The following is a 288,358-nucleotide window of genomic DNA, read 5'->3' on the forward strand; positions in this document are numbered from 1 at the left end:
CACACCAGACATCCCAAGAATATTGCTACACTGAAACAGTTTTGTGAAGAGGAGTTGTCCAAAATTACTCCAGATCATTGTGCAGGTCTGATCTGCAACTACAGGAAACATTTGGTTGAGGTTATTTCTGCCAAAGGAGGGTCAACCAGTTATTAAGTCCAAAGGTTCACATACTTTTTCCTCCCTGCACTGTGAATGTTTACATGTTATGTGCAATTAAACCATGGCAACATCTAATGTTTGTGTAGTATTATGTTCAGCAGACTGTGTTCTTCTATTGTTGTGACTTAGATGACGTTCAGAGCACATTTTATGCCCAATTCATGCAAAACTCCACGTAATCCCAAAGGGTTCACATACTTTTTCTTGCAACTGTACACCTCAGATATACTCCATGGCTGATCTTCATCATGGAAGAAACAGTTCATAAGGAGATCAGAGGTCCCCAAAGACATGGATGAAGTGTGGGACCGGGTTAGCCATTGATGGCAGGAGAAGTTTTCAATGTATTTTCCATGAATGGAAGACATTCCAGCAGCTCAGATGTGATCCCAATAACATTGGTTCCCCCATTCACACAGGAGGAATGGACATGAACTCTCACTGAGGGAATTGCTATACAAACATTCTATGAATAGACCCCCAAATGTCAGGAGACGTTTCTATAAAGACGGGAAGTATGGAGCAGAGAAATGAATAGACCTCCCAGCAATGTTATTACCAGGCTGCAGCTAGGGGGAGCTCTAATGTCACCCCAGCAGAGGGATCCCATCTAGCCCACATTAACCCTCTCACTGCCAGAGCTGTTTCTGCATGATTTTGCACACATGGGAAAATGCAGATTTTGGTCCTGAAGATGAGATAAACCCCCAAACATCTATTCTGTGACATCAGAGGCCCTGGAGAATAAAATGGTGGTGATTGTTAAGGTGTTCCCCGTACACAGATTCCCCTTCATATCCGCCTTTATTTCCTCCTTTCCCCCATTTTCTATGTTGGGATCTTTTCTACAATACTTTGTTATAATAATGGAACATGTTGTGTATTGTATTGTACACCAATAATAATGACTCCGCCCCCACATTCCAGACAAGGGATCTTCTTGACCAATCAGATTTCTTCCTTTGTTATTTCCTGATTCTATGATCACAATCTTGTTAAAAATATAATTACAATAAAAAGTTTATTGAATGAAAAACAAAATTGTGTTGTGAGTGACAAACGTCTTCATCATAAATTGTTCATAGATGACACATTGAGAGCCTTCCCAGGTCATCAGCCTAGAGTGCAGTGGTCAGGAGTATGTCCTATACAGCCCTGTGTATAGAGTGCAGTGGTCAGGAGTATGTCATATACAGCCCTGTGTATAGAGTGCAGTGGTCAGGAGTATGTCATATACAGCCCTGTGTATAGAGTGCAGTGGTCAGGAGTATGCCATATACAGCCCTGTGTATAGAGTGCAGTGGTCAGGAACATGTCATGTACAGCCCTGTGTATAGAGTGCAGTGGTCAGGAGTATGTCATATACAGCCCTGTGTATAGAATGCAGTGGTCAGGAGTATGTCATATACAGCCCTGTGTATAGAGTGCAGTGGTCAGGAGTATGTCATATACAGCCCTGTGTATAGAGTGCAGTGGTCAGGAGTATGTCCTATACAGCCCTGTGCATAGAGTGCAGTGGTCAGGAGTATGTCATATACAGCCCTGTGTATTGAGTGCAGTGGTCAGGAGTATGTCATATACAGCCCTGTGTATAGAGTGCAGTGGTCAGGAACATGTCATATGCAGCCCTGTGTATAGAGTGCAGTGGTCAGGAGTATGTCATATACATCCCTGTGTATAGAGTGCAGTGGTCAGGAACATGTCATGTACAGCCCTGTGTATAGAGTGCAGTGGTCAGGAGTATGTCATATACAGCCCTGTGTATAGAGTGCAGTGGTCAGGAGTATGTCACGTACAGTCCTGTGTATAGAGTGCAGTGGTCAGGAGTATGTCATATACAGCCCTGTGTATAGAGTGCAGTGGTCAGGAGTATATCATATACAGCCCTGTGTATAAAGTGCAGTGGTCAGGAACATGTCATATACAGCCCTGTGTATAGAGTGCAGTGGTCAGGAGTATATCATATACCAAGGCATTCTTATCTGCCTGGCAGTCAAGGAACTTTAGGTATGCCCCAGGAACTGTCTCCATGATGCATTTCAGGGCTTCCTGCATCTGAGGAGAATCTCTACTGGTTACAGGCTCTCTGGTGCTGGCCCACTCAGGTGGTGGTGTGAAGATAACATTTGATGATACTCCAGTGTCAGTCTCTGTATGCCCATCCTGTGAGGCCATCTCTGAGCCCCTGGGATCTGAGGAGGCGGGAACCCCATCATGGTCAGGTTCCCTCGAGTTCTGGTCTGCTCGGCTATCATGCTCCTGTAGGTGCCAAATCAAATCTTTACGAGTTTTGCAACCGATGTCCATTCCTCATGAGGCACATTCAGCACTCAAATTACTTTTGCTCATTTTCTTGCATTCTGCGTCACCAGGCATAATTGCAAGCAAAGATAGAATAGGAAGCAGAAAAACGAAGGAGCTGTTGCTATATGTCTTTCTCTCTATATACAGTTGTGTTCAAAATAATAGCAGTGTGGAGTTCTATTAGTGAGGTCATTCATTCTTTGAAAAACAGGTGTCAATGATTGCCCTTATTTAAGGAAGGAAGGCAGCAAATGTTGGACATGCTGGTTACAGTGCATTTCTCTCTGAAATTCTGAGGAAAATGGGTCGTTCCAGACATTGTTCAGAAGAACAGCGTACCTTGATTAAAAAGTTGATTGGAGAGGGGAAAACATATAAAGAAGTGCAGAAAATGATCGGCTGCTCAGCTAAAATGATGGCAAATGCTTTAAAATGGCAACCAAAACCTGAAAGACGTGGAAGAAAGCGAAAAACTACCATTGGAATGGATAGAAGAGTAGCCAAAATGGCGCGGACTCAGCCAACAATCAGCTCCAGGAAGATGAAAGAAGGTGTGACGTTCCCTGTGAGGACTGTTACAATTAGAAGACGCCTATGTGAAGCCAAGCTATCTGCAAGAAGTCCCCGCAAAGTCCCACTGTTGGGAAAAAGATGTGTGCTGAAGAGGTTACAATCTGCCAAAGAGCACATTGACTGGCCTAAAGAGAAATGACGCAACATTTTGTGGACTGATGAAAGTAAGATTGTTCTTTTTGGGTCTAGTGAGCGGAGACAGTTTGTCAGACGACCCCCAAACACTGAATTCAAGCCACAGTACACTGTGAAGACTGTGAAGCATGGTGGTGCAAGCATCATGATATGGGGATGTTTCTCATACTACGGTGTTGGGCCTATTTATCGCATACCAGGGATCATGGATCAGTTTGAATCCATCAGAATACTTGAAGAGGTCATGCTGCCTTATGCTGAATAGGAAATGCCCTTGAAATGGGTGTTCCAACAAGACAACGACCCCAAACACACCAGTAAAGGTGCAACATCTTGGTTCCAGACCAAAATGATGGACGTTATGGAGTGGCCAGCCCAATCCCTGGATCTTCATCCAATAGAAAACTTGTGGGGTGACATCAAAAATGCCATTTCTGAGGCCAAACCAAGAAATAGAGAAGAACTGTGGAATGTGGTGCAATCATCCTGGGCTGGAATACCTGATCACAGGGGCCAGAAGTTGGGTGACTCCATGCAACACAGATGTACAGCAGTTCTCAGAAACAGTGCGACTACAACCAAATATTCATGAAGTCATTCAAAGGAAAGCAAAATCTTCAAACATTTCTCAGTTTATATAGTGAATGTTTGAGTTTGTAAAGAAGAATACAAACATTGCTATTTTTTTGAACCGTCTAATATTCACTTTTCTTCAAATTTTTTAGAGGAACAACACAAATTTGATGTATTTTTCTTCATGTTGTGATTTGGAATAGAATGTGTCGTGTTCCCAATGCATTTGTGTGGATGGAAATAAAAGCTATTAGAAAGATTTTCAGCTTTATTCACTTTTTTCAACACACTGCTATTATTTTGAACACAACTGTATATAAAACATATGCACCGCTTGTCTCTAAGGACTGTTTCCACAAAGGTTACAATCCTTCAGTGCAGAGCTAATTCCTAACACTTCACCGAAGCTCTTACTGCAACTATCCCACATATGCTACCATCCAATATGTGACGGGCGCGGCGTCAGACCCCTGACCTTCTCACCAAACTCATGATTAAATGACTAGCCAATCTAAAACCGCGCTGTCATGTGTGTAACAATGTCACGCCCAGCTGCACCCTGCACAATGATTTTCCAGCTCACTGGACCACAATCGATGTACTGGCAGTCTGAGCGATTGTTACTGGGTCAGGTTAATTACACAATTAACCCTTCACACTGCCACCACCTCCTTTTTGTACAGAGAAAGAGAAAGCAATAACACTAGGATGGTTGAATAATTGTCTGTACACCACTGTCACTGCAGGCAGGTTATACAGAGGGTTAAACACACACAGTAGCGCACTTCAGAGGCAGGAATACATAGTTTGCATTAAAGAGCTTTAGAAACAGTTCAACACTTTCAGAAAGTAAGATTTATTACTAAAAGGTCAAAAGGGTGCAATAAAAATATTTACAGAAAAAGATGTAGCCAATATATATATAAATATACAGAGAACAATAACACAGCAAAGAGATAACGGAAAGAAGTTTAAAGGGATAAAGTACTTGCCAAAAGCCTTGGGTTAAGCAACTTCAAGTTTTCTGAGCAAAAGGGTGTTTTTCCCAAAGTTTGTTCTGATGTTAAAGGGAGAATCTTCAACGCTCACCCACCTCAACTCAGCCTAGCTTATATTTTTCTAGCAACTCCACAGGGTGTCTGACTGGAGCAGTAAACCAATCGCCTCATTTGGGGAGGGAGTTGTAGGTGGAGACCTCCGGCTATGACCAAAGCCTGCAAAAATTATATTATGGTTCATAACTTATTCTAGATACATATCCACGAGTAGATTATTACGCAGAATCTTTGGCTGAACGGATAGATATGAAATATCCACTGGAATGGTTAAGAAGATGTAATTTTCAGCTCTCCTGTATATGCCAGCTAGGGGGTGTAATATACCTGGAGAATGGTCTTAAATTAAGCTGTCCGAATATGGGCTCCATGTTTAGGTAATTATGTTCTATTTGAAGATATAAACTTATATGAAAAGTGAGTTTTTAAATGTAAGTCTGTTTTTACGACCCCTTGGAATGTGTTTTGAACTCAGTGAAGGACTTGGTTTATGGCTTTACGAGCCGAGATTGCAAAGTTAACAGACATCTAGGCCCCAGCTCAGTTGTGGGATTTATAGCCATGACGCCCTCCCATGGAGTTTGCTGCCTGTGATCTGCATCAAACAGACCACATGTCACTCAACAGAGAGGGAGGGGGGATGAGGAAAGCTGATTTGGGAGTAGAGATGATACAGCTTGGAAGATTCTTAACAAGATGGATGACCGTGTCCATCTCGGTGTGCACAATTGCTACAATGTGAAGTCATTTTACCTGCAGTATAAATTATTTTCGTTTCACTCTTCTGGGGAAGATTTATTTTAACCACCTCCCGCCCGCCATATAGTCCAATGATGGGCGCAAAGTGGTTCTCTCATTCTGGGAGGACATCATATGATGTCCTCCCATTCTCACCAAGCATGTGTGGCTCTGGGAGCGTGCAGCACGGCGATCGGCGGTGCGCTGTGTCCCTTGGAAAGAGCTGAAGATGTCGGCTTGGTCATGTGATCAGCTGTGTTCAATCACAGATGATCACATGTAAACAGGGAAATGCCGGTTATCGGCATTTCTCTCCTCACGAGCTGTCACACTGACAGAGCAGAGGAGAGCCAGTAATCGTCATTCTGCAGAGGGGACATGTACACTGATCATCAGGGCACTGATGATCAGTGTCCCCTGATGATCAGTGTGGCCCCAGAAGTACCACCTGCCAGTGTCCATCAGTGCCAGCTGTCAGTGCTGAACAGTGCCACATTCCAGTGCCCATCAGTGCCACATATTTGCCTACCAGTGCACATCAATGCCACATATCAGTGCCCATTTGAGCTGCCTTTCAGTGTCACCAATCAGTGCCAGTCAGTGCCACCTATCAATCCAATCAGTGCCGCCTATCAATGCCAGTCAGTGCTGCCTATCAGTGTTCATCAGTGCCACCTATCAGTGCCAGTCAGTGCTGCCTATCAGTGCTATATATGAGTGCTGCCTTTCAGTGCCCATCAGTGCCACCTACCAGTGCCTCCTCATCAGTGCCCATCAGTGCAGCCTCATTAGCACACATCAGTGAAGGAGAAAAATCACTTACTTACAACATTTTATAACAAAAACTAAGAAAAAAAATTTTTTTTTCAAAATGTTCAGTAGTTTTTGGTTTGTTTAAGAAAAAATAAAAAACCCCGAGGTGATTAAATACCACCAAAATAAAGCTCTATCTATCAGAAAAAATGTCATATGGGTACAGTGTTGCATGACCGCTCAATTGTCAAAGTGTGACAGCGCTGAAAGCTAGAAATTGGCCTGGGCAGGAAGGGGGTAGAAGTGCCCGGTAGGCTGATTCTGGCTTCTAGTCAATGGTTTATCCGGATGTATACAGTATATATATGACAAGGTAGACTACTTCATGTAACATTACATCTTCATCTCAGATTGTAAGCGGATTGGATTGGCCTGTGTATGGGATTCCAGATCAAGTCATGGCAAGGTACACGTTGAGCGTTGAATATCTGGTGTAGAGAGATCACGGGGGGGATTTGTATATCTGTTGTCACATGTTGCTGAGTTACTGATTTCTTACACGACATTTCCAGACAGTTGGATGTAATTCATTAATATTTGGCAGTAATTGCTGGCTTGTATTTCTCCCCATTATTGTGGATTAGATCATTGTACTGTTATCTTGTATTGTTTATTATTTATCATCACCTATTAGATTTCATCCCCATTTTGTACTGATTTATATTATTAATAAATATATATTTTTGCACATTATTGCATTTTATTTTGTCTTCCAATTATCACAAATACAGAACTGGGATGTCGGTTACTTTGTGAGAATTAGTAGGGAATCTCCTTCATTCCAGATCCCGCCTGTTTCCATGAATTGTATACGGATTATTTCCTCACAGATAAAGTTCTGACAATTTGTACCGTTCTGGTGTTTTTGATCCTCAGAAATGAGATCTGCCGTCATCAGACATGATGGATTTTCAGACATCTATCCCATAGTTTGTAGACTCTATAACTCTCCTACACACTGAATCATAGACACTGATTGGGGTTATTGTACCCAAGAAATGGCGCAGAATACACCTTTGTCTACATTTATAAGGAAAGACGATTTATTTGTAAAAACAAGAAACAAGAAAAATGGTAACAAGTGGTGTTTAATACCACCAAAATAAATATTTATTTGTGTGAAAAAATTACAAAAATATAATTTGGGTACAATGTTGCATGACGGTGTAATTGTCATTCAAAGTGTGAGAGCGCTGATAGTTACCAGTCAGCCTGGGCAGGAAGGGGGTGGAAGTGTCCGATATACAGGAGGTAGAAATATTTATTTTTAAAAAGACCTCCAAGTGTTTGTGAAATCTCCCACCACAAAATGTACTGAGCCAATCACAGGGAAGGACTCCATTTTTATTCTTCTCCTGCCATCAATGGCCAACCCGGTCCCACACTTCATCCATGTCTTTGGGGACCTCTGATCTCCTTATGAACTGTTTCTTCCATGATGAAGATCAGCCATGGAGTATATCTGAGGTGTATATCAGGGTGTGCTTCTTCCCCACATGAGAGCTGGGATGTCCAGCAACATTCATCTAGAAGACATTTCCCACACTCAAGGCACTAATACACCTCCAGGGTTGTGTGGGATCCATGATGTACAGGAAGACAGGACTTCAGTGAGGAACATTTCCATCACTGATGACAAGAAAGTGGTTTTTCGGGGCATGTCCAAAATGGCGACCGGAGCGGCCACCTAATCCAGAGCTCCGGCGCCCAGGATTGTAATCCGCTGTCATCCGGGCAGCGGGGGCATCGTACGGGGTGCCGGAGGCTGCTGCACAGTCCCCTGCATCTGGAGGAGGGGATCCGGGCTGTATTGCCCATCTCCGTGATCGCGGACATCCACGGCCTAGTGCGGCTGCGGAGCCTTGGCCTCATCTCCGCTGCCATCTGGCGACCGCGGACCCATCCGAGTCACAGGGGGGCTCCCTCACTATCCTCTGCATTTGGGAGAGGGGATCCAGACTGAATTACCCCTCTCCACAACCGTGGAGGTCCGAGGCCTGGTGCGACTGCGGAGCCCCAGCACAGAATCTGCGGCCATCTGGGTGGAGGTGGACCCATCCGGGGCATCGGAGGCACCTGGACCATTCCCTATATCTGGGGGGGGGGCGGCGGACCTTATTTCCCTCCTCTGAGGCGGTGGAGGCCTGCGGCCTAGTGTGACCTGCTCCATCCAGCCCTGATCCTGTCCCATCTGGATCGCAGTGAGTACAAGCAGCATAGTGGGGGCGGGTGCTGGTTTTCTGATCCCCCTCCAACGTTTGGTGGTCCGTGGCTCCCACTATCTGGTCCACGTGCTCCTCCCCCTGTGAATGTGACCCCTGCTGGGCCCAAAGGCCTCCTGTGGTGGGAATTGGAGCCAGCTCTTGGATCCTTGGTCTCGTTGGGGGGCCTGTTGCAGCCTATGTCCACTCTGCATTTCTGCGGCTTAACCACTTGCCTACCAGGCACTTATACCCCCTTATTTACCAGGCCAATTTTCAGCTTTCAGCGCTGCCGCACTTTGATTGACAATTGAGCGGTCATGCAACATTGTACCCATATGAAATTTTGATCATTTTTTTCTCACAAATAAAGCTTTCTTTTGGTGGTATTTAATCGCCACTGGGTGCTTTACTTTTTGCGCTATAAATTAAAAAAGTGCAAAAAATTAAAAAAAAAAAAAAAAGTTTCTTTGTTTCTATTATAAAATTTTTCAAACAGGTAATTTTTCTCCTTCACTGATGTGCGTTGATGAGGCAGCACTGATGGGCACTGATAGGCGGCACTGATGGGCACTGATAGGCAGCACTAAAGGGCACTGATAGGCAGTACTTATGAGGTGGCACGGATAGGCGGCACTGATAGGCAGCACTAATGAGGTGTCACGGATAGGCGGCACTAATATGCAGCACTGATAGGCGGCACTGATAGGTGACACTGATGATGGGTACTGATAGATGGCACTGACTGGCATCACTGCTGGGCACTGACTGGCGGCACTGACTGGCACAACCGCTGGGCACTGACTGGTGGCACTGACTGGCAGCACTGCTGGGCTGCACTGGTGGGTGGCACTGGTGGGCAGCACTGGTGGGTGGGCACAGGTGAGTGACACTGGTGGGCACAGGTGGGTGGCACTGGTGGGCACAGGTGGGTGGCACTGCTGGGCACAGGTAGGTGGCACTTCTGGGCACAGGTGTGTGACACTGCAGAGTGGCACAGGTGGGTGCACTGCTGGCACAGGTGGGTGCACTGCTGGGCACAGGTGGGTGATCTGCTGGGCACAGGTGGGCGGAGCTAGTGGGCGCACTGCTGGGCACAGGTGGGTGGAACTTGTGGGTGGCACTGCTGGGCACCGATCATCAGGGCACTGATCATCAGTGCCCTGATGATCGGTGCCGATCCTCGCTCTGACAACTGCCGGTTCTCGGCAGTACTTTCCTCACGATCTGACAGCGTGAGGAAAGTGCAGCCGAGAACCGGCACTTGCATTTCCCTGTGATCAGCGTGTCATTGGACACCGCTGATCACGTGGTAAAAGGCCGGTATGATTGGCCTTTTACCACATCTCGTGATCAGCTGTGTCCGTAGGACACAGCGATCACGGAGATCGCCGGGTGCGCGCCCCCTGGGGCGCGCAGGAGAGCGCGTTCTGGGGGGATGTCATATGACGTCCACCCAGAACTGGCCGGCCGCAGTGCAGCCGTCATTCGGCTATCTGCGGTTGGCAACTAGTTAATAATAATTTTTACAATATATCGATTCTGCTGATGTGCCTGACCGCATCCATGTGACTATCATCGTACCTGCTTAGGGCGTTATAGGTCTCCTGGGGTATCTTCCTTGGCCATCTAATTTTCAATTGATCACCCCCAAGGGACTTCCTATATGCCATCCACCAAGAAAAAGAAGGGACAAGCTCAAAAGTCCTTTACGACATACCTACTTAAAACGCATGAGATAAGCAACATGTCTCAAGATAATACAGAACGAGCATCTCCATCCGGTCCCACGCAGAATACCGTAGTTCCTCCATTAACTCAGGACACTGAATGTGCACAGCAACCTACAAAGAGGGACTTGGAATCTTGCCTGGAAACTATGTACACTAAGCTAGCTGCTAAATTCCAATCAGAACTCCACAAGAGCACGAATGTTCTATCCCAGGAAATAGCGGCATTGGGCTCCAGAACCGACCGCTTGGAAACCAAACATGATGAACTCAGTCTGGCTCATGGTGAGCTTTCCAGGGATCACGATCATTTACAGACAGCCTTTGCACAATTGCAGGCACAGGTTGAGGATCTTGATAATCGTAACCGCAGGAATAATTTGCGAGTCAGAGGAGTCCCGGAGTCTGTGAATGATCTTTCAAAAGCCATGACCAAGCTATTCCAATCACTCCTCCCGGACCATGACACCGGGTCCTTTGCTTGTGACCGCATTCACAGAGCCCTGCGCCCAAAGCCTCCTAATGATAAACCACCTCGTGACATTGTCCTTTGTATGAAGGATTTCCTGATTAAAGAAAACTCAGGGCTGCCCGCAATATCCCAACAATCATTTTTGAAAGCTCCGCTTTGCAAATATTCCCAGATGTCTCTACGGCTACGTTGGAGAGACGCAGAAAAATGAAGGAAATTACGTCCACCCTTTTTTCAGCTCGGATCCGCTATAAATGGGGCTTCCCCTTTAAGTTGATAGTCCCCCACAATGGAAGCACATACACAGCTACCTCTCTCCCTGAGGGCCAGGATATTTTGGCCGAATTGGGCTTGGTTGATCCTCCTTCTCGTCGACGTCCTCCTTCCACTCCTCGGGTATCTCCAATATGGCACACTCCATCTCCAAGAAGAGAACGGAGGAGAGTCAGACAAGAACCAGGATGAACCGTTATTGATGGATTTTGCTCGTTTGTGTCTCATACATCCTTTGGATGTTTTTCTTGGTCACTATTGAGATGTCTCTATATCCCTGCATATTATGTTTGCGTTTTTGATACTTATATCTGGATGTGTTAAAGTTTAACTAAGGTCTTCGGACCTATATTACACCGCCCGTATGTTCATGATCTTAAGACTCTTGGACACGTGACCCCCCCTGCCGCCTGGCATGGCCGGAGATGTCACCTCCCGATTGTGGAATGGCGGCTCTGGTTTCCATGCTTTACAGAGTCAGGGTTTGGGCCTGATTGGTCCTTTGATGTTTGATTTTTCTGTTTTTTCAGGTATGGCAAAAGGCCCACCTGATCCATGTTTTCTAGCTAACCTTTTAATTGTAGAAGTTCTTAAAACCTCACCTCTATTGCTTTCTATCTTTCTTCTTTATAAAGCCTTAGTACATGATAATGGTTTTGTGCTGATTTGTGGATGTCTTGGCGCCCACACCGGGGTCTGGATGTTCCTTAAATTGTCACTACAGATTATTGCTTTGTTGTGGATCTGCTGATTCTAATGTCTAGCCAAATAGTTTTTTAGAGATTTCCTGTCAATATGTACTTTTATGCCGATAGCTATTATTTCCGTGTTGCCATGGTTATTCAATGTATTTCGCATAATGTCCAGGGTTTCAATTCACCAAACAAGCGAAAAACATCCTTTCTTCAATATAAGCGATTAGGGGCTAAAATTATTTTACTACAGGAGACCCACTTTGCAGCCGCAAAACACCCGACATATTTTCATAAATCCTATAGGCAGGGGTATTATACCTTACATTCCTCTAAAAGCAGAGGTGTAGCCATTTTTGTTGCATAATTCATTCCCTTTTGAGGTTCAACATGTGTACCGTGATCCAGACAGTAGGTTTATCATTCTTAAAGGCATCCTTTCGGGTCATGAACTTACGATCGCTAATATCTATGCGCCTAATTCGGCACATGCTTCCTTTTTTTCTCAATTTTTTAGCATTCTTGATAGGTTTTTGTCCCCCCATCTATTGGTGGGTGGTGATTTTAACCTGGTAGCAAACCCACTTTTGGACCATAGCTCTCCCTCGCAATCTTCCCAAACTTTCCCAAAATCCCTCACTAAAAAACTGGATGCCCTCCAGTTGGTTGATACCTGGAGGGCACATAATGTGGGAGCCAGGGACTACTCATTTTATTCTCACCCACATGACTCTTATGCTAGATTATATTATATCTACTGCACCCCCATTTTACTAGCTAATTCTAGGACAGCTTGTATTCACCGGAGCCCCTGGTCAGATCACAATATAATGGCCTTATCTATCACATTTATAGGATTGGCACCTACTCCCTACTCTTGGAGACTTAATGACTCTATGCTCACTGATATTAACTCTAGAGGTGGTTACATCTATTCAAGAATATTTTCAGTCTAATTCTACTCCTGATATATCTCCAGCCACACTATGGGTAGCCCATAAGGTGGTCCTACGTGGCCGCCTTATCTCCATGGCTTCTTCCAGAAATAGAAAACGATGGCAGCAAATTCTGCAACTTACCCGAGAATTAGAAACACATATTGCTAATCCATCTCTTCTTAATAAACGGTTACTATCTCAGAAGCGTTTAGAATTGAATACTCTGCTTTCTCAAAAGACTGAAAAAGCTCTCCGCTGGTCGAAGGCCTCGTTCTTGTTACATAGCAACTCAGCATCCATTATGTTTGCAAGGAAATTGAATCACTCTCTGCGCCCCCCACATGTCTATAAGTTACGCACTAACTCGGGCGCTATCTCATCTCTACCTCAAGAAGTTTTGGGTGTTTTTGAAAAATGTTATTCTAACCTACTAGCTCCTCCACAGTCATTTCGTTGGTGGTATGATCGATCTTTTATTAGATTATCTGATTTTCAAAGAGGAGGATCTTCTATTACTTTTGATATGCTGCGTGTGTTTTTTGATGTTCCTCTTCGTGAGTACCATCGTTACCGACAGATTAGACATTTGTTTAATTCACATTTTGGCCTTATACCCTCTTCTCCGATTTCATTTTTTGAACGTGTCAGCCGTGACTCTCCTAGGGGCAAGGGTCTTATTTCTGATCTTTATCACCAATTTTTGATCTGTTTTCTCCTACACCCCCTTTGTATAGACGAAGATGGGAGGAGGATGGTGGTATCACTTTTTCGGAGGAGGATTGGGATTCCATGGTGGATAACATATGTAAGTGTTCTAGATCTCTTTCTGTCTGTGAGATGGCCCTTAAGGTTTCAACCAGATGGTATTATACCCCATCAAGACTACATGTATTGTTCCCTCAGGTGTCCCCTTTATGTTTTGGGGCTGTGGTCTCACAGGTACTTTGGTTCATATATTCTGGGATTGCCCAACCATATCTTTGATTTGGCGTAAGATATCTGAGGTGGCTACCTCACTGGCGGGTATCCCGGTACGATTGTCTATACAGACCTGTTTATTGGGGGCTCATATCCTGGGGGTCTCTGATGCCACTATGAGACTGATACATACTATTTGTATTGCCACTTTATGGGCTAATGCCTTACATTGGAGGTCCAATGCCGTACCCTTGGCCTCTGTTTTACGCAGGGTTGATGCTGTGATGCTCATGGAACGTATTCATTATACCTTACTGGATGGGATGCACTTATTTGATAAAAAATGGGAATCATGGAGGGATTATAGACATTGATTGCATGATTAACAACATTCCCAGTGAAGGTTGACTGGCATATACTGTTGACAGATGTATCATTCAACTTACTTTATCTTCTACATATTTCATGTACTTGCAATCTATTCTTTTCTATTTCTTCTCTTTCTTATGTTAATATACTTTTCTGTATTGTATTTTTCAAAAGTGCCTTGTTTTTGCTGTAAGTATCATTTGAAAATGTATTGTTTTACAGTCTACTTTTGCAAAATAAAACCATTTGTAAACAAAAAAATAAATAAATTTAGGCCAACATGTATTCTGCTCCATGTTTTTGGTGAAAAAATCCCAATAAGTGTATATTGATTGCTTTGTGTGATAGTTATAGCGTCTACAAACTATGGGATAGATAATGGAATTTACGCCATTTTTTTGCTATACAGCGCTGCGCTAGTTTAACGGACAATTGTGCGGTCATGCAATATGGTACATAATGAAATTTATGTCCTTTTTTCACACAAATAGAGCTTTCTTTTGCTGATATTTGATCACCTGTGCGCTTTTTATTTTTGGCGCTATAAACAAAAAAATTTTGAGAAAAAAATGTTTTTTGGAAAAAAACAATATTTTCTTGTTTCTGTCACAAAAAATATCTAAAAAAACTAAAATTGCTTCATAAATTTAGGCCAAAATGTATTCCGCTCCATGTTTTTGGTGAAAAATCCCAATAAGTGTATATTGATTGCTTTGTGTGATAGTTATATCATCTACAAACTATGGGAGAGATAATGGAATTTACAGCTTTTACTTTCTGACCACTCATCACATTTCTTGAGGTGCTAAAATACCAGGACAATACAAACACCCCCAAATACCAGGATAGTACAAACACCCCCAAATACCAGGATAGTACAAACACCCCCAAATACCAGGACAGTACAAACACCCCCAAATGACCCCTTTTCAGAAAGTAGACACCCTAAGCTATCTGCTGAGAGGCATATTGAGTCCATGGAAGAAGCCATGGGTATATGTGGAATTACACCCCAAAATACATTCTGCTACTTCTACTGAGTATGGGGGTACCACATGTGTGAGACTTTTTGGGAGCCTAGCCACATACAGGAGCCTGAAATCCAATGACCACTTTGAAAGCCTGAAGGTGCGTAACTTCCTCATTTCACTTCCTGACTACCTATCACAGTTTTGGAGGCCCTGAAATGCCAGGATAAAACCAACCCCTCCAAATGACCCCTTTTTGGAAAGTAGACACCCTAAGGAATTTAAAAAGAGGCATGGTGAACATTTTGCAGATCTAATTTTTTCTCACAAGGTTTTGAAATATAAAAAAAGAAAAGAAAAAATATTTTTTTTTCTTAAATTTTCAAAAACTTGTGGCAAAAAATGAGATCTACACTACCAGACGCTTCTCGGGGATGCAGTTCCTCTGAGCTCCACAAGGTGGTGATCTCATTTCTACCCAGTCAGGAAGTCTCTATGGAAGACAGATAGGAAGTGATGTCAGGTACAGACAGGAAGTGATGTCAGGTACAGACAGGAAGTGATGTCAGGTACAGACAGGAAGTGACCTGGAATAAAGACAAAGTTCCATGTGGCACAAAGAAAAAGAGAGATCGGTGGAAGTAGCAGAAGAGGAGGTAATAAGATGTTATTTCCTATTTACACCCAGTAACCCCCCCGTCATGTCCGTCCTCTTCCTTCATAGTCACGTCCGTCCTCTTCCTCCATAGTCACGTCCGTCCTCTGCCTCCATAGTCACGTCCGTCCTCTGCCTCCATAGTCACGTCCGTCCTCTGCCTCCATAGTCACGTCCGTCCTCTTCCTCCATAGTCACGTCCGTCCTCTTCCTCCATAGTCACGTCCGTCCTCTTCCTCCATAGTCACGTCCGTCCTCTTCCTCCATAGTCACGTCCGTCCTCTTCCTCCATAGTCACGTCCGTCCTCTTCCTCCATAGTCACGTCCGTCCTCTGCCTCCATAGTCACGTCCGTCCTCTGCCTCCATAGTCACGTCCGTCCTCTGCCTCCATAGTCACGTCCGTCCTCTGCCTCCATAGTCACGTCCGTCCTCTTCCTCCATAGTCACGTCCGTCCTCTTCCTCCATAGTCACGTCCGTCCTCTTCCTCCATAGTCACGTCCGTCCTCTTCCTCCATAGTCACGTCCGTCCTCTTCCTCCATAGTCACGTCCGTCCTCTTCCTCCATAGTCACGTCCGTCCTCTGCCTCCATAGTCACGTCCGTCCTCTGCCTCCATAGTCACGTCCGTCCTCTGCCTCCATAGTCACGTCCGTCCTCTGCCTCCATAGTCACGTCCGTCCTGTGCCTCCATAGTCACGTCCGTCCTCTTCCTCCATAGTCACGTCCGTCCTCTTCCTCCATAGTCATATCCGTCCTCTTCCTCCATAGTCACTGTGACGTCTTTTATCTCCAGCAGATGATGATACACACATATATAGTGTGGGAACCCAGATTAACCCCTTCAGGGGGAGGAGTTGATGATAATATATGTTGCTCCCAAAGCTGGCCTAAATGGTTCAGTTTTATCGTTCAGCCAGCGGGATGAGAGAAAAAAATATTATTATTATTATACAGGATTTATGGCACCAACAGTTTGCTCAGCACTTTACAATATAACAGGAGACAATACAGCAACAATACAGTTAAATACAAGAGGGATAGGAGGGCCCTGATCCTGGGAGCTTACAATCTAAGAGGGAGGGGCTAGTAGTACAAAAGGTAGTAACTGTGGGGGATGGACTGGTTGGAAGAGTAGAAGATTCCATTATTAGCTGAGGGTAGGATAGGCTTCCCTGAAGAGAGAGGATTTCAGAGATCGCCTAAAAGTGAGCAGAGTAGGTGATAGTCTGATAAATTGGGGTAGAGAGTTCCAGAGGATGTGAGAAGCTCTGGATAAGTCCTGGAGATGAACATGGGAGGAGGAGACAAGGGAGCTAGAGAGCAGGAGGTCATATGCGGAGTGGAGAGTACGGTTTGGGTGATATTTAGAGATAAGATCTGTGATGTAATTTGGGGCGGAGTTATAAATGGCTTTATATGTTATTAATGTTTTGAATTTTATCCGTTGGGCAACGGGAAGCCAGTGGAGGGATTGGCAGAGAGGGGTGGAGGACACTGAATGGAGGCCAGTGGAGGGATTGGCAGAGAGGGGTGGAGGACACTGAATGGAGGCCAGTGGAGGGATTGGCAGAGAGGGGTAGCAGATACAGAATGGTTAGTAAGGTAGATGAGTCTGGCAGCAGCCTTCATGATAGACTGAAGAGGGGATAGCCTGTGATGAGGTAGGCCAATGAGGAGGGAGTTACAATAGTCAAGGCGGGATATAACAAGGGAGTGAATAAGTTGCTTAGTGGTTTCCGAGGTTAGGAACAGGCATATCTTGGAGATGTTGTGGAGGTGAAGTCTACATGATTTGGACAGTGATTGGATTTGGGGCTGAAAGGACAGATGGGAGTCTAGGATTACACCTAGTACCCTGGCATGAGGGGAGGGACTGATGGTTGTATTATTGATCTTGATGGAGAAGTCAGGGGAGGGGACACGGGCTGGAGGAAATACTAAGTGCTCAGTTTTGGAGAGATTGAGTTTGAGGAAGTAGAGTGACATCCATGCCGATATGTCACTTAGTAGGTTATTAATGTGAGAGGAGACTGAAGGGGTGAGGAGGAGACTGAAGGGGTGAGGTGAGGAGTAGAAAGATAGATTTATGTGTCATCAGCATAGAGATGATACATGAAGCCATGGGAGTTTATCAAGTGACCAAGGGAGGAGGTGTAGATGGAGAAGAGAAGGGGTCCAAGGACAGAACCTTGAGGGACCCCTACAGAAAGAGGGAGTGAAGAGGAGGAGGCAGCGTTATAGGTAACACTGAAGGAGTGCTGCGATAGGTAGGAGGAGAACCAAGAGAGAGCAGAGTCTCTAAGGCCAAGAGAGTGGAGTCTTTTGAGGAGGAGGGGTGGTCAACAGTATTAAAAGCCGAAGAGAGGTCAAGTAGTAAGAGTACAGAGTAGTGTCCATTGGTTGGGATTAGTATGGATTATTGGTCATTGGTTGGGATGAGTACGGAGTAGTGGCCATTGGTTGGGATGAGTATGGAGTAGTGGCCATTGATTGGGAGGAGTACGAAGTAGTGGCCATTGGTTGGGAGGAGTACGGAGTAGTGGCCATTGGTTGGGATGAGTACGGAGTAGTGGCCATTGGTTAGGATTAGTATGGATTAGTGGCTATTGGTTGGGATTAGTATGGAGTAGTGGTCATTGGTTGGGATTAGTACGGAGTAGTGGCCATTGGATGGGATTAGTACAGAGTAGTGGCCATTGGTTGGGATGAGTACGGAGTAGTGACCATTGGTTGGGATTAGTATGGAGTAGTGGCCATTGGTTGGGATTAGTACGGAGTAGTGGCCATTGGTTGGGATGAGTATGGAGTAGCGACCATTGGTTGGGATGAGTACGGAATAGCGACCATTGGTTGGGATGAGTATGGAATAGTGGCCATCGGTTGGGAGGAGTACGGAGTAGTGGCCATTGGTTGGGATGAGTACGGAGTAGTGGCCATTGGTTGGGATGAGTATGGAGTAGTGGCCATTGGTTGGGATGAGTACGGAGTAGTGGCCATTGGTTGGGATGAGTACGGAGTAGTGGCCATTGGTTGGGATGAGTATGGAGAAGTGGCCATTGGTTGGGATGAGTATGGAGTAGTGGTCATTGGTTGGGATTAGTATGGAGTAGTGACCATTGGTTGGGATGAGTACGGAGTAGTGGCCATTGGTTGGGATGAGTACGGAGTAGTGGCCATTGGTTGGGATGAGTATGGAGAAGTGGCCATTGGTTGGGATGAGTATGGAGTAGTGGTCATTGGTTGGGATTAGTATGGAGTAGTGACCATTGGTTGGGATGAGTAGGGAGTAGTGGCCATTGGTTGGGATGAGTAGGGAGTAGTGGCCATTGGTTGGGATGAGTACGGAGTAGTGGCCATTGGTTGGGATTAGTATGGAGTAGTGGCCATTGGTTGGGATGAGTATGGAGTAGTGGCCATTGGTTGGGATGAGTATGGAGAAGTGGCCATTGGTTGGGATGAGTATGGAGTAGTGGTCATTGGTTGGGATTAGTATGGAGTAGTGACCATTGGTTGGGATGAGTAGGGAGTAGTGGCCATTGGTTGGGATGAGTAGGGAGTAGTGGCCATTGGTTGGGATGAGTACGGAGTAGTGGCCATTGGTTGGGATTAGTATGGAGTAGTGGCCATTGGTTGGGATGAGTATGGAGTAGTGGCCATTGGTTGGGATGAGTACGGAGTAGTGGCCATTGGTTGGGATGAGTATGGAATAGTGGCCATCGGTTGGGAGGAGTACGGAGTAGTGGCCATTGGTTGGGATGAGTACGGAGTAGTGGCCATTGGTTGGGATGAGTATGGAGTAGTGGCCATTGGTTGGGATGAGTACGGAGTAGTGGCCATTGGTTGGGCTGAGTACGGAGTAGTGACCATTGGTTGGGATGAGTACGGAGTAGTGGCCATTGGTTGGGATGAGTACGGAGAAGTGGCCATTGGTTGGGATGAGTATGGAGTAGTGGTCATTGGTTGGGATTAGTATGGAGTAGTGACCATTGGTTGGGATGAGTAAGGAGTAGTGGCCATTGGTTGGGATGAGTAGGGAGTAGTGGCCATTGGTTGGGATGAGTACGGAGTAGTGGCCATTGGTTGGGATTAGTATGGAGTAGTGGCCATTGGTTGGGATGAGTATGGAGTAGTGGCCATTGGTTGGGATGAGTACGGAGTAGTGGCCATTGGTTTTAGCAGTTAGTAGATCATTAGTGAGGTTTAGTAGGGCAGTTTCAGTGGAGTGTAGTGAGCAAAATCCAGACTGTAAAGGGTGAAGAAGGTTGTTGTCGGTGAGGTGGGAGCTCAGGCGATTGTAGACTAAGTGTTCTAGGAGTTTAGAGGTAAATGGCAGCAGGGAGATGGGTCTTAAGTTGTTCAGGTTGGTGGGGTCCAAGGAGGGCTTATTAAGTATGGGAGTGATGTGCGCATGCTTTAGAGGGGAGGGGAAGGCACCAGTAGAGAGGGAGAGATTGAAGATGTGAGTGAGGGAGCATAGGATGGAAGAAGAGGGTGACCGTAGTAGTTGTGAGGGGACAGGATCCAGGGGGCAGGTAGTGAGATGGGCTTCTGAGAAAACCTTAGTGACCTCTTCAATAGTAGCGAGGTCAGAAGAGGAAAGTGTTGAGGGAGGCTTAGTATAAGGTATGCTAAGTGGGATGGATGTCTGTGCAGTGGTGATGTCCCTACGAATTGAGTCAATTTTGTTTTTGAAATGATTTGCAATCTCATGAGCAGTGAGTGAGGTACTGGGTGGAGGTGGAGAAAGTAGAGAGTTAAAAGTAGAGAAGAGCTGACAAGGACTGGATGACAAGGTATTGAGGAGAGTGACAAAGTAGGCTTGTTTGGCAGCATGGAGGGAGGAATTGTATGTGAAGAAAGCAGATTTATATCGGGTGAATGCTTGCTGGGATTTGGTTTTACGTAACAATCGCTCCAGCGCACGACTATGTCATTTAAGATGTCTGGTGTGGTCAGTCTGTCACGGATGTAATAGTTGGGGCCTAATGCTTCGTGTTGTTAGAGGAGCAAGTGAGTCCAGTGTGGATGATAGTGAACTGTTGTAGACAGCAGTGGCCAGGTCAGGACAGGACAGGGGAGAGATTCTGTCATAGAGTTGGTCAGTTGCAGAGTGGAAAGGAGCCGGGTTCAAGTTGTGTAGGTTTCTGCGGGTAATTGTTGGCTGCTTGGAGGGATAGGTGTTTGAAGACGAGGAGACTGTGAAGGTGATGAGATTGTGATCAGAGAGAGGGAAGGGGGTGTTTGTGAGGTTGTAGGGAGTGCAAAGATGGGAGAAAACAATGTATTCCCATCAGAGTGAGTGGAGGACGGTATACATTGTGCTAATGCAAAAGATGAGGTTATGTTGAAGAGTTGGGATGTAGCCGGGTTGTTGACATTAATAGGAATGGTAAAATCTCTGAGAATGATAGTTTGTAGCTCAGAGGAGAGAAAGTAGGGCAGCCAGGTGGAGAAATCATCAAGAAAGCGGGAGACGGGTCCAGGAGGCCGATAGATCACTGCAATCCTCAGAGAAATGGGAGAAAACAGCCGGATGCAGTGAGTCTGGGAAGAAGAGAAGGATAGAGAGGGAGGGTTAGGGGGGACTTGAAAGGTGCTCAGTGAGGATAGAAGCAAACCAACCCCACCACCTTTCTGACCACTGGGTCTGGGTGAGTGGGTCCAGAGGAGGCCTCCATAGGGAAGTGCTGCGGGGGAAGCAGAATCTGCTGCTTGGAGCCAGGTTTCTGTAATTGCTAGTAGGTTAAGGGAGCCGGAGACAAAAAGGTCATGGAAGGAAATAGAAGGGATCCCCCATCCACACATTGGAGGTGGATGGGGGAATCCTCCCCGCTGCACTCTTGTATTCTGACAATGGGGGGACTCCTCCGCTCTCAGAATACACAGATCAGCACTGAAGCTATTGGCTGCAGCTGCTGGGGGAGTGGCTTTTATCCGGCAGTGGCCACACATGGATGGAAATGTGAGCGATCCCTGCTGAACCAGCTGAATTTCCATGGATCTATGGTCACCTTCAGTGACTTCCTCCCCTCCCCCTCATCTCCTTCATGATGGAAGTCATGCTGAGATCATCTCCCATTGGCTGAGCAATATTCTCATTTGTCTCTCGGCTCCTTCTTGCTATTCCTCGTCCTGCCTGTTGTTTCCTTGGATTGATTTTCTGTGTAGTGACCCCGGCTTGGTCTCTTGGATGCGCTCGTCTGTTGCTTGCCCTGACCTTTCTCCTGATTCCTGGATCTCCTCCTCATCTCTCCTCCATATCCTCTTACACAGCTTTTCTCCACACCTGCAGTGACCCTGGGGGGAGGAAACTTGGCACCAGCACGCCGCCAAATCCATCCCCACCATTAGGGGCTCTGGAGACAATTGTCTGCTATTTACACTCCGTTCCTCCGCACGTCACCTGATCACATGACAGCTTACTTCCACAGATTCCGGACAGATTTCTGGATGGTAAAGGTCAAAGGTCACTCTTCAGTTTAGGAGAGGTAGGACGCACCCAGGAGCAAGGATTTGGTTTGCAAGGGAGCATCTTATAGAGGACCCCTCAAATCTCCCCATCCAAATGTCTCTCTATCCAGAGTCTATATGTCCTATGACATCACAGTGACCTCACAGCTCCTCCTCCCAATGTCCCTCCATCCAGAGTCAGAGAATCCTATGACATCACATTGCCTCCACCTCCCTCCCTGATAGAAGAGAGAAAGAAGAAGAAGATTCTAGAAGTCACCAGAGAGATCACTGAGCTGCTGACAGGAGAGGTGAGCGGTGCCGGGAATTCTGGGACATTCTCCAGTAACAGACAAGGGATGTGTCTGGATGGTGACTGTATCATTGTGTGTGTCAGGTTCCTATAAGGTGTCAGGGTGTCACTGTCTATTTCTCCATGGAGGAGTGGGAGTATTTAGAAGGACACAAGGATCTCTACAAGGACGTCATGATGGACAATCAGCCGCCCCTCACATCACCGGGTAAGAGGAGACTTTATTGTAAAGGAGAGAGCAGTACGGAGGATCCACCTAGATCCCCCATCATCTGATAAACACATAGAAACAATGGATTCAGTCAGTGTGTGTGTTTCCTACAGATGGATCCAGTCATGGGAACCCACCAGAGAGATGTCCCCGTCCTCTGTATTCCCGGGATTCCACACAGGAAGGTCACACCATCCCTCACCATCATCAGGTAGATGATGACAATTATTGGTAGTTGTGATTTATACACAGCATGTTTGTTACAATGAATGTTTTATTATATCTTTCAGAGTGGAATCCTCGGGGATGAGAATATTGATGTTAAAGAAGAGTATAAAGAGGAGGATGAGGAGTATGGAGTGATGGAGGAGTTTTCAGAAGGACACAAGGATATGATGGAGCCACCTAATACCAGGAACCCACCAGAGAGATGTCCCCGTCCTCTGTATTCCCGGGATTCCACACAGGAAGGTCACACCATTCCTCCCCATTGCAAGGTTGGTGGGATGGAGCATTCAGAACATGGACTCATAGAAGTGATTTTTTTTTTATGTGATGCTACAATATTGGAGTTTATGTTTTACAGATGAGCTCTTCTATTATTATTTTATTAGGGTGAAGATCCAATCGATATAGAATTTGAGGTGAAAGCAGAAGAAGAAGAGGCGTATGTGAGGGATGATCAGCAGTCTATGGAGGAGGATGGAATAACGGGGACATTTATAGAGGAGGACACTCCTACAGAGATCAGCACAGGTGGGTCATGAACACTAAATCCATTCCTCCACCCATACTGCTCACTGATTGGTCCAGAGTAGGGCGGGGACTGGGTGATATCAGCCTGTAATCCCCTGGTCACTTTCCTGAGCTGTGTTCCCCGTCCTGTATTCCTGGATTTCTCTCGGATAATCTTCCTTCTCTGTGCTGCAGACACAATTTATGTCTCTAGACTGGATTTATGGAGGTTCTGGGGTTCAGCTGGAAGCTAAATATTAATTCATTGCCTCTGATCAACGTAGACACCTGTCAGAGCCTAGACTTGAACCCAGGGCCTCTACTGTGTCTGGCAGTAACTCTTCTCACTGAGTTACCTGATATAATGGACGGCACTTTGCTTAATCCATGGCTTTGTTTTCTGCTGAGCCTTGAACTCTTTGCTCCTCCCTTGAACTTCCTGATTTAAGCCATGTCTCTGCACTTCCTGGTTGGCAGATTATTGTTCCTTCTCCATCCAATATCTTGCCCTTGTCTCTCCTGCTACCTTCTGTACCTTCACTACTGACCTGGAACCACTTGTTACTGACCCTTGGCTTGTTTATTGACTACTACTACTGTGACCTGGTACTAACACGCAGCAAAACCCATACCCACCATCTGGAGCTCTGGTGATACTGGTTAGTGCTTAGACCCCGCACCTCAGGTGAGCCCATGTCATCTGTCAGGGTGACCTGCCTGTATATCTATCCTGTTGGTTGGTCTTCTGCTATAACTACTTGTCTCTGAGCCTGAGCTCTGACCAGCACAGAAAAATCTGACCCAAACATGGAGGCCGCTATAGCCTACCAAGAAAAATGTTCCGAACTGGAAAGTGTAGTAAAGGGGCAACAGGAGAAAATCCATGACTGTAATGACGATTGCTGGGCATATGTTCCCATGATGTTGCTAACACAGGCATGCCACTGTCATGATGAGTGATAGAGGGGGTGGGGACCCTCATCCTATAATCCCCTCATCCTATAAAAGACAGTTCTGGTTGTTTCCTCACTCTCTGACTAAGGTCCATGAATAAAGAAATGACCTGGTAGGAGATCAGAGGAGCCATTTCCTAGTTCCCTTGAGGGTGGAATTGTAAGCTCCTCAGAGACCAAGCTGCCTGATTGGGGCGGAGTCCTGGTTTGGGGGAACCAATCAGCTCCTGTCTAGTAATCCTCTTTGTCTTTGTATTTTAGTCCATGGCCGGGAGATGAGGAAAACCTCCGAGGATTGTCTCACTTTGTCTCCAGACTGGAAAGTAGAAGATGAGGACATCACACAGTATAGTCCAGGAGAAAACCCAGCTCCCTCCAGTGTCCATCCGGCACCACCCAGTGTAGATGGACCATCGGATTCCTCGTATCCTGAGGAACCTCAGACTGTGCGTGACCGGGCCGGCCTTCCAACAGGAAAGAGGTTCTCCTGTACTGAGTGTGGGAAGGGTTTTTGTTCTAAATCCAAACTTAATGTGCATAAAAGATCTCACACGGGGGAGAAGCCGTATTCCTGTCCTGAGTGCGGGAAATGTTTTTCAAGGAAGTCCCATCTTTACAGACATCAGAGATCTCACACGGAGGAGAAGCCGTATTCCTGTCCTGAGTGTGGGAAATGTTTTTCAAGGAAGTCCCTTCTTTACACACATCAGAGATCTCACACGGGAGAGAAGCCGTATTCCTGTCCTGAGTGCGGGAAATGTTTTTCACAGAAGTCCAGTTTTTACACACATCAGAGAACTCATACGGGGAAGAAGCCGTATTCCTGTCCTGAGTGCGGGAAATGTTTTTCAAGGAAGTCCCATCTTTACACACATCAGAGATCTCACACAGGAGAAAAGCTGCATTCCTGTCCTGAGTGCGGGAAAAATTTTTCACAGAAGTCCAGTCTTTACACACATCAGAGATCTCACACAGGGGAGAAGCCGTATTCCTGTCCTGAGTGTGGGAAATGTTTTTCACAGAAGTCCAGTCTTTACACACATCAGAGATCTCACACGGGGGAGAAGCCACATTCCTGTCATGTGTGTGGGAAATGTTTTTCAGAGAAGCCCAGTCTTTACACACATCAAAGATCTCACACTGGGGAGAAGCCATATTCCTGTCCTGAGTGTGCAAAGTGTTTTTCAGATAAGTCCAGTCTTTACACACATCAGAGATCTCACACGGGGGAGAAGCCATATTCCTGTCCTGAGTGTGGAAAATGTTTTTCACATAAGTCCAATCTTTACAGACATCAGAGATCTCACACAGGAGAGAAGCTGTATTCTTGTCCTGAGTGCGGGAAATGTTTTTCAGTGAAGTCCCATCTTTACACACATCAGAGATCTCACACAGGAGAGAAGCCTTATTCCTGTCCTGAGTGCGGGAAATGTTTTACAAAGACTTCCAATCTTTACACACATCAGCGATCTCACACAGGGGAGAAGCCGTATTGCTGTCCTGAGTGTGGGAAATGTTTTTCACAGAAGTCCAGTCTTCATAAACATCAAAGATCTCACACGGGAGAGAAGCAAGTTTCATGTCCTGAGTGAGGGAAATGTTCCTCACTGAAGTCCTGTCTTCCTGTACATCAGGGGTCCCACACAACCCTGGAGGTATATTAGTGCCTTGAGTGCGGGAAATGTCTTCTAGATGAATGTTGCTGGACATCCCAGCTCTCATGTGGGGAAGAAGCACACCCTGATATACACCTCAGATATACTCCATGTCTGATCTTCATCATGGAAGAAACAGTTCATAAGGAGATCAGAGGCCCCCAAAGACATGGATGAAGTGTGGGACCGGGTTGGCCATTGATAGAAGGAGGAGAATAAAAATGGAGTCCTGCCCTGTGATTGGCTGAGTACATTTTGTGGTGGGAGATTTCACAAACACTTAGAGGTCTGTTTAAAAATAAATATTTCTACCTCCTGTATACCGGACACTTCCCCCCCTCCTGCCCAGGCTGACTGGTAACTATCAGCACTCTCACACTTTGAATGACAATTACACAGTCATGCAACATTGTACCCAAATTATATTTTTGCAATTTTTTCACACAGATATTTATTTTGGTGGTATTAAACACCACTTTTTACCATTTTTGCTTGTTTCTTGTTTTTACAAATAAATCGTCTTTCCTTCTAAATGTAGACAAAGGTGTATTCTGCGCCATTTCTTGGGTACAATAACCCCAATCAGTGTCTATGATTCAGTGTGTAGGAGAGTTATAGAGTCTACAAACTATGGGATAGATGTCTGAAAATCCATCATGTCTGATGACGGCAGATCTCATTTCTGAGGACCAAAAACACCAGAACGGTACAAATTGTCAGAACTTTATCTGTGAGGAAATAATCCGTATACAATTCATGGAAACAGGCGGGATCTGGAATGAAGGAGATTCCCTACTAATTCTCACAAAGTAACCGACATCCCAGTTCTGTATTTGTGATAATTGGAAGACGAAATAAAACACAATAATGTGCAAAAATATATATTTATTAATAATATAAATCAGTACAAACTGGGGATGAAATATAATAGGTGATGATAAATAATAAACAATACAAGATAACAGTACAATGATCTAATCCACAATAATGGGGAGAAATACAAGCCAGCAATTACTGCCAAATATTAATGAATTACATCCAACTGTCTGGAAATGTCGTGTAAGAAATCAGTAACTCAGCAACATGTGACAACAGATATACAAATCCCCCCCGTGATCTCTCTACAGCCAGATATTCAACGCTCAACGTGTACCTTGCCATGACTTGATCTGGAATCCCATACACAGGCCAATCCAATCCGCTTACAATCTGAGATGAAGATGTAATGTTACATGAAGTAGTCTACCTTGTCATATATATACTGTATACATCCGGATAAACCATTTTGAGTCTAGACCTACTAGCCAGGCACAAACCTTACTCTCCACCAGTTGCCCCACCCAACCTTGCCCAGGTCCACCTCCACCCCCAGCCCATCCCCCAATGCTGTCCCTAGCCCTGCCCCCAACCACACCCCTTTAAAGCTTATGAAATTACATTTTTCTTTAGAATAAAGAGTCCAAAATATAAAAAACTGCAATTATAACTTTATTATGTCAATTTAAACATCACAGCAATAGCTTAATAGCAATCGGGTGCAATCAAAACATCAAGTTTTACAGCTTTAAACCTGCAGTGAACATTTTGTATTTGTTTTGTTTATCTCCTGCATCTTTAGTAACTGCAGTAAAGTCTCTTTTAAAGGATGTAAGTTTAGTTTAAGTATAGCATAAGAAAAAGTGCTTATTTTGATGCCAAAAACATGGAATAATAATTACTGTAAACATGTTGTATTTCTTATCTCCAGCAGAGACCTTAGAGAAGTGCGGCATTAAGAAAAAAGAAAAAAGTGCCTCTTTTGATGGCCAAAAAACATGGCATAACAATAGTAAACATTTTGCATTTTTTATCTTCAGCATCTTATTAAAAGAGAGCTTAGAGAAGTAGTGCATTAAGAATAAACAAAGAAGTGCTTATTTAGATGCCAAAAAACATGGCATAACAATAGTAACCATTGTAACAGAGCAGCCATGGTTTGTGTTGTACAGCAGGACCAAGACTTGTGTAATACTCTTTTTCTGATGCAAAATACCACTTCAATGGCTGTGTGCGGATTGAATTCTATTCAATTAAGAAAATAAAACACCAAAAAATAATTATTTGGATGCCAAAAAGCAGTAGGAAGCCAGTTTTACATCAAGATTTGCTATGGTTTTCATTGTACAGCAGGACCAAGACTTGTGTAACGTCCCCTTTCTGATACAAAATACCACTTCAATGGCTGTGTGTGGATTGTAATCTTTTAGTGGTGGTCCATTAACAGCAATCATCAGAAGATCATCCAAAGTCTCCCGTGTCAGTGATGAACGATAGACCGTCTTTATTCTGATTTGGTAGCTATAGCCACGTTCACATGAGACGGTTGTTGGGGGAAGTTCGGCACAGAAATTGACCAGAGGGAGTATGTTGCTGAATCTGCTGATTCAATCTTTTCAGAGTCTCATTAAAAGAGTCCATTTGGAATGGAGAGTTTGAGGTCAGCCCACTCTGCTTCTAACAGCTCAATTTTGTCTTCAAACTGATTATCAAAAACATGTTTTGCAATTCTGTGCAACTCAGTCCATCCAAAGTTGGGGATGTGAGCTTTGTCTGGCCAAGACACGCTGTTCAATATATGGACAGATTGTACAATATCTGAGGAGAACAAGGAAAGCCTCAAAATGAAATCTCTTTCTGCTTTGGCCAATACAGATTGGCCTATAGACTGAAATTCTGTCACCAGCTTGAAGGTTGGTCAGCTGCAGCCCATGTCGTTTTCCATCTTCTGTAAACTTACTAAGAAATTCAAGTTCGTTTTTTTCTTTCCCATCAGAAAGATTCTGAAGAGTTTTAGCTGCTTGTTCTAGTTTGTTTTTTACCTGACAGATCATAAGTTCCTTGTTCTGAAGACTCTCTGACAAAGGGTTCAGCTTGCTAGAAAATCGAATAGGAAATGTAAAAGTTTCACAAACGTCATCTGTTTCAGGTCTTTCAGGATGCCTTTAACTTTAGCAGATTCACATGATCCCTCAGATGATATCTGCTCAGAATGGCTCCCTACTGTCTTCCAGTGTTGCAGAAAAGCACACAAGGCCTCAACTTTGCTGCATAACCAGCGCACTGTGTGTACATCTTTCATTTTCAAGATTTCCTCAAAGTGTCTGCGAGATCTTTACTGGTTGGCAACCCTTCTTGATCCACGTTACAAGGGGAAAGGTGCAGAGCTCATCCAGTCTTCCCAGAGGGAGCAGAGGATGAAACATCCTGAGGATGCCTTGAAATTGTGTAACACCTTTCCAGACACTGGGAGGTCACCATTTCCTGGACAACGTGTTTCTGAGGCTTCATTCTGTCAAAGGAAGAGCGGTGGAGAAGGCGGCCAGCTGACCGATTAAACAGTTCTTTAGTCCTCAGCACCCAGGGCTGTTAGGTTTAAGCACCCATCGGCAGGGTCTGCATCATATGGTGCAGGATTATCTAGGGGCAAGAACAGACTTGGAGACCTTTCCAACTGAGCATCCACTGGGTTACTGGGTCTTGAGGATGGATCACTGCCCAGAACTTGCTCAATATGCCATCAAGGTACTGGCCTGTCCTACATCCAGCGTGCTTTCTGAACGGACATTCAGTGCTGCTGGAGGTTTTGAGACGGATAAAAGAGTGCGTCTGTCCACAGACTCCGCTGACCAGCTGACATTTATCAACATGAATCAATCCTGGATAATTTTTCTATAATTTTTAACAGTTTTTAACTGCAGGGCCCATGAATGCACCCAGCAATAGTAACTGTGAGGGGATACAGTGTTCAGGCACCATCAACACTGAAGGCCACATTTTTCTATACCTGTATGAGAGGTGCATTACATATAATTAGAATTTTTAGAGCCGGGTCCAATCCTGCACTCATCAAGAATAACTGAAGGGTTACGGTGTCAGTCCTGCTGTAGCAGGTTCTATACATTGTACAGATGTGCAACTTTGCAGGTAGTTTAAGGGGACCCCCCAGGCATGATATTTAAATTAATATTTTTTTTTTTTTTTTTTTTACTTTAACCACTTGCCTACCAGGCACTTATACCCCCTTATTTACCAGGCCAATTTTCAGCTTTCAGCGCTGCCGCACTTTGATTGACAATTGCGCGGTCATGCAACATTGTACCCATATGAAATTTAGATCATTTTTTTCTCACAAATAGAGCTTTCTTTTGGTGGTATTTAATTGCCACTGGGCGCTTTACTTTTTGCGCTATAAATGAAAAAACTTCAAAAAATTTGAAAAAAAAAAAAGTTTCTTTGTTTCTATTATAAAATTTTTCAAACAGGTATTTTTTCTCCTTCACTGATGTGCGTTGATGAGGCAGCACTGATGGGCACTGATAGGCGGCACTGATAGGCAGCACTAAAGGGCACGGATAGGCAGTACTAATGAGGTGGCACGGATAGGCGGCACTAATATGCAGCACTGATAGACGGCACTGATGATGGGTACTGATAGACGGCACTGACTGGCATCACTGCTGGGCACTGACTGGCGGCACTGACTGGCACAACCCCTGGGCACTGACTGGCATCTTAAAGTGAATTGATGCTTCCAACAACAACTGGTGCCCTTCTAGGAGTTTATGGAGTCCAGCCACTTACCCCAAGATAAGGCAGCAGCAGTTACAGGAGCTCTGCATAGATGTACAAAACGTCATTGGTTTCTGTGATACAGGTGCTTTCCTGACCATCATTGATCCCTGTGAGGTGAATTCTACAGGGAATTACTTCTGTTGGGGTCATGGCAGGACTTTCTTTTGACATTCTCCAAGGGATTGACCTGTGAGAATTTAATAGTCTGTTTCTTAGGAGTGTGACCCAGAGCGCTAGGAGTAGAACACAAGTCTGGGACAGGCTGGATGCAAGATGCAAATTCATCACGGATCTACCCTGTTAACTATGTAAAGGCTCAGGTCAATCCCACCAACACCCCAAGGTTTAGGGGGGGATCTCTTGGTTTGGAAAACAGGTGGAGACATTTATGGAAGAGCACCCCAGACTGGATGCTGTAGATGAAGACAGCGAGGTCACATGCAGGCTAATTGTCCCAAGAGTTGTAGGTAGAGGTCCAACTTTACAGCCACGACTGGAACACATCTCACAGCCGTCCTTCCGGGATGTCCGGAGTGCACTCCACTAGGTAAATGATAAGCTGACTTTGGCTTGCATGTGCGATAGCCCGTCGGAGGCCCATCTCCATGAGTACTCCAGCGTGCCACCGCCTCATTGCGCATGTGCGATAGCCCGTCGGAGGCCCATCTCCATGACTACTCCAGCCTGCCGTCGCCTCACTGCACATGTGCGATAGCCCATTGGAGGCCCATCTCCATGAGTACTCCAGCGTGCCACCGCCTCATTGCGCATGCGCCCCCACAGCCACGCACCTTTTGGTGTGCATTCCAATTCACCTCCAGAAGCCATATTTGGCAATGGCAGCACTTGATCTCCCTCTGCTGCCAGTATAGTAACACTACTCATGAATATTCCATACATCTAAAGACAAAGATCTGCCCAATGACCCCACTGACAGCCCACACAAAGCAAGGACATTCTGGCTGCCATTGAAATGTATGTGTATACCTACTTTGTGTTCACATTTATCTCCATGGAAAGAAGCCAACAATTGAGGAACCAGCAGGCTTTTATCCAAAGGAATTATGGATTCAATTCATTCATTTTTACTTTTTATACATTGTGCTGATCCAACAATATTATCCCCATGAACCCCAATGCAGCATTCCCAATATGTCATTATTTATTATATGGGGATATATATATATACACAGACTATATGACCTCCTCATGTATATATTACACTGCCCTGCGTTTCTTACAGCTTTAATGCCGGTGAATGTTTCTAATGTCTCTTACTATACCTCTTGATGTGTAATGTATTGTTGCTTGTGTGAGCATGTTGTGATGTCACCTTTGTCCCGCCTCCTTTCCTGGGACTGCCCAACCCAAGTGGGAGGGTCCAACCTCTGTCCCAGGGTATATATAGAAGAGGATTGTCATTGCAAGTCAGCTCTGATGAAGAAGGGACTCCCTTCGAAACGCGTCAGACTGACTCTGAGAACCTTCCCTCGTGTTTAGACTCGCGCTGGTCTCTGATTGGTCAAGTCTCACTAAGGACTTTACACGCTTGTTATACTTCTCTGTTTGTGAGGATATTTTCACATCCAATAAAATCACATTTTACTGAGGTAATGCACAAGGTTGGTGCGCTTTTTGTTTCGCTTTTCAGTATTGGTGGGGCTTCCCCAGCCTTGTTTAGAGCCGCACAACCTTTGATGCCTTGGTGGGGAATTTCTTCAAGTTCCGGGTCCATCTATCCACCCTTGTTCTGGGCCATAGAGGGCAGGCGGGGTTGTTTTGTGTTTACACCCGCAGTACCATTCCTCCAGTCACTTTCCGGGTCGTTACCATCCCCCATTATTATCACTGTCCCAGCCCTTTCCATCTGTGGGAGGAGCTGAGTCTCCACCTCCTCATTAACACTGGGAGGCCTATAACAAACTCCAATGATGACCTTTGTAGTACCGCCCCCCATGTGCAGTTCCACCCATAATACTTCAGCCTCATCACACTCTCCATCAACTAGGTCCTCTTTCACACTCGCTCTGAGATCACTTCTCACATGGAGACAGACTCCACCACCTTTCCTATGCCCCCGTCTCTCTGAAAGAGAACCTAGCCAGGAATATGAATGGCCCAGTCATGTGAGGAATGAAGCCAAGATTCAGCAATACCAATTCAATCCTAGTTCTCTTCATGCACCAAACCTTCCAACTCACCTATTGTGCTGGGCACACTTCTGGCATTGGGGAACAAACACTTTCATTCACTGACACCTTGTTCATTCACTGACGCCTTGTCCATTCACTGACACCTTGTCCAATCACTGTCACCTTGTCCATTCACTGACACCTTGTCCAATCACCGCCACCTTGTCCATTCACCACCACCTCGTCCATTCACTGACGCCTTGTTCATTCACCGACACCTTGTCCATTCACTGACACCTTGTTCACATGGATTTTGAGCATTTTTTATTTTCATACAAATGGTACCAATTCCACTGGTTTTTTGTAACACCAACAAGTACTGACCCCGTCTGATCTGTCTACCCCGTTAAAACTGAATTCTCCCTCCCCCCTCCATTATTGTTTATATACTCCTCCAGCCTTCCCATAAAACCCTCCCCCAGCACAGCAGACCCCCTTCCATTTATATGCAGACCATCTCTAGCATATACAGTGAAGGAAATGCATATTTGCTCCCCTGCTGATCCTGAATGTTCACCCCTCACACAGAAATGATCGGTCTAACAATGGAATGTTCGGTGTAACACTGAGAGACAGAATACAACAACAAATTCAGCAGAAATGCGTCTAACAAATGATGACTGATCTGCATGTTCATGAGGGAAAGAAGGATTTGATCCCCTTCACAAAACATGACTTAGTACTTGGTGGCCAATCCCTTGTTGGCAATCAGGTCATATGTTTCCTGGAGTTGGCCCCCAGGTTTGCACACATCTCAGGAGGGATTTTGGCCCACTCCTCTTGGCAGATCCTCTCCAAGTCATTAAGGTTTGGTGGCTGACGTTTGGCAACTCAAACTTTCAGCTCCCTCCACAGATTTTCAATCGGATGAAGGTCTGGAGACTGGCTAGGCCACTCCAGGACCTTAATGTGCTTCTTCTTGAGCCGCTCCTTTGTTACCTTGGCCGTGTGTTTTGGGTCATTGTCATGCTGGAACACCCATCCACGACACATTTTCAATGCCTTGGCTGAGGGAAGAAGGTTCTCACCCAAGATTTGATGGTACATTGCCCCATCCATCGTCCCTTTGATGCGGTGCAGTTGTTCTGTCCCCTTAGCAGAAAAACACCCCCAAAGCAGAATTTTTTTCACCACCATGTTTCACAGTTGGGATGGTGTTCTTGGGGTCATAGGCAGCATTCCTCCTCCTCCAAACACGGCGAGTTGAGTTGATGCCAAAGAGCTGGATTTTGGTCTCCTCTGACCACAACACTTCCCACCAGTCCTCCTCTGCATCATTCAGATGTTCAGTGGCAGACTTCAGACGGGCCTGGACATGGGCTTTCTTGAGCAGAGGGACCTTGCGGGCACTGCAGGATTTCAGTCCTTGTCGGTGTAGTGTGTTACCAATTGTTTTCTTGGTGACTGTGGTCCCAGCTGCCTGGAGATCATTGACAAGATCCTCACGTGTAGTTCTGGGATGATTCCTCACTGTTCTCATGATCATTGACACTCCATGAGGTGAGATCTTGCATAGTGCACCAGACCTAGGGAGACTGACACTTGTTTTGTGTTTCTTCCATTTGTGAATGATTGCACCAACTGTTGTCACCTTCTCACCAGGCTGCTTGGCCATAGTTTGGTAGCCCAGTCCAGCCTTGTGTAGGTCTACCATCTTGTCCCTGACATCCCTGGACAGCTCTTTGGTCTTTGCCATGGTGGAGAGTTTGGAATCTGATGGTTTGATGGCTCCTGTGGACAGGTGTCTTTTATACAGGTAACACAATGAGATTAGCAGCACTCCCTTTAAGAGACTGCTTCTAATCTCAGCTTGTTACCTGTATGAAAGACACCTGGGAGCCAGAAATCCTGCTGAATGATAGGGGATCAAATCCTTCTTTCCCTCATGAACATGCAAATCAGTCATCATTTGTTAGACGCATTTCTGCTGAATTTGTTGTTGTATTCTGTCTCTCAGTGTTACACCGAACATTACATTGTTAGACCGATCATTTCTGTGTGAGGGGCGAACATTCACCATCAGGGGGGAGCAATTACGCATTTCCTTCACTGTAGGCTACACCCCAATGAAAAGTCAGCCCAGTGCTCTAGGCCAGCACTCCATTGTTATTCTTCTCCTGCCATCAATAGCCAACCTGGTCCCACACTTCATCCATGTCTTTGGGGGCCTCTCATCTCCTTATGAACTGTTTCTTCCATGATGAAGATCAGCCATGGAGTATATCTGAGGTGTATATCAGGGTGTGCTTCTTCCCCACATGAGAGCTGGGATGTCCATCAACATTCATCTAGAAGACATTTCCTACACTAATACACCTCCAGGGTTGTGTGGAATCCATGATGTACAGGAAGACAGGACTTCAGTGAGGAACATTTCCCTCACTCAGGACAGGAAAGTGGCTTCTCCCGCATGTGAGATCTCTGATGTTGGTAAAGATTGGACTTCTGTGAAAAACATTTCCCGCATTCAGGACAGGAATACGGCTTCTCTCCCGTGTGAGATCTCTGATGTCTGTAAAGATTGGCCGTCTGTGAAAAACATTTCCCGCATTCAGAACAGGAATACGGCTTCTCCCCAGTGTGAGATCTCTGATGTGTGTGAAGCAAGACCTTGCATAAAAAACATTTCTTGCACTCTGGACAGGAATACAGCTTCTCCCCTGTGTGAAATCTCTGATGTCTGTGAAGATCAGTCTTCTGTGAAAAACATTTCCCGCACTCAGGACAGGAATACGACTTCTCCCTCATGTGTGATCTCTTGTGTCTATGAAGACTGGACGTATCTGAAAAACATTTCCGGCACTCAGGACAGGAATACGGCTTCTCCCCCGTGTGAGTTCTCTGATGTATATGAAGATTGTACTTTTTTGAAAAACATTTCCCGCACTCAGGACAGAAAAATGGCTTCTCCCCCGTGTGTGATCGCTGATGTAAATGAAGTTTGGTTGTATCTGAAAAACATTTCCCGCACTCAGGACAGGAATTTGGCTTCTCCCCTGCGTGAGATCTCTGATGCATGTAAAGATTGCACTTCCTTGAAAAACATTTCCCACACTCAAAACATGAATACGACTTCTCCCCCATGTGAAATCTCTGATGATTGTAAAGATAGGACTTCTGTGTAAAACATTTCCCACACTCAGGACAGGAATACGGCTTCTCCCCCGTGTGAGATCTCTGATGTTTATGAAGACTGGACTTGTCTGAAAAACATTTCCCACACTCAGGACAGGAATACGGCTTCTCCCCCGTGTGAGATCTCTGATGTTTATGAAGACTGGACTTGTCTGAAAAACATTTCCCACACTCAGGACAGGAATGTGGCTTCTCCCCCGTGTGAGATCTCCGATGTTTATGAAGACTGGACTTGTCTGAAAAACATTTCCCACACTCAGGACAGGAATGTGGCTTCTCACCTGTGTGAGATCTCTGATGTGTGTTAAGACTGGGCTTACTTGAATAACATTTCCCACACTCAGGACAGGAATATGGCTTCTCCCCCGTGTGAGATCTCTGATGTATGTGAAGACTGAACTTCCTTGAAAAACATTTCCCACACTCAGGACAGGAATACGGCTTCTCCCCCGTGTGAGATGTTTGATGTTTGGACAGACTGGACTTATCTAAAAAACATTTCCCGCACTCAGAACAGAAATATGGCTTCTCTCCCGTGTGAGATCTTTCATGCACATTAAGATGTGATTTATAATGGAAACCTTTCCCGCACTCAGTACAGGAGAACCTCTTCCCTGTTGGAAGGCCGGCCCGGTCCCGCACAGTCTGAGGTTCCTCAGGATACGAGGAATCCGATGGTCCATCTACACTGGGTGGTGCCGGATGGACATTGGAGGGAGCCGGGTTTTCTCCTGGACTATACTGTGTGATGTCCTCATCATCTACTTTCCAGTCTGGAGACAAAGTGAGACAATCCTCGGAGGTTTTCCTCATCTCCCGGCCATGGACTAAAATACAAAGACAAAGAGGATTACTAGACAGGAGCTGATTGGTTCCCCCAAACCAGGACTCCACCCACATCAGGCAGCTTGGTCTCTGAGGAGCTTACAATTCCACCCTCAAGGGAACTAGGAAATGGCTCCTCTGATCTCCTACCAGGTCATTTCTTTATTCATGGACCTTAGTCAGAGAGTGAGGAAACAACCAGAACTGTCTTTTATAGGAGGGACAGTGATGAGGGGATTATAGGACGAGGGTCCCCACCCCCTCTATCACTCATCGCCATCTTCCCAACACAAGAAGTACTGCACTTCCTTATTTATTCCATGATTTAGTCATGAAGAACAGCGGGGCTGAGCCCCACCAGAGGTCAGAGAGTGAGGAGGGGGGAGAGCACCCATGATGAAGACTGGACTGATCCTGAAGACCACCATCATTGGGGTATTGACTCCTCCCTCATTATCACTTTCTGTTTAAGGGTCCAAAGTTGGAGGATGTGATCACATTATTATCACCATGTAAAAGTCTGTGCTCCAATCACATCATCCGATAAAAAATGTCCAGCTGGGAGGAAATGGGGGGAACAAAAGAGAATCCATATTATGTGTATATATAGCAGTGAGGGGAGGGGGGAGAGCAGAAGTCAGGAGTATGTAATGTACAACATAGAGTATATAGTGCAGGGGTCAGGACTATGGAATGTACAACATAGAGTATATAGTGCAGGGGTCAGGAGTATGGAATGTACAACATAGAGTATATAGTGTAGGGGTCAGGGGTATGTAATGTACAACATAGAGTATATAGTGCAGGGGTCAGGAGTATGTAATGTACAACATAGAGTACATAGTGCAGGGGTCAGGAGTATGTAATGTACAACAGAGTATATAGTGCAGGGGTCAGGAGTATGTAAGGTACAACATAGAGTATATAGTGCAGGGGTCAGGAGTATGTAATGTACAACATAGAGTATATAGTACAGAGGTCAGGAGTATGTAATGTACAACAGAGTATATAGTGCACGGGTCAGGAGTATGTAATGTACAACATAGAGTATATAGTGCAGGGGTCAGGAGTATGTAATGTACAACATAGAGTATATAGTGCAGGGGACAGGAGTATGTAATGTACAACATAGAGTATATAGTGCAGGGGTCAGGAGTATGTAATGTACAACATAGAGTATATAGTGCAGGGGTCAGGAGTATGTAATGTACAACATAGAGTATATAGTGCAGGGGTCAGGAGTGTGTAATGTACAACATAGAGTATATAGTGCAGGGGTCAGGAGTATATAATGTACAACATAGAGTATATAGTGCAGGGGTCAGGAGTATGTAATGTACAACATGGAGTATATAGTGCAGGGGTCAGGACTATGTAATGTACAACATAGATTATATAGTGCAGGGGTCAGGAGTATGTAATGTACAACATAGAGTATATAGTGCAGGGGTCAGGAGTATGTAATGTACAATATAAATTATATAATGTAATGGTCAGGACTCATAATATTGGTATTCAGTAATTTAAGGTCCTTAAAGGGTTGCTTGCCTCCCATCTCCTGAGACTGCACTCAGTGACTTGGGTCTGAGACACTACAGACATATCCCTCCACCCGGCACAGCCTGCAGATAACAGAGAAGGTCCCCTGGAAGAGTCAGGCACAAGGCAGGAGACCCCAGTCACATGTCCTGGGTGCCTACATTATGCAATGCTTAGAGTAAAAATCAACATTTTGCTGCCAGCTGAACCCCAGAACCTCCATAAATCCAGTCTAGAGACATAAATTGTGTCTGCAGCACAGAGAAGGAAGATTATCCGAGAGAAATCCAGGAATACAGGACGGGGAACACAGCTCAGGAAAGTGACCAGGGGATTACAGGCTGATATCACCCAGTCCCCGCCCTACTCTGGACCAATCAGTGAGCAGTATGGGTGGAGGAATGGATTTAGTGTTCATGACCCACCTGTGCTGATCTCTGTAGGAGTGTCCTCCTCTATAAATGTCCCCGTTATTCCATCCTCCTCCATAGACTGCTGATCATCCCTCACATACGCCTCTTCTTCTTCTGCTTTCACCTCAAATTCTATATCGATTGGATCTCCACTCTAAATCAAGGAAATGAGAGGAAATATCATCTGTAAAATGTAAGATTTATGATTGTGACATCACACACAAAATCCACACATTGTCTCCCTTCACAGAAGCAGATCACATGTGATATGTGGGTACATTTCCCCTAAATACCGCATGCCATCCTGAAACTGTCCATTTCCTATCCCGTGTTGCGGTATTGACCACAAACACTGAACACGCTCAGTAAATACCGCATGAACAGGCGTTACATTCACAGAAGGAAATAAAGAATGAAATGCATGCGGTCATTAATTAGTGGTGGAGACATGCGGCATTCAGGAAATGTGTACTGCTTGGTAAAGAGTGGGCGGCCGCTGGCATCCTTAACAACCAGTAAACAACATGGTTGTTAGGGAGCGAGCGGCTGCCGCATCCAAACCAACCGATAAATCTAAAAAAAAAGAATTACCAGCAAGGAAATATTAAGAAAATGGCGTAGGATTCCCTCCTTGGGGGGTCTAGTATGGATTTTGAAAGGGGGCCCCTTGCCAAAATGAAAGAAATACATACCAGACCCCTATCTGAGCATGCAGCACAGCAAATCAGAAAAGGGGGGACAAGCAAGTGACCCCCCCCTCCAGAAACATACCAGGCCACGTGCCCATAACATGGAGTGGATGCTCTGGGGCGGGGGGGGGGAGCTTTGCTCCCCCAGAGCACCTTGTCCATGTTGATGGAGACAAGGGACTGTTCCCTACAACCCAGCCTAGTGGCTGTGGGGGTTTGCAGGCAGGAGACTTACAAAAAGTAACAAGGGGGCCCTCAGATCCCTCACCCCATGTGAATGAGTATGGGGTACATGGTACCCCTAATTATTCGCCCCAAAAAAGTATTCTGTTATATAGACAGCAGGCAGTTTTTGACAAGTCCTTTATTAACCACTTGCCTACCAGGCACTTATAGCCCCTTCCTTACCAGGCCAATTTTCAGCTTTCAGCGCTGCCGCACTTTGATTGACAATTGCGCGGTCATGCAACATTGTACCCATATGAAATTTTGATCATTTTTTTCTCACAAATAGAGCTTTCTTTTGGTGGTATTTAATTGCCACTGGGCGCTTTACTTTTTGCGCTATAAATAAAAAAAATGCAAAAAATTTTTATTATAAAATTTTTCAAACAGGTATTTTTTCTCCTTCACTGATGTGCGTTGATGAGGCGGCACTGATAGGTGACACTGATGATGGGTACTGATAGACGGCACTGACTGGCATCACTGCTGGGCACTGACTGGTGGCACTGACTGGCACAACCCCTGGGCACTGACTGGTGGCACTGCTGGGCGGCACTGGTGGGTGGCACTGGTGGGCAGCACTGGTGGGTGGGCACAGGTGGGTGGCACTGGTGGGTGGGCACAGGTGGGTGGCACTTCTGGGCACAGGTAGGTGGCACTTCTGGGCACAGGTGTGTGACACTGCAGAGGGGCACAGGTGGGTGCACTGCTGGGCACAGGTGGGTGCACTGCTGGGCACAGGTGGGTGATCTGCTGGGCACAGGTGGGCGGAGCTAGTGGGCACACTGCTGGGCACAGGTGGGCGGAACTTACGGGTGGCACTGCTGGGCACCGATCATCAGGGCACTGATCATCAGTGTCCTGATGATCGGTGCCGATCCCCGCTCTGACAACTGCCGGTTCTCTGCAGTACTTTCCTCACGATCTGACAGCGTGAGGAAAGTGCAGCCGAGAACCGGCACTTGCATTTCCCTGTGATCAGCGTGTCATTGGACACCGCTGATCACGTGGTAAAAGGCCGCTGGGATCGGCCTTTTACCACATCACGTGATCAGCTGTGTCCGTAGCACACAGCGATCACGGAGATCGCCGGGTGCGCGCCCGAGCGCGTTCTGGGGGGACGTCATATGACGTCCACCCAGAACTGGCCAGCCGCAGTGAAGCCGTCATTCGGCTATCTGCGGTCGGCTACTAGTTAAAAAAGAAAAATAAAGCAAAATGTCCCCCCCGGTGTAGATCCATCATCAATCACGATGCTCGCTGTCACGGAAAGAAAAGCTCCGCTCCCAATGAAGACTCCCCTCTGTCTGACAGCTCTGCTGCCTCCTGCCACTAAATATACTAAGAGACGGTGTCACTCGGTGACGTCACTGACTGAGGCATGTTGTATTGGTGATGTCACTGACCGGGGCATGTTGTATTGGTAACGTCACTGACCGGGGCATGTTGTATTCGTGACGTCACTGACCGGGGCATGTTGTATTGGTGACGTAACAAGAGGGCAAGGCCACCCAGTGATGTCACAGGGTAGTAGCATTCCTTAGTTTATTTAGAAGTGGGAGGCGACAAAGCTGTCAGATGTCAGGAGGGGAGCTTTGTTTTTTCAGCGATGACAGCGAGTATCGTGATTGGATCATCGATGGATCTACATCAGGGGATATTGTTCTTTATTTTTGTTTTGTCAAAAATTTATTCCAGTGTTTTTTTTTACACTACACTGTTTGGTGAATGAATAGGGGTACTATGTACTCTAAACTCATTCACATTGTGGGGGGGCGGGATCTGGGGGCCTCCATGTTAAAGGTGGCTTCCAGATTCCAATAAGTCCACCACCCAAAGCCCCCCCACAACCACTGCCCAGGGTTGTGAAGAAGGGACCCTTGTCCCCATCGCCATGGGGACAAGGTGCTTTTGGGGGCGCAGAGTGCCCCTGCCCTGAAGCACCCACCCCATGTTGAGAATATGTGGCCTGGTATGGTTCAGGAGGAAGGTGGGCACTCACTAAGGGTCTGGTATTGATTTTGGAGGGGAACTCACTCCTTTAATTTTATTTTTTTGGCATCGGGGTTCCCCTCAAAATCCATACCAGACCTGTCACAGCTGTCAGCAGGGAACTTGGCGGCCGTCCGCTCCTTGTTTACTGGTTGTTGGGGACACTGGCGGCTGCCCTCTCCTTAACAACAAGCTATTTACAAGTGTTGCTATGGACACCAGTGGTAAATTCCCCGCAGGATTCACTACTAAAAAACAGAATGCAGCATCTTACTACATACTGGGATACGGGAAGATACCGCTTTGTGATTGGAGCCCATAGTCTCTACAAGTCCATGTTCTAGATTCTCCATCCCACCAACCTTGTAATAGTGAGGGATGGTGTGACCTTCCTGTGTGGAATCCCGGGAATACAGAGGACGGGGACATCTCTCTGGTGGGTTCCTGGTATTAGGTGGCTCCATCATCTCCTTGTGTCCTTCTGAAAACTCCTCCATCACTCCATACTCCTCATCCTCCTCTTTATACTCTTCTTTAACATCAATATTATCATCCCCGAGGATTCCACTCTGAAAGATATAATAAAACATTCATTGTAACAAACATGCTGTGTATAAATCACAACTACCAATAATTGTCATCATCTACCTGATGATGGTGAGGGATGGTGTGACCTTCCTGTGTGGAATCCCGGGAATACAGAGGACGGGGACATCTCTCTGGTGGGTTCCCATGACTGGATCCATCTGTAGGAAACACACACACTGACTGAATCCATTGTTTCTATGTGTTTATCAGATGATGGGGGATCTAGGTGGATCCTCCGTACTGCTCTCTCCTTTACAATAAAGTCTCCTCTTACCCGGTGATGTGAGGGGCGGCTGATTGTCCATCATGACGTCCTTGTAGAGATCCTTGTGTCCTTCTAAATACTCCCACTCCTCCATGGAGAAATAGACAGTGACACCCTGACACCTTATAGGAACCTGACACACACAATGATACAGTCACCATCCAGACACATCCCTTGTCTGTTACTGGAGAATGTCCCAGAATTCCCGGCACCGCTCACCTCTCCTGTCAGCAGCTCAGTGATCTCTCTGGTGACTTCTAGAATCTTCTGTGTCTTCTGTCTTGTAGGGATCAGGGATGGAGGTGGGGGGATGGTGATGGGATTCTGGATTCTCGAGGATCTTGTGGTCATACGATGAGATCTCCTTCTGGTGTCATTGTCGGTAGATTTCTTCATGACTCCTGTACAGTTCTGTGTGATACAAAGATAAATCTCACTCTCCCATAATCCCTCCCTTCTATGGTCAGCTCTAGATTTATTCTCCAGGGATTGGCCACAATGTGCCGACTCAGCAAAGGACAGACATCTCCATCCAATGATATGATGACAATGGGGTCAGATTTATAGCTCCTTCTAGAAGTCATATAATAGAGTCACTAATGGTTTACTAGTAAGGCTCACTGACCCACCAGGAAATGTCACCCATGGATTTAGTGGTCAGTGGGCGTGGCATGCTGGTAATCATGGGTCTCTCTGATTGGACTAAAGCTGAGATTGTTCTCTTCTATAACCAATGCCGCCATCTTGTGCTATAACCAAATCTCATAGAGTCCGGACACTTTATGTATTCATAGTACTTGTGTGGATGTTGTTATTGATTACAGAACATCAGAAGACTTCAAGTGACTCTGAATCCCTCCCAGTGTACAGCCGAGTCAGATTTAACCCCTTCATTACACTCACCTCTCCAGTCAGCAGGCTGAGGATCTCCAGGGTGAGCTTCAATATCGTCTCATTCCGGGGAAATTCCTTCCTTACAATCTTCACAAAACCCAAAGTCTGCTGATTGTCCATCATGACGTCCTTGTAGAGGTCCTTGTGTCCTTCTAAATACTCCCACTCCTCCATGGAGAAATAGACAGTGACATCCTGACACCTTATAGGAACCTGACACACACAATGATACAGTCACCATCCAGACACATCCCTTGTCTGTTACTGGAGAATGTCCCAGAATTCCCAGCACCGCTCACCTCTCCTGTCAGCTGATGGACCATCATGGTGGTCAGTTCCAGAATCTTCTGCTCTTTCTCCCTCTCAGGTATCAGAGAATGAGATGGAGGCACCATGGTGAGGCTCCGGGTTCTGCTCCATCCTCCTGAGATTGGCTCCCCACTAGACTTCTTCTTTACAACATAATCCTACAGATCAGGAGAAAAATAAAACATCAACCACCTGACATCATCTAAATGTGTGCAAAAATAAAATGGTCTATTGACCAGAATAGACAAGAGTGATGTCATGTGACCTCCCAGAATCCTCCTCACCTCTCCGGTCAGGTCTGTGTTTTATTAATAGAGATCAGAGTGATGACATGTGACCTCCCAGAATCCTCCTCACCTCTCCGGTCAGGTCTGTGTTTTATTAATAGAGATAAGTGATGTCATGTGACCTCCCAGAATCCTCCTCACCTCTCCGGTCAGGTCTGTGTTTTATTAATAGAGATAAGAGTGATGTCATGTGACCTCCCAGAATCCTCCTCACCTCTCCGGTCAGGTCTGTGTTGTATTAATAGAGATGAGAGTGATGCCATGTGACCTCCCAGAATCCTCCTCACCTCTCCGGTCAGTGTTTTTTTAATACAGATCAGAGTGATGTCATGTGACCTCCCAGAATCCTCCTCACCTCTCCGGTCAGCAGGTAGATGATCTCCAGGGTGAGGTTTAGTATCTTCTCAGTCATGTGACTCCGGTCCTCCTCCATCCTCATTGGTGCCATCATGTGATCTATACAGGTCTCCTTGTAGACGGATAACTTTGGGAAATGAAAGTAAGAATGATTTGGATGGTATTGGTCACACAATAATAGGATGTGGATGTGAGGGGGGAATAGGAGGGTTGCTGGACATTGAAGAACTACTCCCCCCATGGGAACACATTTTGTTTGGACTGTTTAGTGTTTACTACAATTTTGGGGTCCGGGGCCCCTTTTCTCTGTTGGGTTTGTTTGGTCTCTGAACTGGTTTTGATGAGTTTTAGATCTGCAGACAAGGAATGATAAATCTGATCCTTCCTATGACTAGTTTGCTCTGAGGCAGTGCTGTGAGGTCAATGTCGGCTCATCATGCAGGGATGGTCACTTTACATCACCCGACGCCCGGGACATGTAGTTCTGGGGGACGGGCAAGTATTGTGTTTAATCTTTATCCCTGCTGAGGGCAAGCCGCAGGGCTCTCCTTTCAGGTGCCAGCCTCTGACACCCCGTGTGTGTGAACCTCTCCTGTACCTACTATGCTTCCCCGGCTCTGCTTGCCCATCTGTGGGCCCGGGTCAGCGGGTGTCGGAGGGTAGAGGGGACGGAGGAGAGCGGACACATTCACTCCCTTCTTGTCCTGACCCAGAAGTGATGTTATGACAGATTTCCCGACCATTGAGGCCAGCAAAGAATGTAATGCGGTGCGATGTGCTCTACATTACATCCAATGGAGTACAGGGGAACATTGGGGGTCTTTTAGACCCTGGATGTCTCAATAAAGAGAACCTGTCATCAAAAGTCATCACATAGAGGACTTTGTCCCATTAAGTAAAAATGCTTTTTTTTAATTGTAAAGAATTAAAGTTACACCCAAGTACATAACTCCTACCCCCCACCCCCACATATATGCACACCCAAACGTAAGAGCACACGCTGGAGCGCCTACACGTGATAACATTGATTGTGATACACGTTACATATCGCCGGTCACACCAGAATGAGAGGATAATTCTAGGAGCAGACCTCCTCCGTACTCTATACTGATGACCTAGAAGGGGCTATAAATGTGTCCCCTATAGATAATACCGGGGACTAAAGGTTGTCACCATTTCAGCACACACAACTTAAGGTTTGACATGTTGGATATCTATTTACTCGCTGCAACCTCGGCTTTTATATTTTTACACATAAATGGGTCATTTATTGCTTTTTGTGCCCTGAAATCAGCTTAAGTGTATTTTTTACTGAAATTTGGCATTTCCTAGACTTTGTGATAATATTTTGTGACATAAAAAATTAGAACTGCCGCTATTTTATTCTCTAAAGTCTCTACTTTCAGAAAATCGATATTTGGGGGGTTTTGTGTCATCTTCAGGTTAAAATGATTTTTTAAATGTGCAAAAAAGGCTCTGGGAGTGAAAGGAGGAAGGATAAGCCGGACACTCCCCTTTCCTGAGGAGCAGCCAATCGGTTCTCATTACACTGCAAGGTCTCTCCCCTCCCTGCTAGTCCCCGGGTGCAGTGCTGGAGACAGGCGGGGGAGGGGAGGAGGAGATAAACAGAACAATGTTACACATATTACACATTTAAGTTGCTATAAAGCCCCTTTCATTTTTTTAAAGCCACAAACATTCCTAAAAGAGCCTCAGATTTATATACATTTGTTGTAAATAGGAAATTACATCTTATTACCTCCTCTGCTGCCACTTCCACCAACGTCTCTGATATACTTTTTCCCGCCTCACCTCTCATCTGGAACTTCCTGTCTGTGCCTGACATCACTTCCTGTCTATACCTGACATCACTTCCTGTCTATCCTTGACATCACTTCCTGTCTGCATTCCATAAAGACTTCCTGTGTGAGTATAGGTGAGATCAGCACCTTGTGGAGTTCAGAGGAACTGCAGCCCCGAGATCCATCCCATAATCCCCCTTCCTGTATAATATGTACCTTACAGGGATACTACGGGAGATGAAACATTACTGAATAAAGGAAGAAGAAATAAATGTAACTCTTATGTAACCAACTGTTCAACAAACATCTCTTATTACATATAGAAAAGTCTTACAAACACAGAACACAAAATACAAATGTATAGCTAATGAGAGCGATCCCGCCAAACCTGATCCTTCTGGGGGGACAATGCAAAAATATATATCAATCCACTCATAATGACATCATCTTCTGGGAGTGTCTGCACATCCATCCATTTCATACACATTTCATTGTCTCAGCAGATCTCCTGCAGCCTATTAGCACCCATTTCCCTCTCTATGTCTCAGCGGATCTACTGCAGCCTATTAGCTCCCATTTCCCTTTCTATGTCTCAGAGGATCTCCTGCAGCCTATTAGCTCCCATTTCCCTTTCTATGTCTCAGCGGATCTCCTGCAGCCTATTAGCTCCCATTTCCCTTTCTATGTCTCAGCGGATCTCCTGCAGCCTATTAGCACCCAGTTCCCTCTCTATGTCTCAGCGGATCTCCTGCAGCCTATTAGCTCCCATTTCCCTCTCTATGTCTAAGCAGATCTCCTGCAGCCTATTAGCTCCCATTTCCCTCTCTATGTCTCAGCGGATCTCCTGCAGCCTATTAGCTCCCATTTCCCTTTCTATGTCTCAGCGGATCTCCTGCAGCCTATTAGTGCCCATTTCCTTCTCTATGTCTCAGCGGATCTCCTGCAGCCTATTAGCTCCCATTTCCCTTTCTATGTCTCAGCGGATCTCCTGCAGCCTATTAGCACCCATTTCCCTTTCTATGTCTCAGCGGATCTCCTGCAGCCTATTAGCGCCCATTTCCCTCCCTATGTCTCAGCAGATCTCCTGCAGCCTATTAGCACCCAGTTCCCTCTCTATGTCTCAGCAGATCTCCTGCAGCCTATTAGCTCCCATTTCCCTCTCTATGTCTCAGCGGATCTCCTGCAGCCTATTAGCACCCATTTCCCTCCCTATGTCTCAGCAGATCTCCTGCAGGGTATTAGCACCCATTTCCCTTTCTATGTCTCGGCAGATCTCCTGCAGCCTATTAGCTCCCATTTCCCTCTCTATGTCTCAGCGGATCTCCTGCAGCCTATTAGCACCCATTTCCCTCTCTATGTCTCAGCAGATCTCCTGCAGCCTATTAGCACCCATTTTCCTCTCTATGTCTCAGCAGATCTCCTGCAGCCTATTAGCACCCATTTCCCTCTCTATGTCTCAGCGGATCTCCTGCAGCCTATTAGCACCCATTTCCCTCTCTATGTCTCAGCAGATCTCCTGCAGCCTATTAGCACCCATTTTCCTCTCTATGTCTCAGCAGATCTCCTGCAGCCTATTAGCACCCATTTCCCTCTCTATGTCTCAGCGGATCTCCTGCAGCCTATTAGCACCCATTTCCCTCTCTACGTCTCAGCAGATCTCCTGCAGCCTATTAGCACCCATTTCCCTCTCTATGTCTCGGCAGATCTCCTGCAGCCTATTAGCTCCCATTTCCCTCTCTATGTCACACATTACAACAAGCAGTCACAAAGGTAAATGTAAAATAAAAGCAGAGAGGGAGAGAAGGCTGATAAAGCAGCTCATCGATGAGAGGTACATAAGAACATACAATGTCAATACAAAACAGTGACATGGCCATCAATCACAAACGATCGGAGCAGACAGATCGGTGTCATAGGTGTCCCGTGGGTCCTGAACTGCCTCCAGCGCAGGGACAGTAGCAGGGTGTAAAGCAGGTAGGTACTCCAACTTTCTCATTTCTGCTCTGACCTTCATCAGTGCCGGTAACATGGGGGACATAGAAGACAGCCAATGCATGGGAATGGTTCTCCTGGCTGCCCTCAGAATGTAGGTGGAAAGTTTCCTCGCACATTTAGAGAGACCCGAAAAGGTAGACCCAACAGAAAGTAAATGGGCTCAACAGGGACAGGAACCCCGCAGAAGTAACCACAATGGGGTAAGGACCTCCTCCAAAAGGGCGCAATGGACCGGCAATCCCAAAAAATGTGGAAAATAGTGTCAGTTTCCGTCCCACAACACCAGCAAACAGAAGAAACATTCGGGTTACTATCATGGAGAACCTCAGGGGTCCGATACCAAAACATGGGGGTCTTAGAAGGATTTTCTGTACACATTACACACACAGAAGATTTAGAAGAGGCCTCCCAAATCCTACTCCATTGATCCAACCCAATATCACATTGAAGGAAACGGGACCATTTACACATATAAAGGGGAGAACCAATAGAAAAAGGGCGACATCTACCAGCAATGTATACGTAGCGGAAATGATGTCCCGGTGGTGTGGGCCTTGGATGCAGATATGATCTAAAGGGGTAGGTTGTTCAAGAGTCAGAGAAGAGGCTTTGGAGGCAAAAATGTGTTGTATCTGTAGATAAAATACTGATGGGGTGGAATGCGAGCAGCTTTTTGAATGTCAGGGAAGGCTTTAAGGTTGTGAATTACGGGATTGACCAAATGTTGCAATTGGAATAGATTAGCCTCAGCCCAAGGAGGACGGACTCGACCAATGGATAGAGTATCTGGGAGACTTGGATTAAAAATGATGTTGGTCAAGGGGGAACACTTAGAGCCTAGGATGAATCTAACCCTACACCTCCTCCATATAGACAACATAAACTGCATGGGTCCTAATATGAGAGGAGAGGTAGTGCGGGCTGTGACAAAATAAGTCCCCCTCATTCCCTCTTTACACCAAGTCATGGCCAGACATGCACGCCTCGGTTAGCTAGTCACTGTGGGCGTGTGCATGTGGGTGGGATCTGTGACAGCCTCTGATGACTCCTCTGTCATCCAATAAAGCTGATGGACCTCTGATGTCTTCCTTGTCCTACGATGAAGTTGATGGACCTCTGATGTCTCCCCTGTACTCTGATGAAGTTGATGGACCTCTGATGACTCCCCTGTCTCCAATGAGGCTGATGGACCTCTGATGTCTGCCTATCCTCTGATGAAGCTGATGAACCTCTGATGTCTCCCTTGTTCTACAATGAAGCTGATGGACATTTTGATGTCTCCCCCATTCTCAGATGAAGCTGATAGACCTCTGATGTCTCCCCATCCTCTGATATCCACCAGTCAATGTTCACTGAAGGAAGGGGGATCCAGGAGCGAACATTCACTAAAGGAAGGGGAGATCCGTGAGCGAATGCTCACTCCAGGAGGGAGAAATCCAGGAGTGAATGTTCACCATGGGAAGTGGAAATCCAGAAGTAAATGTTCAATGAAGGAAGGGGAGATCCAGGAGAGAATGTTCACTAATCTCCCACCCCTTTAACTGGCATCACCCCCTGTGTCAATCCTAGGTGTGCCTGGAGAGCAGAAGGATGATTCTGTTGAGTCAGACTTCTCCCTTCTAACCCCCGACACCACAAGCCCAATAGGCAAACACTGCGCCCAACTGATGCTTCATAGCTACTTTCCAAGGTAGAGCTATTCCCTCCCACACCATGCAATATAGAGGCCTGAATACGCATGCGCGTGCCCATATGGCACCAGTAACCTAACCCCTTTGCGCCGGCCGCACACAAATGTGTGGCTGCCCGGCATCTGGGCCTAGACGCCGAGCAGCCGCACATTTGCGTCCATGTAACTAAATACATATGCGCTGAGAGCGCGCGCCCTGCGCTCTCCCAGCACACATGTGTGGTACTCACGGAAAGATCCCGGTCCGCTCTTTCGATCGGGACCTTTCCCGATCATGTGACCGCCGTGACGTGTCATCACGGCAGTCACATGATTCCTAAACCACGCCCCAACCGCCCCGCCTCCCGGCATCTGAATCTCTTAAAGTGCCGGGAGGCGTCGGTGGGAAGGGGTTAAGTCTCTTGGTAACAGGATGAATGTTGGGGTCTTCAGCGAGACACTTTCATTGGTGCACTTACACTCCTATGGTAAAGTATCATTGTAATCCCGTGGCAGGATTTGTATAGCAAAGCAAACACTGTGTCTGTATAGCAGGACCATCTACACAACCCAGTGCCTGGTGAGTATGGGAGAAGTGTCATGTCCCTGTGTGCCGTGTTCCTGTCATCTGCCAGGGGGCAAAATCCCTCTCACCAGATCCTGGGACTAAGGCCCAAACCATGGTCCTGGAAATGACCGGCTCCTGTGGTCACCTCACGATGAGCCCTTCACACTGTCGGTGTAGGCACTGTACTGTAGGCCACATCTCTCAGGTTGGATGTTCCCTGACTGATGCAGATACCTAAACATGGAGTGAACTGACCCTGAGCACTTCTCTGCCAGGTCCAGACTGTCTCCTGCCACATGCAGACTGCCTCCCCTCAGGAAAAACAAGATGGAGTCCTTCACTCTGCTCACTAAGCATGCTGGTCTCTGTAGTTCCATCCCTCATATCAACCTATCAGGCCATTTCTGTTCAAGACTGCATATCCCACAATGCTTTGCAGCTGCACCTCCTGCTTGAGAAAGTCCCTGTCATTGGCTCCTTTAATACCTCTTCTGATTGTCTCTCTCTGTATTACAGTCTGAGAGGAGAAGGGAGGGGCTGAAATCCCTGACTGCCTTGTGTGTATCCAGTGCCAGTGTCAGATTTCACAGGAGATGCCAGTCAGCAGGTTACAGCAGTCACAGATAGGAGTCATTTCCTCCCTACACAAGGATCTACAGTCCATACACACCCAGCACAAGGCCGGGGTCACACTACCAGACGCTTCTCGGGGCTGCAGTTCCTCTGAGCTCCACAAGGTGGGGATCTCACTTCTGCCCACACAGGAAGTCTCTATGGAAGACAGGAAGTGATGTCAATTACAGGCAGGAAGTGATGTCAGGTACAGACAGGAAGTTCTGGGTGAAAGCTGAGTTGGGGGGAAGTAGAGAGGAGACGTTGCTGGAAGTGGCAGCAGAGGAGGTAATAAGATGTTATTTCCTATTTACACCCATTAACCCCCCGTCATGTCCGTCCTCTTCCTCCATAGTCATGTCCATCCTCTTCCTCCATAGTCACTGTGACGTCTTTTATCTCCAGCAGATGATGATACACACATATATAGTGTGGGAACCCAGATTAACCCCTTCAGGGGCAGAACATCCCCCACTTCCGGGGCCGGAACATTCTCCTCATTGTGGAGCTGTGTCACCTTCTCACCTCATCAGTCTATACCAGTGGATTATACCACTTTTATAAGTGGCGGGAATGGAGAATCCTATGACATCACACTGACTTCACAGCTCTTCCCCCCAATGTCCCTCCATTTGGCTCCTTTTTTTATTCTATGGTATTAGGATGTGGGGTCCCTTGGCATCCTCATAAGCAAAACAGAACTGTTGGTCCTGCATTGTGTATAATGACATCAGAATTCTTTATACCCTGCGTAGTGTGGGGGTCCTGTGGGGGGGAATTATACCTCAGCCTGAAGTGGGGCTTTAATAAAATGGAGACCTGAATGGAGAGGTGAGGAGGATTCTGGGAATATCATTTGATGTGACTATTTGTGTTCAGATGTAGAGTTTTCCTCCTGTGAAGTCTGGAGATCATATGACATCACATTGCCTCCACCTCCCTCCCTGATAGAAGAGAGAAAGAAGAAGAAGATTCTAGAAGTCACCAGAGAGATCACTGAGCTGCTGACAGGAGAGGTGAGCGGTGCCGGGAATTCTGGGACATTCTCCAGTAACAGACAAGGGATGTGTCTGGATGGTGACTGTATCATTGTGTGTGTCAGGTTCCTATAAGGTGTCAGGGTGTCACTGTCTATTTCTCCATGGAGGAGTGGGAGTATTTAGAAGGACACAAGGATCTCTACAAGGACGTCATGATGGACAATCAGCCGCCCCTCACATCACCGGGTAAGAGGAGACTTTATTGTAAAGGAGAGAGCAGTACGGAGGATCCACCTAGATCCCCCATCATCTGATAAACACATAGAAACAATGGATTCAGTCAGTGTGTGTGTTTCCTACAGATGGATCCAGTCATGGGAACCCACCAGAGAGATGTCCCCGTCCTCTGTATTCCCGGGATTCCACACAGGAAGGTCACACCATCCCTCACCATCATCAGGTAGATGATGACAATTATTGGTAGTTGTGATTTATACACAGCATGTTTGTTACAATGAATGTTTTATTATATCTTTCAGAGTGGAATCCTCGGGGATGATAATATTGATGTTAAAGAAGAGTATAAAGAGGAGGATGAGGAGTATGGAGTGATGGAGGAGTTTTCAGAAGGACACAAGGATATGATGGAGCCACCTAATACCAGGAACCCCCCAGAGAGATGTCCCCGTCCTCTGTATTCCCGGGATTCCACACAGGAAGATCACACCATCCCTCACCATTACAAGGTTGGTGGGATGGAGCATTCAGAAAATGGACTCATAGAAGTGATTTTTTAATGTGATGCCACAATATTGGTGTTTATGTTTTACAGATGAGCTCTTCTATTATTATTTTGTTTTAGGTTGAAGATCTGATAGATATAAAAGTTGAGGTGCAATCAGAAGAAGAAGAGGCGTATGTGAGGGATGATCAGCAGTCTATGGAGGAGGATGGAATAACGGGGACATTTATAGAGGAGGACACTCCTACAGAGATCAGCACAGGTGGGTCATGAACACTAAATCCATTCCTCCACCCATACTGCTCACTGATTGGTCCAGAGTAGGGCGGGGACTGGGTGATATCAGCCTGTAATCCCCTGGTCACTTTCCTGAGCTGTGTTCCCCGTCCTGTATTCCTGGATTTCTCTCGGATAATCTTCCTTCTCTGTGCTGCAGACACAATTTATGTATCTAGACTGGATTTATGGAGGTTCTGGGGTTCAGCTGGCAGCAAAATGTTGATTTTCAATATAAGTGTTACTAGACCTAGACACCTGGGGTGTGTGATTTGGATATTCTTCCCCATGGCCGGATCTAGTAAGATCTCTGACAGAACAATTCTCCCAGGGTTCCTTGCTCTGTGGTCTGCTGGCTGTGCCGGGTGGAGGGATATGTCTGTACTGTCTCAGACCCAAGTCACTGAGTGCAGTCTCAGGAGATGGGAGGCAGCGGTGTGGGATCTCTGCAACTTGTCTACAGTAAACATTTAATCTTCCACTGATTACTGAATACAATATTATGAGTACTGACCCTTACACTGTATAATTTATATTGTACATTACATACTCCTGACCCCTGCACTATATACTCTATGTTGTACATTACATACTCCTGACCCCTGCACTATATACTCTATGTTGTACATTACATACTCCTGACCCCTGCACTATATACTCTATGTTGTACATTACATACTCCTGACCCCTGCACTATATACTCTATGTTGTACATTACATACTCCTGACTTCTGCTCTCCCCCCTCCCCCCACTGCTATATATACACATAATATGGATTCTCTTTTGTTCCCCCCATTTCCTCCCAGCTGGACATTTTATATCGGATGATGTGATTGGAGCACAGACTTTTACATGGTGATAATAATGTGATAACATCCTCCAACTTTGGACCCTTAAACAGAAAGTGATAATGAGGGAGGAGTCAATACCCCAATGATGGTGGTCTTCAGGATCAGTCCAGTCTTCATCTTGGTTGTTCTCCCCCCATCCTCACTCTCTGACCTCTGGTGGGGCTCAGCCCCGCTGTTCTTCATGACTAAATCATGGACTAAATAAGGAAGTGCAGTACTTCTTGTGTTGGGAAGATGGTGATGAGTGATAGAGGGGGTGGGGACCCTCGTCCTATAATCCCCCCATCACTGTCCCTCCTATAAAAGACAGTTCAGGTTGTTTCCTCACTCTCTGACTAAGGTCCATGAATAAAGAAATGACCTGGTAGGAGATCAGAGGAGCCATTTCCTAGTTCCCTTGTGTGACGGAAGTGTAGGCAGGACACAACACACACGGAGGATGATAAACACACAAAGCTGTATTGAACTATGGGAGGCACTCAATCAGGGTAGGAAGGTAGCGTCTGGGTACCCAAAAGGGGAAGAGAGGGGAGGAGCCCAAAACAATTGTAATCCGTCCCACGATAGGGCAATTTGGGTATCAATGGCCTGAGCAAGTATTAATCCAAGCAGGCAGTTCCGGCAAAGGTAATAGGGAGGTTCAATGGGGCAGTCCAGGTAGGAAAGGTCTGAGTGTTCAATGGGGCAGTCCAGGTAGGAAAGGTCTGAGTGTTCAATGGGGCAATCCAGGTAGGAAAGGTATGAGTGTTCAATGGGGCAGTCCAGGTAGGAAAGGTCTGAGTGTTCAATGGGGCAATCCAGGTAGGAAAGGTATGAGTGTTCAATGGGGCAGTCCAGGTAGGAAAGGTATGAGTGTTCAATGGGGCAGTCCAGGTAGGAAAGGTCTGAGTGTTCAATGGGGCAGTCCAGGTAGGAAAGGTCTGAGTGTTCAATGGGGCAGACCAGACAGGACAAGAGGGAAATTCAACGGCAGTCCAAGCAGGGAAATTAGGGGCATTCAATGGGGCCAGTCCAGGCAAGGTAATAGGGGGATTCATGGACAGTCCAGGCAGGGAAAATAGGGAGACCCATGGGGGGTAGTTCAGACAGGCGGGTCTGAACACTCACGGTTTAGGCAGGAGTAACCTCGGGCACACAGCGAACAGCAGGCAGGAGTACTCATGAGCACACAGTGGATAGCAGGCAGGAGTATTCATTGGCACACAGCGGATAGCAGGCGGGAGTACTCGTTGGCACACAGCGGATAGCAGGCGGGAGTACTCGTTGGCACACAGCGGATAGCAGGCAGGAGTATTCATTGGCACAGAGCGGATAGCAGGCAGGAGTACTCATTGGCACAGAGTGGATAGAAGGCAGGAGTACTCATTGGCACACAGCGGAAAGCATGTAGGAGTACTCGTTGGCACACAATGGATAGCAGGTAGGAGTACTCGTTAGCACACAATGGATAGCAGGCAGGAGTACTCGTTGGCACACAATGGATAGTAAGCAGGAGTACTCGTTGGCACACAGCGGATAGCAGGCGGGAGTACTCGTTGGCACACAGCGGATAGCAGGCGGGAGTACTCGTTGGCACACAGCGGATAGCAGGCGGGAGTACTCGTTGGCACACAGCGGATAGCAGGCGGGAGTACTCGTTGGCACACAGCAGATAGCAGGCGGGAGTACTCATTGGCACAGAGCGGATAGAAGGCAGGAGTACTCGTTGGCACACAGCGGATAGCAGGCAGGAGTATTCATTGGCACAGAGCGGATAGCAGGCAGGAGTACTCGTTGGCACACAGCGGATAGCAGGCAGGAGTACTCGTTGGCACACAGCGGATAGCAGGCAGGAGTACTCGTTGGCACACAGCGGATAGCAGGCAGGAGTACTCGTTGGCACACAGCGGATAGCAGGCAGGAGTACTCGTTGGCACACAGCGGATAGCAGGTAGCAGTACTCGTTGGCACACAGCGGATAGCAGGCAGGAGTACTCATTGGCACAGAGCGGATAGCAGGCAGGAGTACTCGTTGGCACACAATGGATAGCAGGCAGGAGTACTCGTTAGCACACAATGGATAGTAAGCAGGAGTACTCGTTGGCACACAGCGGATAGCAGGCGGGAGTACTCGTTGGCACACAGCGGATAGCAGGCGGGAGTACTCGTTGGCACACAGCGGATAGCAGGCGGGAGTACTCGTTGGCACACAGCGGATAGCAGGCGGGAGTACTCGTTGGCACACAGCAGATAGCAGGCGGGAGTACTCATTGGCACAGAGCGGATAGAAGGCAGGAGTACTCATTGGCACACAGCGGAAAGCATGTAGGAGTACTCGTTGGCACACAATGGATAGCAGGTAGGAGTACTCGTTAGCACACAATGGATAGCAGGTAGGAGTACTCGTTGGCACACAATGGATAGCAGGCAGGAGTACTCGTTGGCACACAATGGATAGCAGGCAGGAGTACTCTTTGGTACACAGCGGATAGCAGGCAGGAGTATTCATTGGCACACAATGGATAGCAGGCAGGAGTACTCTTTGGCACACAGCAGATAGCAGGCAGGAGTACTCTTTGGTACACAGCGGATAGCAGGCAGGAGTATTCATTGGCACACAATGGATAGCAGGCAGGAGTACTCTTTGGCACACAGCGGATAGCAGGCAGGAGTACTCGTTGGCACACAGCGGATAGCAGGCAGGAGTACTCGTTGGCACACAGCGGATAGCAGGCGGGAGTACTCATTGGCACAGAGCGGATAGAAGGCAGGAGTACTCGTTGGCACACAGCGGATAGCAGGCAGGAGTACTCATTGGCACAGAGCGGATAGAAGGCAGGAGTACTCATTGGCACACAGCGGAAAGCATGTAGGAGTACTCGTTAGCACACAATGGATAGCAGGTAGGAGTACTCGTTAGCACACAATGGATAGCAGGCAGGAGTACTCGTTGGCACACAATGGATAGCAGGCAGGAGTACTCGTTGGCACACAATGGATAGCAGGCAGGAGTACTCGTTGGCACACAATGGATAGCAGGCAGGAGTACTCTTTGGTACACAGCAGACAGCAGGCACCTCTAGCCCCCAGGGATCAGCAAAGTACTCAGCTGGGTCTGGCTGTGGGGGTCTGGCCTCAGCTCAGATCTTCCAATAGCTACTCACGGTGATGTGCAGGGGACCAACAACCTCCCGGGTCCCGCTCTGGTCCTCTTATGCCGGAGCAGGATGCTTCCTGGTTGCCCTGGCAATGGCCGGTCCAGTGTCGGGTTGTCGGGGCAATGAGGCACGCCCCCCTCACTCTGGCCGTGCTCAGGGAGCGCGCCCTTTGTCTCTGGCAGGCGCAGAGCATGGGAAGCCTTGTTCCCATGTTGCGCCCACCGGGGGGGGTTCAGAGACACCCTGGAGGCCCGTGCTATGCGGGTCCAGTGGGGTACCTAACTCCTCGGCAGCTTCGCTGAGGAGAGGTGCTTCCCGCACCACAGGGGGCGTTTTCTCCTTGTGCAGGATGTGAGAAATCTGCAAGGGGAAGGGAGGGAGGAGGATCAAAGGAGAGTGAGGGGGGAGCTGCTGCAGGCCACCTGAACTGAGGGGAGGGGGAGGAAGGGACAGCAGGCGAGGGGGCGACCGTGACACCTTGAGGGTGGAATTGTAAACTCCTCAGAGACCAAGCTGCCTGATGTGGGCGGAGTCCTGGTTTGGGGAAACCAATCAGCTCCTGTCTAGTAATCCTCTTTGTCTTTGTATTTTAGTCCATGGCCGGGAGATGAGGAAAACCTCCGAGGATTGTCTCACTTTGTCTCCAGACTGGAAAGTAGAAGATGAGGACATCACACAGTATAGTCCAGGAGAAAACCCGGCTCCCTCCAATGTCCATCCGGCACCACCCAGTGTAGATGGACCATCGGATTCCTCGTATCCTGAGGAACCTCAGACTGTGCGGGACCGGGCCGGCCTTCCAATAGGGAAGAGATTCTCCTGTCCTGAGTGCGGGAAAGGTTTCCATTGTAAATCTGTTCTTAATGTGCATAAAAGATCTCACACAGGGGAGAAACCATATTCCTGTCTTGAGTGCAGGAAATGTTTTGCTGTGAAGTCCAGTCTTTACAGACATCAGAGATCTCACACGGGAGAGAAGCCATATTTCTGTCCTGAGTGTGGGAAATGTTTTTCAGAAAAGTCACATTTTTACAGACATCAAAGGTCTCACACGGGGGAAAAGCCATATTCCTGTCTTGAGTGCAGGAAATGTTTTGCAGACATGTCTAGTCTTTACACACATCAGAGATCTCACACGGGGGAGAAACCATATTCCTGCGTTGAGTGCGGGAAATGTTTTTCGGATAGATCCAGTCTTTACACTCATCAGAGATTGCACACAGGGGAGAAGCCGTACTCCTGTCCTGAGTGTGGGAAATGTTTTTCAGAGAAGTCTGATCTTGACAAACATCAGAGATCTCACACAGGGGAGAAACCGTATTCCTGTTCTGAGTGCGGGAAATGTTTTTCACAAAAGTTTCATCTTTACAGACATCAGAGATCTCACACAGGGGAGAAGCCGTATTCCTGTTCTGAGTGCGGGAAATTTTTTTCAGTGAAGTACAGTCTTTATACACATCAGCGATCTCATACAGGGGAGAAGCCGTATTCCTGTCCTGAGTGTGGGAAATGTTTTTCACAGAAGTCCCATCTTTACAAACATCACAGTTTGCACATGAGGGAGAAGCTACTTTCCACTCCTGAGTGAGGGAAATGTTCCGCACTGAAGTCCTGTCCTCCTGTACATCAGGGGTCCCACACAACCCTGGAGGTGTATTAGTGCCTTGAGTGTGGGAAATGTCTTCTAGATGAATGTTGCTGGACATCCCAGCTCTCATGTGGGGAAGAAGCACACCCTGATATACACCTCAGATATACTCCATGGCTGATCTTCATCATGGAAGAAACAGTTCATAAGGAGATCAGAGGTCCCCAAAGACATGGATGAAGTGTGGGACCAGGTTGGTCATTGATGGCAGGAGAAGAATAAAAATGGAGTCCTGCCCTGTGATTGGCTGAGTACATTTGTGGTGGGAGATTTCACAAACACTTGGAGGTCTATTATTAATACTTTGTGGACAAATGTTCCAAGCACTCATTAGGCCCACAGTTGTAGGTGAGGACAATACTTGCATGGTGGGGATCACCGAAGAAGTGGGTGGTAATAAAATGTCCCAATTCTAGAAGAGTGACTGATGGTGTACACATGGAAGCAATGGAATTGTGTGTATACCGGGAATGAAGGAGTGATTGGTGAATGCACATATTGGGACTTTCCCATGTCTTTCTCCATACATGTTTCTTCTTGTATGTTTCCCGTGATACAAATGTCTGTGTATATGATCGGCACATGATGGTCTGTCTATGACAAACGTTTCATTGATCTGATCATTTCCATGGTGATTGTGGACACATTGTGATTGGTTGATGGGGGATGGAAAGCACAGAGTGCAGGAAGTAGAGCGCCATCCTTTCTACGACATTCGCTGATCATTCCTCCTCTGAATTCAGTTCCCGCAGGAAGATGGATGACAATCGCCGATCATACCTCCTCTGAATTCAGTTCCCGCAGGAAGATGGATGACAATCGCTGATCATACCTCCTCTGAATTCAGTTCCCGCAGGAAGATGGATGACAATCACCGATCGTACCTCCTCTGAATTCAGTTCCCGCAGGAAGATGGATGACAATCGCTGATCATACCTCCTCTGAATTCAGTTCCCGCAGGAAGATGGATGACAATCGCTGATCATTACTCCTCTGAATTCAGTTCCTGCAGGAAGATGGATGACAATCGCTGATCATTACTCTTCTGAATTCAGTTCCCGCAGGAAGATGGATGACGATCGCTGATCATACCTCCTCTGAATTCAGTTCCCCCAGGAAGATGGATGACAATCGCTGATCATACCTCCTCTGAATTCAGTTCCCGCAGGAAGATGGATGACAATCGCTGATCATTACTCCTCTGAATTCAGTTCCTGCAGGAAGATGGATGACAATCGCTGATCATTACTCTTCTGAATTCAGTTCCTGCAGGAAGATGGATGACAATCGCTGATCTTACCTCCTCTGAATTCAGTTCCCGCAGGAAGATGGATGACAATCGCTGAGCGTACCTCCTCTGAATTCAGTTCCTGCAGGAAGATGGATGACAGTCGCTGATCGTACCTCCTCTGAATTCAGTTCCTGCAGGAAGATGGATGACAGTCGCTGATCATACCTCCTCTGAATTCAGTTCCTGCAGGAAGATGGATGACAATCGCTGATCGTACCTCCTCTGAATTCAGTTCCCGCAGGAAGATGGATGACAACACTCTCTAGGAGGTGTTAGGAATGACGGGTCCGGGGCTTATTCCTTACATCAGCTAGGTGACCATACTGCCATAAACCTCTACAGGAAATCTTCATGGGGGGTGTTGGGGTGATAAAACACATGGGAAATCTTATACACAGTCAATGTCCACTTAGAAAGTGCAGTTCTGGGAAGTTGCAGGAACTGAGACTGAGACTTCTATCAAAAGTTCACAATGATGGTAAAAATTACTGTAGGCCCAAAATATCTATCACACTAGTAACAAAAATACAACTCCAGTATCTATCCCGCCATTTGTAGATGTTATAACTTTCACATAAACCGATTCATTTACACGGATTGGGATTTTATTTTAGCAAAGACACGGAGCAGAATACATTCTGGACGAAATTTATGACAAAATTTGATTTTTATTATCTTTTTGCTGGACATGTTTAACCCCTCCCCCTCCAGAGGATTTGCCCCCTTAATGACCACGCCTCTTTTTGCTACTTAGTGCTGCACTAATTCAACTGATAATTGCGCGGTCATGCAATGCTGCACCCAAACAAAATTTACATCCTTTTTTTCACACAAATAGAGCTTTCTTTTGGTGGTATTTGATCACCTGTGCGCTTTTTATTTTTTGCACTACAATAAAAAAAGACCGAAAATTTTGTAGAAAAACAAAATTGTTTACTTTCGGCTATAGAAAATATATAGTAAACTCAAAGTTAGTCATACATTTAGGCCAAAATGTATTCTGCTCCATGTTTTTAGTGAAAAAAATCCCAATAAGTGTATATTGATTGCTTTGTGTGATAGTTATAGCGTCTACAAACTATGGGAGAGATAATGGAATTTACACCATTTCTTTGCTATACAGCACTGTGCTAGTTTAACTGACAATTGCGCGGTCATGCAATACAGTAAATAAATGAAATTTACATCCTTTTTTTCACACAAATAGAAATTAAGTGGTATTTGATCACCTGTGCAATTTTTATTTTTGGTGCTATAAACGAAAAAAGTTTTTAAAAAAATGACATTTTCTCATTTCTGTCATAAAAATATAAAAAAATACTAAAATATTCTGCTCCATGTTTTTGGTTAAAAATAATCCCAATAATTGTATATTGATAGCTTTGTGTGAAAGTTATAGCGTCTACAAACTATGGGAGAGATAATGGAATTTACAGCTTTTACTTTCTGACTGCTCATTACATTTCCTGAGGTGCTAAAATACCAGGACAGTACAAACACACCCAAATGACCCCTTTTGGAAAGTAGACACCCTAAGCTATCTGCTGAGAGGCATATTGAGTCCATGGAAGATTTTTTTTTTTCCACAAGCTTTTGGAAAATTACTTTTTTTTAACCCAAAGTTGTCATTTAACCCCCCTGGCGGTATTCCTGAGTGTAGCTCGGGGTAAAGTTTCAGCACCACAAGCGGTAACCCCGAGCTACACTCGGGAATACTATGCGGTGCTGCTCCACAATCCCTCGATCACTTACCTTGTCCTGCGCTCCCGCGATGTCCCCCCTGCAGTGTCTCCGGCAATGTAATCCGGCGGATGCTGGCATCTGTCATCTGGGTTCCGTCCCCTGCGAGCGTCGGGACGTACGGGGGACGGAACGGCGGGAAATTTGAAAATGACAAAAAGTGACATTCACAAAAATCACTAAAATCACATAGTAAAACATTCCTGTATCAAACCATTTCACATACATTTTGTCCCGAGTGCTTTGTCCGGCGCCCTGCCTGCATTGTTACTGTTCTTTCTGCCTGGTAACTGAGAAACGTCCATGGCGTCCAAAAAGCGTCCCTTTAGGTCAAGAGCGGTTTAGACCGGCTAGAGAACAGCGATAGCAAATCAGAACCACTTGCAGAATTGAGTGATAATGATTGGTGGGGGAAATTCGTCATCAGACACTGAAAACGATTCTGCGACTTTGCTCAGTGATGTGCGAACTTGGCGCTATATTTCACACTTCAGTGTTTTTGGTTTGATTATATTATTGAATTACATTTATTATTATTATATTTTATGATTATTTATTAAATTATAATTTATGATTTTGTGTTTCAAGTTTTATCATCCCGGGATGTTTACTAGACTCTTGTTCGGACAGATTTCAGTGAGTTATTCCTAAAAATTACAGGCCTACAATATAAAACGCCAAATTTCCATGCAAAATAATGGTACCGCTTTCAGCACCAAAAATCTGAAATAATCATACCGCCAGGGAGGTTAAATGATATATTTCTCGCACAAGCCATGGGTATATAAGGAATTACACCCCAAAATACATTCTGCTACTTCTCCCGAGTATGGGGGTACCACATGTGTGAGACTTTTTGGGAGCCTAGCCACATACAGGATCCTGAAATCCAATGACCACTTTGAAAGCCTGAAGGTGCGTAACTTCCTCATTTCACTTCCTCACTACCTATCACAGTTTCGTAGGCCCTGAAATGCCAGGATAGCACCAACCCCCCCAAATGACCCCTTTTTGGAAAGTAGACACCCCAAGGAATTTAAAAAAGAGGCATGGTGAGTATTTTGCAGATCTCATTTTTTCTCACAAGGTTTTGAAATATTAAAAAAGAAAAGAAAACATGTTTTTGTTGTTTTTCTTCAATTTTCAAAAACTTGTGGCAACAAACGAGATCTGCAAAATACTCACCATGCTTCTTATCAAATTCCTTGGGGTGTCTACTTTCCAAAAAGGGGTCATTTGGGGGGTTTGGTGTTATCCTGACATTTCAGGGCCTCCGAAACTGTGATAGATAGTCAGGAAGTGTAATGAGGAAATAAAGCCCTTTAAAAGCCTGAAGGTGGTTATTGGATTTTGGGGTCCTGTACTTGGCTAGACTGACAAAATGTCTCTCACATGTGGTACCCCCATACTCGGGAGAAGTAGCAGAATGTATTTTGGGGAGTAATTCCACATATACCCATGGCTTGTGTGAGCAATAAATCATTTAAGTGCAATTTTGTGTAAAAAAAAGTTTGTTTGTCAATCACCCTAGTGAATAAAATGGTAGGTGCTGCAATTTTTTATGTCACATAGTACTGAATTTCTTTATGTCACATTGTACTCGTGCAGCAATTTTCAAACACAATTTTTTTTTTTAAATACAGTTTTTTTACTTTTAATGCATAAAAACACAATATTTTGTACAATTATTTGGTAAAATATAAAATATGATGATATGCTGAGTAAATAGATACCAAACATGACATGTTTTAAAACTGCACATGCCCCGTGCAATGGCGACAAACTGCATACATTTTTAATATCCATAGGCAACGCTTTAAAAACTTTTACAAGCTACCATTTTAGATTTACAGAGGAGGTCTAATGTTAGAATTACTGCCCTTCATCTGACGTTCGTGGTGATACCTCACATGCATGGTGCAACCGCTGTTTACATACTGGCACAGGGTCAATGCTCGTGAACGCAGATGCACATGTGTGTGGGGGGGAGGGGAAGAGGGTACTTTTTTTTTGTAAGTTATTTTGATTTTTTAAATTATTTTTACACTGTCCCTTTCATTTTTTTTTAATCACTTTTAATGCTATCACAGGGAATGCAAATATCCCCGATAACTTCATCGGGCATTGTCATATATTCTTTTTTGAGAAATCTGGGGTCTATCAGACTCTGGATATCTCCTCTGCCCTTACATTATCTAATCAAGCCAAGATCGGTGATCAGATGCTTTCCCAATTTACAAATGGCGCTGTTTATATCCTGCAAAACTGAAGTGATGAAATGCTCGTAGCTTCTGATTTCTTAGACTATAGAGATGATTGGCACCATTCTGGTCTCCAATCAGCTCTATGGTCAGCTGGCAGAAACACCGGCTGCATTCTCAGGTTCCCACGATGGCACGGGACTGCCCGAGAAGGCCGTGGAAGGCAGCGGGGGAGGGGGGCATCATATCCTGCTGTTTGTTAAAGAAATGCTGCAGCTACTTAGCCACTAGGATTGCTTTTACATGAAAACCAATCGCTGGCTGAAAAATTGATACCTGGATGAGGCCTGCAGCTGTAGGCATCATTCTGGTATAACCATTCAAAGCACAGTGATGTACAAGTACGTCGCTGGTCCTTGTTGGGTATATATGCTATGTTCTTTTTTTTTTTTTGTATGTAGAGTGTGGGCTGAATAAAAAAAGAGAAGAAATCTCTGCCAGTAAAAGTGTGTGGTATGCCCACCATTAGAATATACCGCCCTGATTCCACCCACTTCTAGTGGTGGGCACACATTAGGTCACACTTTGCCACATACACCAGTTCCAAGATTGTACAAATGTCTAAATAGTGGCACGCTTGAATAAAAATTGTCCACGTATAAGTGGTACCCCATATGGAGAAATGATGACACCAAGTCCCAAACTATCTTGTCACTGCTCCCCATGTAGTCTGGGCATCCAGGGGGCTCCACGTGACTATCTTTTCCCTCATAAATCCAAAACTTATAAGTATAGCCTGTTGTCCTCTCACAGGTCTTCTACATCTTGACCCCATATCTGGCACGCTTGCAGGGAGAAATTGTTTGAATGCAAGGCGGCCAGAAAAATTAATGAGTGATTCATCAACGCAGATGTTTTGCTGGGGAGTATAGACATCTGCAAATTTTTGGTTGAGGTGATTTACAAGGGGACGAATTTTGTGGAGCCGGTCAAATTCAGAGTCACCCCGAGGATGACAGAGTGTATTGTCGCTGAAATGTATAAAACACATTATACTCTCATATCTATGCCTGGCCATGGCAGCAGAGAACACGGCATATGATGAATCAGGTCTGTGGACCAATACAACCACAATTCATTTCTTTTAGTAATGTCCATGTTGAGGGTTAGGCCCCCAAAAAATTTTTAATTCGGAAACCGTAATGGGTTTCCATGCGAATGGTCTGGCAAGGTTTGAATTTGGGTTGGCGGTGATAAATTGTTGTGCATTAAAATTGCTTTGATCCACAATCAACGCATACAGATATTCTGTGAAAAACAGCTCCAAAAATCAAGCGGAGGAGTTAAATTTGCTGTTTCCACCTGAATTCTGGGTTGGGCAGTAAAAGGGGGAAGTACGGTGCTGCAGAATTTGTAGGCTGTCAATCGGGATTTGCAAGCACATCTGGAAGGATACTTGGGACTCTATAGGTCTGTGTGTGAATTCTTGGTGGCTGCGGGACAATACTTGTGCTCACCACTGCACCAGCTTGTACTGCACTTATGGGACTCGCCACGTCACCAAGTGATACTGAAGTGCTGATATGTGAAAGACCAGGATGTACTAGACCGTTGGTGCTCGCCAGTTAACCAAAAGGTAGCGCGGCACTAGTACTGGCACTCTGCTGCATATCAGAGTCATCAAATTTTCTGGCAAGTGAAAACAGAGATCAGGCCTGATTCTGCCAACACTGCGGTTTTGTGTGCAATGTATCAGTGACAGTGACCTACTAACACTGCACTTGCTGGAGGAGAAGGAGGGGTAAGCGTAGGGGCTAAACGCAGGTGTTGGCAGGTGCCGGGGCTGATCCTGCTAACGCTGCGTTTTTGGGGACACTATACTAATGTGAACGCTGGTATAGTGCTGACCTGATCAACGATATAGATCCGTTCAGACACCATACTAGCAATGGAGGTTTATTGTGTATGAGCGTCTTCCTGGCAATCAAGGGGTTAAATGTGATGACTGGTGTACTGACGGGCAATCTGATGCCACCTGGGAGGGGCGTGAAAACCACGGAAGCGCGAATCACGTATATATATGTGACTTTTTGCACACCTGTGCTGCCTGTAGCAGTATTTCTGCTATAGGGCGGTCAGGAAGCCGTTTGTTACGGCGCTGCATTACTTTAACTGACAATTGCGCAGTCATGCAACACTGCACCAAAGTGAAATTTACGTCATTTTTTTCCCAACAAATTGAGCTTTATTTTGGTGGTATTTTATTGCCTGTGCTGTTATTATTTTTTGCACTATGAAAAAAAGGTCTGACAATTTTGAGAAAAAAAACAATATTTTGGACTTTTTGCTATAAAACATGTCCAGTAAAAAAATTTAAAAATCAAATTTTGTCATAAATTTCATCCAAAATGTATTCTGCTCTGTGTCTTTGCTAAATGGCGGTATAGATAATGGATTTTTTTTAACTTTTATACTAACAATAGCTGCGATCAGCGACTTATGGCGGGACTGCGGCGGACATTCTGACACTGGGGGGAACTGACTTGGGATCACTGACATCCCCAGTGACACCAATACAGTGATCAGTGCAAAAAAAAAAAACACTGACACTGTACTAATGGCACTGGGGAGGACGGGATTAACATTTTTAGGCAATCAAAGGGTTACCTTTGTGAGGGGAGAGTTTTACTAGTGGGCGGGGGGGAGGTGTGCTTCACAGGAACACACTGATCCGGAAAGCTGAAAGCTGCTCTCCGGAACAGTGTGCTGAAAACTGACATGGAGGAGAGCTGCATTGAAAACAATGCAGCCTTCCTGCCTGTCAGTGTTTGCTGGCAATCACCAGGCTCCTGCGAGTAATCACCGTCCAGGACCCACTGATTGACACCCGTGGCCACGATCGTGCCGCGGGTAGGACGGTAGAATGCCGCACACGGCCCCCTAGCAAGTAAACAGGATGCCGGTTATAAACATGATCCTGCACACAGGGGCCGCTTTGTGGCAGTATATGTACTGTGGGCCGTCCCCTAGTGGAGTGATCACTGATAATCCCTGTCGCGGTATGGGAGCCTGCCAATTATTAATCCCCTTATTAATGCCTTGTATCACATGCCCTCAGAGTCCTGCTCTGTATTGTTCCAATTGTCCCCTGTGTCACTGGCCAAATGGCCTAATTAAATTACTCTGGACCCCTCCTCCCTTCCCCCTTTGTGCACAAATTCCTGAACTCTCTGGACAGGACCCATTGCCATGGTAACCCGACAGGAAGTATCCAGTTACCAGCTCAATACTTAAGAGAGAGCAAGGAAACCCCCCTGTGTGTTCTCCTGGCTGTGTGTGTGAGGGAAGGCTGTGCTGAGTGCTAGCTCCTCTCATCCCCCATCCTCCTCCTCATCTCCTGGACTGTCTGTGCTGCCTGTAATCCCTGCACTGTGGAGGGATCTTCTGCTGTCCCCGTGAATCTGCCTGGATCTATCCCCTGCCTGGACTGAGCCCCTTGTTCTCCGTGAGTACCTGCTTCCTCACTGCTACCTGAACTGTTACGGTGGTGACTCCAGGCACCTCTCTCCTGTGTCGGACTACCCCTGTTACAGGGACACCCCCTTGGCTCTCCTAGTGGACTATAAGTGGGTGGGGACCCTCGTTACCCTCTAGTGGCAAATCCACCCTGTCTGCCACCCCCCGTATTGAATGACTGCCGTCTGTTTGTCTCAATAAAGCTTTGTGCATCTGCCATCCTCTCTGTGTGTTCTGTCCTGCCTTTCCTCCGTCACATACTGGTTGGCAGCGGTGGGATCAGGACACTGAGGAGATGACAGACAGCGAAAGCCAGCGGATGCAGGAACAGGCCCGGCCCAGCGAATACAGGAAGTGGACTGTGGCATGTCTGCAGGAGAGGGCTGAGGAGCTGGCCGTTTCCTGGAGGGGCCTAGCCAAAGAGGATCTGATCACCGCCATTAAGGAGGCGGACCCCCAGGACGCTCCGAGAAAAAGCAGATCAACCCCAGCCTCCCCAGCACGCAAGGATCCAGGGCCCAAGAGCCCCTGGCTTACTCGGGTGGAGGAAGAGATGGCCCTCCTGGGGTCAGACGCCACAGCAGAGGACAAGCGAGAGGCTATCCGGAGGGCGCATGAAAGAGAGAGCCAAGGGAGCCACCGTGACCTAAGCTGCCCGTCCAGCCCCAGGGCCGCGGGATACCCCCCTCCCCGGGTCAGCCGCAAGGACTTTAAACCCTTCAACGAAGCCACCGGGGATGTGGAGGGGTTCTTTCAGGACTTTGAGCAGCAGTGCCAGCTCATGGAGGTGCCAAGCATGGATTGGATACGGCACCTCGTGGGTCTGTTAGAAGGGGGTGCAGCTGCGGCCTACCGCACTCTGGACTATGTGAATGGCCGGGATTATGCCCGGGTCAAACAGACTGTGTTGGAATATTATGCGGTGACCCCAGAAGTGCACCGGGCGCGCTTCCGTGACCTTCCCTGCCATGCGGAACCGTCCTATAGGATGTATGCGCACAAGATGTCGCAGTCCTGTCGGAGGTGGCTAGAGGGGGAACAGGCCCGCACCGCAGAAGAAATCATTCAAGCATTCTTAAAGGAGCAATTCTACAACCAATGCCCAGCGGAGGTGCGCGGATGGGTAAGAGAGAAAGCCCCTACCACCCTTGCAAAGGCCGGTGCCTTGGCTGATGAGATCCTGGCCATCAAGCCACACTGGAAACGGCGGGCCCCTGAGCCGTCAAGGGCCCTGCCCCCCGCCACCTCTGCCAAAACGGGCCCCCCACCTACCACTGCCAATCCTGCAGGGCCACCCCCCAGAGCCCGGTTCACAGGGCCCCCCATGGAGCGCCGCTGCTACGGATGCAACCAGCCAGGGCACCTCCAAGCTAACTGTCCCACCTCTCGAAGCCAGCGTTTTACCCGTCCGGTTCACTACCTGGAACTTTATCCCGCAGAAGAACCACTGCCCCCGCCTCCCAGCAAATGGATGAGCCCCCCAGACGCCAACCAACCCTGGGGGGTTTACAGTGTCCACCCCCCGGGGCTACATACTCCACCCAGAAACAACGCCACCTGCAGGCTGTGCGGGTAGACAGGCAACCCGCCACCGGTTTTCGGGATACGGGGGCCTTCCTGACCATCGCTCATCCCCAAGTGATCCGGCCGGAAGCCATCTAACCCGGCCCTGGATTCGCCATCGAGCTGGCGGGAGGAGCCAGACATCACATCCCCAGGGCATCCGTGCACCTCGACTATGGGTTCGGGGAGCAACAGTGCCAGATCGGCATCATGGGCGGCCTCTCGGCGGATGTCCTACTCGGCAATGACTTGGAGGAGCTACGATGCCAGTACGTCGGGGCGGTGACCCGGCGCCAAGCAGGTCGAGGTCCTCCTACAGATGAAGCCACCACAGGACCTTTCCCCAGCATGGACATGGTGAGTGAACCCCTACCTGACTCAGACCTTCCCCTGACCTGGGATCGGGAGACCTTTAAGCGGGAGGTAGCCACAGACCTCACCTTGGCTAAGTTTAGGACCCAGGCCGCCGCAGGGCGGCAGGAGGGGGATGGGGGCCAGCTTTGGTGGGAGCAGGGGTTGTTGTACCGCACAGCAGGCCCAAGCCACCCGGGTCAACCCTCTGCTAGCCCCACACAACTGATAGTGCCCAGACGGTTCCGGTTCCCGCTACTCCAGATAGCCCACGACATTCCAGTAGCTGGCCACCTGGGTAAGAGGAAAACGGGGCTGCGGCTGACCCAAGCCTTCTACTGGCCAGGTATCACCCAGGACGTAGCCCACTTCTGTCAGACCTGTGACATCTGTCAGAGGAGGGGACGCCCAGGGGACCACCCCAAGGCGCCGCTCCGCCCCTTACCCATCATTGATGAGCCCTTTCAGCGGGTAGCTGTAGACATCCTGGGGCCCCTGGCCCGGCCCAATAAGGCCGGCAAGCGGTACATCCTCACGGTAGTGGATTACGCTACCCACTACCCCGAGGCTGTTCCCCTGTCCAGCATCTCCGCCCCCAAAGTAGCCGAGGCCCTAGTCACCGTTTTCTCCCGGGTGGGTTTCCCCAGCGAGATCCTGATGGACCAGGGTACCCAGTTCATGTCCAAGGTGGTCCAATCCCTCTGGCGCACGTGCGGGGTAGGGGCGATCCGGACCACTCCCTATCACCCCCAAACCAATGGCCTCTGCGAGCGCTTCAATGGCACACTGAAGAGCATGCTGAGGTCCTTCGTTGATGGGGAGGCGGACTGGGAGAAGCTCCTTCCACACCTGTTGTTTGCATATCGGGAGGTACCGCAAGAGTCAACGGGGTTCTCCCCCTTCGAACTCCTGTACGGGCGGAAGGTCCGCGGTCCCCTATCCCTGCTCCGGGAACATTGGGAAGGGCAGATAGAGGACACGGGTACCCCCGTCGTTCCCTACATTCTCGAGCTACGGGAAAGGCTGACCCGCCTGGCCACCATGGCCCACGGCCACCTCCCTTCAGCCCAGACACGTCAGAAGGTCTGGTACGACTGCAAGGCACGCGGCCGCGAGTTCACTGAAGGGCAGCAGGTGCTCAAGATCATCCCCAACCCCCAGAATAAGCTCCAGCACATCTGGGAAGGACCCTACAAGGTCCTCCGCAAGATAGACGAGACTAGTTACGTCATTGGTCTCGACGCCCGCAACCGTCAACAGCGCACGGTCCACATCAACATGTTGAAGGAGTACCATGACCGAGCTCTGCCCGTGCTCGCTGTCTGCCCCGCCTCCACGGGCGTAGCAGACGAGGGAGCCCTGCCCGATCTCCTGCAAGCCACCAAAGTCACCACTCCCCTAGATCAGATTCCAACAGGGGCTCGGCTGAACCCCCGCCAGACGGCCCAGATGTGGGCCGTGATAGCGGACCGGGCCATCGCCTTCTCGGCCACCCCAGGTCACACCGGGTTAGCCCTCCACCACGTGGAGACCCACAGTCAGAAACCCATCCAGCAGGCCCCATACAGAGTCCCCGAATCCGTGAAGGCGGCCATCCGAGCAGAACTCTCCGAGATGCTCCAGCTGGGTATCATCCGACCCTCCCGCAGTCCTTGGGCCTCCCCGGTGGTGCTCGTGTCAAAGAAGGATGGGACCACCCACTTTTGCGTGGATTACCGGAGGTTGAATGACTACACTGTTAGTGACGCCTACCCCATGCCCCGCATAGACGACCTGCTGGACCGTCTGGCCGGGGCCCGCTACGTGAGCACCCTAGACCTCAGCAAGGGTTACTGGCAAATCACCCTCACAAAAGAGGGCGTTGAGCGCTCCACCTTCATTACCCCGTTCGGCCTGTATGAATTCCTCGTCATGCCCTTCGGCATGAAAAACGCCCCCGCCACCTTTCAGCGGGTCGTGGACCAGCTACTGGAGGGATGCCAAGAGTTTGCGTGCGCTTACCTAGATGACATAGCGATCTTTAGCGACACGTGGGAGGAGCACCTGGCCCACGTGGGGGCCATCCTAGACCGCATCTGCAGGGCCGGGCTGACACTGAGACCAGACAAGTGCCAATTGGGAATGGCGGAGGTACAGTACCTCGGGCACCGAGTAGGGGGGGGGACACTGAAACCTGAGCCAGCCAAGGTTCAGGCCATTTATGACTGGCCCACTCCCCAGACCAAGAAGCAAGTGATGGCATTCCTCGGCACTGCCGGCTATTACCGTAAATTTGTACCTAATTTTAGCTCCATGGCCCAGCCCCTGACCAACCTGACCCGGAAGAACAGTCCCCGGATGGTGACCTGGACCTCGGCCTGTGAATCCGCCTTCTGTGACCTCAAATCCGCCCTGGCAAGAAACCCCGTCCTGGCCACCCCTGACCACAACAGACGCTTCCTCGTACAGACAGATGCCTCCACCTACGGCCTAGGGGCTGTCCTCAGCCAAGTCAACGAGGCTGGGGAGGAACATCCCGTTGCCTTCCTCAGCCGCAAGCTACTGGACCGGGAAGTTGCCTATGCTACAGTGGAGAAGGAGTGTCTAGCCATAGTCTGGGCCCTAAAGAAACTACAGCCCTACCTGTACGGCCGGGAGTTCACCATAGTCACCGACCACAACCCCCTCACATGGCTGAACCGGTGTCCGGGGACAATGGGCGCCTCCTTAGGTGGAATGAAATGAAAACGAGAAGCGCACCAACCTTGCGCATTACCTCAGTAACCAAAATTTATTAATTGTAAAAAATATACTCACAAACAGCGAATAACAGCTGACGCGTTTCGAAGGGGGTCCCTTCTTCTGAGCTCTGAGGAAGAAGGGACCCCCTTCGAAACGCATCAGTGTACTGAACACCCACTCCCCTGATGGGACTCATGTTATCTTCAAGTCCCTGTGAGGACTTACATGCCTGATTTTATTCGCTGTTTGTGAGTATATTTTTTACAATTAATAAATTTTGGTTACTGAGGTAATGCGCAAGGTTGGTGCGCTTCTCGTTTTCATTTCATTCTGCAGTGTTGATTGGGCTTCCCCAGCCTTGTTTTGGAGCCGCACAGCCCTTTATGCATTGGTGGACGATCCCTCCAGGCCTGGTTCCATCTGTTCGCCACCTGTCTGAGTCCCAGAGCGCAGGAGAATTCGTTTTTGATTTACTGTGGCCTCCTTAGGTGGAGCCTGGCCCTCCAGCCCTACAACTTTACCATTCGATACAGGCGGGGAAGCCAGCACCAAAATGCTGATGGCCTTTCCCGCCAACAAGACCCACAGTAGCTAGGCTAGGCCCCACAAGTGCCTTCCAGGGAACCCGATTGGGTCCCCCTTATCAGTACTTGTGAAAAGGAGGGGGGAGGAGTGTCGCGGTATGGGAGCTTACCAATTATTAATCCCCTTATTAATGCCTTGTATCACATGCCTTCAGAGTCCTGCTCTGTATTGTTCCAATTGTCCCCTGTGTCACTAGGCCAAATGGTCTAATTAAATTACACTGGACCCCTCCTCCCTTCCCCCTCATGCACAAATTCCTGAACTCTCTGGACAGGACCCATTGCCATGGTAACCCGACAGGAAGTATCCGGTTACCAGCTCAATACTTAAGAGAGAGCAAGGAAACCCCCCTGTGTGTTCTCGTGGCTGTGTGTGTGAGGGAAGGCTGTGCTGAGCGCCAGCTTCTCTCATCCCCCATCCTCCTCCTCATCTCCTGAACTGTCTGTGCTGCCTGGAATCCCTGCACTGTGGAGGAATCTTCTGCTGTCCCCGTGAATCTGCCTGGATCTATCCCCAGCCTGGACTGAACCCCTTGTTCTCCGTGAGTACCTGCTTCCCCACTGTTACCTGAACTGTTACAGTGGTGACCCCAGGCACCCCTCTCCTGTGTCGGACTACCCCTGTTACAGGGACACCCCCTTGGCTCTCCTAGTGGACTATAAGTGGGTGGGGACCCTTGTTACCATTTAGTGGCAAATCCACCCTGTCTGCCACCCCCCGTATTGAAGGACTGCCATCTGTTTGTCTCAATAAAGCTTTGTGCGTCTGTCATCCTCTCTGTGTGTTCTGTCCTGCCTTTCCTCCGTCACATACACAATGAATGGCTATGAATGAAAGCCATTCATTGTGTACAACTGTCATGTGATCACTGTGATTGGTCATAGCAATCACATGGTACTGGGCTGGCCTGGTAAAATGATCTGTCATTTGGTGGACACAGCAGGTGACATATCAAGATACAGCAGAGCCACTAGACTTGGAGGACTTCATATGATGTCCACCCAGGATGGGAAAAATCCCGCTCAGCTGTCATTCTGCTATGGGCCTGGGGGAAGCAGTTCATTACAGGGGACACTGTACAGGTTCTATATGTAGTCTGGGGGTCCCTGTGGAAGTCCATGTGTGGACATTTCTACCTATGATAAATGACAGGCTAAACCCACCTGGAGACTTTCTCCACACCTGGAGTGTGCTGAGTTCTTGGAGAACGTCTACACAGTGTTTCCAGATTGGCTTTATCACCCCAACGAGCTCGCTCCAGTTCATGGATGTCATCATTATGTTTGGAGGATCTCACCAGTCAGGAGCCTTTCCTGTCATCCTACATGTTCCCTTCTGAGGATTGTTCTATCCTTCCAAACAAATGTATGAAATCATGGATGAGTCCTCCTTCTATGTGATCTAGAAGATCTTCAATCACAATGTCTTTATGGATGAAGTGGATGGCCCAGTTTATATATTATTTATTGCTTTACAGTTTTCAAGGATGTATTCTTATTTTGAGAGATCTCCACCACCATTCCTAAGTGACCATTACATCCTTGTAATTTATGTCTAACATCCTCATTATCAGTGGATTGATATATATTTTTATACTTTAGGATGTATTTTTGCATTTTTTTACACAAAAAGATCTGTTTTAGAGGTTTCTGTTTTATTAGGTATTTTGTTTTTATCTTGTATTCTGTGTCTTTAAGACTTTTCTATCTGTAGTAAAATATCTTATTTAAACATTTGGTTGCATAAGAGTTAGGTTTATTTTTCTTACTTTTTTTAGTTCTTTTTGATCTTCCCTGGTATTTCTGTACGGTAGATACAATGCTGGAATGGTTATTAGGGGACGTTTCTTGGGGCTGCAGTTCCTCTGAACTCCACAAGATGGTGATCTCATTTCTACTCCCCAGACAGGACATCTCTATGGAATACAGACAGGAAGTGATGTTAGGTACAGACAGGAAGTGATGTCAGGGACAGAGAAGACATTCCGAGAGGTGAGTTGGGAGGAAGCAGAGGAGACATTGCTGGAAGTGGCAGCAGAGGAGGTAATAAGATGTTATTTCCTATTAACACCCCCCCCATCATGTCCGTCCTCTTCCTCCATAGTCACGTCCGTCCTCTTCCTCCATAGTCACGTCCGTCCTCTTCCTCCATAGTCACGTCCGTCCTCTTCCTTCATAGTCACGTCCGTCCTCTTCCTCCATAGTCACGTCCGTCCTCTTCCTCCATAGTCACGTCCGTCCTCTTCCTCCATAGTCACGTCCGTCCTCTTCCTCCATAGTCACGTCCGTCCTCTTCCTCCATAGTCACGTCCATCCTCTTCCTCCATAGTCACTGTGACGTCTTTTATCTCCAGCAGATGATGATACACACATATATAGTGTGGGAACCCAGATGAACCCCTTCAGGGGCAGAACATTCCCCCACTTCCGGGGCCGGAACATTCTCCTCATTGTGGAGATAAATTCTAGTAATATGGTCCTCTAAACAAACAGCACTGACAATAAATAGACAAGACAAGGACCATCCTGACCATACATGGCCTACAAAGGGCAATGATGACACTACACAGGCAGCCAATGGGCAATCATTACACTATGCAGCCAACACAATGATGGAGTGCCGGGGTCAGGAGTATGGAGCATAGAGCCCCTTACATTGCTGCTCAGGAGGAAGGAAACATTCCCCAGCCTGCCATGAAGAATATGTTCCATCATTGGTGTCAGAGGGAGGGAAATACTGAGGGGTCTGAGGGAAGTAGAGGAGCTGATGGGGTCTCTCAGGGGTTAAGGTCCCTTAAGGGGTAGTGGAGTTCAGGGGCTTTGAGGGGGTAGAGTAGCTGAAGGAATCTGGGTGGATAGGGTTGGTGGGAAGCAGAGCTCTGAGGGAAAAAAAAGGTTGTCAGGCTCAGGGGGACACTGAGGTAGGGAGGGGGGCTCTTGGTGATTGCTCTCCCACCTGTATTTACTTTCCAGATTTCCTTGCAGAACTCCTATCAGGAAAGGAAGACAACCTTCACCTTCTTACCATCTCATTATTTTCCAGTATACCAAGTGGAATGAAGGAGGGCAGTCTTTCCCCCCTTGGTGGTCACTTGTTCCTACATAAGGTCTGTTGGTACATTATTGACTAAAAGGTAGTCAGGGGTCAGTGCTGAACATCTTCAGGAGACACTCCAATACCTTCCCATGACACAGGCTCTGGCAGTGCCCGGTGCTGGAATTCAGAGCCCCAGGAACCCACCACCACTCTGTACAATGTCCTGGATATTACAGTATACTTGGTAATGAAGAGAACTAACCCCTCCCTTATGTTGTTCTCCTCCTACCCACGATGGGTTGTCATTGGAGGGAAGAGAACAGACTCCTCCCCCAGAGCTCTCTATTACACCAGTAGCATCCTCCTGCTATCCAATCCAATCCCTTCTCTTATTGCAGAGAGTGACAGTGACATCACTTCAGTCAGTCAGCAGGCTGCCAGAGATTGGAGCCTTACAGTCAGAGTCCTGGCTATTAAAGTCAGCAAGTTCCCCTTCCTGGACCTCATGATGAGCCGACATTGACCTCACAGCACTGCCTCAGAGCAAACAAGTCAAAAGAAGGATCGTATTTATCATTCCTTGTCTGCAGATCTAAAACTCATAAAACCAGTTCAGAGACTAAAAAACTTAACAGTGAAAAGGGGATTTCTGATCTGGCAGGTCAAGATTGTCCCAGGACCTCCAAGATGTAGCAAATGCTAAACAATTCAGATTAAATGTCCTCCCTTGGGGAGAGTAGTCCTTACATGTCCAGCAACCCTCCTATTCCCCCCTCACACCCACATCCTATTATTGTGTGACCAATACCATCCAAATCATTCTTACTTTCATTTCCCAAAGTTATCCGTCTACAAGGAGACCTGTATAGATCACATGATGGCACCAATGAGGATGGAGGAGGACCGGAGTCACATGACTGAGAAGATACTAAACCTCACCCTGGAGATCATCTACCTGCTGACCAGAGAGGTGAGGAGGATTGTGGGAGGTCACATGACATCACTTATCTCTATTAATAAAACACAGACCTGACCGGAGAGGTGAGGAGGATTCTGGGAGGTCACATGACATCACTCTTATCTCTATTAACCTCCCTGGCGGTATGATTATTTCAGATTTTTGGTGCTGAAAGCGGTACATTTTTTTGCATGGAAATATGTAGTTTTTTATGGTAGGCCTGTAATTTTTAGGAATAACTCACTGAAATCTGTCCGAACAAGAGTCTAGTAAACATTCCGGATATGATAAAATTTGAAATCCGAAATCATAAATTATAATTTAATAAATAATCATAAAAAATAATAATAATAAATGTAATTCAATAATATAATCAAACCAAAAACACTGAAATGTGAAATAGAGCGCCAAGTTCGCACATCGCTGAGCTCAGTCACAAAATCATTTTCGGTGTCTGATGAGGAATTTCCCCCACGAATCATTATCACTCAATTCTGCAAGTGGTTCTGATTTATTATCGCTGTTCTCTAGCCGGTCTAAAACCGCTTTTGACGTAAAGGGCCGCTTTTTGGACGCCATGAACTTTTCTCAGTTTCCAGGCAGAAAGAACAGTTAAAATGCAGGCAGGGCGCCGGACAAAGCACTCGGGACAAAATGTATGTGAAATGCATTGAAACAGCAATGTTTTACTATGTAAAATTTTTTTAGAAAAAAATTACATTTTTAAAATTTTCAAATTTCCCGGGGCGCCCGACGTCACAGGGTCCGAAACACAGAAGCAGGATGCCGGCATTGGCCGGAGGAGATGGCCGGGGACGCTGCAGGGGACACATTGTGGGAGCGCAGAACAAGGTAAGCGCTGAAGGGGATCCCTATGCAGCATCTCATGGTAAGCCCGAGTGTAGCTCGGGGTTACTGCTTTTGGTACTGAAACTTTACCCCGAGCTACACTCGGGAATACCACCAGGGAGGTTAATAAAAAACAGACCTGAACAGAGAGGTGAGGAGGATTCTGGGAGGTCACATGACATCACTCTTATCTCTATTAATAAAACACAGACCTGACTGGAGAGGTGAGGAGGATTCTGGGAGGTCACATGACATCACTCTCATCTCTATTAATAAAACACAGACCTGACCGGAGAGGTGAGGAGGATTCTGGGAGTCTAACATGATATTCCTATTGGTTCCTCAATACAGAGATTTCCTCTTCTGAAGCCAGGTGATCATATGACCATCACAGTGCCTCCATGTGACTCCCTAAACCCTGAGAGACACAACATGCAGAAGATTCTAGAAGTCACCAAGAAGATGATGGAGCTGCTGACAGGAGAGGTGAGCGGTGCCGGGAATTCTGGGACATTCTCCAGTAACAGACAAGGGATGTGTCTGGATGGTGACTGTATCATTGTGTGTGTCAGGTTCCTATAAGGTGTCAGGGTGTCACTGTCTATTTCTCCATGGAGGAGTGGGAGTATTTAGAAGGACACAAGGATCTCTACAAGGACGTCATGATGGACAATCAGCAGACTTTCAGGAAGATTGTAAGGAAGGAATTTCCCTGGAATGAGACAATATTGAAGCTCACCCTGGAGATCCTCAGCCTGCTGACTGGAGAGGTGAGTGTAATGAAGGGGTTAAATAAAGAAAAAATCCTCTTGTGCTGCCAAACCTAATATGATGAACTAAGAGTGTCTGCAAACACCAAACTGCGTTCCCACAACACTACAACATAAATGGAGAGATAAATAGTGCTGCGCTACTCACTAAAGCTAACCATAAAGTAAACACCTGACAGAGCCCCTAACTAAGGTGATAGAAGTGCAAACCTAGAGAATCACCAAACACAAGGGAAGGAAAAGATCCAGAGAGAATGGATGTCCTGCTAGGCAACACCAAATGTGAACAAACCAATGAGTGCAACTTCAACAAATGTGCAAATAGATAGTCTGAGTAATATATATCAAGGCATAAATAATAATACACAGTATCTCCCAGAAGTGAGTCCCCCCTCCCCCGGACAGTATAATATATATATATATATATATACACAGTATCTCCCAGAAGTGACTCCACCCCTCACATTTGTGTCAATATTTGATTCTCTCTTTTCATGTGACAACACTGAAGAAATGACACTTTGCTACAATGTGACGTAGTCAGTGTACAGCTTGTATAACATGTAAATTTGCTGTCCCCTCAAAATAACTCAACACACCGCCATTAATGTCTAAACCGCTGGCAACAAAAGTGAGTCCACCCCTAAGTGACAAGGTCCAAATTGGGCCCAAAATGTCAATATTTTGTGTTGCCACCATTATTTCCCAGCACTGCCTCCTTCCTCCCGCCGGTGACCCCTCTAGTGATATAAAGATCTATATAGAGGAATCGGGACCTCCTTCCTCCTGCCGGTGACCCCTCTAGTGATATAAAGATCTATATAGAGGAATCGGGACCTCCTTCCTCCTGCCGGTGACCCCTCTAGTGATATAAAGATCTATATAGAGGAATCGGGACCTCCTCCCTCCTGTGGACCCCTCTAGTAATGCATCCTAGATTTCTTTTTGCTTTCCCCACTGCTTGGCCACACTGTTTGCTCATTTTGCAATCATCTGAAATAAGTACCCCTAAGTCCTTTTTCTCTTTAGTGCTAGCCAACACTGTACCCCCACATTGAACTGAAATTTCCACTTCTCTGATCAATCTTCCAGCAATGCCAGAACCTGTTCCATGTTACAGACACCTCCAGGGATATCCTCCCTATTACACACCTTTGTGTCATCAGCAAAGAGACATCCCCTTACCCAACAACCCTTTAGTTCTATCACTTACATATAGAACAGGACCCAGTACAGAACCTTGGGGGACACCACTAGTGACTGCTCTCTGTTCCGTGTGAACCCCATTTACAACCACACTCTGGTATCTCTCCTTTAGCCAACTGCACATCCACTGAACCCCCCAAGGGCTAAGTCCTAGCTTGTCCAACTTCTGTATTAGATCGTTATGTGGAACTGTATCACATGCCTTGCAGGAATCAAGATATTCTATGTCCACAGCACCACCCTGGTCCAAAACATTGGTAATATAGTCAAAAAGTCCAATCAGTCGAGTCTGCCATGGTCTGCCCTCAGTAAAGCCATGCTGCTTTGGATCCAGCAAGTTGTGTGTTTCTAGATGATCAATGATCCTTCCTTTCAGGAGTGATTCCATTAACTTGACTACCACCGAATTTAGACTCACTGGCCTGTAATTGCCGGCTTCTACCTTGCTGCCCTTCTTGTGGATCGGTACAATATTAGTTGTCCGCCAGTCATGGGGAACTTCTCCTGTTAGAAGAGATTGATTAAAAAGATCAGTTACTGGTCCAACGACTAGACCTCGAAGTTCTCTGAGATCTCTGGGATGATCCATCACGGCCCATTGATTTATTAATCTTTAACTGAGCCAGTTCCCCTGCTACCTCTGTCTCCGGAAATCCTAAAACTAATCCATCATTACTGGAACCAATATGATTTCCCAACTTATTATTGTTAGTATAATTGACTTCTGAGAAGACAAAAGTCATTGTTTAAGTGGTTTGCTACATCCAGGTCTCCCCCAACATAGGTGTTGTGCCCAGATTTCATTTTAGTGATCCCATCGTATTTTTCTATCACTAATGTACCTAAAAAATGTTTTATCTCCTTTCTTCATAGATTTAGCAATTTCCTCCTCTTTCTGTGCTTTGGCAGCGCTGATAATGTGTTTGGCCTCCTTTTGTATATTTTTATACTCTTCTCTGTCAGCTCCACCTCCTGTTTCCTTGAATCTCCTATATGATGATTTCTTTTCCTTTACTATCCTACTTCTCTCTTTAGTGAACCATATTGGTTGTCTCTTCTGTTTATTCTTACTAACTTGCCTGACATATAATCTAGTTGCCTCCAGGATGGTAGACTCTAACAGTGCCCACTGATTACTTACTCCGGTCCTTTTACTCCAACCTTTCAACTCATTTTTTAGAAATTCGCCCATTTCATCAAAATTTGTCTTTATGAAATCTAAATCTTTTGTTTTTGTATATGATTTTTCAGTTCTTATTGTAATATCAAACCGAAGACATTGGTGATCGCTAGAACCCACATTTTCTCCCACCTCAACATTAGACAGTCGATCCCCATTTGTCAGTACTAGGTCTAGAATATGATCACCTTGGGTTGGACTTTTTACTGTTTTAGAGAAGCCCCATTCAGTGCTTCCATTACATCCCTGCTACTGCTTGTAATAACAGTTTGAGATTTCCAGTTAATGTCAGGCGTGGTGACGTCACCCATAATGAAAACCTCCCCCTTTATTGCCATTTGAGTTATCTCATCAATCAAGAAGTCCTCCTAATCTTCAGTCTGTCCTGGGGGTCTGCATATGACACCAATTCAAAGGGAAGATCCCTCTCTGGTTGGAAGGCAGACCCAGAGGGTTTCCAGTATTTCATTTGTTGTTTGAATTAATGTTCTCCTTATGCTATTTCTGACATATATGACAACTCCACCTCCCCTCCCCCCTACTCTGTCTTTCCTGTATAGTGTATAGCCTGGTATAGTTCCCAGTCATCTGAATCCTTGAACCACGTCTCTGTAATTACAACAAGGTCCAAGTGGTCCCTAGACATAGCTGTCAGCTCACAAAGCTTGTTGCCTAAACTCGGAGCATTAGTGCAATGACATGACAAGCACTGCCATCTACTGCTTTATGTTTACCAGCAAAAACTGTAACTGAAGTGACCCCATCAGCCCCGTCCTCAGCAACACCAACCTCACATTTGTTTCAGCCTGCTGGGGACAGAAATGATCCTCAACAATGACATCTCTGCCCCCATTTCTCAGTTTAAATGCATGTCCAAAAACCTCCTAAATTCCATAGTAAGGAGCTGAGCGCCCTTGTGTGAGGGATGCAGACCATCTCTATTGTACAGCTCAATGTCAGACCACCTGATGGCATCATGACTAACAGAACCAAAACCTTCAGCTTTGCACCAATCCTTTCACCAAACATTGGACTCTGCTATACCAAGTACTTCCTCTTGTTGTCCATTATGGACAGGTAAGACCTCTTTGTATCACACAGAACTGTACAGGAGTCATGAAGAAATCTACCAACAATGACACAAGAAGGAGATCTCATCGTATGACCACAAGATCCTCGAGAATCCAGAATCCCATCACCATCCCCCCACCTCCATCCCTGATCCCTACAAGACAGAAGACACAGAAGATTCTAGAAGTCACAGAGAAGATGATGGAGCTGCTGACAGGAGAGGTGAGCGGTGCCGGGAATTCTGGGACATTCTCCAGTAACAGACAAGGGATGTGTCTGGATGGTGACTGTATCATTGTGTGTGTCAGGTTCCTATAAGGTGTCAGGGTGTCACTGTCTATTTCTCCATGGAGGAGTGGGAGTATTTAGAAGGACACAAGGATCTCTACAAGGACGTCATGATGGACAATCAGCCGCCCCTCACATCACCGGGTAAGAGGAGACTTTATTGTAAAGGAGAGAGCAGTACGGAGGATCCACCTAGATCCCCCATCATCTGATAAACACATAGAAACAATGGATTCAGTCTCAGGAGATGGGATGAAGCAGTGTGGGACCTCTGCAATTTGTCTCATGTGGACATCTAGGCCACCACTGAGTGCTGAATACCAATATTATGAGTCCTGACCCTTGCACTGTATAATTTATATTGTACATTACATACTCCTGACCCCTGCACTATATACTCTATATTGTACATTACATACTCCTGACCCCAGCACTATATACTCTATGGTTTACATTACATACTCCTGACCCCTGCACTATATACTCCATGTTGTACATTACATCCTCCTGACCCCTGCACTATATGCTCTATATTGTACATTACATACTCCTGACCCCTGCACTATATACTCTGTTGTACATTACATACTCCTGACCCCTGCACTATATACTCTATATTGTACATTACATACTCCTGACCCCTGCACTATATACTCTGTTGTACATTACATCCTCCTGACCCCTGCACTATATACTCTATATTGTACATTACATACTCCTGACCCCTGCGCTATATACTCTATATTGTACATTACATACTCCTGACCCCAGCACTATATACTCTATGGTTTACATTACATACTCCTGACCCCTGCACTATATACTCCATGTTGTACATTACATCCTCCTGACCCCTGCACTATATGCTCTATATTGTACATTACATACTCCTGACCCCTGCACTATATACTCTATGTTGTACATTACATACTCCTGACCCCTGCACTATATACTCTATGTTGTATATTACATACTCCTGACCCCTGCACTATATATTCTATGTTGTACATTACATACTCCTGTCCCCTGCACTATATACTCCATATTGTACATTACATACTCCTGACCCCTGCACTATATACTCTATGTTGTACATTACATACTCCTGACCCCTGCACTATATACTCCATGTTGTACATTACATACTCCTGACCCCTGCACTATATACTCTATGTTGTACATTACATACTCCTGACCCCTGCACTATATACTCTGTGTTGTACATTACATACTCCTGACCCCTGCACTATTAATATTATACAGGATTTATGGTGCCAACAGTTTGCTTAGCGCTTTACAATATGACAGGAGACAATACAGCAACAATACAGTTCAATACAAGAGGACAATGAGGGCCCTGATCCTTGGAGCTTACAATCTAGGAGGAAGAGGCTAGTAGTACAAAAGATAGTAACTGTGGGGGATGGACTGGTAGGAGGAGTAGAAGATTCCATTATTAGCTGAGGGCAGGATAGGCTTCCCTTAAGAGTTGGTTTTCAGAGATCGCCTAAAAGTGAGCAGAGTAGGCGATAGTCTGATAAATTGGGGTAGAGAGTTCCAGAGGATGGGGAAAGCTCTGGAAAAGTCCTGGAGACGAGCATGGGAGGAGGAGACAAGGGAGCTAGAGAGTAGGAGGTCTTGCGAGGAGCAGAGAGTACGGTTTGTGTGATAGTTAGAGACAAGTTCGGTGATGTAATTTGGGGCAGACTTATTAATGGCTTTATAAGTTATTGTTAATGTTTTGAATTTTATCCATTGGGCAATGGGAAGCCAGTGGAGGGATTGGCAGAGAGGGGTGGAGGACACTGAATGGAGGCCAGTGGAGGGATTGGCAGAGAGGAGTGGAGGACACTGAATGGAGGCCAGTGGAGGGATTGGCAGAGAGGGGTGGAGGACACTGAATGGAGGCCAGTGGAGGGATTGGCAGAGAGGAGTGGAGGACACTGAATAGAGGCCAGTAGAGGGATTGGCAGAGAGGGGTGTAGGCCAGTGGAGGGATTGGCAGAGAGGGGTGGAGAACACTGAATGGAGGCCAGTGGAGGGATTGGCAGAGAGGGGTGGAGGACACTGAATGGAGGCCAGTGGAGGGATTGGCAGAGAGGGTGGCAGATACAGAACGGTTAGTAAGGTGGATGAGTCTGGCGGCAGCATTCATTATAGATTGAAGAGGGGATGGCCTGCGATGAGGTCGGCCAATGAGGAGGGAGTTACAATAGTCGAGGCGAGATATAACAAGGGAGTGAATACGTTGCTTAGTGGTTTCCGAGGTTAGGAACGGGCGTATCTTGGAGATGTTGCGGAGGTGAAGTCTACATGATTTGGACAGTGATTGGACCTGGAGCTGAAAAGACAGATAGGAGTCTAGGATTACACCTAGTACCCTGGCATGAGGGGATGGACTGATGGTTGTATTATTGATCTTGATGGAGAAGTCAGGGGAGGGGGCATGGGCTGGGGGGAATACTAAGAGCTCAGTTTTGGAAAGATTGAGTTTGAGGAAGTGGAGTGACATCCATGCCGATATGTCACTTAGTAGGTTAGTAATGCGAGAGGAGACTGAAGGGGTGAGGTGAGGAGGAGACTGAAGGGGTGAGGTGAGGGGTAGAAAGATAGATTTGTGTGTCATCAGCATAGAGATGTTACTTAAAGCCATGGGAGTTTATCAAGTGACCAAGGGAGGAGGTGTAGATGAAGAAGATAAGGGGTCCAAGAACAGAACCTTGAGGGACCTATGCAGAGAAAGGCAGTGAAGAGGAGGAGGCAGCTTTATAGGTAACACTGAAAGAGCACTGCGATAGGTAGGAGGAGAACCAGGAGAGAGCAGAGTCTCTGAGGCCAAGAGAGTGGAGTTTTTTGAGGAAAAGAAGATGGTCAACCATATCAAAAGCCACAGAGATGTCAAGTAGTAAGAGTACGGAGTAGTGGCCATTGGTTGGGATGAGTACGGAGTAGTGGCCATTGGTTGGGATGAGTACGGAGTAGTGGCCAATGGTTGGGATTAGTACGGAGTAGTGGCCATTGGTTGGGATGAGTACGGAGTAGTGGCCATTGGTTGGGATGCGTATGGAGTAGTGGCCATTGGCTGGGATGAGTACAGAGTAGTGGCCATTGGTTGGGATAAGTACAGAATAGTGGCCATTGGTTGGGATGAGTACGGAATAGTGGCCATTGGTTGGATGAGTACGGAGTAGTGTTCATTGGTTGGGATTGGTATGGAGTAGTGGCCATTGGTTGGGATGAGTATGGAGTAGTGGCCATTGGTTGGGATGAGTACAGAGTAGTGGTCATTGGTTGGGATGAGTACGGTGTAGTGGCCATTGGTTGGGATGAGTACGGAGTAGTGGCCATTGGTTGGGATGAGTACGGAGTAGTGCCATTGGTTGGGATGAGTACGGAGTAGTGACCATTGGTTGGGATTTGTACAGAGTAGCGGCCATTGGTTGGGATGAGTATGGAGTAGTGGCCATTGGTTGGGATGAGTACGGAGTAGTGGCCATTGGTTGGGATGAGTACAGAGTAGTGGCCATTGGTTGGGATGAGTACGGAATAGTGGCCATTGGTTGGGATGAGTACGGAGTAGTGGCCATTGGTTGGGATTGGTACGGAGTAGTGGTCATTGGTTGGGATGAGTACGGAATAGTGGCCATTGGTTGGGATGAGTACGGAGTAGTGTTCATTGGTTGGGATTGGTATGGAGTAGTGGCCATTGGTTGGGATAAGTATGGAGTAGTGGCCATTGGTTGGGATGAGTACAGAGTAGTGGTCATTGGTTGGGATGAGTACGTAGTAGTGGCCATTGGTTGGGATGAGTACGGAGTAGTGGCCATTGGTTGGGATGAGTACAGAGTAGTGGCCATTGATTGGGATGAGTACAGAGTAGTGGCCATTGGTTGGGATGAGTACAGAGTAGTGGCCATTGGTTGGGATAAGTACGGAATAGTGGCCATTGGTTGGGATAAGTACGGAGTAGTGGTCATTGGTTGGGATTGGTATTGGAGTAGTGGCCATTGGTTGGGATGAGTATGGAGTAGTGGCCATTGGCTGGGATGAGTATGGAGTAGTGGCCATTGGTTGGGATGAGTACAGAGTAGTGGCCATTGGCTGGGATGAGTATGGAGTAGTGGCCATTGGCTGGGATGAGTATGGAGTAGTGGCCATTGGTTGGGATGAGTACGGAGTAGTGACCATTGGTTGGGATGAGTACGGAGTAGTGACCATTGGTTGAGATGAGTACGGTGTAGTGGCCATTGATTGGGATGAGTACGGTGTAGTGGCCATTGGTTGGGATGAGTACGGAGTAGTGGCCATTGGTTGGGATGAGTACGGAGTAGTGCCATTGGTTGGGATGAGTACGGAGTAGTGACCATTGGTTGGGATTTGTACAGAGTAGCGGCCATTGGTTGGGATGAGTATGGAGTAGTGACCATTGGTTGGGATTTGTACAGAGTAGTGGCCATTGGTTGGGATTTGTACAGAGTAGTGGCCATTGGTTGGGATGAGTACAGAGTAGTGGCCATTGGTTTTAGCAGTTAGTAGATCATTAGTGAGTTTTAGTAGGGCAGTGTCAGTGGAGTGGAGTGAGTGAAAGCCAGACTGTAAATGGTGAAGAAGGTTGTTGTCGGTGAGGTGGGAGCTCAGGTGATTGTAGACTAAACGTTCTAGGAGTTTAGAGGTAAATGGCAGCAGGGAGATGGGTCTTAAGTTGTTCAGGTTGGTGGGGTCCAGGGAGGGCTTGTTAAGTATGGGAGTGATGTGCTTTAGAGGGGAGGGGAAGGCACCAGTAGAGAGGGAGAGTTTGAAGATGTGAGTGAGGGAGCATAGGATAGGAGGAGAGGGTGACCGTAGTAGTTGTGAGGGGACAGGATCCAGGGGGCAGGTGGTGAGATGGGCTTCTGAGAAAACCTTAGTGACCTCTTCAGTAGTAGCGAGGTCAAAAAAAGAGTGTTGAGGGAGGTTTAGTATAAGGTATGCTAAGTGGGATGGATGTCTGTGCAGTGGAGATGTCCCTACGAATTGCATCAATCTTGTTTTTGAAATGATTTGCAATCTCATGAGCTGTGAGGTACAGGGTGGAGGTGGAGAAAGTAGAGAGTTAAAAGTAGAGACGACAAGAACTAGTTGATAAGGTATTGATGAGAGTGACAAAGTAGGCTCTTTTGGCAGCATGGAGGGAGGAATTGTATATGAAGAAAGCAGATTTATATCGGGTGAATGCTTGCTGGGATTTGGTTTTACACCACAGTCGCTCCAGCGCACAAGTACAGTTGTGTTCAAAATAATAGCAGTGTGTTGAAAAAAGTGAATAAAGCTGAAAATCCTTCTAATAGCTTTTATTTCCATCCACACAAATGCATTGGGAACACGACACATTTTATGTCAAATCAAAACATGAAGAAAAATACATCAAATTTGTGTTGTTCCTCTAAAAAAATTGAAGAAAAGTGTATATTAGACGGTTCAAAAAAATCTCAGTGTTTGTATTCTTCTTTACAAACTCAAACATTCACTATATAAACTGAGAAATGTTTGAAGATTTTGCTTTCCTTTGAATGACTTCATGAATATTTGGTTGTAGTCGCACTGTTTCTGAGAACTGCTGTACATCTGTGTTGCATGGAGTCACCCAACTTCTGGCCCCTGTGATCAGGTATTCCAGCCCAGGATGATTGGACCACATTCCACAGTTCTTCTCTATTTCTTGGATTTGCCTCAGAAACGGCATTTTTGATGTCACCCCACAAGTTTTCTGTTGGATGAAGATCCGGGGATTGGGCTGGCCACTCCATAACGTCCATCTTGTTGGTCTGGAACCAAGATGTTGCACGTTTACTGGTGTGTTTGGGGTGGTTGTCTTGTTGGAACACCCATTTCAAGGGCATTTCCTCTTCAGCATAAGGCAGCATGACCTCTTCAAGTATTCTGATGGATTCAAACTGATCCATGATCCCTGGTATGCGATAAATAGGCCCAACACCGTAGTATGAGAAACATCCCCATATCATGATGCTTGCACCACCATGCTTCACAGTCTTCACAGTGTACTGTGGCTTGAATTCAGTGTTTGGGGGTCGTCTGACAAACTGTCTCCGCCCACTAGACCCAAAAAGAACAATCTTACTTCCATCAGCCCACAAAATGTTGCGTCATTTCTCTTTAGGCCAGTCAATGTGCTCTTTGGCAGATTGTAACCTCTTCAGCACACGTCTTTTTCCAACAGTGGGACTTTGCGGGGGCTTCTTGCAGATAGCTTGGCTTCACATCGGCGTCTTCTAATTGTAACAGTCCTCACAGGGAACGTCACACCTTCTTTCATCTTCCTGGAGCTGATTGTTGGCTGAGTCCGCCCCATTTTGGCTATTCTTCTATCCATTCCAATGGTAGTTTTTCGCTTTCTTCCACGTCTTTCAGGTTTTGGTTGTCATTTTAAAGCATTTGCCCTCATTTTAGCTGAGCAGCCGATCGTTTTCTGCACTTCTTTATATGTTTTCCCCTCTCCAATCAACTTTTTAATCAAGGTACGCTGTTCTTCTGAACAATGTCTGGAACGACCCATTTTCCTCAGAATTTCAGAGAGAAATGCACTGTAACCACCATGTACAACATTTGCTGCCTTCCTTCGTTAAATAAGGGCAATAATTGCCACCTGTTTTTCAAAGAATGAATGACCTCACTAATAGAACTCCACACTGCTATTATGTTGAACATTCCCCTTTCAATGAGTGATTCAATGACACAGAATCAGCAGCATGCATGTCATGACTGTTGGGTCTGTTGGATTTCTATGACTCTACTACACCTGCTAGGAAATTATCTGCCATGTAGAAATATCATTTCCACCAAAAACAGCGATTGATCCGGTTAGTGATGTCTGACTGCTAGTATTTTGAACATAACTATGTCTCTTAAGATGTCCGGTGTGGTCAGTCTGCCACGGATGTAATGGTCGGGGCCTGATGCTTCGTGTTGTTAGAGGAGCAAGTGAGTCCAGTGGGGGTGACAGTGAACTGTTGTAGACAGCAGTGGCCAGGTCAGGGCAGGACAGGGGAGAGATTCTGTCATAGAGTTGGTCAGTTGCAGAGTGGAAAGGAGCCGGGTTCAAGTTGTGAAGGTTTCTGCGGGTAATTGTTTGCTGCTTGGAGGGATAGGTGTTTGAAGACGAGGAGACTGTGAAGGTGATGAGATTGTGATCAGAGAGAGGAAAGGGGGTGTTTGTGAGGTTGTAGGGAGTGCAAAGATGGGAGAAAACAAGGTGTAATGTATTCCCATCAGAGTGAGTGGAGGACGGTATACATTGTGCTAATGTATACCACGTTCACCGCCATCCCTCTTGCCAAATATACCACGTCCACTGCCACCCCTCTGTCCAAGTATACCACGTCCACTGCCACCCCTCTGTCCAAGTATACCACGTCCACTGCCACCCCTCTGTCCAAGTATACCACGTCCACCGCCACCCCTCTGTCCAAGTATACCACATCCACCTCCACCCCTCTGTCCAAGTATACCACGTCCACTGCCACCCCTCTGTCCAAGTATACCACATCCACCACCACCCCTCTGTCCAAGTGTACCACATCCACTGCTACCTCTCTGTCCAAGTATACCACATCCACTGCCACCTCTCTGTCCAAGTATACCACATCCACCGCCACCCCTCTGTCCAAGTATACCACATCCACCGCCACCCCTCTGTCCAAGTATACCACATCCACCGCCACCCCTCTGTCCAAGTATACCACATCCACTGCTACCTCTCTGTCCAAGTATACCACATCCACCGCCACCCCTCTGTCCAAGTATACCACATCCACCGCCACCCCTCTGTCCAAGTATACCATGTCCACCCCTCTGCCCAAGTATACCACATCTGCTGCCACCTCTCTGTCCAAGTTTACCACGTCCACCGCCACCCCTCTGTCCAAGTATACCATGTCCACAGCCACCTCTCTGTCCAAGTATACCACGTCCACAGCCACCTCTCTGTCCAAGTATACCACGTCCACTGCCACCCCTTTGTCCAAGTATACCACATCCACTGCCACCCCTCTGTCCAAGTATACTACATCCGCTGGCTCCCTTTTGACCATGTATACCACGTCCTCCACCACCCCTCTGTCCAAGTATACCACATCTGCTGCCACCTCTCTGTCCAAGTTTACCACGTCCACCGCCACCCCTCTGTCCAAGTATACCACGTCCACAGCCACCCCTCTGTCCAAGTATACCACGTCCACAGCCACCTCTCTGTCCAAGTATACCACGTCCACCGCCACCCCTTTGTCCAAGTATACCACATCCACTGCCACCCCTCTGTCCAAGTATACCACGTCCACAGCCACCCCTCTGTCCAAGTATACCACGTCCACAGCCACCTCTCTGTCCAAGTATACCACGTCCACCGCCACCCCTTTGTCCAAGTATACCACATCCACTGCCACCCCTCTGTCCAAGTATACCACATCCCCCAACACCCCTCTGTCCAAGTATACCACAACCGCTGGCTCCCTTTTGACCATGTATACCACGTTTACCGCCACCCCTCTGTCCAAGTATACCATGTTCACCACCATCCCTCTGTCCAAGTATACCACGTCCACCGCCACCCCTCTGTCCAAGTATACCACGTCCACCACCACCCCTCTGTCCAAGTATACCACGTCCACCGCCACCCCTCTGTCCAAGTATACCACGTCCACCGCCACCCCTCTGTCCAAGTATACCACGTCCACCACCACCCCTCCCTCCAAGTATACCACGTCCACCGCCACCCCTCTGTCCAAGGATTTGCTCACCTCCAATCTAACCTGTTTCATGATGGTTTAATCCCAGCTCACCTCTACATGTTGTCTACAGTAAACATTTAAGCTTCCACTGATTACAGAATACTAATACTGAGAGTCCTGACCCTTATACTATATAACTTGTACATTACATCCTCCTGACCCCTGCACTATATACTCTATGTTGTACATTACATACTCCTGACCCCTGCACTATATACTCTATGTTGTACATTACATCCTCCTGACCCCTGCACTATATACTCTATGTTGTACATTACATCCTCCTGACCCCTGCACTATATACTCTATGTTGTACATTACATTCTCCTGACCCCTGCACTATATACTCCATGTTGTACATTACATACTCCTGACCCCTGCACTATATACTCTATGTTGTACATTACATACTCCTGACCCCTGCACTATACACTCTGAGTTGTACATTACATCCTCCTGACCCCTGCACTATATACTCTATGTTGTACATTCCATACTCCTGACCCCTGCACTATATACTCTATGCTGTACATTACATACTCCTGACCCCTGCACTATATACTCTATGTTGTACATTACATACTCCTGACCCTGCACTATATACTCTATGTTGTACATTACATACTCCTGACCCCTGCACTATATACTCTATGTTGTACATTACATACTCCTGACCCCTGCACTATATACTCTATGTTGTACATTACATACTCCTGACCCCTGCACTATATACTCTATGTTGTACATTACATACTCCTGACTTCTGCTCCCCCCTCCCCCCACTGCAATATATACACATAATATGGATTCTCTTTTGTTACACCCATTTCCTCCCAGCTGGACATTTTATATCGGATGATGTGATTGGAGCACAGACTTTTACATGGTGATAATAATGTGCTAACATCCTCCAACTTTGGACCCTTAAACAGAAAGTGATAATGAGGGAGGAGTCAATACCCCAATGATGGTGGTCTTCAGGATCAGTCCAGTCTTCATCTTGGTTGTTCTCCCCCCATCCTCACTCTCTGACCTCTGGTTGGGCTCAGCCCCGCTGTTCTTCATGACTAAATCATGGACTAAATAAGGAAGTGCAGTACTTCTTGTGTTGGGAAGATGGCGATGAGTGATAGAGGGGGTGGGGACCCTCGTCCTATAATCCCCTCATCACTGTCCCTCCTATAAAAGACAGTTCTGGTTGTTTCCTCACTCTCTGACTAAGGTCCATGAATAAAGAAATGACCTGGTAGGAGATCAGAGGAGCCATTTCCTAGTTCCCTTGAGGGTGGAATTGTAAGCTCCTCAGAGACCAAGCTGCCTGATTGGGGCAGAGTCCTGGTTTGGGGGAACCAATCAGCTCCTGTCTACTAATCCTCTTTGTCTTTGTATTTTAGTCCATGGCCGGGAGATGAGGAAAACCTCCGAGGATTGTCTCACTTTGTCTCCAGACTGGAAAGTAGAAGATGAGGACATCACACAGTATAGTCCAGGAGAAAACCCGGCTCCCTCCAATGTCCATCCGGCACCACCCAGTGTAGATGGACCATCGGATTCCTCGTATCCTGAGGAACCTCAGACTGTGCGGGACCAGGCCGGCCTTCCAACAGGGAAGAGGTTCTGCTGTACTGAGTGCGGGAAATGTTTCTGTTCTAAATCCAAACTTAATGTGCACAAAAGATCTCACACGGGGGAGAAGCCGTATTCTTGTACTGAGTGCGGGAAATGTTTTTCAGTAACGTCCAGTCTTTACAGCCATCAGAGATCTCACATGGGGGTGAAGCCACATTCCTGTCCTGAGTGCAAGAAATGTTTTGTAGAAAAATCAAAACTTGTCATACATCAGAGATCTCACACGGGGGAGAAACCATATTTTTGTGCTGAGTGTGGGAAATGTTTTTCACAGAGATGCCAACTTTATAAACATCAGAGATCTCACACGGGGGAGAAGCCATATTCCTGTCCAGAGTGCGAGAAATGTTTTGTAGAAAAATCAAAACTTATCATACATCAGAGGTCTCACACGGGGGAGAAACCATTTTTTTGTCCTGAGTGTGGGAAATGTTTCCGGTCTAAATCCCTTGTTAATAGCCATAAAAGATCTCACACGGGGGAGAAGCCGTATTCCTGTCCTAAGTGCGGAAAATGTTTTTCACAAATGTCCAGCCTGCACAAACATCAGAGATCTCATACAGGAGAAAAGCCATATTCCTGTCCTGAGTGCGGGAAATGTTTTTCAGAGAAGTCCTATCTCTCCAGTCATCAGAGATCTCACACGGGGGAGAAGCCGTATTCCTGTACTAAGTGCGGGAAGGGTTTTAGTTTTAAATGCCATCTTAATGTGCATAAAAGAACTCACACGGGAGAGAAGCCATATTCCTGTCCTGAGTGCGGGAAATGTTTTTCACAGAAGTCCCATCTTTCCACACATCAGAGATCTCACACAGGGGAGAAGCCACTTTCCTGTCCTGAGTGAGGAAAATGTTCCTCACTGAAGTCCTGTCTTCCTGTACATCAGGGGTCCCACACAACCCTGGAGGTGTATTAGTGCCTTGAGTGCGGGAAATGTCTTCTAGATGAATGTTGCTGGACATCCCAGCTCTCATGTGGGGAAGAAGCACACCCTGATATACACCTCAGATATACTCCATGGCTGATCTTCATCATGGAAGAAACAGTCCATAAGGAGATCAGAGGTCCCCAAAGACATGGATGCAGTTCGGGGCCAGGTTGGCCATTGATGGCAGGAGAAGAATAAAAATGGAGTCCTGCCCTGTGATTGGCTGAGTACATTTTGTGGTGGGAAGTCTATGGAGAACAATGTTGAACGGATGTGGCCGGCATTCTCCAGCTGGGAGGAGTTTTGGCCGTATTTTATTTCTTATGATCATTGGCTCTGTCAGGGATCGCCGCTGGTCCCAGTGCAGGCGCAGAATGCCATCTTACGCGGGGATGCGGGCGCTAGGTCCTTGCCAGCCGTGGTGACGGAGTTCGGACATGCGCACTGGCATTCGCGGGTGCACGCCGGGCACCAATGACAGCGCAGAGCACGGTATTTAAATCCCCCCTGTGCTGTCACTGGTTGCCGTATGGTCTTTCTGACATCCCTGATCCTGAACCTGTGTAGTTGTGAGTATTATTGACCCGGATTGCCTGACTTTGCTGATTTCTCCTGTCCTGACCCTTGGCTTGCCTGACCTCGCTTCTGGATGCCCCTTTATAGATCTGACCTCTTGTTACTGACCTGGCGTGTGACCCGACCATTCTCTGCCCGCTGCCTTGTACCGCACCGACCTCCCGGCTACCGACTCGGCTTGTCTGACTTTGCACCTGCTCATCCATCCATCCCGTCGGGATCTCCGATCCTCCTCACGTCAGCCTCTCACCCTGCGGGAGCCTCTGGCGGACTCCTCTACCACTGGTGGGTGTACCCAGTAGCCGCGACCTGGTCTTGGTGCGCTCCAAGTCCATCCCCACCATCAGGGACCCTGGTGAACAAGTGACCCGGGACTTAGACTCTGCACTCTGGGGAAACCTGACCAGTGGAGTGCTAGAGGTACTGCCAGGTGGTCCCTTACAGGCTCCATCTAGTGGCCATAATATCATATTGGGCTAGTTTTACTGATGGAGATATTCCAGAAAAATCACCTCTTTGTGGCCTCTAGATGGAGCCGGCGATCATAGGAAATCACTGTGTTAACATATGGCCGGATGTTGTCACAGCTGGAGGAATGATTGTCTCATTGGTCCAATGAATGTTCTATAAATAGAGCCCTTGGTTTCCTTCATCAGACACGGCTCCATATTAATCCCTGAGGTCACACTCCCACACTCTGAGGTCACGCTCCTGCACCCTGAGGTCACGCTCCCGCACCCTGAGGTCACGCTCCCGCACCCTGAGGTCACGTTCCCGCACTCTGAGGTCACGCTCCCGCACCCTGAGGTCACGCTCCCGCACTCTGAGGTCACGCTCCCGCACTCTGAGGTCACGCTCCCGCACCCTGAGGTCACGCTCCCGCACCCTGAGGTCACGCTCCCGCACCCTGAGGTCACGCTCCCGCACCCTGAGGTCACGCTCCCGCACCCTGAGGTCACGCTCCCGCACCCTGAGGTCACGTTCCCGCACTCTGAGGTCACGCTCCCGCACCCTGAGGTCACGCTCCCGCACCCTGAGGTCACGCTCCCGCACCCTGAGGTCACGCTCCCGCACTCTGAGGTCACGCTCCTGCACTCCAAGACAGATAAAACTTTTTTTTGGTGGTATTTATTCACCGCTGGAATTTTTAATTTTTTGCTTTATAAATGAAAATGTCCAAAAATGTTAAAAAAAAGTTTTTCTTATGAAATTTTGCAAATAAATAATCTTTCTTCATAAATCAGCCAAAATGTATTCAGATATCTTTTTAGTAAAGAAAAAAATAACCCAAATTAGTTTATAACCAAAAATTATAATTTTTCAAAAAAGTTTTTAAATTTTTATTCTTTTTATATTAATACTTATGTTTTTTTTACACCCATAAAGGCTGTAAAAGCAATAATTCCTCCTTCTCTCCGGCTGCATTCTTGCAGCCATTGAGAAATACTGTGAGAGCTGTGATTGGTCACAGCTTATCACATGGTACAAGTCTGTTGGGAATAGCCCTGTACCATGTGACCTCGGTGATCATTCACAGATTTCACTAGTAGTAAGCAATGATATCAGGAAGTGACATTCTCCTTACTACTATTCATGTGATCACTTGTGTTCAGTTCACTGGTCTTCCCAGTGAATGGCTGTGCAGGGAGGGGGGATGTCTGGACAAGTCTAATGATTGGAGGAGAGCAGACTGAGTGCCCAGCACAGCTACAGAACTGACCACACTGAGCTCTCATGCCTAGTTTGGTCAGTTTTTAATAGGAAATCAGAGGGACTGGCAGGATCACCGGGGATCTCACACAAAGGAAGCAATACAGAGAGAAGAGGAGACGTCTTCATACCAGGACATGGGACAGCCAGCACAGATCAGGAATAGGATATGTTGGAGGAACATATTCTTTGAAGGAGAAGTTCAGGCAAAGCTCTTTTGTCTGTACTTCTCCTGTGGATCAGAGGAGTGCAGTTCATTCTGAACTCCTGTGACCCGTTTTCAGGTGAAGCCCGCTGTCAGCTGACGTCACTCAGCCGGACCAGGCTGGGGAAAGATCCCGACATCATTGTCTGGACCAGCCGCACCCTCCCCCTCCACAGCCCAGTGAGTGTGGGGGGGGGCAGGGCAGAGAGCGGTGACTGACAGTCACCGCTCTCTGCTCAGAACGGCTGTGAGAACTCATGGTAAGCAATCACGTGATCGCTGAGTTCTCACACTTGGAGCCGGTGGGGGATGGGTGCAGCATCCACCTAGGGGCAAGGATGATTTTATAAAGTCAATAAATAAATGTCATACTTTTCTGGCCTTTAGATGGCGCTAAGTATCATAGAAATTAGAACCATCTTATTGCCAAATGTGGTATTCTCCATTTTATATCCATGGAAACCATTCACCCCGCCCAGCACAGAGCCTACTCCCTCTACTCCCCCCATCCCATTCACACAGAGGGAATGACAGGCACATTCACCGGGTGTATTGCTGTGCAATTGTTTTATGAACAGACTCCTAGATGATTACAGCTACTTATATAGGGCCATCAATTTACATATTTATTACCCATCAGTCCCCGCCCCCGAGGAGCCTACAGTCTAAGGTCCCTAACATTCATACATATACATACTAGGGGCCAATATAGACAGGAGCCAATTACCTTCCAGCATGTCTTTGGAGTGTCGGAGGAAACCGGAGTACCCAGAGGAAACCCACGCAGGCACAGGGAGAACATGCATACTCCAGACAGTTAGGGAAGTGGTTTGAATTCAAATCAATGACATTAGAGCTGCTAGGAGGAAGTGCTAACCACTGAGCCACTGTGCTGCAGAATATGTTTCTATAAAGGTGGGAAGTATGTAGCAGTGAATAGACCTCCCAGCAATGTTATTACCAGGCTGCAGCTAGGGGGCGCTCTAATGTGTACAGTGTGACCCCAGCAGAGTGATCCCATCTAGCCCACATTGACCTTCTCACTGCCAGAGCTGTTTCTGCATTTTTCTTTTGCGTACATATTAAACCGCAGACTTTGGGCCTGAAGATTAGTTAAACCCCCAAACATATATATCATGAAATCAGAGGCCCTGGAGAATACAATGGTGATAGTTTCGAATTTTTGAGATCACAAATACATTATTTTACCAATTTGTTAGTAAAATATAAACGATGAGGTTGTGCCAAGTCAATAGATACCCAACATGTCCAGCCCTAAAAGGGGGCGTGCCATTGAGATGATGAAAAACATTTTATATATATATATATAGTGCTCAAAAAATGAGAGGAACACTTTGAAAACCCATCAGATCTCAATGGGGAAAAGTCTCTTGCTGAATATGTATACTGATATGGACAGGGCAATGTAAGGGCGCCCCATTGTTTGAAGGAAATGAAAATGATTGATCTACAGAGGACTGAATTCAGACACCATGAAAATCAAAGTGAAAAAATGATGCAGCAGGCGAGTCCATTGTGCTGAAATTTAATTGCAGCAACTCAGAATGATACTCAGTAGTTTGTATGGCCCCCACGTGCTTGTATGCATGCCTGACTGACAATGTCGGGGGAGGTCGTGAAATGAAACGACGGATGGTGTCCTGGGGGATTTCCTCTGAGATCTGGACCAGGGCACCACTGAGCTCCTGGACAGTCTGAGGTGCAACCTGGCAGAGTTGGACGGACCAAAACATGACATCCCAGAGGGGTTCTATTGGATTTAGGTTTGGTGGCCATTCAATGGTATCAATTCCTTCATCCTCCAGGAACTGCCTGCATACTCTCACCACATGAGGCCAGGCATTGTCTGCACCAGGAGGAAAACAGGACCCACTGCACCAGGAGGAAAACAGGACCCACTGCACCAGCATAGGGTCTGACAATTATTATTATTATTATTATACAGTATTTATAAAGCGCCAATAGTTCGCTCAGCGCTGTACATTACAAAGGGGGACAGAACATGTGACAGAACAATACCAATACAATGCAAAACATGAGGGGATCGAGGGCCCTGCTCCTTGGAGCTTACAATCTAGGAGGGAGGGGGTGGTGGCACAGGAGGAGATAGCTGTGGGGGATGGAGTGGTAGGAAGAGTGGAGGAGGTCGGCAAGTTAGCAGGGGGTGGGGTAGGCTTCCCTGAAGAGATGGGTTTTCAGGGTGCGCCTAAAGGAGAGGAGAGTAGGTGATAATCTGATGGGTTGGGGCAGGGAGTTCCAGAGGATGGGTGACACCCTGGAGAAGTCCTGGAGGCGGGCATGGGAGGAGGAGACCAGGGAACTAGAGAGAAGGAGGTCTTGTGAGGAGCAGAGTGTGCGTGTTGGGCAGTACTTGGATATTAGGTCAGTGATGTAGTTCGGGGCAGTATGGTGGACAGCTTTGTACGTCAGCGTTAGGATTTTGAATTTGATCCGTTGCGCAATCGGAAGCCAGTGGAGGGATTGGCAGAGGGGGGTGGCGGAGACAGAGCGGTTGGAAAGGTGAATGAGTCTGGCAGCCGTGTTCAGGATGGACTGAAGAGGGGATAGCCAGCGGCGAGGCAGGCCAGTGAGGAGGGAGTTGCAGTAGTCGAGTCGTGATATGATGAGGGAGTGGATGAGCTGTTTAGTGGTTTCTGGGGTTAGGAACGTGCGGATTTTGGCGATGTTGCGGAGGTGGAGACGGCATGAGTTTGTTAAAGATTGGACTTGGGGCTGGAAGGATAGGTTGGAGTCCAGAATGACACCCAGTACTCTGGCCTGTGGTGCGGGTTTGATGGTAGCGTTGTTGGATGTGATGGAGAAGTCAATGGGGGGTGGTGTCCGGGCTGGGGGGAAGACAAGAAACTCGGTTTTGGAGAGGTTCAATTTAAGGAAGTGGAGCGACATCCATTCTGATATGTCGCTCAGTAGGTGTGTGATTCGGGCTGAGACCGAGGGAGTGAGGTGGGGGGTTGAGAGATAGATTTGTGTGTCGTCGGCATAGAGGTGGTAGTTGAAGCCGTGAGAGTGTATGAGTTGGCCAAGGGAGGAGGTGTAGATGGAGAAGAGAAGAGGCCCGAGGACGGAGCCTTGAGGGACCCCAACAGAGAGGGGGAGTGAGGGGGAGGTGGTAGCATTATAGGTAACGCTGAAGGAGCGTTGTGACAGGTAGGATGAGAGCCAGGAGAGAGCAGAATCTCTGAGGCCGAGGGAGTGTAGTTTTTTGAGGAGGAGGGGGTGGTCGACTGTGTCGAAGGCCGCAGAGAGGTCAAGGAGTAGGAGCACTGAATAGTGGCCATTAGCTTTGGCGGTTAGCAGGTCGTTGGAGAGTTTGAGTAAGGCAGTTTCGGTGGAGTGTAGGGGACGGAAGCCAGACTGTAGGGGATCGAGGAGGTTGTTGTCGTTGAGGTGAGAGCATAGGCGGGTGTAGACTAGGCGCTCGAGGAGTTTAGATGTAAATGGGAGCAGGGAGATGGGTCTGAGGTTGTTCGGGTCATTGGGGTCCAGGGAGGGCTTTTTAAGTATGGGGGTGATGTGTGCATGTTTCAGAGGGGAGGGGAAAGTGCCTGAGGAGAGGGAGAGATTGAAGATGTGGGTGAGGGAGCGTAGGATGGAGGACAATGGCCTAATAGCAGTCAGGGGGCCATTGTCTAGCCTGTAGAGGTTTGTATGTTCCTCCATGGAGATGCCTCCCCAGACCATCACTGACCCACCACCAAAACAGTCATGCTGAACAATGTTATGGGCAGCATAACATTCTCCACGGCTTCTCCAGACCATTTCATGTCTGTCACATGTGCTCAGGGGGAACCTGCTCTCATCTGTGAAAAGCACAGGGTGCCAGTGGTGGACCTGCCAATTCTAGTGTTCAATGGCAAATGCCAATCCAGCTCTGTGGTGCCGGGCAGGGAGCATAGGACCCACTAGAGGACATCGGGCCTTCAGTCCACCCTCATGAAGTCTGTTTCTGATTGTTTGGTCAGAGACATTCACGCCTGCTGGAGGTCATTTTGTAGGGCTCTGGCAGTGCTGTTCCTCATTGCACAAAGGAGCAGATACCGGTCCTGCTGATGGGTTAAGGACCTTCTACGGCCCTGTCCAGCTCTCCTAGAGTAACTGCCTGTCTCCTGGAATCTCCTCCATGCTCTTGAGACTGTCCTGGGAGACACAGCACTTCTGGCAATGGCACGTATTGATGTGCCATCCTGGAGGAGTTGGACTGCCTGTGCAACCTCTGTAGGGTCCAGGTATGGCCTCATGATACCAGTAGTGACACTGACCCTAGCCAAATGCCAAACTAGTAAAAAACAGTCAGAAAAGATGATTAGGGAAAAAATGTCAGTGGCCTCTGTGACGATCGCGGCGTCAGACCCCAGCCCCTCTCACCAAACTCGTGACCAAAGGACTAGCCAATCTAAAACCGTGCTGTCATGTGCGTAACAATGCCACACCCAGCACAATGATTTTCCAGCTAATGGACCGCAGATCGACGTACCGGCAGCCTGAATGCGCTTGTTACTGGGTCAGGTTAATTACGCAATTAACCCTTCACACTGCCACCACCTCCTTTTTATACAGAGAAAGAGAAAACTCAGCAATACACTAGGATGGTTGGTTAATTGACAGTATACCTCTATCTCTACAGACCGGTTATACATTCATTTATTTCAGGTAGTTATTTATCGCTGTCAATTTATGCAATGCTTTACACATATATATATTGAACATTCACATCAGTCCCTAACCCTCAAGGGGTGTACAATCTAAGGTGCCTAACTTACATTCATACATACACATATTACTGTCAATTTAGACAGGATCCAATTCACCTACCAGCATGCCTTTGGAGTGTGGGAGGAAACCGGAGTAAACCCACGCAAGCACAGGGAGAACATGCAAACTCCATGCAGGAGGCACCATGGTCAGGAATCAAACCCATGACCCATTTACTGCAAGGCAGACGTGCTAACCACTAAGCCACTGTGCCGCCCACAGCAGGGACTCGTAAATTGCAATTAAGAGCTATAGAAACAATTCAACACTTTCAGAAAGTAAGATTTATTACTAAAAGGTCAAAAGGGTGCAGTAGAAATATTTACAGGAAGAAGATGTAACATATATATATAAATATACAGAGCAATACAGCACAGCAAACAGATAACAGAAAGAAGTTTAGGTAAGTACTTGCCAAATAAATTCCTGGGGTTAAGCAGTTTCAAGTCTGATGAGCTAAAAAGGGATTTCTGGTCTCTCATTGGGTTTCATTGTTGCCGTGAGATTCTCCTTTGCTTTCTGTCCAATAGATGTTATATCGAACGGTCCTCACTTGTCTGACTCCTCACAAGAACTAACTGCGTCTTTTTCCTACACAAAACCTCTTCCCACGATGGACAAGCCAAGCCTTATTTGGCAAGAGGATTGTATAGACAGCCCCTTAGCAAGGTACGCTGAACGCGTTGCTGAGGGAGGGGGGAAATCGGAGGAGAGAGACTGATTTGGGAGTTTAAGAGAAATACCAAAATGTAGTTGTTTGGAGCAGAATGGATGACCGCGCCCATCTCTGTGTGCATGATTGTGACAGCCTCCACCTGTAAAACCATGTCTGTTTTGGGGGTCGTCTCATTTTTGCCCATCTAGTGTACCTGTTGTTCATTTTATTAACACCAAAGCAGCTGAAACTGATGAACAACCCCCTCTGCTACTTACCTGACCAGATCAATATCCCAGGAGGTTCATTGGCCTGGTGGTAGACTCTGATTAAAAAGTCTTCCTTTCATTTTTTTGAGCTATATATATATATCTATTCATATGTATGATTTGACTGTCTGAGTGTCAGCTCTTTATAATCCCATTTTTCTGACTGCTCTTCTTTAACAATGTCACACGTGAAGATCTCTTTGTATCATCTCAGCTTGAGTCTAGTAGGAACGTGTGGATTCTGTTCATTCCTTCCACCTTCCAGTGACAATGTTGCTGCATATTCTTCTCAGGAAATTGTTGGCCTCATGGATCTGTTGCTACTAGAAGGTTTGTTATGGAATGACTGAGGCTCTGTTTTCATCTAAAATATAAAATCTATAAAAGAGATAACATCAGCGCAGAGTTGGAGGAAACAGAACAGACCTCCCTGTTGGCCCCAAACTGATCCCCAAAAAACTGCCCATGAACCCCAATCCCTTCATCCTGGGGGGAGTAAAGATGATCAAACCTGATAAGGACACCCCGTCCTGGACTCATCACCATCCCATCTCTTTCCTAAATGTCGATGTCTAAATCCTCATCCAACTTCTATCTAAATGGCTGAATTTATCCCCAAATCTCCTCATTTATAAAGTCTAAGTGGGCTTTGTTCCCTATAGACAAGCAGCCGACAATGTCTGACACACAATCCTCCTCAACCATCGAGTCCATCAGAGATCAGAACAGATGCTGCTTTCTTTGGATATGTACAAAGCAGATGAGACACCATCATGGTCCTATCTACCCCCCACCCTAACTCACTGGGGTCTAGGTGATGTCTTCCTGAAATGGGTCATGGCTCTATACAACCCCCATCTGTGATGAGTCAATGCCATGGAGTCCAGTATTCCTGCTTTCTGATTTGTTACGGAACATGTCAGGGATGTCACCCCTCATCCCCCATTCATTCTAGCACCAGAACCTCTGGCTGCGCAGATCAGATCCAATCTGTGCATTAACCCTTTCTCTGCTGGGCCCTGAGATCCCCTTTTAACCCCTTGCCTACCAAGCACTGTCACCCCCTTCCTGCCCAGGCCAGTTTTCAGCTTTCAGCACTCTCACACTTTGAATGACACCAACATTTCATCATTTTTGAGACAGATAGAGCTTTCTTTTCTTTTCTTTTGGTGGTATTTAATCACCACCGGGGGGCTTTTATTTTTTGCTAAACAAACTCAAAAATGACACAATTTTGAAAAAAGTTTTTGTTATAAAATGTAAATAAGTCATTTTTCTCCTTCACTGATGTATGCTTATGAGGCTGCACTGATGGATGGTACTGATGGGCACTGATAGGTGACACTGACTGGCAGTGATAGGCAGCACCAACTGGCACTGATAGGCAGCACTGATGGGTACTGATAGATTGCACATATGAGGAGGCATTGATGGGCACTGAAAGGCAGCACTGATGGGCACTGAAAGGCAGCACTGATGGGCACTGAAAGGCAGCACTGATGGGCACTGATAGGCAGCACTGATCGGTACTGATAGACTGCACTGATGAGGAGGCACTGATGGACATTGACAGGCATCACTAGTGGACACTGAAAGGCTGCTCTGATGGGCACTGATATTTGGCATTGATGTACACTGATTGGAGGCAAAGGTGGGCACTGAAAGGCAGCACTGATGGAGCTGCACTGATGATCATTGCCCTGATTAAAAGTGTAGAGGAGAGGACTGCCGATAGCAGCATTTCCTGTTTACATGTGATCAGGTGTGATTGGACACAGCTGATCACATGGTAGAGCCTACATCATTGGCTCTTTACCATGATCAGTGATCCACTGTGTCCCCGGGGGTGTGCATGTGCAGATAGAGTGGGAGGATGTCATATGTCCTCCCAGAACAAGAGAGCTCCCGCCCATCCCTCATTTCTCTGTACGGTGGGCAGGAGGCGGTTAAACTCAGGTGGTCAGACCATTTCTGAAATGTTTCCATTTTTTTATTTTTTACAAACAGCCTTGAAAATTGAGAAAATCAAATCTACACAAAACTGTCAAAGAGCAATTTTGTCTAAAAATTATAATTTTTCACTTACAGTTTCCAAAATGTATAAAACCGTACATTTTATGAAAGCATAGGACGGGTAGAATGAAAAGAAGGTGACCCCCCATCCCCCAAATCACACATTTTCTGAAAGCATAGAATGGGTAGAATGAAGAGAATTTGCCCCCCCCCCCCCCCCCCACAAACTACATTTTATGAAAGCATAGTACCGGCAGAATAAAAAGAAAGTGACCCCCACCAAACTGTACATTTTCTGAAAGCATAGAAGCGGGAGAATAAAAACGTGACCCCCCCTAAATCGTAAATTTTCTGAAAGCATAGAAGCGGGAGAATAAAAAGGTGACCCCCCCCCCTAAATCGTACATTTTCTGAGAGCATAAGGCAGGTATAATAAAAAGAAGGGGACCCCCCAAACTGTACATTTTATGACAGCTTAGGACCAGTAGAATAAAAGAAGGTGCTAGTGATTTTTCAGGTCCCGTGATATTTGTGCAAATGTTAATAAAATATATATATATTTTCACTAAAAAAATACATAAAAGTCATTGTTAGCCGAGACAAACAACAAAACTCACAAAATTCCCGCTAACTTCCCACTAAATCTAAAACTGAACTGCGGTAATCAATAAGAAATATTTGTACATTTTAGATTGCGCCTTTTTGGGAAATGGTGAAAATCTAATATTTGCAAAACTGTAAATGTGTAATTTAGTCTAAAAATCTGAAGGTTATAATTTTTCACTTAATATTTCCAGAATTTGTAAATGACCCCCAAACCAGACATTTTCTGGAAGCATAGAACCAGTGGAATAATAAAAAGTGCTACAGATATATTAGACCCGCAATAGTTGGGCAAACATTTATCCAATCTCTATTTTCACTAAAAATACACTAAAATCATTATTAGAGACATAAACACAACACAACGTACAACATTCCTGCTATAGTCCTACTAAGGCCTCGTTCACACAGGAAATCCTATAGTGTACGCCCTGCCAGGCCTCGGTTCCCCACACGGTGATGGACAGATGTGCTGTGCGGTCCCATTGGTGTCATTGGGGATTCAGTGGCTGCATGGAGGACACAGCTGCTGCCCCCATCCTGACATCCATGAGGGTGCACAGCCCTGAATGCAGACAGTGTGACTTCTGGGACATGCATCCACATGGATGTCAGATTGAGATCAGCAGCTGTGTGTGTGCAGCCGCTGCGTGCCAATTGGCATCAATGGGACTGGTTGTACAGGGATACACAGAGCACTGCTTGTGCAGGTGAACAAGGCCTGACATGGGCCTATGCTGTAATGTGCTCTGTAAGGATGACGCCTCACTGTTTTATTATTTTAATTGTTTTTATAATTTTATTGTATTTATTTTTTTGTGGGGGAAGGGGATGGTTAGATATCAGAGGACTAAAGAAACCCTCAGAGTCCTCAATGCAACCTCAGCTGCACTGTAGATGAATAAATAGGAGTCTACTGTACAGAGGCTTCTATTCATTCATGAAACTATAGCACAGAAAACACTCTTTACTATGCTTCAGTGATGAATGAACACAGGCGTGATCAGTACTGATCACTCATTGTGTTCATTCAGGAAGGGGCTGGTAAACATAACATGCCAACCCTCCACTCTCCATCCTGAACATGACACTGATCTCCCACTCCAGCAGCAGCTACAGCCATGGGCGGGGGTAGAGGGGAAGCTGGCCAGCAGCACTGCAGGGAAGGTGCTTCAGAGGATCAGTAAGAGGTCTAAGGACAAGGGGAGAGTCTGAGCGGCAGAGGGAAATATTTAGACATTTTGATTCCCCGTGGCTCCCCTGCAGCAGCTGAAGCTGGTGGGAGGGGAGAGAAGAGGCCAGCAGCAGGGAAGCTAAAGGTAGATCTGTGCTGTGGGCGAGCAATGGGTGCTGCGTGGGGGGATCGGTGCTGTAGGGGGATGTTAGAGGTGCAGGGAGCCATCCTAGAGGACAGGCAGAGGGTCTGTGGAGTGGAGGGAAGCTCAGGAGACCATGAGGTTACAGCAGAAGGGGAAAGCCATGGACATATGACGTACTGACCTGGCCAGCTGGAAGCAGTTCTATAGGTCAGTACAACACCCATCCATGGCAGCACAAGGGTTAATGATCACCTCGGGGGGGTTTAGGGCACCAACATTTTCCATCATTTCATCAGCACACACCATTCCAAGGATGGACATGTTGGGTGTCTATTTACTCGGCACAACCTCGTATTTTACCCCACAAAAAAAGTAAAATCTTACATTTGTGTTCTCTAATATTACATTTAGTGTATTTATTTACTGACATTTAATCTTGATAAATCATTGAGCTTAATCATGTGAAATACAAAACGGGAACTACCACCATTTTATTCTCCAGGGCCTCTGATGTCACAGAATAGATGTTTGGGGGTTTATCTCATCTTCAGGACCAAAATCTGCATTTTCCCATGTGTGCAAAATCATGCAGAAACAGCTCTGGCAGTGAGAGGGTTAATGTGGGCTAGATGGGATCCCTCTGATGGGGTGACATTAGAGCTCCCCCTAGCTGCAGCCTGGTAATAACATTGCTGGGAGGTCTCTTCATTTCTCTGCTCCATACTTCCCGTCTTTATAGAAACGTCTCCTGACATTTGGGGGTCTATTCATAGAATGTTTGTATAGCAATTCCCTCAGTGAGAGTTCATGTCCATTCCTCCTGTGTGAATGGGGGAACCAATGTTATTAGGATCACATCTGAGCTGCTGGAATGTCTTCCATTGATGGAAAATACATTGAAAACTTCTTCTCCTGCCATCAATGGCCGACCCGGTCCCACACTTCATCCATGTCTTTGGGGGCCTCTCATCTCCTTATGGACTGTTCCTTCCATGATGAAGATCAGCCATGGAGTATATCTGAGGTGTATATCAGGGTGTGCTTCTTCCCCACATGAGAGCTGGGATGTCCAGCAACATTCATCTAGAAGACATTTCCCACACTCAAGGCACTAATACACCTCCAGGGTTGTGTGGGATCCCTGATGTACAGGAAGACAGGACTTCAGTGAGAAACATTTCCTTCACTCAGGACAGGAATATGGCTTCTCCCCTGTGTGAGATCTCTGATGTTTGTGCAGACTGGACTTCACTGAAAAACATTTCCCGCACTCAGGACAGGAAAGTGGCTTCTCCCCCCGTGTGAGATCTTTTATGTTTACAAAGACTGGACCTGTCTGAAAAACATTTCCCACACTCAGGACAGGCATACGGTTTCTCCCCCGTATGAGTTCTCTGATGTATGTAAAGATTAGACTTCAGTGTAAAACATTTCCCGCACACAGTACAGGAATACGGCTTTTCACCAGTGTGAGATCTCTGATGTCTGGAAAGATCGGACTTCTGTGAAAAACGTTTCCAGCACTGAGAACAGGAATATGGCTTTTCCCCTGTGTGAGATCTCTGATGTTTATAAAGACTGTATTTTTGTGAAAAACATTTCCCACACTCAGGACAGGAATGTGGCTTCTCCCCCGTGTGAGATCTCAGATGTTTGTACAGAGTGGACTTAGCTGAAAAACCTTTCCCGCACTCAGGACAGGAATACGGCTTTTCTCCCGTGTGAGATCTTTGATGCCTATTAAGATAGGATTTATAACGGAAACATTTCCCGCACTCAGTACAGGAGAAGCTCTTCCCTGTTGGAAGGCCGGCCCGGTCCCGCACAGTCTGAGGTTCCTCAGGATACGAGGAATCCGATGGTCCATCTACACTGGGTGGTGCCGGATGGACATTGGAGGGAGCCGGGTTTTCTCCTGGACTATACTGTGTGATGTCCTCATCTTCTACTTTCCAGTCTGGAGACAAAGTGAGACAATCCTCGGAGGTTTTCCTCATCTCCCGGCCATGGACTAAAATACAAAGACAAAGAGGATTACTAGACAGGAGCTGATTGGTTCCCCCAAACCAGGACTCCGCCCACATCAGGCAGCTTGGTCTCTGAGGAGCTTACAATTCCACCCTCAAGGGAACTAGGAAATGGCTCCTCTGATCTCCTACCAGGTCATTTCTTTATTCATGGACCTTAGTCAGAGAGTGAGGAAACAACCAGAACTGTCTTTTATAGGAGGGACAGTGATGAGGGGATTATAGGACGAGGGTCCCCACCCCCTCTATCACTCATCGCCATCTTCCCAACACAAGAAGTACTGCACTTCCTTATTTAGTCCATGATTTAGTCATGAAGAACAGCGGGGCTGAGCCCCACCAGAGGTCAGAGAGTGAGGATGGGGGGAGAACAACCAAGATGAAGACTGGACTGATCCTGAAGACCACCATCATTGGGGTATTGACTCCTCCCTCATTATCACTTTCTGTTTAAGGGTCCAAAGTTGGAGGATGTTATCACATTATTATCACCATGTAAAAGTCTGTGCTCCAATCACATCATCCGATATAAAATGTCCAGCTGGTAGGAAATGGGTGTAACCAAAGAGAATCCATATTATGTGTATATATAGCAGTGGGGGGAGGGGGGAGAGCAGAAGTCAGGAGTATGGAATGTACAACATAGAGTATATAGTGCAGGGGTCAGGAGTATGTAATGTACAACACAGAGTATATAGTGCAGGGGTCAGGACTCATAATATTGGCATTCAGTAATCAGTGGAAGCTTAAATGTTTCCTGTAGACAAGTTGCAGAGATCCCACACCGCTGCCTCCCATCTCCTGAGACTGCACTCAGTGACTTGGGTCTGAGACACTACAGACATATCCCTCCACCCGGCACAGGTGACAAATACTGGGAGAATTGCTATGTCACCACCATGACGAATAAGATCAAAATCACACACCCCAGGTGCCTAGGTCTAGTAACGTCTATAGTAAAAATGAACATTTTTCTGCCAGCTGAACCCCAGAACCTCCATAAATCCAGTCTAGAGACATAAATTGTGTCTGCAGCACAGAGAAGGAAGATTATCCGAGAGAAATCCAGGAATACAGGACGGGGAACACAGCTCAGGAAAGTGACCAGGGGATTACAGGCTGATATCACCCAGTCCCCGCCCTACTCTGGACCAATCAGTGAGCAGTATGGGTGGAGGAATGGATTTAGTGTTCATGACCCACCTGTGCTGATCTCTGTAGGAGTGTCCTCCTCTATAAATGTCCCCGTTATTCCATCCTCCTCCATAGACTGCTGATCATCCCTCACATACGCCTCTTCTTCTTCTGCTTTCACCTCAAATTCTATATCGATTGGATCTCCACTCTAAATCAAGGAAATGAGAGAATATATCATCTGTAAGATATAAGGTCACATAAAAAAACACCCACACATTGTCTCCACGAGTCCATGTTCTAGATGCTCCATCCCACCAACCTTGTAATAGTGAGGGATGGTGTGACCTTCCTGTGTGGAATCCCGGGAATACAGAGGACGGGGACATCTCTTTGGTGGGTTCCTGGTATTAGGTGTCTCCATCATATCCTTGTGTCCTTCTGAAAACTCCTCCATCACTCCATACTCCTCATCCTCCTCTTTATACTCTTCTTTAACATCAATATTATCATCCCCGAGGATTCCACTCTGAAAGATATAATAAAACATTCATTGTAACAAACATGCTGTGTATAAATCACAACTACCAATAATTGTCATCATCTACCTGATGATGGTGAGGGATGGTGTGACCTTCCTGTGTGGAATCCCGGGAATACAGAGGACGGGGACATCTCTCTGGTGGGTTCCTGTAGCTGGATGACTCCACCATGGTGTCCTTGTACAGATCTTTGTGTCCCTGTAGAAGCTCTGACTCCTCCATCCCCCCATCCTCATCCTCCTCCTCTTTTATCTCTTCTTTAACCTCAGCTTTAGGATCTCTCAGGTTTCCACTCTGAATATATAATAAAATGCCATCAATGGTAACAATGCAGATAATGTACAGATCCTAATGATACTATCAGTGATTGTTCCTCATCTACCTGATGATGGTGAGGGATGGTGTGACCTTCCTGTGTGGAATCCCGGGAATACAGAGGACGGGGACATCTCTCTGGTGGGTTCCCATGACTGGATCCATCTGTAGGAAACACACACACTGACTGAATCCATTGTTTCTATGTGTTTATCAGATGATGGGGGATCTAGGTGGATCCTCCGTACTGCTCTCTCCTTTACAATAAAGTCTCCTCTTACCCGGTGATGTGAGGGGCGGCTGATTGTCCATCATGACGTCCTTGTAGAGATCCTTGTGTCCTTCTAAATACTCCCACTCCTCCATGGAGAAATAGACAGTGACACCCTGACACCTTATAGGAACCTGACACACACAATGATACAGTCACCATCCAGACACATCCCTTGTCTGTTACTGGAGAATGTCCCAGAATTCCCGGCACCGCTCACCTCTCCTGTCAGCAGCTCAGTGATCTCTCTGGTGACTTCTAAAATCTTCTCCATGTTGTGTCTCTCAGGGTTTAGGGAGTCACATGGAGGCACTGTGATGGTCATATGATCACTTGACTTCAGAAGAGGAAATCTCTGTATTGAGGAACCAATAGGAATATCATGTTAGACTCCCAGAATCCTCCTCACCTCTCCGGTCAGGTCTGTGTTTTATTAATAGAAAGAAGAGTGATGTCATGTGACCTCCCAGAATCCTCCTCACCTCTCCGGTCAGGTCTGTGTTTTATTAATAGAGATAAGAGTGATGTCATGTGATCTCCCAGAATCCTCCTCACCTCTCCGGTCAGGTCTGTGTTTTATTAATAGAGATAAGAGTGTTGTCATGTGACCTCCCAGAATCCTCCTCACCTCTCCGCTCAGGTCTGTGTTTTATTAATAGAGATGAGAGTGATGTCATGTGACCTCCCAGAATCCTCCTCACCTCTCCGGTCAGGGTTGTGTTTTATTAATAGAGATAAGTGATGTCATGTGACCTCCCAGAATCCTCCTCACCTCTCCGGTCAGCAGGTAGATGATCTCCAGGGTGAGGTTTAGTATCTTCTCAGTCATGTGACTCCGGTCCTCCTCCATCCTCATTGGTGCCATCATGTGATCTATACAGGTCTCCTTGTAGACGGATAACTTTGGGAAATGAAAGTAAGAATGATTTGGATGGTATTGGTCACACAATAATAGGATGTGGATGTGAGGGGGGAATAGGAGGGTTGCTGGACATTGAAGAATTACTCCCCCCATGGGAAGACATTTAGTCTGGACTGTTTAGGGTTTATAAAATTTTAAAGGTCCCGGGACCCTCTTGACCTGCTGCATCAGAAATCCCCTTTTCTCTGTTGGGTTTGTTTGGTCCCTGAACTGGTTTGATGAGTATTAGATCTGCAGACAAGGAATGATAAATATGATCCTTCCTATGACTTGTTTGCTCTGAGGCAGTGCTGTGAGGTCAATGTCGGCTCATCATGAGGTCCAGGAAGGGGAACTTGCTGGCCGGAATTGCTGGATAATCAGGATAATTGGCAGAACTCCGGCTGCAAGGCTCCAATCTCCAGCAGCCTGCTGACTGACAGGAGTGATGTCACTGTCACTCTCTGCAGTAAGAGAAGGGATTGGATTGGGTAGCAGGAGGATGGTGCTGGTGGAGTAGAGAGCTGTGTGGGAGGAGTCTGTTCTCATCTCTTCTATGTGTGGGTAGGAGGAGGACAGCAGGGGGGAAGGGTTTAATCTCTTAGTTGTCAAGTATTCTGACATTTCCAGGACATTGTACAGAGTGGCAGTGGATTTTTCTGGCTCTGACTTCCAACACCGGGCACTGCCAGATTCTGTGGTATGGGAAGGTATTGGACTGTCCGCCCATTAAGCAATACTATGCATACAGACCTCCCCAAGGACCAAGTGTCCTTCTTTGTTCGATTCTGTGTCTTGACCAGTGAGATGGAGAGGTGAAGACTCCCTACACGTGCTGGCAGGAGATCTTTAAGGAGGTCAGAAAAGTAAGTGAAGGTGGGGTGGGAGGACCATCAGAGACCAAGAGTTCCTATGAGCCCTAAAGCCCCCTCTTACCTCAGAGCCTTGCAGCCTGCATACCCCCTCAGAGGCCCCCACAGTCCTTCAGCCCCACTAACCTCTCAGACCTCCCCAAGGACCAAGTGTCCTTCTTTGTTCTATTTTGTGTCTTGCAATATAATTCTTGACCAGTGAGATGGTGAGGTGAAGACTTCCTACACATGCTGGCAGGAGTTCTTTAAGGAGGTCAGAAAAGTAAGTGAAGGTGGTCATTGTCCTTCAAAGGCAGGAAACCCTCAGAGGATCCAGTTCTTTAGTCCCACTACCTCCTCAGAGACCCCTCAGCTCCTCTACTTCCCTCAGACCCCTCAGTATTTCCCTCCCTCTGACACCAATGATGGAACATGTTCTTCATGGCCGGCTGGGGAATGTTTCCTTCCTCCTGAGCAGCAATGTAAGGGGCTCTATGCTCCATACTCCTGACCCCGGCACTCCATCATTGTGTTGGCTGCATAGTGTAATGATTGCCCATTGGCTGCCTGTGTAGTGTCATCATTGCCCTTTGTAGGCCATGTATGGTCAGGATGGTCCTTGTCTTGTCTATTTATTGTCAGTGCTGTTTGTTTAGAGGACCATATTACTAGAATTTATCTCCACAATGAGGAGAATGTTCCGGCCCCGGAAGTGGGGGAATGTTCTGCCCCTGAAGGGGTTCATCTGGGTTCCCACACTATATATGTGTGTATCATCATCTGCTGGAGATAAAAGACGTCACAGTGACTATGGAGGAAGAGGACGGACATGACTATGGAGGAAGAGGACGGACGTGACTATGGAGGAAGAGGACGGACGTGACTATGGAGGAAGAGGACGGACGTGACTATGGAGGAAGAGGACGGACGTGACTATGGAGGAAGAGGACGGACGTGACTATGGAGGAAGAGGACAGACATGACTATGGAGGAAGAGGACGGACGTGACTATGGAGGAAGAGGACGGACGTGACTATGGAGGAAGAGGACGGACGTGACTAAGGAGGAAGAGGACGGACGTGACTATGGAGGAAGAGGACTGACGTGACTATGGATGATGAGGACGGACGTGACTATGGAGGAAGAGGACGGACGTGACTATGGAGGAAGAGGACGGACGTGACTATGGAGGAAGAGGACGGACGTGATTATGGAGGAAGAGGACGGACGTGACTATGGAGGAAGAGGACGGACGTGACTATGGAGGAAGAGGACGGACGTGATTATGGAGGAAGAGGACGGACGTGACTAAGGAGGAAGAGGATGGGCATGATGGGGGTTACTGGGTGTAAATAGGAAATAACATCTGATTACCTCCTCTGCTGCCACTTCTGGTAACGTCTCTTTTCGACTTCAAAACCACTTCGAACTTTTTGTCTGACATCACTTCCTGTCTGTACCTGACATCACTTCCTGTCTGTACCTGACATCACTTCCTGTCTGTCTTCCATAGAGGCTTTTTGTCTGGACAGAAGTGAGATCACCACCTTGTGGAGCTCAGAGGAACTGCAGCCCAAGAAACATCTGTAAGGCTCCGTTCACACCTTGGCAGTTGGCTTTTTGTTTGTTTTGCAGTGCTTTTTAGCAGTTCATTTTGAGTTTTTGATATGTTTGTAAGGGAGAATGTCACCAGATAGCATATGAAGAACCTCTGCCCACCAGACCTCCTGTTCCCTGCCATGCTGCCTGGACTTCTGTTGACTGGTGAGTCCCTGAACATATGTTGTGTCTATTGCTGCTCATCCCTCATAGTGCCTGGACTCTGGACTAAGTGGCTCCTGGATCTGATTGCTGCAGTTTGCCAGTCTGTACCCTTGATGTGCCATACCATGCTGCCCTGGTCTCTGCCCTGTGCTTGAAACACCCCACTTGTCTGTCCAGTTCCCTATACTGTGCTGACTTAGTCCCTTGTCTGCCCAGATCCCTGTCCTGTGCTGGACTCAACCACTTGTCTGCCCAGATCCCTGCCTTGTGCTGGACTAAACCACCTGTCTGCTCAGATCCCTGCCCTGTGCTGGACTCAACCACTTGTCTGTCCAGATCGCTGCCCTGTGCTGGACTAAGCCACCTGTCTGCTCAGATCCCTGCCCTGTGCTGGACTCAACCACCTGTCTGCCCAGATCCCTGCCTTGTGCTGGACTCAACCACGTCTGCCCAGATCCCTGCCTTGTTCTGGACTCAACCACTTGTCTGCCCGGATCCCTGCCCTGTGCTGGACTCAACCACGTCTGCCCAGATCCCTGCCTTGTTCTGGACTCAACCACTTGTCTGCCCGGATCCCAGCCCTGTGCTGGACTCAACCACTTGTCTGCCCGGATCCCTGCCCTGTGCTGGACTCAACCACTTGTCTGCCCGGATCCCTGCCCTGTGCTGGACTCAACCACTTGTCTGCCCAGATCCCTGCCCTGTGCTGGACTCAACCACCTGTCTGCTCGGATCCCTGCCCTGTGCTGGACTCAACCACATGTCTGCCCAGATCCCTGCCTTGTTCTAGACTCAACCACTTGTCTGCCCGGATCCCTGCCCTGTGCTGGACTCAACCACTTGTCTGCCCAGATCTCTGCCCTGTGCTGGACTCAACCACTTGTCTGCCCAGATCCCTGCCCTGTGCTGGACTCAACCACTTGTCTGCCCGGATCCCTGCTGTATCAGCTGGATTTGACCCTTGCTATATCCTACCCTGGTCCGCGTAGATCCCTGCCTAGTGTGCTGGACTTAACCACTGCTATGCTGTATTCACCCTGTGGGCTGGGTATATTCCCCTTGCCATACCGTCTGGTGGCCTGGTGTACTGGTTCTCCATTTTGCTTGGCCATCCTACATGGACTATCTATGTGGTATTACATTGCTACCTGGTGGACTATTTTGGTGTGCTTTGTCTTGTTATCCATACTGTGCCCTCACATTCCCCAATATACCCCGTATGTTGGGTTTTGTGTGATCTGCTCTGTGTGCTCTCTCTCTGCACTTCTAGTTTATCACTAGTGATGGGCTGAACACCCTCCGGTTCAGTTCATGGTAGAACATTCGAACAGACCAAACGTTTGCCGCCAACATCGAACCTATGGGACTCGAACTTGAAAATTCAAAAGTGCCCATTTAGAAGGATTATATGCTAGGTGTCAGCAATAAAAGTGGTATGGGGACTCGGGTACTGTCCTGATGGACATGAATCAGTGGGAAAAAAATTCTAATAGTACAGTTTTTAAAGGGGCAGTTATTTTTCATTGCTTAAAGCAGTGCTTCTCAATTATTTTCTGTCATGCCCCCCCTAGGAAGAAGAAAACATTTTGCGCCCCCCCGCGCGACTGTAAATAGTATCATTTGTCTATAAAATTGTTATAAGTAGGAATAGTGCCCCATCATTGGTGTCAGTGGGAGGAATAGTGCCCCAACATTAGTGTCAGTGGGAGGAATAGTGCCCCATCATTGGTGTCAGTGGGAGGAATAGTGCCCCATCATTAGTATCAGTGGGAGGAATAGTGCCCCATCATTGGTGTCAGTGGGAGGAATAATGCCCCATCATTGGTGTCAGTGGGAGGAATAGTGCCCCATCATTGGTGTCAGTGGGAGGAATAGTGCCCCATCATTGGTATCAGTGGGAGGAATAGTGCCCCATCATTGGTGTCAGTGGGAGGAATAGTGCCCCATCATTGGTGTCAGTGGGAGGAATAGTGCCCCATCATTGGTGTCAGTGGAATAGTGCCCCATCATTGGTGTCAGTGGGAGGAATAGTGCCCCATCATTGGTGTCAGTGGGAGGAATAGTGCCCCATCATTGGTGTCAGTGGGAGGAATAATGCCCCATCATTAGTATCAGTGGGAGGAATAGTGCCCCATCATTGGTGTCAGTGGGAGGAATAGTGTCCCATCATTGGTGTCAGTGGGAGGAATAGTGCCCCATCATTGGTGTCAGTGGAATAGTGCCCCATCATTGGTGTCAGTGGGAGGAATAGTGCCCCATCATTGGTGTAAGTGGGAGGAATAGTGCCCATCGTTGGTGTCAGTGGGAGGAATAATGCCCCATCATTAGTATCAGTGACACCAATGATGCGGCACTATTCCTCCCACTGACACCAATGACACTTGCTGACCCCTGTTGCAGTATGGTGCTGCTGCAGCCAGCATATGTGGTTGCAGCAGCACCTCTGCACTGCACACTTACCGGCTTTTCCCTCACTCGATTTTCGCGGGTCCGCTCGGCTCCGCCTCCTCGCCCGTGATTGGCCGCCTGTGTACCTTTCCTGAGCTACAGTTCTGGCGGCCAATCACCGGTGAGGAGGCGGAGCCAAGCGGCAGGAGTGAGGGAGTGGCCAGAGTGACGGAAGGAGCAGCGCTTCCTGGATGGATCATCGTGGGAGCCAGGTAAGAGACAGCAGCCCTCTGCCCACCCCTGTACGCGCCCCCCTTGATGGAGGGGGGGCGCGCCCCACTATTTGAGAAGCACTGGCTTAAAGTAAAAAAAAAAAAAAATTCATTTAAATATCATGCCTGGGGGTCCCTTAAACTACCTGCAAAGTTGCACATCTGTACAATGTATAGAACCTGCTGCAGCAGGACTGACACCGTAACCCTTCAGAGTTATTCTTGACAAGTGCAGGATTGGACCCGGCTCTAAAAATTCTAATTATATGTAATGCACCTCTCATACAGGTATAGAAAAATTTGGCCTTCAGTGTTGATGGTGCCTGAACACTGTGTCCCCTCACAGTTACTATTGCTGGGTGCAGTCATGGGCCCTGTAGTTAAGAACTGTTAAAAATTATAGAAAAATTATCCAGGATTGATTCATGTTGATAAATGTCAGTTGGTCAGCGGAGTCTGTGGACAGACGCACTCTTATCCATCACAAAACCTCCATCAGCACTGAATGTCCGTTCAGAAAGCACGCTGGTTGCAGGACAGGCCAGTACCTTGATGGCATATTGAGCAAGTTCTGGCCAGTGATCCATCCTCAAGACCCAGTAACCCAGTGGATGCTCAGTTGGAAAGGTCTCCAAGTCTGTTCTTGCCCCTAGATAATCCTGCACCATATGATGCAGACCCTGCCGATGGGTGCTTAAACCTAACAGCCCTGGGTGCTGAGGACTAAAGAACTGTTTAATCGGTCAGCTGGCCGCCTTCTCCACCGCTCTTCCTTTGACAGAATGAAGCCTCAGAAACACGTTGTCCAGGAAATGGTGACCTCCCAGTATCTGGAAAGGTGTTACACAATTTCAAGGCATCCTCAGGATGTTTCATCCTCTGCTCCCTCTGGGAAGACTGGATGAGCTCTGCACCTTGACCCTTGTAACGTGGATCAAGAAGGGTTGCCAACCAGTAAAGATCTCGCAGACACTTTGAGGAAATCTTGAAAATGAAAGATGTACACACAGTGCGCAGGTTATGCAGCAAAGTCGAGGCCTTGTGTGCTTTTCTGCAACACTGGAAGACAGTAGGGAGCCATTCTGAGCAGATATCATCTGAGGGATCATGTGAATCTGCTAAAGTTAAAGACATCCTGAAAGACCTGAAACAGATGAAGTTTGTGAAACTTTTGCATTTCCTATTCGATTTTTCTAGCAAGCTGAACCCTTTGTCAGAGAGTCTTCAGAACAAGGAACTTATGATCTGTCAGGTAAAAAACAAACTAGAACAAGCAGTTAAAACTCTTCAGGATCTTTCTGATGGGAAAGGAAAAAACGAACTGGAATTTCTTAGTAAGTTTACAGAAGATGGAAAACGACATGGGCTGCAGCTGACCAACCTTCAAGCTGGTGACAGAATTTCAGTCTATAGGCCAATCTGTATTGGCCAAAGCAGAAAGAGATTTCATTTTGAGGCTTTCCTCGTTCTCCTCAGATATTGTACAATCTGTCCATATATTGAACAGCGTGTCTTGGCCAGACAAAGCTCACATCCCCAACTTTGGATGGACTGAGTTGTACAGAATTGCAAAACATGTTTTTTTTAATCAGTTTGAAGACAAAATTGAGCTGTTAGAAGCAGAGTGGGCTGACCTCAAACTCTCCATTCAAAATGGACTCTTCTAATGAGACTCTGAAAAGACTGAATCAGCAGAAAGAAAGATTCAGCAACATACTCCCTCTGTTCAATTTCTGTGCCATACTTCCCCAACAACCGCCTCATGTGAACGTGGCTATAGCTACCAAATCAGAATAAAGACGGTCTATCGTTCATCACTGACACGGGAGACTTTGGATGATCTTCTGATGATTGCTGTTAATGGACCACCACTAAAAGATTACATCCACACACAGCCATTGGAGTGGTATTTTGTATCAGAAAGGGGACGTTACACAAGTCTTGGTCCTGCTGTACAATGAAAACCATAGCAAATCTTGATGTGAAACTGGCTTCCTACTGCTTTTTGGCATCCAAATAATCATTTTTTGGTGTTTTTTTTTTTTCTTAATTGAATAGAATGCAATTCACACACAGCCATTGGAGTGGTATTTTGCATCAGAAAAAGAGTATTACACAAGTCTTGGTCCTGCTGTACAACGAAAACCATAGCAAATCTTGATGTGAAACTGGCTTCCTACTGCTTTTTGGCATCCCAAAAAAATCATTTTTTGGTGTGTTTTTTCTTCATGAAATAGATTGCAATCCACACACAGCCATTAAAGTGGTATTTTGCATCATAAAAAGGGTATTACACAAGTCTTGGTCCTGCTGTACATCACAAACCATGGCTGCTCTATGTTACAATGGTTACTATTGTTATGCCATGTTTTTTGGCATCTAAATAAGCACTTCTTTGTTTTTTCTTAATGCACTACTTCTCTAAGCTCTCTTTTAATAAGATGCTGGAGATAAAAAATGCAAAATGTTTACTATTGTTATTTATGTTTTTTGGCCAGCAAAAGAGGCACTTTTTTCTTAATGCCGCACTTCTCTAAGGTCTCTGCTGGAGATAAGAAATACAACATTTACAGTAATTATTATTCCATATTTTTGGCATCAAAATAAGCACTTTTTCTTATGCTATACTTCTGTAAACTAAACTTACATCCTTTAAAAGAGACTTTACTGTAGTTACTAAAGATGCCGGAGATAAACAAAAGAAATACAAAATGTTCACTGCAGGTTTAAAGCTGTAAAACTTGATGTTTTGATTGCACCCAATTGATATTAAGCTATTGCTGTGATGTTTAAATTGACATAATAAAGTTATAATTGCAGTTTTTTATATTTTGGACTCTTTATTCTAAAGAAAAATGTAATTTCATAAGCTTTAAGGGGGTGTGGTTGGGGGCAGGGCTAGGGACAGGGTTGGGGGATGGGCTGGGGGTGGGGTTGGAGGTGGACCTGGGCAAGGTTAGGTGGGGCAACTGGTGGAGAGTAAGGATTGTGCCTGGCTAGTAGGTCTAGACTCAAAATGGTTTATCCGGATGTATACAGTATATATATGACAAGGCAGACTACTTCATGTAACATTACATCTTCATCTCAGATTGTAAGCGGATTGGATTGGCCTGTGTATGGGATTCCAGATCAAGTCATGGCAAGGTACACGTTGAGCGTTGAATATCTGGGTGTAGAGAGATCACGGGGGGGATTTGTATATCTGTTGTCACATGTTGCTGAGTTACTGATTTCTTACACGACATTTCCAGACAGTTGGATGTAATTCATTAATATTTGGAAGTAATTGCTGGCTTGTATTTCTCCCCATTATTGTGGATTAGATCATTGTACTGTTATCTTGTATTGTTTATTATTTATCATCACCTATTAGATTTCATCCCCATTTTGTACTGATTTATATTATTAATAAATATATATTTTTGCACATTATTGTGTTTTATTTTGTCTTCCAATTATCACAAATACAGAACTGGGATGTCGGTTACTTTGTGAGAATTAGTAGGGAATCTCCTTCATTCCAGATCCCGCCTGTTTCCATGAATTGTATACGGATTATTTCCTCACAGATAAAGTTCTGACAATTTGTACCGTTCTGGTGTTTTTGGTCCTCAGAAATGAGATCTGCCGTCATCAGCCATGATGGATTTTCAGACATCTATCCCATAGTTTGTAGACTCTATAACTCTCCTACACACTGAATCATAGACACTGATTGGGGTTATTGTACCCAAGAAATGGCGCAGAATACACCTTTGTCTACATTTATAAGGAAAGACCATTTATTTGTAAAAACAAGAAACAAGAAAAATGGTAAAAAGTGGTGTTTAAATATCACCAAAATAAATATCTATTTGTGTGAAAAAATTACAAAAATATAATTTGGGTACAATGTTGCATGACTGTGTAATTGTCATTCAAAGTGTGAGAGCGCTGATAGTTACCAGTCGGCCTGGGCAGGAAGGGGGTGGAAGTGTCCGGTATACAGGAGGTAGAACCATTTTTTTTTAAAAAGACCTGCAAGTGTTTGTGAAATCTCCCACCACAAAATGTACTCAGCCAATCACAGGACAGGACTCCATTTTTATTCTTCTCCTGCTATCAATGGCCAACCCGGTCCCACACTTCATCCATGTCTTTGGGGACCTCTGATCTCCTTATGAACTGTTTCTTCCATGATGAAGATCAGCCATGGAGTATATCTGAGGTGTATATCAGGGGGTGCTTCTTCCCCACATGAGAGCTGGGATGTCCAGCAACATTCATCTAGAAGACATTTCCTGCACTCAAGGCACTAATACACCTCCAGGGTTGTGTGGGATCCCTGATGTACAGGAAGACAGGACTTCAGTGAGGAACATTTCCCTCACTCAGGACAGGAAAGTGGCTTCTCTCCCGTGTGAGATCTTTGATGTTTATGAAGACTGGATGTCTGTGAAAAACATTTCCCACACTCAGGACAGCAGTACGGCTTCTCCCCTGTGTGAGATCGCTGATGTGTGTAAAGATTGGAAGACTTTGTAAAACATTTCCCGCACTCAGGACAGAAATAAGGCTTCTCCCCAGTGTGAGATCTCTGATGTGTGCAAAGACTGGACTTCTGTGAAAAACTTTTCCCACACTCAGGACAGGAATACGGTTTATCTCCCGTGTGAGATTTCTGATGTGTGTAAAGACTGGACTTCTGTGAAAAACTTTTCCCACACTCAGGACAGGAATGCAGCTTCTCTCCCGTGTGAGATCTCTGATGTGTGTAAAGACGGGTCTTCCTTGAAAAACATTTCCCGCACTCAGGACAGGAATACGGCTTCTCCCCCGTGTGAGATCTTTTATGCACATTAAGTTTGTATTTAGAACAGAAACCCTTCCCACACTCAGTACAGGAGAAGCTCTTCCCTGTTGGAAGGTCGGCCCGGTCCCGCACAGTCTGAGGTTCCTCAGGATACGAGGAATCCGATGGTCCATCTACACTGGGTGGTGCCGGATGGACATTGGAGGGAGCCGGGTTTTCTCCTGGACTATACTGTGTGATGTCCTCATCTTCTACTTTCCAGTCTGGAGACAAAGTGAGACAATCCTCGGAGGTTTTCCTCATCTCCCGGCCATGGACTAAAATACAAAGACAAAGATTACTAGACAGGAGCTGATTGGTTCCTCCAAACCAGGACTCCGCCCACATCAGGCAGCTTGGTCTCTGAGGAGCTTACAATTCCACCCTCAAGGGAACTAGGAAATGGCTCCTCTGATCTCCTACCAGGTCATTTCTTTATTCATGGACCTTAGTCAGAGAGTGAGGAAACAACCAGAACTGTCTTTTATAGGAGGGACAGTGATGAGGGGATTATAGTACGAGGGTCCCCACCCCCTCTATCACTCATCATGACAGAGGCATGCCTGTGTTAGCAACATCACGGGAACATATGCCCAGCAATCATCTTTGCAGTCATGGATTTTCTCCTGTTGCCCCTTTACTACACTTTCCAGTTCGGAACATTTTTTTTGGTAGGCTATAGCAGCCTCCATGTTTGGGTCAGATTTTCCTGTGCTGGTCAGAGGTCAGGCTCAGAGACCAGTAGTTATAGCAGAAGACCAACCAACAGGATAGGTATACAGGCAGGTCACCCTGACAGATGACGTGTGCTCACCTGAGGTGCGGGGTCTAAGCACTAACCAGTATCACCAGAGCTCCAGATGGTGGGTATGGGTATTGCTGCGTGTTAGTACCAGGTCACAGTAGTAGTAGTCAATAAACAAGCCAAGGGTCAGTAACAAGTGGTTCCAGGTCAGTAGTGAAGGTACAGAAGGTAGCAGGAGAGACAAGGGCAAGATATTGGATGGAGAAGGAACAAATATCTGCCAACTAGGAAGTGCAGAGACATGGCTTAAATCAGGAAGTTCATGGGAGGAGCAAAGAGTTCAAGGCTCAGCAGAAAACACAGCAATGGATTGAGCAAAGTGCCGTCCATTATATCAGGTAGCTCAGTGCGAAGAGTTACTGCCAGACACAGTAGAGGTCCTGGGTTCAAGTCTAGGCTCTGACAGGTGTCTACGTTGAGCAGAGGCAATGAATTAAGATTTAGCTTCCAGCTGATCCCCAGAATCTCCATAAATCCAGTCTAGATACATAAATTGTGTCTGCAGCACAGAGAAGGAAGATTATCCGAGAGAAATCCAGGAATACAGGACGGGGAACACAGCTCAGGAAAGTGACCAGGGGATTACAGGCTGATATCACCCAGTCCCCGCCCTACTCTGGACCAATCAGTGAGCAGTATGGGTGGAGGAATGGATTTAGTGTTCATGACCCACCTGTGCTGATCTCTGTAGGAGTGTCCTCCTCTATAAATGTCCCCGTTATTCCATCCTCCTCCATAGACTGCTGATCATCCCTCACATACGCCCCTTCTTCTTCTGCTTTCACCTCAACTTTTATATCTATCAGATCTTCACTCTAAACCAAGAGAATGAGAAATTTCACCAAATATATATAAATATAAGATTACATGAAAAATCCCCACATCATCTTTACAAGTCCATATTCTAGATTCTCCATCCAACCAACCTTGTAATAGTGAGGGATGGTGTGATCTTCCTGTGGGGAATCCCGGGAATACAGAGGACGAGGACATCTCTCTGGTGGGTTCCTGGTATTAGGTGGCTCCATCATCTCCTTGTGTCCTTCTGAAAACTCCTCCATCACTCCATACTCCTCATCCTCCTCTTTATACTCTTCTTTACCATCAATATTATCATCCCCGAGGATTCCACTCTGAAAGATATAATAAAACATTCATTGTAACAAACATGCTGTGTATAAATCACAACTACCAATAATTGTCATCATCTACCTGATGATGGTGAGGGATGGTGTGACCTTCCTGTGTGGAATCCCGGGAATACAGAGGACGGGGACATCTCTCTGGTGGGTTCCTGTAGCTGGATGACTCCACCATGGTGTCCTGGTACAGATCTTTGTGTTCTTGTAGAAGCTCTGACTCCTCCATCCCCCCATCCTCATCTTCCTCCTCGTTTATCTCTTCTTTAACCTCAACTTTAGGATCTCTCAGGTTTCCACTCTGAATATATAATAAAAATGCCATCAATGGTAACAATGCAGATAATGTACAGATCCTAATGATACTATCAGTGATTGTTCCTCATCTATCTGATGATGGTGAGGGATGGTGTGACCTTCCTGTGTGGAATCCTGGGAATACAGAGGATGGGGACATCTCTCTGGTGGGTTCCCATGACTGGATCCATCTGTAGGAAACACACACACTGACTGAATCCATTGTTTCTATGTGTTTATCAGATGATGGGGGATCTAGGTGGATCCTCCGTACTGCTCTCTCCTTTACAATAAAGTCTCCTCTTACCCGGTGATGTGAGGGGCGGCTGATTGTCCATCATGACGTCCTTGTAGAGATCCTTGTGTCCTTCTAAATACTCCCACTCCTCCATGGAGAAATAGACAGTGACACCCTGACACCTTATAGGAACCTGACACACACAATGATACAGTCACCATCCAGACACATCCCTTGTCTGTTACTGGAGAATGTCCCAGAATTCCCGGCACCGCTCACCTCTCCTGTCAGCAGCTCAGTGATCTCTCTGGTGACTTCTAGAATCTTCTTCTTCTTTCTCTCTTCTATCAGGGAGGGAGGTGGAGGCAATGTGATGTCATATGATCTCCAGACTTCACAGGAGGAAAACTCTACATCTGAACACAAAGAGTCACATCAAATGATATTCCCAGAATCCTCCTCACCTCTCCATTCAGGTCTCCATTTTATTAAAGCCCCACTTCAGGCTGAGGTATAATTCCCCCCCACAGGACCCCCACACTACGCAGGGTATAGGCTTGTTGCAGCATTCTGATGTCATTACATACAACGCAGGACCAACAGTCCCATTTTACATGTGAGGATACCAAGGGGCCCCCACATCCTAAGAGCATCAGAAAAAAGCCAGATGGAGAGACATTGGGAGGAGGAGCTGTGAGGTCAGTGTGATGTCATAGGATTCTCTGACTCTGGATGGAGGGACATTGGGAGGAGGAGCTGTGAGGTCAGTGTGATGTCATAGGATTCTCTGACTCCGGATGGAGGGACATTGGGAGGAGGAGCTGTGAGGTCAGTGTGATGTCATAGGATTCTCTGACTCCGGATGGAGGGACATTGGGAGGAGGAGCTGTGAGGTCAGTGTGATGTCATAGGATTCTCTGACTCCGGATGGAGGGACATTGGGAGGAGGAGCTGTGAGGTCAGTGTGATGTCATAGGATTCTGACTCCGGATGGAGGGACATTGGGAGGAGGGGCTGTGAGGTCAGTGTGATGTCATAGGATTCTCTGACTCTGGATGGAGGGACATTGGGAGGAGGAGCTGTGAGGTCAGTGTGATGTCATAGGATTCTCTGACTCTTGATAGAGGGACATTGGGAGAAGGAGCTGTGAGGTCAGTGTGATGTCATAGGATTCTCTGACTCTGGATGGAGGGACATTGAGAGGAGGAGCTGTGAGGTCAGTGTGATGTCATAGGATTCTTTGACTCCGGATGGAGGGACATTGGGAGGAGGAGCTGTGAGGTCAGTGTGATGTCATAGGATTCTCTGACTCCGGATGGAGGGACATTGGGAGGAGGAGCTGTGAGGTCAGTGTGATGTCATAGGATTCTCTGACTCCGGATGGAGGGACATTGGGAGGAGGAGCTGTGAGGTCAGTGTGATGTCATAGGATTCTCTGACTCCGGATGGAGGGACATTGGGAGGAGGAGCTGTGAGGTCAGTGTGATGTCATAGGATTCTCTGACTCCGGATGGAGGGACATTGGGAGGAGGAGCTGTGAGGTCAGTGTGATGTCATAGGATTCTGACTCCGGATGGAGGGACATTGGGAGGAGGGGCTGTGAGGTCAGTGTGATGTCATAGGATTCTCTGACTCTGGATGGAGGGACATTGGGAGGAGGAGCTGTGAGGTCAGTGTGATGTCATAGGATTCTCTGACTCTTGATAGAGGGACATTGGGAGAAGGAGCTGTGAGGTCAGTGTGATGTCATAGGATTCTCTGACTCTGGATGGAGGGACATTGAGAGGAGGAGCTGTCAGGTCAGTGTGATGTCATAGGATTCTTTGACTCCGGATGGAGGGACATTGGGAGGAGGAGCTGTGAGGTCAGTGTGATGTCATAGGATTCTCTGACTCCGGATGGAGGGACATTGGGAGGAGGAGCCTTGGGGGGGCGCTCTGTGCTTTGCCAAAAGAAACTGTTTTGTCTGAGGTTCCATTCCAGGCAAGTGTTGTGGAAAAGGCTCCTAAAAGGAGAAGCCATCATCTTGTTGGTGATTCAGTTGTAAGAGGTGTTTATTTAGGAAATCACGCTGAAGTGTCAAAGGAAGTTAGATGTCTACCTGATGCTACTGTTAGAAGAGATAAAAGGAATATTTTAAAAATTGTCAAAAAAGCTAGTGAAGAGTGCAACGTTGGTGGTGTCATGTACCTTGGCACAAATGATTTGTCCCAGAATGATGTGTGTTCTGTACAGGAATTTCAGTATTTGGGACAGGATCTTCAACAGTTAGGGTGTACGGTTATATTTTCAGAGGTCTTACCTGTCCATAATGGACAACAAGAGGAAGTACTTGGTATCGCAGAGTCCAGTGTTTGGTGAAAGGATTGGTGCAAAGCTGAAGGTTTTGGTTCTGTTAGTCATGATGCCATCAGGTGGTCTGACATTGAGCTGTACAATAGAGATGGTCTGCATCCCTCACACAAGGGCGCTCAGCTGCTTACTATGGAATTTAGGAGGTTTTTGGACATGCATTTAAACTGAGAAATGGGGGCAGAGATGTCATTGTTGAGGATCATTTCTGTCCCCAGCAGGCTGAAACAAAAGTGAGGTTCATGTTGCTCAAGACATAGCATAAGGAGAACATTAATTCAAACAACAAATGAAATACTGGAAACCCTCTGGGTCTGCCTTCCAACCAGAGAGGAATTTTCCCTTAGAATTGGTGTCATATACAGACCCCCAGGACAGACTGAAGATTAGAATGACTTCTTGATTGATGAGATAACTCAAATGGCAATGAAGGGGGAGGTTTTCATTATGGATGACGTCACCACGCCTGACATTAACTGGAAATCTCAAACTGCTATTACAAGCAGGAGCAGGATGTAATGGAAGAACTGAATGGGGCTCTCTAAAACAGTAAAAAGTCCAACCCAAGGTGATCATATTCTAGACCTAGTACTGACAAATGGGGATCGACTGTCTAATATATAACTCATGCCGGAATGTAGTAACTGAGCGGGATCTTATCACATACTCAGATGCTGGAAGATGCCGCTCAGTATATTGTTCATGTTAAAAGTTTGTGGTTGAACACTCTGTAGGTTTGGATGTTCGATTGCGAACCAAACAGGGGTGTTCAGTCTATCTCTATTCAATATCCTTTCCATGAATTTCCTTCCATAGGGCAACATAATCTCAGATCTCTATGCTCCTTTCTGGAGAGCTGGGACCAAGCTTTAATCAGTCCATCACAATGATCATCTTGTCTATTGTTTCTAGAATGTAATGCTTTCAGGGCCAACGTAGAGGCAGATAAATACAAATCTTTAACTGCTTCAAAGAACTCTGGAAAGGTCAATGATTTTAAAATCGCTTTCCTATATTGTTTATCCACCCTGTGCAAATCTTGTTATATCTCCGGACTCTTGTGCCTGGGGCCTCCCTGCCCACTCTGTGCTGTGTGGTTACACTTCGGGTGAATACCCCCAATTGTGGAGAACCCCCTCCCCCTTACTTCTTATACCTACTCCTTGACTACGGTCTTTCCTCTTTCTCCTTCTTCTATTCCTCCCCCCTCCCCTCCCCCATGCTCCCATTTATTGCTTGTGATCCACCAATACCAACTTGGTGCTTATGTGCAAAAAATGAACAATGTGACTGGATTGAAGTTCCTTCAGTCTGAAGTTCCATGACAGTGAGTGGGCTTTTATATCTTGCTGTGGTCATGTGCTTTATGGACTCCTAGTAATATGGGAGACATCCAAGCCATGCATAGATGGTATTGATGGTCCCTGTAAATCCATATATATGGACATTTGTGCATTATTAATTACAGGATAAATCCACTTGGAGACCTGGGGACACTGTACAGGTTCTATATGTAGTCTGGGGGTCCCTGTGGAAGTCCATGTGTGGACATTTCTACCTATGATAAATGACAGGCTAAACCCACCTGGAGACTTTCTCCACACCTGGAGTGTGCTGAGTTCTTGGAGAACGTCTACACAGTGTTTCCAGATTGGCTTTATCACCCCAACGAGCTCGCTCCAGTTCATGGATGTCATCATTATGTTTGGAGGATCTCACCAGTCAGGAGCCTTTCCTGTCATCCTACATGTTCCCTTCTGAGGATTGTTCTATCCTTCCAAACAAATGTATGAAATCATGGATGAGTCCTCCTTCTATGTGATCTAGAAGATCTTCAATCACAATGTCTTTATGGATGAAGTGGATGGCCCAGTTTATATATTATTTATTGCTTTACAGCTTTATTCCCTCCAGGATTCATTCTTTATTTATAGAACCATTCAAGGAAGTGTTCTTACTGTGAGAGATCTCCACCACCATTCCTCTGTGACCATTACATCCTTGTCATTTATGTCTAACATCTTCATTATCAGTGGATTGATAGATATTATTATACTTTAGGATATATATTTGCATTTTCTTCAACAAAAATATACATTTCGGAGGTATCTGTTTCATTGGGTTTACCTTTGTTTTTAACTTGTGTTCTGTGTCTTTAAGACTTTTCTTTATGTAATGAAATATCTTTGTTAAACAGTTGGCTGCAAAAGATCTAGATTTATTTTTCTTACTTTTTAAAATAATTGTTGATCTTCTGTGGTAGCCCTCAAAGGTAGATATTATACAGGAATGGCTATGGGACATTTTGAGGGCTGCAGTTCCTCTGAACTCCACAAGGTGGTGATCTCATTTAAACCCAGACAGGAAGTTTCTATGGAATACAGACAGGAAGTGATGTCAAGTATAGACAGGAAGTGATGTCAGGTACAGACAGGAAGGAATCTGAACAAAGACAGGTAGTTCCTTGTGGCACAAAGAAGAGGAGACATTGCTGGAAGTGGCAGCAGAGGAGGTAATAAGATGTTATTTCCTATTTACACCCAGTAACCCCCCGTCATGTCCATCCTCTTCCTCCATAGTTATCTCTATCCTCTTCCTCCATAGTCACGTCCGTCCTCTTCCTCCATAGTCACGTCCATCCTCTTCCTCCATAGTCACTGTGACGTCTTTTATCTCCAGCAGATGATGATACACACATATATAGTGTGGGAACCCAGATGAACCCCTTCAGGGGCAGAACATTCCCCCACTTCCGGGGCCGGAACATTCTCCTCATTGTGGAGATAAATTCTAGTAATATGGTCCTCTAAACAAACAGCACTGACAATAAATAGAGAAGACAAGGACCATCCTGACCATACATGGCCTACAAAGGACAATGATGACACTACACAGGCAGCCAATGGGCAATCATTACACTATGCAGCCAACACAATGATGGAGTGCCGGGGTCAGGAGTATGGAGCATAGAGCCCCTTACATTGCTGCTCAGGGGGAAGGAAACATTCCAAATGAATGAAGAGTAATCACCGCTGAAGTGCTATGTTCCCTCTTTTATACATTGTGGAGGGTCTGGTTTGAATATGTCCAAATAAAGGTGATTTTTTTTTTTTTTTGGATGTGCAGCCAACCAGATTTTTCTTCTCTACCTGGAATAAAACATTCCCCAGCCTGCTATGAAAATTATGTTTAATCATTGGTGTCAGAGGGAGGAAAACAAATGAGGGGTGTGAGGGATGAAGGAGAGCTGAGGGGCCTCTCAGGAGGTACTAAGGATGAGAGACTTTGGGACCCCTGAGGGTGGAGAGTAGATGGTGAAATCTGGGTTGATAGGGTTGGCAGGTAGCATGTCTCTGAGGGAAGAGAAGGTTGTAGGACTCAGGGGGACTCTGAGGTAGGGAGGGGGGCTCTTGGTCTCTGGTTGTCCTCCCACCTGCACTTACTTTCCAGACCTCCTTACAAAACTCCAGCCAGGAAAGGAAATAAACCTTCACCTTCTTACCATCTAACCGGTCAAATAACATTTTCCAAGATACCAAGTGGAATGAAGAAGGACAGTCCTTCACCCCTTGGTGGGAACTCATTCTTAGAGGAGGTCTGTTGGTGTATTATCAACTAAAAGGTAGTCAGGGGTCAGTGCTGAACATCTTCAGGAGACACTCCAATACCTTCCCATGACACAGGCTCTGGCAGTGCCCGGTGCTGGAATTCAGAGCCCCAGGAACCCACCACCATTCTGTACAATGTCCTGTGTACTACAGTATACTTGCCAATGATGAAAACAAGACCCTACCCCCTGCCATCCTCCTACCCATACTGGGCTACCATTGGAGGAAGGAGAGCAGACCCCTCCCTCACAGCTCTCTACTCCACCAGCACCATCCTCCTGTCCTATCCAATCCCTTCTCATACTGCAGAGAGTGAAAGTGACATCACTCCTAGAAAGCTGCCAGAGATTGGAGTCTTGCAGCCGGAGTTCTGGCAATTATCCTGATTAGCCGGCAACACCCGCTAATAGTCAGAAGGTTCCCCTTCCTGGACATCATGATGAGCTGACATTGACCTCACAGCACTGCCTCAGAGCAAACAAGTCATAGGAAGGATCATATTTATCATTCCTTGTCTGCAGATCTAATACTCATCAAAACCAGTTCAGAGACCAAACAAACCCAACAGAGAAAAGGGGATTTTTGATCCTGCAGGTCAAGAGGGTCCCGGGACCTCCAAAATGTAGCAAATACTAAACAGTCTTGACTAAATGTCTTCCCATGGGGGGAGTAGTTCTTCAATGTCCATCAACCCTCCTATTCCCCCCTCACATCCACATCCTATTATTGTGTGACCAATACCATCCAAATCATTCTTACTTTCATTTCCCAAAGTTATCCGTCTACAAGGAGACCTGTATAGATCACATGATGGCACCAATGAGGATGGAGGAGGACCGGAGTCACATGACTGAGAAGATACTAAACCTCACCCTGGAGATCATCTACCTGCTGACCGGAGAGGTGAGGAGGATTCTGGGAGGTCACATGATATCACTCTTATCTCTATTAATAAAACACAGACCTGACCGGAGAGGTGAGGAGGATTCTGGGAGGTCACATGACATCACTCTTATCTCTATTAATAAAACACAGACCTGACCGGAGAGGTGAGGAGGATTCTGGGAGGTCACATGACTTCACTCTTATCTCTATTAATAAAACACAGACCTGACTGGAGAGGTGAGGAGGATTCTGGGAGGTCACATGACTTCACTCTTATCTCTATTAATAAAACACAGACCTGACCGGAGAGGTGAGGAGGATTCTGGGAGGTCACATGACTTCACTCTTATCTCTATTAATAAAACACAGACCTGACCAGAGAGGTGAGGAGGATTCTGGGAGGTCACATGACATCGCTCTTATCTCTCTTAATAAAACACCGACCTGACCGGAGAGGTGAGGAGGATTTTGGGAGGTCACATGACATCTCTCTCATCTCTATTATAAAAACACAGACCTGACCGGAGAGGTGAGGAGGATTCTGGGAGTCTAACATGATGTTCCTATTGGTTCCTCAATACAGAGATTTCCTCTTCTGAAGTCAGGTGATCATATGACCATCACAGTGCCTCCATGTGACTCCCTAAACCCTGAGAGACACAACATGCAGAAGATTCTAGAAGTCACCAAGAAGATGATGGAGCTGCTGACAGGAGAGGTGAGCGGTGCCGGGAATTCTGGGACATTCTCCAGTAACAGACAAGGGATGTGTCTGGATGGTGACTGTATCATTGTGTGTGTCAGGTTCCTATAAGGTGTCAGGGTGTCACTGTCTATTTCTCCATGGAGGAGTGGGAGTATTTAGAAGGACACAAGGACCTCTACAAGGACGTCATGATGGACAATCAGCAGACTTTGGGTTTTGTGAAGATTGTAAGGAAGGAATTTCCCCGGAATGAGACGATATTGAAGCTCACCCTGGAGATCCTCAGCCTGCTGACTGGAGAGGTGAGTGTAATGAAGGGGGTAAATCTGACTGGGCTGTACACTGGGGGGTATTCAGAGTCACTTGAAGTCTTCTGATGTTCTGTAATCAATAACGACATCCACACAAGTACTATGAATACATAAAGTGTCCGGACTCTATGAGATTTGGTTATAGCACAAGATGGCGGCATTGGTTATAGAAGAGAACAATCTCAGCTTTAGTCCAATCAGGGAGACCCATGATTACCAGCATGCCACGCCCACTGACCACTAAATCCATGGGTGACATTTCCTGGTGGGTCAGTGAGCCTTACTAGTAAACCATTAGTGACTCTATTATATGACTTCTAGAAGAAGCTATAAATCTGACCCCATTGTCATCATATCATTGGATGGAGATGTCTGTCCTTTGCTGACTCGGCACATTGTGGCCAATCCCTGGAGAATAAATCTAGAGCTGATCATAGAAGTGAGGGATTATGGGAGAGCAGGGCACTGCCCAGGGGCCCCTTGATAATCTTGCATTACATGATACCAATTTTCCAGGATAGTCAGTCAAGCTTTTTACCAAGCTGTCCCAGGATGGCCGTGTCCCGGGCAGTGTCCTGGAATCTGGGCTGCGGGTACAGCAGCAGCCTGTCACTGGGCTCCATCTATAATCAGAATGACATCTCCTCCCTCTACTTTCTTCTGCTTTGCAGGAGTTAAGGAACCCTGAGACGGAGCATCTTACTGCTGCTGGTGCTTGTGTGGGCGGGATATGTACAGCTCCGATCCCAATGGCCCTCCTCCTATTTATCCCATGTGATCGGAGCAGTACATATCCCGCCCACACAAGCAGCAGCAGTAGTAAGATGCTCCACCTCTTCCTTAACCCCTACAAAGTACTGGAACTCTGGGAGGAAGATACAGGTGGGGAGATGTTATTTTGATTGTAAATTTAAAGCAGAACTGAAATCAAACCATTAATTTTCTTTGTTTCCTGTTTGTAAGACCGATGGCTGCTCCGCCTCCTTTACTTCCAGCCACTGGTCTTGGCACATCCCTTCTGTAGTTCTTTCTGCAGGAAGCAGAGATGTCATCAGCCCCACTGTCAGTGGTGGGCGGACCAAGACTCTCAGACACATTCAACACATACAGGTCTAGTGTAACCACCCACATTCACCTGTAATTGATGGGAACTGTAGTTTCCTTTTACTACAGAGAGAGAGGAGAGGATATGATGTCATCCCGGCTGTTACACCTCCTCCTTGGCACAGCAGATGATGTTATCTTTTGGGTTACAGAGATGAGGTCATAAAAATTCAATTAGACTTTTCTCCACAATGGGAAGGATGTTCAACATTTTATGAACTGTTTAGTGTTTTGTGTAGGGGGGTGTACTATTGGGGGGTTTATTGCCTATCCCAGAGTTCTTTAACCCAGTGACAGGCTGTCAGAACAGGCAAGATCTGTGACAGCAGCTTCCCTGTGTTGCTGTGCTTGAGACCATCTCTTCTATATTATACATTACTGCACCTTGTAATGTACCTTGTAACCCCTCTGTACTGTACTCAGCCCTCCATCCCTCCTGTACTGTGCCCTCCTGCCCCCCCGTACTGTGACATCCTGCCCCCCCCCTGTACTGTTCCCTCCTGATCCCCCTGTACTGTGCCCTCCTGCACCCTCCCGTACTGTGCCCTCCTGCACCCTCCCGTACTGTGCCCTCCTGCACCCTCCCGTACTGTGCCCTCCTGCCCCCTCCCATACTGTGCCCTCCTGCCCCCTCCCGTACTGTGCCCTCCTGCACCCTCCCGTACTGTGCCCTCCTGCACCCTCCCGTACTGTGCCCTACTGCCCCCTCCCGTACTGTGCCCTCCTGCCCCCTCCCGTACTGTGCCCTCCTGCACCCTCCCGTACTGTGCCCTCCTGCACCCTCCCATACTGTGCCCTCCTGCACCCTCCCGTACTGTGCCCTCCTGCACCCTCCTGTTCTGTGTCCTCCATCCCCTCTTCCTGTACTGTGCCCTCCTGCCCCCTCCCTGTACTGTGGCCTCCTGCCCCCCCATACTGTGCCCTCCTACACCCTCCCATACTGTGCCCTCCTGCCCCCCTTGTACTGTGCCCTCCTGCACCCTCTCGTACTGTGCCCTCCTGCACCCTCTCGTACTTTGCCCTCCTGCACCCTCCCGTACTGCGCCCTCCATCCCCCCTTCCATACTGTGCCCTCCTGCACCCTCCCGTACTGTGCCCTCTTTCTCCCCTTCTTTTCTCTGCCCTCCTGCCCCCCTCCCTGTACTCTGCCCTCCTGCCCCCCTCCCTGTACTGTGCCCTCCTGCCACCCTCCCTGTACTGTGCCCTCCTGGCCCCCCTCCCTGTACTGTGCCCTCCTGCTCTCCCTGTACTGTGCCCTCCTGCCCCCCTCCCTGTACTGTGCCCTCCTGCTCTCCCTGTACTGTGCCCTCCTGCCCCCCTCCCTGTACTGTGCCCTCCTGCCCCCCTCCCTGTTTTGTGCCCTCCTGCCCCTGCCCGTACTATGCCCTGTGTTGAGTAGTCTTTGGTTTATTGTATGTTTTCTTATTATTTAAAATTGATTACGTTGAAAGTCCTAATAAATATATTTCATTCTATCAACTAATATACTATAATTTTTGAGAGTATGTGCTGAAATTTGGGCAGGCTGGTAGGGGCCCCAGAGAATGACTTTGTTCAGGGACCCATGATGTTACATTCCTGTGGGAGAGTGAGATCTCTCTTTGTATCACACAGAACTGTACAGGAGTCATGAAGAAATCTACCGACAATGACACCAGAAGGAGATCTCATCGTATGACCACAAGATCCTCGAGAATCCAGAATCCCATCACCATCCCCCCACCTCCATCCCTGATCCCTACAAGACAGAAGATTCTAGAAGTCACCAAGAAGATGATGGAGCTGCTGACAGGAGAGGTGAGCGGTGCCGGGAATTCTGGGACATTCTCCAGTAACAGACAAGGGATGTGTCTGGATGGTGACTGTATCATTGTGTGTGTCAGGTTCCTATAAGGTGTCAGGGTGTCACTGTCTATTTCTCCATGGAGGAGTGGGAGTATTTAGAAGGACACAAGGACCTCTACAAGGACGTCATGATGGACAATCAGCCGCCCCTCACATCACCGGGTAAGAGGAGACTTTATTGTAAAGGAGAGAGCAGTACGGAGGATCCACCTAGATCCCCCATCATCTGATAAACACATAGAAACAATGGATTCAGTCTCAGGAGATGGGAGGCAGCGGTGTGGGACCTCTACAGCTTGTCTCATGTGGACATCTAGGCCACCACTGAGTGCTGAATACCAATATTATGAGTCCTGACCATTTCATTGTATAATTTATATTGTACACATCCCCCTGACCCCTGCACTATATACTCTATGTTGTACATTACATACTCCTGACCCCTGCACTATATACTCTATGTTGTACATTACATACTCCTGACCCCTGCACTATATACTCTATGTTGTACATTACATACTCCTGACCCCTGCACTATATACTCTATGTTGTACATTACATCCTCCTGACCCCTGCACTATATACTCTATGTTGTACATTACATCCTCCTGACCCCTGCACTATATACTCTGTTGTACATTACATACTCCTGACCCCTGCACTATATATTCTGTGTTGTACATTACATACTCCTGACCCCTGCACTATATACTCTATGTTGTACATTACATACTCCTGACCCCTGCACTATATACTCCATGTTGTACATTACATACTCCTGACCCCTGCACTATATATTCTGTGTTGTACATTACATACTCCTGACTTCTGCTCTCCCCCTCCCCCCACTGCTATATATACACATAATATGGATTCTCTTTTGTTACACCCATTTCCTCCCAGCTGGACATTTTATATCGGATGATGTGATTGGAGCACAGACTTTTACATGGTGATAATAATGTGATAACATCCTCCAACTTTGGACCCTTAAACAGAAAGTGATAATGAGGGAGGAGTCAATACCCCAATGATGGTGGTCTTCAGGATCAATCCAGTCTTCATCTTGGTTGTTCTCCCCCCATCCTCACTCTCTGACCTCTGGTGGGACTCAGCCAGTCCTGGTTTGGGGGAACCAATCAGCTCCTGTCTAGTAATCCTCTTTGTCTTTGTATTTTAGTCCATGGCCGGGAGATGAGGAAAACCTCCGAGGATTGTCTCACTTTGTCTCCAGACTGGAAAGTAGAAGATGAGGACATCACACAGTATAGTCCAGGAGAAAACCCGGCTCCCTCCAATGTCCATCCGGCACCACCCAGTGTAGATGGACCATCGGATTCCTCGTATCCTGAGGAACCTCAGATTGTGCGGGACCGGGCCGGCCTTCCAACAGGGAAGAGCTTCTTCTGTACTGAGTGCGGGAAGAGGTTCCATTCTAAATCCAAACTTAATGTGCATAAAAGAACACACACAGGGGAGAAGCCGTATTCCTGTCATGAGTGCAGGAAATGTTTCCATTCCAAATCACTTCTTAATGTTCATAAAAAATCCCATATGCAGGAAAAGCCACATTCCTGTCCTGAGTGCGGGAAGTGTTTCAGTTTTAAATATAATCTTAATGTGCACAAAAGATCTCACACGGGAGAGAAGCCATTTTCCTGCCCTCAGTGCAAAAAATGTTTTGCACAAAAATCCCATCTACAAATACATCATAGAACATATCACATGGGCGAGAAGAAATATTCCTGTCCTGAGTGCGGGAAATGTTGTTTACAGAAATCACATCTTATTACACATCTAAGGCTTCACACAGGAGAAAAACCGTACTCCTGTTTTGAGTGCGGGAAATGTTTTTCAGATAAGTCAGGTCTTTGCAGACATCAGAAATCTCACACGGGGAAGAAGCCGTATTCCTGTTCTGAGTGCGGAAAATGTTTTTCACAGAAGTACAATCTTTCCACACATCAGAGATGTCACACGGGGGAGAAGCCATACTCCTGTCCTAAATGCGGGAAATGTTTTTCAAGTAAGACCCATCTTCACACACATCAGAGATCTCACACGGGGGAGAAGCCATATTCCTGTCCTAAGTGCAGGAAATGTTTTTCAAGGAAGTCCCATCTTCACGCACATCAGAGATCTCACACGGGGGAGAAGCCGTATTCCTGTCCTGAGTGCGGGAAATGTTTTTCACAGCATGCCAGTCTTTACAGACATCAGAGATCTCACAGCGGGGAGAAGCCACTTTCCTGTTCTGAGTGCGGGAAATGTTTTTCAAGTAAGTCCCATCTTCACACACATCAGAGATCTCACACGGGGGAGAAGCCGTATTCCTGTCCTGAGTGCGGGAAATGTTTTTCACAGAAGTCCAGTCTTTACACACATCAGAGATCTCATACGGGGGAGAAACCATATTCCTGTCCTGAGTGCGGGAAATGTTTTTCGCAGAAGTCCCATCTTTCCAAACATCAGAGATCTCATGCGAGGGAGAAGCCACTTTCCTGTCCTGAGTGAGGGAAATGTTCCTCACTGAAGTCCTGTCTTCCTGTACATCAGGGGTTCCACACAACCCTGGAGGTGTATTAGTGCCTTGAGTGCGGGAAATGTTTTTCACAGAACTCCCATCTTTACAGACATCAGAGATCTCACATGGAGGAGAAGCCACTTTCCTGTCCTGAGTGAGGGAAATGTTCTTCACTGAAGTCCTGTCTTCCTGTACATCAGGGGTCCCACACAGCCCTGGAGGTGTATTAGTGCCTTGAGTGCGGGAAATGTCTTCTAGATGAATGTTGCTGGACATCCCAGCTCTCATGTGGGGAAGAAGCACACCCTGATATACACCTCAGATATACTCCATGGCTGATCTTCCTCATGGAAGAAACAGTTCATAAAGAGATCAGAGGCCGCCAAAGACATGAATGAAGTGTGGGACTGGGTTGGCCATTGATAGCAGGAGAATAAAAATGGGGTCCTGATCTGTCATTGGCTGCACACAGTTTGTGGCGGGAGATTTCACAAACACTTGGAGGTGTGATTTGTAAACAACAATATTGGACAGATGTGATCGGTGCTGGCCCAGCTGTGATGAATATTGGTGGTATTGTATTCATCCAGTGATGACATTAAGGCCCTGATTTACTAATGTGTCTAGGTGCATTTCCGTGGGCTAACAATCCAGGAATCAGTCTAAAAAAGCAGACTTGGTAAAAGGCATGTCTAACACTGACCAATCACTGCAGAGACGTTCACATTGAAATTTGCTTTGTCAAATATCAGGACTTCACTTTAAACAATATCTGACATTTCCAAAAAAAAGTTTAAATGGGTAAAAAGTAGTTTTTTAAAGCAAGTCATGACAGTGAAGAACTAGACGCTTTTCCAACGTCTATGTCTGATATAACTGAGCATGTGCAGAACACGTTAGACGTCCTCTGTGGGCACTTTCTTTTTAGCCCCTGCTCAATAGTAAATCTCTGTATGGATTCCTCTGACAGCCGGCACTCGGTCACGTCTCCTGTGTGTGGATTCCTCTGACAGGCGGCACTCGGTCGTGTCTCCTGTGTGTGACAACCAGCACCATTTGTAGCCAGGCGGATCTTTATGTATTCTAATTTGATTTCCTTAGTTCTATTTATTCTGATTTTGTTTGTTATCCTTTATAATTATTTCTGTAATGATTTTACATATTTTGAAGGTCTAGATAATATATATTATTGACAGCTGAATCTAAAAATAAAGGTCAGTAATAAAAGAAAAATGGTGTGGGGTCCCCCCTCCCATTCACACCAAGCCCTTTGGGTCTGGTATGGATTTAGAGGGGAAGCCCCACACCAAAATGTGAAAAAAAAATGGCATGGGATCTCTCCCAAAATCCCTACCAGACCCTTATCTGAGCATGCAGCCCGGCAGGTCAGGAAAGAAGGAGGGATGAGCGAGTGCCCCCTGTACCATACCTGGCCACATGCCCTCAACATGGGGGGGTGCTTTGGGGCAGGGGGGCCTCCCAAAGTACCTTGTCCCCATGTTGATGGGGACAAGGGCCTCTTCCTCACAACCGTGGGGGCTTATTAGAATCTGGAAACCCCTTTATAAAGGGGGCCCCCAAATCCCGCCCCCCAGTTGAATGAGTATGGGATACATGGTACCCCTACACATTGACATAAAAACAAAAAGTGTAGTGTGAAAAAAGACAGAAGTCTGTCTCTGACAAGTCCTTTATTTAAAACACTAAAAGAATGTCCCCCACAGTGGATCCAACATCAATCATGATGCCCGCCATCACCACCGCTGCTGCCGCTACCTGAAAAAATCATTTAAAAACAGGCTCTGCTCCCACCGATGGCTTCCAGCCATCTGCTTCTGAGGTGGCTTGACAGTTTTTAAATATATAAGGGGCGGGGCCACCGGGACATCATTAGCAGCATAATAAAATACACCCTGAAAGCCTGGAGGTGCTTATTGGATTTTGGAGTCCTGTGTGTAGCTAGACTGCCAAAACATCTCTCACATGTGGTGCCCCCATACTCGGGAGAAGTAGCAGAATGTATTTTGGGGTGTAATTCCACATATACCCATGGCATGTGTGAGCAGTAAATCATTACAATGGCAACTATGTTTAAAAAAGAAAACTTTTTTTGCCATTTTTAAAAACTTGTGACAAAAAAATAAAATCTTCCATGGACTCAACAGAATATTCCTTTTGGTTTCTACTTTCCAAAAAGGGGTCATTTGGGGTGTTTGTACTATTTTGGTATTGTAGCACCTCAAGAAATGTGATGAGTAGTCAGAAAGTAAAAGCTGTGTAAATTTCAGTATCTAACCCATAGTTTGTAGACGCTACAACACTCACACACAGCAATCAATATACACTTACTGGGATTTTTTCTTACCGGAGACATGGAGCAGAATACAAGATAGACATATCTAACATAGAAGTTAGAAAATATTTTTTTTTGTAATGTTGGTCTTTTTTCATTTATATGGAACACACCCAGTGCTGATCAAATACCACTAAAAGAAAGCTTTATTTGTGTGATAAAGGATATAAATGTTGTTTGGGTAAAGCGTTGCATGACCGAGCAATTACCAGGTGAAATAGTGCAGTGCTGAATAGTAAAAATGGCCTGGTCATGAATGGGGGAAACCTTCCACAGTTGATTGGATCCAGAGAACAAAACAATCTATAGCTGACCATACACTGTTAGTTCTTTTGTTCAGATTTCTCCTTCCACACAAACAATGTGAATGGAGGAATCCCTCCCACTGGGAATACACTGGTGGCTGCAGACGCTGATTGACAAATGTTTTCCATCATATCCCTGAGACAGAAACAGCCAACTTTTGTTGATGGAGAACAGCCACACATGGAGCGGAATGTATTATTATTATACAGGATGTATATAGAGCCAACAGTTTGCTCATCACTTTACATACAATATGAGGGCAGACAGGACAATTCCAATACAATTCATTACAGGAGGAATCAGGGGGCCGGCTCGTTACAGCTTACAATCTAAAATGGAGGGTCAACTGATACAAAAGGTAATAGTTTGGGGGGATGGGCTGATGGAGAAAATAAAAGTACAGATATTAGGTGGGGGCAGGATAGGCTTCTCTGAAGAGAAGGTGTCACGGTATGGGAGCCTGCCAATTATTAATCCCCTTATTAATGCCTTGTATCACATGCCCTCAGTGTTCTGCTCTGTATTGTTCCAATTGTTCCCTGTGTCACTAGGCCAAATGGCCAAATCAAATTACTCTGGGTCCCCTCCCTCCTGGCCAGCTGGCTGGGAGCTCTCTGCACACCTCCCAACCTGATTTTCATCTATGCAGACATCATCCCTGGCCCCAGGATGTCCCTGTCACCAGCCTGATTCTCCCTGGGGTCTAGTGTTCCCTTCCCCCTCCCGGTTGCCAAGGCGACCGGGAGCGTCCTGCAGCAGTTTAAGAGGTGGATGCTGGGAGCTCCTATTCATTCTGGTGTGGAGTCTGCAAGGGATCTCAAGCTTCGGCGAGACCCTTGTGAATAGACTCTGCAAGCCTACCCCAGCTTCACGGAGACTCCACAGGAGGGAAGAGACAACCAGAGAAAGTTTGCCTACGATTGCGAGAGACCCCACAGAAGGGAGAGAGACTACCACAGCCTGCCTGCTTTTTGCCAGAGGCCCCACAGAAGGGGGAGAGACTAACACAGCCCATCTGCCAGAGCCAGAGGCCACCCGCCTGATCCGGACTCCACAGGTACCTGCGTTCTGCTTCTACCCCTGGGAGACCAGGCACCCTGTTGGATCCATGAATACCTGCTTCCCCCCTGTGTTACCTGAACTGTTGTGGTGGTGACTCCTCGCACCCCTTTCCTGTGTCGGACTACCCCTGTTACAGGGACACCCCCTTGGCTCTCCTAGTGGACTATAAGTGGGTGGGGCCCCCTCGTTACCATTTAGTGGCAAATCCACCCTCTCTGCCACCCAACGTATTAAAGGACTGCCGTCTGTTTGTCTCAATAAAGCTTTGTGCGTCTGCCATCCACTCTGTGTGTTCTTTCCTGCCTTTCCTCCGTCACAGAAGGGTTCTCAGGGATCATCTAAAAGTGGACAGAGTAGGAGATAGACAGATTGGGGTAGGGAGTTCCATAGTATGGGAGAGCCTTGGGAAAAGTCCTGGAGATGAGCATGGGAGGAGGTGACAAAGAAGCTAGAGAGTAGGAGGTCTTGGGAGGAACAAAGAACAATTTGGTTGGTATTTTGAGACTGGGTTAGTGATGTAGGTGGGGGCTAAGCTGTGGATGGCTTTGTAAGTTAGTATTTTGAATTGAATTTGTTGGGTGAGTGGCAGCCAATGAAGGGATTAGCAGAGAGGAGTTGGGTTGGTTCCTGGTCAATCAGCCACATTCAGTCAGTGTATGGTCATCATAACCCGAATGGTGTGTATGAGTAGCGGGATGATGAATAACATCCTCCCAGGAGGAGAGACCATTCCCAATCATCCTACAAGACTTCATTCAATGTCAATCTGCAGCTTCTACAGCCGGCATCGAAGTACGGACTGAACTTTTCCTGTTCTGTTCTTTGTCCAAATGGCGGACTATTTGCTGATATATAGTAGCTGTATGTCTACCACTTCTAGACAGAACACCTTCCTTCCTGTCATTGGTGGTAAGAAACCAGCGGATGGCTACCAGTGATGTCACCCGGCCCCATCAGGAGTCCCCAGCCATGTAAGTAAAGGGGCGGAGATAGCATGACATCACTAACCAAAAAGAGTCACACGCTCATATTTGGATAATGACATCACCCTGGAGACCGCGCCCCTCTTTTACATTTAGCGTATAGGGACCAGAAGTCGTCATTCATGGTCAGTGCAATAATGGATCATATGTATTCTCTGGAGTTGTCATCATGATTGATGATGATCTGCATTGCTGGACAACATGGCTGACGGATTTACAATGATGGACATTTTAAAGTCTTTTTATTATAGAGCGTGGATATAGGGAGTGAGGGGTCCAGGGAGAGCGGGTATAGTGAATGCGAGGTCCGGGGAGAGCGGATATAGTGAATGTGGGGTCCAGGGAGAGCGGATATAGTGAATGCGGGGTCCAGGGAGAGCGGATATAGTGAATGTGGGATCCAGGGAGAGGGGATATAGTGAATGTGGGGTCCAGGGAGAGGGGATATAGTGAATGTGGGGTCCAGGGAGAGGGGATATAGTGAATGTGGGGTCCAGGGAGAGGGGATATAGTGAATGTGGGGTCCAGGGAGAGGGGATATAGTGAATGTGGGATCCAGGGAGAGCGGATATAGTGAATGTGGGATCCAGGGAGAGGGGATATAGTGAATGTGGGATCCAGGGAGAGGGGATATAGTGAATGTGGGATCCAGGGAGAGGGGATATAGTGAATGCGGGGTAAGGAGAGCATGGACATACGGAGTGAGGGGTCTGGGGAGAGAGGATATAGTGAATGTGGGGACCAGGCAGAGTGGATATAGTGAATGCGGGGTCCCAGGAGAACAGATATAGTGAATGCGGGGTCCCAGGAGAATGGATATAGTGAATATAGTGAAGAGGGGATACAGGGAGAGGGGATATAGTGAATGCGGGGTAAGGAGAGTGTGGATATAGGGAGTGAGGGGTCTGGGGAGAGCGGATATAGTATATGCAGGGTCCAGGCAGAGCGGATATAGTGAATGCGGGGTAAGGAGAGCACGGATATAGGGAGTGAGGGGTCCGGGGAGAGCAGATATAGTATATGCAGGGTCCAGGCAGAGCGGATATAGTGAATGCGGGGTCCCAGGAGAACAGATATAGTGAATGCGGGGTCCAGGGAGAATGCAGGGTCCGGGGAGAGCGGATATAGTGAATGCAGGGTCCGGGGAGACCAGTTATAGTGAATGCGGGGTCTGGGGAGAGAGGATATAGTGAATGCGGGGTCCGGGGAGAGCAGATATAGTGAATGCAGGGTCCGGGGAGACCAGTTATAGTGAATGCGGGGTCTGGGGAGAGAGGATATAGTGAATGCGGGGTCCGGGGAGAGCAGATATAGTGAGGGGATATAGTGAATGCTCTCCCCGGACCCTGCATTCATAATATCCCCTCTCCCTGGACTCCGCATTCACTATATCCGCTCTCCCTGGACTCCGCATTCACTATATCCGCTCTCCCCGGACCCCGCATTCACTATATCCGCTCTCCCCGGACCCCTCACTCCCTATATCCACGCTCTCCTTACCCTGCATTCACTATATCCCCTCTCCCCGGACCCCGCATTCACTATATCCGCTCTCCCCGGACCCCGCATTCACTATATCCGCTCTCCCCAGACCCCGCATTCACTGTATCCCCTCTCCCCGGACCCCGCATTCACTATATCCGCTCTCCCCAGACCCTGCATTCACTATATCCGCTCTCCCCGGACCCCGCATTCATTATATCCGCTATCCCCGGACCCCGCATTCACTATATCCGCTCTCCCCGGACCCTGCATTCACTATATCTGGTCTCCCCAGACCCCGCATTCACTATATCCGCTCTCCCCGGACCCCGCATTCACTATATCCGCTCTCCCCGGACCCTGCATTCATTTTATCTGGTCTCCCGAGACCCTGCATTCACTATATCTGGTCTCCCCGGACCCCGCATTCACTATATCCGCTCTCCCCGGACCCCGCATTCACTGTATCCGCTCTCCCCGGACCCCGCATTCACTGTATCCACTCTCCCCGGACCCTGCATTCGCTATATCCGCTCACCCAGACCCCGCATTCGCTATATCCTCTCTCCCCGGACCCCGCATTCACTATATCCGCTCTCCCCGGACCCCGCATTCACTATATCCGCTCTCCCCGGACCCCGCATTCACTTTATCCGCTCTCCCCGGACCCTGCATTCATTATATCTGGTCTCCCCAGACCCTGCATTCACTATATCTGGTCTCCCCGGACCCCGCATTCACTATATCCGCTCTCCCCGGACCCCGCATTCACTATATCCGCTCTCCCCGTACCCCGCATTCACTATATCCGCTCTCCCCGGACCCTGAATTCACTATACCCACTCTCCCCAGACCCCGCATTCACTGTATCCACTCTCCCCGGACCCTGCATTCGCTATATCCGCTCACCCAGACCCCGCATTCGCTATATCCTCTCTCCCCGGACCCTGCATTCACTATATCCGCTCTCCCCGGACCCTGCATTCACTATATCCGCTCTCCCCGCACCCGGCATTCATTATATCTGGTCTCTCCAGACCCCATATTCACTATATCCGCTCTCCCCGGACCCCACATTCACTATATCAGCTCTCCCCGGACCCCGCATTCACTATATCCGCTCTCCCCGGACCCCGCATTCACTATATCCGCTCTCCTCGGACCCCGCATTCACTATATCCACTCTCCCCGGACCCCGCATTCACTATATCCGCTCTCCTCGGACCCCGCATTCACTATATCCGCACTCCCTGGACCCCGCATTCACTATATCCGCTCTCCCCGAACCCCGCATTCACTATATCCGGTCTCCCTGGACCCCGCATTCACTATATCCGCTCTCCCCGAACCCCGCATTCACTATATCTGGTCTCCCACAGTCCACAGAACATGGAAATACAATTATTTTAGTAAATTTAAGCATGTACATGTACTGTACTGAGTTTCTAAAGTGTCCCTTGTAAAGTGTCCCCTGTGAGAAATGTTTGGCCCCCAAAGATCCCCATCGTGGCCCCGACCCACACAATTCTTTTCACTCAATAAATTCTTTATTATAGTTTTACTTCTAACAAGATTGTAATCATAGAATCAGGAAATAACAAAGGAAGGAATCTGATTGGTCAGGAAGATCCCTTGTGTGGAATGTGGGGGCGGAGTCATTATTATTGGTGTACAATACAATACACAACGTGTTCCATTATTATAACAAAGTATTGTAGAAAAGATCCCAACATGTGACATGGCTGAATGAATGCTGGTCATATTAGTTCATCTATTCTCTAAGTGGGGTGGTATCTATTGGGCCAATCCCTTTTACAAACCACACATAATATCGCCCTTCAAAGTGAAAACAGAAACGATTTGCACAAAATCAAAGAGTAGAACTATTTTCCGGTGGATCCCCTCTACCCAGACCCCATATGTAGACATAGAACAACAAGCTGTGTTCCCTCTCGTGCCGCACTCCTCCAACCACCCAAACCCACACAGAAGCCAAGGGAAATAATGAGAGGAAAGTTCCCCCCTAGTTTGGGGTGGAGTTCTCCTTCCCTCCTGTTGGGGGATGGGAGAAGGATGGACTGAAGACAGAGAGACGCTTCGGGGTCACCACTGTTCTGTAGAGCCTTGAAATGAAGGACATCAACTTCAGAAGTTCTTGTTGTCTGTGTAAAGTTCCCCGATAACGAGATCTGGGCTCTCCCGGTTCACACATATTACAATACAGGCTTAAGCTGGACAACTGCGTCAAAGTAATCCTCTATGGCCAGTCCTACTCTGCTCTGCCTACACAAGTGCTACTGTGGACACAATGCTAACATAGGGGAAAAGACACAATGGGGAGAGCTACAAGGTTCAGGTCTGGCTACTGACCCAACAATACAACAAACAAGAGATAGGACTGGCCATAGAGGGATCACTTTGACGCAGTTGGCAGCTTAAGCATGTATTGCAATATGTGTGAACCAAATATCCCTATTTGTTGCATAGTCTGCTTGAAAGGGTATATACCAGAGTGCAGAGGGTCCTCAGAATTTCACTAAAAAACATTTCCCGCACTCAGGATAGGAATATGGCTTCTCCACTGTGTGAGATCTCTGATGTGTGTAAGGACTGGACTTCTGTGAAAATTTTTTCCCACACTCAGGACAGGAATACGGCTTCTCACCTGTATGAGATCTCAGATATTGGTAAAGACTGGACTTCATTGAAATAATTTCCTGCACTCAAGACAGGAATATGGCTTCTCCCCCGTGAGATCTTTGATGTGTGTAAAGACTGGACTTCACTGAAAAACATTTTCCACACTCAGAACAGGAATATGGTTTCTCCCCTGTGTGAGATCTCTGATGTTTATAAAGATTGGACTTCTGTGAAAAACTTTTCCCGCACTCAGGACAGGAATGTGGCTTCTCACCTGTGTGAGACCTTTCATGTTTGACGAGGTCTGATTTTTGTGCAAAACATTTCCCACACTCAGGACAGGAATACGGCTTCTCCCCTGTGTGAGTACTTTTATGCACATTAAGATTTGATTTATAGGGGAAACATTTCCCGCACTCAGTACAGGAATATGGCTTCTCCCCCATGTGAAATCTTTCATGTCTGTAAAGATGAAACTTCACTGAAAAACATTTCCCACACTCTGGACAGGAATATGGCTTCTCCCCAGTGTGAGATCTTTTATGCTCATTAAGACGGGATCTATAATGGAAACCCTTCCCGCACTCAGTACAGGAGAACTTCTTCCCTGTTGGAAGGCCGGCCCGGTCCCGCGTAGTCTGAGGTTCCTCAGGATATGAGGAATCTGATGGTCCATCTACACTGGGTGGTGCCGGATGGACATTGGAGGGAGCCGGGTTTTCTCCTGGACTATACTGTGTGATGTCCTCATCTTCTACTTTCCAGTCTGGAGACAAAGTGAGACAATCCTCGGAGGTTTTCCTCATCTCTCGGCCATGGACTAAAATACAAAGACAAAGAGGATTACTAGACAGGAGCTGATTGGTTCCCCCAAACCAAGACTCCGCCCACATTAGGCAGCTTGGTCTCTGAGGAGCTTACAATTCCACCCTCAAGGGAACTAGGAAATGGCTCCTCTGATCTCCTACCAGGTCATTTTTTTATTCATGGACCTTAGTCAGAGAGTGAGGAAACAACCAGAACTGTCTTTTATAGGAGGGACAGTGATGAGGGGATTATAGGACGAGGGTCCCCACCCCCTCTATCACTCATCGCCATCTTCCCAACACAAGAAGTACTGCACTTCCTTATTTAGTCCATGATTTAGTCATGAAGAACAGCGGGCTGAGCCCCACCAGAGGTCAGAGAGTGAGGATGGGGGGAGAACAACCAAGATGAAGACTGGACTGATCCTGAAGACCACCATCATTGGGGTATTGATTCCTCCCTCATTATCACTTTCTGTTTAAGGGTCCAAAGTTGGAGGATGTTATCACATTATTATCACCATGTAAAAGTCTGTGCTCCAATCACATCATCCGATATAAAATGTCCAGCTGGGAGGAAATGGGTGCAAAAGAAGGATTATATAATTTACAATTTATTATATATTATACAAATGTTAGGACTATACAATTCATGATGTAATGTACAAAAGAGTATATAGTGCAGGGGTCAGGAGTATGTAATGTACAACATAGAGTATATAGTGCAGGGGTCAGGAGTATGTAATGTACAACATAGAGTATATAGTGCAGGGGTCAGGAGTATGTAATGTACAACATAGAGTATATAGTGCAGGGGTCAGGAGTATGTAATGTACAACATAGAGTATATAGTGCAGGGGTCAGGAGTATGTAATGTACAACACGAAGTATATAGTGCAGGGGTCAGGAGTATGTAATGTGCAACACGGAGTATATAGTGCAGGGATCAGGAGTATGTAATGTACAACACGGAGTATATAGTGCAGGGGTCAGGAGTATGTAATGCACAAAATAGTTTCTAGTGCAGAGATCAGGAGTATGTAATGTACAACATAGAGTATATAGTGCGGGGGGTTAGGAGGATGTAATGTACAACATAGAGTATATAGTGCAGGGGTCAGGAGGATGTAATGTACAACACAGAGTATATAGTGCAGGGGTCAGGAGTATGTAATGTACAACAGAGTATATAGTGCAGGGACCAGGAGTATGTAATGTACAAGTTATATAGTATAAGGGTCAGTACTCACAGAATTAGTATTCTGTAATCAGTGGAAGCTTAAATGTTTACTGTAGAGGGGTGGTGTTGAACGTGGTATACTTGGACAGGGGGTGGCTGTGGAAGTGGTATACTTGGACAGAGGGGCGACGGTGGACGTGGTATACTTGGACAGGGGGGTGGCAGTGGAAGTGGTATACTTGGACAGGGGGGTGGCTGTGGACATGGTATACTTGGACAGGGGGGTGGCTGTGGACATGGTATACTTGGACAGAGGGGTGGCTGTGGACGTGGTATACATTAGCACAATATATACAGTCCTCCACTCTGATGGGAATACATTAGACCTTGTTTTCTCCCGTATTTGCACTCCCTACAACCTCACAAACACCCCCTTTCCTCTCTCTGATCACAATCTCATCACCTTCACAGTCTCCTCGTCTTCAAACACCTATCCCTCCAAGCAGCCAACAATTACCCGCAGAAACCTTCACAACTTGAACCCGGCTCCTTTCCACTCTGCAACTGACCAACTCTATGACAGAATCTCTCCCCTGTCCTGCCCTGACCTGGCCACTGCTGTCTACAACAGTTCACTGTCATCCACACTAGACTCACTTGGTCCTCTAACCACACGAAGCATCAGGCCCCGACCATTACAACCTTGGCAAACTGACCACACCGGACATCTTAAATGACATGGTCGTGCGCTGAAGTGATTGTGGTGTAAAACCAAATGCCACCAGGCGTTCATCAGATATAAATCTGCTTTCTTCACATACAATTCCTCTCTTCATGCTGCCAAACAAGCCTACTTTGTCACTCTCATCAATAGCTTGTCATCCAGTCCTCATCATCTCTTCTCTACTTTTAACTCTCTACTTTCTCCACCTCCACCCAGTACCTCACTCACTGCTCATGAGATTGCAAATCATTTCAAAAACAAGATTGATGCAATTTGTAGGGGCATCGCCACTGCACAGACATCCATCCCACTTACCATACCTTATACTAAACCTCCCTCAACACTTTCCTCTTTTGACCTTCCTACTACTGAAGAGGTCACTAAGGTTTTCTCAGAAGCCCGTCTCACTACCTGTCCCCTGGATCCTGTCCCCTCACAACTACTATGGTCACCCTCTTCTTCCATCCTATGCTCCCTCACTCACATCTTCAACCTATCCCTCTCTAACGGTGCCTTCCCCACCCCTCTAAAGCATGCGCACATCACTCCCATACTTAAAAAGCCCTCCCTGGACCCCACCAACCTGAACTACTTAAGACCCATCTCCCTGCTGCCATTTACCTCTAAACTCCTAGAACGCTTAGTCTACAATCGCCTGAGCTCCCACCTCACCGACAACAACCTTCTTCACCCTTTACAGTCTGGCTTTCACTCACTACACTCCACTGACACTGCCCTACTAAACCTCACTAATGATCTACTAACTGCTAAAACCAATGACCACTACTCTGTACTCATCCCAACCAACGGCCACTACTTTGTACTCATCCCAACCAATGGCCACTACTCCGTACTCATCCCAACCAATGGCCACTACTCCGTACTCATCCCAACCAATGGCCACTACTCCGTACTAATCCCAACCAATGGCCAGTACTCTGTACTCATCCCAACCAATGGTTACTACTTCATACTCATCCCAACCAATGGTCACTACTTCGTACTCATCCCAACCAATGGCCATTACTCCGTACTCATCCCAACCAATGACCACTACTCCGTACTCATCCCAACCAATGGTCACTACTCCGTACTCATCCCAACCAATGGTCACTACTCCGTACTCATCCCAACCAATGGCCACTACGCCGTACTCATCCCAACCAATGGCCACTACGCCGTACTCATCCCAACCAATGGCCACTACTCTCTACTCATCCCAACTAATGGTCATTACTCTGTACTCTTACTGCTTGACCTCTCTGTGGCTTTTGATACAGTTGACCATCTCCTCCTCCTCAAAAAACCCCACTCTCTTGGCCTCAGAGACTCTGCTCTCTCCTGGTTCTCCTCCTACCTTTTGCAGCACTCCTTCAGCATTACCTATAATGCTACCTCCTCCTCTTCACTCCCTCTTTCTGTAGGGATCCCTCCATGTTCTGTTCTTGGACCCTTCTCTATTCTATCTACACCTCCTCCCTTGGTCACTTGATAAACTCCCATGGCTTTAAGTACCATCTCTATGCTGATGACACACAAATCTATCTTTCTACCCCTCACCTCACCCCTTCAGTCTCCTCTCACATTTCTAACCTACTAAGCAACATATCGGCATGGATGTCACTCCACTTCCTCAAGCTCAATCTTTCCAAAACTGAGCTCTTAGTATTCCCCCCAGTCCGTGCCCCCTCCCCTGACTTCTCCATCAAGATCAATAACACAATCATCAGTCCCTCCCTCATGTCAGGGTACTAGGTGTATTCCTAGACTCCCATCTGTCCTTTCACCCCCAAATCCAATGGCTGTTCTAATATTGTAGACTTCACCTCCACAACATCTCCAAGATACGCTCGTTCCTAACCTCGGAAACCACTAAGCAACTTATTCACTCCCTTGTTATATCTCGCCTTGACTATTGTAACTCCCTCCTCGTTGGCCGTCCTCATCGCAGGCCATCCCCTCTTCAGTCTATCATGAATGCTGCTGCCAGATTCATCCATCTTACTAACAGTTCTATATCTGCCACCCCTCTCTGCCGATCCCTCCACTGGCCTCCATTCAGTGTCCTTCACCCCTCTCTGCCAATCCCTCCACTGGCCTCCATTTAGTATCCTCCACCCCTCTCTGCCAATCCCTCCACTGGCCTCCACCCCTCTCTGCCAATCTCTCCACTGGCCTTCATTCAGTATCCTCCACCCCTCTCTGCCAATCCCTCCACTGGCCTCCACCCTCTCTGCCAATCCCTCCACTGGCCTTCATTCAGTATCCTCCACCCCTCTCTGCCAATCCCTCCACTGGCCTCTACCCCTCTCTGCCAATCCCTCCATTGGCCTCCATTCACTATCCTCCACCCCTCTCTGCCAATCCCTCCATTGGCCTCCACCCCTCTCTGCCAATCTCTCCCTTGGCCTCCATTCACTATCCTCCACCCCTCTCTGCCAATCCCTCCATTGGCTTCCATTCACTATCCTCCACCCCTCTCTGCCAATCCCTCCACTGGCTTCCCATTGCCCAACAGATAAAATTCAAAACATTAACAATAACATATAAAGCCATTTATAACTCCGCCCCAAATTACATCTCCGATCTTGTCTCTAAATATCACCCAACCGTACTCTCCACTCCTTGCAAGACCTCCTGCTCTCTAACTCCCTTGTTTCCTCCTCCCATGCTCGTCTCCAGGAATTCTCCAGAGCTTCCCCTCATCCTCTTTCTTCAGGGAAGCCTAGCATGCCCTCAGCTAATACTGGAATCTTCTGCTCTTCCAACCAGTACAACCCCCCACAGTTACTACCTTTTGTACCACTAGCCCCTCCCTCCTAGATTAAAAGCTCCAAGGAGCAGGGCCCTCCTTTTCCTCTTGTATTGAACTTTATTGTTGCTGTATTGTTGTCAGGGCTGGAGTGGGCGAATAAACAGGCAGGCCTTATGGTAAGGTCACGCACCGACTGACGACAGCAACCACCCACAGGCTGGAGTCCCTCAGGGCACGGAGTCTAGGCCCCAGGCTGCCTTTCACCAGGGCCCCTGATGGTGGGGACGGACTTGACACAGCCTGAGACCAGGTAGCGACCCCCAAGTAACCTCAGCTGCGGTAACGGCTGCCGCCAATGGCGTATAGCTGGTGGGAGCCAGATGGGAAGACATATAGCGTGGTCGGACAGGCCGGGTCAATAACGGCGGGACAGACAGTACAAGACAGTAGGCAAGAATACTCAGGTCACGGGTCGGTATCCAGTAGAGCAACGAGAGCTGAACAAGGGCTTGCGGCAATGAAACATACAGGACACGAATGCAAAGAGCAGCTGCAGACAGCAGGCTTAAATGTGATCAGCCACACCCTCCTGGAGGAGGAGCCACAGAGGCCTGAAAGCATAAAGCCTCCCACCTTGCTTTGCAGAAACCTAAGATGGATGCAAGCACATGGAGCAGCAAGCTCTGAGGAAAGGTAGGACCTTGACAATTGTCTCCCGTTATATTATAAAGCACTGAGCAAACTGTTGGCACTATATAAATCCTGAATAATAATAATACTTGGAGGGGTGTCAGTGGACGTGGTATACTTGGACAGAGGGGTGGCGGTGGTATACTTGGACAGAGGGGTGGCGGTAGATGTGGTATACTTGGACAGAGGGGTGGTGGTGGACGTGGTATACTTGGACAGAGGGGTGGCGGTGGACGTGGTATACTTGGACAGAGGGGTGGCAGTGGATGTGGTATACTTGGACAGAGGGGTGACAGTGGACATGGTATGCTTGGACAGAGGGGTGGTGGTGGACGTGGTATACTTGGACAGAGGGGTGGCGGTGGACGTGGTATACTTAGACAGAGGGGTGGCAATGGACAAGGTATACTTGGACAGAGGGGTGGTGGTGGACGTGGTATACTTGGACAGAGGGGTGGCGGTGGGCGTGGTATACTTGGACACAGTTCCCCACACACGGCTAATGTGTAAGGTAAAGTATATAGGCTGGAAAAATCTGAATGTAAATGGATAGAAAACTGGCTAAAAGATCATATTCAGAGAGTAGGGGTAACTAATTCATACTCTGCAAGGTCTAGGGGTGTCAGTGGGGTACCCCAAGGTTCAGTGTTATTAGTGGGGTACCCCAGGGTTCAGTGTTATTAGTGGGGTACCCCAAGGTTCAGTGTTATTAGTGGGGTACCCCAGGGTTCAGTGTTATTAGTGGGGTACCCCAAGGTTCAGTGTTGTTAGTGGGGTATGTAGCAAGTGAGCATAAAGAGATGGACGCGGTCATCCATCTTGCTAAAGATCCTCCATCTTGTATAACTTCTATTCCCAATCAGCTTCCCTCCAATTTCCCCCCTCCCTCAGGAATGTGGTCTGTATGATACCAGAGATCACAGGCACAGTGGGACAGCTCATGGTTATAAATCCCAACCTAGCTTGTGCCTGGATGTCTGTTAGCTTCTCAATCTGAGATATCGTAAAACCATAAACCAGTCCTTCACTGAGCTTTAAAGACATTCCAGCTAGGTATAAAACAGACTCACATTTAAAAATCCCCTTTTCCATATAATTTGATATCTGGAGAGATGAAAGACTTACATAAAACCAGGAATATATTCAGATCGGTCACTTTAATACAAGTCGTCTGATACCTTACACCCACCTAGCTGAACTCTACAGGAGAGCAGAAAATTATATCTCCTTAACCGTCCCAAGCAGGTATGTCATATTTAATATCTAGACGTTCAGCAGATCATTCTGTATATTAATCTACTAGTGGCTAGGCTGCTACATGCACCGAGGGTAAATTATGAATCATGATATAAACTGCGAGGGATTTTGGTTCTAGCTTGGGTCTCCGCCTGCAACACCCTCCCCAAATGAGGCGATTGGTTCTCTGCTTCAAGGAGACACCCTGCTGAGTTCCAGGAAAAGACTTTTATGCTTGGAGCAGAAAGTTAAGTTGAGTAGGTCGTGTTGAAGTTGAAGAATCCTCCCTTTTAACATCAGAAATACCTTTGGGAGATAAGGCACCCTTTTGGCTCAGGACCCTTGAATCTGCTTAACCCAGGACTTTTGACAAGTACTCTACCTCTCTAAACTTCTGTTATCTCTTTGCTGTGTTATTGTGCTCTGTATTTATATATTTTTTCTACATCTTTTTCTGTAAATATTTTTATTGCACCCTTTTGATGTTTTAGTAATAAATCTTACTTTCTGAAAGTGTTGAACTGTTTCTAAAGCTCTTTAATGCAAACTAAGAATCCCTGTCTATGAAGAGCGCTACTGTGTGTTTTTAAACCTCTATATATCTCTGCCTGCAGTGACAGTGGTATACAGACGATTATTCAACATCATAGTGTTATTGCTGATATTGGCGAGTTTTCTCCTTCTCTGTACAAAAAGGAGGTGGTGGCAGTGTGAAGGGTTAATTGCGCAATTAACCTGACCCAGTAACAATCACTCTCAGGCTGCAGGTACACAGATTGTGGTCCATTAGCTGGAAAACCTTTGTGCAGGGTGCAGCTGGGAGTGGCACTGTTACATCGCGGTTTTAGATTGGCTAGTCCTTCGGTCACGAGTTTGGTGAGAAGGGCTGGGGATCTGACGTCACAATCATCACAGGATACCCCAAGGTTCAATGTTATTAGTGGGGGATGCCAAGGTTCAATGTTATTAGAGGGGTACCCCAAGGTTCAGTGTGATTAGTGGGGTACACCAAGGTTCAGTGTGATTAGTGGGGTACCCCAAGGTTCAGTGTAATTAGTGGGGTACCCCAAGGTTCAGTGTTATCAGTGAGGTACCCCAAGGTTCAGTGTTATCAGTGGGGTACACCAAGGTTCAGTGTTATCAGTGGGGTACCCCAAGGTTCAGTGTTATTAGTGGGGTACCCCAAGGTTCAGTCTTAGTGGTGTACCCCAAGGTTCAGTGTTATTAGTGGGGTACCCGAAGGTTCAGTGTTATTATTGGGGTACCTCAAGGTTCAGTGTTATTAGTGGGATACCCCAAATCTTGTTTCTAACCTCTGAAACCACTAAGCAACTTATTCACTCCCTGGTTATCTCTCGCCTTGACTATTGTAACTCCCTCCTCATTGTCCGACCTCATCGCAGGCTATCCGCTCTTCAGTTTATCATGAATGCTGCTGCCAGACTCATCCACCTTACTAACCATTCTGTATCTGCCACCCCTCTCTGCCAATCCCTCCACTGGCCTCCACTCAGTGTCCTCCACCCCTCTCTGCCAATCCCTCCACTGGCCTCCATTCAGTATCCTCCACCCCTCTCTGCCAATCCCTCCACTGGCCTCCACTCAGTGTCCTCCACCCCTCTCTGCCAATCCCTCCACTGGCCTCCATTCAGTGTCCTCCACCCCTCTATGCCAATCCCTCCACTGGCCTCCACTCAGTGTCCTCCACCCCTCTCTACCAATCCCTCCACTGGCCTCCACTCAGTGTCCTCCACCCCTCTCTGCCAATCCCTCCACTGGTCTCCATTCAGTGTCCTCCACCCCTTTCTGCCAATCTCTCCACTGGCCTCCACTCAGTGTCCTCCACCCCTCTCTGCCAATCCCTCCACTGGCCTCCACTCAGTGTCCTCCACCCCTCTCTGCCAATCCCTCCACTGGCCTCCACTCAGTGTCCTCCACCCCTGTCACCGTTCACCCAAATGCCACGCCCACAGCGACTAGCTAACCGAGGCACGCACGTGCGGACATGACTTGGGGTAAGAGGGAAGAAGGAGGACTTAACTTATAATATATCTACGTATATAAGACCAGCCGTGATACACTTTCACAACACGCACTACCTCTTGGCCACCACCAGAAGGGAGACTCCACTCCAATCCAGCTAGCCGACCACACACTGGCAGATACAAATCCTATATACAATCTGGTGCACTGATTAGAGTTGAGGAGCAGCCCAGCAATCACACACCCTTTTAGGATCCCTCCAGCTATCCTACAGCTAGGAACCCGGTGTGAATCACTTTTCCACTGTCCACACACCCCCACACCAGACACACCACAAACGGTAGCTTGCCACCACACAACAGTTTATCCACAGAACGGTCTGTTGAGACACCACACACACACACATCTCCGTATTGCAGATCTGTTACCTTTTCAATCTGCACGCAATCTGCCAACATGCAGTGCAATTGCATATAGATTGGCAATGAGCTTGACCGAGCATATAAAGGCACTAAAATACAATACAATCTAATCAAATCTCTCCGGAGATATGAGCCCGTGCTTAAATACACAGAAGTCACTTATTAATTTTAAGATTTAATATCCTGAAAGTGGGGAGTGCATAAAATATGTACAAAGTATACAAAGTTACAGAAAATACAAAACATACAAGAACACACTCAAATGACTATTCACTATAAAATAAAAGGGAATAAATAACAGAAATAAAACTTTTACCAAGATCTATCCTGCTACTGGAGCAAGTCAGAGAAAGTCAGCAATCTGTTAGTCAAATAGAACTGGCTCCATAGGAATCACCCTGTCTATATCTCTGGGTCCTCAATTTATGGGAATATGGACGTAGGATGGACATTAGTTCTTGCCCAATTGACTCTGGGGGGTGTTCCTGTACCCGCCCACAGGATGTTCTGGGTGCTGACCTGCCCAAAGTCAACTGGACCAGGAACGGCTTGAATCACCAAATCAGGTATTGAATTTCCAACACCAGCGCATCAGTCCGATTGCGACAGTACCAATCACTGTTCCGCTATCGCACCCCACATAACCATTTCCTGCATTTTTCTGGGGTTCTACATAGGTCACAAATATAGTTTTATATGCTTATGTAGCCTACTGTCAAGGTCCTACCTTTTTCCTGTGGTTATGTTACTTCATGTGCTGGTGTCCATCTTGGATTCTGCTGTGCATGATGGGAGCCCTTTTATGCCTTCAGGTTTCTGTGGTCCATCCTCCAGAGGGGTGTGGCTGATGACATATAAGCCTGTGGCCCGCACATGCTCTTTGCACTTGTGTCTTGTGTCTTTGTGTTGCTGTTACTCTGTTCTGACTCTCGTGACTCTCCTGGTATCTGATTCGGCTTGTCTTGACTATTCTTTGTATTCTCCTTTGATCTGACCCTCTGTTGCTGAACCCGGCTCGTGACCTGTGATTCTCGTCTGCTGTCCTGTACTGTTCTGTCCTGTTGTTGTTGACCCCGGCTTGTCTGACTACTCTTTTGTCTCTTCCACCAGCTACACGCCATTGGCGGCGGCCATTACCGCAGCTGAGGTGTCTCGGGGGCCGCGACCTGGTTCCTGGCTGCGTCAAGTCCATCCCCACCATCAGGGGCCCTGGTGAAGGGCAGCCTGGGACTTAGACTCCGCGCCCTGAGGGACTTTGGTCTGTGGGTGGTGGTTGTCGTCAGCCAGTGCGTTACATTGTTAGGCCTGCCTGTCCGTTCCTCAGCTCCTGCCCTGACATTACACAAGTGCCATGAACCCTGACGGTGCAGGCACGCCTTCGCTCCCAATGCTAGTCGCCAGACTCGATCAACAGGATCACCTGTTGGATCAGTTCGCTCAGGCGTTGCAAACTCTGCTTGCACGCACCGCGCACCTTACTCCTGGTGTTATTAGGCCGGTTGTCGCTCCGGTGGTCGCTTCCGATGCCGTTCCGCTTGCTGTGCCTACCGCCGCGGCTGATGCGGCACCCGCGGTGTCCAGAGGTATGACCGGTTCAGCCCCTCTTCCACAGCGCTTTGGGGGTGAGCCGAGTCAGTGTCGTGGGTTCCTCAACCAGGTGGGTATTTATTTTGAATTAATACCCCACGCCTTTCCGTCTGAGAGGTCAAAGGTGGGGTTCCTCATCTCACTACTCTCAGACAAGGCCTTGGCCTGGGCAAATCCCTTATGGGAGAGGAACGACCCGGTGATTCAAGATTTTTCTGGTTTTGTCGATGCCTTCCGTAGGGTATTCGACGTACCGGCTCGTTCCGCCTCGGCGGCCAAGCTGCTCATGACCATGCATCAGGGTTCACGGACCGTGGCCGAGTACGCTATAGAGTTTCGTACCCTGGCGGCAGAGGTCGGTTGGAACAATGAGGCTCTGGTGGCTGCGTTTTCCCATGGTCTTTCTGACTCATTGAAGGACGAGATTGCAGCTAAGGAACTGCCTGTGGTGTTGGAGGAGCTCATCTCTTTCCTGATCCTGATTGACACCAGGCTCAGGGAGAGGCCTTCACTCAAGGAACGCCTGCGGAGGCCTTCCAATCGACTGGCACCTGCGTTTTCTGTCCCACCCGTTCCTCCCTCTCCTCCCACGCCTCCTGGGGATGGCTTGTCTGGTGGGGAACCCATGCAGCTGGGGTTTGCTCGCCTTTCCGAGGGGGAGCGGGCCGCTCGGCGTCGGGAGGGTCGCTGCCTGTACTGTGGCCTCGGTGGGCACTTTCGGCAGTCTTGTCCGGTCCGTCCGGGAAACGCTCGCACCTGAGATCATGTCGGGGACAGATCTTGGGTGGAGTTTCCTCGTCCCCGGCGTCCCGCAAGGATAAGCCACTGATCACCGTGGTCCTTTCTTGGACAGGGGGCTCGGTGACGGCCCAGGCGTTGGTAGACTCTGGGGCCGGTGGGTTGTTCTTGGACAGCTCGTTTGCTGCGCAGCACTCCATTCCCCTGCAGGCTCGTGCTGCCCCATTGGTTCTCGAAGCAATAGATGGCAGGCCCCTGCAGCCGCCGCAGGTTACCCACGAGACCCTGCCAATAGAGGTAGCCATTGGGGCTGTTCACAGGGAGTTGGCCTGTTTTCAGGTGATTTCTTCCCCACACTATTCGGTGGTTTTGGGGTATCCCTGGCTCTAGAGGCACAATCCAACCTTCAATTGGCAAACAGCCGAGATTCTCTCATGGTCTCCACAGTGTGGGGCCGGGTGCATCCGGGGGCCGGTTAAGGTATTGTGTGCCTCCTCAGACTCTGCGTTGCCCACCGACTATGGGGAATACCGGGACGTGTTCGATAAGGTACGCGCTGGTACCTTACCACCGCATCGTCCTTACGACTGCGCCATATCCCTGCAACCCGGGGCCACTCCTCCACGTGGCAGGGTGTACCCTCTCTCGGTTGCGGAGAATAAGGCCATGGAGGAGTACGTGGTGGATGCGCTTTCCCGGGGGCACATTCGTAAGTCTACTTCCCCAGCAGGAGCGGGGTTTTTTTTCGTAAAGAAGAAAGGTGGGGAATTGAGGCCCTGCATCGATTATAGGGGTCTCAATCGGATTACCATTAAAAATGCATATCCAATTCCTTTGATTTCTGAGTTATTCGACCGCCTTAAGGGAGCAACGGTCTTTACCAAACTCGACCTTAGGGCGGCGTACAACCTCGTACGGATCAGACAGGGGGATGAGTGGAAGACCGCGTTTAACACTAGAACTGGGCACTACGAATACCTGGTGATGCCCTTCGGATTGTGTAACGCGCCCGCGGTCTTTCAGGAATTCATAAACGATGTCCTTCGTGATTTGTTGCAGCAATGCGTAGTGGTTTACCTGGATGACATCTTGGTTTACTCTACCTCCATGGAGTCCCATGTCCAGGATGTTAAGCAGGTGCTGCAACGATTGCGTGAGAACGGACTCTTTTGTAAACTCGAGAAGTGCGAGTTCCATCGATCCCAGGTTGCCTTTTTGGGCTACATAATTTCCGCGGAGGGATTTTCCATGGACCCTCAGAAGGTTGCGGCAGTATTGCAGTGGCCTCGTCCCAATGGTCTTCGGCCCATTCAGCGCTTTCTGGGTTCCTTCCGCGGATGTCCATGCTCCTGCCCTCCTCCGCGCTTTTCATACCCGCTTTCCTCAGAAACCTTTTGTTGAGCCGCGGAGGGGGAGGGGTCCTTGAGGGGGAGGTACTGTCAAGGTCCTACCTTTTTCCTGTGGTTATGTTACTTCATGTGCTGGTGTCCATCTTGGATTCTGCTGTGCATGATGGGAGCCCTTTTATGCCTTCAGGTTTCTGTGGTCCATCCTCCAGAGGGGTGTGGCTGATGACATATAAGCCTGTGGCCCGCACATGCTCTTTGCACTTGTGTCTTGTGTCTTTGTGTTGCTGTTACTCTGTTCTGACTCTCGTGACTCTCCTGGTATCTGATTCGGCTTGTCTTGACTATTCTTTGTATTCTCCTTTGATCTGACCCTCTGTTGCTGAACCCGGCTCGTGACCTGTGATTCTCGTCTGCTGTCCTGTACTGTTCTGTCCTGTTGTTGTTGACCCCGGCTTGTCTGACTACTCTTTTGTCTCTTCCACCAGCTACACGCCATTGGCGGCGGCCATTACCGCAGCTGAGGTGTCTCGGGGGCCGCGACCTGGTTCCTGGCTGCGTCAAGTCCATCCCCACCATCAGGGGCCCTGGTGAAGGGCAGCCTGGGACTTAGACTCCGCGCCCTGAGGGACTTTGGTCTGTGGGTGGTGGTTGTCGTCAGCCAGTGCGTTACATTGTTAGGCCTGCCTGTCCGTTCCTCAGCTCCTGCCCTGACACCTACAGAGTTTCCCATCAGTAGGTAGTATTTTCATCTCTCTGCAACTGCAATTTTAGCTTTTACATACTCCTTTGATCTCCTGATATACTTCAAAGCTCTGGTCTTCCGCTGTCATGAAGCCAACCCGTCTCCAGCCGTTTCCTTCCATGTTTCCCCAGAAGGTGACAAATCTTATTAGCACCCAGGTGCCACTTCTAGCCTGAGGAAGCTCTGTCTCTTTTCAGATGCTAATGGCTGACCATCTGCCTCTGAGTACCAATGGCTGAATATTTCTTTAATGACAAGAAATTAACTACATTTACAATTACATATTGCTACAGGTCACATCTTATCTACTCAATTCTGTACATTTATGTCACAACCCCTCTCTGACAATCCCTCCACTGGCCTCCATTCAGTGTCCTCCACCCCTCTCTGCCAATCCTTCCACTGGCTTCCCATCCAACGGATCCAATGGATAAAATTCAAAACACTAACAATAACGTATAAAGCCATTTATAACTCTGCCCCAAATTACATCACCGATCTTGTCTCTAAATATCACCCAAACCATACTCTCCGCTCCTCAAAAGACCTCCTACACTATAGCTCCTTTGTCTCCTCTTAACATGCTCATCTCCAGGACTTCTCCAGAGCTTCTCCCATCCTCTGGAACTCTCTACCCCAATTTTTCAGACTATCACCTACTCTGCTCACTTTCAGGCGATCTCTGAAAACTAATCTCTTCAGGGAAGCCTATCCTGCCCTCAGCTAATACTGGAATCTTCAACTCTTCCAACCAATCCATCCCCCACAGTTACTACCTTTTGTACCACTAGCCCCTCCTTCCTAGATTGTAAGCTCCAAGGATCAGGGCCCTCCTATCCCTCTTGTATTGAACTGTATTGTTGCTGTATTGTCTCCCGTTATATTGTAAAGCGCTGAGCAAACTGTTGGCGCCATAAATCCTGTATAATAATAAGGTTCAGTGTCATCAGTGGTGTACCTCAAGGTTCAATGTTATTAGTGGTGGACACCAAGGTTCAGTGTCCTCAATGGTGTACCCCGAGATTCAGTATTATTAGTGGGGTACCCCAAGGTTCAGTGTATTAGTGGAGTACCCCAAGGTTCTGTGTGATTAATTGGGTACCCCAGGGTTCAGTATTATTAGTGGGATACCCCAGGGATCAGTGTTGGGACCCTTACTTATTAATATACATATAAACAATATGGGGTGTGAGATTATAAATCCCATTCCAGTCTTTGCAGATGACACCAAGCTGTGCCGGGGAATAACGTCCTTACAGGATGTCTCCAACTTACAAGCCGACCTCAATGCTCTGTGTAATTGGGGGGCTATGGGGCCAATGAGGTTTAATGTTGATAAATGTAAGGCTCTGCACTTGGGGGCTGAGAAGATGCATGCATCATACATTCTAGGGGAGGTACAACTGGGGGGGGCAATGGTGGAGAAGGATCTGGGGGAGTCAATGGTGGAGAAGATTCTAGGGGACAATGGTGGAGAAGGATCTGGAGGAGTCAATGGTGGAGAAGGATCTGTGGCGGACAATGGTGGAGAAAGGTCAGGGGGACAATGGTGGAGAAAGATCAGGGGAGGTCAATGGTGGAAAAGGATCTGAGGGACATTGGTGGAGAAGGATCTGGGGGGCAATTGTGGAGAAGGATCTGGGGGGGTCAATGGTGAAGGATCTGGGGGGCCAATGGTGGAGAAGGATCTGTAGGGGTCAATGGTGGAGAAAGATCAGGGGGACAATGGTGAAGAAAGATCAGAGGGGTCAATGGTGGAGAAAGATCAGGGGGGTCAATGGTGGAAAAGGATCTGGAGGGCAATTGTGGGATAAGATCTGGAGGGGTAGAGGTCAGTGGGAAAGATGGATCTGAAGGGGGTCAATGGTGGAGAAGTATCTAGGGGGGTCAATGGTGGACAAGGATCTGGGGTTCTTGTAGATCACAAGCTTAATAATGGCATGCAATGCAAAGCTGCGGGTTCTAAAGCGAGCAAAATCCTCTCTTGTATAAGGAGAGGTATAGACTCCAGAGAGAGAGAGATATCACCCCCCCTCCCCCCGGTACAAATCATTAGTAAAACCTAATCTGGAATATGCAGTTCAGTTTTGGACACCAATTCACAAAAAGAACATTGGGGAACTGGAGGAAGTACAGAGAAGGGCAACCAAACTGATATGAGGCATGGAGGAGATCAGCTATGAGGAAAGATTAGAGGAACTGAATGTATTCTCTACTGAGAAGAGGAGATTAAGGGGGATATGATCTCCATGTATAATACATAAGGGGGGATATGATCTCCATGTATAATAAATAAGGGGGGATATGATCTCCATGTATAATACATAAGGGGGATATGATCTCCATGTATAATACATAAGGGGGGGATATGATCTCCATGTATAATACATAAGGGGGGGATATGATCTCCATGTATAATACATAAGGGGGATATGATCTCCATGTATAATACATAAGGGGGATATGATCTCCATGTATAATACATAAGGGGGGGGTATGATCTCCATGTATAATACATAAGGGGGATATGATCTCCATGTATAATACATAAGGGGGATATGATCACCATGTATATTACATAAGGGGGGATATGATCTCCATGTATAATACATAAGGGGGATATGATCACCATGTATATTACATAAGGGGGGATATGATCTCCATGTATAATACATAAGGGGGATATGATCACCATGTATAATACATAAGGGGGATATGATCTCCATGTATAATACATAAGGGGGATATGATCTCCATGTATAATACATAAGGGGGATATGATCTCCATGTATAATACATAAGGGGGGGATATGATCTCCATGTATAATACATAAGGGGGGATATGATCTCCATGTATATTACATAAGGGGGGATATGATCTCCATGTATAATACATAAGGGGGATATGATCTCCATGTATAATACATAAGGGGGGGATATGATCTCCATGTATAATACATAAGGGGGGGATATGATCTCCATGTATAATACATAAGGGGGATATGATCTCCATGTATAATACATAAGGGGGGGATATGATCTCCATGTATAATACATAAGGGGGATATGATCTCCATGTATAATACATAAGGGGGGATATGATCTCCATGTATAATACATAAGGGGGGATATGATCTCCATGTATAATACATAAGGGGGATATGATCACCATGTATATTACATAAGGGGGGATATGATCTCCATGTATAATACATAAGGGGGATATGATCACCATGTATATTACATAAGGGGGGATATGATCTCCATGTATAATACATAAGGGGGATATGATCACCATGTATAATACATAAGGGGGGATATGATCTCCATGTATAATACATAAGGGGGGGATATGATCTCCATGTATAATACATAAGGGAGGGATATGATCTCCATGTATAATACATAAGGGGGGGATATGATCTCCATGTATAATACATAAGGGGGGATACGATCTCCATGTATAATACATAAGGGGGATATGATCACCATGTATAATACATAAGGGGGGATATGATCACCATGTATATTACATAAGGGGGGATATGATCACCATGTATATTACATAAGGGGGGATATGATCACCATGTATATTACATAAGGGGGGATATGATCTCCATGTATAATACATAAGGGGGATATGATCTCCATGTATAATACATAGGGGGGGATATGATCTCCATGTATAATACATAAGGGGGATATGATCTCCATGTATAATACATAAGGGGGATATGATCTCCATGTATAATACATAAGGGGGGGATATGATCTCCATGTATAATACATAAGGGGGGGATATGATCTCCATGTATAATACATAAGGGGGGGATATGATCTCCATGTATAATACATAAGGGGGGATACGATCTCCATGTATAATACATAAGGGGGGATATGATCTCCATGTATAATACATAAGGGGATATGATCTCCATATATAATACATAAGGGGGGATATGATCTCCATGTATAATACATAAGGGGGGATATGATCTCCATGTATAATACATAAGGGGGATATGATCTCCATGTATAATACATAAGGGGGGATATGATCTCCATGTATAATACATAAGGGGGGGATATGATCTCCATGTATAATACATAAGGGAGGGATATGATCTCCATGTATAATACATAAGGGGGGGATATGATCTCCATGTATAATACATAAGGGGGGATACGATCTCCATGTATAATACATAAGGGGGGATATGATCTCCATGTATAATACATAAGGGGGATATGATCTCCATGTATAATACATAAGGGGGGATATGATCTCCATGTATAATACATAAGGGGGGGATATGATCTCCATGTATAATACATAAGGGGGGGTTGCTGTAGGAAAGTCCTGGATTCTTTCTTGGATACACAGAATATAACTGGATATAACATTTATAGGGAAAGTTGATCCAGGGAATATCCGATTGCCTCTCGGGGGATCAGAAAGGAATTTTTCCCCTGCAGGAGCAGATTGGATCGCGCTTTGCTGGGTTTTTGCCTTCTGGTGGATCAGCTGTGGGTGTCGGATTATAACTTTTATTTTTAATGGTACAACTAGATGGAATGTCTTTTTTCAGCCAGACTAACTATGTAACTATGTAGGTCCCACACCGCTGCCTCCCATCTCCTGAGACTGCACTCAGTGACTTGGGTCTGAGACACTACAGACATATCCCTCCACCCGGCACAGCCAGCAGACCACAGAGAAGGTACCCTGGAGGAGTCAGGCACAAGGCAGGAGACCCCAGTCACATGTCCTGGGTGCCTACATTATGCAATGCTTAGAGGAAAAATCAACATTTTGCTGCCAGCTGAACCCCAGAACCTCCATAAATCCAGTCTAGAGACATAAATTGTGTCTGCAGCACAGAGAAGGAAGATTATCCGAGAGAAATCCAGGAATACAGGACGGGGAACACAGCTCAGGAAAGTGACCAGGGGATTACAGGCTGATATCACCCAGTCCCCGCCCTACTCTGGACCAATCAGTGAGCAGTATGGGTGGAGGAATGGATTTAGTGTTCATGACCCACCTGTGCTGATCTCTGTAGGAGTGTCCTCCTCTATAAATGTCCCCGATATTCCATCCTCCTCCATAGACTGCTGATCATCCCTCACATACGCTTCTTCTTCTTCTGCTTTCACCTCAAATTCTATATCGATTGGATCTCCACTCTAAATCAAGGAAATGAGAGAAAATATCATCTGTAAAATGTAAGGTCACATAAAATATCCACACATTGTCTCTATGAATCCATGTTCTCGATGCTCCATCCCACCAACCTTGTAATAGTGAGGGATGGTGTGACCTTCCTGTGTGGAATCCCGGGAATACAGAGGACGGGGACATCTCTCTGGTGGGTTCCTGGTATTAGGTGGCTCCATCATATCCTTGTGTCCTTCTGAAAACTCCTCCATCACTCCATACTCCTCATCCTCCTCTTTATACTCTTCTTTAACATCAATATTATCATCCCCGAGGATTCCACTCTGAAAGATATAATAAAACATTCATTGTAACAAACATGCTGTGTATAAATCACAACTACCAATAATTGTCATCATCTACCTGATGATGGTGAGGGATGGTGTGACCTTCCTGTGTGGAATCCCGGGAATACAGAGGACGGGGACATCTCTCTGGTGGGTTCCTGTAGCTGGATGACTCCACCATGGTGTCCTGGTACAGATCTTTGTGTTCTTTTAGAAGCTCTGACTCCTCCATCCCCCCATCCTCATCCTCCTCCTCTTTTATCTCTTCTTTAACCTCAACTTTAGGATCTCTCAGGTTTCCACTCTGAATATATAATAAAAATGACATCAATGGTAACAATGCAGATAATGTACAGATCCTAATGATACTATCAGTGATTGTTCCTCATCTACCTGATGATGGTGAGGGATGGTGTGACCTTCCTGTGTGGAATCCCGGGAATACAGAGGACGGGGACATCTCTCTGGTGGGTTCCCATGACTGGATCCATCTGTAGGAAACACACACACTGACTGAATCCATTGTTTCTATGTGTTTATCAGATGATGGGGGATCTAGGTGGATCCTCCGTACTGCTCTCTCCTTTACAATAAAGTCTCCTCTTACCCGGTGATGTGAGGGGCGGCTGATTGTCCATCATGACGTCCTTGTAGAGATCCTTGTGTCCTTCTAAATACTCCCACTCCTCCATGGAGAAATAGACAGTGACACCCTGACACCTTATAGGAACCTGACACACACAATGATACAGTCACCATCCAGACACATCCCTTGTCTGTTACTGGAGAATGTCCCAGAATTCCCGGCACCGCTCACCTCTCCTGTCAGCAGCTCAGTGATCTCTCTGGTGACTTCTAGAATCTTCTTCTTCTTTCTCTCTTCTATCAGGGAGGGAGGTGGAGGCAATGTGATGTCATATGATCTCCAGACTTCACAGGAGGAAAACTCTACATCTGAACACAAATAGTCACATCAAATGATATTCCCAGAATCCTCCTCACCTCTCCATTCAGGTCTCCATTTATTATAGCCCCACTTGACTGTGGATGGAGGGACATTGGGAGGAGGAGCTGTGAGGTCAGTGTGATGTCATAGGATTCTCTGACTCTGGATGGAGGGACATTGGGAGGAGGAGCTGTGAGGTCAGTGTGATGTCATAGGATTCTCTGACTCTGGATGGAGGGACATTGGGAGGAGGAGCTGTGGTCAGTGTGATGTCATAGGACATATAGACTCTGGATGGAGGGACATTTGGATGGGGAGATTTGAGGGGTCCTCTATATGAGGCTCTCATACAAACCAAATCCTTTTTCCTGGGTGCGTCCTACCTCTCCTAAACTGAAGAGTGACCTTTGACCTTTACCATTCAGAAATCTGTCCGGAATCTGTGGAAGTAAACTGTCATGTGATCAGGTGACGTGTGGAGGAACGGAGTGTAAATAGCAGACAATTGTCTCCAGAGCCCCTAATGGTGGGGATGGATTTGGCTGCGTGCTGGTGCCAAGTTTCCTCCCCCCAGGGTCACTGCAGGTGTGCAGAAAAGCTGTGTAAGAGGATATGGAGGAGAGATGAGGAGGAGATCCAGGAATCAGGAGAAAGGTCAGGGCAGGCAACAGACAAGTATGAAGACAAGGCGGTTGGCCGCACAAGCAGTGATGTAGGGGATAAAATCCTTTATTGGAATCCTTTACACACAATGTAGTAACACATGACAGCTCCAGGACAGGACAGAGGAACAGAAGACGCGTCACACCAATACAGGCTTAGTCATTACTGATTTTTATTTGTCCAGAACAGCTTTAAATAACATGTAACAGCTGATAAGGATTTGTCTGGAATCCGGGATAACAAAGTATACAACAACATGACATCATTAATATCATGACACATAAAGTGACAACAATCCCTGTAATATATGTGGTTCCTCGGACAGGTCACAGATATATGAAATGGAAACCAGCATGATAAGGAAGGATGAGTGACACCTTTTATTTGTTCAGTCCAAGCAGGGAGGTGGAGTCACCCACAATATAATGAGACAATAAATGAAACAATCCTACATAAACATGATAACATCCCACCCGGCACTCAGACCTGGAGGGAGGTGTCTGCAAATGACAAATCCAAATCCTTCTATTTACATAGAACATGAAAGCCTGTATTGGTGTGACGCGTCTTCTGTCCTCTGTCCTGTCCTGGAGCTGTCATGTTATTACTACATTGTGTGTAAAGGATTCCAATAAAGGATTTTATCTCCTACATCACTGCTTGTGGGGCCAACCGCCTTGTCTTCATACTGCCCCTGTGACCACGGATCAGGCCGGCACCTACGTGTCTGTGGAGGGGTCATACACATTCCGCACTCACTTACAGACATCATTTTGTTTTTCCTGTAAGTCAGCTTTGGGAGCAAAATATATTATCATCAACTCCTCCCCCTGAAGGGATTAATCTATGTATTATTATTATACAGTATTTATATAGCGCCAAAGGGTATGCTCAGAGCTGTACATTACAATGGGAGATAGTACATGAGACAATACAGTAACAATACAATACAATACACGAGGGGTTCGAGGGCCCTGATCCTTGGAGCTTACAATCTAGGAGGGAGGGGATGGTGATACAGGAGGAAGTGGCTGTGGGGATGGAGTGGTGGGGAGAGTGGAGGAGATCAGCAGTTAGGTGAGGGTGGGGTAGGCTTCCCTGAAGAGAGGGTGAGGAGAGTTGGTGATAGTCTGATGGATTGGGGTAGTGAGTTCTAGAGGATGGTGGAAGCCCTGGAGAAGTCCTGGAGACGGGCATGGGAGGAGAAGGCCAGGGAACCGGAGAGTAGGAGGTCTTGTGAGGAGCGGAGAATACATTTTGGGTGGTAGATGGATATCAGGTCGGTGAGGTAGTTTGGGGCAGTATTATTGTAGGGAAATATGCGCTAGGGCTATTGATTCAGGTATACCATTTCTGTATTCATTATGCTTGCATTGTGACAAGAGTTAGAGTGATGCTTTAAATAGATGAAATTATTATGTCTTAAGTAAATGTTATAAGACATGCCAGCATTATTTTCGAGCTTATATGGAAAATTTTAAATGGTATATGTATGTAACAAGTACAACCACAAAGTACAACAAAGTTACAGGAAGAACGCTAGACTGCAGGTGTCTGTAAAAAAATATCGTAGAGAACATAGATAGATGTTCAGATAAGAGATCTGGGAACACAGCCAAAAATGGCAGGATGTACTGACTGAGGTTAACATTTTAACAGTTTAAGAAAAGGTGCACCTTGTGTAGTATCTGGGTAGAAGTTAAAGGTACGCTTTACTATTGGATAATTTAAGTTTGTCTTACTATTGGATAATTTGGGTTTGTGGTTTTTGCCTTTATAAACTGTTGTGTACGTAATAAACTTTGCAATCTTCCTGTATCCTACTTGAGTGTTGGTTATGTTGATTGCCCGATCGCGATCGAGCCCGTGCCACACCCAGACGCTGCGCAGCACAGAGATAATATAGAAATAAGAATATAAGGATTCCAGGAAAGGGGGAATTCCTAACAGCTGGTACCAGAAGTGGGGTCCCGCTAATCCGGGTGAGTAATATCGTTTCAATATACCCTTGATATATTATGATATTGCCTGCTCTGGATACGGTGACGTCTCACGTATAGTGAAACTGAAAGTGGTTTAGTGTTTTATGATGGAGGGGTTCTGTTCTCGCTCCTAGAATAGTGTAGTTTAGTGTTTTATGATGGAGGGGTTCTGTTCTCGCTCCTAGAATAGTGTAGTTTAGTGTTTTATGATGGAGGGGTTCTGTTCTCGCTCCTAGAATAGTGTAGTTTAGTGTTTTATGATGGAGGGGTTCTGTTCTCGCTCCAATAGTGAAGTGTAGAGTTACATAAAGGCGGGGTTCTGTCTCGCGCCGTATATAAAGGTTTTTATTTTTAACTGCGGGAAGGGTCAGACTCGTTCTCTGCAGGTTTATCAGCTCTGTGACAGTTTAGACTGTACAGACTGTACAGGAAACATTGAGGGGTTCTGTTCTCGCTCAATAAAGAAAAAGACATAAAAGAGGCAGGGAAATTTAAAACGGAGCTAAGTTCCGTTTTTAGGGAAATGTCTGAGGTGTGCCGGTGCTAATTGTATATAAAAGCAACGTTGTATTGTGGATAATTGTTTGTTAAATGTTTGAAGTGTGAATGAAGCGTATTGCAAGAGTAACGCGTTACTGGTGTCCATATTGTCTGCAGTCTCATGATTTTTACTGATATATTGTATATAGGATCTATATAATTACCCCGTGTTATTGAATAATGCAAATGAATTGTGATACTTGTTGATTTCACTGTTTATGTGTATATTGATGATCTGATCTATTGTATTCAATTTCTATCGAATTGTTTTCTAATTGATAACTAGATATGGGAAATAAGTTGGGCAAGGATGAGTCTGAAGGTGAGCAGACTAAACCAGGTCCTTTTACATGTATATAGCAGGCACCTGTGGGGAATATTATGTAGACCCATTTTGAGAATTGGTGAGGAAAGAGCAAGCCAACCTGAAATAAGTTGTTTGGCCCCGGCGGGTCCTGGCTCAGAGCAACAGTGGGAGGAGGTAAAGAAAATTTGTGGGGTACATCCAAAACATAGTTATCCCCCCCGGTGTCTGGGAAAATTATATGAAAAAACGTTTTAATGTTTAATGTGAAAAAGCACTGAAGGAATATAGAACTAGATTTCCTCCGACTTCCCACATATATGTGAAAAAGACGGTACCTCCAGCCTATGACAATAGTGTCCTCATACCTGACCTACCACCCCCACCTACTCCGACTGCACCCCCGCCCTATGTATTATACTCAGCGGAGAAGGAGACAGACCATGAGAAGCCTAAAACAAATGATCCGTTGACTATTTATCCGGATCTGGGTTCACTGACAACTGCAGTGGTTATTGGGACAGCAGTAGAGACAGACGGACAGAGAAAGGAGGATGAGGAAGAGTATCAAAGGTGGAGAGAGAAGAAGGAGAGGGAGAGGGAACAAATAGAAGAAAGGGAAGCCGAACGCCAGAAAGCATTAGATGAATCTAGCAGAAAGGAAAATTTTGACTGATCAAAGGAAGGCAGATGAAACAGTAGAACAGATAGCAGCAGAAGACACACTTGTACTGGTTGAACAGAAAACAAAAAAAGAACAGAATATCAAACATAACACTTCCACTGATTACAGTAGGGGACACAAAGGTACAGGTACCCTTACCAGTGGGATTAAGGATCTTAAATTCTTGTGTCCTAACCCCAGATGACATACTCATCAAATTAACCTTTGCATTCCTGCCCATGTGCCCGGTTGCGTTGATGGGTAGAGAATTAATGTCTGAGCTCATGATCAGCATAACATTTGACAATCAAGGAAGACTGACAGCTAAGACTAAGATGTGTGAACTGACTAATCCAAAGAGAAAGGACCATATAGGACTTTACATACTTCTACCGAATGACCTGACCTCCCACCCAATTTGGGCGGAGGACAAAACTGCAGTAGGCTTTGTCAATTGCACCCCTTACAAGCCAAACTTAAAACAAGACGCGGTCCCTTGTTTTCAAAAACAGTATCCCCTGTCTGAAGAAAAGATAGAGGGTATAAGACCAGCCATACAAATTTATCTGACATGGGTGTTCTCAGACCGACAATAAGTCCCTGGAACACACCTATTAATTAAGCAGACGGTTCATTGAGGCTAGTCCAGGATCTCAGGAAGGAACAATTATTCCCCTACCTCCATTGGTAGCGGATTACGGCAATTTTTGGGGCTATTCCCAGCAGCTCGCGATTCTACACTGTAATAGACATTTCCAATGCTTTCTTTAGCATTCTGGTTGAAGTAAATGCCCAGAACATGTTTTCTTTTCAATGGGACGGTGGTCAGTTGACCTGGTCTTGTCTTCCTCAAGGCTATGGGGATAGTCCCGCTGCTTTCTCAATGGTATTGAAAGCATCTTTAGACAGTTGGGAGCCAAAGAGGGGATCCACCTTACTCCAATACGCAGACGACCTAATGGTCAGCCATGAAGACTGTGAGGCAGACTCAAGACACTTGCTAGATTACCTAGCCGGAAAGGGCCATTTGGCCTCAAGAAAGAAGATACAATGGGTACAGGAACAGGTGGAATACCTGGGTTGCCTGATTTCAGGAGGAGAAAGGTCTGTCTCCCCAGCCAGGGTAAAAGCCCTAATGTCCCTCACACTACCAACAACCAAGGCTGCAATGATGTCCTTCCTTGGGTCAATAGTGTATTGCGGGCAGTGGATACCTGACTGTTCCCACAATGATTCGATTCTCAGGGATACAACAAAACAAGAGGCCCCACAACAGATAGAGTGGACCCCGGAGAGGAAGGAAGCTTTTGGTAGACTGATCAGATCACTGACTAATGCCCCAGCCTTAGCACTGCCGGACTATGAGAAAGAGTTTCAGCTTTACGGTGTAGTGTCAGCGGACGCATTTGCAGCCGTACTCACACAGGAACACGGTGGGAAAAATAGACCAGTGGCTTACCTTTTGAAGAAGTTGCCTTGTGTGGTTTTGGGCATGCCTCATTGCCTTCAAGCGATGGCTGCTTGTGCTATGGCTGTAAAGGATGCAAGTAAACTGACACAGGGATCACCGACTGTGTTATACACCACACATTCAATAGCAGCGCTATTGCACAATATGATGACACAGCACATGACAGCACAGAGACTGAGTGGTTATGAAGTGATCTTACTCAGCACTGCCAACGTGCAGTTTAAGACTTGTCCGGAAACGGACAAATTTGGGTGAGACGGGAGGAGAAATGGTGACTATACCCACTCTACATGACTGTGAGGAAATGGTGTTAGACAATACTTCACCCAGAGATGATCCAAAGGACATACCCCAATCGGGCAGTATAGATGTTTTTGTTGATGACAGCTGTGTCAGACCAGATGATCATACCTACCAAACGGGTTATGCTGTAGTGATGCTACCAGACATAATCATTGAAGCCAAACCGCTTCATGCTAATTCAACACAGCAAGCTGAGTTAGTCGCGTTAACGCGCGCCTGTCAACTTTTTGCTGACCAAAGAGTGAACATTTACACTGACAGCAGATATGCATATGGGGTAGTACATGATTATAACATGATCCGTTAGCCAGAGGTAACAATTTAGCAGACAGAGCAGCAAAGGAAGCAGCCGCGTCATCCACACCCACACACAACATGACTTTTTTTTTAAGCAAGATTTCAAGAATAAAAGGACAATAAAAGACAGACTGAAGAAAGCCACAGGGGGAACTGTAAAGAACTGGCTGTTATATCTCCCCGCAGTTCTTTACCAAAAAGACCACCCCTAATAAAAAGACTGGACTTTCCCCATATGAAATAATGATGGGTAGACCACCAAATGACTGCCAAACCCCAGGTGATGAAACTAACTTTTCTGCTTTACAGGAGAAATACGTAAAACATCTGGTAAGTGTTATCTGAAAACCAAGAAAAGGTGTCTGTCACCTGTCCTCCTCTTTCCACAGATCCCACTCATCCATTCCTGCCGGGTGACAAAGTTCGAATCAAACAACTGGCTGCAAGGAAAATGACGGGACCCATTTTTCAAGGCCCATTTGAAGTCCTTAAAGTCGCCAGAACAGCAGTTCTAACTGACCAGACTCCACAATGGATCCATGCATCGAGGTTGAAGAAATACCTGGAGATGAAGGACTCCCCAAGAGGTTCACAGAGAACACAGTTTCTATGCCCCCCGACATCCCACCCCAGAACTCTTGAAGCTGATACCCCCAACACAACAGCACACTTTCCCCTGTTGGATGAATGGATACCCCACCCCATTGCATCCCACTGACCCACAGACATTGGGTTATACATAACCGAGACTGTTAACATACATATGATCAGTATGCTAGAAGATCTATTAAGACACTGAATGAACCTCATCCACTTAGTGCACATTTTCGGTTCAAAATGAGACTTACTGATGACAAATGAAAGAATCCTATAAGACATAGACAGCTTACATCCCAAAGGCCTCAAGACCCGGAGGAAGATAAATCTCAGGACAAAGGGGATTCCGAGATAACAGAGGACCCCCTTTCTTCTGACAACCAATCAAGTAATGGAAGGTGCCATAATATTCGGAAGTGGTACCGGGGTATTCCAAAGATTTATAAAAAAATTAATTACACTTTATACACTTTATACACTAGCACTTCTTATGAACAGCTTTGTACATCAATGTTAGTGTTTTGAATTTTATGCATTGGGCAATCGGAAGCCAGTGTTACCTCCTCTGCTGCCAGATCCAGGAATGTCTCTTCTCTACTTCCTTATTCATGGAACTTCCTGTCTGTACCCGACATCACTTCCTGTCTGTACCCGACATCACTTCCTGTCTGTACCTGACATCACTTCCTGTCTGTATTCCATAGAGACCTCCTGTCTGGGTAGAAGTGAGATCCCCACCTTGTGGAGCTCAGAGAGGTCCAGAACCTCTCCCCCGAGCAGTCATATATTTCTGTCCCCCTTGGTGGGAGTGGAGGTGACCCCTCTATAAGGATCTACAGTCCATACACACCCAGCACAAGGCCGGGGTCACACTACCAGACGCTTCTCGGGGCTGCAGTTCCTCTGAGCTCCACAAGGTGGGGATCTCACTTCTACCCACACAGGAAGTCTCTATGGAAGACAGGAAGTGATGTCAGGTACAGGCAGGAAGTGATGTCAGGTACAGACAGGAAGCAGATCGGAGACGTTTGTGGAAGTGGCAGCAGAGGAGGTAATAAGATGTTATGTTCTATTTACACCCAGTAACCCCCCATCATGTCCGTCCTCTTCCTCCATAGTCACGTCCGTCCTCTTCCTCCATAGTCATGTCTGTCCTCTTCCTCCATAGTCACGTCCGTCCTCTTCCTCCATAGTCACGTCCGTCCTCTTCCTCCATAGTCACGTCCCTCCATAGTCACGTCCGTCCTCTTCCTCCATAGTCATGCCCGTCCTCTTCCTCCATAGTCATGTCTGTCCTCTTCCTACATAGTCACGTCCTTCCATAGTCACGTCCGTCCTCTTCCTCCATAGTCATGTCCGTCCTCTTCCTAAGTAGTCATGTCCATCCTCTTCCTCCATAGTCATGTCCGTCCTCTTCCTCCATAGTCACGTCTGTCCTCTACCTCCATAGTCACATCTGTCCTGTTCCTCCATAGTCACGTCCGCCCTCTTCCTCCATGGTCACATCCGTCCTCTTCCTCCATAGTCACGTCTGTCCTCTTCCTCAGTAGTCATGTCCGTCCTCTTCCTCCATAGTCACTGTGACGTCTTTTATCTCCAGCAGATGATGATACACACATATATAGTGTGGGAACCCAGATTAACCCCTTTAGGGGCAGAACATTCCCCACTTCCGGGGCCAGAACATTCTCCTCATTGTGGTGAGGTGGTCTTCTCATAGGAGTGAGCTGAGCTCTCCTGGGTTCGGTTCCAGTGTTGCTCAGTGAACTGGCTGAACTCAATCCTTCCTGAAGTCAATGGCAGCCAATGCACAATAGTTGGGTAATAGACAAGGGGGTGTCAGACAATCACCCTGAGGGACATGTACAATGCAGGAATCCAGTTGGCCGGGAGCAGGGAGGTCTTAAATGGTTAAAGTTAAACATTATAAATGTCCAACACCTTTAAATAACATTTCTGGGGAGTGTCCTAATCTTGGGGGGTTTCCTAATAATGGGGGTGTCCTTATCCTGGGGGGTTGTCTTCATCCAGGGGAGTATCCTAACCCTGGTGGATGTCCTAACTCTGGGGTATGTCCTACTCCTGGGGGGTGTCCTAATCCTGCTGGGAGGTGTCCTAATCCTGGAGGTGTCCTAATCCCCCCTGTGAAGGGACATCTCTCTGATGTACAGAAAGTTCTGCAGCAGCGCTGACACTTACAGAGGAAATAGTGTTTAACCATTTGCCTGCCAGCAACTTCCTGGTTTACAGGAGAGCACGCCCCCCCTTGCTGCTCACGCTGTGGTTGGACACAGCATGAGTTTGTCATCAGGCTTGCAGCCAAAGATTGAGCTGTGAACCTGCTGATAATTGTGGCCAACCACAGCACAGAGATCAGGGTGTTAGTGATCACACAGCAAGATCTGGCTGCTTCTTCTCCCTGATCTCACTTACCATTCAGAGCTGAGATCAGGAAGAAAATCCATCCAGTCTGGGAGTACAATCAGCACACATACACTTGTTAGGCACACAGTGAACCCCTTGATTGCCTTCCTGATCACCCGTCACCCAGACAGAGTCATTAGTACAGTGACAGTGTACAGTATTATCACAGATCTCTGTATTAGTGTCACTAGTGACATCAGTTAGTGTCCCCCCCAGTCAGTGTCACTTACTGCCAGTCTCTGATTGGCTGCCACATTATCACAGTCACACTATAAATCGCTGATCACTAGTATAGTGTTTCTCTGGACTGGTATCCTGGTCACGGTCAGAACTATACTAGTGTCCCCGATGGAATGGTAGAAATTCTAAGGCCCCTCTGCACACTGCTATATACCCTTCAAGCAGACTATGCAATACATAGGGATATTTAGTTCACACATATTACATTACATGCTTAAGCTGCCAACTGCGTCAAAGTGATCCCTCTATGGCCAGTCCTACACAATGGGGAGAGCTACAAGATTCAGGTCTGGATACTGACCCAACAATACAACAAACAAGCTGGCCAACTGCGTCAAAGTAATCCTCTATGGCCAGTCCTACTCTGCTCTGCCTACGCAAATGCTACTGTGGACACAATGCTAACATAGGGGAAAAGACACAATGGGGAGAGCTACAAGGTTCAGGTCTGGCTACTGACCCAGCAATACAACAAACAAGAGATCCATGTGCTCAAATCCCAACAGCTAGTGTGTGCTCAAATCCCAACAGCTAGTGCATGCACTAGCTGTTGGGATTTGAGCACATGGATCTCTTGTTTGTTGTATTGCTGGGTCAGTAGCCAGACCTGAACCTTGTAGCTCTCCCCATTGTGTAGGACTGGCCATAGAGGGATCACTTTGACGCAGTTGGCCAGCTTGTTTGTTGTATTGTTGGGTCAGTAGCCAGACCTGAACCTTGTAGCTCTCCCCATTGTGTAGGACTGGCCATAGAGGGATTACTTTGACGCAGTTGGCCGGCTTAAGCATGTATTGCAATATGTGTGAACTAAATATCCCTATGTATTGCATAGTCTGCTTGAAGGGTATATAGCAGTGTGCAGAGGGGCCTTCAGAATTTCTGGTGTTAATATGTGGTTACACCCCTTTAGCACCTGATGGATAAATGCATGCACTAGCTGTTGGGATTTGAGCACATGGATCTCCCGATGGAATGGTGTCCCCATAAATGCAGTGTTAGTAGGATCAGCCCCGATCACTGCCACCACTTGCGTTTAGCCCCCCCAACAAATGCAATGTCAGTATAATTTTTCAGATCACTGCCATCTCTGATACATTGTCTGCAAAACCAGTGTCAGCAACATCTGAGCCTGATCTCTCCTACCACTAGCAGGTCATTTCATTTCTAGCACACAAGCAGTCCCTGATTGCTAGCCAGGAGCTCTTTTTCCCATGGTCACCACTATGTACCTGTAAATTTAGTGTCCAAAATGTCTAAAAAAAGGTTCCCTAGGGAGGCGTACAGGATTCCCAACATGACAGATGAGAGTGAAGGGGAAGCCTCACTATCAGAATCAGGCTCAGATTATGGACCTGTAGAGAGCAGTGACACCCCAGCAGGTAGGTCTGATGATGGTGAAGAGGTCCCTGCTAAGATCAGGCACACCCAACCCCATTCCCAGGTTGCTGAGGTGCTAGAAATGCAGGATTATTCTCATATGCAGCACAGTGACAGTACTAACACTGCACTACCTTTTGGTGGATTGACAAACACCAGTGTCCTAGTACTTCCTAGCCTTTTATACATCAGCACTGCAGTATTTCATGGTGACGTGGTGAGTCCCAAGTGCAGTACAAGCTGGTGAGGTGGCTAGCACTCATAACATTATGCAACTGCATCCTCCAAGAATTCAAGCACAGACCTGTAGAGCCCATGGTGTCCTTCCAGAGGTGCCTGCAAACCTTAATTGGCTTCCCCCAGATTCAGCAGCATCCATCATCCCCCCATTCACAGCCCCGGGTTCAGGTGGAACCAGCGAACTTAACAATGCCCCTTGATTTATTTTAGCTGTTTTTCACTGAAGATCTCTACAATTTGATTGTGCACTAAAGCAATCTTTATGCCCAACAATACATCTCTGCCAACGCAAATTCAAAGTTTACCAGCCTATTCGAGTTCAAACCTGTCACGGTTTCTGAATTTAAAGCTTTTTTGGTCCTAACCCTTAACATGGCCCTTACAAAGAATGAATTGTGCTCATATTGGTCCACTGACCTGATTCATCATATGCCTGTGTTCTCTGCTGCAATGGCCCCTGATGTCAAGACTACATGGGGAGCAGTGGTTAGATAGTGTGGGACTTGTCACCCTTGTTGAATATGGGGTACCATTTGGACAACCTTTATGCTAGCATGCAACTTTTTAGACATTTGTTCCTTCAAGAAATTGGCTGCTATGGCACCATGCGATCTAATCACAAAGGCTTTCCCCAGTGGCTTGGTAACACCCCACTTAGAGAGGGGAAGAATTCTGCTTTTGCATGAAGAACTACTCGAGTAAAATGGAAGGACAAATGTGATGTATTTATCCTGTCTTCCATTCAAACACAACGGTCCAAATTTACATGGCCTCTGGTGTTGTTGAAAGGCCTATCTGTGTCAGCGTCAGAATACACCGATCAATGCTGCAGCTGACTGGTGTTCCTGCAAAGCAAATAACAGTTAACAATAACACAGTAACAATATAACATTAATTAAAAAAATATATATATGTATTTTTCCTGAATACCTATGATCTTTAGAGACCCGTCCTGTGCTGAATTGTGTGGACCCCTACACTGTGCCATGCTGTACCCTGGAGTTCCTCCCCTTATTCCATGTTTACCACAGACACATCATTTTTGGGGCGACTTTTGTGTTGTGGTAGGTGGGAGGACATCAGGAAAATGCCTCTCATGCAGCCGGCTAACTGCATCTGGATTTGAGCTTTGCGCCACAGTGCCTTCTGGATACTAAAAGGCAGTGATGATCTCTTCCTGATATTTTAGGAAGGATCTGGTTCTTCCAGTAGCTTTGTAAATAACAAAAGCATTGTATAGAGCCAATTGACATAAATATATAGACACTTTTTTGTACCAATGTCTAGCTCTGCAGGTGGTTAAAAATGGCTTCATCATTTGGTAGTTGAAGTCTACACCTCCCAGGCTTTTGGAAAATGAAGAAAAAAAAAATATTTTTTATTTTCATCTTTCATTCCTCAAAACCTTGTGACAATAAAATGAGATCTGCAAAATACTCAGCATGCCGCTGGTTAAATACCTTGGAGTGTCGACTTTCCAAAAAAGGGTGATTTAGGGGTGTTTGTACTATTGGGGCATTTTAAAGTCTCCAAAACTGTGATAAGTATTCAGGACATCCAATGAATAATTAATGCCCCTTGAAAGCCTGAAGGTGCTGATTGGATTTTGGGCCCTGTACATGGATAGGCTGTACTTGTTTGGGGCTGTAATTCCACATATACCCATGGGATGTGTGAGAAATATCTCATTAAAGTGACAACTTTGTGTAAAGAAAAATAAAATTTTTGTCATATCCCAAATACTTGTGGCAAAAAATAAAATCTTCCATGGATTCAACATGCCTCCCAGAAAATACCTCAGACTGTCTACTTTCCAAAAATGAGGTAATTTAGAGACATAGAAAAGGGAAGGCAGAAAAAACTGTGTGGTCCACCGAGTTCTTTTGGGGGGGAGGTGGGTGGGGGTTTGTTTGGTAACGTTTTGTCTGAGTATAGAGCTATGCTTATCCCAAGCATGTTTGAAGCTATTTACTGCTGACTGGCTCACTACCTCTGCTGGAAGTTTACTCCAAGCATCATCTACTCTTGTGTGTACTGTCCTGGCATTTTAGCACCTCAAGAAATGTGATAGGCAGCAGGAAAGTCAGAGCTGCTTAAAAGCTGCGTAGATTCTAGTATATATCCCGTAGTTTGTAGACTCTATAACTTTCACACACAACGATTACTATACACTTACTGGGGATTGTTTTCCAAAGACAAGTAGTGGAATACATTTTGGCCTAAATTTACAAAGAAATGAGATTTGATTTATATGTAGCACTACCCCCTCAAGAGTCGCTGAGTATTTTGGGTTCCCTGTTCACTTCTGAGCCCTGGCTGGTGCACAACCCCTGCTGACACCATTGTAATACCTTGGTCAGGTGTCCCCCCCTGGCTATAACACACAATAATCACATAGCATTGAATGAATAGTAAATCAGTCTGTATTAGAGTCAGATTAGCAGCAATTTTCACACGAAGAATCGATGACTGATGTGAGAAACTATGAACCGTTCAGGAGAAATAAACAACATATTACAGCACAATACCACGTTAAATAGACCAAATTGTCCTCCAGGACTCAGAGTTTTATTGTTTCTCTCCTACCCAGAGAACGTTCCCCAAACAGGCAGAAAAGGAGAGATTAGGAATGTTAGGCTCGCTCCCTTGTGGGCTCCCAATAAACAGAACCAGTGCTTAACTCTCTGAGGGTTTCAACAAGCAGAAAGTCCCATATAAACCCCATCACCCAATGCAGGAAAGACTCTTCTGCTGGTTTGGTGGAGCTCTTTACGTTGGTGCCCAGTGGAGGGGTCATCCCTTTTCTTCATGAGAAAATGTCCCTTCCCTGGTGATGAGGACACAGCAAGCAGAGTTCCCCTTCAATAAAGGCAGCAATCTAGGAGTTTACTTGGGTATGGTGGTTACTCAAACTGAGGAGGGTGAGAGCAGACTTCAGCAGAAGTATGTCCCTTTAGTGTGAGACTTGGCTGGTGGAACTTTGTGTAGAACAGGCCGGAGGTAATATGATTTTACTTTTTTCCAGTTCCTGCCAATCAGGCAACAGAATCTATTAGGGCTGATATACTGTGTGTGATACTTCAATGGGCTTCTGGTGTAGATAGGCCGCAGCACTGATTGGGCTACAGAGACTGTGTCTCTATGTGGCAGTCTGCATTGTAAGAATCCTGGACTTAGTAACCGGCAACAACAACTATGGACCCTGTATCACATGGTGGTGTGGTGTGGGTTAGGAACTCTCTCACCAGTCCTTCAAAGTAGTGGTGTGAAATGATGTCCTTGTTGCTGGGGGGCCCCTTTTCTGGCTGTCTTCCCATGGAGATAGTGGTGCCAATAAAGATGACTCGATCCACCTACATGCAGGATCGACTATCCTGCCTCTCAGTACGATCAACAATCTGGAAATTCCCTTCTCCATCCTCTGATTCGGTCTGATCCAGCCTGACACCTCCTGGATCGGCACTCTGTTCTCACACGCACCCTGCCTCTCTTCTCCTCACCTCCTGGGCTTTTCTCCTTTTATACACTCCAGCCCCTTTACTTACTGACTTGGGATCTGCAGTTCTATGTCAGAAGAACTGAATGAAGAAATCCTGCTTGCAGCATACAAGTCCCAGCATTCTCAGCGTTGCTGTACAATTTCCTGTGTCAGCTGAACTGCAGAGCACAGCCATCTTGTGGTCATTTAACAATCTGCCATTAGTAACAATGCAGTGTGTTACATACATAAAAAACCCCAGTGATGATCAAATACCACCAAAAGAAAGCTTCATTTGGGTGAAAAAATGATATAAATTGCATTTGGGTTCAGTGTTGCATGACCGAGCAATTTGCCGTTTAAGTAGTGCAGTGCTGAACAGCAAAAAATAACCTGGTCATAAAGAGGTAATACCTTCTGGAGGTCAAGTGGTTAAACTGTGTGTTAGGTTCTTTACTGTTGGAGCAGTAAGGATGTGGAACTCCCTTCCACAGTTGGTGTGTCAGCGGGGAGTGTAGATACATTCACAAACCTTTTAGATGTGTTTCTTAGGGAACACAATGTAAAGGGATATGGAAGAGGATGGTGCCATAGACACGCAGATACACACGATGCGGCTGAACTGGAGGGACGAGTGTCTTTAGTCAACCTTACCGACTATGTAACCATTTATCATTCCTTGTCTGCAGATCTAAAACTCATCAAAACCGTCTACAAGGAGACCTGTATAGATCACATGATGGCACCAATGAGGATGGAGGAGGACCGGAGTCACATGACTGAGAAGATACTAAACCTCACCCTGGAGATCATCTACCTGCTGACCGGAGAGGTGAGGAGGATTCTGGGAGGTCACATGACATCACTCATCTCTATTAATAAAACGCAGACCTGACCGGAGAGGTGAGGAGGATTCTGGGAGGTCACATGACATCACTCTCATTTCTATTAATAAAACAGACCTGACCGGAGAGGTGAGGAGGATTCTGGGAGGTCACATGACATCACTCTTATCTCTATTAATAAAACAGACCTGACCGGAGAGGTGAGGAGGATTCTGGGAGGTCACATGACATCACTCTCATCTCTATTAATAAAACGCAGACCTGACCGGAGAGGTGAGGAGGATTCTGGGAGTCTAACATGATATTCCTATTGGTTCCTCAATACAGAGATTTCCTCTTCTGAAGTCAGGTGATCATATGACCATCACAGTGCCTCCATGTGACTCCCTAAACCCTGAGAGACACAACATGCAGAAGATTCTAGAAGTCACCAGAGAGATCACTGAGCTGCTGACAGGAGAGGTGAGCGGTGCCGGGAATTCTGGGACATTCTCCAGTAACAGACAAGGGATGTGTCTGGATGGTGACTGTATCATTGTGTGTGTCAGGTTCCTATAAGGTGTCAGGGTGTCACTGTCTATTTCTCCATGGAGGAGTGGGAGTATTTAGAAGGACACAAGGATCTCTACAAGGACGTCATGATGGACAATCAGCCGCCCCTCACATCACCGGGTAAGAGGAGACTTTATTGTAAAGGAGAGAGCAGTACGGAGGATCCACCTAGATCCCCCATCATCTGATAAACACATAGAAACAATGGATTCAGTCAGTGTGTGTGTTTCCTACAGATGGATCCAGTCATGGGAACCCACCAGAGAGATGTCCCCGTCCTCTGTATTCCCGGGATTCCACACAGGAAGGTCACACCATCCCTCACCATCATCAGGTAGATGAGGAACAATCACTGATAGTATCATTAGGATCTGTACATTATCTGCATTGTTACCATTGATGGCATTTTATTATATATTCAGAGTGGAAACCTGAGAGATTCTAAAGTTGAGGTTAAAGAAGAGATAAAAGAGGAGGAGGATGAGGATGGGGGGATGGAGGAGTCAGAGATTCTAAAGGAACACAAAGATCTGTACCAGGACACCATGGTGGAGTCATCCAGCTACAGGAACCCACCAGAGAGATGTCCCCGTCCTCTGTATTCCCGGGATTCCACACAGGAAGGTCACACCATCCCTCACCATCATCAGGTAGATGATGACAATTATTGGTAGTTGTGATTTATACACAGCATGTTTGTTACAATGAATGTTTTATTATATCTTTCAGAGTGGAATCCTCGGGGATGAGAATATTGTTGTTAAAGAAGAGTATAAAGAGGAGGATGAGGAGTATGGAGTGATGGAGGAGTTTTCAGAAGGACACAAGGATATGATGGAGCCACCTAATACCAGGAACCCACCAGAGAGATGTCCCCGTCCTCTGTATTCCCGGGATTCCACACAGGAAGGTCACACCATCCCTCACCATTACAAGGTTGGTGGGGCAGAGAGCAAGGACTTCTGACACTATATAGATTTTTTATGTGACCTTATATTTTACAGATGACATCTTCTATCATTTCCTTGATTTAGGGTGAAGATCTGATAGATCTAAAAGTTGAGGTGAAAGCAGAAGAAGAAGAGGCGTATGTGAGGGATGATCAGCAGTCTATGGAGGAGGATGGAATAACGGGGACATTTATAGAGGAGGACACTCCTACAGAGATCAGCACAGGTGGGTCATGAACACTAAATCCATTCCTCCACCCATACTTGTCATGCTTCCCTTCACATTGATCCAGCACCGGGTTTTGCCTCCTGTCCGTGTTGCTCGGGTTCCTGCCTATCCCCCCTGAACCTAGGCATTATCAAGTCTTTGTACCTGTGTGTTAGTGTTCCAGCAACGTGTCTTCATGTGGAAGCCGCACCCCTCTGGTTCCTGTGGTGGTCACTGCCGCTTTAGTATTCCCATATTCTGTGTGCTGTTTGATCCTGTCTTTGTTCTCTGTGTTTTCCCTCTGGCTGTGCAGTTATATTCCCTTTGGTTTCTGTCCGTGGATCCCCTCATTTCCTGTTGCTGTGTGTGTCCTTCTCAGCATTGTTTCCTGTTGTTTGCCTGCAGCCCTTTCCATCTTGCTGAGTCTCTCTGTCTGCACCATTGCTCAGCATCCCTCCCTCTCCTGCACTTTACACGTGTTCCCTGCATCCTCTCCCCCGGAGCCCCTTCCTAGGTTGCTGCAGTAGGTGACCTTGGTTCCTAGTATCCTGTGTGTACCGCGTGTCCTTCCAGCATGCTATTTGGTTGCACTGTGCCTGCACGGGTGTGTTAGAGAGCCGCAACCTGGGGGCTGCCATGCAGCACAACATCCACCCCTCCAGTGGCTCTGGTGAAGACCGGATGGCCCCTTAGATCCTGCAACTCCTGTGTGCGGTCACACTGCTCCTGTATATGTGAGGACCGGTACCCAGGTACACCTGTTTAGTTGTTTCCACTGGTCCACTATAGATCCTGAGGTTACAGTCCCAGGTATTATTATTATTATTATACAGGATTTATGGCGCCAACAGTTTGCTCAGCACTTTACAATATAATGGGAGACAATACAGCAACAATACAGATCAATACAAGAGGGATAGGATGGCCCTGATCCTGGGAGCTTACAATCTAGGTCTTCTCCACTGATTGTGACAATACTGCTCACTGATTGGTCCAGAGTAGAGTAACCACTGCAATATCATCACGTAAGACACAATTTATGTATCTAGATGGATTTATATTGATTCTGGAGTTCAGCTGCCAGCAAAGTGTTCATCTTCTACATAGGTGTTGCTCTACCTAGGCACTTGGGGCATGTGTCTTGGGGTTCTTACCAATGGCCGGATCTAGCAAGATCTGTGGTCTGCTGGCTGTGCCGGGTGGAGGGATATGTCTGTAGTGTCTCAGACCCAAGTCACTGAGTGCAGTCTCAAGAGATGGGAGGCAGCGGTGTGGGACCTTGTACATTCCATAGTCCTGACTTCTGCTCTCCTCCCTCCCCCCACTGCTATATATACACATAATATGGATTCTCTTTTGTTACACCCATTTCCTAGTTCCCTTGAGGGTGGAATTGTAAGCTCCTCAGAGACCAAGCTGCCTGATGTGGGTGGAGTCCTGGTTTGGGGGAACCAATCAGCTCCTGTCTAGTAATCCTCTTTGTCTTTGTATTTTAGTCCATGGCCGGGAGATGAGGAAAACCTCCGAGGATTGTCTCACTTTGTCTCCAGACTGGAAAGTAGAAGATGAGGACATCACACAGTATAGTCCAGGAGAAAACCCGGCTCCCTCCAATGTCCATCCGGCACCACCCAGTGTAGATGGACCATCGGATTCTTCGTATCCTGAGGAACCTCAGACTGTGCGGGACCGGGCCGGCCTTCCAACAGGGAAGAGCTTCTCCTGTAATGAGTGCGGGAAGGGTTTCAGTTTTAAATCCCATCTTAATGTGCATAAAAGGTCTCATACGGGGGAGAAGCCGTATCCCTGTCCTGAGTGCGGGAAATGTTTTTCACAAAAGTCCAACTTTCAATTACATCAGAGATCTCATACGGGGGAGAAGCCATATTACTGTTCTGAGTGCGGGAAATGTTTTTCAGATAAGTCTAATCTTTACAGACATAAGAAATTGCATACTGGAGACAAGCCACATTCTTGTCCTCAGTGTGGGAAATGTTTTTCAGAGAAGTCCCATCTTTACATACATCAGAGATCTCACACTGGGGAAAAGCCATATTCCTGTTCTGAGTGCGAGAAATGTTTTTCGCAGATTTCCCATCTTTACATACATCAGAGATTGCACACGGGGCAGAAGCCGTATTCCTGTCCTGAGTGCGGGAAATGTTTTTCAGGGAGGTCCAGCCTTAACACACATCAGAGATTTCATACAGGGGAAAAGCCATATTCCTGTTGTGAGTGCGGGAAATGTTTTTTGCAGAAGTCCGATCTTTACAGACATCAGCGAATTCACACAGTGGAGAAGCCACGTTCCTATCCTGATTGAGAGAAATGTTCCTCACTGAAGTCCTGTCTTCCCGTACATCAGGGGTCCCACACAACCCTGGAGGTGTATTAGTGCCTTGAGTGCGGGAAATGTCTTCTCTATGAATGTTGCTGTCCATCCCAGCTCTCATGTGGGGAAGAAGCACACCCTGATATACACCTCAGATATACTCCATGGCTGATCTTCATCATGGAAGAAATAGTTCATAAGGAGATCAGAGGTCCCCAAAGACATGGATGAAGTGTGGGACAGGGGTTGCAGAAGAATAAAAATGGAGTAATTACCTGTCATTGGCTGAGTACATTTGTTTAAATATTCTATATTGAGTTTTCTACAGAGATATACAAAGAAGCAATATGTCTGGGGTGAAAGAGGAGACGAGCACCTCATACTTCTTGCCATGACTTCTGAATAAAAGATAAATCACAGTAACCAATGAAATAATTAGAATCTCTCCAATAAAGAAAGAGGAAGGAATCTTCTGGCAGGAACTGACCTGGAGGTGTGACCGGGTGTGATACCTGATCAGAAAACATGGATGGACTCTCTCCTGAGACTTTGTTCCCAACTCCAATAAGTGAGAGGAGCAGAATGTCATAATGTTCCTAGATGTCATGATAAAGCCAAGGAAGTAAGGTTCGGCCATGAGTGCGCACAGACACATCAGGAGAGCAAAAGAATGATAACGTCATGAACCAGAAAACCAAAGTATACACGGCCAGATGGGGAGCAAGTAACACCTGTTATGTATGCGTGTCCTCAATGCGTGTTCCATACACGGCTGTCTGATCTCTACAATGTAACCACCTTGACAAACCCATCCATAGAAGTAAAAGAAGACAACATAGAGGATTGCTCCAAGGATGTAAGTGTTGCTGCAATAAAAGTGTCCCATCTATTATGGAAATGTTTGACTGAGGCTTGGTTGTTGAGCTCCATGTCTACCTTCTCTCTGTAAATCAGAAGACGTAGATCTTTTTTAGTGTCTGTGATGGTGGGGACAAGGTGATAGGCCATTTCTTAGGAATAGCCCTGTGGGCCACCAGTAAACATAATAATATCCACTGCAAGCTCCTGCGGGATTTGTGGATGTGGGTTTTCTCAGCTGAATGGAGAGTTGTAGAAGAACTGGGTCCACGGGGAGTGAGCAGCCACAAACTCCTGAGATGTAGGCTAACACTTGTTCCCAAAAGGTTGAGATGCAGGGGGGCCATTCCTGAAATCAGTGGAAGAGAGAGGGCGGTGCTCACTACATAGTGGATTTGTGGAGAGTTCTTAGTGGATAGAAATGGGAAGAAGGCCCCATGGAAGAGCCTACATTGAGACTCTCTCCAGGATTCATTCACCACAAGCCTTTGCACTTTGTTCTATCCTTCCAGTATGTTGCCCACCAGGTTCTCTCCCGGTATGACCTTGCTCCAAGATTTCACAGATGTGGGATGTAGAGGTTTAGTAAAGAGAGAGTGTAAAGGTCGATAGATGTCAGATATGGAGTATTTCCATTCCTGTAGGAAGCGATCCGATATGGAAGTTTGAAAACATTGTTGTTTGGCTGGGCAGCACCAGTTTATACAACCTGAGAGGTGTAGGTAGTAGAGAGAGGGATGGCTTGGCAGGGCATAAGTTGATGCAAGGGTTGGGAAAGATTTCAAAGTTCCTGATAGTTCAAATATGAGTCATACAGGGAGGCAACGCAGGAGAGCCCCTTAGAACTCCAAATGTTGAAAGCCGCATATTGAACAGTTTGTGGAAACATTGGATTGCCTCTTATGGGCAAATATTGGGAGACATGGGGTGACAGGCCCAGTTTGCTCTGTATGTCCCTCCATGTAAGAATCAGATCCCGTATCAGAAGGTTGTGTTGAATACTTGTGGGGAACAATTGTATTTTGCAATGCAGGAGTGCAGCTAAGTCATATGGTTGCACCACTGCCAACTCCAAATCATAATTGTTGTATGAGGAAGCCTGAAGTATCCAATCTGTCCCTATACACAATAAACAGGCAAGGTCATACAATGGAATATTGGGAAAGTTTGCTCCGTCCTTTTTTTTTGCTCCCCCTGTTTAAGCAGGAACCGAATTGTTTGAAGAGGGTACAATAGGGGAGCAAAGCTCACCATTTTGAACAGGTGTCACCCCCCAAAAAGCGATAGGAGAAGGTACATCCATGTTTCCATCTCATTTCCTATTTTAGATATCAGTGAAGGGTAGTAATGATAGACCGAGGATGGCTCCTTCCCTATCGTAATGCCTGAATATGTGATCTGAACATTTGCTACGTGAAGAGAGACTGCTGGGCCCAGGGAAGGGTGTTGGTTCGAGAAAAGGAAAGTATTCCACTCTTAGCAGAATTGATTGGAAGGCCAGAGCACTGTAGGAGGCTTGTGAAGACCTGATGGAGAATGTGAATATCTGCCACAGGATCCGCCATAAAAAATATCGTTGGCAAATGGAGTTCTTCTTGACCTGTCTGAATCCCATGTATTGGGGCTCTGGAGGAAAGGTAACGGGAGAAAGGTTCCAGGGCAAGGTTGAAAAGAAGAGGTGAAGGGGGGGCAACCCTGGTGAGTACCCTTCGTGCAGCAATATTTCACCTGATATGAGACCTGCAGCTACCACCCTGGGTGAAGGTGCAGAATCCATACTGCTGAAAAGCCATCAGAAGAACCAGAGCAAGCCAATGATAGCTGACATTATCCAAGACTTTTCCAGCATCCAATGTAATAATAGCTCGATCCTCAGACGGGTGTACCTTGCCTTGTTCCAGCACTGCAATAACTTTCCGAATGTTGGAAGCCACTGGTCTTCCATTAATAAAGCCAGCTTGGGCAGTATGGATAAGGGAGGGTAATATTGCAGCCAAGAGGGATGCTACTATTTCAGAGAGTATTTTAGTGTTCACATTTAGGAGGGATAGGAGTCGGTATGCCTCTGGTTCAACTGGGTCCTTGCCCTTATTAGAAATCAGTTTTATATAGGCTTGGTGACCCATTGGAAGGTATGGGCCCCCCTCCCAAACCTCGTTATATACTGTCAGTAGCTGAGGGATGAGAGAGTCCATCATCTTATACAATGCTGGTGTGTAGCCATCAGGACCAGGTGATTTCCCACTAGGTAAGCCTTTAATCACCTCAGACCCTTCCTTTAATGAAATAGGGACATTTACAGATTGCAGGTGGGAGGGGCCAATAGTGAGTAAATGAAGTGAGTCTAAGAATTTTGTGGTCACCTCAAGGTCTTGGATCTAGATATAGAGTGGCACAAATATCTTCCAGTATTTTATTGGTTTCTTCTGAGGAGGAGACAAGGGTAGCAGAAGTATCCTTTAGGGAGGCTACAGGAGTTGGTTGGAGACCCTTTGCTTACCCACCTTATCACCATATTTACACAATTGTGAATCAGCAGAGGAACAATTTACTGTATATGATTACCCAGCCAAGTCCTTCCTGTGTTAGCGCCTCCACTCTGCTACCCGGCCGAGTCCTTCCTGTGTTAGCGCCTCCACTCTGCTACCCGGCCGAGTCCTTCCTGTGTTAGCGCCTCCACTCTGCTACCCGGCCGAGTCCTTCCTGTGTTAGCGCCTCCACTCTGCTACCCGGACGAGTCCTTCCTGTGTTAGCGCCTCCACTCTGCTACCCGGCCGAGTCCTTCCTGTGTTAGCGCCTCCACTCTGCCACCCAGCCGAGTCCTTCCTGTGTTAGCGCCTCCACTCTGCTACCCAGCCGAGTCCTTCCTGTGTTAGCGCCTCCACTCTGCTACCCAGCCGAGTCCTTCCTGTGTTAGCGCCTCCACTCTGCTACCCAGCCGAGTCCTTCCTGTGTTAGCGCCTCCACTCTGCTACCCAGCCGAGTCCTTCCTGTGTCAGCGCCTCCACTCTGCTACCCAGCCGAGTCCTTCCTGTGTCAGCGCCTCCACTCTGCTACCCAGCCGAGTCCTTCCTGTGTCAGCGCCTCCACTCTGCTACCCAGCCGAGTCCTTCCTGTGTTAGCGCCTCCACTCTGCTACCCAGCCGAGTCCTTCCTGTGTTAGCGCCTCCACTCTGCTACCCAGCCAAGTCCTTCCTGTGTTAGCGCCTCCACTCTGCTACCCAGCCGAGTCCTTCCTGTGTTAGCGCCTCCACTCTGCTACCCAGCCGAGTCTTTCCTGTGTTAGCGCCTCCACTCTGCTACCCAGCTGAGTCCTTCCTGTGTTAGCGCCTCCACTCTGCTACCCAGCCGAGTCCTTCCTGTGTTAGCGCCTCCACTCTGCTACCCAGCCAAGTCCTTCCTGTGTTAGCGCCTCCACTCTGCAAACCCGGGAGATGTTCACCTGTCCTTCACTCCAGGCCAGAACCCCCAGAAATCCCCCCTGTACCCATCTCAGGCTCTCTCCTTCCAGTCACAGGGCTTTTCAGAGGACATCTGACAGAGGATGAGGACATGTTATTACCACCCCCACACCTAATTTCACCCTACAATGACACACTACCACATTGTAATTGTGTGCATTGTACGTAGTGGTGGTGTGGCCCCATTGAGCCCAGTGGGGGAGCTTGATAAGAGGTGCTGCTTGTCAGAATCTGCACCCCGAGTTAATAATGCTGCAGACACGGCCTGTTAATAGCCCCATCTGGCTGTTATTTTACAGTTTGAGAGCAGAAACACTGGCTAAGCTGTCCATTTTTACCACCCCCAAAACCCAACTGAAAGAAACCAATCTCATGACCAGTGGTATCTAAAATAAATTGAGTAACTCTAGCGCAAACTATGGTGAAATGAAAACAACAAAAATTACAATTAAATACTGTAGCCGCTAGTGCACACAACCCATGTCTCAGTGCGGCAAATTATACAATCATAATGTGAAGTGAAAATGCTGCGCTACATGAAACAATGGCACAATCCTTATATAACCAAAAAACAAAGTGAAAAAATAAACAAATATATATTATAAGATAAAATAATAGAAAAAAATATTAATATTAAAATAATTTAAAAAAAAAATATATATATATATATATATATATATAAAAAAAACACACAAAAAATAAAGAATAGTTTTAAGTATGAATCAAAAAAAAGTCATTCAAAAAATCAAGTTCAATCAATAAAGTGTTCATTCAGTGAGCCCTCCTTTGGATAATGAAAAATATGTGCATTTGTCATGAATTCCCGTGCAGAGACATCCTCCGCCGTGTATCTGCTCACCGTCCTCCCCCATGTATCTGCTCACCGTCCTCCCCCGTGTATCTGCTCACCGTCCTCCACCGTGTATCTGCTCACCGTCCTCCACCGTGTATCTGCTCACCGTCCTCCACCATGTATCTGCTCACCGTCCTCCACCATGTATCTGCTCACCGTCCTCCACCATGTATCTGCTCACCGTCCTCCACCATGTATCTGCTCACCGTCCTCCACCCTGTATCTGCTCACCGTCCTCCACCCTGTATCTGCTCACCGTCCTCCACCCTGTATCTGCTCACCGTCCTCAACCCTGTATCTGCTCACCATCCTCCACCGTGTATCTGCTCACCATCCTCCACCGTGTATGTGCTCACCATCCTCCACCATGTATCTGCTCACCATCCTCCACCATGTATCTGCTCACCATCCTCCACCATGTATCTGCTCACCGTCCTCCACCCTGTATCTGCTCACCGTCCTCAACCCTGTATCTGCTCACCGTCCTCCACCATGTATCTGCTCACCATCCTCCACCATGTATCTGCTCACCGTCCTCCACCCTGTATCTGCTCACCGTCCTCAACCCTGTATCTGCTCACCGTCCTCCACCATGTATCTGCTCACCATCCTCCACCATGTATCTGCTCACCATCCTCCACCATGTATCTGCTCACCGTCCTCCACCATGGATCTGCTCACATCACGCAGTGTGACCGCACATTGTACAATGTTACGTTGTAGCTGCACTTTTTTTTTCTCATATGGACTCAGAAGATCAGCTTGCTGAATGAAGACTCCAAAGTAATCTCCCTCCTGATAAGCGTCTTTGTATCAGCCGTATTCCTCATTAATAAGAACTCCACATGGTGCTTTATCCTTTTATACTTTTATACATCAATTAGACATAAGAAACGCTCTCACGTTCCGGAGGTGTATATTGCACCATGTATGATGAAGATCCAGTGATGTACTGATCAGACACAAGGTGGCAGTATCATCTCAGCAGCAGAGTCCTGCACATGCTCAGAACAGACACCATCCATCGGGGAGGAGTGTGCGGATGACATCAAAATGTTGCCATTCATCGGGACAGCGGTTGTAGTACTCTACAAACGGCTCTTGGAAGGACATTACAGCAGGCAATAGCATTCACTAAGGGGCCCCGTGCTTTGCCTTGCATCACATGATGGATGGTGTCTGTTCTGAGCATGTGCAGGACTCTGCTGCTGAGATGATACTGCCATCTTGTGTCTGATCAGTACATCACTGGATGTTCATCATACATGGTGCAATATACACCTCCGGAACGTGAGGGCATTTCTTATGTGTAATTGATGAATAAAAGTATAAAAGGATAAAGCACCATGTGGAGTTCTTATTAATGAGGAATACGGCTGATACAAAGACGCTTATCAGGAGGGAGATTACTTTGGAGTCTTCATTCAGCAAGCTGATCTTCTGAGTCCATATGGGACCAAAAGTGCAGTTAGACGGTAACATTGTATAATGTGCGATCACACTGCGTGAGGTGAGCAGATATATGGTGGAGGATGGTGAGCAGATACATGGCGGAGGATGGTGAGCAGATACATGGCGGAGGATGGTGAGCAGATACATGGTGGAGGATGGTGAGCAGATACATGGTGGAGGATGGTGAGCAGATACATGGTAGAGGATGGTGAGCAGATATATGGTGGAGGATGGTGAGCAGATATATGGTGGAGGATGGTGAGCAGATACATGGTGGAGGATGGTGAGCAGATACATGGTGGAGGATGGTGAGCAGATACATGGTGGAGGACGGTGAGCAGATACACGGTGGAGGATGGTGAGCAGATACATGGTGGAGGACGGTGAGCAGATACACGGCGGAGGACGGTGAGCAGATACACGGTGGAGGATGTCTCTGCACAGGAATTGATGACAGATGCATATATTTTTCATTATCCAAAGGAGGGTTCACTGAATGAACACTATTGATTGAACTTGATTTTTTGAATGACTTTTGTTTGATTCAAGCATAAAAATATAATTAATTTTTTGTGTGATTTTTGTTTTATATATATTTATACATGCAGTGAGGAACAGAAGTATTTGAACACCTAAGAAACAGCAAAAATTTTGGCTCTAAAAGACCTGTTACTGCACCTTTAAAAAGTCCACCTCTACTCCACTCATTAATCTGATTTAGTAGCACCTGTCTGATCTCTTTAAAGACACCTGTCCACCCCACAGTCAGTCAGACGCCAACTACTACCATGGGCAAGACTATAGAGCTGTCAAAAGACACCAGAGACAAAATTGTGGACCTCCACAAGGCTGGAAAGGGCTACGGGGTAATTGCCAAGCAGCTTGGTGAAAAATGTCAACTGTTGGAGCAATTTTTAGAAAGTGGAAGAGGCTAAAGACGACTGTCAGTGTCCCTCGGACTGGGGCTCCATGCAAGATGTCACCTCGTGGGGTATCACTGATGATAAGAAAGGTGAGGAATCAGCCCAGAACTACAAGGGAGGAGCTGGTCAATGACATGAAGATATCTGGGACCACAGTTTCAAAGGTGACTGTCGGTAGAACACTATGCCGTCATGGTTTCAAATCATGCATTGCACGGAAGGTTCCCCTGCTCAAGTCATCACATGTCCAGGCCCGTCTGAAGTTTTCCAATGACCATCTGGATGATCCAGAGGAGGCATGGGAGAAAGTCATGTGGTCAGATGAGACCAAAGGAGAACTTTTTGGTCTAAACTTCACTCGTCGTGTTTGGAGGAAAAAGAAGGATGAGTTGCATCCCAAGAAAACCATCCCTACTGTGAAGCATGGGGGTGGTAACATCATGCTTTCGGGGTGCTTTTCTGCGAAGGGGACAGGATGACTGCACTGTATTAAGGAGAGGATGAATGGGGCCATTTATTGTGAGATTTTCAGCAACAACCTCCTTCCCTCAGTCAGAGCATTGAAGATGGGTCGTGGCTGGGTCTTCCAACATGACAACGACCCAAAGCACACAGCCAGGAGAACCAAGGAGTGGCTCCGTAAGAAGCATATCAAGGTTCTGGAGTGGCCTAGCCAGTCTCCAGACCTAAATCCAATAGAACATCTTTGGAGGGAGCTGAAACTCCATGTTGCTCAGCGACAGCCCCGAAACCTGACAGATCTAGAGGAGATCGGTGTGGGGGAGGGGGCCAAAATCCCTGTTGCAGTGCAAATCTGGCCAAGGACTACAGGAAACGTCTGCCCTCTGTAATTGCAGACAAAGGCTTCTGTACCAAATATTAACACGGATCTTCTCAGGGGTTCAAATACTTCTGTTCAGCCGTGCGAGACAAATACATTCTTTACAAATCATACAATGGGATCTCCTGAATTCTGTCCTCAGAGTGGGAATGTATCTACAATGTGAATGTCAGACCCCTTCATGATTTCTAAGTGGGAGAACTTGCAAAATCGCAGGGGGTTCAAATAATTCTGTTCCTCACTGTATGTGTGTGTGTGTATATATATATATATATATATAAGATTTATTTATTTTTTTATTTCAATAATAATAGTTTTTCTATTTTTTCTTCTAAAAAAATAAATATATATACAGTTGTGTTCAAAATAATAGCAGTGTGTTGAAAAAAGTGAATAAAGCTGAAAATCCTTCTAATAGCTTTTATTTCCATCCACACAAATGCATTGGGAACACGACACATTCTATTCCAAATCACAACATGAAGAAAAATACATCAAATTTGTGTTGTTCCTCTAAAAAAATTGAAGAAAAGTGAATATTAGACGGTTAAAAAAAAATCAGTGTTCGTATTCTTCTTTACAAACTGAAACATTCACTATATAAACTGAGAAATGTTTGAAGATTTTGCTTTCCTTTGAATGACTTCATGAATATTTGGTTGTAGTCGCACTGTTTCTGAGAACTGCTGTACATCTGTGTTGCATGGAGTCACCCAACTTCTGGCCCCTGTGATCAGGTATTCCAGCCCAGGATGATTGGACCACATTCCACAGTTCTTCTCTATTTCTTGGTTTGGCCTCAGAAACGGCATTTTTGATGTCACCCCACAAGTTTTCTATTGGATGAAGATCCGGGGATTGGGCTGGCCACTCCATCACGTCCATCTTGTTGGTCTGGAACCAAGATGTTGCACGTTTACTGGTGTGTTTGGGGTGGTTGTCTTGTTGGAACCCCCATTTCAAGGGCATTTCCTCTTCAGCATAAGGCAGCATGACCTCTTCAAGTATTCTGATGGATTCAAACTGATCCATGATCCCTGGTATGCGATAAATAGGCCCAACACCGTCATATGAGAAACATCCCCATATCATGATGCTTGCACCACCATGCTTCACGGTCTTCACAGTGTACTGTGGCTTGAATTCAGTGTTTGGGGGTCGTCTGACAAACTGTCTCCGCCCACTAGACCCAAAAAGAACAATCTTACTTTCATCAGTCCACAAAATGTTGCGCCATTTCTCTTTAGGCCAGTCAATGTGCTCTTTGGCAGATTGTAACCTCTTCAGCACACGTCTTTTTCCCAACAGTGGGACTTTGCGGGGACTTCTTGCAGATAGCTTGGCTTCACATAGGCGTCTTCTAATTGTAACAGTCCTCACAGGGAACGTCACACCTTCTTTCATCTTCCTGGAGCTGATTGTTGGCTGAGTCCTCACAGGGAACGCCACACCTTCTTTCATCTTCCTGGAGCTGATTGTTGAGTCCTTGCCATTTTGGCTATTCTTCTATCCATTCCAATGGTAGTTTTTCGCTTTCTTCCACGTCTTTCAGGTTTTGGTTGCCATTTTAAAGCATTTGCCATCATTTTAGCTGAGCAGCCGATCATTTTCTGCACTTCTTTATATGTTTTCCCCTCTCCAATCAACTTTTTAATCAAGGTACGCTGTTCTTCTGAACAATGTCTGGAACGACCCATTTTCCTCAGAATTTCAGAGAGAAATGCACTGTAACCAGCATGTACAACATTTGCTGCCTTCCTTCCTTAAATAAGGGCAATAATTGCCACCTGTTTTTCAAAGAATGAATGACCTCACTAATAGAACTCCACACTGATATTATTTTGAACACGCCCCTTTCAATGAGTGATTCAATGACACAGAATCAGCAGCATGCATGTCATGACTGTTGGGTTTGTTGGATTTCTATTACTCTACTACACCTGCTAGGAAATTATTTGCCATGTAGAAATATCATTTCTACCAAAAACAGTGATTGATCTGGTTAGTGATGTCTGACTGCTATTATTTTAAACACAACTGTGTATATATATATATATATATATATAAATTTTTTTTTTTGTAATTTCCCAAAAACTTGTGGCAAAAAATAAAATCTTCATGCCTCTCAGCAAATACCTTGGGGTGTTTACTTTCCAAAAATGGGTCTTTTGGGGGGTGCTTCTACTATCCTGGCATTTCAGGGCCTCCAAAACTGTGATAGGTAGTGAGGAAGTGACATGAGAAAATTCCAGCTCTTGAAAGCCTGAAGGTGGTCATTGTTTTTCGGCCTCTGTATGCAGCTAGGCAATGGAAAAGTCTCACAAGTGATAGCTGCATGCTCAGAAGTAGCAGAATGTGTTTTGGGGTGTAATTTCACATACAACCAAGGCATGTGTGAGAAAGATCTTATTAAAATGACAATTTTGTGTAAACAAAAAAAAAAGGATTTCGTAATTTTTTAAAAAAACTTGTGACAAAAAATAAAATCTTTCATGGACTCAACATGCATCTCAGCAAATTCCTTGGGGTGTCTTTCCAAAAAGGGGTTATTTGGGGGGAGTTTATACTGCCCTGGCATTTTAGCACCTGATAGTCAGAAAGTAAAGGTTGCATAAATTCCGGTATATGTACCATAGTTTGTAGACTCTATAACTTTTACAGAAACCAATATACACTTACTCAGATTTTTTCTTTTACCATCCAGCATGATACACTTTAATCTTAATTTATGAAGACATTTAAATGTATTGGATTTTTTTATAACAGAAAGTAGAAAATATAATTTTTCTAAATTTTTGGTATTTATTTGTTTATATCACAAAAAATTAAAAACCCAGAGGTGATCAAATACAGCCAAAAGAAAGCTCTATATGAATTTTGTTTGGGTACTGCATTGCATTAGTATGCAATTACCCTTTAATGTAGCGCAGTGCAGTATAGCAAAAAATGACGTGGTCAGGAAGGGGATAAAATGTTCCGGAGGGCAGGTGGTTATGACGCAGTTTCTTGTGGCCGAGTATATGCCGTATCAGGAAGGGGTTAAAGATGTACTTGCTTTTTGGGTAGAATACTGAGCAGACAAGAGGTCCACGTAGATGACATACACTGTGCAGTTTTATAAAATGCTGCTTCATGTAGCCACCATACCTGTAGGCCATTCCATATGGGAAATTCCCACACTGTCTATATTATATCCAGCAACACAGGACTGATCTCATATCCGTGTTCAAATGTCGCACATACACGTGTGCTTTCTTCTATAGGAGCAGCGGCTGAGCTCAGTGTTGTTAGGGAAGGGAGTGCACTGGGCATGCTCAGCATTTAGGATCATGGAAGCATGATAACCACCCCTGGACATCACCCATATACATAGCTGGAGCTCATCCTTCCAGAATCATTCCACTGATGGAACACACGGCCCCCAGATTAATATGGTGGTCCAATCAGAACACTCCAGGTCCCAACAGTGCACACCACCAGATTAATATGACACAGGTACTGGTGGTCCAATCAGAACACTCCAGGTCTCAGCAGTTCACACCACCAGATTAATATGACACAGGTACCTGTGATCCAATCAGAACTCTCCATGGCCCAGTAGTGCACACCTCCAGCTTAATATGAAACAGGTACCAGTGGTCCAATCAGGACACTGCAGTCCAGAGCAGTTTACACCACCAAATTAATACGACACAGGTACTGGTGGTCCAATCAGAACACTTCAGGCCCCAGAAGTGCACACCACCAGATTAATACGACACGGGTACTGGTGGTCCAATCAGAACACTCCAGGCCCCAGAAGTGCACACCACCAGATTAATATGACACTGTCATGGAACACATGCCCACAGCTCTGAGGATCAATCTAGCACATGGCACACCCTTCTAGGATTCCTCCAGCTATCCTACAAGCTAGAACCCCGGTGTTAATCACTCTTCCACTGTCCACACACATCCACACCTACACACCACAAATGGTAGCTTGCCACCACCCAACAGTTTGTCCACAGACTGGTCTGCTGGGCCACCACACACAAGCAGATCTCCATTTAGCAGATCTGCTACTTTACAATCTGCATGCAATCTGCCAACACACAGTACAATTGCATACAGATTTTCAATGAACTTAGACCGAGCACATAGACGCTACAATACAACAATCTCTCTGGAGATATGAGCCCGAGTTTAGTGCACAGAAGTCACTTATTCATTTTAGATTTATTATCCTGGAAGTGAGCGGTGCATAAAATATGTACAAAGAAAAGGAATTACAAAAAAGACAAGAAGACCCACAGAGTTGGCTATTCACTAGGAAAATAAAAGGGATAAAAACAGAAATAAACTTTATCGAGGTTTATCCTGTGACAGAAGCATGTCAGAATTGTCCGCAATTCCCCAATTGTACTGGTTCCATAGGAATCACCCCGTCCATATCTCAGGCTCCTCAATTTATTGAAATTTGAATGTGGGTGGGACTTTAGCCCTTGTCCAATCAACCCTGGGGGATGTTTCTGTATCAGCCTACAGGATGTTCTGTGTTCTGAGGTGACCTGGATCCAATGGGCCAGGAATGACTCTGATCGTTGGGTCAGAGATAGGATTTTTGACACCAGTGCATCAGTCCAATCGTGACAGTACCAATCACTGTTCAGCTGTCACAATCAGGTGCCATTTTTGTGTGTTTCCCCGGGATTCTACAGAGGATACATATTCAGTTTTATATGGACATGGAGCCTAAAATGTGTCCAATCAGAAGTATTTTCATCTCTCTGCAGCTAATATTTTAGCTTTTATGAGAGATGAAATAGATTCCTCTGATCTGTTGGTATAAATCAGAGCTGGCAGACATTTTGGAGCCATCTCCTGATCAGCCTACAGCTCTTGTTTCAGGTTCAGGAAGGTGAGAAATCCATGTCTACATGGATGAGTTCTATTGGCATCTCAGTGTCTCTCCTGGCCTAGAAGCAGCTCTGTCCTTTCACATGCTAATTGGTGACCATATGTCTCTGACTGATGACTGAATACTGTATCTCTAATAACACGGAATGAAACTAGATCTACAATCACATCCTTCTACAGATCACGTCACATCTCAACTACTGGCAGAACTACCCGACTCCCACATTTATGTTACAAATATATTTCTATATCATTATCATATCTCCTCTGAAGGATCTCGTCTACAAGGAGAATACGTCATGTTTGTAGTCATTCCTCATAACTGAGGTCTTCCAATCAGTCAGAAATTCTCCAATCAGTCACAAATGTAAGGGACCACTGCTCTGACCACTGATAGAAGGGAATTCTCCCATTGGTCCCTAATGTAAGGTACCAATAATTTAACCTCTGATGTAAGGGGGATCCTTCTCCCATTGGTCACCAAAGTAAGGGACCACTACACTGACCACTGATATAATGGGGTCCTTCTCCCATTGGTCACCAAAGTAAGGGACCACTACACTGACCACTGATATAAGAGGGTCCTTCTCCCATCGGTCACCAAAGTAAGGGACCACTACACTGACCACTGATATAATGGGGTCCTTCTCCCATCGGTCACCAATGTAGGGGACCATTGCACTGACCACTGATATAAGGGGTCCTTTTCCCATTGGTCACCAATGTAAGGGACCACTACACTGACCACTGATATAAGGGGTCCTTCTCCCATTGGTCACCAATGTAAGGGACAAATACAATGACCACTTGGGATGATCTCTGGGTTTAGTTGTCGGAGAGTAGGGATGAGACGACAGTACAAACCAAACTTTGCCTGTTCCGGTCCCGTGTTTTGTAGGAGCCGATCATCACATATAGAAGAGACATTTCTAACACTTCTAAATATAACAGCTTCCCGCTGTCACTGGTGCCTAAGGAAGACATGGATGGGTACAGCGGCCACACCCCCAGGAATCAGTGATGTCATTGAGAATCCCTGCCATGTAAGGAAGGGGGCGGGGATAGCAGTGACATCATATGGTCACATTTGGGTAATAAGGTCCCACCATCCCTGTCCCTTCACTTATGTAGATGATGACAGTTTAGGGAGCTGTCATTGGGCTGGTGCTATTGTCGGGTACTATATACCCCATACTCATTCACATGGGGGGACGGTATATGGGGGCCCCTTGTTATTAAAGGGGGTTTCCAGAATCCAATATGACCCCCACCCACAGATCACCACACCCACCAGTCAAGGTGACAAGGTGCTATGCCTGGGGGAATCCCCCCTGGTAAGGTGCCCCCCATGTTGTGTACATGTGGCCTGGTATGGATCAGGAGGGGGGGCACACTACAGCCCCCCTCTGCACTCTGTATGGTGGGCTGTATATGATATACTGCTGACCCCCGCACTCTGCCCCGTTATTGAAGGGTGTGAGGTGTCACCGAGGAGCAATGTTCTATATTGAAGTTTGCCGTCATTGCACCGACACACACAATAGTTTTTGTTCAATAAATGTTTTATTATAATTTTACATTTAACAAGATTGAAGCATAAAAATCAGGAAACAGTAAAGGAAGGAATCCGATTGGTCAGGAAGATCCCTTGTCTGGAATGTGGGGGCGGAGTCATTATTATTGGTGTACAATACAATACACAACGTGTTCCATTATTATAACAAAGTATTGTAGAAAAGATCCCAACATAGAAAATGGGGGAAAGGAGGAAATAAAGGTGGATATGAAGGGGAATCTGTGTACGGGGAACACCTTAACAATCACCACCATTTTATTCTCCAGGGCCTCTGATGTCACAGAATAGATGTTTGGGGGTTTATCTCATCTTCAGGACCAAAATCTGCATTTTCCCATGTGTGCAAAATCATGCAGAAACAGCTCTGGCAGTGAGAGGGTTAATGTGGGCTAGATGGGATCACTCTGCTGGGGTGACATTAGAGCTCCCCCTAGCTGCAGCCTGGTAATAACATTGCTGGGAGGTCTATTCATTTCTCTGCTCCATACTTCCCGTCTTTATAGAAACGTCTCCTGACATTTGGGGGTCTATTCATAGAATGTTTGTATAGCAATTCCCTCAGTGAGAGTTCATGTCCATTCCTCCTGTGTGAATGGGGGAACCAATGTTATTAGGATCACATCTGAGCTGCTGGAATGTCTTCCATTGATGGAAAATACATTGAAAACTTCTGCTGCCATCAATGGCCGACCCCGTCCCACACTTCATCCATGTCTTTGGGGACCTCTGATCTCCTGAACTGTTTCTTCCATGATGAAGACCAGCCATGGAGTATATCTGAGGTGTATATCAGGGTGTGCTTCTTCCCCACATGAGAGCTGGGATGTCCAGCAACATTCATCTAGAAGACATTTCCCACACTCAAGGCACTAATACACCTCCAGGGTTGTGTGGGGCCCCTGATATACAGGAAGGCAGGACTTCAGTGAGGAAAATTTCCCTCACTCAGGACAGGAAAGTGGCTTCTCCCTCGTGTGTGATCTCTGATGTCTGGAAAGATTCGACTTATCTGAAAAACATTTCCCACACTCAGAACAAGAATATGGCTTCTCCCCCGTGTGAGATCTCTGATGTGTGTAAAGACTGGCCTTATGTGAAAAACATTTCCCACACTCAGGACAAGAATATGGCTTCTCCCCTGTGTGAGATCTCTGATGTGTATGAAGAATAGACTGCCGTGCAAAACATTTTCCACACTCAAGACAGGAATATGGATTCTCCTCCGTATGAGATCTCTGATGACTGTAAAGATAGGACTTGTCTGAAAAACATTTCCTGCACTCTGGACAGGAATACGGCTTCTCCCCTGTGTGAGATCTCTGATGTCTGTAAAGATAGGACTTCACTGAAAAACATTTCCCGCACTCAGAACAGGAATATGGCTTCTCCCCCGTGTGACATCTTTGATGTCTGTAAAGATCGGACTTCTCTAAAAAACATTTCCCACACTCAGGACAGGAATACGGCTTCTCCCCTGTGTGAAATCTTTGATGTTTGTAAAGATTGGACTTCACTGAAAAACATTTCCCGCACTCAGGACAGGAATACGGCTTCTCCCCTGTGTGAGATCTTTCATGCACATTAAGCTCTGATTTACGCCAGAAACCCTTCCCACACTCAAGACAGGAATATGGCTTCTCCCCCGTGTGAGATCTCTGATGCCTATGAAGTTTGGACTTGTCTGAAAAAATTTTCCTGCACTCAGGACAGGAATACAGCGTCTTCCCTGTGTGAGATCTTTCATGCACATTAAGCTCTGATTTATGCCGGAAACCCTTCCCACACTCAGAACAGAAAAATAGATTCTCCGCCGTGTGAGATCTCTGATGTGTGTAAAGATTGGACTTCATTGAAAAACACTTCCCGCACTCAGGACATGAATACGGCTTCTCCCCTGTGTGAGATCTCTGATGTGTGTAAAGATTGGACTTCACTGAAAAACATTTCACGCACTCAGGACAGGAATACGGCTTCTCCCCTGTGTGAGATCTCTGATGTGTGTAAAGATTGGACTTCACTGAAAAACATTTCCCACACTCAGGACAGGAATACGGCTTCTCCCCCGTGTGAGATCTTTTATGCCTATTAAGTTGGGATTTATAATGGAAACATTTCCCACACTCAGTACAGGAGAAGCTCTTCCCTGTTGGAAGGCCGGCCCGGTCCCGCACAGTCTGAGGTTCCTCAGGATACGAGGAATCCGATGGTCCATCTACACTGGGTGGTGCCGGATGGACATTGGAGGGAGCCGGGTTTTCTCCTGGACTATACTGTGTGATGTCCTCATCTTCTACTTTCCAGTCTGGAGACAAAGTGAGACAATCCTCGGAGGTTTTCCTCATCTCCCGGCCATGGACTAAAATACAAAGAGGATTACTAGACAGGAGCTGATTGGTTCCCCCAAACCAGGACTCCGCCCACATCAGACAGCTTGGTCTCTGAGGAGCTTACAATTCCACCCTCAAGGGAACTAGGAAATGGCTCCTCTGATCTCCTACCAAGTCATTTCTTTATTCATGGACCTTAGACAGAGAGTGAGGAAACAACCAGAACTGTCTTTTATAGGAGGGACAGTGATGAGGGGATTATAGGACGAGGGTCCCCACCCCCTCTATCACTCATCGCCATCTTCCCAACACAAGAAGTACTGCACTTCCTTATTTAGTCCATGATTTAGTCATGAAGAACAGCGGGGCTGAGCCCCACCAGAGGTCAGAGAGTGAGGATGGGGGGAGAACAACCAAGATGAAGACTGGACTGATCCTGAAGACCACCATCATTGGGGTATTGACTCCTCCCTCATTATCACTTTCTGTTTAAGGGTCCAAAGTTGGAGGATGTTATCACATTATTATCACCATGTAAAAGTCTGTGCTCCAATCACATCATCCGATATAAAATGTCCAGCTGGGAGGAAATGGGGGGAACAAAAGAGAATCCATATTATGTGTATATATAGCAGTGGGGGGAGGGGGGAGAGCAGAAGTCAGGACTATGGAATGTACAACATAGAGTATATAGTGCAGGGGTCAGGAGTATGTAATGTACAACATAGAGTATATAGTGCAGGGGTCAGGAGTATGTAATGTACAATATAAATTATACAGTGTAAGGGTCAGGAGTATGTAATGTACAACATAGAGTATATAGTGCAGGGGTCAGGAGTATGTAATGTACAACAGAGTATATAGTGCAGGGGTCAGGAGTATGTAATGTACAACATAGAGTATATAGTGCAGGGGTCAGGAGTATGTAATGTACAAAATAGAGTATATAGTGCAGGGGTCAGGAGTATTTAATGTACAACACAGAGTATATAGTGCAGGGCTCAGGATAATGTAATGTACAACAGAGTATCTAGTGCAGGGATCGGGAGTATGTAATGTACAACATAGAATATATAGTGCAGGGGTCAGGAGTATGTAATGTACAACATAGAATATATAGTGCAGGGGTCAGGAGGATGTAATGTACAACATGGAGTATATAGTGCAGGGGTCAGGAGGATGTAATGTACAACATAGAGTGTATAGTGCAGGAGTCAGGAGTATGTAATGTACAACATAGAGTATATAGTGCAGGGGTCAGGAGTATGTAATGTACAACATAGAGTATATAGTGCAGGGGTCAGGAGGATGTAATGTACAACATAGAGTATATAGTGCAGGGGTCAGGAGGATGTAATGTACAACATAGAGTATATAGTGCAGGGGTCAGGAGGATGTAATGTACAACATAGAGTATATAGTGCAGGGGTCAGGAGTATGTAATGTACAACATAGAGTATATAGTGCAGGGGTCAGGAGGATGTAATGTACAACATAGAGTATATAGTGCAGGGGTCAGGAGTATGTAATGCACAACATGGAGTATACAGTGCAGGGGTCAGGAGTATGTAATGTACAAGTTATATAGTATAAGGGGTCAGGACTCACAGTATTAGTCTTCTGTTATCAGTGGAAGCTTAAATGTTTACTGTAGACAACATGTAGAGGTGAGCTGGGATTAAACTATCATGAAACAGGTTAGATTGGAGGTGAGAAAATCCTTGGACAGAGGGGTGGCGATGGACTTGGTATACATGGTCAAAGGGGTGGCCTTGGATCAGGTATACTTGGACAGAGGGGTGGCGGTGGACGTGGTATACTTGGACAGAGGGGTGAAGGTGGACGTGGTATACTTGGACAGAGGGGTGAAGGTGGACGTGGTATACTTGGACAGAGGGGTGACGGTGGACGTGGTATGCTTGGACAGAGGGGTGACGGTGGATGTGGTATACTTGGACAGAGGGGTGGCGGTGGACGTGGTATACATTAGCACTATGTATACGTTCCTCCACTCACTCTGATGGGAATACATTAGACCTTGTTTTCTCCCATCTTTGCACTCCCTACAACCTCACAAACACCCCCTTTCCTCTCTCTGATCACAATCTCATCACCTTCACAGTCTCCTCATCTTCAAACACCTATCCCTCCAAGCAGCCAACAATTACCTGCAGAAACCTTCAGAACTTGAACCCGGCTCCTTTCCACTCTGCAACTGACCTCCTCTATGACAGAATCTCTCCCCTGTCCTGCCCTGACCTGGCCACTGCTGTCTACAACAGTTCACTGTCATCCACACTGGACTCACTTGTTCCTCTAACAACACGAAGCATCAGGCCCCGACCATTACATCCGTGGCAGACTGACCACACCAGAAATCTTAAACGACATAGTTGTGCGTTGGAGCAATTGTGGTGTAAATCCAAATCCCAGCAAGCATTCACCTGATATAAATCTGCTTTCTTCACATACAATTCCTCCCTCCATGCTGCCAAACAAGCCGACTTTTTCACTCTTATTAATAGCTTGTCATCCAGTCCTCATCGTCTCTCCTCCACTTTTAACTCTCTACTTTCTCCACCTCCACCCAGCACCTCACTCACTGCTCATGAGATTGCAAATCATTTCAAAAACAAGATTGCGCAATTCGTAGGGGCATCACCACTGCACAGACATCCATCCAACTTAGCATACCTTATACTAAACCTCCCTCAACACTTTCCTCTTCTGACCTCGCTACTACTGAAGAGGTCACTAAGGTTTTCTCAGAAGTCCGTCTCACCACCTGCCCCCTGGATCCTGTCCCCTCACAACTAGTACGGTCACCCTCTTCTTCCATCCTATGCTCCCTCACTCACATCCTCAATCTTTCCCTCTCTACTGGTGCCTTCCCCTCCCCTCTAAAGCATGCACACATCACTCCCATACTTAACAAGCCCTCCCTGGACCCCACCAACCTGAACTACTTAAGACCCATCTCCCTGCTGCCATTTACCTCTAAACTCCTAGAACGCTTAGTCTACAATCGTCTGAGCTCCTCCCTCACCGACAACAACCTTCTTCACCCTTTACAGTCTGGCTTTCACTCACTACACTCCACTGACACCGCCCTACTAAACCTCACTAATGATCTACTAACTGCTAAAACCAATGACCACTACTCCGTACTCATCCCAACCAATGGCCACTACTCCGCACCAATCCCAACCAATGGCCACTACTCCGTACTCATCCCAACCAATGGCCACTACTCCGCACCAATCCCAACCAATGACCACTACTCCGTACTCATCCCAACCAATGGCCACTACTCTGTACTCATCCCAACCAATGGCCTCTACTTCATACTCATCCCAACCAATGGCCACTACTCCGTACTCATCCCAACCAATGACCACTACTCCGTACTCATCCCAACCAATGGCCACTACTCCATACTCATCCGAACCAATGGCCACTACTCCATACTCATCCCAACCAATGGCCACTACTCCTTACTCCTCCCAACCAATGGCCATTAGTCCATACTCCTACTACTTGACCTCTCTGCAGCTTTTGATATGGTTGACTATCCCCTCCTCCTCAAAAAACTCCACACTCTTGGCCTCAGAGACTCTGCTCTCTCCTGGTTTTCCTCCTACCTATCGCAGCGCTCCTTCAGCGTTACCTATAATGCTGCCTCTTCCTCTTCACTCTCTCTTTCTGTAGGGGTCCCTCAATGTTCTGTCCTTGGACCCCTTCTCTTCTCCATCTACACCTCCTCCCTTAGTCATTTGATAAACTACCATGGCTTTAAGTACCATCTCTATGCTGATGACACACAAATCTATCTTTCTACCCCTCACCTCACCCCTTCAGTCTCCTCCTCATCTCACCCCCTCAGTCTCCTCCTCACCTCACCCCTTCAGTCTCCTCCCCACCTCGCCCCTTCAGTCTCCTCTCGCATTACTAACCTACTAAGTTACATATCGGCATGGATGTCACTCCACTTCCTCAAACTCAATCTTTCCAAAACTGAGCTCCTAGTATTCCCCCCAGCCCGTGCCCCCTCCCCTGACTTCTCCATCAAGATCAATAACACAATCATCAGTCCCTCCCCTCATGCCAGGGTACTAGGTGTAATCCTAGACTCCCATCTGTCCTTTCACCGCCAAATCCAATCGCTGTCCAAATCATGTAGACTTTAACTCCGCAACATCTCCAAGATACGACCGTTCCTAACCTCGGAAACCACTAAGCAACTTATTCACTCCCTTGTTATATCTCGCCTTGACTATTGTAACTCCCTCCTCATTGGCCGACCTCATCGCAGGCTATCCCCTCTTCAGTCTATCATGAATGCTGCTACCAGACTCATCCATCTTACTAACCGTTCTGTCTCTGCCACCCCTCTCTGCCAATCCCTCCACTGACCTCCATTCAGTGTCCTCCATCCCTCTCTGCCAATCCCTCCACTGGCCTCCATTCAGTGTCCTCCACCCCTCTCTGCCAATCCCTCCACTGGCTTCCACTCAGTGTCCTCCACCCCTCTCTGCCAATCCCTCCACTGGCCCCCACCCCTCTCTGCCAATCCCTCTACTGGCCTCTATTCAGTGTCCTCCACTCCTCTCTGCCAATCCCTCCACTGGCCTCCATTCAGTGTCCTCCACCCCTCTCTGTCAATCCCTCCACTGGCTTCCCATTGCCCAACGGATAAAATTCAAAACACTAACAATAACATATAAAGCCATTTATAACTCTGCCCCAAATTACATCACCGATCTTATCTCTAACTATCACCCAAACCATACTCTCCGCTCCTGGCAAGACCTCCTACTCTCTAGCTCCCTTGTCTCCTCCTCCCATGCTCATCTCCAGGACTTTTCCAGAGCTTTCCCCATCCTCTGGAACTCTCTACCCCAATTTATCAGACTATCACCTACTCTGCTCACTTTTAGGCAATCTCTGAAAACCAACTCTTAAGGGAAGCCTATCCTGCCCTCAGCTAATAATGTAATCTTCTACTCCTACCAGTCCATCCCCCACAGTTACTATCTTTTGTACTACTAGCCTCTTCCTCCTAGATTGTAAGCTCCAAGTATCAGGGTCCTCCTATCCCTCTTGTATTGAACTGTATTGTTGCTGTATTGTCTCCTGTTATATTGTAAAGCGCTAAGCAAACTGTTGGCACCATAAATCCTGTATAATAATAATAGTGCAGGGGTCAGGAGTATGTAATGTACAACATAGAGTATATAGTGCAGGGGTCAGGAGTATGTAATGTACAACATAGAGTATATAGTGCAGGGGTCAGGACTATGTAATGTACAACATAGAGTACATAGTGCAGGGGTCAGGAGTATGTAATGTACAACATAGAGTATATAGTGCAGGGGTCAGGAGTATGTAATGTACTACATAGAGTACATAGTGCAGGGGTCAGGAGTATGTAATGTACAACATAGAGTACATAGTGCAGGGGTCAGGAGTATGTAATGTACAACATAGAATATATAGTGCAGGGGTCAGGAGTATGTAATATACAACATAGAGTATATAGTGCAGGGGTCAGGAGTATGTAATGTACAACATAGAGTATATAGTGCAGGGGTCAGGAGTATGTAATATACAACATAGAGTATATAGTGCAGGGGTCAGGAGTATGTAATATACAACATAGAGTATATAGTGCAGGGGTCAGGAGTATGTAATGTACAACATAGAGTATATAGTGCAGGGGTCAGGAGTATGTAATGTACAACATAGAGTATATAGTGCAGGGGTCAGGAGTATGTAATGTACAATATAAATTATATAGTGTAAGGGTCAGGACTCATAATCTTGGTATTCAGCAATCAGTGGTGGCCTAGATGTCCACATGAGACAAGTTGCAGAGGTCCCACACTGCTTCATCCCATCTCCTGAGACTGAATCCATTGTTTCTATGTGTTTATCAGATGATGGGGGATCTAGGTGGATCCTCCGTACTGCTCTCTCCTTTACAATAAAGTCTCCTCTTACCCGGTGATGTGAGGGGCGGCTGATTGTCCATCATGACGTCCTTGTAGAGATCCTTGTGTCCTTCTAAATACTCCCACTCCTCCATGGAGAAATAGACAGTGACACCCTGACACCTTATAGGAACCTGACACACACAATGATACAGTCACCATCCAGACACATCCCTTGTCTGTTACTGGAGAATGTCCCAGAATTCCCAGCACCACTCACCTCTCCTGTCAGCAGCTCTATCATCTTCTCTGTGACTTCTAGAATCTTCTGTGTCTTCTGTCTTGTAGGGATCAGGGATGGAGGTGGGGGGATGGTGATGGGATTCTGGATTCTCGAGGATCTTGTGGTCATACGATGAGGTCTTCTTGTGTCATTGTCGGTAGATTTCTTCATGACTCCTGTACAGTTCTGTATGATACAAAGAGGTGTTACCTGTCCATAATGGACAACAAGAGGAAGTACTTGGTATAGCAGAGTCCAATGTTTGGTGAAAGGATTGGTGCAAAGCTGAAGGTTTTGGTTCTGTTAGTCATGATGCCATCAGGTGGTCTGACATTGAGCTGTACAATAGAGATGGTCTGCATCCCTCACACAAGGGCGCTCAGCTCCTTACTATGGAATTTAGGAGGTTTTTGGACATGCATTTAAACTGAGAAATGGGGGCAGAGATGTCATTGTTGAGGATCATTTCTGTCCCCAGCAGGCTGAAACAAATGTGAGGTTGGTGTTGCTGAGGACGGGGCTGATGGGGTCACTTCAGTTACAGTTTCGGGTGGTAAACATAAAGCAGTAGATGGCAGTGCTTGTCTGGTCATTGCACTAATGCTCCGAGTTTAGGCAACAAGCTTTGTGAGCTGACAGCTCTTATGTCTAGGGACCACTTGGACCTTGTTGTAATTACAGAGACATGGTTCAAGGATTCAGATGACTGGGAAGTAACTATACCAGGGTATACACTATACAGGAAAGACAGAGTGGGGGGAGGGGAGGTGGAGTTGTCATATATGTCAGAAATAGCATAAGGAGAACATTAATTCAAACAACAAATGAAATACTGGAGACCCTCTGGGTCTGCCTTCCAACCAGAGAGGGATCTTCCCTTAGAATTGGTGTCATATACAGACCCCCAGGACAGACTGAAGATTAGGAGGACTTCTTGATTGATGAGATAACTCAAATGGCAATGGAGGGGAAGGTTTTCATTATGGGTGACGTCACCACGCCTGACATTAACTGGAATTCTCAAACTGCTATTACAAGCAGGAGCAGAGATGTAATGGAAGCACTGAATGGGGCTTCTCTAAAACAGTAAAAAGTCCAACCCAAGGTGATCATATTCTAGACCTAGTACTGACAAATGGGGATCAACTGTCTAATGTTGAGGTGGGAGAAAATGTGGGTTCTAGTGATCACCAATGTCTTTGGTTTGATATTAAAATAAGAACTGATAAATCAAAAACAAAAGATTTAGATTCCAAAAAGACAAATTTTGGTGAAATGGGCGAATTTCTAAAAAATGAGTTGAAAGGTTGGAGTAAAAGGACCGGAGTAAGTAATCAGTGGGCACTGTTAGAGTCTACCATCCTGGAGGCAACTAGATTATATGTCAGGCAAGTTAGTAAGAATAAACAGAAGAGAAAACTGATAAAAAAATATACAAAAGGAGGCCAAACACATTATCAGCGCTGCCAAAGCACAGAAAGAGGAGGAAATTGCTAAATCTATGAAGAAAGGAGATAAAACCTTTTTTAGGTACATTAGGGATAGAAAAATACGATGGGATCACTAAAATGAAATCTGGGCACCACACCTGTGTTGGGGGAGACCTGGATGTAGCAAACCACTTAAACAATGACTTTTGTCTTCTCAGAAGTAAATTATACTAACAATAATAAGTTGGGAAATCATATTGATTGTAATAATGATGGATCATTTTTAGGATTTCTGGAGACAGAGGCAGCAGAGGAACTGGCTCAGTTAAAGGTTAATTAATCAATGGGCCCTGATGGATCATCCCAGAGATCTCAGAGGACTTCGAGGTCTAGTTGTTGGACCAGTAACTGATCTTTTTAATCAATCTCTTCTAACAGGAGAAGTCCCCCATGACTGGCGGACAGCTAATATTGTACCGATCCACAAGAAGGGCAGCAAGGTAGAAGCCGGCAATTACAGGCCAGTGAGTCTAACATCGGTGGTAGCCAAGTTAATGGAATCACTCCTGAAAGGAAGGATCATTGATCATCTAGAAACACACAACTTGCTGGATCCAAAGCAGCATGGCTGTACGGAGGGCAGACCAGGGCATCTGATTGGGTTTGTTTACTATATCACCAATGTTTTGGACCAGGGTGGTGCTGTGGACATATAATATCTTGATTCCAGCAAGGCATGTGATACAGTTCCACATAATGATCTAATACAGAAGTTGGACAAGCTAGGACTTAGCCCTTGGGGGGTTCAGTGGATGTGCAGCTGGATAAATGATACCAGAGTGTGGTTGTAAATGGGGTTCACTCAGAACAGAGACCAGTCACTAGTGGTGTACCCCAAGGTTCTGTACTGGGAGCTGTTCTATGTAATCTATATGTAAGGGATAGAACTAAAGGGTTGTTGGGTAAGGGGATGTCTCTTTGCTGATGACACAAAGGTGTGTAATAGGGAGGATATCCCTGGAGGTGTCTGTAACATGGAACAGGATTTGGCATTGCTGGAAGATTGGTCAAAAAAGTTGAAATTGCAGTTCAATGTTTCTAAATGTAACATAATGCACCCAGGGAAAAATAATCCCTTGAGAGTGAACACTATCGGGGGTACAGAGTTGGTCAGCACTACAGAGGAAAAGGACTTGGGTACTTATTTCAGATGATTGCAAAATGAGCAAACAGTGGGGAAAGCGAATAGAATTCTAGAATGCATAACTAGAGGGGTCCATAAAGGAGGAAGGAGGTCCCAATTCCTCTATATAGATCTTTATATTACTAGAGGGGTCACCGGCGGGAGGAAGGAGGTCCTCATTCCTCTATATAGATCTGTATATCACTAGAGGGGTCACCGGCAGGAGGAAGGAGGTCCCGATTCCTCTATATAGATCTATATATCACTAGAGGGGTCACCGGCAGGAGGAAGGAGGTCCTGATTCCTCTATATAGATCTTTATATCACTAGAGGGGTCACCGGCAGGAGGAAGGAGGTCCCGATTCCTCTATATAGATCTTTATATCACTAGAGGGGTCACCGGCAGGAGGAAGGAGGTCCTGATTCCTCTATATAGATCCTATCACTAGAGGGGTCACCGGCAGGAGGAAGGAGGTCCTGATTCCTCTATATAGATCTTTATATCACTAGAGGGGTCACCAGCAGGAGGAAGGAGGTCCCGATTCCTCTATATAGATCTTTATACCACTAGAGGGGTCACCGGCAGGAGGAAGAAGGTCCTGATTCCTCTATATAGATCTTTATATCACTAGAGGGGTCACCAGCAGGAGGAAGGAGGTCCTGATTCCTCTATATAGATCTTTATATCACTAGAGGGGTCACCGGCAGGAGGAAGGAGGTCCTGATTCCTCTATATAGATCTTTATATCACTAGAGGGGTCACCGGCAGGAGGAAGGAGGTCCCGATTCCTCTATATAGATCTTTATATCACTAGAGGGGTCACCGGCAGGAGGAAGGAGGTCCCGATTCCTCTATATAGATCTTTATATCACTAGAGGGGTCACCGGCAGGAGGAAGGAGGTCCCGATTCCTCTATATAGATCTTTATATCACTAGAGGGGTCACCGGCAGGAGGAAGGAGGTCCTGATTCCTCTATATAGATCCTATCAATAGAGGGGTCACCGGCAGGAGGAAGGAGGTCCTGATTCCTCTATATAGATCTTTATATCACTAGAGGGGTCACCGGCAGGAGGTCCCGATTCCGCTATATAGATCTTTATATCACTAGAGGGGTCCCCAGCAGGATGAAGGAGGTCCCGATTCCTCTATATAGATCTTTATATCACTAGAGGGGTCACCGGCAGGAGGAAGGAGGTCCTGATTCCTCTATATAGATCCTATCAATAGAGGGGTCACCGGCAGGAGGAAGGAGGTCCTGATTCCTCTATATAGATCTTTATATCACTAGAGGGGTCACCGGCAGGAGGTCCCGATTCCGCTATATAGATCTTTATATCACTAGAGGGGTCCCCAGCAGGATGAAGGAGGTCCTGATTCCCCTATATACAGTAGATCTTTAGTTGGACCTCATGTAGAATACTGTGTCCAGCTCTGGAGACCTCACTTACATGAAGATATTGATAAGATAGAACGAGTCCAGAGACGGGGAACAAAAATGGTGAAAGGTCTGGGGGGGATAGAACATATCAGGAGAGACTTCAGGAACGTAACATGTCCAGTCTGGAGGAGAGAAGGGAAATGGGAGACATGACTGATACTGTTAAATACATGAAGGGGGTGAATAAGGTTCAGGAGGACAGGATTTTCAACATGAAACCAAAATGAAGAACACGGGACATGACCTCCAACTAACTGGAGGAAAGTTCACAACTAATCTCAGAAAGTATTATTTTACTGACAGAGTAGTTGATGCTTGGAGTGAACTTCCAGCAGAGGTAGTGAGCCAGTCAACAGCAAATATCATCAAACATGCTTGGGACAAACATAGATCTATACTCAGACAAAAAACAAAATAAAAACCAAGTCCAAAACATATATATAGATCAAATGTGCTTTAATATCAACCTGAAATCCAACCAGCTCTCCTCTGCAAGTACTTTACTGGCTCCTCCTCCCATTCCCCATCAGGAATCCATGTCCCTGAGGAAGTCACATGATTCATTATGTAAGGAAGAAAGTGTGATGACATCATTTCCGGTCAGGCGGCCGCCATCTTGGTACACCTGTTCCTGTGTATGTTATTACCAATGCTTGTATGGGTCTGCTGGCCCGATTTTGAGTATTCTATACCCAGTTTTTATACATTAAACATGAAGTATTACACTATGAGATGTCCTCTGATTTTTGTTGAACACGGATTTCTGATGAGGAATTGGAGGAGCCAGTAAAGTACTTACAGAGGAGAGCTGGTTGGATTTTGGGTTGATATTAAAGCACATTTTACATATATTCCGAGATGAAAATGGGAGGGGAGCGTGCACGCTCGCTGGTGGAGGATTCTTCCAAGTCACATGTGGAATATCTGCTGATATGAAGACTTTTCTGCATTACAGATCTTGATTTTTCCTGCATTTACAGACATTTATTCACAGACTGTCACTGTGTTGAGGGCTCAGCCGGGTGTTTAATGGAATATTATTATCTTTATATTTTGTGTGCTTTGTTATATATATTGTTATTTATGCCTTGATATATATATTACTCAGACTATTTGCACATTTGTTGAAGCTGCACTCATTGGTTTGCTCACATTTGGTGTTGCCTAGCAGGACATCCATTGTTTTTGGATCTTTTCCTTCCCTTGTGTTTGGTGATTCTCTAGGTATGCACTTCTATCACCTTAGTTAGGGGCTCTGTCAGGTGTTTACTTTATGGTTAGCTTTAGTGAGTAGCGCAGCACTATTTATCTCCATTTATTTTGTAGTGTTGTGGGAACGCAGTTTGTTGTTTGCAGACACTCTTAGTTCATCATATTAGGTTTGGCAGCACAAGAGGATTTTTTCTTTATTTAACCCCTTCATTACACTCACCTCTCCAGTCAGCAGGCTGAGGATCTCCAGGGTGAGCTTCAATATCGTCTCATTCCGGGGAAATTCCTTCCTTACAATCTTCCTGAAAGTCTGCTGATTGTCCATCATGACGTCCTTGTAGAGATCCTTGTGTCCTTCTAAATACTCCCACTCCTCCATGGAGAAATAGACAGTGACACCCTGACACCTTATAGGAACCTGACACACACAATGATACAGTCACCATCCAGACACATCCCTTGTCTGTTACTGGAGAATGTCCCAGAATTCCCGGCACCGCTCACCTCTCCTGTCAGCAGCTCCATCATCTTCTTGGTGACTTCTAGAATCTTCTGCATGTTGTGTCTCTCAGGGTTTAGGGAGTCACATGGAGGCACTGTGATGGTCATATGATCACCTGACTTCAGAAGAGGAAATCTCTGTATTGAGGAACCAATAGGAATATCATGTTAGACTCCCAGAATCCTCCTCACCTCTCCGGTCAGGTCTGTGTTTTATTAATAGAGTTGAGAGAGATGTCATGTGGCCTCCCAGAATCCTCCTCACCTCTCCGGTCAGGTTTGTGTTTTATTAATAGAGATAAGTGATGTCATGTGACCTCCCAGAATCCTCCTCACCTCTCCGGTCAGGTCTGTGTTTTATTAATAGAGATGAGAGTGATGTCATGTGACCTCCCAGAATCCTCCTCACCTCTCCGGTCAGGTTTGTGTTTTATTAATAGAGATGAGAGTGATGTCATGTGACCTCCCAGAATCCTCCTCACCTCTCCGGTCAGGTCTGTGTTTTATTAATAGAGATGAGAGTGATGTCATGTGACCTCCCAGAATCCTCCTCACCTCTCCGGTCAGCAGGTAGATGATCTCCAGGGTGAGGTTTAGTATCTTCTCAGTCATGTGACTCCGGTCCTCCTCCATCCTCATTGGTGCCATCATGTGATCTATACAGGTCTCCTTGTAGACGGATAACTTTGGGAAATGAAAGTAAGAATGATTTGGATGGTATTGGTCACACAATAATAGGATGTGGATGTGAGGGGGAATAGGAGGGTTGCTGGACATTGAAGAACTACTCCCCCCATGGGAAGACATTTAATCTGAACTGTTTAGTATTTGCTACATCTTTGAGGTCCCGGGACCCTCTTGTCCTGCCAGATCAGAAATCCCCTTTTCTCTGTTGGGTTTGTTTGGTCTCTGAACTGGTTTTCATGAGTTTTAGATCTGCAGACAAGGAATGATAAATACGATCCTTCCTATGACTTGTTTGCTCTGAGGCAGTGCTGTGAGGTCAATGTCGGCTCATCATGATGTCCAGGAAGGGGAACTTGCTGACTTTTGGCCGGATTTGCTGACTTTAATAGCCAGAACTCTGACTGCAAGGCTCCAATCTCTAGCAGCCTGCTGACTGACAGGAGTGATGTCACTGTCACTCTCTGCAATAAGAGAAGATATTGGATTGGATAGCAGGAGGATGCTACTGGTGTAATAGAGAGCTCTGGGGGAGGAGTCTGTTCTCTTCCCTCCAATGACAGCCCATCATGGGTAGGAAGAGAACATAAGGGAAGGGTTAGTTCTCTTCATTGCCAAGTATACTGTGATATCCAGGACATTGTACAGAGTGGTGGTGGGTTCCTGGGGCTCTGAATTCCAGCACCGGGCACTGCCAGAGCCTGTGTCATGGGAGGTATTGGAGTGTCTCCTGAAGATGTTCAGCACTGACCCCTGACTACCTTTTAGTCAATAATGCACCAACAGACCTCCTCTAAGAACAAGTACCCACCAAGGGGGGAAGGATTGTCCTTCTTCATTCCACTTGGTATACTGGAAAATAATGAGATGGTAAGAAGGTGAAGGTTGTCTTCCTTTCCTGATAGGAGTTCTGTAAGGAGGTCTGGAAGTAAATACAGCAATGTAAGGGGCTCTATGCTCCATACTCCTGACCCCGGCACTCCATCATTGTGTTGGCTGCATAGTGTAATGATTGCCCATTGGCTGCCTGTGTAGTGTCATCATTGCCCTTTGTAGGCCATGTATGGTCAGGATGGTCCTTGTCTTGTCTATTTATTGTCAGTGCTGTTTGTTTAGAGGACCATATTACTAGAATTTATCTCCACAATGAGGAGAATGTTCCGGCCCCGGAAGTGGGGGAATGTTCTGCCCCTGAAGGGGTTCATCTGGGTTCCCACACTATATATGTGTGTATCATCATCTGCTGGAGATAAAAGACGTCACAGTGACTATGGAGGAAGAGGACGGACATGACTATGGAGGAAGAGGACGGACGTGACTATGGAGGAAGGGGACGGACGTGACTATGGAAGAAGAGGACAGACATGATGGGGGGTTACTGGGTGTAAATAGGAAATAACAACTTATTACCTCCTCTGCTGCCACGTCCACAAATGTCTCCGATCTGCCTCCTCCCAACTCACCTCTCGGAATGTCCTGCCTGTACCTGACATCACTTCCTGTCTGAACCTGACATCACTTCCTGTCTGTATTCCATGGAGACTTCCTGTCTGGGGAGAAATGAGATCACCATCTTGTGGATTTCATAGGAACTGCAGCCCCAAGAAACATCCCTAATAACCATTCCTGCATTGTATCTACCTTACAGAGATACCAGGAAAGTTCAAAAAGAACTAAAAAAGTAAGAAACAATAAACCTAACTCTTATGCAACCAACTGTTTATATAATATATTTTACTACAGATAGAAAAGTCTTAAAGACACAGAACACAAGATAAAAACAAAATACATAATAAAACAGAAACCTTCAAAACAGATCTTTTTGGGTAAAATATGCAAAAATTCATCCTAAAGTATAAAAATAAATATCAATCCACTGATAATGAAGATGTTAGACATAAATGACAAGGATGTAATGGTCACAGAGGAATGGTGGTGGAGATCTCTCACAGTAAGAACACTTCCTTGAATGGTTCTATAAATAAAGAATGAATCCTGGAGGGAATAAAGCTGTAAAGCAATAAATAATATATAAACTGGGCCATCCACTTCATCCATAAAGACATTGTGATTGAAGATCTTCTAGATCACATAGAAGGAGGACTCATCCATGATTTCATACATTTGTTTGGAAGGATAGAACAATCCTCAGAAGGGAACATGTAGGATGACAGGAAAGGCTCCTGACTGGTGAGATCCTCCAAACATAATGATGACATCCATGAACTGGAGCGAGCTCGTTGGGGTGATAAAGCCAATCTGGAAACACTGTGTAGACGTTCTCCAAGAACTCAGCACACTCCAGGTGTGGAGAAAGTCTCCAGGTGGGTTTAGCCTGTCATTTATCATAGATACAAACACACTGTAACCGGGATGGATCACTATGCCATTTGCTCTCTTTTTTAGTCTGCTGGCATAGCTGTGTCCAAATTCGATAGATCTGTACCTATGATCCGCTGAGCTTTATTTCTCCTCCCGAGACCGACACTTCCTATCCTCCATCCTACAGCCATCATACTACACTGCAGTGTGGATGGGAAGAATACTCTCCATGGTGCAATGATAGAAACTGACCAGAATTCCTGGACACCAAAACACCAATCATATGAATGTGGAACTCTTTGTGCAATCCTCTTTGGTGCAATGCCTTTTTTTTTTTACACAAGTTTTCTTTTTTACACAAAATTGACACTTAAATGATATATTTCTCACACAAGCCATGGGTATATGTGGAATTACACCCCGAAATGCATTCCGCTACTTCTACCGAGTATGAGAATACCATGTGTGAGACTTTTTGGGAGCCTAGCCACATACAGGAGCCTGAAATCCAATGACCACTTTGAAAGCCTGAAGGTGTGTAGCTTCCTCATTTCACTTCCTCACTACCTATCACAGTTTTGGAGGCCCTGAAATACCAGGATAGCACCCCCCCAAATCACAGGTCTGATATACAGATCTGACCCCATATCTGGCATGCTTGCTGGTGAGAAATTGTTTGAATGCAAGGTGGCCAGAAAAATTAATGAAGGACTCATCAAAGCAGATGTTTTGCTGAGGTGTATAGACATCTGCACATTTTTGGTTAAGGGGATTTACAAGGGGATGAATTTTGTGGAGCCAATCAAATTCAGAGTCACCCCGAGGATGACAGAGTGTATTGTCATTGAAATGCATAAATTGCACTATATACGAATATCTATGCCTGGCCATGGCAGCAGAGAACACGGCATATGATGAATTGGATTTGTGGACCAATACAACTGCAAATCATTTTTTTTAGTAATGCCCATGTTGAGGGTTAGGCGCAAAAAAACCTTAAATTCAGAAGCCGTAATGGGTTTTCATGTAACTGGTCTGGCAAGGTTTGAATTTGGGTTGGTGGCGATAAACTGTTGTGCATGTAAATTGCTTTGATACAGATCCTCCGTGAAATACAGCTCCAAAAAATCAAGGGGAGGAGTTAAATTTGCTGTTTCCACCTGAATTTCAGGTTGGGAAGTGAATGGGGGAAGTACGGGTCCTGCAGAATTTGTGGGCTGCCAATCGGGATTTGCAAGCACATCTGGAAGGACACTAGCGGCTCTACAGTCCTGTGTGCGAATTCTTGGTGGTTGCTGGACAATACTTGTACTCACCACCGCACCAGCTTGTACTGCACTTATGGGACTCACCATGTCACCAAGTGATACTGCAGTGCTGGTATGTGAAAGACCAGGATGTACTAGGCAGCTGGTGATCGCCAGTTCACCAAAAGGTAGTGCGGCACTAGTACTGGCACTCTGCTGCATATGAGAGTCATCATGCAATTGTATCACCTCATCACCCTGGGAATGGGGTCGGGTACGCCTGACCTTAGCAGGGACCTCTTCTCCATTGTCTGAGCGATCTGTCAGGGTACCACTGCTGTCTACAGGTTCATTTTCTCATTGTGTCAGTGAGGTTTCCCCTTCACTCTCACCTGACATGCTCAGAATCCTGTAGGCCTCTTCACTAGAGTACCTTTCGTTGGACATTTTGGCCACTAAATTTATAGGTAGCTAGCGCGACTCCCTGGAAAAAGAGCACCTGGCTGTCAGGGACTGCTTGAACTGCTACAAAAAAACTGGCTTGCAAGTACTAACAGAGACCAGGCCTGATTCTGCCAACACTGCGGTTTTGTGTGCAATGTATCAAGTGACAGTTACCTACTGACACTGAACTTGCTTGGGGAGAAGGGAGGGTAAGCGTAGGGGCTAAACGCAGGTGCTGGCAGGTGCCGGGACTGATCCCGCTAACACTGCATTTTTGGGGACACTATACTATTGATAATGCTGGTATAGTGCTGATCTGATCAAAGATATTGATCCGTTCAGACACTATACTAGCAATGGAGGTTTATTGTGTATGGGCGTCTTCCTGGAAATCAAGGGGTTAAATGTGATGACTGGTGTACTGACGGGAAATCTGACGCCATCTGGGAGGGATGCTAACTGACACTAATGCTATCTGAAGTCGCCGGCAACACTGATCAGCAAAAAATCTGTACACTGTACTAATGACACTGGTGACAGGGCAGCGAAGGGGTTAACTGAGGACAATCAAGGGGTTAAATGTGTCCTAAATGTGGTTTTACTGTGTGTGTGTAGTGCGTGGATATGCTTTCTTCTCTCTCTGGGACAGAATGCGCTCAGAGAGAGAAGATGTCATCATTTCCTGTATCTGTGTAATGGAAACAAAGGTACAGGAAGATCTCTGATAAAACAGCGATCGATCATCAGATCCGAACATCACTGGCCTGAACATGATGATTGATCAGTCAGGAACTGAATCACAGCAATGGCATGTTGGTGCATGCACACACACCCCCATCCCACCGTCACCGTGGGAGCATGAACCACATATATACACGATTTTGCACAGGGAGTCCGCCCTGTAGCAGTATTTCTATTATAGGGGGGACTTAAAGCCGTTAAGGAAAGCTCGGCGCTGTATTTTTATTGATTAACATTTTTGCACATTTATATGAGTATGTTCAGGTGTGGGCAGCATTTTTTCAGTTGAATTCAGTTAAGTTGGTTTATTGATTGTTGATCACCTTTTTTAGCTGCTTGTGGGAATACTTTGTATTATTTGTGCTCCTCTTCACTAGTGTACCTTTCCAGTTCCTGTGTTTATAAATATGGACACAGAATGATCTCTGATTCTGTACAGGTGATCAGCAGGTCCAGGTGATCAATAGGTACAGGCCAGAAATCATTGGCCTGGACCTGATAATCGGCTTGTGCTGTACCAAGTGACAGCACAGTCAGGATAGTGGGCTCTTGCATACATGTACTGTATATGCTCTGGCGAAGCGGGACGGCCCTGCCGCAGTATAAGTGTGGTGGTCGGTCCTGAACTGGGTAAAGTCAGATTGTTTGCTGATGATCTTTCACTTACTTTGGTCCAACCCAACACCTCCCTGCCAGTCCTATTCTCTGTACTCCATACATTTCCCTTTCCTCTGTAAAACAGAATGATAGTTTCCTTGGCCCACCTCCTACCTGGATTATTTGGGCATTCATCTCCCTCCCTCCTACAACACACTCCATGAGGCCAACTACATCCCCACTTTCAAATACTTGAGAGTCCTACTTCTGTCCTGGACTCATCTTCACCTCTCCTGGATAGGGAGGATCAGTGATGGAAAATTGGCAATTTGATCAAAACTCCTTTACTTATTCCGTACTCTTCCCCATCCCCACCCCCACCGATCCCCATCTCCTCCTATACTCTGATTTTTTTTTAAATCAGGTCTTGTGATTCAACTGAGCAGACAAAGGGCCACGAATCCCAAGACATGCTATGTATATACATAAGGAACAAGGAGGTTTGGGTGTTCCAAATGTTACTAAATATTTCTTGGTGCCCAGATTACCCCACTAACCCCCCTTTACACCACAATACATGGCTCCTTATGGGCTGACTTAGAAGCATTGCTCTGTTCTCTCTTCTCACCATTCACTCCCATGGAGTCCTTCTAAATCCAGACCTACGTCTATCAGCCTCCTGATGGGTCACACACTCTGCACCTGGAACTCTGATAAATATTCCAGCAACTTCATATCCCCTCACTTGCCTCTCTGTCCTCTTTTGGGAGATCCTAAAAAGCTTCTCAAATGGTTACAAACATTATTAACCTGCCACCTTCCCAGGAACCCTTGGTACATCTTATGGCATTTAAACCCCCCAGACCTCACAAGTTACCAATTTAAATTGGCTATAAATGTTCTACTAGCAGCAAAACAGAGACTTGGAAACAAGAGCTTGGCCCCCTCGTGGAAGTCCATCTTAGCAAAGATGTCATCTAAGAAAGATGTCTATTAAGAAATTCTTAGAAACCTGGGCCCTGTGTATACATTACACTCACCCCCCCATGTCCCCTGACACCTACACACTGCTATAGGCATTGAGGCCCCAGGTTTCTGGTAAGAGGGTCCCCGATGTCCTCCATCTGTTCTTCATCTTACCATCTTGTTCTATTTCCTTCCCTCTTCCTTTTCTCTCGGCCCCCTGACCTGGGAGGCCTTGGTTACTGGGTATCTTGCCTATCCTCTGTGCAGGACCCGACTCTCACACCCAGTCCAAGAGTGTCTCCCGAATTATGGCTAACTCAAGATTTCCCCTCCCCCTCATTTTATTCTCTTCTCCTTCCCTAATTATCCTCTTGTTGTCATTCTTACAATGTGTATCATTACTGTAAACCCGATCTTGTAACACGCCGCGCTCATTGATCTTTATATCCATCACTTGTATTCTCTTGTATGATTTACGGATGCACGCTGGAATTGTTTTCATGGGTTGGTTACTTCTGAACATTTGTACGAGTTGCACAATGTATCCTACAAAACTTCAATAATAAAAACTTACTGCAAGTGAAAGTTAGTTGGACAAATGTGAGGAGCATTTCCCCCGCCGAGATACATTGTGGCCATCATTTATTTTACACAATGATTTCCTATGATGGTCAGCTCCATCTAGTGGCCTCAATGCAGTATTTTCCTGAAATCCCTCTGTGATATGGGGGTTTGTTAGCTCCTGTGGTAGATGTTTGTAAGTGAGTCCACGTCAGACAAGACTTGCGGTTTATCGGCACGGCAGCCCACTTTTATTAAGAAGGAAAATGAAAGTCTTTACACCATAAGGTTTCCCACGCAGGGGATTGTCAAGCTTTGTCAATACATCAGATAACTGAAAATGTGAGCTCACCTGGCTACACTTCAGCAGCACCACTGATCTTTACACTGGTCCCCCAGACTAGGACTTCTTCAGGATTACTCAGCCTTGGTTACAGCACCTCACTACACAGGTCCACTCCTGGCCTCTACATAGGGTTCCCCACCCCCCTCAAGCTTGATCTCTCCTCCATTGACTTCTGGACTCCCTCCAGCCCCCTGGACTCACAATCCACTTCAGGTCCCCCAGAGTCTTGGAACTGTCCTGACTTTCCCAGTCCTTGGGCAAGGAATCCCACCTCACAAGGGATGCAGTCTCCAGCAGGAACCCCCAGCTCTCCTGACAGGGTCCTGTCTCCAAATGGCAGAAGGCCTGGCCTATAAGGATCCTGCCCACCTATGTACTCACACAGGCTGCAGGCATCTAGCAAAGCCTGGACATGGGACAGACGGTCTTGTCCCCACCAAGAATCTCTGGAACCTTCAAGCTCCAAGTCCCGACCCGGAACTACCAAATCCATTGACAACCTAGAACACAGTTTTCTCTGCTCACAAAATACATGTTGGAGCTTCTCAAACAGCAGCCAGGAGGACCCTGTGTCATTGTCACGGTGGCAGGACTTCACACTTCCACACCTCCATCAGACCTCCAAGTGTTTGTGAGAGCTTTCGCTAGAACATTGACTCCATTTTTATTCTTCTCTTATCAATGGCCAACCCGGTCCCACACTTCATCCATGTCTTTGGGGGCCTCTCATCTCCTTATCAACTGTTTCTTCCATGATGAATATCAGCCATGGAGTATATCTGAGGTGTATATCAGGGTGTGCTTCTTCCCCACATGAGAGCTGGGATGTCCAGCAACATTCATCTAGAAGACATTTCCCACACTCAAGGCACTAATATACCTCCAGGGTTGTGTGGGACCCCTGATGTACAGAAAGACAGGACTTCAGTGAGGAACATTTCCCTCACTCAGGACAGGAAAATGGTTTCTCCCCGTGTGAGACCTCTGCTGTCTGTAAACACTGGACTTGTCTGAAAAACATTTCCCTCACTTAGGACAGGAAAGTGGCTTCTTCCCCGTGTGAGATCTCTGATGTCTGTAAAAACTGGACTTGTCTGAAAAACATTTCCCACACTCAGGACAGGAATACGGCTTTTCCCCTGTGTGACATCTCTGATGTATAACAAGTCCTGATTTGTATACAAAACATTTTCCGCACTCAGGACAGGAAAGTGGCTTCTCCCCAGCGTGAGATCTCTGATGTCTGTAAAGAATAGACTTGTCTGAAAAACATTTCCCGCACTCAGGACAGGAATACGGCTTTTCCCCTGTGTGACCTCTTTGATGTACAACAAGTTTTGATTTTTGTACAAAACATTTCCCACACTCAGAGCAGGAATATGGCTTCATTCCCTTGTGCAGTCTCTGATGATTATAAATACTAGACTTAGCTGAAAAACATTTCCCGCACTCAGGACATGAGTATGGTTTTTCACCCGTGTGAGACCTCTGATGTTTGACAAGATCTGATTTTTGTACAAAACATTTCCCACACTCAGAACAGGAAAATGGCATCTTCCCCGTGTGAGATCTCTGATGTCTGCAAAGACTGGACTGCTGTGAAAAACATTTCCCGCACTCAAGACAAGAAAACGGATTCTCCCCTGTGTGCATTCTCAGATGTTTGTGAAGACTGGACTTCAGTGAAAAACATTTCCCACACTCAGAACAGGAAAACGGCGTCTCCCCAGTGTGCATTCTCCCATGGTTGTGAAGACTGGACTTCACTGAAAAACATTTCCCACACTCAAAACAGGAAAATGGCTTTTCCCTTGTGTGAGATCTCAGATGTTTGTGAAGATTGGAATTCTCTGAAAAACATCTCCCGCACTCAGGACATGAATATGGCTTCTCTCCTGTGTGAGATCTCTGATGTGTGGAAAGATTGGACTTAGCTGAAAAACATTTCCCACACTCAGGGCAAGAATGTGGCTTCTCTCCTGTGTGAGATCTTTTATGATCATCAAGTTTGGATTTATAATGGAAACATTTCCCGCACTCAGGACAGGAATATGGCTTCTCAGCTGTGTGAAGCCTTTGGTGTGTTTTAAGATTAGACTTTTGTGAAAAACATTTTCCGCACACATGACAGAAATATGGTTTTTCACCTGTGTGAGATCTTTTATGCTCATTAAGATGGAATTTAGAAGGGAAACATTTCCCGCACTCTGTACAGGAGAAGCTCTTCCCTGTTGGAAGGCCGGCCCGGTCCCGCACAGTCTGAGGTTCCTCAGGATAAGGGGAATCCGATGGTCCATCTACACTGGGTGGTGCCGGATGGACATTGGAGGGAGCCGGGTTTTCTCCTGGACTATACTGTGTGATGTCCTCATCTTCTACTTTCCAGTCTGGAGACAAAGTGAGACAATCCTCGGAGGTTTTCCTCATCTCCCGGCCATGGACTAAAATACAAAGACAAGAGGATTACTATACAGGAGCTGATTGGTTCCCCCAAACCAGGACTCCACCCACATCAGGCAGCTTGGTCTCTGAGGAGCTTACAATTCCACCCTCAAGGGAACTAGGAAATGGCTCCTCTGATCTCCTACCAGGTCATTTCTTTATTCATGGACCTTAGTCAGAGAGTGAGGAAACAACCAGAACTGTCTTTTATAGGAGGGACAGTGATGAGGGGATTATAGGACGAGGGTCCCCACCCCCTCTATCACTCATCACCATCTTCCCAACACAAGAAGTACTGCACTTCCTTATTTAGTCCATGATTTAGTCATGAAGAACAGCGGGGCTGAGCCCCACCAGAGGTTAGAGAGTGAGGATGGGGGGAGAACAACCAAGATGAAGACTGGACTGATCCTGAAGACCACCATCATTGGGGTATTGACTCCTCCCTCATTATCACTTTCTGTTTAAGGGTCCAAAGTTGGAGGATGTTATCACATTATTATCACCATGTAAAAGTCTGTGCTCCAATCACATCATCTGATATAAAATGTCCAGCTGGGAGGAAATGGGAGCAAAAGAAGTAATGCCTATGTAATGTACAACTTATTATATCGGAAACAAAAGTTAGGTCTATACAGTCAGATAATGTAATGTACAAAACAGAGTACATAGTGCAGGGGTCAGGAGTATGTAATGTACAACATAAAGTATATAGTGCAGGGGTCAGGAGTATGTAATGTACAACATGGAGTATATAGTGCAGGGGTCAGGAGTATGTAATGTACAACATGGAGTATATAGTGCAGGGGTCAGGAGTATGTAATGTACAACATGGAGTATATAGTGCAGGGGTCAGGAGTATGTAATGTACAACATAGAGTATATAGTGCAGGGGTCAGGAATATGTAATGTACAACATAGAGTATATAGTGCAGGGGTCAGGAGTATGTAATGTACAACAGAGTATATAGTGCAGGGGTCAGGAGTATGTAATGTACAACATAAAGTATATAGTGCAGGGGTCAGGAGTATGTAATGTACAACATAGAGTATATAGTGCAGGGGTCAGGAGTATGTAATGTACAACATAGAGTATATAGTGCAGGGGTCAGGAGTATGTAATGTACAACATAGAGTATATAGTGCAGGGGTCAGGAGTATGTATTGTACAACATATAGTATATAGTGCAGGGGTCAGGAGTATGTAATGTACAACAGAGTATATAGTGCAGGGGTCAGGAGTATGTAATGTACAATATAAATTATACAGTGTAAGGGTCAGGACTCATAATATTGGTATTCAGTAATCAGTGGAAGATTAAATGTTTACTGTAGACAAGTTGCAGAGATCCCACACCGCTGCCTCCCATCTCCTGAGACTGCACTCAGTGACTTGGGTCTGAGACACTACAGACATATCCCTCCACCCGGCACAGCCAGCAGATAACAGAGAAGGTCCCCTGGAAGAGTCAGGCACAAGGCAGGAGACCCCAGTCACATGTCCTGGGTGCCTACATTATGCAATGCTTAGAGTAAAAATCTACATTTTGCTGGCAGCTGATCCCCAGAACCTCCATAAATCCAGTCTAGAGACATAAATTGTGTCTGCAGCACAGAGAAGGAAGATTATCCGAGAGAAATCCAGGAATACAGGACGGGGAACACAGCTCAGGAAAGTGACCAGGGGATTACAGGCTGATATCACCCAGTCCCCGCCCTACTCTGGACCAATCAGTGAGCAGTATGGGTGGAGGAATGGATTTAGTGTTCATGACCCACCTGTGCTGATCTCTGTAGGAGTGTCCTCCTCTATAAATGTCCCCGTTATTCCATCCTCCTCCATAGACTGCTGATCATCCCTCACATACGCCTCTTCTTCTTCTGCTTTCACCTCAACTTTTATATCAATCAGATCTTCAACCTAAAACAAAATAATTTTAGAAGAGTTCATCTGTAAAACATGAATTCCAATATTGTGGCATCACATAAAAAAATCACTTCTATGAGTCCATGTTCTGAATGCTCCATCCCACCAACCTTGTAATAGTGAGGGATGGTGTGACCTTCCTGTGTGGAATCCCGGGAATACAGAGGACGGGGACATCTCTCTGGTGGGTTCCTGGTATTAGGTGGCTCCATCATATCCTTGTGTCCTTCTGAAAACTCCTCCATCACTCCATACTCCTCATCCTCCTCTTTATACTCTTCTTTACCATCAATATTATCATCCCCGAGGATTCCACTCTGAAAGATATAATAAAACATTCATTGTAACAAACATGCTGTGTATAAATCACAACTACCAATAATTGTCATCATCTACCTGATGATGGTGAGGGATGGTGTGACCTTCCTGTGTGGAATCCCGGGAATACAGAGGACGGGGACATCTCTCTGGTGGGTTCCCATGACTGGATCCATCTGTAGGAAACACACACACTGACTGAATCCATTGTTTCTATGTGTTTATCAGATGATGGGGGATCTAGGTGGATCCTCCGTACTGCTCTCTCCTTTACAATAAAGTCTCCTCTTACCCGGTGATGTGAGGGGCGGCTGATTGTCCATCATGACGTCCTTGTAGAGATCCTTGTGTCCTTCTAAATACTCCCACTCCTCCATGGAGAAATAGACAGTGACACCCTGACACCTTATAGGAACCTGACACACACAATGATACAGTCACCATCCAGACACATCCCTTGTCTGTAACTGGAGAATGTCCCAGAATTCCCGGCACCGCTCACCTCTCCTGTCAGCAGCTCAGTGTTCTCTCTGGTGACTTCTAGAATCTTCTTCTTCTTTCTCTCTTCTATCAGGGAGGGAGGTGGAGGCAATGTGATGTCATATGATCTCCAGACTTCACAGGAGGAAAACTCTACATCTGAACACAAATAGTCACATCAAATGATATTCCCAGAATCCTCCTCACCTCTCCATTCAGGTCTCCATTTTATTAAAGCCCCACTTCAGGCTGAGGTATAATTTCCCCCCACAGGACCCCCACACTACGCAGGGTATAGGCTTGTTGCAGCATTCTGATGTCATTACATACAACGCAGGACCAACAGTCCCACTTTACATGTGAGGATACCAAGGGCCCCCACATCCTAAGAGCATCAGAAAAATATCAGATGGAGGGACATTGGGAGGAGGAGCTGTGAGGTCAGTGTGATGTTTCCACCCCCCAGGGTCACTGCAGGTGTGGAGAAAAGCTGTGTAAGAGGATATGGAGGAGAGATGAGGAGGAGATCCAGGAATCAGGAGAAAGGTCAGGGCAAGCAACAGACGAGCGCATCCAAGAGACCAAGCCGGGGTCACTACACAGAAAATCAATCCAAGGAAACAACAGGCAGGACGAGGAATAGCAAGAAGGAGCTGAGAGACAAATGAGAATATTGCTCAGCCAATGGGAGATGATCTCAGCATGACTTCCATCATGAAGGAGATGAGGGGGAGGGGAGGAAGTCACTGAAGGTGACCATAGATCCATGGAAATTCAGCTGGTTCAGCAGGGATCGCTCACATTTCCATCCATGTGTGGCCACTGCCGGATAAAAGCCACTCCCCCAGCGGCTGCAGCCAATAGCTTCAGTGCTGATCTGTGTACTCTGAGAGCGAAGGAGTCCCCCCATTGTCAGAATACAAGAGTGCAGCGGGGAGGATTCCCCCATCCACCTCCAATGTGTGGATGGGGGAATCACTTCAGGTTTTATGGTCATCCCGCTGGCTGAACGATAAAACTGAACCATGTAGGCCAGCTTTGGGGGCAAATATATTATCATCAACTCCTCCCCCTGAAGGGGTTCATCTGCGTATTACCTCCTCTGCTGCCACATCCAGGAATGTCTCCTCTCTTCTTCCTCCTGACTCACCTCTCCACTGGAACTTTCTGTCTGTATCTGACATCACTTCCTGTCTGTACCTGACATCACTTCCTGTCTTCCATAGAGACTTCCTGTCTGGGTAGAAGTGAGATACCCACCTTGTGGAGCTCAGAGGAACTGCAGCCCCGAGAAGCGTCTGGTAGTGTGACCCCGGCCTTGTGCTGGGTGTGTATGGACTGTAGATCCTTATAGAGGGGTCACCTCCACTCCCACCAAGGGGGACAGAAATATATGACTCCTCGGGGGAGGGGTTTTGGCTCCTTTGATTTTGCAGTAACATTGATTGCAGATTTAGTCCTGTAGAACATCTAGTATATGGATACAAAGCCCCCCAGCTGGGAGTAAAGGGTGGAAATGGCTGGTGACCCCCAGATTTGGGCAATGATGTCATCACTATAAATGGATAAAACCCGCGCTATGTGTAACAACTCCAAACCTACAAAAACCTTCTAGCGGACTGCTGCTGTAACAAAGGGAAGGATTCCCTGTCATCTAGAAGAGCATTATGTGTCACAGCGCTGTCCTATTGTGTGTGCACAGAAATCATCACAAATACACTACAAATATGTGGAGACATTCAGAGATAAAGAGCTCGGGGCTCCAAATCCTATTCTCTGCACATCCACTGCTTCCACTTTACACCCACTTCATTGGTCTTATGGGGTTTATCAATAAATGAAGGAAACTGAACCGTGTGCAAATCCATCCACAACATAAAGTGCTTTGTGCTCAAGATGCTGCTCCCTGCACATCCACTGCTTCCACTTTACACCCACTTCATTGGTCTTATGGGGTTTATCAAAAAATGAAGGAAACTAGTTTGCAGAGGAGGAGCCTGAACATGGCGCCAAGCGGCAGATCAATGTGAGATCTCCCAGCACCAGGCGTCTCCAATGTCCCATTACAGCACAGGAGGAAATCCCCTAGGAGCAGCTGCCGTGACCTACCTGGGATCAGGAGTGGTCCCCTGTGGAGGAGAGCGAGGTGTGCGGACCCTTCCAGGTTGGGCTGGCCGGCTGGTGATGGAGAGTGAGAGTGCGGCTGAGGCTGGAGGAGGAGGAGAGCAGAGATCCAGCGTGGACGCTGAGCATTCACATTACTCGCTGCAAAGGAGTCCTGGGAGCTGGGAGAAGCTGGTCGGTGTGAAGGAGTGCAGGAAGTGGCGGACCTCTCTCCCCTCTCCTTACCACCCCCCTCCTTGATACCATCAGGCTGGAGCTGTTGGGTCCCCTGTAGGGGCACTGAGGGAGCCCCCCCTTGAAAGCTGTACCAACAGCCAGGGAAGCAGACATCTCACTCATTCAGGAGAAGACCCATCTGAAGACTGAATCATCTGGTGTGGAGGAAGAAGAGATCAGGATGGTGACTGAGATGAAATGAAAAAGGAAAATTTAAATGAAATAACTTATTATAATTGTAATAACAAAGTGCAGCGCTGAGAAATTGTGTAAAAAGCAAATAGTCCGTGGTTAATAGCTACATATAAATATATAGTCCCAAGAAAAAGCTGATGAAAACCAGGAAGCAATGGAAAGAGTGCGCACTCACCGGACGCGCATGGAAAATGCGCATGAATGAATAACTCCTGGAATCCTAGAGTAGATGGAGAGGGTGAATTCCAATATGTAGGATCAGTCAGCCTGGGAAGATATATCAGAGATCCGGAGGTCCCCTTAAGGTTGGTATGATTTACAGCCAGACTCCAACAGCTCCGTCCCTCTGGTGGTGATAGGTGAGTACTACAGGGACCCTGCAAATGGATTTAGCTCCCAATGGGAACCAAAAAACAGGTGCCCATAGTGTAGTATTTTTAAAATAAGTTTATTAAATGTGACTCAAAATGACAGGCAGGGTAGTAAGGCTGTGTACAGTACATATATGAAAGCAGAGTACGCAGCAATGGTACTAACCCTGAATTAAAATGGCCGCGGGGCTGTCTCGTGGCTCCGGGCAGAAGATGACGTCATGCTCTGTTGGTTCCTCCTAAGGCCTTTCGTGCCCAAGCACATCATCAGAGGGGATACCAACCAGAGCATGACAGACGTCCATCTGATTTATTCTGAATCGCGGCGTTCGCGCATGCGCAGTGCGGCGCCGCCATTTTGCCGGAGTCTGTGGAGTGCGCCTGCGCGACTCCATAGACGCCATTTTGCCATAGGTTGACAAGCATATGCAGTTCCTGATATAAAACGGTTGTTACTAACATTAAGTGGTACAACCAAAACCTAATAAAATTACATTAGGGGTCAAATAAAGATGAGGATTACAAACTAATACTCAATGTAACAGATGGGTAAAGTGTCAGACCCAAAAAAATCTATTTAATAGCCAAATGATAATCAGGATTATTATACTCTGCATTACGGCAAAAGGGCACAAGGTGGTGCTAGCTCCAATCGGAGTAAAGCACTAATAATGAAATGTACTGCAGAAAGGAACAACCTATTATATAGTTGTAAAAATTATATACATGATGTTACATAATATATAATAAAACATGTACCAATATCAGGATATGTTATACAATTTCCTAAAAAATCATGATAAGACTCACTATAAAATCAATAAAAGATAAAAATTAAAATAAAAATAAGATAAAATAGTATAAAAGAGACAAAGGAAAAAATAAAAATACCAGGAATCATGGGATATTAAAGGGCCTAATAGGGCGAAAGATGTGTAGCTTAATAGTAGTCAATTGTTTGCAATAAAGCAGTTGACATCAATTTCTATATTGTGTCCTAGTGGGTGTAAAGTACCCAGTTCATATACCCACTTAGTTTCTGCTTGTGACACTGCACGCATTTTGTTCATGCCTCTCCAGTGTGGAGAGATGATATCAATGGCCGTAAACTTAAGCGAGGTGGGATCTTGATTGTGATAGATCCTATAATGATTTGATAAAGCATGGTCCTTGTATCCTTTCTTAATATTGGATACATGCTCGCGTAAACGATCACGTAATCTCCTAGTGGTGCGACCCACATATTGTTTTAAGCAAGGGCATTGTAGTAAGTACACTATGTACCTACTATTACAAGAAATGAAATGCCTTTTAGTATATGTTTTACCTGTAACATGTGAATTAAATGTATTTACCCTGCGTTTCCTGGTATTACCACATTTACAAATAACGCAGCAGAATAATAAAAAAGAATTGGGATATTCTTAAGACTGATCCAATTTTGAGTAATATTCTGCCAGACAAACCAGAAATTGTGTTTAGGAGAGCGTCCTCTATGAGACACAGTCTGGCACCTAATGTCATTGACCCCCCAAAAAATGTAAAATTATTTGCCGACCTAACGGGTTTTCATCCATGTAACAGGTGCGTTATTTGTAAATGTGGTAATACCAGGAAACGCAGGGTAAATACATTTAATTCACATGTTACAGGTAAAACATATACTATAAGGCATTTCATTTCTTGTAATAGTAGGTACATAGTGTACTTACTACAATGCCCTTGCTTAAAACAATATGTGGGTCGCACCACTAGGAGATTGCGTGATCGTTTACGCGAGCATGTATCCAATATTAAGAAAGGATACAAGGACCATGCTTTATCAAATCATTATAGGATCTATCACAATCAAGATCCCACCTCGCTTAAGTTTACGGCCATTGATATCATCTCTCCACACTGGAGAGGCATGAACAAAGTGCGTGCAGTGTCACAAGCAGAAACTAAGTGGGTATATGAACTGGGTACTTTACACCCACTAGGACACAATATAGAAATTGATGTCAACTGCTTTATTGCAAACAATTGACTACTATTAAGCTACACATCTTTCGCCCTATTAGGCCCTTTAATATCCCATGATTCCTGGTATTTTTATTTTTTCCTTTGTCTCTTTTATACTATTTTATCTTATTTTTATTTTAATTTTTATCTTTTATTGATTTTATAGTGAGTCTTATCATGATTTTTTAGGAAATTGTATAACATATCCTGATATTGGTACATGTTTTATTATATATTATGTAACATCATGTATATAATTTTTACAACTATATAATAGGTTGTTCCTTTCTGCAGTACATTTCATTATTAGTGCTTTACTCCGATTGGAGCTAGCACCACCTTGTGCCCTTTTGCCGTAATGCAGAGTATAATAATCCTGATTATCATTTGGCTATTAAATAGATTTTTTTGGGTCTGACACTTTACCCATCTGTTACATTGAGTATTAGTTTGTAATCCTCATCTTTATTTGACCCCTAATGTAATTTTATTAGGTTTTGGTTGTACCACTTAATGTTAGTAACAACCGTTTTATATCAGGAACTGCATATGCTTGTCAACCTATGGCAAAATGGCGTCTATGGAGTCGCGCAGGCGCACTCCACAGACTCCGGCAAAATGGCGGCGCCGCACTGCGCATGCGCGAACGCCGCGATTCAGAATAAATCAGATGGACGTCTGTCATGCTCTGGTTGGTATCCCCTCTGATGATGTGCTTGGGCACGAAAGGCCTTAGGAGGAACCAACAGAGCATGACGTCATCTTCTGCCCGGAGCCACGAGACAGCCCCGCGGCCATTTTAATTCAGGGTTAGTACCATTGCTGCGTACTCTGCTTTCATATATGTACTGTACACAGCCTTACTACCCTGCCTGTCATTTTGAGTCACATTTAATAAACTTATTTTAAAAATACTACACTATGGGCACCTGTTTTTTGGTTCCCATTGGGAGCTAAATCCATTTGCAGGGTCCCTGTAGTACTCACCTATCACCACCAGAGGGACGGAGCTGTTGGAGTCTGGCTGTAAATCATACCAACCTTAAGGGGACCTCCGGATCTCTGATATATCTTCCCAGGCTGACTGATCCTACATATTGGAATTCACCCTCTCCATCTACTCTAGGATTCCAGGAGTTATTCATTCATGCGCATTTTCCATGCGCGTCCGGTGAGTGCGCACTCTTTCCATTGCTTCCTGGTTTTCATCAGCTTTTTCTTGGGACTATATATTTATATGTAGCTATTAACCACGGACTATTTGCTTTTTACACAATTTCTCAGTGCTGCACTTTGTTATTACTATTCTGCTGTTTACGGGTACACTGTGATTACCTCTAGTGCTAGCTGCTTGGTTAGGAGCGCTCACTTTATACCATCCTTAACTTATTATAATTAATTGGAAATGTGAAGTAAGTCTGAGGGGGGGAGGCACCCAGGGGACAGAACCCCGGGGGAAGAAGGATAAACTAAAATCAATAGGACCCAAAAGGGGACTGGATACTAACAGAGGTCTTTAGGAGGGGAGAGAAAGGAGAAAAAGAAAAAGAAAATGTCAACAGTATGAAAAATAAAGGGATAAAAGGAGGAGGGCCAAAGGCCTCCCAGACAAGCTCAATTCAAAATATATACCCCAACAAGAGAAACAGACCCCCGAGAGACAGCAAGGAATAAGTGGAAGAACAGAGATGGAAGCACTGGAGAATGCTCTAGATTGTCCTGGACATGACCAACGTTAGTCAGGATATAGAGGAAGGAGATACAGGAAAAACAGCGGATTTGGAGAACATAGAAGAACAAAAAAAGAACTCTCAATTACCCACTAAAACAGACATTGCAGAAATGTTTAAAGGGTTAGAAAAGTCAATAAAACTGGAGATGGCGAAACTACACAAAGATTTGGGGCAGGTATTGAAGAGGGTAGCAGAGACGGAGGAAGAATTGGATAAACATGCCCAAGCCATAATAAATTTATAGAGACAGATGACGGAAATGAGAAAAGAACAGAGAAAGCTGCTATATAAACTGCAAAATCAGGAGAACAGGGATAGAAGATGCAATTTAAGGATTCCAGGTTTCCCCGAGACTTCCCAAGGAGAAAATGTAATGGAAACAACAGGGAAAATGCTTGTAATAGTAATGGACAGACCTGCAACAGAGCCACTTAAAACTGATAAAGTATATAGAATCGGAAGATCATGGCAAGAAGGTAGAAGAGAAAATTTGAGAGATGTGATTGTACAATTCCATTATTACCGGGATTAAGAGGAGCTTTGGAAGAAGATAAAAGGAAGGGCAGCAATAAAATATGGAGATATACATTTGCAGATCTTTGCTGACCTAGCAGTGGAAACTTTAATAAGAAGCAGAATATTGAAACCATTACTTGAACAAATAAGAAAGCAGAACGTTAGATATAGCTGGGGATTCCCAGAGTGTTTAAGCGGTTGGAGAAACGGTCCCAACTTTGATAAGAGATCATTGATCTGTTATCATAAAATGAGATCCGATGATCAGGGTTTACGTGTTAAATCTTCTCTTTCCCTTCTTGTCAGCAGTAGCTGGAGTTCAGTGTTTTGTGGCTGCAGTTACCAGAGAAGTAAAAACGGTGAATTTTGGGAAGATGGCCTATGATGATCCTATGGGTGAAGAACGTGTTGCTTTGGAACAGTTTATGAACTGTCATGACATTGTGATCAAGCCTACTGACAAGGGGGAAACCTTGTCATCATGGATCAACAAAGATATGTGTTGATGTGTCAACAGATCATAAAACATAAGGAAAGGTATACTAAGATAACAACCATCAACCTGGAGAATGGTCAGAAGGTCCTCTCTGGTGTGACTGAGGAAGCTTCTGAGAAGAGTAACATTGATAAAAAGACCACAACCTTCTTTAAGGTATTAAATCCAGATACCATTTTTAATAGACTTCCAAAAGTCCATAAATCAGTGGTTGACCCCTTCCTGGAAGAACTATTATCTCAGGGAGGGGGTCCCTCACAAGAAAGTCAATGAGTATATTGATGAATTGCTACAACCTTTTGTGGTGGCTTTACCCTCCTATGTGAGAGACACTTTGCACCTCCTAAAGTTGTAAATGATGTGTCAGTACCTGATGATGTCATCTTACATTAGATGTAGAGGCATTATATCCTGTGATGGAAGCGTAGGCAGGATGAAACGCACACGGAGGATGATAAACACACAAAGTATTATTGAAATGGGAAAGACACTCAATCAAGGTAATAAGGTAGCATCCGGGTACCCAAAAAAGGGGGGAAGAGGGGGGAGGAGTCAGAACAGCGATAATCCGGCCCACAATAGGGTGAATTGGGTAGCGATGGCCCAAACACTCAGTGGGGCAGTCCAGGTAGCTATAAAAATCCAGGCATGCAATAGGGCAGTCCGAGCAAGTATTAATCCAAGTGTTCAATGGGGTAGTCCAGGCAGGGGAGAATGTGGGTGTACAATGGGGCAGTCCAGGCAAGGGTAATAGGGAGATTTAATGGGGCAGTCCAGGCAGGGAGAATATGGGCATTCAATGGGGCAGTCCAGACAAAAGCAATATGGAGATTCAACAGGGCAGTCCAGGCAAGGAAAATATGAGCATCAAACGGGGCAGTCAGGCAAGGAAAATATGAGCATTCAATGGGGCAGTCCAGACAGGGCAATATAGAGATTCAATGGGGCAGTCCAGAAGGGGGAAATATGAACACTCATGGTTTTAGGCAGGGGTAACTTCCCAGAGTCAAAGCGGTCAGAAGGCAGGGGTAACTTCTCAGGCACACAGCAGCAGCAGTCAGGGGTAACTTCCGAGAGACACAGCAGCAGCAGACAGGGGTAACTTCTCAGGCACACAGCGTCAGCAGGCAGGGGTAACTTCTGAGGCACAGCGGTCAGCAGACAGGGGTAACTTCTGAGGCACAGCGGTCAGCAGGCAGGGGTAACTTCTCAGGCACAGCGGTCAGCAGGCAGGGGTAACTTCCCGGGCACACAGCGATCAGCAGAGCAGGCAGGAGTAACTCTCCAGAGACACAGTGGTCAGCAGGCAGGGGAAACTTCTCAGGAACACAGCAGCAGCAGGCAGGAGTAACTCCTCAGGCACACAGCGGAAGCAGACGGGTAACTCCTCAGGCACACAGCGGAAGCAGACGGGTAACTCCTCAGGCACACAGTGGCATCAGGCAGGGGTAACTCCTCAGGCACACAGCAGAAGCAGATGGGTAACTCCTCAGGTACACAGCGGCAGCAGGCAGGGGTAACTTCTAGGCACACAGTGGCAGCAGGCAGGGGTAACTTCTAGGCACACAGTGGCAGCAGGCAGGGGTAACTTCTAGGCACACAGCGACAGCAGGCAGGGGTAACTTCTAGGCACACAGTGGCAGCAGGCAGGGGTAACCCCCAGGGACACAGCAATCAGCAGAGCACTCAGTGGGGTTTGGGCTATGGGGTCTGGCCTTGGCTCAGACCACACACAGCTGTTCTCTCTCTGAGCAGGGGACCAACAAACACCTGGGTCCTGCTCCTGTCCTCTTATCCCGGAGCAGGATGCTTCCTGTTTGCCCTGGTAAAGGCCATCCCTGTGTCAGGTTGCCGGGGCAATGAGGTGAGCTCTACTCACTCTGGCTGCTCCCAGGGAGCATGGCCTTTGTCTCTGTCAGGCGCAGAGCATGGGAAGCCTCAAGGCCACACTGCGCCCACCAGGACAAGGAAGGGGCGCACGCAGAGACACCCCGGTGGCCTGCACATGAAGAATCCATGTGCAGGCACAGCGGGGTGTCAGACTACTCCCTGGCATAGCTGGGGAGAGGTGCTAACCACACCACAGGGAACAGTTCCTGACCTCCTGCACAGCCTTTGATGTAGGCTTGTGCGGGATGTGGGAACTGTAAGGGGAAGGGAGGGGGGAGGATGAAAGGGATCGAGGGGGAAGCCGTGACAGGAGGGGGGAGGGAGATGAGGGAGAGCGAGGGGGGACCATGACATATTCCTCTATCCCTCATAAGAAGGATTTAAAGGTTATAGAAAATCACTCAACAGCAGACCTAGAATCATTTTGCACATAGACATTTTGTTCTCGGGTTACTCAAGTTTTTGTTGGAAAATAATCCATTCCTGTTGGATATAAATGTTATTGCCAAGCACAAGGCACTACAATGGGGAATAATATGTGTACCGGCCTACACTAATCTTTATGTTGAAGAATGGGAGAAGTCAGTGCTTGGGGAGGAGGCCTTGTCAAGGTACCTGAGCAACATCGCCGGTTGGTTCAGGTACATCGATGATGTCCTCATTCTCTGGCATGGTGAACCTCAGGAAGATGAGAGGTTTGTAGATTTATTGGGATAAAATGAGTTCAATTTGAAATCCACGTATACCTACCATGCTAGGACCATTACACTTTTGGATTTGACTATCCAGAATATGGAGAATGGTACCTCTGTATTTGTGTTGATTTTGGGTGGCTTTGGGGTGTTTTGTATGTTTAATGTAAAGTACACTCTTTGGGCACTAGTGTCTGGTGTTTATTGGCTCCCATGTGCCAGTTTGTTTGTCCTTTTGGGATACCAACCAAACCAGTCACATGTCAGTCTTTTCCCATCTGATCTATGATGGTGCACTCTATATCTCTCCATGATGGATACACTTTGGTTCTTACCTGGATCAAAGGTCCTTTGATCTGAAGCTCCATGGCAGTGAATGGACTTTTATATATTTTTATGGTCATCTGCTTTATGGGCTCCTAGTAATCTGGGTGACATCCAAGTCATGCATAGATGGTATCAGTGGTTCCTGTAGAAATCCATAGATATGGACATTTGTGCATTATTAATTACGGACTAAATCCACCTAGAAACCTGGGGACACAGGTTCTATATGTAGTCTCAGGGGTCCCTGTGGAAGTCCATGTGTGGACATTTCTACCTATGATAAATGACAGGCTAAACCCACCTGGAGACTTTCTCCACACCTGGAGTGTGCTGAGTTCTTGGAGAACGTCTACACAGTGTTTCCAGATTGGCTTTATCACCCCAACGAGCTCGCTCCAGTTCATGGATGTCATCATTATGTTTGGAGGATCTCACCAGTCAGGAGCCTTTCCTGTCATCCTACATGTTCCCTTCTGAGGATTGTTCTATCCTTCCAAACAAATGTATGAAATCATGGATGAGTCCTCCTTCTATGTGATCTAGAAGATCTTCAATCACAATGTCTTTATGGATGAAGTGGATGGCCCAGTTTATATATTATTTATTGCTTTACAGCTTTATTCCCTCCAGGATTCATTCTTTATTTATAGAACCATTCAAGGAAGTGTTCTTACTGTGAGAGATCTCCACCACTATTCCTCTGTGACCATTACATCCTTGTCATTTATGTCTAACATCTTCATTATGAGTGGATTGATAGATATTTTTATACTTTAGGATGTAGTTTTGCATTTTCTTCAACAAAAAGATACATTTTGGAGGTATCTGTTTCTTTGGGTTTACCTTTTTTTTAAATTTGTATTCTGTGTCTGTGGCATTTATGTAATAAAATATCTTTGTTAAACAGTTAGCTGCAAATGATCTAGGTTTATTTTTTCTTACTTTTTAAAATAATTGGTGATCTTCTGTGGTAGACCTGTAAGGTAGTTATTACACAGGAATTGTTATGAGACATTTTGGAGGCAGCAGTTCCTCTGAACTCCACAAGGTGGTGATCTCACTTAAACCCAGACAGGAAGTCTCTATGGAATCCAGGCAGGAAGTGATGTCAGGTACTGACAGGAAGTGATGTTAGATACAGAAAGGAAGTGATCTGGAAGAAAGACAGAAAGTTCCATGTGGCAGAAATAGGAGGATACATTGGTGGAAGTGTTAGCAGAGGAGGTAAGAAGATGTTATTTCCTATTTACACCCAGTAACCCCCCATCACGTCCGTCCTCTTCCTCCACAGTCACGTCCATCCTCTTCCTCCACAGTCACGTCCGTCCTCTTCCTCCACAGTCACGTCCGTCCTCTTCCTCCACAGTCACGTCCGTCCTCTTCCTCCACAGTCACGTCCGTTCTCTTCCTCCACAGTCGCGTCCGTCCTCTTCCTCCACAGTCGCGTCCGTTCTCTTCCTCCACAGTCGCGTCCGTCCTCTTCCTCCACAGTCGCGTCCGTCCTCTTCCTCCACAGTCGCGTCCGTCCTCTTCCTCCACAGTCGCGTCCGTCCTCTTCCCCCACAGTCGCGTCCGTCCTCTTCCCCCACAGTCGCGTCCGTCCTCTTCCTCCACAGTCGCGTCCGTCCTCTTCCTCCACAGTCGCGTCCGTCCTCTTCCTCCACAGTCGCGTCCGTCCTCTTCCTCCACAGTCGCGTCCGTCCTCTTCCTCCACAGTCGCGTCCGTCCTCTTCCTCCACAGTCGCGTCCGTCCTCTTCCTCCACAGTCACGTCCGTCCTCTTCCTCCACAGTCACGTCCGTCCTCTTCCTCCATAGTCACGTCCGTCCTCTTCCTCCATAGTCACTGTGACGTCTTTTATCTCCAGCAGATGATGATACACACATATATAGTGTGGGAACCCAGATGAACCCCTTCAGGGGCAGAACATTCCCCCACTTCCGGGGCCGGAACATTCTCCTCATTGTGGAGATAAATTCTAGTAATATGGTCCTCTAAACAAACAGCACTGACAATAAATAGACAAGACAAGGACCATCCTGACCATACATGGCCTACAAAGGACAATGATGACACTACACAGGCAGCCAATGGGCAATCATTACACTATGCAGCCAACACAATGATGGAGTGCCGGGGTCAGGAGTATGGAGCATAGAGCCCCTTACATTGCTGCTCAGGAGGAAGGAAACATTCCCCGGCCGGCCATGAAGATTATGTTCCATCATTGGTGTCAGAGGGAGGGAAATACTGAGGGGTCTGAGGGAAGTAGAGGAGCTGAGGGGTCTCTCAGGGGTTACTGAGGATGAGAGACTTTGGGACCCCTGAAGGGGTAGAGTAGATGATGGAATCTGGGTGGATAGGGTTGGCAGGTAGCATGTCTCTGAGGGAAGAGAAGGTTGTAGAGCTCATGGGGACTCTGAGGTAGGGAGGGGGGCTCTTGGTCTCTGATTGTCCTCTTACCTGCACTTACTTTCCAGACCTTCTTACAGAACTCCTACCAGGAAAGGAACAAAACCTTCACCTTCTTACCATCTCACTGGTCAAATAACATTTTCCAAGATACCAAGTGGAATGAAGAAGGGAAGTCTTTCTCCCCTTGGTGGGAACTTCTTCTTAGAGGAGGTCTGTTGGTGAATTATCAACTAAAAGGTAGTCAGGAGATCAGTGCTATACATCTTCAGGAGACACTCCAATACCTTCCCATGACACAGGCTCTGGCAGTACCCGGTGCTGGAATTCAAAGCCCCAGGAACCCACCACTCTGTACAATGTCCTGTGTACTACAGTACTTGGCAATAAAAAAACAAGATCCTACCCCCCGCCATCCTCCTACCCACACTAGGCTGTCATTGGAGGGAAGAGAACAGACTCCTCCCCCACAGCTCTCTACTCCACCAGCACCATCCTCCTGCTATCCCATCCAATATCTTCTCTTACTGCAGAGAGTGACAGTGACATCACTCCTGTCAGTCAGCAGGCTGCTGGAGATTGGAGCCTTGAAGCCGGAGTTCTGGTAATTGTCCTGATTATCCAGCAACTACAGCCAATAGTCATCAAGTTCCCCTTCCTGGACATCATGATGAGCCGACATTGACCTCACAGCACTGCCTCAGAGCAAACAAGTCATAGGAAGGATCATATTTATCATTCCTTGTCTGCAGATCTAATACTCATCAAAACCAGTTCAGAGACCAAACAAACCCAACAGAGAAAAGGGGATTTCTGATCCTGCAGGTCAAGAGGGTCCCAGGACCTCCAAAATTGTAGTAAACACTAAACAGTCCAAACTAAATGTCTTCCCATGGGGGAGTAGTTCTTCAATGTCCAGCAACCCTCCTATTCCCCCCTCACATCCACATCCTATTATTGTGTGACCAATACCATCCAAATCATTCTTACTTTCATTTCCCAAAGTTATCCGTCTACAAGGAGACCTGTATAGATCACATGACCCCACCAATGAGGATGGAGGAGGACCGGAGTCACATGACTGAGAAGATACTAAACCTCACCCTGGAGATCATCTACCTGCTGACCGGAGAGGTGAGGAGGATTCTGGGAGGTCACATGACATCACTCTCATCTATATTAATAATACACAGACCTGACCGGAGAGGTGAGGAGGATTCTGGGAGGTCACATGACATCACTCTTATCTCTGTTAATAAAACACAGACCTGACCGGAGAGGTGAGGAGGATTCTGGGATTCTAACATGATATTCCTATTGGTTCTTCAGAGATTTCCTCTTCTGATGTCAGGTGATCATATGACCATCACAGTGCCTCCATGTGACTCCCTAAACCCTGAGAGACACAACATGCAGAAGATTCTAGAAGTCACCAAGAAGATGATGGAGCTGCTGACAGGAGAGGTGAGCGGTGCCGGGAATTCTGGGACATTCTCCAGTAACAGACAAGGGATGTGTCTGGATGGTGACTGTATCATTGTGTGTGTCAGGTTCCTATAAGGTGTCAGGGTGTCACTGTCTATTTCTCCATGGAGGAGTGGGAGTATTTAGAAGGACACAAGGATCTCTACAAGGACGTCATTATTATTATACAGTATTTATAAAGCTCCAATAGTTCGCTCAGCGCTGTACATTACAAAGGGGGACAGAACATGTGACAGAACAATACCAATACAATGCAAAACATGAGGGGATCGAGGGCCCTGCTCTTTCGAGCTTACAATCTAGGAGGGAGGGGGTGGTGGCACAGGAGGAGATAGCTGTGGGGGATGGAGTGGTAGGAAGAGTGGAGGAGGTCAGCAAGTTAGCAGGGGGTGGGATAGGCTTCCCTGAAGAGGTGGGTTTTCAGGATGCGCCTAAAGGAGAGGAGAGTAGGTGATAATCTGATGGGTTGGGGCAGGGAGTTCCAGAGGATGGGTGACACCCTGGAGAAGTCCTGGAGGCGGGCATGGGAGGAGGAGACCAGGGAACTAGAGAGAAGGAGGTCTTGTGAGGAGCGGAGTGTGCGTGCTGGGCGGTACTTGAATATTAGGTCAGAGATGTAGTATGGGGCAGTATGGTGGACAGCTTTGTACGTCAGCGTTAGGATTTTGAATTTGATCCGTTGCGCAATCGGAAGCCAGTGGAGGGATTGGCAGAGGGGGGTGGCGGAGACAGAGCGGTTGGAAAGGTGAATGAGTCTGGCAGCCGTGTTCAGGATGGACTGAAGCGGGGATAGCCAGCGGCGAGGCAGGCCAGTGAGGAGGGAGTTGCAGTAGTCGAGTCGTGATATGATGAGGGAGTGGATGAGCTGTTTAGTGGTTTCTGGGGTTAGGAACGTGCGGATTTTGGCGATGTTGCGGAGGTGGAGTCTGCACGAGTTTGTTAAAGATTGGACTTGGGGCTGGAAGGATAAGTTGGAGTCCAGAATGACACCAAGTACTCTGGCCTGCGGGGCGGGTTTGATGGTAGCGTTGTTGGATGTGATGGAGAAATCAATGGGGGGTGGTGTCCGGGCTGGGGGGAATACAAGAAACTCGGTTTTGGAGAGGTTCAGTTTAAGGAAGTGGAGCGACATCCAGTCTGATATGTCGCTCAGTAGGTGTGTGATTCGGGCGGAGACCGAGGGGGTGAGGTGGGGGGTTGAGAGATAGATTTGTGTGTCGTTGGCATAGAGGTGATAGTTGAAGCCGTGAGAGTGTATGAGTTGGCCAAGGGAGGAGGTATAGATGGAGAAGAGAAGGGGCCCGAGGACAGAGCCTTGAGGGACCCCAACAGAGAGGGGGAGTGAGGGGGAGGTGGTGGCATTATAGGTAACGCTGAAAGAGCATTGTGACAGGTAGGATGAGAGCCAGGAGAGAGCAGAATCTCTGAGGCCGAGGGAGTGTAGTTTTTTGAGGAGGAGGGGGTGGTCGACTGTGTCGAAGGCCGCGGAGAGGTCAAGGAGTAGGAGCACTGAATAGTGGCCATTAGCTTTGGCGGTTAGCAGGTCGTTGGAGAGTTTGAGTAAGGCAGTTTCGGTGGAGTGTAGGGGACGGAAGCCGGACTATAGGGGATCGAGGAGGTTGTTGTCGTTGAGGTGAGAGCATAGGCGGGTGTAGACTAGGCGCTCGAGGAGTTTAGATGTAAATGGGAGCAGGGAGATGGGTCTGAGGTTGTTCGGGTCATTGGGGTCCAGGGAGGGCTTTTTAAGTATGGGGGTGATGTGTGCATGTTTCAGAGGGGAGGGGAAAGTGCCTGAGGAGAGGGAGAGATTGAAGATGTGGGTGAGGGAGCGTAGGATGGAGGAGGAGGAAGGTCGTAGGAGTTGTGAGGGGATAGGGTCGAGGGGGCAGGTGGTGAGGCGGGCATCAGAGAGGATCTTGGAGACTTCCTCGATGGTAGTAAGGTCAAAGGTGTGGAGTGTTGGGGGGCTTCAGTATGAGGAATGTAGGGTGGGGTGGAAGAGGAGGTCAGAGCAGTGGTGGGGCCGTGGGAGAGGGGTGATGAGGGGGTAGCTGAGTGAGGGGGAAGGGGGTTGGAGGGAGTTTGAGCAGCGACGAAATCCCTGCGGGTTAAGTCGAGGGGGAGTGGGGATAAGGGGGTAGCTGTGTGAGAGGGGACAGGTTGAGAGGGCGTGTGAGTTGCGGCGATGTCCTTGCGAATTGTGTCAATTTTGTTTTTGAAGTGATTGGCAATCTCAAGGGCAGTGAGTGAGGTGCTGGGTGGAGGTGGGGGTGGCGAGAGTAGAGAGTTGAAGGCAGAGAAGAGTCGGCGAGGATTGGAGGAGAGGGCCTTGATGAGGGTCAAGAAGTAGGCCTGTTTGGCAGCATGGAGGGAGGAGGTGTAGGTGCGGAAGGCAGATTTGTAGCGGGTGAAGGCTTGTTTGGATTTGGTTTTGCGCCATAGTCGCTCCAGGGCACGACTTTGTCGTTTGAGGGTTTTGGTGTGATCAGTCTGCCAGGGCTGGAGCGGTCGGGGTCTGATGTTGCGTGTGGTTAAAGGCGCTAGTGAGTCAAGGGCTGTTGAGAGCGCGTTGTTGTAGGCAGTCATAGCCAAGTCGGGGCAGGACAGGGGGAGGATGCGGTCGTGGAGTTGATCAGCTGCAGAGTGGAGGGGGGCAGGGTTAAGGTTGCGGAGGTTACGGCTGGTAGTAGTGTGACATTTGGAGGGGTAGGCGTTGGAGGACGAGGAGATAGAGAAGGTGATCAGGTTGTGGTCAGAGAGAGGGAAGGGGGTGTTAGTGAGGTTGTGGGGAGCACAGCAGTTGGAGAAGACAAGATCAAGGATATTACCGTCGGAGTGGGTGGTGGATTGTATGCACTGTGCAAGTGCAAAGGAGGAGGTTAGGTGGAGGAGACGGGCTGTGTCCGGGTTGTCGAGGTTGACAGGGATGTTGAAATCCCCAAGAATTATGGTGGGTAGCTCAGAGGAGAGGAAGAAGGGTAGCCAGGAGGAGAAGTCATCTAGGAAGCGGGGTATGGATCCAGGAGGCCGGTATATCACAGCAATCTTCAGGGGGGTTGGGGAGAATAGTCGGAGGCAGTGGGCCTCGAAGGAGGAGAAGGATAGGGAGGGGGGGTTTGGGAGGACTCGGAAGGTGCTCTGCGGTGACAGGAGCAGACCAACCCCACCACCTTTATGACCGTTAGGTCATGATGGACAATCAGCCGCCCCTCACATCACCGAAGACACTTTAGTGTGATGGAGCATCTAGAACATGGACTTGTGAACACAATGTGTGGATTTTGTGTGTGATGTCACAATAATGAATCTCATGTTTTACAGATGAACTCTTCTTTCCTTCTCTTGGTTTAGGGTGAAGATCTGATGTATATAAAAGTTGAGGTGAAAGCAGAAGAAGAAGAGGCGTATGTGAGGGATGATCAGCAGTCTATGGAGGAGGATGGAATAACGGGGACATTTATAGAGGAGGACACTCCTACAGAGATCAGCACAGGTGGGTCATGAACACTAAATCCATTCCTCCACCCATACTGCTCACTGATTGGTCCAGAGTAGGGCGGGGACTGGGTGATATCAGCCTGTAATCCCCTGGTCACTTTCCTGAGCTGTGTTCCCCGTCCTGTATTCCTGGATTTCTCTCGGATAATCTTCCTTCTCTGTGCTGCAGACACAATTTATGTCTCTAGACTGGATTTATGGAGGTTCTGGGGTTCAGCTGCCAGCAAAATGTGACCTAGGCTCCTGGGACATGTAATTTGGATCTCCTTCCCCATGCCCGGGTCTAGTAAGATCTCTGACAGAACATTTCTCCCAGGGTTCCTTGCTCTGTGGTCTGCTGGCTGTGCCGGGTGGAGGGATATGTCTGTAGTGTCTCAGACCCAAGTCACTGAGTGCAGTCTCAGGAGATGGGAGGCAGCGGTGTGGGATCTCTGCAACATGTCTCAAATAAACAGTTAAAGTGGTTGTAAACCCTCCATATACCCAGAGAAGTGACTGTCCTCAGGTGATACACAGAGATAAAACAAATCCTACATATGTTGCACCTTTTTATTTTCAGCCCTCTCTTCACCTGTTCAAAGTCCAGAATTTATACAGCTTGTCTGAGAAGTCAGAAAAAAGGGGAAGAGAGATGGTCACATTCTGCAGAGCTCAATAAAGTGAGCTCTGAGAGATGATTGGAGGGAAGGGACACACCCCTTTCACACAGGAACAGAGCTGAGGCTTTCAATCATAGGCTGTGAGCTGGAGCTCCTCCCCTGTCACCTTTCTTCTCTTGGTGTCAAGAACATTTGTCAGAAGTGACTCATGCTGATCGTATAGGAAGGAGACAGCAGACAGAAATGATACTTTGTGCTCTGGAGTGAGACAAGTACACAATGTAGAGGGATATGTTTGTTCATATTCCATGTCTGAGGGTTACAACCACTGTAAGTGATCTCTGATTACTAAACACCAATTTGATGTGATCCTTACACTATTTATTAGTGTCGCCCCCCTTGTCCTGAATAGAGGTACTATGTGGGTGTTAGTTTGTGGCTGGGCTGTACTTGGCTCAGGCTGATTGTATAGTTCTTCACTTGGTTTCTCCCTGAGTTTAGGTTGTCTTGTGATGTCTCACTGTGGCCAGTAGATGTCACTGCTATCACTGGACATAGGATGAGATTTCACCAACCAAACTAAAGGGATATAAACTAGTTGCCAACCTCAGATAGCTGAATGACGGCTACACTGAGGCCGGCCAGTTCTGGGTAGGCGTCATATGATGTCCTCCCAGAACGTGCTTTCCTGCTCACCCCCGGGGGCGTGCACCCGGTGATCTCCATGATCGCTGTGTCCTATGGACACAGCTGATCATGTGATGTGGTAAAAGGCCAATCACAGCGGCCTTTTACCACGTGATCAGCCATGTCCAATGGCACGCTGATCACCAGGAAATGCAATTGCTGGTTATCGGCTGCACTTTCCTCACACTGTCAGATCGTGAGGAAAGTTCTGCCGAGAACCGACAGTTGTTAGAGCGGGGATCGGCACCGATCATCAGTGCCCTGATGAGTGGTGCCCAGCAGTGCCACCCAAAGGTTCTGCCCACCTGTGCCCAACAGTGCACCCACCTGTGCCTACCAGTGCCACCCACCAGTGCCAATCAGTGCAGCCCAGCAGTGCTGCCAGTCAGTGCCGCCAGTCAATGCCTAGTAGTGCTGCCAGTCAGTGCCCAGCAGTGATGCTAGTCAGTGCCACATATCAGTGCTGTCTATCAGTGCCGCCTATCAGTGCTGCCTATTCATGCCACCTCATTAGTGCTGCCTATCAGTGCCGCCTATCAGTGCCCATCAGTGCTGCCTATCAGTGCCCATCAGTGCCGCCTATTAGTGCCCATCAGTGCTGCCTATCAGTGCCCATCAGTGCCGCCTATTAGTGCCCATCAGTGCTGCCTCATCAACGCACATCAGTGAAGGAGAAAAATTACCTGTTTGAAAATTTTTATAATAGAAACAAAGAATCTTTTTTTTTTTTTTTTTTTTCACTTTTTTTGTTTATAGCACAAAAAGTAAAGCGCCCAGCAGTGATTAAATACCACCAAAAGAAAGCTCTATTTGTGAGAAAAAAAGATACAAATTTCATATGAGTACAATCTTGCATGACCGCGCAATTGTCAATCAAAGTGCGACAGCGCTGACAGCTGAAAATTGGCCTGGTAAGGAAGGGGGTAGAAGTGCCCTGTAGGCAGGAAGGGGGTAGAAGTGCCCTGTGGGCGGGAAGGGGGTGGAAGTGTCCTGTGGGCAGGAAGGGGGTGGAAGTGTCCTGTGGGCAGGAAGGGGGTGGAAGTGTCCTGTGGGCAGGAAGGGGGTGGAAGTATCCTGTGGGCAGGAAGGGGGTGGAAGTGTCCTGTGGGCAGGGAGGGGGTAGAAGTGTCCTGTGGGCAGGGAGGGGGTAGAAGTGCCCTGTGGGCAGGGAGGGGGTAGAAGTGCCCGGTAGGCAGGAAGGGGGTAGAAGTGCCCGGTAGGCAGGGAGGGGGTAGAGGTGCCCGGTAGGCAGGGAGGGGGTAGAGGTGCCCGGTAGGCAGGGAGGGGGTAGAGGTGCCCGGTAGGCAGGGAGGGGGTAGAGGTGCCCGGTAGGCAGGGAGGGGGTAGAGGTGCCCGGTAGGCAGGAAGGGGGTAGAAGTGCCCGGTAGGCAGGAAGGGGGTAGAAGTGCCCTGTAGGCAGGAAGGGGGTAGAAGTGCCCTGTAGGCAGGAAGGGGGTAGAAGCGTCCGGTGGGCAGGAAGGGGGTAGAAGTGCCCTGTGGGCAGGAAGGGGGTAGAAGCGCCCTGTGGGCAGGAAGGGGGTAGAAGCGTCCGGTGGGCAGGAAGGGGGTAGAAGCGTCCGGTGGGCAGGAAGGGGGTAGAAGCGCCCTGTGGGCAGGAAGGGGGTAGAAGCGCCCTGTGGGCAGGAAGGGGGTAGAAGCGCCCTGTAGGCAGGAAGGGGGTAGAAGCGTCCGGTGGGCAGGAAGGGGGTAGAAGCGTCCGGTGGGCAGGAAGGGGGTAGAAGCGTCCGGTGGGCAGGAAGGGGGTAGAAGCGCCCGGTAGGCAGGAAGGGGGTAGAAGCGCCCTGTAGGCAGGAAGGGGGTAGAAGCGTCCTGTAGGCAGGAAGGGGGTAGAAGTGCTCTGTAGGCAGGAAGGGGGTAGAAGTGCCCGGTAGGCGAGGGGTTAGACCACAAATGTCCCATATTGCAGCTTAGCAATCATTGGGTGTGGCGGCTGCATTCCTTTTCCTTGGCTCTTTTCCATGTTTTCACCTGGTGATCCGGTCATTAACACACCTCCCGTATTAGAGCGCCCCCACTGTGGAGACAGCAGCATGGTCAGTCTGGGGGGAGGGGAGTGTTAGATGTACTAGCAGATATAAAAACAGTAACTAATTGAAGCCAAACTCCAGCTCACACTTCATAATCCGTTACATCAAAAAGGTTTTTTTTTCCTTTTGGGATAAAAGTTTTACATAAATAAATAAAAGCTGCTCATTGTAAGCCCCCTGTCAGTGGTAAGTGGTCTGCCTCATCCCTGTATCACATTCTGCTGTAGAGTTTTTATAAAACAGATTTACGGGCTAGATCACCAGATGAATATAGAAGAAAACTAATGCAGCCATCACATCTCAGAATCGGTAAGCTGCAATATAATATTTGTGTTTAATATGGATTAAGTTAACATTTATATTTTCTTCAGCCAATCCAGTAGGAGGTTTATGCCCCTGGAGCATGCCGGGGGAGGAAATGAATATTTGGGACAGGCCATGTGCCCTTCCCCTGGGCTGAGGTGTAGGGAGGTGCTGCTGGACGGAGCTCTGCTGTTAGGCCCAATAGCCTGTTTTGGGGCCTAATGTGTGAAGTGGTCCTGAAGCTGTCCTGTCTGGTCTGGAGGAAGCTGTGCCAAGGAGGAGACCCAGGGGAGGCCCCTGGCTGGAGGGAGCCATGAAGAAGGCTGGTCTCTCAGAAGGACCCGGTGACTCTCTTGGAGGACGCACTGACATTTGGGAACGTGCTTACAGAGTCATTCGGTCGGCTTAAAGGTTCTGACACTGTGAGGCTGGACATTGATCTGCAGAGTCTGTCGGTGATCTGTCATGGTATCTGGGTCCCCTAACCCTCACCTCCCCAACCCTTCTAAATAAAACTTTAGAAAGACAAAAGTGACTGGTGCCCAATATCCTTTCTCAGTTCCCGTATTTTAGCCATAAACTCGGCCCTGGGATAAATTGCTAGACCACCCCTGACCTCTGGAGGTGCCATCCTGCCTTTGGGGTGTCAAAGGGGTTCTACATTCATATTGCACATTACATAGTACTGACCTCTATACTATACATTTGTTGTATATTAGAGTCCTGTCCCCTGCACTATATACTCTATGTTGTACATTACATACTCCTGACCCCTGCACTATATACTCTTTGTTGTACATTACATACTCCTGACCCCTGCACTATATACTCTGTGTTATACATTACATACTCCTGACCCCTGCACTATATACTCTATGTTGTACATTACATACTCCTGACCCCTGCACTATATACTCTTTGTTGTACATTACATACTCCTGACCCCTGCACTATATACTCTGTGTTATACATTACATACTCCTGACCCCTGCACTATATACTCTATGTTGTACATTACATACTCCTGACCCCTGCACTATATACTCTGTGTTATACATTACATACTCCTGACCCCTGCACTATATACTCTATGTTATACATTACATACTCCTGACCCCTGCACTATATACTCTATGTTGTACATTCCATACTCCTGACCCCTGCACTATATACTCTATGTTGTACATTACATCCTCCTGACCCCTGCACTATATACTCTATGTTGTACATTACATACTCCTGACCCCTGCACTATATACTTTATGTTGTACATTACATACTCCTGACCCCTGCACTATATACTCTATGTTGTACATTACATACTCTGGGCCCCTGCACTATATACTCTGTTGTACATTACATACTCCTGACCCCTGCACTATATACTCTGTTGTACATTCCATAGTCCTGACCCCTGCACTATATACTCTATGTTGTACATTACATACTCCTGACCCCTGCACTATATACTCTATGTTGTACATTACATACTCCTGACCCCTGCACTATATACTCTATGTTGTACATTACATACTCCTGACCCCTGCACTATATACTCTATGTTGTACATTACATACTCCTGACTCCTGCACTATATACTCTATGTTGTACATTACATACTCCTGACCCCTGCACTATATACTCTATGTTGTACATTACATACTCCTGACCCCTGCGCTATATACTCTATGTTGTACATTACATACTCCTGACCCCTGCACTATATACTCTATGTTGTACATTACATACTCCTGACCCCTGCACTATATACTCTATGTTGTACATTACATACTCCTGACCCCTGCACTATATACTCTATGTTGTACATTACATCCTGCCTGATGTGGGCGGAGTCCTGGTTTGGGGGAACCAATCAGCTCCTGTCTAGTAATCCTCTTTGTCTTTGTATTTTAGTCCATGGCCGGGAGATGAGGAAAACCTCCGAGGATTGTCTCACTTTGTCTCCAGACTGGAAAGTAGAAGATGAGGACATCACACAGTATAGTCCAGGAGAAAACCCGGCTCCCTCCAATGTCCATCCGGCACCACCCAGTGTAGATGGACCATCGGATTCCTCGTATCCTGAGGAACCTCGGACTGTGCGGGACCGGGCCGGCCTTCCAACAGGGAAGAGGTTCTCCTGTACCGAGTGTGGGAAGGGTTTCCATTATAAATCTCATCTTAATATCCATAAACGATCTCACACAGGGAAGAAGCTGTTTTCCTGTCCTGAGTGCGGGAAATGTTTTTCATGTAAGTCCCACCTTTCAACACATCAGAGATCTCACACGGGGGAAAAGCCATATTCCTGTCCTGAGTGCGGGAAATGTTTTTCAGAGAAGTCCAATCTTTACACACATCAGAGATTGCACATGGGGGAAAAGCCGTATTCCTGTTCTGAGTGCGGGAAATGTTTTTCAAATAAGTCCTATCTTTACACACATCAAAGATGTCACACAGGAGAGAAGCCGTTTTCCTGTTCTGAGTGCGGGAAATGTTTTTCGCAGAAGTCCAGTGTTTACACACATCAGAGAACTCACATGGGGGAGAAGCCGTATTCCTGTACTGAGTGCGGGAAATGTTTTTCACGGAAGTCCAATCTTTACAAACATCAGAGATGCCACACGGGGGAGAAGCCATATTCCTGTTCTGAGTGCGGGAAATGTTTTTCACAGAAATCTGATCTTTACAGACATCAGAGATCTCACACAAGGGAGAAGCCACTTCCTGTCCTGAGTGCGGAAGTCCTCTGAAGTCCTGTCTTCCTGTACATCAGGGGTCCCACACAACCCTGGAGGTGTATTAGTGCCTTGAGTGCGGGAAATGTCTTCTAGATGAATGTTGCTGGACATCCCAGCTCTCATGTGGGGAAGAAGCACACCCTGATATACACCTCAGATATACTCCATGGCTGATCTTCATCATGGAAGAATCAGTTGATAAGGAGATGAGAGGCCCCCAAAGACATGGATGAAGTGCAGTAAATGTCGGGGTGCAGAGTGGTCAGTAGATCCTGGAAATGAAGGACACAACTTCAGCCCTTCTTGGGTGTCGGAGTTGCGTTTCCTGATAATGATATAGCGGGTTACAGAGCTAGAAGCCGGGAGAGCCCAGATCTCGTTATCGGGGAACTTTACACAGACAACAAGAACTTCTGAAGTTGATGTCCTTCATTTCAAGGCTCTACAGAACAGTGGTGACCCCGAAGCATCTCTCTGTCTTCAGTCCATCCTTCTCCCATCCCCCAACAGGAGGGAAGGAGAACTCCGCCCCAAACTAGGGGGGAACTTTCCTCTCATTATTTCCCTTGGCTTCTGTGTGGGTTTGGGTGGTTGGAGGAGTGCGGCACGAGAGGGAACACAGCTTGTTGTTCTATGTCTACATATGGGGTCTGGGTAGAGGGGATCCACCGGAAAATATTTCTACTCTTTGATTTTGTGCAAATCGTTTCTGTTTTCACTTTGAAGGGCGATATTATGTGTGGTTTGTAAAAGGGATTGGCCCAATAGATACCGCCCCACTTAGAGAATAGATGAACTAATATGACCAGCAATCATTCAGCCATGTCAGCCAGTAATCTATAGATATGAGAACCATGAGAAGATCCCTAGATGGATCCATAGACATGGAGGAGGGTGTGCAGCTTTGTAGAGTTGTCATTCCTACTATAGTCCATGATGTGGGACTTCTCTTGTCCTCATTACATTGGAGGACAGAAACTCTTCCATTGTGACGTTTATTCCCGAGCTCTCCCAGAATCCCTCAGCTTGGAATAATGGCCGCTGTGTCTGCAGAAACGTAGAGAATACTTCCATATACCGCGTCTCTTCATCTTGTTCATCCTTCTCGTTGGCAGAACAATGACATCTCAGGTAGACTAGAGGATGTGGGGACCACCCCGGGATTATTTGGTGTTTGTAATCACCTCCCCCTTGTTCCTGCACTGAGGGGTCCCGGCTTCCATTCCTTCTCTATACAAATAAATACTTCAGTTGGGGAGAAGTTTGTCCCTTGCGGGACTTGAGACCTGAAAATGACCCTTGTCTATTATTTGGTATAATAACTCCCATGGTTCAACCCGGGGAAACGATGAGAATATGATCTTCCTCATAGAAATTCTAACAAAAGGCAACATTTTACATTTTAGGTCAAAAATCATTTTAAATTGTTCCCCATTTATACAGAAGGAATGTACGTGCTTTGTCACTGAGCGCTCTGCTAGACAAAGGTTTTATCAATAGACCCCGAAATGTCAGGAGATATATTGTATTATATTGTATTGTATCATATCATAGTGTATTATATTGTATTATATTGTATTATATTATAAAGACGGGAAGTATGGAGCAGATAACTGAACAGACCTCCCAGCAATGTCATTACCAGGCTGCAGCTAGGGGGAGCTCTAATGTTTAGAGTCGACCACAGGAGAGTGATTCCTTCTAGCTCATATAGACATACAACAATTATAGTGAAGTGAGACTTTTGAGGCACAACATTATACATTGTAGCACCCTCCTAGTACAGCCAGGGGGAGCTACACCCTAATGGTGTGATAGCCAGAGGGGTCAAATTGTGGTCAGGGCTGAGAGTCTCTGCAGGCAGCCCCTCTGGAATATCCCCGTTTTGAACCTTTTAGAAGAGGGCCTTGGAGGAAGTGGGTGGATCTGAGGAGCCAGCCAGGCTGCACTATTCAGGGATTTCAGCCAATCCCCAACAGAAGGCTTGACAAGGGGCTTGGACTCCCTTAATAGTGTAAGAGCCTGCTGAGTACTAGGAGTGGGGAGTGGAGTGTGAGCAGTCAGGTGGAAGATGTGAGGCTGGAGGAAGGAGGCCTAGTGGGATGGGGCCTGCCTGCAAGCCTAGAGTTGGAAAGGTTGGAACCCACTGCACCACACCACACCACAGAGACCTGCACCGCACCATAGAAACCCGCACTACACCACAGAGACCCGCACCACAGGAACCCGCACTACACCACAGGAACCCGCACTACACCACAGAAACCCACACTACACCACAGAGACCTGCACCACACCACAGAGACCTGCACCGCACCACAGGGATCCGCACCGCACCACAGAGACCCGCACCGCACCACAGAGACCCGCACCGCACCACAGGAACCCGCACTACACCACAGAAACCCACACTACATCACAGAGACCTGCACCACACAATAGAGACCCGCACCACACCACAAAAACCCATACTACACCACAGAGACCCGCACCGCACCGCACCACAGAGACCCGCACCACAGAAACCCGCACCGCACCACAGGAACCCGCACTACACCACAGAAACCCACACTACATCACAGAGACCTGCACCACACAATAGAGATCCGCACCACACCACAAAAACCCATACTACACTACAGAGACCTGCACCGCACCACAGAGACCCGCACCACAGAGACCCGCACCGTACCACAGAAACCCGCACCACAGAGACCCGCACCACACCACAGAGACCCACACCACAGAGACCAGCACCACACCACAGAGACCCACACCACAGAGACCAGCACCACACCACAGAGACCCACACCACAGAGACCAGCACCACACCACAGAAACCCGCACTACACCACAGAGACCTACACTACACCACAGAGACCTGCACCACACCACAAAAACCCACACATCAGAAACCTGCACCACGCTCCTACAAACACAGTCCCACACATGTGATAGCTATTCTCACAAAGGGGGCCCCACAATTCACTCCATGTCCACAGATACTCATACCAGCTCCCATTAACCCTTTCACTGCCAGGGCCATTTTTGCACAAATGGGAAAATGCAGATCTGGGGCCTGAAGGTTAGCTAAACCCCTCCCCAAAAAATATATTTTCTAACGTGGTGATTGTTAAGGTGTTCCCCGTACACAGATTCCCCTTCATATCCGCCTTTATTTCCTCCTTTCCCCCATTTTCTATGTTGGGATCTTTTCTACAATACTTTGTTATAATAATGGAACACGTTGTGTATTGTATTGTACACCAATAATAATGACTCCGCCCCCACATTCCAGACAAGGGATCTTCCTGACCAATCGGATTTCTTCCTTTACTATTTCCTGATTATTTTTGTAATCTTCTTGAAAGTGAAATCGTAATAAAAAATGTATTGAACAAAAAAAAATCCTGTGTGTGTGTGCAATGATGACTACGTTGTGTATCCAGAAACGGCTGGTCGGTGACACTTCCATATACAGCCCAATGAAGTGACAAGGAAGCCCTAGAACCCTTTGGAGGAACCCTGGCTGAGAAAGGCTGGACTAGGCAGTCACATATCTCTGCCCCCCTTGCAGGGTTCCCAACCCTCCGTGACTTTTATTACTGACACAACATGAAATTGAATAGAATGGATAGATAATGTGGACATTGTAGTCAATGGAAGGTGATGAAGGGACAGGCAGAATCAAGCTCCTTGATAGTAGAGGCAGACCTGATCAGTCCTCATGGGGGTCACATACATGTATAATAGACCCTGGTGGTGTCATGGAGGACAATCCTCAGGTATCCTCATATGTAGATGATAGTCACTGAGATATCAGATAAAGCCACACGCTGCTATCTCACACTTGGCACAAAGACAGCCAGTAGATGGATGTAAAGAGATGACGGAACGGGGCACTTGTAGAGTCAAAGGAGGCAGCGGTCACCATTCACTTTCAGCACAGGAGAGTCCCTCAATCCTCAGTGAGGTCATATACATACATGGCAGACCCATATAGATCCCATAGGGGGTAATCCACGTAGTCATCCACGGATAATTGTGGTAATAGCAGTGTTGCCAGTATATGGATGGCGGGTTATAATGACAGGATAGATAGTGCAGTAGGCAGTGGGTGAGCAGAAATATGAGACTGATAGAGCCCTGTGTGCCAGCGATAGGAACAAGGACATCAGACAGGTGGAGCTCAGCCCAGCAATTTCCATGAATGGGGACTCCCGCAGTGTATTACTGCCTTAGTCCAAAAAACAGAGTCCGCTCACCCATCCAAGTGCTGTTTGCTAATGCATTGTCCTCCCGCTGCATAGTGGAAGTGTAGAGGCACGCCGTGTAATCATCTGTGGATGAGGAGGTCTGCAAAGAGGTCTAGTGTGTCCAGAGCGGTGCGGCCAGGTGGTGAGGCTGTGTGGAGAGGCCTGGATGCCGGGGACACGGGTGTCATGATGCTGTGACGTCAACGTGTTTCCTCCACTGAGTCACGTGAGCTTCTTCAGCCCACAGCACACCGGACACACTAGACCTCTTTGCAGACCTAATTATCCACGGATGACTACACGGCATACCTCTACACTTCCACTATGCAGCGGGAAGACAATGTATTAGTAAACAGCACTTGGATGGGAAGGAGAAGGAGCCAAGAGAAGATGGAGAGCAGGAGGAACCTGGAGAGGATGGGGAGGTGAAGAAGCCTAGAAAGGATGAGAAGGAGCCTAGAGATGATGAGGAGGAGAAGGAGCCTAGAGAGGGAACAGAGCCTAGAGAGGAGGGGGAGGGGATGGAGCCTAGAGAGGATGGGTGGGGGGCAGAAACCTAAGGAGAATGGGAGAGAAGGAGACAAGGGTGGATAGGGAAGGGGAAAAAAGTATAGAGAATGGGAAAGGAGCATAGAAAGGATGTGGAAGGGAAGGAGCCTAGAGAGGACAATGAGTGGAAGGAGCCTAGAGAGGATGAGGAGTGGAAGAAGCCTAGAGAGGACAGGGAGTGGAAGGAGCCTAGAGAGGATGAGAAGGGAAGGAGCCTAGAGAGGATGAGAAGGGAAGGAGCCTAGAGAGGATGGGAAGGGAAGGAGCCTAGAGAGGATGGGAAGGGAAGGAGCCTAGAGAGGATGGGAAGGGAAGGAGCCTAGAGAGGATGGGAAGGGAAGGAGCCTAGAGAGGATGGGGAGTGAAGGGAACTTAGAGAAATTGTAGGCAATTGAGCTTAGAGAGTTTGGGGGGGTGGGGGGTGGTAAGCAGCCTAGAAAGGATGCGGTGGGGAAGGACCATGGAGAGGATGGGAGGGGAATACATTTGAGTAAGTTTCTGGCACTACAGACTCCATGCAGTCACCTCTGCCATTCAGCACTTGCCATTGTCCTCACTGTGTTCATTTTCTACAAACACCAACCCATAGGTGCCTCCCTCCCAGGAATACAGAACACATTTTCTCAGATGATCCCAGTATTGGACCCATTTAGTATGCTGGACATGAAAGTATTCTGCATCCAACCTTCTGGAAAAGACAAACATATTTCCTCCCCCCCCATCCCTTCACTGGGTTGTTTTACAGAAGAACTAAAGGCATTGATTTTCTGGAGAGTGGAGAGGGGTTAGACCTCCTGTTGGTTTCTATTGCTGCCTCGGCCTTCTTTAGGGAGATTCAGCCTCTCTATTTGTCCTGTTTACAATTATTACCGAAAGTGATATAAAATCCTGAGATTTGGGGTGTCACCAGAACAGGATCAGGAAGAGGACTCCCTATGACACCATTGTATGTAGGGGGCGCTCTGCAACTAGATTTTACACCATCGTATATAGGGGCAGCTTTCCAAATATATTATTACACACTGTACAGTATTCTCTCTCCGCCCTCTACATTGTAACCCCCCCGGGACACCCCCCATGTGTACATCTGGAGGTCATCTTTCCAGAATCATTCCAATGATGAAACACACACCCCCAGATTAATACAACACATGTACTGGTGGTCCAATCAGAACCCTCCAGACCCCAGCAGTGCACACCCCCAGATTAATATGACACATGTACTGGTGGTCCAATCAGAACCCTCCGGGCCCCAGCAGTGCACACCCCCAGATTAATATGACACGTGTACTGGTGGTCCAATCAGAACCCTCCAGGCCTCAACAGTGCACACCCCCAGATTAATACAACACGTGTACTGGTGGTCCAATCAGAACCCTCCAAGCCCCAGCAGTGCACACCCCCAGATTAATATGACACGTGTAATGGTGGTCCAATCAGAACCCTCCAGGCCCCAGCAGTGCACACCCCCAGATTAATACAACACGTGTACTGGTGGTCCAATCAGAACCCTCCAGACCCCAGCAGTGCACACCCCCAGATTTATATGATACGTATACTGGTGGTCCAATCAGAACCCTCCAGGCCCCAGCAGTGCACACCCCCAGATTTATATGATACGTATACTGGTGGTCCAATCAGAACCCTCCCGGCCCCAGCAGTGCACACCCCCGATTAATATGACACATGTACTGGTGGTCCAATCAGAACCCTCCAGGCCCCAGCAGTGCCCCCAGCCCTGAATTCTCTCCAATGGAACTCTCCAGTGAAATCTCCTCTCATCAATTACTAGCCGGATTCTCTCTATTACCTCCTGTATGCACAAAACTCCCCCAAATCTCTCCCCTCCTCACCATCCACTAGAAATTGGAGGAATTGTTTCTTCTTCCTGAAATCCAGACCTAGAGAGGAATAGAAAAGAACCAACAAACCCCACAAAGTCTTTTTATAGAGATTTATTCCATCAAATCCAAACTATTCTACACATATTTATTCCATGGAATATGAAGAGATTTTTCTATCAATAATCCCATCAAATCTGCGTGTTTATTGGACTTTATTCCCAGCAATAATCAATCAGGAATCCATGCCGGCAATCATCAGATCAATAGGAATGTTTCCAATATCCAGTGATCACGGTTTGATCCTCCAACATAACCAGTGCACAGAATGATAAATCTATCCCATGAAATGGATCTTATTGATTGGTTGATGTCATTGATTGATCTATTGATTCCCTTCTATGATAGAATAGATTGATTTCTCCATGTATTGATCATCCTCTCCATGTATCTCTTCACCTTGTCTAACATCATACAAATCCTGAATGCTATAAATCTCAGTCCTGTCCATGAATTGTATGTGACTCGGGTCTTTATAATACCATATACTGGACTGTTACTTCATTCCCTATTTTATATCGTCTTCTTACACCTGTCCTGATGAAGTGACACTTTGAAGCCATGAAACGCGTTGATGGTGTATTTTACATTCACTTGTCCAGTAAACTCCGACCTTCTGAAGAAAACATTTCAGAGTTTCCTCCTTTACTATGGGCTCCTCTGCTGACCTCACCCTCATTATTTCTTGAGGTGAAAGTTCTCCACCGGGATCCAAATTCTGCTTAGTATATGATGATCCGTAATTCCCCCAAAATTACCAAAACTTTATTCTCCAGGGCCTCTAATAATAGATGTTTGGGGGTTTATCTCATCTTCAGGCCCAAAATCTGCATTTTCCCATGTGTGCAAAATCATGCAGAAACAGCTCTGGCAGTGAGAGGGTTAATGTGGGCTAGATGGGATCCCTCTGCTGGGGTCACACTGTACACATTAGAGCGCCCCCTAGCTGCAGCCTGGTAATAACATTGCTGGGAGGTCTATTCACTGCTACATACTTCCCACCTTTATAGAAACATATAAATGGTTAGCACTTCCTCCTAGAAGAACTGGGGTTGTTGGTTTGAATCCCAACCACTGCCATACCTGCCTGGAGTTTGCATGTTCTCCCTGTGCCTGCATGGGTTTCCTCCAGGTACCTGCGTGGGTAAAGACATGCTGGAAGGTAATTGGCTCCTGTCCATATTGGCCCCTAGTATGTGTATGTATGAATGTTAGGGACCTTAGACTATAGGCTCCTCGGGGGCGGGGACTGATGGGTAATAAATATGTAAATTGATGGCCCTATATAAGTAGCTGTAATCATCTAGGAGTCTGTTCATAAAACAATTGCACAGCAATACACCCGGTGAATGTGCCTGTCATTCCCTCTGTGTGAATGGGATGGGGGGAGTAGAGGGAGTAGGCTCTGTGCTGGGCGGGGTGAATGGTTTCCATGGATATAAAATGGAGAATACCACATTTGGCAATAAGATGGTTCTAATTTCTATGATACTTAGCGCCATCTAAAGGCCAGAAAAGTATGGCATTTATTTATTGACTTTGTAAAATCATCCTTGCCCCTAGGTGGATGCTGCACCCATCCCCCGCCGGGTCCAAGTGTGAGAACTCAGCGATCACGTGATTGCTGACCATGAGTTCTCACAGCTGTGCTGAGCAGAGAGTGATGACTGTCAGTCACCGCTCTCTGCCCTGCCCCCCCACACTCACTGGGCTGTGGAGGGGGAGGGTGTGGCTGGTCGAGACTCTGATGTCGGGATCTTTCGCCAGACTGGACCGGCTGAGTGACGTCAGCTGACAGCGGGCTTCACCTGAAAACGGGTCACAGGAGTTCAGAATGAACTGCACTCCTCTGATCCACAGGAGAAGTACAGACAAAAGAGCTTTGCCTGAACTTCTCCTTCAAAGAATATGTTCCTCCAACATGTCCTATTCCTGATCTGTGCCGGCTGTCCCATGTCCTGGTATGAAGACGTCTCCTCTTCTCTCTGTATTGCTTCCTTTGTGTGAGATCCCCGGTGATCCTGCCAGTCCCTCTGATTTCCTATTAAAACTGACCACACTAGGCATGAGAGCTCAGCATGGTCAGTTCTGTAGCTGTGCTGGGAGCTCAGTTTGCTATCCTCCAATCATCAGACTTGTCCTGAAATCCCCCCTCCCTGCACAGCCATTCACTGGGAAGGCCAGTGAACTGAAGATAAGTGATTGCATGAATAGTAGTAAGGAGAATGTCACTTCCTGATATCATTGCTTACTACTAGTGAAATCTGTGAATGATCACCGAGGTCACATGGTACAGGGCTATTCCCAACAGACTTGTACCATGTGACAAGCTGGGACCAATCACAGCTCTCACAGTATTTCTCAATGGCTGCAGGAATGCAGCCGGAGAGGAGAAATTATTGCTTTTACAGCCTTTAAGGGTGTAAAAAAACATAAATAATATAAAAAAATAAAAATGTAAATTTTTTTTTTAATTATAATTTTTGGTTATAAACTAATTTGTTTTTTTTTACTTAAAAGATATCTGAATACATTTTGGCCAAAATTTATGAAGAAAGATTATTTATTTGCAACATTTTATAAGACTTTTTTATAACACTTTTTTTTCAAAGTTTTTGGACATTTTCATTTATATAGCAAAAAAAAAAAAAAATTCCAGCAGTGAATAAATACCACCAAAATAAAGTTTTATCTGCCTCAGTGCGGGAGTGTGACCTCAGAGTGCGAGAGTGTGACCTCAGGGTGCGGGAGTGTGACCTCAGAGTGCGGGAGTGTGACCTCAGGGTGCGGGAGTGTGACTTCAGGGTGAGGGAGTATGACCTCAGGGTGCGGAAGCGTGACCTCAGGGTGCGGGAGTATGAACTCAGGGATTAGTATGTTGCCTTGTCTGATGAAGGAAACCAAGGGCTCTATTTATAGAACATTCATTGGACCAATGAGACAATCATTCCTCCAGCTGTGACAACATCCGGCCTATGGTAAGTAACACAGTGCTTTCCTATGATCGCCGGCTCCATCTAGTGGCCACAATGAGGTGATTTTTCTGAAATCTCTCCATCAGTAAAACTAGCCCAATATGATATTATGGCCACTAGATGGAGCCAATGATCATAAGAAATAAAATACGGCCAAAACTCCTCCCAGCTGGAGAATGCCGGTCACATCCATTCAACATTGTTCTCCATAGACCTCCAAGTGTTTGTGAAATCTCCCACCACAAAATGTACTCAGCCAATCACAGGGCAGGACTCCATTTTTATTCTCCTGCCATCAATGGCCAACCCGGTCCCACACTTCATCCATGTCTTTGGGGACCTCTGATCTCCTTATGAACTGTTTCTTCCATGATGAAGATCAGCCATGGAGTATATCTGAGGTGTATATCAGGGTGTGCTTCTTCCCCACATGAGAGCTGGGATGTCCAGCAACATTCATCTAGAAGACATTTCCCGCACTCAAGGCACTAATACACCTCCAGGGTTGTGTGGGACCCCTGATGTACAGGAAGACAGGACTTCAGTGAGGAACATTTCCCTCACTCAGGACAGGAATACAGCTTCTCCCTTGTGAGATCTCTGATGTTTGTGCAGACTGGACTTCTCTGAAAAACATTTCCCACATTTAGGACAGGAAAATGGCTTCTCCCCCGTGTGAGATCTTTGATGTCTGACAAGTTTTGATTTTTCTATAAAACATTTCCCACACTCAGAACAGGAATACAGCTTCTCCCCAGTGTGAGATCTCTGATGTGTGTAAAGATTTGATGACTTTGAAAAACATTTCCCACATTCAGGACAGGAATACGGCTTCTCCCCTGTGTGAGATCTCTGATGTGCGTGAAGACTAGCCTTGTCTGAAAAACATTTCCCGCACTCAGGACAAGAATATGGCTTCTCCCCTGTGTGAGATCTTTGATGTTTGTGCAGAATGGACTTCTCTGAAAAACATTTCCCGCACTCAGGACAAGAATATGGCTTCTCCCCCGTGTGAGTTCTCTGATGTTTGTACAGACTGGAATGCTCTGAAAAACATTTCCCACACTCAGGACAGGAATATGGCTTCTCCCCTGTGTGAGATCTCTTATGTTTGTGCAGACTGGAATTCTGTGAAAAACATCTCCCGCACTCAGGACAAGAATATGGCTTCTCCCCCGTGTGCGATCTCTGATGTGTGTAAAGACTGTACTTCTCTGAAAAACATTTCCCGCACTCAGGACAGGAATATGGCTTCTCTCCCGTGTGAGATCTCTGATGTCTAAAAAGATGGAACTTCGATAAAAAACATTTCCCACACTCTGGACATGAATACGGCTTCTCCCCAGTGTGAGATCTCTGATGTGCGTGAAGACTAGCTTTGTCTAAAAAACATTTCCCACACTCAGGACAGGAATGCGGCTTCTCACCCATGTGACATCTTCGATGTGTGAAAAGATATGACTTATTAGAAAAAGATTTCCCACACTCAAGACAGGAATACGGCTTTTCCCCCGTGTGAGATCTCTGATGTCTGTAAAGATTGGACATCACTGAAAAACATTTCCCACACTCAGGACAGGAATGTGGCTTCTCCCCCGTGTGAGATCTTTTATGCACATTGAGATAAGATTTAGAACGGAACATCTTCCCGCACTCAGTACAGGAGAGACTCTCCACTGTTGGAAGGCCGGCCCGGTCCCGCACAGTCTGAGGCTCCTCAGGATATGAGGAATCCGATGGTCCATCTACACTGGGTGGTGCCGGATGGACATTGGAGGGAGCCGGGTTTTCTCCTGGACTATACTGTGTGATGTCCTCATCTTCTACTTTCCAGTCTGGAGACAAAGTGAGACAATCCTCGGAGGTTTTCCTCATCTCCAGGCCATGGACTAAAATACAAAGACAAAGAGGATTACTAGACAGGAGCTGATTGGTTCCCCCAAACCAGGACTCCGCCCACATCAGGCAGGATGGGGAGCACAGCTCAGGAAAGTGACCAGGGGATTACAGGCTGATATCACCCAGTCCCCGCCCTACTCTGGACCAATCAGTGAGCAGTATGGGTGGAGGAATGGATTTAGTGTTCATGACCCACCTGTGCTGATCTCTGTAGGAGTGTCCTCCTCTATAAATGTCCCCGTTATTCCATCCTCCTCCATAGACTGCTGATCATCCCTCACATACGCCTCTTCTTCTTCTGCTTTCACCTCAAATTCTATATCGATTGGATCTCCACTCTAAATCAAGGAAATGAGAGAAAATATCATCTGTAAAATGTAAGATATATGATTGTGACATCACACACAAAATCCACACATTGTCTCCCTTCACAGAAGCAGATCACATGTGATATGTGGGTACATTTCCCCTAAATACCGCATGCCATCCTGAAACTGTCCATTTCCTATCCCGTGTTGCGGTATTGACCACAAACACTGAACACGCTCAGTAAATACCGCATGAACAGGCGTTACATTCACAGAAGGAAATAAAGAATGAAATGCATGCGGTCATTAATTAGTGGTGGAGACATGTGGCATTCAGGAAATGTGTACTGCTTGGTAAAGAGTGGCAACAAAATATTAAGAAAATGGCGTGGGGTCACCCTCCCGGGTCTGGTATAGATTTTGAGGGGGACCCCTTGTCAAAATGAAAGAAATACATACCAGACCCCTATCTGAGCATGCTGCTGGCAGGTCAGGAAAGGGGGGACAAGCAAGCGACCCCCCCTCCTGAAACATACCAGGTCACATGCCCTTAATATGGAGTGGATGCTCTGGGGCAGGGGGGCTTTGCTCCCCCAGAGCACCTTGTCCATATTGATGGGGACAAGGGACTCTTCCCCACAACCCAGGCTAGTGGCTGTTGGGGTTTGCAGGCAGAGGACTTACAAAATTTAACAATGGGGCCCTCAGATCCCTCACCCCATGTGAATGAGTATGGGGTACATGGTACCCCTAATTATTCACCCCCAAAAAAGTATTCTTTTAAAGACAGCAGGCAGTTTTTGACAAGTCCTTTATTAAAAAAGCAAAAATAAAGCAAAATGTCCCCCCGGTGTAGATCCATCATCAATCACGATGCTCGCTGTCACCGCTGACTCGGAAAGAAAAGCTCCGCTCCCAATGAAGACTCCCCTCTGTCTGACAGCTCTGCTGCCTCCTGCCACTAAATATACTAAGGGACGGTGCCACTCGGTGACGTCACTGACCGGGGCATGTTGTATTGGTGACATCACTGACCGGGGCATGTTGTATTATTGGTGACGTCACTGACCGGGGCATGTTGTATTGGTGACGTCACTGACCAGGGCATGTTGTATTGGTGATGTCACTGACCGGGGCATGTTGTATTGGTGATGTCACTGACCGGGACATGTTGTATTGGTGATGTCACTGACCGGGGCATGTTGTATTAGTGACGTCACTGACCGGGGCATGTTGTATTGGTGACATCAATGACCGGGGCATGTTGTATTGGTGACGTCACTGACCGGGGCATGTTGTATTGGTGACGTCACTGACCGGGGCATGTTGTATTGGTGATATCACTGACCGGGGCATGTTGTATTGGTGATGTCACTGACCGGGGCATGTATTGGTGACGTCACTGACCGGGGCATGTTGTATTGGTGATGTCACTGACCGGGGCATGTTGTATTTGTGACGTCACTGACCAGGGCATGTTGTATTGGTGATGTCACAAGAGGGCAAGGCCACCCAGTGATGTCACAGGGTGTTGGCGCTCCTTAGTTTATTTAGAAGTGGGAGGCGGTGGAGCTGTCAGACGGCAGGAGGGGAGCTTTGTTTTTTATTTGAGTCAGCGATGACAGCGAGTATTGTGATTGGATCATCGATGGATCTACATCAGGGGATATTGTTCTTTATTTTTGTTTTGTCAAAAATTACTTCCAGTGTTTTCTTAAACTACTTTTTTTTGGTGAATGAATAGGGGTACTATGTACTCTATACTCATTCACATTGTGGGGGGCCGGGATCTGGGGGCCTCCTTGTTAAAAGTGGCTTCCAGATTCCAATAAATCCCCCACCCACACACCCCCACAACCACTGCCCAGGGTTGTGGGGAAGGGACCCTTGTCTCCATCGACATGGGGACAAGGTGCTTTTGGGAGGGCAGAGCGTCCCTGCCCTGAAGCACCCACCTAATCACCCAATGTTGAGGGTATGTGGCCTGGTATGGTTCTTGAGGAAGGTGGGCACTCACTAAGGGTCTGGTATGGATTTTGGAGGGGAACCTACACTTTTTTATATTATTTTGGCATCGGGGTTCCCCTCAAAATCCATACCAGACCTGGAACGTGGCAGCCATTTGCTCCTTCTTTACTGGTTGCTGAGGACACTGGCAGCTGCCCTCTCCTTAACAACAAGCTATTTACAAGTGTTGCTATGGACACCAGTGGTAAATTCCCCGCAGGATTCACTACTAAAAAACAGCATGCAGCATCTTACTACATACTGGGATACGGGAAGATACCGCTTTGTGATTGGAGCCCATAGTCTCTACAAGTCCATGTTCTAGATTCTCCATCCCACCAACCTTGTAATAGTGAGGGATGGTGTGACCTTCCTGTGTGGAATCCCGGGAATACAGAGGACGGGGACATCTCTCTGGTGGGTTCCTGGTATTAGGTGGCTCCATCATATCCTTGTGTCCTTCTGAAAACTCCTCCATCACTCCATACTCCTCATCCTCCTCTTTATACTCTTCTTTAACATCAATATTATCATCCCCGAGGATTCCACTCTGAAAGATATAATAAAACATTCATTGTAACAAACATGCTGTGTATAAATCACAACTACCAATAATTGTCATCATCTACCTGATGATGGTGAGGGATGGTGTGACCTTCCTGTGTGGAATCCCGGGAATACAGAGGACGGGGACATCTCTCTGGTGGGTTCCCATGACTGGATCCATCTGTAGGAAACACACACACTGACTGAATCCATTGTTTCTATGTGTTTATCAGATGATGGGGGATCTAGGTGGATCCTCCGTACTGCTCTCTCCTTTACAATAAAGTCTCCTCTTACCCGGTGATGTGAGGGGCGGCTGATTGTCCATCATGACGTCCTTGTAGAGATCCTTGTGTCCTTCTAAATACTCCCACTCCTCCATGGAGAAATAGACAGTGACACCCTGACACCTTATAGGAACCTGACACACACAATGATACAGTCACCATCCAGACACATCCCTTGTCTGTTACTGGAGAATGTCCCAGAATTCCCGGCACCGCTCACCTCTCCTGTCAGCAGCTCCATCATCTTCTTGGTGACTTCTAGAATCTTCTGCATGTTGTGTCTCTCAGGGTTTAGGGAGTCACATGGAGGCACTGTGATGGTCATATGATCACCTGACTTCAGAAGAGGAAATCTCTGTATTGAGGAACCAATAGGAATATCATGTTAGACTCCCAGAATCCTCCTCACCTCTCCGGTCAGGTCTGTGTTTTATTAATAGAGATAAGAGTGATGTCATGTGACCTCCCAGAATCCTCCTCACCTCTCCGGTCAGGTCTGTGTTTTATTAGTAGAGATAAGAGGGATGTCATGTGACCTCCCAGAATCCTCCTCACCTCTCCGGTCAGGTCTGTGTTTTATTAATAGAGATCAGAGTGATGTCATGTGACCTCCCAGAATCCTCCTCACCTCTCCGGTCAGGTCTGTGTTTTATTAATAGAGATAAGAGCGATGTGATGTGACCTCCCAGAATCCTCCTCACCTCTCCGGTCAGGTCTGTGTTTTATTAGTAGAGATAAGAGGGATGTCATGTGACCTCCCAGAATCCTCCTCACCTCTCCGGTCAGGTCTGTGTTTTATTAATAGAGATCAGAGTGATGTCATGTGACCTCCCAGAATCCTCCTCACCTCTCCGGTCAGCAGGTAGATGATCTCCAGGGTGAGGTTTAGTATCTTCTCAGTCATGTGACTCTGGTCCTCCTCCATCCTCATTGGTGCCATCATGTGATCTATACAGGTCTCCTTGTAGACGGATAACTTTGGGAAATGAAAGTAAGAATGATTTGGATGGTATTGGTCACACAATAATAGGATGTGGATGTGAGGGGGGAATAGGAGGGTTGCTGGACATTGAAGAACTACTCCCCCCATGGGAAGACATTTAATCTGGACTGTTTAGGGTTTACAAAATTTTCAAGGTCCCGGGACCCTCTTGACCTGCTGCATCAGAAATCCCCTTTTCTCTGTTGGGTTTGTTTAGTCTCTGAACTGGTTTTGATGAGTTTTAGATCTGCAGACAAGGAATGATAAATCTGATCCTTCCTATGACTTGTTTGCTCTGAGGCAGTGCTGTGAGGTCAATGTCGGATCATCATGAGGTCCAGGAAGGGGAACTTGCTGGCCGGAGTTGCTGGATAATCAGGATAATTGGCAGAACTCCGGCTGCAAGGCTCCAATCTCCAGCAGCCTGCTGACTGACAGGAGTGATGTCACTGTCACTCTCTGCAGTAAGAGAAGAGATTGGATTGGATAGCAGGAGGATGGTGCTGGTGGAGTAGAGAGCTGTGGGGGAGGAGTCTGTTCTCATCTCTTCTATGTGTGGGTAGGAGGAGGACAGCAGGGGGAAGGGTTTGATCTCTTAGTTGTCAAGTATTCTGACATTTCCAGGACATTGTACAGAGTGGCAGTGGATTTTTCTGGCTCTGAATTCCAGCACCGGGCACTGCCAGATTCTGTGGTATGGGAAGGTATTGGACTGTCTGCCCATTAAGCATTAATGCTATGCATACAGACCTCCCCAAGGACCAAGTGTCCTTCTTTGTTCTATTTTGTGTCTTGACCAGTGAGATGGTGAGGTGAAGACTTCCTACACGTGCTGGCAGGAGATCTTTAAGGAGGTCAGAAAAGTAAGTGAAGGTGGGGTGGGAGGACCATCAGAGACCAAGAGTTCCTATGAGCCCTAAAGCCCCCTCTTACCTCAGAGCCTTGCAGCCTGAATACCCCTCAGAGGCCCCCACAGTCCTTCAGCCCCACTAACCTCTCAGAGTTGTTCAGCCCTATTACTTCCTAACAGACTCCAAAAGTTCTTCAGCTACTCCTCCTCCTCAGAGGTCCCAGAGTCCTTCAGATGCAGGAAACCCTCAGAGGATCCAGAGTTCTTTAGTCCGACTACTTCCTCAGAGCCCCCTCAGCTCCTCTACTTCCCTCAGACCCCTCAGTATTTCCCTCCCTCTGACACCAATGATGGAACATATTCTTCATGGCCGGCTGGGGAATGTTTCCTTCCTCCTTCCCAGCAATGTAAGGGGCTCTATGCTCCATACTCCTGACCCCGGCACTCCATCATTGTGTTGGCTGCATAGTGTAATGATTGCCCATTGGCTGCCTGTGTAGTGTCATCATTGCCCTTTGTAGGCCATGTATGGTCAGGATGGTCCTTGTCTTGTCTATTTATTGTCAGTGCTGTTTGTTTAGAGGACCATATTACTAGAATTTATCTCCACAATGAGGAGAATGTTCCGGCCCCGGAAGTGGGGGAATGTTCTGCCCCTGAAGGGGTCATCTGGGTTCCCACACTATATATGTGTGTATCATCATCTGCTGGAGATAAAAGACGTCACAGTGACTATGGAGGAAGAGGACGGACATGACTATGGAGGAAGAGGACGGACATGACTATGGAGGAAGAGGACGGACGTGACTATGGAGGAAGAGGACGGACGTGACTATGGAGGAAGAGGGCGGACGTGACTGTGGAGGAAGAGGACGGACGTGACTGTGGAGGAAGAGGACGGACGTGACTATGGAGGAAGAGGACGGACATGACTATGGAGGAAGAGGACGGATGTGACTATGGAGGAAGAGGACGGACATGACTATGGAGAAAGAGGATGGATGTGACTATGGAGGAAGAGGACAGACATGACTATGGAGGAAGAGGATGGACATGACGGGGTTACTGGGTGTAAATAGGAAATAATATCTTATTACCTCATCTGCTGTAACTTCTGGTAACGTCTCTTCTCTACTTCAAAGCCACTTCGAACTTCCTGCCTGACATCACTTCCTGTCTGTTCCTGACATCACTTCCTGTCTGTCTTCCATAGAGGCTTCCTGTCTGGGAAGAAGTGAGATCTCCACCTTGTGGAGCTCAGAGGAACTGCAGCCCCGAGAAACATCTGTAGGGCTCTGTTTACACCTTTGCAGTTTGCTTTTTGTTCTTTTTGCAGTTCATTTTGTGTTTTTGTTGTGTTTTTGATATGTTTGTAAGGGAGAATATCACCAGCACACCGAGGATCACCAAAATGGGTTCAAAAGTTTTAATGAACGATGACATAGTTACAGAAAGGCAATGTTTCGGAGTCTCGTAGGATCCCTTCATCAGGCATGTGACAAAGGGTCCTGCGAGTCTCCAAAACATTGCCTTGCTGTAACTATGTGATCGTTCATTAAAACTTTTGGACCCATATTGGTGATCCTCGGTGTGCTGGTGACATTCTCCCTCGCTGATTCTATTTGTTTCCAGCTGACGGTCGCTGCAGCCATTTGTAACATAGGAACGTGTGCGTTTGGATTGTACACTTGCATGTTGATATGTTTGTGATGCGTTTTTACCGCATTTTGCATTTTGTTTAGATCTTTTTTTTTTGTCTTTTTCAAAGTGGGATTTTTTTTTGCTGGGCAGAATAAAAATGCAAAAACACACTACCATGCATTTCAGCAGATTCTCCATTGAATTCTATTGCATTTTGCTTTTTAAAAAGTCCCTGACCCTTTATAAAAACACAGCAGTTCAAAAAAGCCTAGATGTGAACATGGCCCATAGGAAACCATGTTAAGTGGACTGTTGTGTGTTTCTGAAAATAGAAAGTACTAAAAACGCATTGGTGTGAATGGAGCCTGAATAATCATTCCTGTAAAATATCTGCCTTACACGGCTACCAGGGAAATTCATATATAACACAAGATAATGAAGAACAAATCATTCTAGCTCTTATGGAACCAACACTTTAACAAAGATATTTTATTACATATAGAAAACAAATTAAAACAGATTCCCTCTGAAATCAAATCTTTTTGGTGAAGAAAATGTAAAAATATTCTTTAATGCATAAAAATATCTATCAATCCACTCATAATGAAGATGTTAGACATAAATGACAAGCATGTAATGGTCACAGAGGAATGGTGGTGGAGATCTCTCAAAGTAAGAACACTTCCTTGAATGGTTCTATAAATAAAGAATGAATCCTGGAGGGAATAAAGCTGTAAAGCAATAAATAATATATAAACTGGGCCATCCACTTCATCCATAAAGACATTGTGATTGAAGATCTTCTAGATCACATAGAAGGAGGACTCATCCATGATTTCATACATTTGTTTGGAAGGATAGAACAATCCTCAGAAGGGAACATGTAGGATGACAGGAAAGGCTCCTGACTGGTGAGATCCTCCAAACATAATGATGACATCCATGAACTGGAGCGAGCTCGTTGGGGTGATAAAGCCAATCTGGAAACACTGTGTAGACGTTCTCCAAGAACTCAGCACACTCCAGGTGTGGAGAAAGTCTCCAGGTGGGTTTAGCCTGTCATTTATCATAGATACAAACACACTGTAACCGGGATGGATCACTATGACATTTGCTTTCTTTTTTAGTCTGCTGGCATAGCTGTGTCCAAATCTATACCTACCGTGGTGCTTTATTTCTCCTCCTGAGACCGACACTTCCTATCCTCCGTCCTACAGCCATCATACTACACTGCAGTGTGGATGGGAAGAATACTCTCCATGATGCAATGATAGAAATTGACCAGAATTCCTGAACACCATAATTCCAATCATATCAATGTGGAACTCTTTGGCGTAATCCTCTTTGGACATACTGCAAAAAGTTCTGCAATGCCTTCTCTTCTCACCTTGGAACTCCTATCTGAAGATATCCGCCTTGTAATGTCTTTTGGGGACTGTTTTTTAAGAAAATGATATTATCCCAAAAATTGGGAATCCCAGCTGACTGCTAGGGGTTAACATTCTAGTGTAAATTTCAAGGGATATTTCAAGAGGTTACCACACGCAATGAGTGGAAGAGACTATTTGAATTTCTACAGGTGATCAAAGTACCAGAAAATTACAATGGTGGGATCTGATTCTGGTTATTCCAAGACCTTGCAGATGTGTGTCATCTAAACAAGTACCATTGTCTATGGGAAGCCAGGAGATACTTCAATGGCAGGAAACTCAATTATAGGGAGTCAAACACCACTATTTGGAGGTCTGTAGGTGAACATATACGAGGTCTGGAAGTGACAATAGGGGAACCAAACCTGATTGTCTGAGAGCTCACACAAAACCTTGGAGAGTGTGATGACAAACAAGACTTCTTGAAATGTGACAATATACTATTATCCACTCAAAATATAACTGGCTGTTTACCCTAATTCCCACACAATAAACAGGTAAACAGAGGGTATTTCCTCCTCATGGAAACTTCATTCCTTAAACAAGAAGGTGAAACTTAGGTCATCTAAAGCTAAAAACTTGATATATCTACCCACAGAGACATTATCAAAAGGCATATTACCAACACTTTGTATCAAGGGAAAATATCTTTGAGAAGGTTGGGTATTGCATCCCACTCAACCAAGTTTGAAATAATGAAAATAAAATGATTTGTGAATCGGGGTAAATTGTACATTTCCAAAAGAAATCAGCTATTCCAATACAGTTTAAACATCAGGAAAATGAGAAACCAAATGTATTCATATCTTTCTATGGTCCTTATCTAAGAGTTAGTAGTGAAATCAACTATACTTGAATAGGACATATATATTTGATACCTAAAGACATTTTGTTTCTATCAAAGTATGAGTCATCGTTAAGACCACCAATTTTTTTTTGATACCTGACTGTCCCCAGTGGACAGATGAGGAATATCTCTAGGTATGCACACTTCTTGACCGGCCAATCAACAAGCCTGTTGGGAGGGTCCCTTGAAACAAAAGGTTGTATGGTCTAAAAATGCCGTACACCTCAGAAAAAAGAACACTTCTAAACTGCTACACTTGTTCTATGACACTTCTGATCTAGACTTCTGATTTACACTTCTATGACTATACTGAACTACTTCTTCTGATATACTTTACTTATATAATAGCTACACTCTACTCTAAATACTACAATCAAGACTGCTCTAACTTACAAAATATATATTATCTATCCTATTGCTAACACCTACTGCACTATCCCTCACTTGCTACCTGCGGCCATTTTTCTGAAGGAGTTCCAGCTGCCATTTTGTCTTGAGGACCATTTGAAGGCCCAACTGCATCCCACTGGAGAACCTCAAACTCAAGATTCTGGGAGTGGTGAGACTGCTAGGTTATAATTTTCTTTGATATTTCCAATTTTCTAAAGGCTTATAACATTTATTGTGTGTTTAGGAATATTAAGGTCATACAGATATAATTATCACTAGTATTGTTTGATTTTGGTATCAAGATTATATATTGCATATCAACTGATTTGTAGTTTTGTGGTAGTGCAGTTTATCAGAGAATACTTTCTTCTATCCCTATGGCCACGGAATATGAGAAATAATTTCCGAGGCGCTATAAGACAACTTATACCTAAATTTGTTTTTTCCTATATTTACCGTCATCTGTAAGCATCTATTGTTTGATTGTATAGAAGTTAGAATATCATATATTTGATTGTATGTACAAGTATACATTTATCACCAGTATTTTGCGTTTGTATTAATATATATATAAATTTTGTACATAAATAAATTTATTTATTTATCAAAAAGGCAATTTTTGTGTGTATGGTACAAAATCATACTGGCTAAAAGGACTCAAGGTACATTATTAAGTGGTGATCAAATTATTAAGGTGTCCAAATTATTGGTTCATTAAATATTTGCCGTATTTTAACGGCTGGAGGCACTGCGATATTTTGTTTAAGGGAGAGGACACCGCCCTACGTATTTAGAATAAATTCTTACATAAACCACCACAACCTGTAAACTTGTACACAAAGGGCATTGGCTCTGTCAAAGATCTGCTGAACAACACTTACATAAGAACGTTTCAGGATCCCAGCCTGATAAACTGTTGTGCATGTAAATTGCTTTGATCCACAATCAATGCATACAGATCTTCTGTGAAAAACAGCTCCAAAAATCAAGGGGAGTAGTTAAATTTGCTGTTTCCACCTGAATTCCAGGTTGGGCAGTGAATGGGGGAAGTACGGGTGCTGCGGAATTTATGGGCTGCCAATTTGGATTTGCAAGCACATATGAAAGGATACTAGGGACTCTACAGGCCTGTGTGCGAATTCTTGGTGGCTGAGGGACAATACTTGTGGTTGCTGGACAATACTTGTGCTCTCCACCACACTATCTTGTACTGCACTTCTGGGACTCACCACATCACTAAGTGATACTGCAGTGATGGTATGTGAAAGACCAGGATGTACTAGGCTGCTGGTGCTCACCAGTTCACCAAAAGGTAGCGTGGCACTAGTACTGGCACTTTGCTGCATATGAGAGTCATCAAAATTTACCGGCAAGTGCTAACAGAGATCAGGCCTGCTTCTGCCAACACTGCGGTTTTGTGTGCAATGTATCAAGTGACAGTGACCTACTGACACTGCATGTCAGGGCTCCAGGGTGTGACCAGAGGTATGTGACTGACGCAGGGAAACGCAGGCTTCAGATATGTTATAAACAATAAGACAATTTATTAAAGACTAACAATACAAACATAAACGCAGTGCAATACTAAAACATAACACAGTGCAAACGAACCAAACCACCCACAGATAACAATATATACAATGCAAGCGTCGTCAGGCAGGCCGGGTCAATAACAATCGGGCAGGTAGGAACAGGGGGTCAGGCAGAGAATGGTCGGGGTCACAAGCCAGGGATGAAACAGGAGAAGTCAGCAGAGGTCCGGAATCAGGCAGGGTCAGCAACGAATCAGAGACAGGAACAGGAATGCAGGAACAAGATTCAGGGCCCAGGAAAAAGACAGACACCAAGGCCAAGACTGCAGGTCTGGCCATCACCTAAATACACCTGCATAAGCAGTTTCAGGTGTTTGGCTGGCTGCAGGGTTGAGTCTCTGATTGCTGGGAGCACCCGCTGGCCAGCCCTGGTACTGCAGCCCACAAGGCAGGTGAGTCCCACCATTACTGGCCAGTCCATTCCTGACAGGTCTGCTCTGAGGTTAGGAAGGAGAGGAAGAGGACAATCCAAAGGTCTGCTCTGAGGTTAGGAAGGAGAGGAGGAGGACAATCCAAAGGTCTGCTCTGAGATTAGGAAGGAGAGGAGGAAGAGGACAATCTAAAGGTCTGCTCTGAGGTTAGGAAGGAGAGGAGGAGGAGGACAATACAAAGGTCTGCTCTGAGGTTAGGAAGGAGAGGAGGAGGACAATCCAAAGGTCTGCTCTGAGGTTAGGAAGGAGAGTATAGATCTTTGAAAACCAGAAAAGGGAATTCCAAGAGAAAGAAACCAAAGAAATGAAGCAGTTACTTGTTTGCAACATTTTATAACAGAAACTAAGAAAACATTATTTTAGTTTTATTTTAATGTTTGGTCTTTTATAGCATAAAAATAAAATCCCAGAGATAAATAAATCCCACCAAAAGAAAGCGCAATTTGTGTGAAAAATGATACAAATGTCATATAGTACAATGTTACATTCCTGAGTAATTGTCATTGGAAGTGTGAGAGCGCTGAAAGCTGAAAATTGTCCCGGGCTGGAAGGGGGTTAAATGAAAACGACATTATGGCCACTAGATGGAGCCAATGATCACATGAAATAAGAACATGGCCAAAACTTGTCACAGCTGGATGAAGGCTCCGCACATTCCTTCAAATGATGTTTTTTTAAATAGACCTCCAAGTGTTTGTGAAATCTCCCACAACAAAATGTACTCATAGGTCAGGATTCGATTTTTATTCTTCTCCTGCCATCAATGGCCGACCCGATCCCACACTTCATCCATGTCTTTGGGGGCCTCTGATCTCCTTATCAACTGTTTCTTCCATGATGAAGATCAGCCATGGAGTATATCTGAGGTGTATATCAGGGTGTGCTTCTTCCCCACATGAGAGCTGGGATGTCCAGCAACATTCATCTAGAAGACGTTTCCCGCACTCAAGGCACTAATACACCTCCAGGGTTGTGTGGGATCCCTGATGTACAGGAAGACAGGACTCCAGTGAGGAACAATTCCCTCACTCAGGACAGGAAAGTGGCTTCTCCCCCATGTGAGATCTCTGATGTCTGGAAAGATTGCACTTCCATGAAAAACATTTCCCACACTCAGAACAGGAATACGGCTTCTCCCCTGTGTGAGATCTCTGATGTGTGTGAAGATGGGGCTTATTTGAAAAACATTTACCGCACTCAGGACAGGAAAATGGCTTCTCCCCTGTGTGAGATCTCTGATGTGTGTAAAGATTGGACTTCCGTGAAAAACATTTCCCGCACTCAGGACAGGAATACGGCTTCTCCCCCGTGTGAGATCTCTGATGTGCGTGAAGATGAGACTTATTTGAAAAACACTTCCCACAATCAGGACAGGAATACGGCTTCTCCCCCGTGTGAGTTCTCAGATGTGTGTAAAGATTGGACTTCTGTGAAAAACATTTCCCGCACACAGAACAGGAATTCAGCTTCTTCCCCATGTGAGATTTCTGATGCCTGCAAAGAACGGACTTATATGAAAAACATTTCCCGCACTCAGCACAGGAATACAGCTTCTCCCCTGTGTGAGATCGCTGATGTGTGTACAGACTGGATTTACTTGAAAAACATTTCTCGCACTCAAGACAGGAATATGGCTTCTCCCCCATGTGACATCTCTGATGTCTGTAAAGATTGGACTTCTGTGAAAAACATTTCCCGCACACAGAACAGGAATACGACTTCTTTCCCGTGTGAGCTTTCTGATGTCTGCAAAGAACAGACTTGTATGAAAAACATTTCCCACACTCAGGACAGGAATATGGCTTCTCTCCGGTGTGAGATCTATGATGTGTGAATAGACTGGACAAACTTGAAAAACATTTCCCGCACTCAGAACAGGAATACAGCTTTTTCCCCGTATGATATTTCTGATGTCTGCAAAGACTGGATTTAAGTGAAAAACATTTCCCGCACTCAGAACAGGAATTCGGCTTTTCCCCTGTGTGAGATTTCTGATGTCTGCAAAGATTGGACTTCTCTGAAAAACATTTCCCACACTCAGGTTCCTCAGGATACGAGGAATCCGATGGTCCATCTACACTGGGTGGTGCCGGATGGACATTGGAGGGAGCCGGGTTTTCTCCTGGACTATACTGTGTGATGTCCTCATCTTCTACTTTCCAGTCTGGAGACAAAGTGAGACAATCCTCTGAGGTTTTCCTCATCTCCCGGCCATGGACTAAAATACAAAGACAAAGAGGATTACTAGACAGGAGCTGATTGGTTCCCCCAAACCAAGACTCCGCCCACATCAGGCAGCTTGGTCTCTGAGGAGCTTACAATTCCACCCTCAAGGGAACTAGGAAATGGCTCCTCTGATCTCCTACCAGGTCATTTCTTTATTCATGGACCTTAGTCAGAGAGTGAGGAAACAACCAGAACTGTCTTTTATAGGAGGGACAGTGATGAGGGGATTATAGGACGAGGGTCCCCACCCCCTCTATCACTCATCGCCATCTTCCCAACACAAGAAGTACTGCACTTCCTTATTTAGTCCATGATTTAGTCATGATGAGCCCCACCAGAGGTCAGAGAGTGAAGATGGGGGGAGAACAACCAAGATGAAGACTGGACTGATCCTGAAGACCACCATCATTGGGGTATTGACTCCTCCCTCATTATAACTTTCTGTTTAAGGGTCCAAAGTTGGAGGATGTTATCACATTATTATCACCATGTAAAAGTCTGTGCTCCAATCACATCATCCGATATAAAATGTCCAGCTGGGAGGAAATGGGTGTAACAAAAGAGAATCCATATTATTTGTATATATAGCAGTGGGGGGAGGGGGAGAGCAGAAGTCAGGACTATGGACTGTACAACATGGAGTATATAGTGCAGGGGTCAGGAGTATGTAATGTACAACATAGAGTATATAGTGCAGGGGTCAGGAGTATGTAATGTACAACATAGAGTATATAGTGCAGGGGTCAGGAGTATGTAATGTACAACATAGAGTATATAGTGCAGGGGTCAGGAGTATGTAATGTACAGCATAGAGTATATAGTGCAGGGGTCAGGAGTATGTAATGTACAATGTAGAGTATATAGTGCAGAAGTCAGGAGGATGTAATGTACAACATAGAGTATATAGTGCAGGGGTCAGGAGTGTGTAATGTACAACATAGAGTATATAGTGCAGGGGTCAGGAGTATGTAATGTACAACATAGAGTATATAGTGCAGGGGTCAGGAGTATGTAATGTACAACATAGAGTATATAGTGCAGGGGTCAGGAGTATGTAATGTACAACACAGAGTATATAGTGCAGGGGCCAGGAGTATGTAATGTACAATGTAGAGTATATAGTGCAGGGGTCAGGAGTATGTAATGTACAACATAGAGTATATAGTGCAGGGGTCAGGAGTATGTAATGTACAATGTAGAGTATATAGTGCAGAAGTCAGGAGTATGTAATGTACAACATAGAGTATATAGTGCAGGGGTCAGGAGTATGTAATGTACAACAGAGTATATAGTGCAGGGGTCAGGAATGTGTAATGTACAACATAGAGTATATAGTGCAGGGGTCAGGAGTGTGTAATGTACAACATGGAGTATATAGTGCAGGGGTCAGGAGTATGTAATGTACAATATAAATTATATAGTGTAAGGGTCAGATCTCATAATATTGGTGTTCAGTAATCAGTGGAAGCTTAGTGGTTTACTGTAGACAAGTTGCAGAGGTCCCACACCGCTGCCTCCCATCTCCTGAGACTGCACTCAGTGACTTGGGTCTGAGACACTACAGACATATCCCTCCACCCGGCACAGCCAGCAGATAACAGAGAAGGTACCCTGGAGGAGTCAGGCACAAGGCAGGAGACCCCAGTCACATGTCCTGGGTGCCTACATTATGCAATGCTTATAGTAAAAATGAACATTTTGCTGCCAGCTGAACCCCAGAACCTCCATAAATCCAGTCTAGATACATAAATTGTGTCTGCAGCACAGAGAAGGAAGATTATCCGAGAGAAATCCAGGAATACAGGACGGGGAACACAGCTCAGGAAAGTGACCAGGGGATTACAGGCTGATATCACCCAGTCCCCGCCCTACTCTGGACCAATCAGTGAGCAGTATGGGTGGAGGAATGGATTTAGTGTTCATGACCCACCTGTGCTGATCTCTGTAGGAGTGTCCTCCTCTATAAATGTCCCCGTTATTCCATCCTCCTCCATAGACTGCTGATCATCCCTCACATACGCCTCTTCTTCTTCTGCTTTCACCTCAAATTCTATATCGATTGGATCTCCACTCTAAATCAAGGAAATGAGAGAGAATATCATCTGTAAAATGTAAGATTTATGATTGTGACATCACACAAAATCCACACATTGTCTCCCTTCACAGAAGCAGATCACATGTGATATGTCGGTACATTTCCCCTAAATACCGCATGCCATCCTGAAACTGTCCATTTCCTATCCCGTGTTGCGGTATTGACCACAAACACTGAACACGCTCAGTAAATACCGCATGAACAGGCGTTACATTCACAGAAGGAAATAAAGAATGAAATGCAGCTTTGTACGTCAGTGTTAGGATTTTGAATTTGATCCGTTGCGCAATCGGAAGCCAGTGGAGGGATTGGCAGAGGAGGGTGGCGGACACTGAGTGGAGGCCAGTGGAGGGATTGGCAGAGGGGGGTGGAGGACACTGAATGGAGGCCAGTGGAGGGATTGGCAGAGGGGGGTGGCAGAGATGGAGCGGTTGGTAAGGTGAATGAGTCTGGCAGCCGTATTCAGGATGGACTGAAGCGGGGATAGCCAGCGGCGAGGCAGGCCAGTGAGGAGGGAGTTGCAGTAGTCGAGTCGTGATATGATGAGGGAGTGGATGAGCTGTTTAGTGGTTTCTGGGGTTAGGAACGTGCAGATTTTGGCGATGTTGCGGAGGTGGAGTCTGCATGTTGCGGAGGCGGAGTCTGCATGAGTTTGTTAAAGATTGGACTTGGGGCTGGAAGGATAGGTTGGAGTCCAGAATGACACCAAGTACTCTGGCCTGCGGGGCGGGTTTGATGGTGGCGTTGTTGGACATGATGGAGAAGTCAATGGGGGGGTGGTGTCTGGGCTGGGGGGAAAACAAGAAATTCGGTTTTGGATAGGTTCAGTTTAAGGAAGTGGAGCGACATCCAGTCTGATATGTCGCTCAGTAGGTGTGTGATTCGGGCGGAGATCAAGGGGGTGAGGTGGGGGGTTGAGAGATAGATTTGTGTCGTCGGCATAGAGGTGGTAGTTGAAGCCATGAGAGTGTATGAGTTGGCCAAGAGAGGAGGTGTAGATGGAGAAGAGAAGGGGCCCGAGGACAGAGCCTTGAGGGACCCCAACAGAGAGGGGGAGTGAGGGGGAGGTGGTAGCATTATAGGTAACGCTGAAAGAGCGTTGTGACAGGTAGGATGAGAGCCAGGAGAGAGCAGAATCTCTGAGGCCGAGGGAGTGTAGTTTTTTGAGGAGGAGGGGGTGGTCGACTGTGTCGAAGGCCGCAGAGAGGTCAAGGAGTAGGAGCACTGAATAGTGGCCATTAGCTTTGGCGGTTAGCAGGTCGTTGGAGAGTTTGAGTAAGGCGGTTTTGGTGGAGTGTAGGGGACGGAAGCCGGACTGTAGCGGATCGAGGAGGCATCCTTAACAACCAGTAAACAACATGGTTGTTAGGGAGCGAGCAGCCGCCGCCACTTCCTAACCAATAAATCTTAAAAAAATAATTACCGGCAATGAAATATTAAGAAAATGGCGTGGAGTCCCCCCTCGGTTCTGGTATGGATTTTGAGGGGGACCCCATGCCAAAATGAAAGAAATACATATCAGACCCCTATCTGAGCATGCAGCCTGGAAGGTCAGGAAAAGGGGGGATGAGCAAGTGACCCCCCCCTCCTGAAACATACCAGGCCACGTGCCCTTAACATGGAGTGGATGTTCTGGGGCAGGGGGGCTTTGCTCCCCCAGAGCACCTTGTCCATGTTGATGGAGACAAGGGACTCTTCCCCACAATCCAGGCTAGTTGCTGTGGGGGTTTGCAGGCAGAGGACTTAAGAAATTTAACAAGGGGGCCCTCAGATCCCTCACCCCATGTGAATGAGTATGGGGTACATGGTACCCCTAATTATTCACCCCAAAAAATATAAGACAGTTTTTCACAAATCCTTTTTTAAAAAACCAAAAATAAAGCAAAGTGTCCCCCCAGTGTAGATCCATCATCAATCACGATGCTCGCTGTCACCGCTGACTCGGAAAGAAAAGCTCGGCTCCCAATGAAGACTCCCCTCTGTCTGACAGCTCTGCTGCCTCCTGCCACTAAATATACTAAGGGGCGGTGCCACTCGGTGATGTCACTGACCGGGGCATGTTGTATTGGTGACGTCACTGACCGGGGCATGTTGTATTGGTGACGTCACTGACCGGGGCATGTTGTATTGGTGACGTCACAAGAGGGCAAGGCCACCCAGTGATGTCACAGGGTGGTAGAACGCCTCAGTTTTTTCAGAAGTGGGAGGTGACAGAGCTGTCAGACAGCAGGAGGGGAGCTTTGTTTTTTCTTCGAGTCAGCGATGACAGCGAGTATTGTGATTGGATCATCGATGGATCTACATCAGGGGGATATTTTTCTTTATTTTTGTTTTGTCAAAAATTTATTCCAGTGTTTTTTTACCCTTTTTTGGTGAATGAATAGGGGTACTATGTACTCTATACTCATTCACATTGTGGGGGGGCTGGGATCTGGGGGCCTCCATGTTAAAGGTGGCTTCCAGATTCCAATAAGCCCCCCACCCACAGCCCCCCACAACCAGTGCCCAGGGATGTGGGGAAGGGACCCTTTTCCCCATCGACATGGAAACAAGGTGCTTTTGAGGGGTGGCAGAGCCCCCCTGACCTGAAGCACCCACCTCATGTTGAGGATATGTGGCCTGGTATGGTTCAGGAGGAAGGTGGGCACTCACTAAGGGTCTGGTATTGATTTTGAAGGGGAACCCACAACTTTTTTTATTATTTTGGCATCGGGGTTTCATTTAAAACCCATACCAGACCTGTCACAGCTGTCAGCGGGGAACTTGGTGACCGTCCGCTCCTTGTTTACTGGTTGTTGGGGACACTGGCGGCTGCCCTCTCCTTAACAACAAGCTATTTACAAGTGTTGCTATGGACACCAGTGGTAAATTACCCGCAGGATTCACTACTAACAAACAGAATGCAGCATCTTACTACATACTGGGATACGGGAAGATACCGCTTTGTGATTGGAGCCCATAGTCTCTACAAGTCCATGTTCTAGATTCTCCATCCCACCAACCTTGTAATTGTGAGGGATGGTGTGACCTTCCTGTGTGGAATCCCAGGAATACAGAGGACGGGGACAGCTCTCTGGTGGGCTCCTGGTATTAGGTGGCTCCATCATATCCTTGTGTCCTTCTGAAAACTCCTCCATCACTCCATACTCCTCATCCTCCTCTTTATACTCTTCTTTAACATCAATATTATCATCCCCGAGGATTCCACTCTGAAAGATATAATAAAACATTCATTGTAACAAACATGCTGTGTATAAATCACAACTACCAATAATTGTCATCATCTACCTGATGATGGTGAGGGATGGTGTGACCTTCCTGTGTGGAATCCCGGGAATACAGAGGACGGGGACATCTCTCTGGTGGGTTCCTGTAGCTGGATGACTCCACCATGGTGTCCTGGTACAGATCTTTGTGTTCTTTTAGAAGCTCTGACTCCTCCATCCCCCCATCCTCCTCCTCTTTTATCTCTTCTTTAACCTCAACTTTAGGATCTCTCAGGTTTCCACTCTGAATATATAATAAAAATGACATCAATGGTAACAATGCAGATAATGTACAGATCCTAATGATACTATCAGTGATTGTTCCTCATCTACCTGATGATGGTGAGGGATGGTGTGACCTTCCTGTGTGGAATCCCGGGAATACAGAGGACGGGGACATCTCTCTGGTGGGTTCCCATGACTGGATCCATCTGTAGGAAACACACACACTGACTGAATCCATTGTTTCTATGTGTTTATCAGATGATGGGGGATCTAGGTGGATCCTCCGTACTGCTCTCTCCTTTACAATAAAGTCTCCTCTTACCCGGTGATGTGAGGGGCGGCTGATTGTCCATCATGACGTCCTTGTAGAGATCCTTGTGTCCTTCTAAATACTCCCACTCCTCCATGGAGAAATAGACAGTGACACCCTGACACCTTATAGGAACCTGACACACACAATGATACAGTCACCATCCAGACACATCCCTTGTCTGTTACTGGAGAATGTCCCAGAATTCCCGGCACCGCTCACCTCTCCTGTCAGCAGCTCAGTGATCTCTCTGGTGACTTCTAGAATCTTCTTCTTCTTTCTCTCTTCTATCAGGGAGGGAGGTGGAGGCAATGTGATGTCATATGATCTCCAGACTTCACAGGAGGAAAACTCTACATCTGAACACAAATAGTCACATTAAATGATATTCCCAGAATCCTCCTCACCTCTCCATTCAGGTCTCCATTTATTATAGCCCCACTTGACTCCGAATGGAGGGACATTGGGAGGAGGAGCTGTGAGGTCAGTGTGATGTCATAGGATTCTCTGACTCTGGATGGAGGGACATTGGGAGGAGGAGCTGTGAGGTCAGTTTGATGTCATAGGATTCTCCGACTCTGGATGGAGGGAAATTGGGAGGAGAAGCTGTGAGGTCAGTTTGATGTCATAGGATTCTCTGACTCTGGATGGAGGGACATTGGGGGAGGAGCTGTGAGGTCAGTGTGATGTCATAGGACATATAGACTCTAGATGGAGGGACATTTGGATGGGGAGATTTGAGGGGTCCTCTATATGAGACTTCCATGCAAACCAAATCCTTGTTCCTGGGTGCGTCCTACCTCTCCTAAACTGAAGAGTGACCTTTGACCTTTACCATTCAGAAATCTGTCCAGAATCTGTGGAAGTAAACTGTCATGTGATCAGGTGACGTGCGGAGGAACGGAGTGTAAATAGCAGACAATTGTCTCCAGAGCCCCTAATGGTGGGGATGGATTTGGCGGCGTGCTGGTGCCAAGTTTCCTCCCCCCAGGGTCACTGCAGGTGTGCAGAAAAGCTGTGTAAGAAGATATGGAGGAGAGATGAGGAGGAGATCCAGGAATCAGGAGAAAGGTCAGGGCAAGCAACAGACAAGTATGAAGACAAGGCGGTTGGCCCCACAAGCAGTGATGTAGGGGATAAAATCCTTTATTGGAATCCTTTACACACAATGTAGTAACACATGACCGCTCCAGGACAGAGCAGAGGAACAGAAGACGCGTCACACCAATACAGGCTTAGTCATTACTGATTTTTATTTGTCCAGAACAGCTTTAAATAACATGTAACAGCTGATAAGGATTTGTCTGGAATCCGGGATAACAAAGTATACAACAACATGACATCATTAATATCATGACACATAAAGTGACAACAATCCCTGTAATATATGTGGTTCCTCGGACAGGTCACAGATATATGAAATGGAAACCAGCATAAGGAAGGATGAGTGACACCTTTTATTTGTTCAGTCCAAGCAGGGAGGTGGAGTCACCCACAATATAATGAGACAATAAATGAAACAATCCTACATAAACATGATAACATCCCACTCGGCACTCAGCCCTGGAGGGAGGTGTCTGCAAATGACAAATCCAAATCCTTCCATTTACATAGAACATGAAAGCCTGTATTGGTGTGACGCGTCTTCTGTTCCTCTGTCCTGTCCTGGAGCTGTCATGTTATTACTACATTGTGTGTAAAGGATTCCAATAAAGGATTTTATCTCCTACATCACTGCTTGTGGGGCCAACCGCCTTGTCTTCATACTGCCCCTGTGACCACGGATCAGGCCGGCACCTACGTGTCTGTGGAGGGGTCATACACATTCCGCACTCACTTACAGACGTCTTTTTGTTTTTCCTGTAAGTCAGCTTTGGGAGCAAAATATATTATCATCAACTCCTCCCCCTGAAGGGGTTCATCTACGTATTATTATTATACAGTATTTATATAGCGCCAAAGGGTATGCTCAGAGCTGTACATTACAATGGAAGATAGAACATGAGACAATACAGTAACAATACAATACACGAGGGGTTCGAGGGCCCTGATCCTTGGAGCTTACAATCTAGGAGGGAGGGGATGGTGATACAGGAGGAAGTGGCTGTGGGGATGGAGTGGTGGGGAGAGTGGAGGAGATCAGCAGTTAGGTGAGGGTGGGGTAGGCTTCCCTGAAGAGATAGAGGGTGAGGAGAGTTGGTGATAGTCTGATGGATTGGGGTAGTGAGTTCTAGAGGATGGTGGAAGCCCTGGAGAAGTCCTGGAGACGGGCATGGGAGGAGGAGGCCAGGGAACCGGAGAGTAGGAGGTCTTGTGAGGAGCGGAGAGTACATTTTGGGTGGTAGATGGATATCAGGTTGGTGAGGTAGTTTGGGGTAGTATTATGAACAGCTTTGTACGTCAATGTTAGTGTTTTGAATTTTATGCATTGGGCAATCGGAAGCCAGTGTTACCTCCTCTGCTGCCAGATCCAGGAATGTCTCCTCTCTACTTCCTTATTCATGGAACTTCCTGTCTGTACCCGACATCACTTCCTGTCTGTACCCGACATCACTTCCTGTCTGTACCTGACATCACTTCCTGTCTGTATTCCATAGAGACCTCCTGTCTGGGTAGAAGTGAGATCCCCACCTTGTGGAGCTCAGAGAGGTCCAGAACCCCTCCCCCGAGCAGTCATATATTTCTGTCCCCCTTGGTGGGAGTGGAGGTGACCCCTCTATAAGGATCTACAGTCCATACACACCCAGCACAAGGCCGGGGTCACACTACCAGACGCTTCTCGGGGCTGCAGTTCCTCTGAGCTCCACAAGGTGGGGATCTCACTTCTACCCACACAGGAAGTCTCTATGGAAGACAGGAAGTGATGTCAGGTACAGACAGGAAGTGATGTCAGGTACAGACAGGAAGCAGATCGGAGACGTTTGTGGAAGTGGCAGCAGAGGAGGTAATAAGATGTTATGTTCTATTTACACCCAGTAACCCCCCATTATGTCCGTCCTCTTCCTCCATAGTCACGTCCGTCCTCTTCCTCCATAGTCACGTCCGTCCTCTTCCTCCATAGTCACGTCCCTCCATAGTCACGTCCGTCCTCTTCCTCCATAGTCATGCCCGTCCTCTTCCTCCATAGTCATGTCTGTCCTCTTCCTACATAGTCACGTCCTTCCATAGTCACGTCCGTCCTCTTCCTCCATAGTCATGTCCGTCCTCTTCCTACGTAGTCATGTCCATCCTCTTCCTCCATAGTCATGTCCGTCCTCTTCCTCCATAGTCACGTCTGTCCTCTACCTCCATAGTCACATCTGTCCTGTTCCTCCATAGTCACGTCCGCCCTCTTCCTCCATGGTCACATCCGTCCTCTTCCTCCATAGTCACGTCTGTCCTCTTCCTCAGTAGTCATGTCCGTCCTCTTCCTCCATAGTCACTGTGCCGTCTTTTATCTCCAGCAGATGATGATACACACATATATAGTGGGGGAACCCAGATTAACCCCTTCAGGGGCAGAACATCCCCCACTTCCGGGGCCGGAACATTCTCCTCATTGTGGTGAGGTGGTCTTCTCATAGGAGTGAGCTGAGCTCTCCTGGGTTCGGTTCCAGTGTTGCTCAGTGAACTGGCTGAACTCAATCCTTCCTGAAGTCAATGGCAGCCAATGCACAATAGTTGGGCTAATAGACAAGGGGGTGTCAGACAATCACCCTGAGGGACATGTACAATGCAGGAATCCAGTTGGCCGGGAGCAGGGAGGTTCTAAATGGTTAAAGTGAAACATTATAAATGTCCAACACCTTTAAATAACATTTCTGGGGAGTGTCCTAATCTTGGGGGGTTTCCTAATAATGGGGGTGTCCTTATCCTGGGGGGTTGTCTTCATCCAGGGGAGTATCCTAACCCTGGTGGATGTCCTAACTCTGGGGTATGTCCTACTCCTGGGGGGTGTCCTAATCCTCGGGGTTGTTCTAATCCTGGGAGGTGTCCTAATCCCCCCTGTGAAGGGACATCTCTGATGTACAGAATGTGCTGCAGCAGCGCTGACACTTACAAAGGAAATAGTGTTTAACCATTTGCCTGCCAGCAACTTCCTGGTTTACAGGAGAGCACGCCCCCCCTTGCTGCTCACGCTGTGGTTGGACACAGCATGAGTTTGTCATCAGGCTTGCAGCCAATGATTGAGCTGTGAACCTGCTGATAATTGTGGCCAACCACAGCACAGAGATCAGGGTGTTAGTGATCACACAGCAAGATCTGGCTGCTTCTTCTCCCTGATCTCACTTACCATTCAGAGCTGAGATCAGGAAGAAAATCCATCCAGTCTGGGAGTACAATCAGCACACATACACTTGTTAGGCACACAGTGAACCCCTTGATTGCCTTCCTGATCACCCATCACCCAGACAGAGTCATTAGTACAGTGACAGTGTACAGTATTATCACAGATCTCTGTATTAGTGTCACTAGTGACATCAGTTAGTGTCCCCCCCAGTCAGTGTCAGTTACTGTCAGTCTCTGATTGGCTGCCACATTATCACAGTCACACTATAAATCACTGATCACTAGTATAGTGTTTCTCTGGACTGGTATCCTGGTCACGGTCAGAACTATACTAGTGTCCCCGATGGAATGGTAGAAATTCTGAGGCCCCTCTGCACACTGCTATATACCCCCCCAAGCAGACTATGCAATAAATAGGGACGTTTAGTTCACACATATTACAATACAGGCTTAAGCTGCCAACTGCGTCAAAGTGATCCCTCTATGGCCAGTCCTACACAATGGGGAGAGCTACAAGGTTCAGGTCTGGATACTGACCCAACAATACAACAAACAAGAGATCCATGTGCTCAAATCCCAACAGCTAGTGTGTGCTCAAATCCCAACAGCTAGTGCATGCACTAGCTGTTGGGATATGAGCACAGGGATCTCTTGTTTGTTGTATTGTTGGGTCAGTAGCCAGACCTGAACCTTGTAGCTCTCCCCATTGTGTAGGACTGGCCATAGAGGGATCACTTTGATGCAGTTGGCAGCTTAAGCCTGTATTGTAATATGTGTGAACTAAATGTCCCTATTTATTGCATAGTCTGCTGGGAAGGGTATATACCAGAGTGCAGAGGGGCCTTCAGAATTTCTGGTGTTAATATGTGGTTACACCCCTTTAGCACCTGATGGATAAATGCATGCACTAGCTGTTGGGATTTGAGCACATGGATCTCCCGATGGAATGTGTCCCCATAAATGCAGTGTTAGCAGGATCAGCCCCGATCACTGCCACCACTTGCATTTAGCCCCCCCAACAAATGCAATGTCAGTATAATTTTTCAGATCACTGCCATCTCTGATACATTGTCTGCAAAACACAGTGTCAGCAACATCTGAACCTGATCTCTCCTACCACTAGCAGAT

The 288,358-nt window shown here is 46.6% G+C and overlaps 7 protein-coding genes and 1 pseudogene across 7 annotated transcripts; 4 read left to right on the forward strand and 4 right to left on the reverse strand.

The window, feature by feature from the left end:
- Positions 1 to 34,691: 34,691 nt before the first annotated feature.
- On the reverse strand, positions 34,692 to 159,571 carry LOC149462496 (uncharacterized; annotated as a pseudogene).
- LOC149462497 (uncharacterized) lies at positions 77,877 to 82,411 on the forward strand. Its single transcript, XM_089676807.1, has 2 exons — positions 77,877 to 78,070; positions 81,558 to 82,411. Exons 1-2 carry the CDS (start codon positions 77,912 to 77,914, stop codon positions 81,843 to 81,845), a joined length of 447 nt encoding a protein of 148 aa, XP_089532933.1. The 5' UTR covers positions 77,877 to 77,911; the 3' UTR covers positions 81,846 to 82,411.
- Positions 134,979 to 137,807, forward strand: LOC149462498 (uncharacterized). The gene has a single exon (XM_089676789.1). The coding sequence runs from the start codon at positions 135,083 to 135,085 to the stop codon at positions 136,400 to 136,402; it is 1,320 nt and encodes a 439-aa protein (XP_089532915.1). The 5' UTR covers positions 134,979 to 135,082; the 3' UTR covers positions 136,403 to 137,807.
- A 20,771-nt stretch (positions 159,572 to 180,342) lies between the features above and the next one.
- Positions 180,343 to 183,319, forward strand: LOC149462499 (uncharacterized). Its single transcript, XM_089676835.1, has 3 exons — positions 180,343 to 180,432; positions 182,608 to 182,814; positions 182,913 to 183,319. Exons 1-3 carry the CDS (start codon positions 180,343 to 180,345, stop codon positions 183,063 to 183,065), a joined length of 450 nt encoding a protein of 149 aa, XP_089532961.1. The 3' UTR covers positions 183,066 to 183,319.
- A 1,217-nt stretch (positions 183,320 to 184,536) lies between these two features.
- On the forward strand, positions 184,537 to 186,266 carry LOC149462500 (uncharacterized). The gene has a single exon (XM_089676803.1). The coding sequence runs from the start codon at positions 184,547 to 184,549 to the stop codon at positions 185,357 to 185,359; it is 813 nt and encodes a 270-aa protein (XP_089532929.1). The 5' UTR covers positions 184,537 to 184,546; the 3' UTR covers positions 185,360 to 186,266.
- A 13,915-nt stretch (positions 186,267 to 200,181) lies between these two features.
- Positions 200,182 to 228,796, reverse strand: LOC149462501 (uncharacterized). The gene is made up of 3 exons (XM_089676836.1): positions 228,763 to 228,796; positions 223,483 to 224,886; positions 200,182 to 202,374 (listed from the first exon to the last, which is right to left on the reverse strand). Exons 1-3 carry the CDS (start codon positions 228,794 to 228,796, stop codon positions 201,173 to 201,175), a joined length of 2,640 nt encoding a protein of 879 aa, XP_089532962.1. The 3' UTR covers positions 200,182 to 201,172.
- A 32,403-nt stretch (positions 228,797 to 261,199) lies between these two features.
- Positions 261,200 to 263,514, reverse strand: LOC149462502 (uncharacterized). The gene has a single exon (XM_089676792.1). It carries the CDS (start codon positions 263,502 to 263,504, stop codon positions 262,194 to 262,196), a length of 1,311 nt encoding a protein of 436 aa, XP_089532918.1. The 5' UTR covers positions 263,505 to 263,514; the 3' UTR covers positions 261,200 to 262,193.
- A 10,822-nt stretch (positions 263,515 to 274,336) lies between these two features.
- Positions 274,337 to 277,053, reverse strand: LOC149462503 (uncharacterized). Its single transcript, XM_089676796.1, has one exon. It carries the CDS (start codon positions 277,041 to 277,043, stop codon positions 275,865 to 275,867), a length of 1,179 nt encoding a protein of 392 aa, XP_089532922.1. The 5' UTR covers positions 277,044 to 277,053; the 3' UTR covers positions 274,337 to 275,864.
- Between the last annotated feature and the right edge of the window lie 11,305 nt (positions 277,054 to 288,358).

This window comes from Staurois parvus, unplaced genomic scaffold (genome assembly GCF_062004578.1).
Source record: "Staurois parvus isolate SC_StPar_1 unplaced genomic scaffold, SC_StPar_1.0 ptg000174l, whole genome shotgun sequence".
NCBI lineage: Eukaryota > Metazoa > Chordata > Amphibia > Anura > Ranidae > Staurois > Staurois parvus.

Excerpts from the sequence above, each read along its gene's own strand:
- LOC149462497 (XM_089676807.1), top strand. The coding sequence starts at position 77,912 with ATGGAGGAGTGGGAGTATTTAGAAGGACACAAGGATCTCTACAAGGAC. Across the intron at positions 78,071-81,557 it reads TCAGCCTGCTGACTGGAGAG|AACTGTACAGGAGTCATGAA; the intron begins GTGAGTGTAATG and ends TGTATCACACAG.
- LOC149462498 (XM_089676789.1), top strand. The coding sequence starts at position 135,083 with ATGAGGAAAACCTCCGAGGATTGTCTCACTTTGTCTCCAGACTGGAAA.
- LOC149462499 (XM_089676835.1), top strand. The coding sequence starts at position 180,343 with ATGACTCGATCCACCTACATGCAGGATCGACTATCCTGCCTCTCAGTA. Across the intron at positions 180,433-182,607 it reads CTTCTCCATCCTCTGATTCG|AGTGGAATCCTCGGGGATGA; the intron begins GTCTGATCCAGC and ends TATATCTTTCAG. Across the intron at positions 182,815-182,912 it reads CCATCCCTCACCATTACAAG|GGTGAAGATCTGATAGATCT; the intron begins GTTGGTGGGGCA and ends TCCTTGATTTAG.
- LOC149462500 (XM_089676803.1), top strand. The coding sequence starts at position 184,547 with ATGAGGAAAACCTCCGAGGATTGTCTCACTTTGTCTCCAGACTGGAAA.
- LOC149462501 (XM_089676836.1), bottom strand. The coding sequence starts at position 228,796 with ATGTCAGATACAGACAGAAAGTTCCAGTGGAGAG. Across the intron at positions 224,887-228,762 it reads CAGAAAGTTCCAGTGGAGAG|TCCATGGCCGGGAGATGAGG; the intron begins GTGAGTCAGGAG and ends TTTGTATTTTAG. Across the intron at positions 202,375-223,482 it reads GGGGAAGAAGCCACTTTCCT|GGAAGAGCTTCTCCTGTACT; the intron begins GTCCTAAGTGAG and ends GCCTTCCAACAG.
- LOC149462502 (XM_089676792.1), bottom strand. The coding sequence starts at position 263,504 with ATGAGGAAAACCTCCGAGGATTGTCTCACTTTGTCTCCAGACTGGAAA.
- LOC149462503 (XM_089676796.1), bottom strand. The coding sequence starts at position 277,043 with ATGAGGAAAACCTCAGAGGATTGTCTCACTTTGTCTCCAGACTGGAAA.